The 288,358-nt window shown below is 39.6% G+C and overlaps 8 protein-coding genes across 19 annotated transcripts; 2 read left to right on the top strand and 6 right to left on the bottom strand.

Annotated features, from left to right (window-relative positions):
* Positions 1 to 4,085: 4,085 nt before the first annotated feature.
* On the top strand, positions 4,086 to 45,364 carry RANBP9 (RAN binding protein 9). Of its 2 annotated transcripts, none has more exons than XM_074899728.1 (14): positions 4,086 to 4,925; positions 13,142 to 13,253; positions 25,501 to 25,553; positions 27,595 to 27,762; positions 30,822 to 30,844; positions 32,834 to 33,018; positions 33,765 to 33,877; positions 35,173 to 35,281; positions 36,680 to 36,870; positions 38,686 to 38,833; positions 40,560 to 40,633; positions 43,049 to 43,200; positions 43,909 to 44,020; positions 44,356 to 45,364. In XM_074899728.1, the coding sequence occupies exons 1-14, from the start codon at positions 4,472 to 4,474 to the stop codon at positions 44,484 to 44,486; spliced, it is 2,025 nt and encodes a 674-aa protein (XP_074755829.1). In that variant the 5' UTR covers positions 4,086 to 4,471; the 3' UTR covers positions 44,487 to 45,364. The 2 variants fall into 2 exon arrangements, with proteins under 2 accessions (XP_074755829.1, XP_074755828.1); XM_074899727.1 differs by having other exon boundaries at positions 40,560 to 40,681; positions 44,356 to 45,363.
* Positions 45,365 to 45,509: 145 nt separating this feature from the next.
* Positions 45,510 to 49,613, bottom strand: NOL7 (nucleolar protein 7). Its single transcript, XM_074899729.1, has 8 exons — positions 49,434 to 49,613; positions 49,267 to 49,327; positions 49,135 to 49,193; positions 48,957 to 48,988; positions 47,793 to 47,874; positions 47,028 to 47,149; positions 46,870 to 46,947; positions 45,510 to 46,112 (listed from the first exon to the last, which is right to left on the bottom strand). Exons 1-8 carry the CDS (start codon positions 49,580 to 49,582, stop codon positions 46,045 to 46,047), a joined length of 651 nt encoding a protein of 216 aa, XP_074755830.1. The 5' UTR covers positions 49,583 to 49,613; the 3' UTR covers positions 45,510 to 46,044.
* Positions 49,614 to 49,824: 211 nt separating this feature from the next.
* On the bottom strand, positions 49,825 to 60,291 carry SIRT5 (sirtuin 5). 3 transcript variants are annotated; one of them, XM_074897902.1, is made up of 9 exons: positions 60,201 to 60,291; positions 59,364 to 59,505; positions 56,729 to 56,862; positions 54,981 to 55,206; positions 53,345 to 53,432; positions 52,333 to 52,386; positions 51,297 to 51,420; positions 50,343 to 50,458; positions 49,825 to 49,982 (listed from the first exon to the last, which is right to left on the bottom strand). In XM_074897902.1, the coding sequence occupies exons 2-9, from the start codon at positions 59,485 to 59,487 to the stop codon at positions 49,907 to 49,909; spliced, it is 942 nt and encodes a 313-aa protein (XP_074754003.1). In that variant the 5' UTR covers positions 59,488 to 59,505; positions 60,201 to 60,291; the 3' UTR covers positions 49,825 to 49,906. The 3 variants fall into 3 exon arrangements, with proteins under 3 accessions (XP_074754003.1, XP_074754005.1, XP_074754004.1); XM_074897904.1 differs by lacking the exon at positions 60,201 to 60,291 and adding an exon at positions 59,912 to 60,118; XM_074897903.1 differs by lacking the exon at positions 60,201 to 60,291 and adding an exon at positions 59,902 to 60,118.
* Positions 60,292 to 63,096: 2,805 nt separating this feature from the next.
* Positions 63,097 to 176,320, bottom strand: KIF13A (kinesin family member 13A). 3 transcript variants are annotated; one of them, XM_074899732.1, is made up of 40 exons: positions 175,816 to 176,320; positions 175,421 to 175,511; positions 134,908 to 134,920; positions 127,456 to 127,516; positions 117,508 to 117,600; positions 116,852 to 117,032; positions 115,778 to 115,865; positions 114,344 to 114,478; positions 113,697 to 113,809; positions 108,461 to 108,572; positions 107,847 to 108,059; positions 106,146 to 106,256; positions 104,903 to 105,037; positions 103,616 to 103,746; positions 101,768 to 101,854; positions 101,490 to 101,656; positions 95,686 to 95,896; positions 90,862 to 91,024; positions 90,058 to 90,198; positions 88,237 to 88,386; positions 87,551 to 87,715; positions 86,747 to 86,920; positions 86,057 to 86,208; positions 85,806 to 85,938; positions 85,544 to 85,690; positions 84,509 to 84,547; positions 83,110 to 83,209; positions 82,893 to 83,019; positions 81,802 to 81,857; positions 80,441 to 80,565; positions 79,257 to 79,433; positions 77,923 to 78,015; positions 76,927 to 77,079; positions 76,439 to 76,516; positions 75,849 to 75,896; positions 75,314 to 75,419; positions 74,294 to 74,445; positions 73,655 to 73,759; positions 64,948 to 66,055; positions 63,097 to 64,083 (listed from the first exon to the last, which is right to left on the bottom strand). In XM_074899732.1, the coding sequence occupies exons 1-40, from the start codon at positions 175,868 to 175,870 to the stop codon at positions 63,797 to 63,799; spliced, it is 5,976 nt and encodes a 1,991-aa protein (XP_074755833.1). In that variant the 5' UTR covers positions 175,871 to 176,320; the 3' UTR covers positions 63,097 to 63,796. The 3 variants fall into 3 exon arrangements, with proteins under 3 accessions (XP_074755833.1, XP_074755831.1, XP_074755832.1); XM_074899730.1 differs by lacking the exon at positions 73,655 to 73,759 and adding an exon at positions 100,273 to 100,395 and having other exon boundaries at positions 75,308 to 75,419; positions 175,816 to 176,318; XM_074899731.1 differs by lacking the exons at positions 73,655 to 73,759; positions 84,509 to 84,547 and adding an exon at positions 100,273 to 100,395 and having other exon boundaries at positions 75,308 to 75,419; positions 175,816 to 176,318.
* A 13,735-nt stretch (positions 176,321 to 190,055) lies between these two features.
* On the bottom strand, positions 190,056 to 194,739 carry NHLRC1 (NHL repeat containing E3 ubiquitin protein ligase 1). 2 transcript variants are annotated; one of them, XM_074899734.1, is made up of 2 exons: positions 193,760 to 194,739; positions 190,056 to 193,061 (listed from the first exon to the last, which is right to left on the bottom strand). In XM_074899734.1, the coding sequence occupies exons 1-2, from the start codon at positions 194,670 to 194,672 to the stop codon at positions 192,850 to 192,852; spliced, it is 1,125 nt and encodes a 374-aa protein (XP_074755835.1). In that variant the 5' UTR covers positions 194,673 to 194,739; the 3' UTR covers positions 190,056 to 192,849. The 2 variants fall into 2 exon arrangements, with proteins under 2 accessions (XP_074755835.1, XP_074755834.1); XM_074899733.1 differs by having other exon boundaries at positions 190,056 to 194,718.
* A 2,499-nt stretch (positions 194,740 to 197,238) lies between these two features.
* On the bottom strand, positions 197,239 to 208,308 carry TPMT (thiopurine S-methyltransferase). 4 transcript variants are annotated; one of them, XM_074899740.1, is made up of 9 exons: positions 208,193 to 208,308; positions 207,560 to 207,721; positions 206,643 to 206,735; positions 205,411 to 205,543; positions 204,884 to 204,936; positions 200,063 to 200,137; positions 199,227 to 199,312; positions 198,155 to 198,199; positions 197,239 to 197,384 (listed from the first exon to the last, which is right to left on the bottom strand). In XM_074899740.1, the coding sequence occupies exons 2-9, from the start codon at positions 207,697 to 207,699 to the stop codon at positions 197,269 to 197,271; spliced, it is 741 nt and encodes a 246-aa protein (XP_074755841.1). In that variant the 5' UTR covers positions 207,700 to 207,721; positions 208,193 to 208,308; the 3' UTR covers positions 197,239 to 197,268. The 4 variants fall into 4 exon arrangements, with proteins under 4 accessions (XP_074755841.1, XP_074755842.1, XP_074755843.1 ...); XM_074899741.1 differs by lacking the exon at positions 208,193 to 208,308 and adding an exon at positions 207,984 to 208,121; XM_074899742.1 differs by lacking the exon at positions 208,193 to 208,308 and adding an exon at positions 207,838 to 207,974.
* On the top strand, positions 208,254 to 238,033 carry KDM1B (lysine demethylase 1B). Of its 2 annotated transcripts, none has more exons than XM_074899736.1 (21): positions 208,254 to 208,349; positions 208,535 to 208,601; positions 211,156 to 211,258; positions 212,070 to 212,194; positions 215,851 to 215,962; positions 216,695 to 216,811; positions 217,795 to 217,833; positions 218,936 to 219,140; positions 220,246 to 220,430; positions 221,226 to 221,402; positions 222,912 to 222,986; positions 224,342 to 224,479; positions 225,957 to 226,128; positions 227,182 to 227,309; positions 228,738 to 228,869; positions 229,265 to 229,339; positions 230,243 to 230,359; positions 230,926 to 231,051; positions 232,452 to 232,574; positions 234,514 to 234,666; positions 235,252 to 238,033. In XM_074899736.1, the coding sequence occupies exons 3-21, from the start codon at positions 211,169 to 211,171 to the stop codon at positions 235,333 to 235,335; spliced, it is 2,373 nt and encodes a 790-aa protein (XP_074755837.1). In that variant the 5' UTR covers positions 208,254 to 208,349; positions 208,535 to 208,601; positions 211,156 to 211,168; the 3' UTR covers positions 235,336 to 238,033. The 2 variants fall into 2 exon arrangements, with proteins under 2 accessions (XP_074755837.1, XP_074755836.1); XM_074899735.1 differs by lacking the exon at positions 208,254 to 208,349 and adding an exon at positions 215,005 to 215,094 and having other exon boundaries at positions 208,517 to 208,601.
* Positions 238,034 to 243,519: 5,486 nt separating this feature from the next.
* On the bottom strand, positions 243,520 to 263,103 carry DEK (DEK proto-oncogene). Of its 2 annotated transcripts, XM_074899743.1 has the most exons (11): positions 262,837 to 263,103; positions 260,840 to 260,986; positions 258,987 to 259,088; positions 258,309 to 258,418; positions 254,926 to 255,020; positions 252,059 to 252,179; positions 250,712 to 250,894; positions 248,545 to 248,677; positions 246,148 to 246,296; positions 244,756 to 244,824; positions 243,520 to 243,841 (listed from the first exon to the last, which is right to left on the bottom strand). In XM_074899743.1, exons 2-11 carry the CDS (start codon positions 260,973 to 260,975, stop codon positions 243,830 to 243,832), a joined length of 1,110 nt encoding a protein of 369 aa, XP_074755844.1. In that variant the 5' UTR covers positions 260,976 to 260,986; positions 262,837 to 263,103; the 3' UTR covers positions 243,520 to 243,829. The 2 variants fall into 2 exon arrangements, with proteins under 2 accessions (XP_074755844.1, XP_074755845.1); XM_074899744.1 differs by lacking the exon at positions 244,756 to 244,824.
* Between the last annotated feature and the right edge of the window lie 25,255 nt (positions 263,104 to 288,358).

Raw genomic sequence — 288,358 nt, forward strand, 5'->3', positions numbered from 1 at the left:
GATGCTTGTACAGTAGCCCAGGCAGCAGAGACTATAAAATCTTCTATTTAAGATCTATCCCGATGAACAGATTTTCAGTTCTCCTTAAACTGCCATTCAATACTGGGCAAAACCCCTCACCCTATGCACCAGAAAATGATCAACAATAATTGTTCTTCAGTGTGGAAAGAGGATATGGTAAAGAGCTATGAATAGCAATTTTGGAAGAAAAGCATGAAGTTAACTATGAGTAAACTTCAAACTCATTAACAAAACGCAAAGAAATTCAAAGAAATTGGATTATAGAGATTAAATTTGGTGAGATTTTGTACAACGAATGGATCACACTTCTAGAAAACTTGGGGTCCCCATAGATCATAGTGCCCATGCACATGCCAGAAAGGTAAGAAACAATACAGAGAACAAGCCTGCTCCTACTGTGTATACATGCTGGTGTTCAGGTACCAAAACTAAATAAATATGTATCTGCATCTCTCACTATATATTGGGTTTTATGTATATATAAATACCACAACTGAAGCACTGGCAGAGATTTCACATCACTCTTGGTCAAAGACATGCACAGGTATAGTTGACTCATACAACAAAATTATTTCTATTAGCGGATTGCTCAGTTTTATAAAAGCAGAAGCGCCATGTGTGAGCAGCAATATAGTAATACTGTAAATTGCAACTTGATTACCATTTGATTCAACCAAGTTAATAGCTGATGATGGCCTATAATTCAAACATGATTCATTTTGGCGAGTCTTTCATTTGTCAGCTCATCAAGCCTATCCTACATATGAGCAATTAAATTAGCAGGAAAAAAAAAAAAAAAGTCCAAATAGCTCAGCAAAAAAATCCTCCAGGTAGTTTGAAGAGATCTATCCTTAACACTGTTGAAATATCATAGCCTACTTCTCAGTGGCTTTCTTTTCCTATTAGGATCAGTAATTCTGCATGGTAGGTACAATAATAAATAACACACTGCTGATTTCCAAGCAGCTTCTCGAAACAAGGAAAATTAATTCCAAAACAGTTACAAAGAAACTATGCATTGGAAAAACTTAAAACAGGAGAAATACGCAACAAAGAACAGCAAACAGTTGCCATCACTACAAAGGGGAGATAGTATATTTCAGAGAGAATGCTGCTGGAAATCTGTCGTGCTGGCAGTCATAGCACACACACTAAATTCATGCCTTAACTAGGAGGCTTGGTCCTACAGGGGGTCAAAGGACACGCACAAAAGTAAGACTCCCAGGAAGAATCCTCTGTTTCCTGATGACAGCCAGAATGTTTTCGGCATCACTGGCACTGATGGCCATACCCCACTTACTCCCTCTTAATGAAAACATGGAGAGCAGCCAACAGGATCTAGGAGTTAAATCAACCTCAGGAAGGTTGATGCCATGCAGAACGCTCAGCTATGAGAAGAGGATGTGTTTGTGCAATCAGGAGAGGTGGGTGTTCCCTGGAGGGTGTCAGTCAGGGGCTGCTCTCCCCCCTCCTCTGGCTCTGGGTTCCCCGAGGAGAGCCGAGGGGTGCTCCGACCATGAGCTGATGCCCATGCAGCACGTCTGCCTGGAGGACCTGAGTCCTGGAGCGATGGAGCGAACTGATCACCTGCACTCACTTCAAAAGCCATCTCCAACATCCTGACACTGTTGATATGTTCAGCAAAGAGGCTGTACAAATATGCTCAGTTGCTGGAATGCTTGGATTGCATTTTCTTTGGTTGAAACTATCTCTAAAAGTAAACATACATAAAAACCAAGCATAGGGAAGAAAATCTCTGCATATGAAATTAGGTCTAACAAGGCTTTTCTGCAAAGCAAAATAATTTCTAGCTGATCCATCTACTGAAATTCGTTGAAAGTGTCAAAAAAATCCCTACCAGAAAAACCAAAGAGATTTTGGTGGACTAGTTAACATTTTACAATGTTTCAAAAGGCTTTTGATTAAATCTATAAGCCAAAGACAACTCAAGCAGCTAAGTAATCAGTGGGCAAGAAGAAAGTACTATCATGGCTCAAAAACTGGAGATAGAAAACAAAGAGCAGAATTGAACAGCGAGTTTCTGCAATGGCGGAAGGTTAACGACAGCCTGCTTCAGGGCTCTGTAGCAAGTCTCGTATTGTTGCTGTATTTACCATTGATCTAGAAGAGGGCTGTATTGTGAGATAGTAAAATCTGCAGCTGTCATAATTATTTCAGTTAAGCAAGACAAGAGGCGACTGTGATGATGAGGAAGTCCTAATGAAATAGAATGGATCGTGTAATGGTGAATTAAGTTCAATATTGAAAATGCAAAATAATGCATGTTAGAGAGGAACATGAATACTGCTTCTAAATCTGACAAGTTCCAATTCATTTACGTCAACCAAAAAGTAGAAACTGGGCATTTATGTAAATATCTATGTGCTCTCTCTAATCCTCACAAAGCTGTAGTCAGAAAACAAATAAGCTAATAGAACACAGGAGGAATAAATAACATAGCGGTTAATACCAAGTATTAGAATGCCTCTACATAAAGGAATTTATTTTCTCCACTGGCACAGTCTGCAGTATATCCTACCCCAGAAAAAGTGATGTGGACGAGTCTGTGTGGGGGACTGTTTGGGGGAAAAGGCTTTTATAAAAAACAGTGTTTTGACAGATTTGGATTGTTTATCCTAGGAAGGTGGTAAATGGTGGGATAAAAGCAATCAGAGTAGCAAATACCATCAAAAATTAAGCATGGAAATACCTGCCCTCTGTCCTCTGTCTTATTGTACAAGAAACAGGAACTTGATGGTGGCAATCTCAAAATGGGTGACATGAAATATTTTTGCAGGAATGTTAAGTGAGCCACAACTGATGAGCTAGCTATCCAGAAAAATTCATTGAAATTCGAAAAAGAGTTAAGACACATCTACACTTACAGACGTAACAAATACATCCCTCAAAATTTATGTAGCCAAGTACTGTATTTTATTAAATTCAACCTTAAACTACTAAGCTTCATGGTTTACAACAACCTCTAGATACCAGAAAGCAAACTGAGACCTAGTGGGAGATAACCTACCAGTGCCAGGGTAATTGACCTCGGGTGTGATTCGGCATGCGTTTCAGCATCCACCCTAGGCATTTCTACTCTCATGTAGTTTGCAGCTCCTTCTGACAAGGTATTTTTAGACACTTACATTTTGTCCAGCCATAGATACTACATCCTGGAGTGGTCTCATGTGACAGGGTATTTTGGTGACTACGGGAGAGAAACGTTTGGCTTCCTGCAAGCCTTTGCGAGTGTCACACCTGCATTACCTCACCAGCCATTTCACGCAGGTGAAGCATAATTAACCTCTTCTATTTCCTGCTTCTGTACTACTTGTCCAACATGCTGGCAGCTGGAAATGGTTTGTGACGTGCCCAACGTTTCATGTTCTAGACCTGCCAGCGAAACTCTCTTCATCTTCTGTTGTTTTCAAAGTCATGCTTGCCTGTCTGTAGGCTTTTCTCTTTCATTGCTGCCGTGTTAAGGTATCAGTCAGGCAACCACTGATTAATCAATGACATTAAGTACAGGCAAAAATACCCCTCAAATCACAAAACAAATGAGGAAAAAAGGTCCCGAACAAAATCCCCCTGGTCCTCCCGTCCTCATCGTCCGGGACACTCCCAGGCTTGCCCCTCTTCGGCGGGCCGCCCTGCTCTGCTCTCAGTGGCACCTCCCCTTGCCCCCGTGCCCTAGCGGGGCCTGCCAGGAGAAGACGGCAGCCTCCCTCCCAGCCACCCCAGGCGCCAGAGCGGCCCGTCGCCATCCCCTTTCTCCACCCGTCGTCTCCGATGGCGGCGCAACCCACCGCCGCCGCCTCTCCCCCCGCCCCTCCGCGCTTCGCCGCCACCGCCCTCGCGCCTTGGCGCGCGCCGCCCGCCCTGCCGCCCGCCCAGCCTCGCGCCCGCCGAGGGGCGGGGGTTCCGCCCCTTCTCCCCGCCCTCGCGCCGTCGCGCGCGGGGGCGGGCGGGGCAGGGGCCCGCGCTCAGCTGACGGGGGGACGCACGGCGGCGGCGCCTCGCGCCGGGGCTGGACAGAGCGCGCGCGCGCGCGAGACGGGAGCGGGGGGGTGGGGGGGAGCGGGAGCCGGAGCCAGCGCCAGCCAGCCCTGCCGCGGCGCCTGGCGCGCGCTCTCCGCCCGCCTCGCTTCCGCCCGGCGCGCGGCGCCGCTGCTCTCCTCGCCTCACTCGCTCCCTCGGCCCGGCCCGGCTCCGCCGCACCCCGCGACGTCCCCCGCTCCCATCGGGCAGCTCCACGGGCCGCCGTCGTCGTCATCGCCCCCCCACCCCGCCCCCTTCCGAGACGCTCCGGTTGGGGGTGACCCGCCGGCCAGAGCCGCCGGCGGCCGCCTCGCTCCGCAGCGCCCGGGCCTGCCAGTCGCTCCGCCCCGGGCCCGTCCGGTGACAGTCGCGACCGCGGGAGGTGGCGGCGGAGGAGGAGGCCGGAGCCGGGATGTCCGGGCAACAGCAACAACAGCCGCCGCCGCCGCAGCTCCCCTTGGCGGCCGCCGCTCCCCCGCCGGCGCCGGGGATCCCCTCTGCCGCCGCCAACCCCGGCCCCGCACCGGCCGCTGCGCTTCTGCTCCACCCGCCGCCGCCGCCGCCGGCCACGGCTGCGCCGCCGCCACCCGCCGCCGCCGGCAGCGGGCCCGCGGCGGCGGGGAGCGGCGGTACCGGCGCGGCATTGGGCCTCTCGGCAGGGAGCAGCAGCGGCTCCAGCGCCCCGGCGCCGTTCCCGCACGGCGACCCGGCCCTGAACGAGCAGGAGAAGGAGCTGAAGCGGCGGCTGAAGAGGCTCTACCCGGCTGTGGACGAGCAGGAGACGCCGTTGCCCCGCTCCTGGAGCCCGAAGGACAAATTCAGTTACATCGGCCTCTCCCAGAACAACCTGCGGGTACACTACAAAGGTGAGGGCCGGCCCGGGCCGCCGCGATCCCCCGTGCCCCGGCGGGGCGCGGGGGCCCTCCGTGGGCTGGGGGCGGCGGGCCGGGGAGCAGAGGGCCCGACCCCTCCGTCGGGCAGGGGGCACAGGAGTAACAATAACAGGAAATAACACACGCTTCTTTCCCCTTTCTTCTCTGTTTTTTGATACCCTAAATTGCCCGCAGCGGGGAGAGAAGGGTCTTGGTTTTCCTTATTTCAGCTTTATTTTCTCTCTTTTCCCCTCCCCCCGTTTCTGTCGCGGTGCGGGGGGGAGCAAGGGGCCGCCCCCGCCTCCTTATGCTTCTGGAGTGGGCATTATGTAAACTCTGAGACTTCCTCCGTGGATTCAGGTATCACCAGAAGGTTTGGGTCTGAGGCAGGAGAATAAAGGCGAATCGGCATGACGTGTCCCGTTTATGGTAATGAGCGAGAAAAGAAGTGGCTTTTTCTTTTCTCTCGAGAAGAACAAGGGTTAAACGGAGTTAATAGCTTAACGCTTGCTGCTCTTAAACACGGAAATGACGGGAGGGGAAAGCACAGAGAAAAACACTTTATCTTTAAACTGTGAAAAATGGAATTAAAGTCACCGGTAGTATTCTTGCCTAACTATTGTACAGACTACAGAGTGATTTGAGGGAAGGAATGACAATAGGACTTAGGTTAATAAAGGTGACTTTATAACTTTCTGCCTAGACGTTTCATAGTTAAAGTTACCGATGTTCAAGGATAAAAATCGGACTATGCGCTTATATAAATTAGCAAGAGGCAATAGAAGAAAAACTTGTGTTGATTGTTATGAAATGTCATAAAACCTGGAAACATAAGCGTACACCCTGACCTGAAAAAACACAGACGCATCTGGTGTTCTAGGCCCAAGTCCTAAAGTAGAAGTGTTGTGGATTCAAAACCACTTCTGGGTTGGCTGTGAAGAACTGGATCTTTTGTCAGTCTGTAGTCAAATGAACGTAATGGGAGGGGGAAAAAACAACCTTGTAATTATCCTTTCTCAGAGTTTACAGTGAAGAAATTCAAGTGAAATCTCGATAAACATGTTACTGTTTAATTAGAGGAGGAAAATGGCAACACAGACACATGGCAGGATTTGGCTGCCATGAAAGGATTATATGTACTCTCACAGACTTTTTTTTTTTAATAATGAGGCTTTATTATTATATACAAAATACTCCGTTAAAAGTGCTAAGTTTTATGCACCATACAAAGATAATAAAGGAGGTTGATAACTATAGAGCAGGTTTCTGGGGGCACTGAGTGATTTAAGGACATGTTATTTCATACTCAACTCTGAATTTCCTGGCTTTTGTTCAGTGTTTTATGATCTTGTATTTTTAGAAGCATTTTGTATTTTCTGGTGTTTAGTGGTCGGTTTCTTTGGGGTTTTTTGGGTTTGGTTTGTTTTTTTTCCTAAGATGATAGCTTTATGGCCATCAAGTCCTTCTGCTGGTTTGTTTTGCTCTGACCAACTCTTTTTTGCTCATGAACTAGAATTTGGAACAACTCTGGTCCGTCCGTGTAATTGCAGAAGTATATTTTCAAGGTTTCTTTGTGCTATCCCTGTTTTTCCTCACTTCTCCTTTGCTTTAGTGTTAAAAAAAGAAATTCCTTACCTCAAAGAAATTACAAGAGGCTCAGCATGTTTCTGAAGTATAGGTAACATAGGAAATACTGTGGGTACTCTACCAAAAGTCATAAAGCACAGTTAGTAGGCTAGAATAATAAAATACCTTTGCTCTAGCTCTTAAATAATAGTAAGTGATGAAGGTTGAAGAGTTCCTAGATTAACCCAGAGGACTGTGAAAAGGAGAGGTGCCAATATAACGTGTATACGCTTTTCTTTCTCCTAACTGCAAATGGGAGTGAATGGCCTCTTAAGTGGCCCATCACTTCTTCCTGGTAATTTAATGACGGTGGCTGTTAGGGCAGCCCCATGTATATGTTACCAGCCTGGCACCTGGAGCTGCTAACTGGGCTACGCAATGAATGGTATCAGGACATTCCTACTGGCGGACTGGGGGAAAAAAAACACTAAAACATCTGCTGCCTTTTCTCCCTCCTGGATCCTTCAGCCCTAAGATTGCAATAAAGAGGAAGAAAAGGAAGAGGTTCAGTGAGGATATTAAGGGAAGATAGCAAGTAAGAAGGTGCTTGGCACTATGAAATGTTGTTTCCACAGATCAGTTGCAAATAGAGGTCTCAAAGATTCAGAGTATCTTCTTGTGGAATATTGGCACTTTCAGTGCTTCTGAAGTTATCTAAGTAGTTGTGGAAGAACGGTTATCGTTTTTGTTAAGGAAATTTGAATTGCACATTGAGCAGGGATAAAGATCTGTTGTATTCTTGACCAAAATACTCAGGGAAGGGAGAGGACAGCTCTGTCCAAAGAAGCCAGTAATCAAAAGCAATTCTTACTGTTTTCTATTACTGCAGTATAGGTACCTTGTACACTTAAACTTTCTCTGCTGACTGTACATTTCTGACTATAGAACTGTTTTTCTGAAGTAATTTCCTCCTGTCTGTGACTGATAGGAGGCAGAAGGTGGTAACATCAATGCCTTCCTTCCACCCTGGATGTGTTGGGGATATTTGCCTCTGAAAAATTGAGTGGGGGGGAACAATCAGTGCAACGCAAAAGCCTTCAAAGTCATTTTTTCATATAACTAGCTTCATAATATTAATCTGCTGATTTATTGTGAGCAGCGATGTTTTTGTTTCATTGGTTTGTGCGAGGAATGATGGTCCTCTCTCTGTAATTTTCAAGATTCCTTTCATTTTCTTGCATACCAGTGGACAACTTCTATGGAAACGAGCTACAGTAGATGTCTCTTTCTATCCTCTGCAGCTGTAATGCTTTGTGTACTGCATTTCTGGACCTGAAGCTTTTTGCAAGCATCCTAGAGCATGCTTAAAAATCAAAGCTGCCGCAAAACCAGTCATTGATCAAGTGGTGGAGGAAGAAGTACAGTCTAGCATCAGGATAACAGCTATCTACATTTTGTCGGGGGTCAACAAAACCCAAGTGCTCTTTTGTGTTATCTCTCAGAATTGTAGTGTTGCTTAAAAAATACATGGGGAGGTGGTGGAAGGGAAGATGTGTTGACTGCCATATTGTTTACCAGAACAGGCTAATTTCCACAGTGAGCTATTCTGTTATACTTTTACAAATTCTGACTCTTGATTTGTCAAAATCTGGATATGAAATACATACACACTGACATCAGTGATACTGTAATATCTTAAAGACCGTACCCAACGGTATTTTTGTTTTTTTTGGATGGACAGACGTATGCCTCTGTTGCTGCCAGTTAGCCGTGCAAGCTGATAGAAAGCAAACGCTGTCCTTGTGACTTTTGTTCATGGTATATCATATGTAAGAGAGGCATGGAAAACAGTATCAGAAAAAAATGTGTCTTTTCACTTAATTGTAATATTAACAGCTCTGAGCTATAGGTCAGTGGTAAAGAAAGCATAAGGGTTCAGACAAGTGTATGCTATATGTAAAGCAGTTACTGTGCAAAGTACGTAGCTGTTAAGACATCTTTACAAGTATTCCTACATATTTCTAAAATATTCATAATTAAAATACGGATCTTGTGGAAAAACAGGGATTTTATATATGTTATGTGTAATATGAAGTTCCACTAGACAGACAAGTTTAGTTTCCAGCAGATCATGATCTATGCTATGTAGTATAAGGAGATAAAAATACAGACTCGGTGCAGATTGTAACCGTGAAAGAAACTATATACAGAATTAGGTAAACAGATTAAATCATTAATGCTAAAATCATGGAAAGTCCTATAGTAACTTAAGTTAGTCTTGTGACAACTGTCCAAAAAAAGCTGAGGAAAGTTATGCAATTTTGGGTAAGCTGCCATTGCATGAAATTTTTTTCTAAAGAGGAGATCTTCGCCAGACATTTATTTACAGTGCAGTTGCCTTTGAACTGTCTGTAGTGCCAAGCTATCTAGTGCAAAAATCTATTTTATTTTTCAGTGGAAACTATGCATCCCAATTTCTGTAACAAACAGAAGAGGATTCTATAGTAATAGTTCTGTGTTGTCATTCAGTGATACAAAGATGGTGTCAGTTTTTCTGGTAGAAAACACTTGAAGCACATTGACTACAGTATGCCTGTTTTGCACACCTTTGTAGCTCTTGAGTTGTCTTGCTTTTTTAAACTGGGGAAAAAGTTGAAGTAAAATCAGTAATTTAAGCACGTCTTTTTTTCTTGTCTCAGTGAAACTTGCCTAATGAATTCAACAGAAGATTAGGGCTTGATTATTTTATTTTTGGCAGTGTGAGCAAGTCATTGGACCACCTGTTGGAAATAACTGCAGTTCAGCTTATGTAAACTTCATTTAAGGATTTATACTGTATAAACATGCTTACTGTTGTCTAGGCAGACACTCCCATAGACTTCTTTTGGATGACTTGATGCATATGCATTGCACACATAGATTTAGGTTCAAAGATTATATTTTTGAAAGCTGAAATGGCTTCTACAAATACGGTTTTATCTGAATTGGCTTTTTTCAAGGAGATGGAATTTAGATTAATTTCAATTTGGTTTTGCTAAAGGACTGGTGATGCTACTTTTAGTAAAAATCATCACTGTGAATGACTGCTTAAAATATAAAGCTTTACTCCTTAAGCATGGTTGTTGACTCATGGTTGTTAAACACTTTTAATGAAAGCCCAGTCAAAAACAATTCTGGTAATTGAACTTACTTGTGATCTGGTTTACAGTGTAAAGTTCAAGCTTTGTACACCTGTTTTCCTTTCACTGACCCAGTGAATATTTGCAGAATTCTCTTTTTAATGCTGAAAGTGATTAATTTTTAGTGTTAAATAATACATTAACTATAGCTTGCAACTATGAAAGTTTTAGGGAACACAGGGCAGTGTTCGTACTTCAGACATTCAGAACCTCTGATTCAGAAGTCAGAGTTGAGCGTCAAAGTTGCTTTTTATTCACAAGCAAGGAAGTGGGGATTCAGGTTACCACAGAACGTGGCAGCAGTATATAATGTCAGCCTAATGGGCTGCTCAGCATCCCATCAGTCACAGTAGCCATACGTGAGTGCCTACGGAAAAATCTAAAAACATGTTGGGCATATATGATGTATCTGTGTTTTCCCCTCTCAGTTTCCAGCTGTTTTAAACTGAAGGACATCCTGAGCTGAAGGCAGCTTCTCAGTTAATTTTTGTTATAGACGCTTGCCCAGCGTCCACTTAAACACTAGCATCTATAATACCCTTAGGTAAGAAATTCTACAGTTCAACTACGTGCTCTGTAAAAAGCCTCTTTCTTGTTTTAAAGCTGGCTGATAACTAGTATCTATTGACTCTTCATGTTATCCAACGTAGCTTGGTAGTACTGAAAATCTCAACTAGCATGTTGAGACAAGGTAGAGGTATTTTGAGTATTCAAAAGTAGTTAACTGCCTGATGCTGTTGAATTTGCTGTTAGAAATAATAACTGTATGTAACTACAAATAAAAGCAGCATCCTCAAGTAGTAAAATGGGATTCATAGGAGATTATATTAAAAGGACAGTGGTTCTAAATTTAGGGTGTCTTCTGTTTTAATGGGATGAAAGTAGTTTTGAGCACAGACTTCCCCAAGCCTGTTGCTTCACCACATGAAGTGTTTGGCAATACTGGTAAGGTATCCTGTTACTTCTGCCCCTGTGTTGACCTCTTATTTGCAGTGTGACAGCTGTGTGTGGCTGTGTTGTGAACTGGATCAGGGAACTGATCTGCTGCTTAAAAAAATCTGGTAGGTTTCTTAAAGCCCGATCAGCTAATCAATCTGGTTCATGGTATGTCCTTGCGGATAGCTGTCTGGGTTGGGGAGGGGGTGGGAGAAGGGGACTACGTTCAGGAAGAGGTGCTAAGAATACCTTAAATTGGTATTGTTTCCAAATGCATAGATTGTGATTTCACAAAACCCATCTGCTGGGTAATAGATGTACATTTTCAATAATGTTTGGCTAGTTCCTACTACTTCAGTCTTCTATGTGGAAGACTTGCCCAAATAAGGAGACTGACTCAGGCTGAAACTACACAGATTGTCAAGTGCATAGAGTAACCAAGGGAACTTCTTTGCAGTCTATTTTAAAGTAAAAACCTAAGGATATTTAAAAAGAAAGTATCTTTCTCCCCCTCTCCAGATGAGTGCATCATTTAATCAGAGCTACTTGAATTTAAGGGATCTCTCAGGAGTTTAGTGTTCTGCCCATAAAGTTTTGGGTGCCTTTTAGCTGGAGGATTTCTGCATGCTCAGGAATGATAATCTAATTTATAGTAGCTGAATAGTGAGCTGCCAGCACTTGAAAACTAAGCAAACCTATGGAAGCTCTAAGGTTATGTACTTGGTTATTACCTCGGTTGACACAGCCTGAGGAAAGAACTTAAAAATGGTGAACAATAAAGCATGCATGCTGTCTTCTATATGGAAGAGTAAATTACTGTTTTTTCCTCATGTGAGACTTAATGAAAACAACATGTAGAAGGTATGTAATAAGCGTAATGTTGTAAAACCCGTGAGGTGATCGAAGGATATTTATATAAAATGTTTAGTAATGACACATGGAAGTGAGCAATGCATTTGTACACAGAAAGGTAAGCTAGTTGGCTAGTTGCCTTAAGGTAATAACACACTGAGGTGAACTAGTTACATCAGAAAAAATTTGTAGGTTAAATCTAATCTCAATGAGTGAAGAATTCAGGCTGTGCTAGCAAAGTTTGGGCTGCAAGTACAGCTGTGGTGAAATGGAGAGTTCTTGGCTGCATACATGCCATTTGGTAGGAGGTGGTTGGTGCTGGCTCAGCAGGCAGTTCAGCATCTACTGTTTTATCAGCATTTACACTAGAGGGCTCTGTAGTTAGCAGGTTCTGTAGTGTAGATCAGCTATGTCTGGTCTTGCTGGCTGGCTGTGCTGTCATTTTCCTGCAGTTTCTCCCTTGCTGTATGACCCAACTTGCTGCACGAGACATGGTTAAGCTGTGCCTGAGTGATAATTCCAGTGTTAATGCCACTGGAAGGAGTGTATTGGGGAGGGGGCATGTGCAGATCAGTTGCTATGCAGGTGCAGTAGGCTTCTCTGTGTGGGCTGGAAATGACAGCTGGAGTGCTGCAGCCCAAGTGATCTGTGCAACACACTCAAAACAGTCATCTCTCTTCGTCATGCCTCAGATCCACATGGAAAGTGGGCATGGGATTTGCATGAATTACAACAATGACTATCTGTTCCTGGTTGCCATTTTATTGAAATACCTCTTGCCAGTATTCAATATACTTCCCACCTTGCGCTCTTTTTTTTTTTTTTTTAATGTAAAAGTTTTTTTAAACCAGGTCCTGTGACCTCATGCATGACTTCCACACAATAACTGAAGGGATTTTGGTGTGCCTGAGAGAGACTGAGCTTTCCTGAACAGGTTGCTGCTAAAACAAGTCATGTGGCCAAGTTGCCTTTGGAACAAAGGTCTGTGAAGAGGGTGACACATTCAGGAGAGTTAGTCTTAGTGGAGTGCAAGTGGCTCTTGGGTTTAGGTTGAAAATCTCTAGAGTAGACAAGAGCTGGCACTGGGAATTATTCTTGTGGCAGAGCTGGTGCATAGTGATCCTTATAAGAAAAAGAAGTAGGAGCTGCATTAGCCTAGTTGGAGGCTCTGTAACACTTAATGCTGTCCTGAAATAACATTCAGAACATGGAAATTGAGCCATACGTTCTGTATAATGACTGATGTTTATTTTGAAGGACATTAGAATTAAAGTAGTAACTTGAAGATTCAGAAGCACTAAGCATTAGATTAAACTGTATATCATGTTTCAGTCTATAAAACTGAGTAAGACCTGTGGGTCTGAGAAATCATACAGTTCTTTCAAACCTAGGTGGGCTTCTGTCAATTTTGTTACTGCAGTGAAACTTTTTTCTAGTTGCCCCTCAAATAATTGTAGAATCTTTTCGAGAACTTCTCACAGCATGCTTAGTTGCAGTGTAGGTGCCTACAATGAAAACTTAATGTTGGAAGAAAATATTGTAGCATAAAAATGAGGCTGATTAGAACACTGTGTATTGTATGCTTGTTACATAAGCCTTCTGTTTTGAGTAGTTGGTATGTACCTCTGCAATTATCTAAAACTTATTTTTGTTGTTTTGAATGCAATTGTTTTTCAGGTCATGGAAAAACTCCGAAAGATGCTGCTTCTGTTCGAGCTACACATCCTATACCTGCAGCCTGTGGCATATACTACTTCGAAGTTAAAATTGTCAGTAAGGGAAGAGACGGGTAAGCATTGAGTGCATTATTAATTAATTATTACTTGAAATATTCTCACATCATCTTTTTTTCAGTCAACATGATTTATTTTTATATTTTGTCACTTTCTGTAGCTTAATTCCTTATTCATGTGAAGTTGCACTCTGGTATTTGGTTGTTTTAAAGGAGTTGATTGTGGTATTTAGTGCCCACAAATCACTGTGTACAATAAGTACCATAACAGCATCTTCTCATTTTCTCTTGATGGAGAAGTTAGGGTTTGAATGACCATAGTATGACCCTGCTCTTACTTTTAAAGGTGTTGGGTTTTGACTATATGGCTTTACAGACTTTCACGTAACTTTTAGGAAATGCTTAGGGTGTGCAGCAGACCAACTGACTTCCTCAGTGCAGTCTTTTCATGGGTGTTGTATCAGTTTTAAAATGGAAAGTTATTTTTAAGGCTACTTGTTGGTGAACCATAATAATAAAGGGGGATGTTCTGAATAGGTGCCTGGGAATTTGTCATCCTACGGAATGCACGAGTTGATGAGTGAGTACAACTGCTGCTTCCCAGAATGCATCTGAATGGTGAATCTGTTGAAGCGCAGGTGATACTATGCTTTTAAGTCTACTGAGGCAGATAGGATCTCACCTGGGAAAGTTCTGAAGTGCTAATGAAATCTCTGTTAGACCACTTTAATTCCTTTTCATCTTTCACTGCTTTTAGTAGAGGGTGTGTTTTAATCCCGAGACATTGATTATGTTGCCTATGTAGGACTATATAAGCAATACTTCTTTCCAATACGGCGTAGCATATACTGTGGTTCTACTTCAAGGTTGTAGTCAGGATTGAATGTCCTTGTCTTAAGTGCTGTACAAGCATGTTGCAGGTGCTTATATCCTGCTGTGAAAATAAATCTTGAGGGAAAAGAACTATGTCATAGATCTTTGGATGAGATTTAGTACCTTTGTCTTTTTTCTGTCTGTCTTGCTGCTATTTCTTTCTTTAATTTTCCCAGTGTTCTGTAAGCCTTCTGTAAGTCCGAAACAGTCTTCAAACTTTTTTGTTTTGCTTATAGCATTGTATAGAGAGATTTTGAAAGAATAGGCTCTCAGTACTGCTGCTGCCTTGTAGGGGCATTTATGAGTTTGTTACCGGTTCTGTTCCCAAAAGTTATCTCTGGCAGATAACTTTGCTGAGAAAAACTTTTGGCTGTAGTTGTTTTGTCACACTATGAAGACCTAATTATTTTTAAATCAAAATGAGAGAAATTAGTGTTTCAAGTAGTGTTTTGCTGTCAATGTTAGGAACACCTTTTGTGGGTTTTTTGTTCCTTAAACATTTTTTTAAAATTGCCCTGCTGCTGTCAATAAGGAGAGATTCTTACTGTGATTTGCTAGTGGTGCACATGTCTCTTCCTGAAATGCGCTTCTGCCTGCTTAGTTTGGAAGGTAGCTTTTTTGAAGAGATTGGTTTCAAAAGGTGTCCACGTGGCGGGATGTCATTTTACATAGCTCCTCTGACACTTTACTTTAGACCTCTTTGTATTGCTTTTTAGTAATTTCTAATTCAGTAGGCCACTCAGTGCAATCCTGCAAAAGTAGAAAACATCAAGTGAAGTGTTTCAAGGTTTTGGCATTTAAATGGTTATTTGTGAGGTGTAGGTAGCTAGGACTAGTGAAGTTGCCTGCTGAGATTGCTTAAAAAAATGGGAGGGGTACTTTTTTCAGTTAATGATAATGCATACTGCCTTATCCTTGCTTCAGCCTTGTGACCTTTTTTTGGTGTCACTTTATGAAACATTAGCTGCATAATGAGCTGAGGTGTTAATTTTTTTCATTGTATAGGCTGTTATGGATGCTGGGGAGTACTGTGCACAGAGCCAAAGCCAAATCTAGCTTAGCTGATAAAGAGCAGGAGTCAACATGTGGAGCCTCACTGGATGTAATGTGTGTATCTCTAGACCCTGTTTTCAGGTCCAAAAGGTCTTTGACTAGATGCAGTGCAGATCTTTTATGTTTCAGTGTGACGCTGCATTCAAACTCATAAATTCTTCTGTAATAAGTAAACTGGGTAATTTAATGCAGAGATAGGTAAGTTGCTCTGTAGAAACTAGTCTGTGTCTGATAGAGTTTATTAGTTCTTTCTCACTGCCTGTTGTATTTCACCTAGCTTGCTCCAGCTCCATTTTTACCTTTTTTTTTTTTTTTCTTGTCTGGTAGTGGGAACTGAGTTCAGGAAGACCATATCCATAGAGGACCAGCATGTAACTAATAGGGTCAATTAGTTAAAATGCCTTACTGTTGCAAAAGCATCTATTTTTAAGGCCTGAGCCTAGCTGTAGAAGCACTACAGCTGTATTTTATAGTACTGCTTAAAATAAATCCTAGACTACCCGAGGCAACTCAGATAATCTGTCTGCAAGCTGAAGTACAGCTTTCAACTTTTATAAATGTCAGTGGATAATTGTGTTTATTTGGAGTTCCCTTTGGTAGTAGCCTTTACTACTTTTTTCTTTTAATAAACTCAGCTTAAAGTATTTAGTCTTTGTGCAATGTTATATGGGCAAGTCTAACAGCATTCTTCCTTGTGTGCTCTACTTCGCATGACTTGCCTCAAATAATCAAAAACGTTTATTAAAAACATAATCTAGAAAAATAATTTTTTGTGCTATGATAGCACTTGATGACACTGCTCCTGGAACATGATCTTGCATATCTCAAAGTTGCCAGGCAGTCACAAAGATTATTCCCTTCCTCTGAAGGAGTACAGCTCTTTTTAGTATAGGGCATGGCTTCCAGTATGGTTTGTTGTAGCTGTGCGAGAACAGCATTGGTTTGGTCACATTAATGAATTGGGTCATCAAATTCTTCATGTATTGCAGGGAAGGTAATGATCTTGAGTAGGAATTTGAAGGTGCATGATAATTTTGCAGATGTTTATGGTGATCAATTTCTAGGCATTATGAACACATTGGAGAAAGCATGGAAGCTTCCGAGGAAGTAAGAGAAGGGTATGGAGGTTGGTGTTGCAGAGCAGATGAAGAGTGAAGTTGCTTTTTGGTACCCCGATGAGGGGTGATGGAGCCATGCAGCAACTGATGGTAACAGATAAGAAAAAGGGAAGTGAGAATTAAGGTTAATGAAAGTAATAAGGTTGAAATATCATTGAAACAAAAACTGTCTTGGTATTTGTACAGCGTTTGGCATGAAGAGGCCTAAGGTCTTTTATGTGCTGCTACAGTACAGATATGTGAAATAATTATCTTAAGTATTTTAAAATTCTTGTTAAAAGTGCTAAAGTGGCTGTCATGTTGTTCTGTAAATATTTTCTGTTCTTTATTTCTTCAGTTTTCTTCCTTAATTTCATGTCTACTTTTGCAGTCTGAGGACCTCGAGTTTATTTACATTCTACTTTTATACTCTCTTTTGCTTTGTTTTGTTTGGCTTCATGTGGAATGTTGTGGACAGTGATGTGAATGATTGGAGATAATAACAGTAGATGAGTAATGGGTGTAAGTATGGGAAACAGTACCAAGGTGATGATTAGAAAGTATGGTAGGAAGAAGAGTATTAACTGCAATAAATTATATTTGCATCTGTATTGAAATCTCCAGTTAATTTAAAAATAAATAAATTTATGTCAGTTAACACAAAGTATTGCAGCAATTATTGTCAAAAATTCTCATGTAGTTGGGGAAGCTAAACACAGTTTTAACTTTAAATTAAACTTCTGTAAGCTCTTAATGCAACCCTCATTTGTAATTGATCTCTCAGAGAACCAGAAGTACGTACATAGTGTTTGTTCTGTCATTTCTTAATACAGTACTCAAGGGAGTGAGATAGGCATGATGTTGCCTTTTGCATACAACTCTATTTTTAGTTTAGCATAAATTTCTAGAATAGGAGCTTAATGCAAACTACATTGGCAGTTGAGGAATGGGAATGAACAAGGGTGTGCTAAGTCCTGTGGACCTGTTCTTCTGATTTGGAGATGTAAGCCTTACTCTGTAAATCTTTTATAATACTATAATGTCCTTTCACTTTCCAAAAATGACCATGATGGTGGCCATTCTCTTAGCTAGGTAAGTATATCCAAATGACACTTTTTCCAGTCTCTCTCAAATCTTGATTTCAGTTTTCTTATGCTGCTTGTTATTGTGCTAGTCTTTTACATATTTAGGTCCTCCGGCTTTGTGTAAAACGGTAAATGCATCTCCCTTACAGCCCCACAATTAATATTTTATTTCAGATACCAGTTAACACTTCCCTCTTGCACAGCTGAAGATATTTGCATGATATTGTCATCATTTATGTAAACTACAAGTCTGATAGCTTTGTGCTGTTGTTGTGGGCATCCTCCTTTACTGGTGAAGAGTTGTCTGTAAACTCTCTTAGTTGAAAGTCTGTGAGCTTTGCTGTAACCTTAGGTTGCACTCTGTGGCATTTCACACTGGGCATAATGGTTCCACTTTCCAAGGGGCTGTCTCAAGGGTATCCACTGGCTACCTGGCTTTCAGAAGCAAACTACCTTCCATTATGTTATGAACAGCTTTTGTGTGTATGATTTACTGAGTGATCATCCATTTCTACATGAATTTCAGTTTTAGTCTTGTTGGTTCTTGTAATGAATTTCTTAATTTCCTGTCAGGGCAATGTTTTTTGAATGTTTGCAATTCTTACACTAAACCGTAGTTAGAAGGCTTTGTGGTGATTTGGCCATGAGAAGCAGCATGCTCATCTCTGAACATGCATTGAGTTCATTACCCTTGCCCCAGTTTGTGATTGTTTGTGTCAGCTTCATGGTAAACCTGATTGGGTAGTTTATTCTCCAAAAGTTGACCTCAAGAGTGAGTGAGTTTTCATCTGGGTTTGTTCCCCAGCATGGCTGTTTGTATCACTTCATGAGTAGCTATGGCAGCAAAAGCGGGGAACTTGCAGCATTAATGAGTGCCTGGGCCCAGGAGGGTGGGAATGCAACTTTTGGTCATGGTACCAGTTTATGCCCATTTAATTTTAGTTTAAATACAGCTTTTTAGTTTTTTTTTAAATCTTTCACCAGGAGAGACTTTTTGTCTGTTTCTTTCCTAGGGAAGATGAACTTCTGGGGAAAATGCCTTTAATCCTCAGTGTCTTGAATTTCTGTCCATTCTGTATCTTGATTGATGATATGTAAATACAATTACTAGCAATGGACAAATGATAGTAATGCCATTTACTTCTGAACAATCTTTAGTGCTTTTAGAACAGCCGAGGAAGATGCAGGCTTAAAATGCAAAATCCTCTAAGTGCGTGTGCTTTTTTTTTTTTTTTTAAAGAAGAATGAAAACAAGAATTAGAAGTGGTAAGCCACCTGGAAGAAAAAATGAAAACTAAGTTTAGAAAGGCTTTAGTCTTTTAGTAGATAGTACTTAGCTTACACTTCTGTGAGCATGGTTGTTTAGTCTGTGGTGTGGTTGTGCTGATGCAGATCTTCACGGGCATGCTTTATATTGCATGTGCGAGTTCTGCTGCATGTTCTGTACTAAAATAAAATGTTACTACGGCAACTCACACAAGTAATCAGTATGCTTTTTGTTAAAGCTGTGTTAATAAGGCTTTAGACACCTGTTGGATTATGGCTGTTTTTTAACACTGGCCATACAGTCAGTCTTCTGTTGTTTTGGAAGTATCTTGTAGTATGTGTTGTGTACATGAAGTGGGTGAAGAAATAGAAAAACTGTCCCAAGACAGTAATACCATGAGAATTGTTTGAGTTTTCATGACACCCATGCCTGTGGTTTAACCTGAGCTGTTTTAGCGTGTTTGAGTGATGTTTGAAATATAAATGCTTTGTTGTCTTCTAGAGCATGTATATGTAACTCTTTAAAGAGAAACCATACTTTTTCTTATTGCAAATTGTTTCTGTTGCAGTAAGTTGACTTTTCCTTTAGCATCCAGTATACACATTTTCTTGTTCACAACAAAAGCGTAAACCAATAAACAAAATATAGAACATCACCAGTTGCTGGTTTGTGTGTATTTTTGTACATTACTAACTAGTGCAAAAACTTTGTGCAGTCTTGAGACCTATTTTTATAGTTTTGATATGTCCTCAGCAGTTTTGTCACAATAACAGGCATTTGTTACAACATGCAAACTTTATTTTTACATGTCTTGCAGCATTATTGACAGAGTACTTGTGTATAGAGTAGAATCTGATAAAAGTCTGAAGTAGCTTTCTTGCATTACTGTTTTCATTTGAATTGCAGCAGCTGCAAGAAGAGATTGGATCATGAATCAGCAAGTGTATCTTTTCTTAAACTGTAGCAGTAATTAATTTTTTACCTGAGTGTATGAGACCAGACATTTGACAGAAATGAACAGCAACTAAATGTGTAAGAGGATTATTTGAGGTTTGTGTTTAACTGCTCAGAAATATGTAGAACTGGAACAAGAGTTTTATTTTTTGTTGATGTTTTCTAGAAATGAAGATTTTTCATTTAAAAAGAAAGTCAAGAATGTATTTAATTTCTTGGTCCCTGCTTCTTGCAATATCTTTTAAGTTACTTCTTTCTTATGAGGTCCATTCGCATAAATATAGTGTATAAATGATAATCTTACTGCAGCCCAGACTTATATTATGCTATTGTCTATGCAGCTCTTCTTTTCTGACAGTATGGTCCCCAAAAAGGCTTTGATACTTAAGGAGAAATGTCACAAGATGAAGATACGCAACCTCAGAAAGTGAGAGGGATGTCAGTAAGTGAGAGTCTTTCCAGGAACATTATAGGAATCATAAGCAAAATGATACAGGAATAAGTTTCAAGCACTATGCAAGATGACTGCCTTTTTTTTTTTTTTTTTTTTTTTTATCTCTATGTAGAACTGGATTAATCTGAAACCTGGGTTTATCATGTTCAAAATAGTGTTTCCTTGGAAACATTCCATAAAATTAAACTTGTTTTCAATTTGAAATGAAAGACTTAAACTGTCTATGGCATATTTTGAAACATTTAAATAGAGAAAAATTTAACAGCTTATTTCTTATTGTGATTGTGCAGACAATAAGAATGTTGGATTAGCATATTCCTACAAAATTTTCATATGAAGTAACCATATTAAAGATGAAATTTACATATATTTTTAGTGTGCTTTATTTCTGACCTTATAGTACAGTGTCAGTGAAGGCAGTGTAGAAAACTACAGAACATTATTCAGACTTTTTATGTCCTTACAAGTCAGTTGTAAAAGCCCTTTAGAAGGTCATTTAGTCTTAAAGTTCTTAAAGGTGTTGCAGTTTTTTCTACTTGTAGCGTTTCCTAAGACATAAACTTGACAGTAAAACTAACTGTACCTGTTGTATAGCCTACTTTTTTTTTTTTTTTTTCAGAGTGTTAATTCTACTTTTCTTAGTAGTCAGTGCATTTGAAACATTAGGATGTTTTCAGTTGCCTCTTCTATGGGTATAAACATCTGTGAGTACTTGGACTCCGGTTCCTTACAGATACTATGGTAACTTAGGTTTTAACACCATATGGTTGAAGATTCTTTCTTTAAACATATAGCATGTAGGTAGTGAGATATCAGGTTGATTATTTACTTTCATCATCACCAAAAGAGCTTGGATTTCAAAGCATTATGTAGCAGTTCCTCAGGTTATACTGTCTTTAATAGAACAGGTAGGAACAGTGAAAGTCTAAAGGAGTTTCACTCTTTGCAGATAGCAGTTTGGTAATGCACTGTTGTAGGGAGGCTATTTAAGATATGCTAAATTATTTTACTTGTCTTTACAAATACAGTATAGAATATTTGTTTTGTTTTGGTTTTTTTAACTAGTGAAGTGGTTACTTAGTACTTAAATTTATCTTTAGCCACTGGTAAGATTTGGTATAGTTTTTGAGATTATAATAATCTGATATTAATCAGAATTCAGGTTAATTATATTCTGTCCCACCTTTTATACACCTTCAAGACAGTGGCTAAAAGATCTAACAGAACAGTTTCAAATAAAAATCAGAATTGTGCATCTTTTATATGAACTTCCTGTGTTTTTTTCTTTTTCCTTATGTTTTAGCAGTCTTCAGTTCTGTACCGTCTCTTGTTGCTATTTTTTCTTTCTATTTGGTTCTGGTTTTTTTATTTCTCACACTTAGTCTATTCAGGCATCCAAGTTAGAAACTTTAGGCTCCAGCAAAAATGTGAATTTAGCTCTTTGACTGGAAAGACGCTTGAGCAGAAAATAGTTATTGTGAACTGGCTGCTGCTTACACATTTTGCTGGAGAGAAGCTTAGGCTTTTTGGTCTGTAGTGGAAAAAAAAAGGTATTGTAGTGCCTGTATTTTTGACATTGACTTTTGCTTTGTGGCAAAAAAGTTGAATCTTCAGTGAATTTTAAACTCTGTAGTTTTATAGTATTACTAAGAATTTCTATATGACTTGCAGTTGTGAAATGTAAACCAGAAGATGTGCTGAGATGTTAAAATGGTAATCTTTATCTTTAATGAACTGAATAAGAATAAATACAATTTGAAATGGTCCTTAATACCAATTTGGCTGCACTTGAAATCGGTTTTCAGCCACAGTATCTTTTTTCAGTCTATCAGGGGTTAATTTCATATATTCCGTGAGTGGGTTTACATGTTGTTAGTAATTTTATGAGCTCCTGTAAGACTTGAGCACTTTAATGAGGTTATGAGTAGCAACCGGTGGGAGTGAAATGCTCAGAGAGAGGAGCTTCTTAATAAAAAGGGTCCCAGGCCACTTCTGTTTGCCTAGGTAAGTGACCCTCCCACTGCAGCAGCTAAGGATGTTTATGGGTGGGGAGCTGAGGTGGAGGCACCGTCTGCAGGTATGGAGAGAAGTGATGAAGGAGGTGGCATCAGAACCTCTCTGGTCTCTCAAACCATGCAGTGTCATGTCTGTTTTTGGAAGGTGCTACATGTCACAAGTGAGCGTGCTGCTTCCTGGTGTTGTTGACACCTCTGTTTCCCCAGGGCTGCTGAGGTGGGGTGACATAGTCTAAGTGGACCTGTTCTTCCCATCTGTGGCTGTCTCCTAGACCAAACCCATTCCTGTGACAGGACAGCAGGAAATGCATCATGAACTGACTGAACAGTCTGGGCCTGCACTGCACCTGGGTGCTAGTATGTCTGCTTGTTGTGCTGCCCTGCATTTTCATCTTTAACTGCCCTGGTTTCAGCTGGGATAGGGCTAATTACATTTTTTTTTCCTTCTTAGTAGCTAGAATAGTGCTGTGTTTTGGATTCGTTATGGAATTTGATATGAGAAGAATGCTGATAATGCACTGATGTTTTTATTTGTTGCTAAGAAATCAAGGACTTTTCAATTTCCCATGTCTTACTAGTGCACAGGGTCTCAAGAGGCTGGGGAGGAGCACAGCCGGAGCAACAGACCCAAACTGGCCAATGGAATATTCCATATCATACAACATCGTGCTCAGTGTATAGATGAGAGTTTACTGGGAAGCTGGCTCTCGCTTCTGGGATAGTGGTTTTACGATTCTCTCTTCTCTGGGATCACTAGCTGGGAATGGTCTGGGCATTGGTCAGTGGGTGGTGAGCAATCATAATGTGCATTACTCATTTGTATTTTCTATTATTACTATTATTACTTTTTTTTTTTTCAATTATTAAGTTGGTTTTATCTCAACCTATAAGTCTCCTTCCCTTCCCCCTCTGTTCTTTTGATTCTGAGATGCATGATATGTGAACCTTAAAGAAGCAAACAGGAGGACAGTTTAACTAATTCCTCCCACTGAAGCAAATCTTTTTGTAAACAATGGCTCTGGACCTAAATATGGGCTAAGCTTCTTTAAAAACCAAACAAAAAAGTCTCTTTAAGCCAGTGAATCTTACAGGTGCCAGGAGAAGAAAAAAATTGCATATAGTGGTTTGGCATAAATACAGCTCCTCTTCATGCATCTAAAGCCTATCTGTCATGACACTGTCTTCCCCCTCAGTTTATAGTGTACTGTATCTAGTTGAACATGAGATTAGCTATCCATCAACTAGAACAAATAATAAATTCCCTTAATTGATGAGCCTTTAATTTCACTCACTTACAAACCATGAATTGTGGGCATTCTGTTTTCCTTTTGAAAGACGTCTATAGGAAATGTGCTAATTATTTGAAATGTTTTAATCTGATTTTACTTTAGTTTCTATTAATACCGTCTGCTTGATGAAATGGTGTTAACATTCCAAGTAGTTGTAAGTGAATCCCAGGGAAGAATATATAGTTTAATGTCTGTTTTACCGAGATGGTGTCAGTGCCTAGTGCCTTCTAGTGTTGCCAGTGGGTAACAAATCCTCGTTCCCACCTGTATTAAATACAGTGGGTCTCTATTTACAATCGTTACTAAGGTGGAGGAGGCTCAGAAGATAGGATATCTGAGGGAGAAAAAACAGGTGGTACCAAAATGTTACCAAGATGATGATTTTCTATCTAGTATTTCACATTTTCCTGTAACTTTAATCTCATTTCTTTAAGAATACTGAAATGAAACTTTGATAGGGATGAAGGTTTTTTAATATGACATTGAAGGGCTTTTTGCAGTTGGTGGAGTTAACTTTTAAGTTATCTAAATTTACTTTTTAATATAAATCTCCTTTCTCTAACAAATTCTCCTTAACAGGAGACTTTTTAAATAGTAGATGTTCAGGCTTTGTGTGAGAATCCTTCATGCCTCAAACTCTCCAGACTATGCTAATAACAATTCTGCCTTTATTTAAGACAAAATCAAGGCTTTTCCACTTGTTGCTTTCACTTGTAATTGTTTTGTTGACTCTGCTGCTGCAGTGGTGCCTCTGTAATGTAATTAGCAATACAGCAAAGACTAATCCTTTTGTTTGTTGCCCTTTGCTTCAGCTTTTCAGTATCTCTAAATGTAATATCTGCTGTATGGTTCTGAGGTTCCATTTCATGCTGGTATGTTGGAGGGGGAGGAAGATGGTACCATACTTTAGATTATCAGAGGAGGGCTTTGTAAATATCAAATGTAGAAGCAGGTAAGGTAATTGTTGGAAGTGATTGATAGAAAAAGCAGGAAGCCCAGCACAAAATGAAGTATGTGACTTCTGAGATTTGCTGCTCAGTTTCGTTCTATGTGAGATGTATTTAAAATAGCAGATTAACCTGTACTTCCTAGTACAATAGTTGCTTAAAAATTGCATTGTAGAGATGGGAATACAGAGGTCATGTTTGTTGACTTGAATTATTTTCAAATTGACATGAGTGAATATTTTTTTTCAAACAGTTTGTTTATTATTTAATGACAAATCTATGCTAACGAATTTGAACTAGTGTCAAAATGATCTGAATGTTTTGATAAACTAGGAAATGTTAGGTGATTTTTCTTTAGTTGATGGTGGTTTATTTTGGGCAGAGGGGAATTGGTGAAAGCTTAGGTTTTCATTATGCTGTTTTTCTTTTGGGTTCCTGTCATCTTGGTCATGAAATGACTTTTGCTTGAGAAACAGAATAATACAGAATAATCTTTGCTTAAGAAACAGAATAATTTGGGGGTGGGGAGATTTTTCATTTCAACTTTCTAGTACTTAGTATTTACAATTGTACTGAACACTGACTTCATTAAAACCACCTTTTGTAAAGCTGACTTTTGGACTTTATTTGACCTAGCCTTAAGTTGTTTAGATGTAAGACTACTGGTTAGTATAGTTAAAATATTCTTCCTCTTTAGTTTGCCAGTGGATTGCCCACAGCTAAGTAACACTGCTGGTAAATTTCTCAAGATAGCATTATGCTCTGTGATCCAGGCCTTTCATGTTTTAGTGGGATCTTTTTGTAACTGCTGTGCAAGGAGGCACTTTACTTGTGAAAGACTACAGAGTTTTGTATGTATTTTATAAAATTACTCATTTCATATTGTCTGCAAAACATGATGAGGTATGTTGAAGATTATTAAATTGGTCTGTGTGTAGCTTTACCCCTAATTTCAAAATAAGGCATGACCTTTGACTTTTTTCATTCATGCTTCAAACTTCATGTTTAATATTAGTTAAAATCATCAATAAGCCAGGATGCCTAAAAGAATAAAGTTATCCTTACCTCCTGCGGAAACAGAATCTGTCTGTATCAAACCATATATGCTAGGAATTATTTTTAGCTCCCTTGCTGTTATGCAACTATTATATGACCTCTCAGCAGCTTAATTGGTATCTTATTAATCAGCACAGTGTTTCTTGGCAATATCCCACATATATGTATTTTTATAAGAGACAGATAAATTTCTTTTGTTCTTTCATTTTTACAGTTACATGGGAATTGGGCTTTCAGCACAGGGTGTGAACATGAACAGACTACCAGGTATGTTTCAATATTTACTACATTTGATAAGTTACTTACCTTGGTTAATTGTATTTTTTGAAGTATGCTTGACCTTGAAGGGAAGCTTCTGGCAAGCAACAGGCAGTGTAGCATGACATGTCTGTGTTGTATCTGTTATCTGAATTATATAAAGCTTGAAGCTAAAAAGTTTAGCTTTTACTGTACATTCGCTCCTTTACTACTTCCCTCTACTCTTAGTGTTATTTATAACATTATGCAAATACTTTTTAGCAAACAAATACACTTTAAAATTTTCATCATGTTTCCTGATAAAAATGAAGCTATAGATTTCCTTGCTCTGTAAACTGAATTTCTAGCAATAAAGATGAGCTACTATGGTAAAAGCTTTCTGTCAAATATGGAATGAGCTCTCCTACTGTCAGTTCACCTACTGTTACCTTTTCAACCTTAATAGTTAAGGGTGTATAGCATATTTTTAAGTTTTGACTGTTATATATGTGCATGGTCAGAGACAATCTTGTTAACATTATCTGCAGTATTTCTGTATGATATTTAAAGGGGTGTGTGTGTGTTGGTTTTTAATAGCTGTTTAAATGTGTTTTTTTAAAAAACAAAACAAAACACCATTAAAAAAATCACCAAAAACCCCAACTGTGTTTTTGAAATTGTTACCATTAGCCAAGTATAAAAGCATGTTGAAATGACCTCAGAGTATCTGTATTTTCTTTATTTTGCATTGTTGCTTTCTCACCCATATGCTCTCATAGAGGTCCTTATGGTCACAGCAAGCCCCAGTTATACTGGGAGCCCAGCTAAGGGTGATGAATTATTGGTGGGTGGCATTAAGTTTATTTTGAGTATGATTTAGAATGCATAGCAAATAATTATCAAAGATAGTACTAATCAATGTAACTGCAGTAATTTTGGGTATTTCATTTGCCAAGAGATGCTTAATGTGGTGCCAGCTGAAGCTACTGATCATACAGATTAAAGACCTAAATGTGGAAAATACTTTCAAATTAACCTGTTAGGCAGCAGCTTGACAGAAGACGAATAAACCCACAACCTTTTACTCTTTAAAAATAATTTGAGTTGACAGGGTAAATTCTTAGAGTTAGAATGTGTATGTGTATATATATATATATGAGAATATATGAAATTTGATGTTTTGTGTTAAAGATCATGCTATATATTATTTTGAATAGGCATTTAATAGATCAGTTAGGAGTGTTTTGTGGTGCCTGAAAGTTTACTCCTTTTCTATGTGTTTTTGTTTAATATTGAATTGCAGAGAGTGTGGACAGGTATTTTTAAAATGAGCTCAGACTAAAATTGCTTGCTATGAATTTCATTGAGTAGTGTAACAACAATATGAAGCTTCTTAACTGGTTCTGCAGCTTCTTCACCTGCAAAATTAGCACATATTTGCATACATAACAATTTGCCTGCTGGCTGTGATTTTCACCTGTATTTAATTTTTTTCTTCTTTTTTAATTTTTAGGGGCAGAAATGCTAGTGACACTGTAGTTTGGAGATTCTGCTATTACGCAGAGACTGCTTGCTGCTGAATAGTCATTGAGAATAATCAGGAGTAGAAATGTGTTTCCCCAGAGATACATGTTTGGGTTTTAGCCAGGAAGAATTTGATTATGACATATGGTAGCAATAGTTTTGCAAGATGAAAGGGAGAACAGGAGAATCTTCACTGCTTTACTGGGACATGCCAGATCTACATATAGCTTTTCAAATTTCAGTGTTGTAGCTGATTATATTTTTGGTGTTGGTTTTGTGTGTTCACTTAAAGAGAAAAATGTGTTACCTGAATTTATATGACCTGTTAATGTACTACAAATGGTATTGCCTGTTCAGCCATTTTAATAAAGTTGTCATTATTTAAAATTAAACAGATTTGTTAGTTAGATACAAAATCTTAGAAAGCAGAAAGCTGAGCATAGTAATTAACCATATTAACCTGTTTAGAATATACTGACTTTGCATAGCGTTTCCATTATTTCATAATAAGGGAAACAAATAAATTGCAAATGCTTTTGTTCTCTAGGTTGGGATAAACATTCATATGGTTACCATGGAGATGATGGACATTCATTTTGTTCCTCTGGAACCGGACAACCCTATGGCCCAACGTTTACTACGGGTGATGTCATCGGTTGTTGTGTCAACCTTATCAATAATACCTGCTTCTACACAAAGAATGGACACAGCTTGGGTATGGAGAAACGTTATCTTTAATGATAACATTATGTCTGTAAGTCTGTTGTAAATCTGAAACTCTTCATGTCAGGAGCAAAGTGTTTGAATAGTCTCATAATCTATGAATTAATTGAAGAACTGGGAAGAATAATTTCTTGTGTGCCACTTGCACTGACATGCCTTGTGAATTTGGAAAGATTTGTCACGACATCTCGTTCCCCAGGACCTGCATTTATGAACTCCACTACTAAAGCCACAAATAATACTTGATGTTTGCAAGGTAGCATGTAATAAGAGAATTGGAGAAATGGAGAATGGATATAGCTAAAATTCATTGCTGCTGTATGGGGGACACCTAGCATTCACTAAAACCTGACGTTGGATGGGTGTTATTTTGAACATACGTTGGAGAACAGTGTCTTTTAGATTCCCAGTCCGGAGTCATGCATAGTTGAGCTAAAGCCATGAACCATACAAGTTATGCTAAAATTAAGTCCATTAAATTATTGTGGTAAACTTTAGTATTATGCAACACTGTGAGACAATTTCTGAGTTTGAAGATGTCAGGAGGAGGTAGAGTTAAAATTTTTCATGCGATATGCATAATAATTCAGTTAATACAATTTAATGAGCCAATACACAGAGTATAAAGAGAGAATTGAAAAAGATCTGCTTTTTTGAGAGGGCAAGGACTTCAGAGGAGATCGAGGAATTGTGCTGAGGGGAGTAGGAAGTTTTGAAGGATAAAGCTCAGAAAGAAGAAATGAGGTTTTTGTCATGGGTATCAGAGTGATAAGGAAGAGAGGGGCTAGCTTGAAAGGAAGCAAGAGGTTATTGAGATAGGGACTCTTGAAGTGCCTGTTCTGTTTTCTCACATTGCCAAACATGTGGAAAGTTTGGAAAGTAGTAAGGGGAAGGACATGGTTTAAATTCTTCTCCTTGTCTCTCAGCACAAGACTGCCTGTTTGTTTGCTCAGGCCCTGAGCAAAGAGATCTAACAAATTTTCCTGCCCCTGCTCAGAGCAGGGCTTAGATGCCTCCAGAGGTCAATTCCAAATAATCACTTCTGTGATTCTATCATGACTTAATATTTCTTCTGAATTGAATGAGTCTATATACCTTGACACCTGTGGCAGAGGGACACTTGAACCATGTGCTGTGTAGTTGTTTCTTTTGGCCCTGTTTTAGGGTATATGTAAAATGGAAGATAACAGGCTCATGTTATGTTTACCCTAGTATTTATCTGGGTTAAAACTGAGAAGGGTAGTCTTACCGTATTGCCTTTTTGGAACTAGTAATAGTGTGTCTGCAGGTAAGTTGGATCAGATTGTTGATCAACTAAGGAGACACTGGTTTTCTGACCACCCTTATGGTCACATGCATGGAAGAGCTAAGAAGGGAGGAGCAGAACCTTCTCTTTCAGTGAAGTCTTAAAGCAGACTGGATTAGGCCAACTGTGAAACAACACACCAAGTGATTAAAATCTGTTTCAAGAGAAGAACAGAATGGCACAGGTGAGGAGAGGCTAGTAGAATGTCATCTGTCATAGAGCCCGACAAACACTTCATGGATTTCGGAAAGAAACCTGACAGCTGTTCTGCTGTTGTGGGCTTTGCTATCTTGAATTTCTAACTGAGGAAAATTGATTCTGTGTTTATGGGAAAAAGAAATTAGAAATTTTGGCTGTCTTGCTGAGTTGTAGCTGCTAGTTGTCCAGAATTCCTTTGCAATTGTGACTTGGAGGACATTTGTATTTCTTCTCTGGGCCACAGATGCAGTCTAGCATATTGGAAATCTCTGGCTCCGCCTGGGATTTGACGCTACAAAAAGGGCTAAGTGATTATTTATGCAAGTGTGAAATCCTGCATTGAAAAAAAACACACACCCACCCCCAAACCTCAATACCTACATGTTACTCCATCATTTATGATTTTTCTCTCTTGCCCACTGCCATGGTTATTTTGGAAAAGGGCGAGTTGGATGTCAAAATGTACCAAACAGAAAGTGGTAATAGCTTAGAAAAAGTCAGGGGGTGGACAGGTAAAAAATAGATAGCTTGGGATATGATGGGAGGAATCACATTCGCTCTGTATGTTGTTTGTATCAAAGATGTGAGTAAAGAATCCAGATGTTCTTCAGATTTCAAATCTTGGTGAAGAACGGAGATGGAAAGCAGGGGTAGGATTTAGGACAAAAGGTTAAAAGCTTGTGTTTTAATCTTAAATTTGAAAAGGCAGTGATACAAAATAAATTTGAAGTTTGAAGGGGTGAGTCAATTTGAATCATTATGAACTTGTAAAAAAAAAAAGTTCAAGAAATACCTGCAACAAAAAAAGGAAATAATGAAATACTCTTATCATTTGGCTGTCAGGAGATTTCCTGATACTTATTTTTTTAACTGAAAGCTTCTCCTTCTCCTCCCCCTCCTGCCAATTGCATGAAGTTCTGAAGTGTATAGAGGTCAGATTTTTCTCTAATCCTGGAGACAGTAAAATCACTGCCTTGGTTTTATGGGTAGATGGATGCTTGTAATTATGTAACAAGATGTTAAGCTATTCTGTTTGAAAACCGAAACACCCTGGTGTGGATTAGAGTGAAGCATTTACTAGGCTGGCTTGGACTACTATAGGCATGTGCTGCTCAAGTAAAGATAATGTATACTTACAAAGAAAAGTAATAGCAAACAAGAAAGGATACCATTAAATCTTGATGTTGCAGCATTGAGACATGCAAGTGCAAAATTATCTTCAGATATACTTTTTTCTCTTCATTTTAATCTCTAGCCAGAATCTTCATACTTTCTAGTCTACATATCTATCTGTATGATGTTTGCTGAATCTTACCCCTGTTTTGAAATTTTTAATGCAAATTGAGTACTTTTGAATGACAGTTAACTTTTTGCCAAATACTTCCCTTTATTACTGAAGCACATCAGTTGTGTCTGTCATGGATGTGACCGTACTTATTTCTGAGGTGGTTTGGGTGAGTTTTCTGAACATACAATGTTACACTTTAAGAAGATGAACCTAGAATCGAGGCATATGGAAAGTAATCTTAATTTTCTCTTCATTACAGGCATCGCTTTCACAGATTTACCGGTAAGATAAGTGAATTTTCAAACAGCTTTCCTTTGTATTTATAAACAGATGTTTCACATGTAACTTACATTATGCTTCTTAGAAATCCAATTATTATCTCCTTAACCATTTTGCTATCAGATATTTCTCATCATCATTTCAGTGGTGATTTGTTAATTGAAGGAAAAAGTTTTTTGGTTTTAGACCGTTCCTTACAGGGGTTTTCCTTTTCAGGTTTTTAACAGTCAGTTCTAATAGAAGTTTAGCAGAAAATCATGCATACAAGGAGTGACTACGTACTTTGACACATGCAGGCTTTACGTACAAATTTAAAGCTGTATTAAACACCAACATGGTGCATGTGTGTACAGCTATGTATCATTTGTAGAAAGGCTGGCTACTCAAGACATGGTCACTGTAACTCATGCTTGATGCCTGATTTTCAGAAACTTTCTCTATACTGTTCACTCCACGAGATCAAACATACTGAAGTATTTTTTAAGAAAGCTGCAGATATCTGAAGTCTTCTAGCTTTTCAGTCAATTAAATTGAACTCCTTAAAATCATTATAAAGTGCTCCCTGTGCTACTGGTACAGACATGATACTGCACCTTGTTTTTTTCTCATCCATTTCTGATTTAATCTGGTTAGGGTTCAGTGTGTGATGCACTTCCATCTGGCCACCTAGTCTTTTTGCTACGGCCTTAGGAGGCAAGGACAGATATTAAGGAAACATAAATTTGATAACCCAGGGCACCTTTCAGCCATCCCCAAGGTTGGGTGCTTTGTGTAGGAAACACTGCCACTGTCCCCAATCTGTGGAATGCCAGCAGGTCTCCTTGCCGGCACGTGGCACCAGCACAGGAAAACTGATGCTGTAATGTGAAGTTTGAAGCTGGAACCCCCTCCTCATTAGAATCAATTGTTTTTGTCTCATTAAAGACTTGAGACTTGTGCTTTGTTGATTAGTTTAGACTAGGTAACACTATGAGCAAGGTTTACTTAAATAAATAAGGTGGTATACGTGGAAATGGGGGCAAGATTTACCTGGGCATGGTTTTAACAACCAGAGTATTTTTCTTCCATGTTGTTGGGCTTGCTTGGCGTCAGTGTTCCTATTGACTTGCATGTTGATAACTTCGTACTGATAGCTTTAATGTATTTAGCATATAGTTCTGTAGATCAGCATACCATTGTATCATACCACCATTGACTGCAGTGTAAATATGATGTAGGTATATTTATGAATTTAAAAAATCATCAACAATACTCCACCCACCAAAAATCCCAACTAATGGCATTGCCGTTGCTGAGATGCTAGTTGCTTTTAAGAAAGTTACTTTAATCCCCACAGGCAGATTTTACCTCTTCTCATATTTGGCGTATTTCAAATTTGCATGGAGACCTAATCTCTAAGCATAAAATAAACTGAGACAACAATAAATGCTTTAAAGTCTTTTTCTAGATACAAGTCCAGGAATTCACGAGAACTTCAATGCACTGTTACAGTTCTTTTTAGGCGCTACACTTGGACTTTGAGGCTAATGAGTTCTCTATCCTGTCAGTTCTTACCACTAAAATTCAGCGATGTTTTAACTATTTCACCCCAAAAGGAAAATGGTCCACTTTGTAAGTTTAATTTTTGTTCTCTTTTTAAAAGAAACTTTAATCCTGGTCTTTAAAAATCATTTAAAAATTGGTTTTTAATATTTTGTAAAATTGAAACCAAAGTTGTAAATTCTAGCGCAATTTAAAAAGTGCATTTTCTGACTAGAAAGAGAATGATCAGTAAGGCTTTCTTACTTCAGAATAAAAAGATTATGACCACTGGGAATAAAATTAATCAGTCATATTACTGGATTGGTAGAAGTTGCTTTAACTGCTGGACAGATGATCCAGAGGTATTTGCTGCTTCACACTACTAGTAGCAGTGGGGACATTACAGAGAGGAAAAAAAAAAGTGAGAGATTTAGAATAAGAGGAAAAAACTAACTAAAAAATTTCTTGCAGCCAAACTTGTACCCTACAGTAGGGCTTCAAACACCAGGAGAGGTTGTGGATGCTAATTTTGGACAACACCCATTTGTATTTGATATTGAAGACTATATGCGGGAATGGAGAACCAAAATTCAAGCACAGATTGACAGATTTCCGATAGGAGATCGGGAAGGAGAGTGGCAAACAATGATTCAGAAGTAAGACTTTGAATATTGTTCATTCAAAGAAAAAAAAAGTTAATAATTGCATGATTTCATATTCTCTTGTGCAGAAAATTACAGATGGTATTGCAAACTAGTTCAAATAGCTTTGTTAACAGTTTTGATAAACATGTATAAAATTGTGCATGAAGATGTTTGAGGAGGAGTTATCTACATCATTAATAAATAGGAGTTTATGATGATGAATGTAAGCCCTTCCATTCTGATTTGATGGAGTTTAGAAAAAATGCCATGGTTGTTACGGGCAGTTTAAATACTTCGGGCTCTGGGAATTTCCCTTCATGTTCTCAGTCTTCAGCACGCCAGGTTAACTTGTGGGTCCTTAGTATCTCACTTGGAAAAATGGTGGTTGTGGCTTCGCTTTTTTTATTTCTTCAGTGAAAACAAAAAATGAGCACATAGAAATTTCACTTCAGTGTACATAATGAGCAAAAAAGCCTTAATTATCAGGTAATATTTTAATTGAGCCTACCTTTGGGTGATGAATCTTTTCTATTGAAATTCAACATAATAAAATGATACATTGATTTTTTTAAATTGTTTTTCTGTATAGTGTTTTGAAGAAGAAACTGGCTCTTAATTGACTTGTACAGAAATTTCTGAATTTCAAGTAGAATTCTTCAGTCACTTTTTTCAGAAAAGGGTTTTTACATTCAAGAAGTTCTTGGTTTCTTGCCTGTATTTAATGAGTGTTTCTGGGTTTTGTTTTTGTTTATTTTTAGAATGGTATCATCTTACTTAGTTCACCATGGATACTGTGCAACAGCAGAGGCATTCGCCAGATCCACAGACCAGACTGTGCTAGAAGAATTAGCTTCCATTAAAAATAGACAAAGTAAGGCTGGAAAGCATGTTACATCCTTTTTTTCTTCTCTTAAACAAGTATTACATAAAACTTGTTCTTAGGCATCGTTGTAGAATTTCCTTTCAGCACTACTCCATAGTATAGTTCTTTGCTGTCACATAAAGTTACACACGTATGAACAGCTGGTTAAGATGAACTTCCACACTAAGGCTTTGGAACTTGTTTGATGTAACAGAATGTGGTAAATTACCTGTTGTCTTTCTCTTGAATGGAAAATTGTGATCTATCTTAAACAAATGTGTGTAATGTCTCTAAACAAGCGTTTGTGAAAGCTAATGGTCAGTCACAAACAGGAATATAAAACCTTTTAACTGTGAAAAGGGGTAGAGTTTAGAGAATGCTTTATAAGTTAAATCAAATTTGAGTTTTCCTGCTTACAGATGTGAGGGGGAAGAGGACAAGGAGAATTAACAGCAGTTCAGTTCTAACTTGCTGTGGCAGTGCTCTTTGGCAGCCTGATTAAACAGCACCTTCCCCGTTCCTTTAAATCCCTGCTGTACAAACACAAGCATTTGTGTGACTGTATGACATACCACATGGGGAGACTGCTCTGCTTGAAAAATAACCCGTTCGTTGGGCTGTTTTTCATTTGGATCAATTTCTCTGTTGGTGGATAGAGCTGTGAGGCTGTTTGCGACTTGTGCCAGGTTACAGCAAAAGAAGCATCAACTAAAGCAGGGATGGTTGTGGAAAGGTTTAGTCAACTGTAACCTGACTGAAAGTATGTGTAGGTGAGAGAGACTACATTTTTTTCTTAGTCAAAATTGAACCTGTGGGAGTGGGATGCAATTTGGATGTTCTTGGGTGACAGTAGTTTGGTACATGCTTATTTATAAAGGTGTGAAAATGAGAAATACATCACAGAAGAGCATCTGAAATCTTAGTCTAGCTCTGAATGTGCAATCTGAGTACAAAGTGGTTGTATGCTGGCAATAAATAAAAATATTGAGTGCTTAGATATATGTAGGTGGAGTGCAGTTCTTAAATTTTTCAACTGAACAGTTTAAGGAAACATGATCTTTCTTTACACTGTTTCTTTTTAAGAGGAAAAAATCTTGTTGACTGATGGTTGCAGTGTCTTGTAATCGTTAATTTACATGTATTAATCCGTAAGCTGTCCATTTAACTGATGTTGGTTTTGGTGAACAGAAATTCAGAAATTGGTTTTGGCAGGATGAATGGAGAACCCATTGAAACAACATAACAGCTGTATCCGAGTTTACTAGAAAAAAATCCTAATCTCTTATTTGTTTTTTGGTGAACAGGAATTCAGAAATTGGTTTTAGCAGGAAGAATGGGAGAAGCCATTGAAACAACACAACAGTTGTATCCAAGTTTACTAGAAAGAAATCCTAATCTCTTATTTGCATTAAAGTGAGTCTTCAAATTATACAGATGTGTGTTTATAGATGGCACAGTACCTTCTCAGACAAGACAGTTACTCATTTAAAGCTTTCACGGACATTTAAGCAAAGTTAAGCAGCATTTTTTAGAAAATGTGTATAGTTCACTATCTTTATGCTATATTACTTGCTACTTGTTTAACTAGGTTTTGTCATCAAGGTCCTGTTTTGCAGCATAATTCACATCTCACTGTAGACTTGTTCTCTAGAACTAAGTTTCATAATTTTTTCAAAGTCAATTTTGATCAGTTTGGGTATCAAGTAAAACTTAAACTGATACACTATTGTATTCAAGAAGGTTAAGAGTTCTGTTGGCATAAGTTGGTCTGTTCCTAATGGGTGACTGACTTTAAAGACTAGTTTAAATGAGCAGTTTCACTCCATGTCACTTTACTAGAAACCTCTGGCTAATACTGTGGAAATTCCATAACCCCAAAGAGTTCTCTTGGCTTCCCAGGCACACAATAGTCACCTTCATTCTGGCATTTCCACCTGCCAGCTGCGCTGATCCTCCAGAGTTCTGTATCATGTTATAGTGTTTGAATGTGGAAAAAAATCTGCTACCTCCTATAAGAACAAAGCACTTTTAATTTTTATGTTCAGTTAAGTTGGAATGCATTTGAAGTCTGTCACGCTCAAGTGCAGAACAGAATTCAAGATAGTACTGCAGACTTATCACAATTCACAAAATACAAACGTTTTGATGAAAGACTTCACTCGATAACGTCAACTGTATGTTATCTTTTTCTCAATCTGTCTTTCTAAATTATGCCTGTTCTATTGAGGCTCTCCAAGCCTAAAACATAAAGCAGTAGTTCTGAGCTTCCTTAAAGTCCATAGTAAAACCTCCTTATGTAACGTAAAATTGACAAAGAGCAACAGCCTCTAAAGGGAAGGTTTGTATATGAGCTTGCTTTTCAAACTGTTTTCTAGTGCAAATGTTTAATGTTAAGAGTCACCGTTTAATGCTTACTGTTCCAGACAGTCAAACTATGTTCTCATTTACTTTGAGAGAAATGACAGACATGACAACGTAATGACATAGACTTCTCAAGAAATAACCTTGCCCCTGCCAATAAAACAAAACAGTTAAAACAAGAAAATGTAGTTTAGTTCTCTAAACTTTGAGGACTTATTGACAAAGTCTGCCCTTGAAGGATAATATTCCTGTTCTCCTCCCTCACAAATTTTGTAATTGTCTATTTTTGGCTGAATACTCCAGAGTTTATTGATGAATGGTACTGACATCCAGCATTTTGTTGAGTCAGACTTTTTGTATACTTAACACTAAAATTTAATCATTGCAATCGTTGGTAAATTAAAATGTGTAAATTGTTTTATTAGCTTAACTTTTTTGCCTTTTGTTTAGGGTGCGCCAGTTTATAGAGATGGTGAATGGTACAGACAGTGAAGTGCGTTGTTTGGGAGGCCACAGTCCAAAATCTCAAGATAGTTACCCTGTTAGCCCACGATCGTTCAGTAGTCCTAGCATGAGTCCCAGCCACGGAATGAATATTCACAGTCTGGCAACAGGCAAGGGGAGCAGCACACACTTTGCTGGTAAGTTGATGTGGAGGATACACCACATAGATTTGGATATACCACACCACGTAGATTTTTTTTTTTTTTACGATTAAGTATTGGGAGAAGTTACTAATAGAGACTGACAATTTGGTTTACTTAAGAAATGATACTGAATGCTTTGGATAAAAGTACAGTTTTAATGATTAAAATATGTGATTCTCAGTCACTGGGGAAATTGAAAGTGTATAAATAGATTCAAATCTTTTATGCATGTGCTCTTGGTTTTACTAAGGGTTTGCATAGTAGGTTGCCACTTCTAAGTTGCCAGTTTGAGAAATGCTGCTTCCAGGAGATGGAAGGTTGTGACACAAATTTCTGGGGTCCTTTCAGTGATAATTTATGGCATGGGCTGGTTTAAATCCAGTAAGTGGTGTATATGATCCATTTCCTGTGGTGTTTATCGAACAGCAGGAACAGCTGCTCTTGTATAGTAAACACCAGAAGCTAGGTGGTGGAGTTAGGTGAAAGGCTTTCTGCTGGCAGCTGAATTTCAGTCTGCACAGTTGAAACCGTTCTGAGGGATCTGGGTGGTGGTGAAGCTTCTGTGGGAGGCCCTGAATGCTCAGAACTGCCCCGTGCCAGTGGGGAGATCCCCCGCCTTCCAAAGCACCCCTGCAGAGAGTAGTTGAGCATGTTAAAATGGTGCTTGAATGTGTCATCTTTGAAGCCAAGACTCTTAAGAGTAGCAGAAGTCATCAACTTTCAATTCTGTTTCATTCTTAAATCCAAACTGCTGACCAGTGTCATCTTTATTTTTTTTCTCTCAGTGGGACTGAGTGGGAAGCTAGTGTAGCCTGGCCACCAGAATACCTGCTGCCCTTGGAAAGGCAGCAGCTTTGCTTTTGTTACCCTCTCTCTCTCGACTGTGCTGTCATGCATTTGAGTGGAGGTCCACTCAGGTTTTTGTTTGTTCTTCAGGCGATTATTGGGATGTATGGTAGAAAGTACCTCTAACTTTCTAATTTTGAAAGTAGAAGCACCACTTAATAAGTGAGTTGATTAACATATTATTAGAATTGAGGTTTGGGGTGTCCTGAATGACAGCAGCTCTTGTTTATAGGAAGCTCTTCCTGTGACCCGTTTCTATATTAGAAGATACTAGGGAGCTCCTGCTTTTGGGCTTGATAGAACTGGCAATTACATATTTGCTTCAAATAGTAGTTTCTTGACTATATTCTAGAAGAGTCAGAAGATATTTTAGCCAGACATCATAATTTCACAGATTGGTGTGATTTTTATTTAGCAAAGGACAATATTAACAATTAAAATAACTACATAGGGAAGGAGGGAGGTAGTATTTCAGTGTAGCGGTGTGTAAAATATTTTCGGCACCGAATTTTACTGCTTATTTATCATATTTTTGGCACTGAATTTTACTGCATATTTATCAAGATAATTATGTGATTAGGAATTAGTAAGATGCATGTCTGCTTCCTTTCATAAGGATTACAGTGGCCTGGAAAAGATGTTCAGATCTTTCAGAAACAATGTATCAGTTCTAAAAAATTATTCTACGTTGATGCTGTTTTTTCTGGTTTACTGCTGTATGTACAACTGACAGACCTTCTCATGAGCATGTTAGTATTTGTTAAATAATGCTTAACTTCTGCACTGTAGGAGCGCTAAAGGTTCAAATACTTGAAACACAGATGCTAAGTGTTTGAGTGGGTTTGTTTGACAAATCTAGCGTTTACTGACCAGGAACAATTAAGATATACTTATTTCAATGCTATAAATAGGTACTTACAAATAAGTTTGTAGATGATCACAATTACTTAAACTTTCTTTCAGGGTTTGAAAGTAGTTGCAGTAATGGAGTAATATCAAATAAAGTGCATCAGTCTTACTGTCACAGTAAACACACGACCAGCAGCTTGAATGTACCAGAACTCAACAATATAAATGTGTCAAGATCACAGCAGGTTAACAGCTATTCCAGGTGAATAAACTTCAGATGCTTCTAACTTACATTAAGGCTTGTGTTGTCCATGTGCTTGTATTGTAGAGAAGAGTTTTCAGTGGGATTTGATGTGATTTTTTTTTTTTTCTCTTCAAAGACAGTTAAAACATTTAGTGTAAGAGCCAGCAGCTTGTAGTCACTCTAGTGTGCTTTGGTTTTATTTTAACTTCTTGAACTCAGTAGATTGTTTTCTCCTGTTTCGTTAAAGAAATGCAATGGACAAAAATAAATTACCTTGCTTATAGCTATTTATGGTTGGTTTTGAAGTTGTAATGTGAAGATTAACTGGCTTTCTGTCACTTGGGATTTTAATTTAAGCCACTGACATTGATTTAAGCACATTGCATGTAGGTAATGAAAAGTTTTCCAGATACTCTCCATTTGTGGCAGTATCTGCAAAGTAAACACAATTTAGATGCACAGGAAATATGGACTCCCTTCCATTGCACACACAAGAATTGTTTGCCTACTCCCATCACTGTCGTTTGTGCAAACACATTCAGTTCAGAGAATGAAAATAGCTGTATTAACCAGGGTTAATATGGTTATTCATAACCAGTAAATATTAAGCTCTGCATTGCACAGATGCAGCAGAACCTAATTTGATGTGAAATTCAACAGTACTCAGCTGCGTTCCCCAAGATGTGTTCCCAAAACTACCAACTAGGATGTGATGATGTGGTGGTGATAACAAAAAGTATTTCAGTTGGATAGTGATGATTGGGGAAAAAAAGTAGGAGCAACAATTTCCTTTTTAACTTCATGATTTGTGTTTACATCAGCAGTTGCCTCTGCCAAAAAGCCTGGCAGTGTCCAGGCAACTTTGAGATTTTTCACAGGAGGAAGACAGTCCCTTGGCTGCAGCATGGCCCAGTCAGAGAGGCCTTTTGGTTTCCTTCCTCAAAGGAAGCTGAGAACTTTTGGTTGCTTAGAAGCAAGCTACTAAACTTAAAAATGGAATCTTTTTGGTCTTGAGAGAGAGAGTTAGGTTGTTTAGGTTGTCGTTCTCTGTGATGAAATAGAACAGGCTGGGATGTAACTGACGGCAAAGCTTGGTCCCTGAAGCTGTGCTGGCATTGTCTGAAAGTCCTGTGATGTGCTGCGAGCAGAGTGTGGTGAGGAGTTGTATGCTCTGAATTTGCTTCAGAGCATCTCTTCAGTGTCTTGGTTTACTCAGTATTTGCTTTGGGTTTTTATTCTTTTTCCCTGTAACTCTACTGAGAGTAAATGAGAGATCAAAGCTTTTTTGAAAGAACTACTTACCTAAATATGATAGTCTCAAAGTAGGCTGTATATTGAGTTCACTGTGATTAAAAAAAAAAAAAAAAAAAAAAAAAAGTGGTAGTAGTGTATTTTCTCCAGCTCTGTGTATGTACAGATACATAAACAAGGTAAGAACTTTTTGGTGTGTATGTAGGAAGTGTCATACTGCTTACTCTTGAATAATGGTGGACAGGTTTAATTTTTCAGCATCTGCAAATGTTATTTTACTGAATGCTAATGTTAACTGACAGAGCCTTAAGATTTCCCTGGTGCTCTGCTATCACCATTTGCTGGAAAAAACCTGTGGTCTGACTTGGCCAACAGTATTTAAAAGCAGCTTTTCAGTAGCTGAGATGAGGAAGTAACTGTGCTGAAGCTGTGAAGATGATAACCCTAAGTACTTAAATATGAGTAAAACTTTTATTTATTACTCTCTTTTCAGCAATGATGTAGACATGGAAACAGATCACTACTCCAATGGGGTTGCTGAGACTTCATCCAATGGCTTCCTAAATGGTAGTTCTAAACATGATCACGAAATGGAAGAATGTGACACAGAAATGGGTCTGCAGTGATATTTCTTACATTTTTATTAAGTGATGGCAACAAGGTTATGTTTTTACTTGCAATGCTTCCCAACTTGAAAATTAGGGATATTGGCTCAAATCTTAATTTTTTTTTTGTTTGTTGTTTTTGCTGTGATTAGATGTAAATCTTATAACTACTGATTCAGGTGGTCCAGTGTCTGTGAGAACAGGGGAAACTGGTAACTCACGGATGTTGAAACTAGCATTGGTTTTGAAGGGGAGTACCTCGGAGAAAAAACATCCTGTTGTGTAGCATGCCTGGGTTGGGGGTGGCAGATTGCCTCTCCTTTTCCCCTAGTCCTCTTCCCATTCATGGTTCTCATGGCATCTTTGTGCTCAGTAATAAGAGTAGAAATTCCAAATCGCTTATATTAAAGAATGCAAAGTCCTAGTATTAAATGCTCACGAAAAGAACTATATTTGGGAACTGCGATGTTTAATGCTTTCCACCAAAAAAATACCCTGATTTACATAGTTGTGGTCTGAAAAATAACTTTGTTTTATTTAACCTGCTTTATACTCAGTCATACCTGCTGCCATTAGGGGTAAATGAGTATTTAAATACCCTCTGATTGCCAGCACACCATAAGAAGATGCTGTGAACTCTGTCAGTTACGGTGCTGATTCTCCCCATCGAGTAAAGGCAGCCAGATCACCTCAGTACATGCAGGCTGGAGCTTAGACAGTGGTGATTGTGCTGGCCCTGTCTGAAGAAGTGGAGGAATCCAGGCCAGCTGTTTCTGCAGTTGCGGAACAAACTTTCCAAAGAATTGATTTAAGCAGACATCAACTAATAGGTAGTTTAAATGAAATGTGAAGCTTGGGACATCATTGATGGTAACCTTTCAGAATGCAGTGGCACTTGGAGATACCTAGGAACACTTCGCAGTTCTGAGGGGGTGTGCTGCGGCGGCTGCTGCTGGTCATGCAGCTTCGCTGGCAAATACTAGGTAACTGTCGAAAAGCAAATATCATTCTGTTACAGCCCTGGAGGGGGAGATGCAAATTGCCAAAGACTGTTTTCCCTGTATTATGCTATGAAACTGGCTAATATCAAGGCCTCGTTTCTGTGACAGAAAAAACCAAAATACTTCTTTACTCTCTTGCAGCCTTTTCCACAGAGGCTTGCTGTGACAGACATGAAGCAGCTGCACAGGGCGCAGAGTTGTTTGTGGTTTTCTTAATGTAGTTCTTTTCTGCCTTTGGAAAGTGATGTCCTAGATTGAGCTGCAGCTAGCAACAAACGCCACTGCTTGAAGACTTGTGGGTGCTTCACCTTCGTAAAAAAGAAATGTGGCTCCTCAGCCTACATTGTTTATTCCCCACAGTTTGAGCTTGGTGGATTCTTTGGTGGTTTTTTGCTTTTTGAAATATTTATGTATTCTCCTTAGTGTTGTGTATGTGATCTTAAGTGGGCAGATTTTTTCCAGAGGTGATATGCTTGCATCTCGGGGGGGGGTGGGGGGGGTGGGAGGTGGGGGGATAAAAATGGCCACTTCTGGATCCTAGTTTGAAATAGTGGTCAAAACACATCACTAGGTGGCAATGTTAAAACCAGAAAGAATGGTTTTGTAATCAAAGCGTACATCAGAATTCTCATTCAAAATTTGATTCTTTTGAGGAAAGAGGGCAAGGAATGGATAAATGCCTTTTTTACAGGTTGCTTTAGTTGTAAATTTAAAAAGCAGAACTTTCAGAGAAGCCACGGGTTGATTTACTGTTCATAACTACATTAATACCTTTTAAAATCACTGGTATTGCGGAATATTGTAGCAAACGGTAAAGAAATTGATTGTAGTGTTTGCTTAATTATTAAAGAAGCCTGAACTGTCCAAATTATTAAGCTAATATATTCTACAAGGTGTATGTATGAACAGTCTAAATGATCATCTTGTAGCAACATCCATTGTGGTTGTTTGGGAAGTTAAGGGGTTTTTTACCCTCTATTAGTGGTTCTGGATTTGGCGAATCTTTAGAACTGCAATGCCAAAGAATTAAAAAGGTACAATTGTGTGGACTTCTATTGCTGCTGTTACTAATTTTAAACTCCCATAAAATTTTAGGGTAAAATTTGGTTTTACAGACTAGTTAGTAAAATTAACCATTGCAAACCAAACAGCATGTGTAGACAGCCTTTGCTGTTAGCTAAGTGTCTTAATGTTTATAAAGGAGCGATTCAACCGTGCTTGCTATAGGAGTATGTTATGCCAGGGTCTCTGGCCTGACATGCTTTCTTTTGAAGAAGGCAGTTGTCTTTTGAGTGAAATCAGTGCAAATTTTCTAGATCCATAGATGGTTACTGTCAGCTCTATTAGTGGTGATGATGACGATATAATTTTTGCAGAAGTAGATTCAAGTCAGTTAAGACGTCAGCTATGTGGCGGCAGCCAAGCGGCTATTGAGAGAATGATCCATTTTGGAAGAGAACTGCAAGCAATGAGTGAGCAACTAAGAAGAGAATGTGGCAAAAACACAGCAAATAAGAAAATGCTCAAGGTATGTTTAAACTTGAAATTGTGGTGAATAACCACAAGGTAAATAACTGTGCTACTCAGCAGAAGCTTTCCAGAGCATGTGGCACTGCAATACTGTGCTGCTTTACTTTTGTGATGATTTTTTTTTTTGTCCGAGAGCAGTATTCTAGCCAGCTGTGGTGTCACACTGTCTCCTGTCTTGTCTGTGCAGCATGTTCACAGGGAAGATAACTTACCTCATAATCGTAATACAGTTAAAACCAGAGATGAATTTAGCACTTCCCTCTATCTCATTTCTGACTGTGTAGCTTGGCCTCTTGAACCAAAGTGCCATTTTAAGCTCTAATGATAAATGAACTGCAAGAAAGAGGATTGATACAGCTGCCTAAAGTGTACTCTCTTTAGTACTCTGTGTTTCATTAGTTTACCTTGATTTGTGACTGCTCTGGAAAAGCATTCCCCTGCCAAAGACAGACTGCATGCGATTTTCAGTCTGTTTTCTCTTTCCCCATCACTTTCTAAAATACTGCTAACTTTTGTCTTTCTACTGGGAAAAACACTGCTTGCTCAAAATGGAACAAGTCCTGTTAAATTTGTTTTTACACTTTTTGTATTGTTGAAGGACACTGACAGTCTCCTCTGTGATTCTGAATCAAAACGAGTGAAGAAAATACTCATTTTCAGTTGCAGAAGGTAGCTGTGAGATGTAATAAACCCCCTCTTTCCACAGGATGCATTCAGTTTACTTGCCTATTCAGATCCCTGGAGCAGCCCTGTTGGGAATCAGCTCGACCCGATACAAAGAGAACCCGTCTGCTCTGTACTCAATAGTGCAATACTCGGTAAGTGAGACCCCTGCCCTGCCTCGCGCGTGGGCCTCTGCGGCCAAGTACAGCAGCGTGCCGGTGCGCACGCTTACTAAAGAGGGGCAGCTTCAGGGGGGCAGTAATGTAGGAGATGTCATCGTTCAAAGCAAAAATGGGCCCGTTCAATAACAGTGCCGTGCAGCAAATGGGAAAATGTCCCTTGGTTGCCCCCCTGCTCTGTAATGCTGGAAGAGCAAACTTCGCAAGGAAACAGGCATTTTGAAATGAATGATTTAAGTAGGGTTAACTTTGAAGTTTTCAGTGCAATACTATGAAGTTAGTCAGGTGTTTTAACTGTGATTCTTTTTCAGAGACTCACAATCTGCCAAAGCAACCGCCGCTTGCCCTGGCCATGGGACAAGCGTCGCAGTGTCTAGGATTGATGGCTCGGTCGGGAATTGGCTCCTGCGCCTTTGCCACAGTGGAAGACTACCTACACTAGCTATGCATTCGGGGGTCTCAAAGGTGGTGTGGCATACTCAACGTGGAAAGTAGACCAGCTCTGCTGACTGGAATTTGGAATTTTAATTATGTACTAAGGACAAGTCTGTCGCTTTATGTTGCTTCCTAGTTTACAGCATGATGCAAATGATTTCTAACTTAGTGTTAGGAGAAAATTTCCATCTTTAAACCTCTTAGACCACTAAGAGTTGAAAGTATCACTGATAATGTCAGACATCCAAATTGACAAGTACCAATTCTTTAAACGATTGTCCAAAACAAACCAAAAATCCTGCTACCTTCTGGTGGGGCGGAAGAAGAGAAAACGTGGATGTATTAGCAGGTGGGTGATGTAAACGTCCAGCAGGATGACTTGCCAACCTCCACCCCCATTGTTACATAGTTCAATCAGTGTAATTTGCAAAATGCATAAACACCCGATGGTTTGGATATATAGTGTTGATGGGAAGAAATGATATTTTTTAATGTGTACTGTAAAACTTGAATTACTCAGGAGCTGAGTGAATATGTTTGTTGCTACTTACAATCCCAACCTGTTGATCTTAGTAGTTTTTTGTTTTAACATGGTCTTTTCAACTTTGTTTCCTTGTTTAACTACAGACAGCTTCTGTTGTGTAGACTCACCAGTTTAACTGTTGTATTATAACAGTATTACATGTCAACACAGTGTGGTTATGACCTATTTATATAAAAACCAAATATTTAGTCAATTTACAGTCTTAATTTAATCTTTGTACACCTTGCATTTTTAAAAGTGCTTAAATAGTACTATATTGCAATAAAATGTAGTGATATCATAATTAACCAGCCATTAAAAACTTACTTCTACATACATGGTAGCATGGACTCATATGCTACGTTCTCTTGGTTCGAGTGAGCTCTACCCTTGAGCTGCTGCTCACGCAGCCCCCTGCCGTGGGAGCTGGGGCTTGCTGGGGCTGCCCCTGCCCTGTGTCAGCACCTGCCAGTGGCACCCTCGCTCCTCACTGCCAGGCAAGTTTGATGGAAGCTTGTTCAGAGCTCTCTGAAGGTGGGGGAAAACACCTTATTCCCTGAAAGTAATCATCAGGCTGGACAGAAGGGCCCTGTAGGCTGAGCTGCCTTAATGATTCTAACACAGCCTTTCTTCAGAGATACAAGTAACTGAAAAAGCAGGAGCATTGCTGTAAGAAACCACCATCCAGAACAGTAAGTACAACATCGTTTTTCTTTATTGTCTGCAAAGGAGCTGCCTCATGGAGGCAGCTCCACAAGCCTGGTGGTAACATCAGCTGCTTTGCATCAGCATCAGGGACAGGCAGGCACTGCCCTGGCCCAGCTGCAGCTTCGCTTCCCTGGCCACTTACAAAGGGGGGAGGGAAGAGAACAGGGATGTCAGTTCAGGCCCAGCTGAGTGAAGGTCAGTGCCTACTGCTGGCTAGAGCTGAAAGCAGACCCATGCTGGGGAAGTGGGGAAAAAACACCTTTGTTGTATACGGAGACTTAACATGCAGTAAAAAAGTCCTCAATAGCATCTTCTGAAAAACCTGTCTCCATACTCAATTTTTAATCTGTGTTGAGAGCCAACGTTTCTTAAATCTTGCTGCTTTCTCCTTTTTTTCTTGCCCTTAGAGAAAAAAAAAAAAAAAAGCAGCTGTTAGTTACCACTTCCTTAGCCCATGTACTAGCTAAGCAGCAATCCACTGCTTACTGCAGCATTCCAGAACAAAACTGACTGGAAAGCTGACAAGTGTTCTACCTTACCTACAACCTGGGCTTCCACAGGCTGGGCATACCAACTTGCACCCACCTCCTTCAGAGGGAGGGTGGGGTATGGCCCTGCCCCCACTGCTCATGCACAATGGAAAGCTGACTTTGCCTGGTAAGGACCAAGAACTTTTGCCTCTCCAGCCCTCCAGACTGTGCTTATGTGGCTGAAACTGATGTGGGTATGAGTCTGTCCCCATTCATTTCTGTAATGTCAGTTTTTATGAGGAGAAACAGGTGCCATTGCCCTGTGCTCACACACAAGTTCTGGGATCTTGGCATCCCCACTTTACATTTTACAAACATGAAATAACTGCCAACAGCTCAGAGGTTTAAGCTAAAACAAAGGAAAGTATTTATTTCAACAAGTAAACATGCTCACTCTTCAACAAAGATGAGGAATTTTTTTCAAGTTCTGGCTCACACACCCTCCCCAGTGCAGCATGTAATACACCCCCTCAGGCTGTAGCAACCCTTACTATCCAGTTCTCTGAGTTGGAAGGTCACAAGTAACACCCCTCTAACATGGGAAAGCCTTTTTTTTTTTTTTTTTTTTTCAAATGTGCATTAAACCACATATGCAGATAGTAGTACCTACTTTTACTTTTCATACTCACCCCAAGATTTGTCCACAAACTGAACTGCAGCTTTTTTAACTGGGTTTTTCTTGTTTTCAAGGGAAAAAAAATCATTTGCTGAAATGGAGATGAGTGCGAGTTACTAAATTTAACCCATACAAACCTAGATGCAGACCCAGCTAAGGAAAAGGGCTTACCCTGTGCCCGGTTGGTTTCTGGTCCGTAGAGATGAGTGTTTATAAAGTCTTTGGCGAGCTGCTGGTGGAGGCTTGTTAAACTCTGATCTTTTAAGCACACTGCTGTATAGTTTCCTTTTGTCCTATTTAAATAAAGATGTAAATCCCTGCAGCATGGTTACACCCAGAACAAGACACACTAGTCAGTGCTCTGCTACTTGAGCACAACAGCAGCCAGTGCTGGTTTCTGATGCTTGATGCTCAGCAAGATTTGTATAAGTATTAAAAAAAAAAAAAATTGGACCAAGACTCTCAAGCTGTCATCACATGCCTTTATGTGCCCTGAGTAGTTCCCTGGGAGTCTTGAACTAGTCCTAGCAGGAGCTACTGCAATTGCCCTATGGGGACATCAGTGATGAAACACAGGAGAATAAAAGACCGAAATGCAGGAATTTGGTGCTAAACCCAACCTGTAGCAGCACGTCACAAGTTCTGCTGCTGTGCTCATGACTGCCCAGTTATATATACATCATATATAAACAGCATTTGTATTGTAATTGTTTTATATATGTGTGGGTATATGTATTTGACAAGAAGCATATCAAAGGTGCTTTTACCACAAAAATACACTTTCAGTCAGAGGAAGGGCAAGGGGAACACAAAAGGAAAAAGAGCGTTGGGCCATACAGGGACAGAACAGCTGCAGGGATGCCCCTTCCTCAGCAGCACTGCTGCCATGGGGACAGACACCGTGGCCCCTCTGCAGCTCCTCTGCTCCCAGCGTACCTGGCTGCCTTCCTCTGCTTGACCTTCTTCACCCGCCTTCGGCCTTGTCGTGGCTTCACAGCCCCACCTCCACAGCGTTTACCTGAAGTAAATTTAATGGAAAGCAGAAAATTTTCCCAAGCATTATGAATCAAGAGGTGGTAAGTGAAAGAGGAACAGGAATGAAATAACACTTTGGCTGAGAAAAATGTCTTTAGTGAAGTCCAACAGGCATTTTTCAGAAGCTCCGACTAAGAAAAGCTAGAATGCGTTGCCCTCACAGAAGGGCTGGGAAAGGAAGAAGCAGGCCTCAGGGCAGCCATCCAAAGTGCCCCTTGCCAGCTTCCCCCTGCCTTGCTATCAACAGCACAAAACTGGGTTCACCACCAGACAAAAAAAATCAATGCGACACCATCGAGCTGCGAGTAACACACAAAGGGAGTGCCCAGCCTCATTCTCGCCGTTAAATACATCCTATGGAGACTTGAGTATTCATAAGCATCACCCTGAGGCTCATCTCTGGTTTATGCCAACATTTTTTTTAAAAACCAATAATAAAAGGAAGAAAAAGTAACAGTTACACCATCCAGCTCTATAGTTACGTGAGGTATGGATGAAAGAATTGTTTAAAAATAAGCCAAACAAACACGTTTTGGTAAAGTATTTTGAAGTACTGAAGTACAGCTGAAGAGGGCTAGGAAACAGCACTCGCAAACACTCCAGACTCTTGATTTTCTAGTTCAGAATTTGAAAAAAGTTACCTATTTTTTTACAGATGCTATTAAATCACAGTATGATATATAAGTATCAAGTCAATTAGCAACTCCATCCAGGAATAGCCTTTATAATTAAACAAATGCTAAATAATAATCTCCCTCTGCTAATGCTTACTTTTTGTACTATAACCCCTGCCCATAATTTCCTTAAACATCTCGGGCGATTTTAACTGAAATCATTGTACAGCAAACAACTTTAGGAAAAGGCACAGGAATGGGATTAAATGTGACTTCTGACTTTTCCTCAGATATTTTTCCTTGGAGAGAGACAATCTGTCCAGTCCGTTCAAGTTTCAGACTTTCAACGGGTCTCTGTACCCGGGCGCTCCCCGACTGCAGTTTTAGCACAGGAATGACGCCCTGAGGTACCGGGGAGAGCACCGCGCTAGCAAAAGGAGCGGCAGCCTACCTCGGTTACCTGCCGCAGCCTGCTCTTCGCGTCTGGGGAGAAAGCAGAAGGCAACCGGTTACTTTTCCAATTCCCACCCCGAGCTCCCAGGCCCGGGCCCCGAGGGGCCGCACGGCGGGCGGGAGCGGGCAGTCACCGCTCCCCGAGACGCCCCGCCCGCCGCCCCTCGCCTCCTCACCGTGCGGGCGGCGCGGCGGCCAGCTCCTGCAGCACGGCCTCGGGGAGCAGCTTCCGTTTCTGCGGGAGAGAGCGGAGTCAGCGGGGCGGGGAACGCGGCGGACGGGCGGGGAGGGGCGGGGGGCCGCCGTACCTTCTGCTCCGTGAACAGCTCCTGGCGCCGCCGCCGCTTCTCCTTCAGCAGCTCCCGGTGCCTGCGGGGGGGCGGGAGGCGCCGTCAGCGCGGCCGCGAGGCCCCGGGGCGGTGGGGGAGGGCTCGCGCTGACCGGGGTGTGTGTGTGTGTGTGGGGGTGTCCGTACCTCCGGGCCGCCTCCCCCACGAGCTTCCGTTCGGTCTCGGCCGCCTCCCTCGCCGCGCCGAAGGTCACCTCCTCCGGGGCACCGTCCGCCTCGTCCTCCGAGGAAGGCGGGCTGAGGAGCGCGGCCGCCGCCTTCTGCCGCCGCGCCATGGCCGCGCCCCCGCCCGACCCCCGCCCCGGAAGCGCTCCCGCCCGCGTGGCGTCCCGACCCCGCCCCGGAAGCCCGCGCGGCCGCAGCCCCTCGCGCCCGGTCGCCCTCCCGCGGCGCGCACGCGCAGACAGACGAGGCTGGGAAGGCGGCGGCCCGAGGTGTCGGCGGCGGGGCCCGAGCCGCCCGTTTATTGCCGCGGGGAGCAGGGGAGGGACCTCCGCCTCCTCTCGCCCCCCCACACCCCCCTTCAGCCCCCCGTGCCCCCGCCGGGCCGGGCTGCGGCGGCCGGGTGCGGCGCTTCCCCGCCGACCGCTCCGAGGGGCTCAGGAGATGATCTCCGTCTGGTGGCGGGCCAGCGCCGGCGGCAGGGTGCTCCCGCAGGGGCCCGGGAAGTGAAACCTGGAAGGAAGAGCGGGTGAAGGGGCGGGCTGGGGCCGGCGCACGGCGCTTTCCGGCGGTGCCCGAGGGCGCTGGAGACGGGCCCGTGGCTGGTTCGGCCGGGGGCGAGGCCGCCTGGGGCCTAGGGCCGGACTCCAGCTTCACGCCGAGAAACACAGTTGTGGCTTCAGCTCAAGTGCATTCCAACGAGAACGAACAATCATCTTTCCCTGCTTATTGGCGTAATATTTCTTAAGCATTGGGGGAAAAAACTACATCAGGTTTGTTTAAAAATTTTCTATGCACTTTAGCAGCATAATGCAAAGAATGAGGAAGATGGAGGGGACTAAAGGTTGCTCGTTTAAAACTCGGCAGCTTTACCTGAATCTGTTTGTGGCGGGAGTAGCTTCCATGTTAAATTCTGCTACTGGAACTCCTCTGGCAGATACCTGAGGGGCAAACATAGCCGCGGGATACACCACAGAGGAGGTCCCGACCTGCAGGGACAGGGCAAAAAAAAGTCAGAGTGGAGCAGGCCAGCAGTTAGACAAAGCCAACCCAAGCCCAAGGTAAGGACCCTTCTCAGAACACTGGATGTGCAAAACCACTAAAACGTGGAAGATCCCTATAGAAATGAAACCAAATCAGTATCTCTGTTTAGTGTCACTGTACACGTAGCTATTTAACATAGTATCAGAATCTGGAATTGTCTCTCTGATGCAACCCAAAGAATCTTGTTTATAGATTATAAATGTAGATTAAAAAAAAAAAAATCCCAGAAACACAAAATGGCAAACTTTGCCTTCAGGAAATGAAAACACAACATTCCTTCTGTTAGTTGAGATTATTGTGTGAAGGGTATGTGATATTCTAAGCCGGTGTTTTTTTGGTCAGCAATCTGGCACCTACACGGCATGTAAACAACCTCCCATAAAAAGCGGTGCAGAATAACGGCTAGCCACCTTCTTACAACATTTTGTCACTTTTTTTTAAACCGAGCCTCAAAATAATCCTATTTTTCACTGCTTGAGAAATTCAGCAGCTAAACGCTATCAGCTAACCTCTAACACTTCCAACACCCGGGTACACCAAATGCCAACTGCAGGTGCCACCTGATCAGGGTGCACACACACTGAACCTGTTCGCTTCCCAGCGGCGTATGGACATTTTCAAACTTGATGGTCTTTTTCATGTTTTCCACTTGATGCTAAAAGTCCCTCAGGGGCTTTCAGTTCCCTCGGGGAAGTAGAGACGCTTCTCCCTCCCCCAGGAGCTGCACCCGTTTCGCGTGGTCTCCCTGCCGGTAAGGGCCCAGGTAACCAAACCGTCACTCACTACCAAGCAGAGGTCACAAATATCAAGCTCCCTCTCGACCTCTGTGAGAACGTCAGGATCCAGGGTCTCGCCAAACCACACAACATGGGGACGGAGGAGCCCGTTGCAGCCGTCCTCCTCACACCTGTTTAACCATCACAAAGGCACGGCATTAATGCTGCTCACACGGACGTTTCAAGCTGCAAAGCAGTTTTCATTCGCGTTCGGGCACGTCTTACCCGTCTTCGTCGCTCCTTGCCCTTCTCTTTCCCCGCCCTCCCCACGCCCCCGTCTGCCACGTGCTGGACAGAAGGCAGCTGATGCCGTGCTACGCGCGTGTTGGAAGTACACACAGCCTGCCCGGTCACATAGAATGGGTTGCTGAATGGTGGTTCGACTCGGGTACTTAATTGTCCTCCCCTTACTCAGCTCCTGAAACGCATGAAACTTCAAACATAGTGTGTGTGCTACAGGCCTCGGTCTCCATCAACTTTACCAAACTGGCCAACAGGTTTTTAAGGAGGAAGCGAACTGGAAGACAGAAGCCTCATGTTAGCCTCTTTTCCTTAGGGATTAGATGAAAAATATATGGTGGCATCTGCTAAGGCAAAGCTTCCGCCAATTACAGAAAAGCACTGTGGTGCATTTAATGCCTGCAAGGAAGGGACCGTGCAGCAGCTGTGCCCCAGCAGTGTTCCAGGCTGACTAATGGTGGGTAGTGCCTGCAAATGTTTACCGTGTGGCACTTTGTTTCTCACAGCAATCCTCCTACTACTCCACTTGGTACAAACCCCATGGATTTAGGCATGTTTCAGCTTGGTGCTCAAGGACGCAAACATGCAATCCTTTTAGCATCACAGTAAACTTCTAGTACACTCTCCTGTTGTCTGCTGTACCCCGTAACTTCAAGCTCCATTCTCTGGGGCAAAGTCTCACGCCTTTTTCTCCAGTAGAATGTTTCTGTGTCCTTCCAAAACTACATGAACAGCAATAGGAGCCTTTGAGATATGCAAAGCAGGAAGAGCTAACAGCAAAAACCAAAGTGGTCCATACGTACTGAGGAAGGTCTTCAACTGGAATCGTGGCGTCTTCTGTTTCAGGATCTGGAGCCCTGAAGTGACAAAATTTAAATATATACTCAGTTGTACAAAGTGCACTTTATATATGAATAAAAACTTAGTATCCTCTAAAGCATGCTCTCCAGTCAAGGAATCTTTGCAACTTCATCCAACTTCACCACCTACCACAACCCTAAAATACCACATCCAGGGCAGGCAGGCAGGCATTTGATCAGAATTATCCCTGAGCTAAGCAGCTGTAATAAGCTGGTCAAAGTGTCAAAGGCACAACAAATACTTATGTGGCCATCTAAAGGTCTGATAAAATGCAAAGGGAAAAAACCCTAAAAATTCATGAGCATATGCCCATCCTGTCCCCCTGCCCCCTTTTTTTTTTAAGGGTGAAAGAAAGAGGATGGGTAGAAAAAGGAGAGTGAAGGATTCTTCTGCAACTTTTTAAGTTGCAGAAATCCTGGGAACTGATGCTTCGTTCCTAATTGATTGACACCTCTGTATTTTGAGACCTGTAATCATGAGAATCTTATTGATGAGCTGAAGGTCAAAAGCTGCTAAGTGCTCAAGAGATGCAGAAGAGTACAATCCACGTATCAAACAATGACAGCCCAATTGAAGGAATAAGCATCCGATTCAATAAAAAACCTGGAAGGTGAAGAGAATGGGTGTAAACACACATTCTCACAGAGTACAATTAGCTGATGTCCAAGATGAGAGTTTCAGACCATCTGAAATTGTTCTAATTATAGTATGTTTAATATTGTGCTAACTTAGAGGTTATTCATTCACAGGACTTACGGTATCATGGGCTCTCACTGAAGTTACCAAACAGTATACTCGTTCCAAAGCAGCTGTGTAAAACATAAGCATTGATACTACACTAAAGAAAAATGGGGTGGTTGGCTGAAACTCCTGTACACTCCTAAAATGGCTCCTTTCCTATTAAACAGCAGACAAAGTAGAAAATACAGAGAGTTTACAAGGCAGATATATTACCCTTTCCCAGCCAACGCGGGGCATATTGGACTCTTGTAATTCGCAGCTATGTTCCCACAGTTGGTGCATCGAGTCTTAAATAAACTACCTGAAACAAGGAAAGAGAAAACGTCAGGAATCAAGCGACTGCTCTGAGGCATGGCTGTACAAGCAAGTGGCTGTGTTTATCCCAGACAGCCTTTATTTGACCTTGAAGACTATACCTTGTGAGTAACTTACTATGTCAATGTAACAGCCAAGCGTTGAAACCTGGCAGCATTATGAACGAGAGGCTACTTACACAGTGTGTACACACGCTTTTGCTCAGCAACTCGAGGTGACCAGTGTCATAGTTCAGCACAGACCGGGCCCAGCAAAGAAAGACAGACACGGCCATATCAGCTGAAAGGCTGCAGCAAACAGCAGCCAACAGTCCCTCTAAGCTATGATTTATCACCTTGTTTGACCTCGCGACATGAGTAACACACAGCCTCCTAACAGCATTTCTGAGGAAAATCATTATTTAAAATACCACTGAGAGATTATTTCTGCTTATTGCTCTTCCCCTTAAATCAGGAACATTTTCTTTTAAAAAAAAAATGCTGGTTCACACTGCTTTGTCTTACACAAAACTCTCCAACCTCAAGACTTTCCTAGCTTTAGTAACATGTTGCAGAGATGTGCAATGTTACCAAGAGTTTTTAAATTGTTTCTGTTTTGTAAAGAATAAAGCTAATAAAAATTAAACTGTACCCAAGGCTTCATCCTTGGATCCACAACTGCAGAAAAGTTTGTGCAGGTTTCCTGTGTCCAGGTCACAAAGCAGCATTGGGAAATCCCATTTAAACCTGCTGTGATACTTAAGTTACAAAGCATCATCGTGCTGGAGGACCAGGATGGGCCTTTGTCCTGGGAGCCTCACTCTGCGGCAGGGCCTGCCGAGCGGAGAAAGGAGGCGCAGGGGCACCTCCAAGAATGGAGAAGGATTTCCCCACCTTTGCTCTCTCCACACCCGTGTCTCTCCTTAGATCCAAAAGCCCCACTGACCCCCGCGTGCTGCACCTGCTCTGTGCTCCTTTGGCACTTTGCAGAAGAGAGGGTGAGAGCAAGGAATGCCATTGAGCCAGGGGAGAGAGAGGGAGTGCCTCTGGGTGCAGGGGAGAAAGGTAAGGCAATCTCATCTGTCTCCAGCCCCTTCTTCCTTCTGTCTTTGAAGGACAGGCCAGGACAGAGGGAAGGCACCAGGGTGGGTGAGACCAGTCTTGCCAATACAACTTTTATTGGTGGCAATACTGGCGTGGCACCACCACTACCTTGCGGTGGAAGTCCTCATGGATTCTTTTCCCCTTTTCTAAGCGAAATCACAGCCAAGCGTCAGTATCCACATGTATTCAAGTGGATTCGAGGCAAAACTGAGCAGGCGAGAGAGGAGAACCAGTTCCTATGTAGTGTCAGAATCCATTAAAAAAGAAAGATGAGAAATAGAGGCTATGAAGTACCTGAAACAACTTCCAAAAGAGAACAGGGTGACATTGTAAACTTCCTGCAAGTTATTATCATTTTAAAGACAAATTTCTTTTCTCCCAGTACTTGTCCTGCTCTCTCTTCTCCCCCCCAGGTTAGCTCGCCTGTAGCAGAGAGGTAAGCTGATTCTTACCGTGAATTTCTAAGAGGTGCTTTGTCCCTGCCTTTCTGTGTAGTTCATCGATATTTTGCGTAATGACCACAACGCTCCTTCCTTGCTTGCTCAGTCGCCTTTCGCACTCTGCAATGGCAACATGTGCGGGATTGGGATGTTTGCTCAGCATCACTTCCCGGCGGTAATGGTAAAATTCCCACACACGAGAAGGGTTTCGCGCAAAAGCCTCTGGAGTAGCCAGCTCCTGAAGAAGACATAACAATTCACTCTACCAACGAAAGGGCAAGAAAATCCCCTCCCCAGATGAAGCCTGCTAGATTACTGCCATTTACACTGCAACCAGCATCACAAAATAATCAAAAGCAGATTATTTATAACCAGATGCAGTTCAATAGCCCTTACAAGAATGACAAGTCAACATATCTTATCAAATGAAGAAATAACTGATATCAACAGCGTGGGGCACGTGGATTTTACATAGTACATGCAGACGTTATTCTGTGCTGCCCTACCGCACTATTAGGAGTTTAGTGCAGCACAAAGGAAGATGAGATATTTCAATGCACGTTATTTTTGGCATTCAAAACTCTCTCTTCCACAGAAGCCATAAAACTCAGCATTGTGTGGATATATTTCCATTACTAGCAATTTCTTTTCTGCCTTAATTTAAGTGTAATACAAGCCACATTCCAACCATTGCCAAAACCAAAGTCTAACGTCTTGTCTTGTATGTTCTGGTAAAATCTAAGCTATACCTTTCACGCTAACTTTAATTTTACCATATCTTTTTTTACAATGAGGAGTAGCTCAGTCTAATGCTTCAGTGTACAATTCTACTGATATAAAAACACTGAATGCAAGTTTTCTGAGGCAGAAGGCCCAGGCATTTATACACACACATGCTTTATTTCAGTTGATAGTCACTGAAAGAAAAACCACCTTAGATTTAAACCATGCTGAAAAACTCATCTCTCTGACCACTTTTTAACTTCACCAGATCTTTCATGAATGCTGTCATTGAAACCCATAAAGAAAGCAAACGTGATTGCAGTGTTTGGGGTAGCAGTTACTGACAGTGTACCAGTTACTTGAAACGTCTGCAGCACCACACAGGATCAGACGCGTGAGGCACCTGTACGACTTGTGCGTTTTGGTCCTCGCCGCTGCACCGCTCCACCCCCCAGTGTTTGTCTGCTTCCACCTCCTCTCCCACCCCAGTGGCTCCCAACGTCACACCAATAAGAGACAGAGCTTGTGTGAGAGTTAAAGACTGTGAGGAGCCCTGCCCCTAAAGACAAAAAAAAATTCCTAAACCATTTTTAAAGCGTATTATGAGAAACCAAAATTAAAAGAAAAGAACTAGTTGGTATGATTGGTTCTGTCCTTTGTTATTTTGACAAAAGGTTCTTCAGAGTTTAAAACAGGAAAGGCTCCATGAAGTAGAGAAACAGTGAGAGTGTCATGAGATGAGCAAACAGCAAAGCTCTTGCAGCCACAAGAAAACAAGGATGGTGGAAAGACCCACCGCTGTCTTCCCAAACAACTGATAAACTGAACGACAGAAAAGAAGTTGCAGCTGCATAAAGCAAGACATCCAGGGCACGGGGAGAGCTGCAGACACGGCTGGAGGGAGAGCTCCGTCCCCACCGTACCACCACAGCAGCACGTCCACCCTCTACGGTCCCCGGTTGCTTCTGAGCCTTCACGCTCACCCACCTGCGGGGCAGAGCAGCGCAGCTGGGCAGACACATGCCACTAGTACGTACCTGGGCTTGCCACTTTCTCCAGAAACCTCCAGCCCCTCTGAAGGTGGGAACTCCACTCTCCGCACTAACGCCGGCTCCCGTGATAATGGCGATATGCTTCGCTTTGGCAAACACTTCTCGAAAGTCAGCCATATCTGTGTGTGGGGAGGAAGAACGAACAGCCGTTCAAACACTTGTACTTTTACGTAAGAGGCCATAATACAGGCAGTACTGGCACACTTATGCATGCAGAGACAGCTTCCACCTATACCTCCCATGGCTTTGATTTCAGAATACCGATTTGTTTCTGAATTCTGTATATTGGAATTTAAAGAGCAATTCCTGGAGGTCCTCAAAAATGCGTATGAGCAAGCTCAATAGGACAACATATATTAAACTATGAGTATACTCAGTATTTGAAAGATGCCGCCTTCAACTAAAACCCCACACTAGATGCTACCCAATAACAACTGTTGCCACCACCACCCAGGAACAGTTTGCTTCCTAATTGTAATGTAAGACCCTAAGATGAAAAAAAAAAAAGTTTCATTACAAAGTATCACCTTCAAAAATTAAGGTAATTTGGGAAAACCATTTTCTTCTGAGGCATCTCACCCATTTTCTAGGTTTGCAGTTGTATTTTCTATTTTTGAATGTGTATTCCCTCCATGGTAAAGTAACTTGGAAAAAAGATAGGAAATTTCCTTTGTATTTTTCTAAGAACCAGACCAAGATTGAAAAGGTTAGTTACAGAGAGACAAAATAAAACCTCTTCCAGTTTACTTCAGGTATTAATTTTAAAGGAACATATTTTAGAATCACAGAATGGCTGTAGTGGGAAGGGACCTCTGGAGATTGTCTAGTCCACCCCCCACCCCTGCTCAAGCAGGGTCAGGCAGAGCAGACTGTTCAGGACTGTGTCCAGTTGGGTGCGTTCTGAGATCTCCAAGGATGGAGACTCTATAACCCCTCTGCACAACCCATTCCTATGTTTGGCCACCCTCACAGTAAAAAAAAGAGAAAGCGTTTTCTTCTGTTCAGATGGAATCTTGTGTGCTTTAATTTGTGTCCGCTGCCTCACATCCTGTCACTGGGCACTAGCGAGAAGGGTCTGCCTTGTCTTCACTCCCTCCCATCAGGTGTTGTCATGCGTTCATTAGATGCCCCTGAGCCTTGTCTCCTCCAGGCTGAACAGTCCCAGCTCTCCCTGACTCTCCTCATGTGTCAGATGCTCCAAATCTTTGTGGTCCTTTGCTGGTCTGTCCCCAGTATGTCCATCTTTCTTTTGTACTGAGGAGCCCAGCACTGGACGCAGACTCCGGGTGTGTCTCACCGGGGCTGAGCAGAGGGGAAGGATCACCTCCCTCCATCAGCTGGAGATGCTCTGCTGAGTGCAGCACAGGACACCCATAAGCCTTCATTGTTACAAAGGCTCATCGCTGGCTCATGGTCAGCCTGGCGTCCACCTGGACCCTCAGGGCCTCTTCTGCAAAGCTGCTTTCCAGCTGGTCACCCCCAGCCTGTCCTGGTGCCTGAGGTTGTTCCTCCCCAGGGGCAGCACTTGGCATTTCCGTTTGCTGAAATTCATGAGGTTCCTGTCAGTCCATTTCTCCAGCCTGTCAAGGTCCCTCTGGACAGCAGCAGGACCCTCTGGTGTATCAGCCACTGCTCCCAGCTTTGTGTCATCTGCAGACTTGATGAGGGTACACTGCCCCATCATCCAGATCATTAATGAAGGTATTAAACAATACCGGCCCCAGTACTGACTCCTACAGTACTGTACTAGTGAGTGGCCTACAGCCAAACTCTTAAGCTGCTAATCACAACCCTAACCTTCACAATATACTAAGGGGGTTTTGTTTTTTTTAAACCAAAGGCAGGTTAAGTTCTTATAAGGAGAGAGATCACTGAAGAAGTCCCAAGACGCACAACACTAGAGCTGTAGAACTAGGCAGAGAACACTATGATTCTGATGCCCTGTCTGCTGTTGTAAACCAAGCCTCACAAGCCCTTGAATGTGTAAAGCTCAGGCCAAAAGTCCTCCTTATCTGGTCTCCAGACTCAGGCAGCAGCCAAACACTGATGCTCAAGACGGTAGACAAAGCAAGTGCACCTCAGCTACCCAACCGGGGTTTTACTGTTGTACCTGTGAAGTTCTATGCACAGTTTTAAAGTTAAGGCACATCCTCAAATTAAAAAACAAACCCAAAAAATCCCCAGACAAAAAGAGGATATTTACCACTGAACAGGGGTCCTGAGTTCACCCAATACCCTGCTCCTGATTTGTAATCAATGCTGGAGGCCCTCCATAATTCTTGTACAAAGAAATGAGGAGTGAGTTTTATTACCCCTTAGGATTATGAAAAGGAAATGCTATTAACTAGCATATGTTTATGTGCATAAATTATAAATACTAAAAACATGTCACTAGGCAATGACACTGACTGCAACCATGCGAGGCTTTTTGGAATTATATAGAATACAGACACAGAAGAAAAATTTTAGCAGCTAGGAAAAAATAAGAAGATCAACGTCGCAGTCTTCTAAACGTTTTGAATTAAACTACAGATTTCACCTATTATACAAAACCTTCTAGAATTTCAAATCTAGCTTAAAAACCTGTGCAGGGTAGTAGAGGAAAAACCAGATGTCTTACTTGAACTAGGACGAGCCATTTCCAAGTGAAACTTCTGTGTCTTTGAAGAAGAAGAAGCTTTAAGTCCACAATATGCTTGGGAAACCAACCTTCTAGCGGTAAATTGAAAGAGACTCATCAGCATCCCTCGGAAGTAGGAAACCTGAGGAAAGATAAATGAAACGCAAGTGGCTCATTTAGGGAGCGTATTCCTGTAAGCTCCCTGTATCCAACTCTTCATTAAAAACCAAGCACAAACGTTATTCGTGTTTTTTTTTTTTTTTTTCCTGCACCTTCAATTTCCCCCCCTTGCACTGCAAAACACAGATACCTCCAATCTAAGCCCCCTAAAACTGAATAACCGCTTTTTTGTCTGGGTTTGCTTCTAGCGAAGAATTGATTAATTTTCCTCAAAGACTCGCCCCCCGGCCCTTAAATGCGTTCATTCACGCACGAAAACGCGGATTTAGTCTAATATTTAACCCACGCGACGCTTTCCAATACCGCTACCTCACGCCCAGAGGAAAAAAAAAAACAAAAACGAAACAAAACAACAAACCAGCAGCAACCTTCAGGATACGACTGCCAAATTTTTCAGGAGGAAAATAAAAACAACAAACAAACAACCCGACGGCCGCTTCCACGGGCAGGGTTCACCCCCCGGGAGCGAAGCTGCGGCTACGTGCAGCTGCCCGCCTGCAAAAGGGCGAAGGAGGAACGGCGCCGCTCGACGGAGCCCCGCCGAGGGGGAGGCGGCGGCGGCGACCGCCGCCGCCGCCTCCCCCTCGGCTGGGCTCCGTCCGCCCGCGCAGTCCCCACAGAAGCCCCGGGGTTCGCCCCCCACCGGGGGTTACTTACCTCAGCGGCGGTCGCGGCGCTGAGGCCGAGGCGTGAGGCGCCGCACGTCCCGCCCCAGGCCTTGCGGCGGGGCCGGCCTTGGCTTCGCTCCGCCCCGGCCTCGCCTTTCGCCGATAAGAGCTCCCGCCCGCTGCCGTTAATTAGATTAAATTACACCCCGAGTAGGCCCGAAAGGCTTTTGGAGGCTTTGCCGGTATCGGCCCTCTGAGGTCCACCCTCGGACAGGCGCAGTGTACACGTTCACCGGTGAAACTCCTGGATGCTGCTGGGCCAAGCCAACTCACGGTTTCCAGTTTTGATGAGGAAAGCTGGCTTGAGCTTTTCAGCAGAAACAAGGCAGCAACTGCTTTCATCCAAGCCTCTTCCTCCCCAACCTTCCCCAAGAGCTTTAAATCCTGTCCTTTTCAATGTGACCTTTTTTCCTTTGAATTCTGCAAATTACCAGCTAAAATGATGAAGGGATCCCCCAAACGCGTACACTAACATGAGACAGGCCTAAAGCCAAGTCCCACTGCGCTACAGAAGTGCTCTTTTATGCCCACCACCTCTGACCAGGCCCCTCAGGGCAGCAGTTACCTGAGCAGGGGAAGGGAACAGCCTTACCTTGCTCTCAGGGGCTGGCACCCTACGTTTCTTTCATTAGACTGCTTTGTGGCACTTCTTAATTACTTACATCGTAACACCATGCAGTATTCTGCCTCCAGCTGCAAACACGAAGGACACCTTTTGTGGGGGAACGCTGGAGCCAGGCAGCAGCGCTGATTAAACACCGTGCTTTCGCTTGCTGGACCGTACCAGGTGACATAAAGTCTTGTACGCTTGGAAGAACACCACCGAATAAATTCAGAAAACAAGATAAAGGCCAGCATGAACTCATTTAACATTGTAACTATCCTGATGGTCAAAATCAGGATGGGGGAAACCACCACAACAGCAAGTTTGTTTTGGCGGCTCAGACAAATGAGGGATTGGCTCTGCCCTACGTTAATGAGTATTATGACTGGCGTTGGTTTGGTTTTTTTTTAAATCAAGTTCTTAGTATGGATTGTACATCTTGTTAGGCAGTGTATTTTAGATGGTGGCTACCGTACTATTTTAAAAAAAAGCAATCTGCGGTTGGACTATCACCACAGCATTATTCCACTGATAATAAAGTTTAAGACAGCAAACTACTAGTCTAACATTACTACTAGAAATTGCTTCTGGGTTTACCTACCAGAGTTTGAGGAGCACATCAAACTAAAATGCTTGCATTTCCACATTACCTCACTGCACTTACTAGATCCACTCCTGACTTTAAATTAACCCAGGGCACGTTAACATGTGAGGTTTGCAAAAGTACAGGTCTTTCATTAATAACAGAAATCATGACAGCACAGGTTATGCAAAATATGTATGGCACAAAACTAGGTTGGCTTGTTTAGGTTTCTCTGGCATGTATAGCTTGTATACCCCGAGAAGCAAAGTTATGCTGGTGTTTCTTAAGCAACCACATAGTTTGAAACCACGAACAGCCTAGTTCAGCTGATACTATCCTGGTGTAAATACTGCATCTTTGCCCTAAGAAAATGGCTACATCAGCTTTCAAAATTGTTTACAGTGGCCTTCGACAAATATGCAAATGTGCGCGCACACACACACACACGTATTTTCTAAAAAGCATTATAAAAAGATTAAAGTGATATCTAAAATGAACTTGAAGCCTCCAGTGTTGGGTGTAGGTACCTGGTCCTGCTCTAGGATCATCTGTGCCTGATAAAATACCTCTGCATAAAGTGTTTTTTCTATTATGGTAATTTCTTCCAGCAGAAATATCATTAATGCAGTGAGAGCAACTCTAGGTGGGCACCAGAAGTGTAAAGTGTTCTGCAAAGATATTCATTTCACCAAAATCAAGTGACACATAAGAATCCAGTCTCAGAGGAGCCAAAAGCTATGTCAAGGGCTAGTGCACAAAACTTTGCAGCCCCAGCTTTCACCACCCCACCACCCCCCCAGCAGCCAACTGCGTTGTACTCAGCTGAGGCACTGACATATTTAGCAATGAGTCTGTCTTGTCCATCTTCCAGGAACTTGTCCCGTCTGCCCTTGACCCACATAACGCCATTCTCTGGCAGGAGGTCTCCAGCTCCACTCCCCCTCCTGTGAAGGATGGGGAAGGCAGCAGGTGAGGAACACATATCCACAGGGGCTTGCATGAACCGGCCAGTGTTAAAACAGGTTAATACCATCCAGTCTTCCACTGCAATTGTATTGTCCTTCAGCATTTTTAAAAAAGTACTTTGCATCTGAGCACCATCAGCTAGAAACAGCTTACTATTTCACCATGAAACCTAACTGTACCAAATACAAGCAAAACATTATTTTTTTTTTAAATCCCAAGTAAACAGTCTGTATTCTAACACACAATAGGTCTGTACCAATTAAATACAGTATGGCAGTATATAAATTACAGTTCTTTACAGTAAATAGTAAAATACAAGAGTCCGCTTACTGTACACAACAATCAAAGAAAGAACAGCAGCTTTTCAGTAAGGTCCCAGGTATCTCAATCATTCACTTGCTAAGGAACAAAGAAGAACAGATACAGCAGGCCATTCACTTCACTCATTTTTTACCATGTTACTTTACAAGTATCCAGAATGCTTGTACAGGCATCTACAGTATCTACAGGTGGAACAACCTTCTTAGGAATTCATGAGCACCAGACATAAATCCCTCCATCATTCCCATTATTAAAATAAACTTTACAGGTTAAAATTACTTTAGCAGGTTCTATTTCATCTTGATAATAACCAGCAAGTAACAAGTGCAAAGTTTGCAGTCGTGATGCATTTACTGCTTCTTTGTTTCCCCATTCCCCCCCCCCCGCCAAGCAAACCCCCCACCCCACATGTTGTCCTCTCATGCCCTTGCAGTAATACTGTTTCTGCAGTCAAACTGCCCGGCTGGCTTATGCTAACATATGAAATGCCAGACATAGAGCTTCAGGCATTGTTAGTCATTTCAATCCAATGCCAAGTCAGCACAGTGGCAGGCCTCTAGGAAGACAAAAAATACGAAGCAGTTGGATATTTCAGTGTGCTTAAACACAGAACATAAGGCTGCACGGTGCCCAGTGACTAAAAGAACCATGGCACCAAGTTATCAGTTAAAACATTTACAATAGAAAGATATAAACAGCAAATGTGTCAGTCTAAAACAAGTTCTTTGGTAATTAAGAACAGCAAACCGTAGCTTTTTTTTCCAAATACGGATTTGTATCCTGTTTTTTTCTCAATAAAATATTTTTTGTTGTTTAAAATATATCTCCCAAGTTGTTGCGTAACAAATAGTCCAGTACCTCAGTTATCTACAAATCAGCTTTTACTGTATTTTAGTGTGCAGCCGTATCTGCCCACTGGCAGACAAACTATAGATACACATTCATATATATATATATAATATATATATTATTTATAAAAAATTAGAGAATTAAGTCAAGGACTCTAGGGAATACACATTCCGTATGGACAGATTAAAATGTACAATAGCTTCAAAAATCCATAAAGTTTTCTACACAGTGATGCGTGTAGTAAGTGCAAAAATACTGCAGTTTAGTTAATCCAAGATTTCCTGTTTTCCTGTTTCCTAGAAAAAGCAGAAGCCGCTGCATCTCCCGAATGGCAGAGGACTTCTCCTCCTGATTTAGGAGTGGATGACGAACTTTGAAGCATGGAATTTTTCCGTTTCTCTGAAGCAGAAGATGCCTGAGACCGTGAAGTGCTACTCCATTTCCTTGAAGAAGCTGATGCTTTGCTGAGGCGCCCAGGACGAACAAAGACACCATGTCGTGGTTTGCAGTGGAAGTACTCTCTGCCTTTTACAGTTCCATCGTGCTTCCCTTCAATGAAAATAAATGCACAGAATTAGTTGTTGGTACTTCCATTAGCACATACGACTGTAGCACTGAAGTGTTTGATGACTTTGGTTATATGTCAAACAGCCAAGATTTTTAATGCTGAGTGATGAAGCCAGCTTATACCATACACTAGGGAGAACAAAGCCTGGAAAGGACAGCTTGAATTGTGACCAAAAAGATCATTTCCTAAAATATTACTTTGTTAAATAACAGTTTAAAAAGTGAGACATTTCTTCATTTTACAAAATAAACTATCATCAACTGCTTACAAAGCTTAGAATTTAGCTGCCAGAGAAACTTCTAGTATCAATGTTACTATCTATTAAACTCCTAAACCCCTCATATTTTTAAATGACCTGAAGCATTTCTGCAGTCTTGCAGAGTATTGACTTTCTGACCCCACTGGACTGAAGTTAAAGAAAAACCTGTGCTCTGTAATTAACCTTCCCCCCTGGGGTGAGGGGGGAAGTATCTGAAAGCTACAGACAGCAAACCTATTTGATAAATGATGTCCATTGTTAGTACTGCCCACAAACATGCATGTGCATTTTTTAAAAATCTACCAACTTTAGGCTTTGCTTGTTTTTTCCGATCTATAAAAATAGATGGGTACCAATCAGAACTACCACAATGCACAAAAGCATTATTCTGCATGAAGCGAGAAGAATAGGGCTTTAAGACAGTTAAAAATTAGCAAAGCATTCCTATAAATCTGGGTGTATCAGATTCCAAGTCTATATGAAATTAGAGGTATTTCCCAAGACTTAACAGCATATGATTGTAGTTTAACTTTAAAAAATAGATCACATTAACTGCACAGATAACCCTGCCCATATTTAGTCTTACCCAGCTGAACATTTAGTTCAACTCCAACCCAGATTCCAGCAGAAAAATCCACCGTTCCAACGTATCTCACTGTGCCCATCTTATTACTTCCAACACAGACTTGTTCACCCACTGCCACCCAGCTAGGCAAGACGTGGGCTTGATCTGCAGAAGCACCTTCTTCACCCTCAGAACCATCCAAGTGGTCCTTCCCGATAAAATCATCTACAGAAGTATCAGGGTAAGTCTCACAGTCTGAAGTCTCTTTTACCAGAACAGGACACAAAGGGCTTTCCCCAGCGTCTGCAAGCCGGTCGCCAGCTGCTGCTGCTGCTGCAGAACCCACTTGGCCCACGCAAGGGCTTTGCTCCTTGTCAGCGCCTCGGGGTAGCTCCGAGGAACTCACTCCATTAGAGGACACGAGGGAACACAACTGCGGAGCTGTCGAATGGTCAAAGTCCTTTCCATCTTCGACGCCCATGAACTCTGTAAAGGAGTGATCTTCCAGAATGTCTGTCATGTGCTCAACTGTTGCTTCACGCGCTGAAAATTTAATTGCATGACAGGTATTTTTGCCATCCGAGGAACTTAGAGCTGAAAATGATCCAGCTCTGGGTAACTGCTGAGAGTGTGTGTCAGCGGCATCGAGGGACAGTGGTACTTGTTCTGTTAAGGCACTGTTTTCTTTCAGTGGTAACACAGGTAACTTTTCCCTCACTACCTCCTTTTCTGACTCTCGACATTCCTTGTTTGAAGACCTTGCATCATGTGCAAGAGCAGATCCTGAGGGATCATTAGAGTCCAGCTCCTTTGTGTGACTGGCTAGCTGGTCTGTGCTATCACTACAGGGAACAAGCATGTCAGACAGGGTAGCATTAGAGGCACTGTGGGAAAAGTAGCCACTAGTAATACTGCTAGTGGTGGGGCTGCGGGATACCTCTTTCTCAAGAACACGGGAACTCATGAAGTCTGATTTAGAAGAAAACCATTCCCTGTTCTCCAGGCTAGCATTGTAAACACTGAAGTCAGCAAACTCCTCCGGTACGTAAGGGCGGAAATTTCGAAAACTTTGTGGACTTATCAGCTTCTTATTAATGGCCTCCAACTCACTGTCTTCCTCCTCGGAGTCCTGCAAAAGAAGAAAGAGTTGCATGGGATTTGGAAGCTATGACAGTAAAGTTTTCAAAATAGAAATCAATCTTCCTCAATTTTTTTTTTCTTTCTGAATGTGGAGAAACGTATACCTTTAAAATTCTTTAACTGAAGAATGGAAGAGAGCTCTGAAAAGAGCTGCTGGGAACATGTCCTGTCTCATATTAAGCTATTCCATTTTCAGAAAATAAAAGATAAATTCTAAACAGTTCAGAAAATATGAAGCAATGAAGTTTGGCATAAGGAAAGCTCACAACGTGATAAAGTTCTATGTTTACATATTTTCATCATACTCCTTTTTTAGAAGTCATGTATTATAAACTTTTATTTTCCCATGATTTAGACTAATTAAACCTATTGAAGATATTCTATAGAGCTAACTGGCCACCTAACAAGATAACATAAACATGAATTGGAAAGTCTCCACTGCAATAATGATTATTAAAAACTATCCCGCATAACGGGATTTTCTATTAATCTGATACCAGTGAGGCTGAATAATTTTGCTTATACCCAGCTATCACACCTGAACACATTCTCAATGTTTGAAAATAAAGGCAAAAGGATCAAATATTATAGAGAACCTTCAAGGAAGCATTTGTGTGCAAATGGTGTCTGGAGGGAAATAAGTCTCACTAATCAACCCGGCAGACTTTGGAGGCAGCTCCCTGAATTTCCCTTTGATAACGAGTGGTGATGCACGGTGAACACCCCACAAACGTGGCTTTCACAGAGCCCAGCTGAAGTTGAGGACTTTAGTCTGTCAAGACACATCTGAGAAAAACCCCAGCAACACAGTTGTGCTCCCGCCACATATAAAATACTGCAGGCAAAACTCTAAATGGATGCTTTTTTAATACTTCATTTTTCATATAAATATATGTCTTTCTTTATACACATATAAACATATGTATATATACATACATATATCTATGTGTACACATATATATGTTAAAAATGGTTAGTTTACAGCAAATTCATATTAGAAAGAATAATATTTTCAGGAAAATGAAAACTGCTTTAGTACTTAAAAGTTTAGAGGAACTCAAGCATCTATTATTTCTCTATTCCTTTGTCTGCATCATGGATTTCAACTACTGATCAAGGCAGATCCTGTGTGGTATCTAAAATAGTTCAATGCTTTCAGACACCTGCCACGAATCACCCATGGAAAAAGAACAGCACAATATTTAATCAGATGACCAATGCACTGAGAACCAATACATCAAGCTTAAGATAAACATAATCAGATGACCAATGCACTGAGAACCAATATACATCAAGTTTAAGATAAACATCCTCTGTAAAATGTTCTCCTATATTTCATAACAACCAAGATTGCTCAGATAACTTCTTGCAACACAGCTTCAAATACACAGACAGCAAACAGGTTTGTTCAGTTTGCACATGTCAGAATAATCAAAGAATTGTTCAGGTTGGAAAGCACCTCTTGGGGTCATTTAGTCCAAAACCCCCTGTCTTGGTTTAAACCTGGCTGGCAGCCAAACACCACACAGCCCCTTGATCACCCTCCCCCTCCCAGGAGCTACTAAGAAGAAAAATTAACTCTATCCCAGCCAAAACCAGAACTGACTGCCAGAGCAGACTGTTCAGGACTGTGTTCAGTTGGGTGCATTCTGAGATCTCCAAGGATGGAGACTCTATAACCCCTCTGCACAACCCATTCCTATGTTTGGCCACCCTCACAGTAAAAAAAAGAGAAAGCGTTTTCTTTTGTTCAGATGGAATCTTGTGTGCTTTAATTTGTGTCCGGTGCCTCACGTCCTGTCACTGGGCACTAGCGAGAAGGGTCTGCCTTGTCTTCACTCCCTCCCATCAGGTGTTGTCATGCGTTCATTAGATGCCCCTGAGCCTTGTCTCCTCCAGGCTGAACAGTCCCAGCTCTCCCTGACTCTCCTCATGTGTCAGATGATCCAAGCCATTAATCACCTTTGCAACCCTGCACCAGACTCACTTCAGGAAGTCCCCACCTTTCTTGTACTGGGCAGCCCAGAACCAGCCCCAGTACTCCAGATACAGCCTCACTAGTGCCGAGTAGAGAGCAAGGATCACCTCCTTCAACCTGCTGGAAATGTCCAATGTATTGTTGGGTCTTCTCTGCTGCAAGGACACACTGCTGACTCATGGCCAGCTTGGTGTCCATGAGGATCTCAAGTACTTCTAGGGAAAGCTGCTTTCCAGCCCATCAGCCCCCAACATATATTGGTGCCTGGCGTTATTTCTCCACAGATGCAAGACCTGGCATTTCCCCTTGTTGAACTTTGTGAGATTCCTCTTGGGACATTTCTCCAACTTGTGGGGGTCCCTCTGAATAGTAGCACAACCCTCAGGTGTATCAGCACTTCTCCCAGTCTTATATAATCTGCAAACTTGCTGAGGGTGTGCTCTGTCCAATCATCCACATCATCATTTAAGGTGTTGATCTGTACTGGCCCCAGTATTGAGCCCTGGAGTACACAGCTTGTTACCAGCCTCCAACAGGACTTTGCACCTCTGATCACAACCCTCTGTGCCCAGTCGTTCAACCAGTTTCAAATCCACTTCACTGTCCACCTATCTAACCTGTACTTTGTCAGCCCATTTATGATGATGTTATAGGAGATAGTGACAAAGGCTTTATGTACTAGAGTCAAGGTAATCAACATCCTCTGCTCTCTCCTCATCCACCAAGCTAGTCACCTTATAGTAGAAGGCAACTGAGGCTGGTCAAGCATGATCTCCCCTTTGTAAATCCATGCTGACTACTCCCAAGCACCTTCTTATTCCTCATGGGTTTGGAAATGCTTTCTAGGAGGATTTTTGCTGTCATCTTCCCAGAGACAGAGGTGAGGCTGATCAGTTTGTAGTTAGCTGAATCTTTCTTCTTTGTTCTTCTTGAAGATAGGAGTGATATTTGCTCTTCGGTCTTCAGGTACCTCTCCCAATTGCTATGACATTCAAAGATAATTGAGAGTGGCCTTACAATAACATCAGCCAGCTCCCTCAGCAATCATGGGTATGTTTACTTCAACAAACATGCAGTTTGTTTCAGTGCTCCCTAACCTGTTAGTCCTCTATCAAAGGTAAGTCTTCTTTGTTCCACACTTTCCCTTGGGTCTCAGGGGCTTGGGATTCCCGAAGGCTAGTTCTACAGATCAAGAATGAAGTAAAGAAGGCATTGAGTACATTGGCCTTCTCCAAGTCATTTTTGACCAGCTCCCCTGCCCCCTTGGGCAGTGCAATTATAAAACATCCTCATAGGTATATATTAGGAAGCACATGCTTATGTGACAAGGTCTTTCTCCTAACCTGGAGGTGGTTTCTTTTTTTCTCTAACTTTGCATTATTTTTTTTTTCCTAAAAAGAACTGTAACAGTGTTCTAAATTATTTCACTTTTCTTTTAGCCTGCATTTTTTGAAGTTATCACTACTCACTATGACCCTTGTCTCATTTTCCTTTCAACCATGTTCACGCTCATAGCAGATATAATTTAGTCACAATGTTCATGCAGAATGGCCTCTTAAGCCAACCAAGATTTCCACTGATATTAAATGTTTGTTGGTAGAGCAATCAGTATCTGAAGAAAAAAAATGCCTCTTCTTGTTTTAAGTGTATCTGACAAATCCAATCAGATTTCAAATTATTAATATTTGCTCAAATAAAGGCTTGGCATCCTTTGCTTACTAGTTTTTAAAGCTCTGCTTCAAAGTTATTTCGCATAGAGAATTTGGATGAGGACTTTATTTTGCAATTATTTATTTCTCTTCAGAGGAGCAATAGTGTTATGAAATGCCACATAAGACTACTGAAAATTATTTACATTACCTCCTTGAATCTGAAATCTACAGGTAGTACCTTTAAAAGTAAAGGACAAAACTCATATCCACTTCATTGAGACTGTGAATACCCTTCCAAGCACTAAAGCATTATGCAAAGTACCTTTTTTGCACATTGGAGTATACTTGTTGCTTGTCTCTGTGGGACCTTTTCTCAATTATTTGACTTAATCCTTTCCTTTCACCCTTATTACTTATGCAAAAGTGTTGTTCTATGCAGAAACTTGTAGTTTGTTTTTAAAATATTACAAACTCTGGTGTTTATCAAATACAGTAGGTTTAAGATATTATATGAACTCCAAATGGCTTAGCATTTCATGAAGGATTTATAGTTGATAATAACTAAACATCCACTTGAAACCAAAAGGCCTTTTTATAACAGAGTTCTTTGTTTCTCCTTCAAATCCTGCAAGATTCCTCATTTGACTGAAAAAAATCCTAGTACACACAGGGTTCCTGTTCAGAATCAGACTGGATAAGAGGCACTGTAACTCAGAAATGGCTCCACAGACACACAGCCATTGGTGATTTGATCAGGTCAAGTCAAACAAGTAACCACATTGTCAGCTGTGCATCATGTCAGTTATTTATCATTGTAAATACAAAAGCTAAGGGGCAGAGAAGCAGCCTTATTAGTAGAACATGGGTTGTGAAGAATGCTGCAAATAGGTGACGAGTCATCATCTTGTGACAGACAAAAGATGCCCCTTGTGAGGACAAAAAATGTTTCCTTTCAAAGCTCCTCTCTAGCTTCCCGATTGGGAAATTCCTGAAACAAAACTATTTCAGGGGTCTTCAAATTATTATGGATGTAAGATGTGGGCAAAAAAGAAGGAAACTACTTTGTACTGCTCGGGCTATTGGTAGAAATAAAGATAAATTTCCTTGAATCCTTGAAAAACTGGTAAAGAAACTGCAGCCGTTTCCCTGGAAATAATAGAAAGACTATAAAGAAAAACAGATTTAAGAACAGGTAACAGTAAGAATGTGCCAGCAAGAACTAAGAAGACAAGATTATACATCCAGATTTTCCAATAACAGAAGCAAAGTAAGCAGGAACACAGAGAAGCTTCTCTACACCTGCTTTGTAACAAACATACTGTGTAGTTAAAAGTTGAAGTGCCTGAGCTTTCAAATCCCTAAATTATACTTCTCAAGTAACCTCAAACATGCTAGTTCCCATTTTACTAATTTAAAAATCAGTAATACTTATTTAGTGGTTGCACCACTGGTGCTTCAGTTTTTATCGCTCGCTAGGAGGATTTGCTCTTAGGAAGAAAATTAACTCTATCCTAGCCAAGACCAGGACATCCTCCTTTGATGTATTAATTACAGGCAGTATTCAAATACACTCAGTATGAAAACATCATCTGACCGTAACATATTCCAGTGTACTCACATAAAATATAGAACATGCCCTGCTGCCATGCTGTTTTGAAATAGTTCCATATGCGTTTAATATTGCAAGTTACTGTCTGAAATGTTAGAATGAATGCTCTATTTCAGGCCAACTGAATAAAAATAATTTTTGTTAACTGCTTTTTTTTCCCCTTCCTTTGACAGATGTGTTTTGAATATTCAAGAAAAGAACAGATCCCAGAGAAACATGAGAAAAGGGCCAAACATCATTCTTACGCCTACTTAGATGCAGAACTTTAATCTAGTTAATATTACTAGCTTCCTGTATGTTTAGTCGCTTTACTTTTCTGGCATTTTTTACATGCTGTAAGATGCAAGTGAGCATGACACCTGAAGCAACATCAATCATCCAGTGATTAAGTAGAAGTATGAGACTCTGTACCCTAGAATGATCATTTACAGTATTGATTAATAATGTGAAAACTTCACTTCGAATCAGACAGAGAGGAGCAGACAGCTAAAGATTCATGTGGAGCTGTCACACTACCCTAGTGTAATCTCTGAATTTATTCTGAGAGCACTAATCATCCAAAAGTGTGAAATATATCCTCCAGCCTAGTTAAAACATAGACTTGCTCCAGCTTTGAAAAATGCAGGTCAGCCAGGGAAGCCTACATTTTACAAAGGCTTCTTTCATTAAAGAGATAAAAAACCACAGAAACCATCATTTGATAAACCCAATGCCATAAGCTGGCAGGTCTATGCAAAGCAGCCATCTTAACCTCCTCCCTACTAGTACCTGCTAGTTCTTGCCTGCCTCCCTGGTACCCACTCAAGTGTCTATAAGGTGATCAGACAGAGCAGTAGATCCAAATGAAACAGAACTCCACGGTAGTCTAGGCATCAACTGGATGGATCAGTTCCCTTAATCTGACTTAACTATGCAACTGAACCGAAAGCAAAACCAAACAAAAAGCATGTTGATGCAAAAGGGAGGAGTCAGTGCAAGGGTAGGAGCAAGCAGCTAAGAGTTGAACGAACAACTCTTTCCAGGGCCCTGTTGGCTACTGGTTTGCAGTGTTCAATTAATTAGTTCCATTCTAATGGGAAAAGCCTGGTGCAGGATGTTGCCCTTATCTAGCTCTGAAAGCTACTTATGTTTGGGAAGCAGCACAGGCAAATGCCTGGGTTAATTCAGGGCATGCGTGGGGTGGGACCCTGTTTTTACTCAAGGCATTAAAAGTTACTATGGCAAAATTTGTAACAATTTAGTTTCCAAGGATGTTTTTCAACCCACTAGAAGACTTTGTCTCCAAACATCTTCATGCTATTTGTATCAGTGACTCTATGTGAATCACCATGTCAACTACCTCATGGAAAATTAACATGATTGAGAATAAAACAGCTGCTGCACGAAACCAGCAGCCAAGCTTCCAATACACATACCAGAACACTCAGGATACTTTGGTATAACAACCTACAAAACAGTACTAGAAATCCAGACCAGATCTTTTAATGGCTTAGCTATATGGTAGAAATGAAAGTAACTTTTGACTAGGAAGAATCCATCACTAGGCACTCTGTGATAAGAGAGGCTTATAACACTTATGGGAAATAATTTGAAGGTTCTGAATTTTAAATCTAAAGCTCCGATTAAAGCAAGTATTTACAGCCATGACTCACAGCCCAAAACCCAAGTCCATCACACAGCAAGAAATGGTTATACACCTTCTGTTGAAGCAGCAGTGAGAAAAGAATTTGGCGAAGGTGAAGATTAAAATAAAAGCCCTCCACCTCAATTCACCGCCTGAATTATGAAGACAGGCTGCAGGTTAATTAAGAGCGGCAATCTTATTTTAGTCATACTACTACCACATCAGGCAACGAGAAGCTTTTTATAGTGTACCCACACCTAAATGCATGGTTACTTACACCAAATGGGATCATTCCATTTACTCTGGGGTATAGTCACAAAATCTGGGTAACATACAAGGTATATTAGAGTGACAACAACATGGTCCACTAAACCACCCTTTAATTGATCATTTGTACCCTGTAAAAAGTAAAGTTTCCCCTCTCCCACCCACCCTATAAGACAAATCACATATGAATATTAAAAAAAAAACACAAAGAAAGACTCCAAAACAAACAAAAAAACCTGGAACACAAAACCCCAACTGAGTTAGTTCCAATAACAGATTGCATTTGCAAGCCAGGCAAGCAATTATTCATTATAACCATTAGTTAGAATCAATCACAAGTGATTATACTCACATTACACCTTTTTCCTGCTGCAGTAGCGTTAAGTGCCTTAAGTCCACCACCAAGTGGCCCTAAGCCCACCACCAAGCCTCGTAACAGAAACTGGTACAAAACTTACAATCTTTTCCTTATGTATGCTATTGCTTTCTACAGGCATGCTGCTGGCATTACTTCCTGAAGGCACAACACAGCCAGCACAATGCACCCGAGATGAAGGCATGCTCTGCAATAAGACACACAACACATCACACAAACCACAACTCTGACCACAGCGCTAAATGCATGCAAGTTAGAAAGGCATTAAGACACAATGAAAGTGAAACACCTGTGCTGCCCGTACATACATCAAAATTCAAGTTAATAGGTAAACTCATGCGCTCCTCCCAACAGTTTTAGGCTGAGGAATAAAGGTCAGAATTATAACCACCCTAGAACACTGCTTCACAGAATTACATTTTATCTATGAAAAAACATGTGAACATCTTGCTGCACCAAAAAAAAAATGCAGGTTCCTGTTACTTTAAAATAGAACAGAAGTATCCTGTAAAGAAGAATACTTACCAAGAACTGAAAAAACCCTCCAGTGTTTCAGGTAAAAAACACACCAAAACTCCACCACATGTAAAGAACAGCCTGACTAATTTTACCAGAGAACTGCAAAATTCTATTGAAACAGATGCATGCTTCAAATGATTCGCCAAGCATACAAAATCACTCAGTTTTCTTTAAAAAACCCCAGGTGGTTTTCAAAGATTACCTCTTGACTAAGCAGAGGTCGGCTTTCAAGCGGCGTCTTCCTTTTATGTTCCTCTTTCACTGGCATTAAGGGCTTGAAAAACTTTGGTGGCTGAGGAGAAAATGCTTTAAAAGGGCTGGCCATTAAAGCATGGGAATTCTCTGCTACAACACCTAGGTAAAAAAAGCAAAAATATGGTCAAGAGATGAAGAACTGAAATACAGTAAGAGCATAATTCAAAATAACTGAAGGTTAAGCCATGCATTTGGCAAGCTGCTGGTTATAGAAAAATGTCAGTATTTTTAGTATTCAACCACTGGCCCAAGCATGAGATAATACGTTGCTCAACAAGAGGAGATTATGCCCTCTGAGAAGTCCTGAAACAGAAGGGAAGCAGACAATAGCAGTATTTGCACCCTCCATTCCAAGGCTCCAATATTTCTCCTTTTCATCTCCAGCATAAAAACAGTGGGAAATGTCATTGAAACTGGAACTGACAGCTCTTTGCTTCCTGTGCCTCACCTGACCTCTACACACAAGACTGCAATTCTGCCCTGGAACCAGGACCAGGATGATCAAAAAAGAAATTACAAGCAAGGAAGCAATGAATAAAGTCTCAGTCCCACTTTATTGCAGCAGTACCTCCACCTCTATTGCCTGGTCAAGAAAAGCACGTTACAATTTGACCTGAAAAAAAATAGGCACCTGTGACACACTGGCACAGCAAAGCAAATATCCAAATAATGTAAAGAACCTGCAAAAGGACCTTCCCACTTTAACAAAAGCATCTTCATTTTCAAATTTATAAAATAACAGCACAACTTTTTTGGGTTTTTGGACACTCCCAACTTCCCACCCTTTCCTGGATGTCTTCATGCATTTCTCTCCTACTTCCAGATTATGTTTAGCTGCCAAAGCAAGAAGCTGGATAATGCATTTAGCAAGAAAAGGGCACTGAGAATTTAATTTTTGGTTTAATGCAGTCATTAAAAACAACACACACACTGTCGTTATGTATATACTTTAAAGTCTTACCACTGCCATCTTTGCTCTTGCGAGGTGACTCCCTGGGTAAAGTACCATAGCATGACACATCTTGGTAACTGGAAGAACAGTCAGATATATCTAGGTGACTTTCAGACCAACCCTAAGAAATAAAAATACATAAATATGCATGCTGATACAGGCAAACATGAAAAAATAGCAGGTAAACTCAAATGTAGGTTATTAAAAAACCACAAACGAAGGAATGGCAAGTCACTGATTTAAAACAATTTTCTGTCTCACACAAACGGATTGTTTAGAAGCTTATTAACTTTTCAGTGAAGTATATTGTTTTGATATAAGCTCCCCCTTCTTAAATATCTGTTTCTACAATTCTAATATGAAGAGCAGAGAATGACAAGAAGGTTTAATTCAAGATAATGCATAATTAGTGCAGAATTTTGAAGATATATTATGTAAGCACACCATTAAAAATACTGATTTCCTATTTTTTTTCAATTCTCAAATACATCTTGCAAAGAGGATTTAAAAAATCTGAGAATGTGCTCCATTTTTTGTTACATTTACATACCTTATCATCTTCGTCACAGGCAGAAAGATCTAGTCGGCTACAGGATACCTATAGAACACCAACAGGCAGAATGATGAAATGCCTACCTTTTATTTATAAAATATAATACCTTGAAGAAATACTATGATCATTTAGTCCTAGCAACTTTTCTGTTATCTCTTTTCAGATAAGATTATTTATAAAGAGAGCTATGTTTGTGCTGTGCAAGTGGGTGATAGAACACATAAAATGCACACAAAATGGAAACTATCCCTTACACTATGAAAGAAGTTAAAGGGACTTTGAAGTAAAAGTCATCTGAATGAAGGCAGCTGTCTAAACTACTTCCAAAACAAATATCCTTACAAAAGGAGAAGAGTTTCAACCAAGCCTCCCACTTCCCTGTCAACTTTGTTATCTCCTAGGATGGACAGTTGCGGGGAGGGGTTTCGAGCAACTCAATTTTCATTCATGACAACTTTCCTCCGTGTTGGTTAGTCCTAACTCAGAATAATCATTACCATACCATGTTGTGCAAGCGTTACATCAACACGCAAACAGCACCCCCTGCCCCATTAGTACTAATTCACCAGAGGATAAAGGGTCCTTACATTGTGGACATTTGGAGTGCTAATGCTTCTGCGGATGTTCCTCGCTTTGGTGGAGAGTGCCTCTTTGACTGTGACTGCCTACATAAAGAGGAGAACACATTAAAAACAATGCCATGATCTCCTCATAAGAAATGATCCAGCAGGATAGAAATTTTCAGTGTGGCTAACAAGAGCAAACAGGGCTTGCATTGGCTAGTCTTAATTTGCACACACTACCACCAAAATTTGTATCTGAAATTCATTCTTTGGCCTTTGCCTGTTCAGGTTCTGTGTACTACACCACTGCTGGCTATAGTTACTAGACCTACCACTACTGGAATTCTGTGTTTCACAGAAGTAACTTAGTCTTACATTTACCTATCCCATATTCTCTAAAAAAACCCCCAAACTAAAAAACAACCAACACTTAATATTTTTAAAAGATCAATCATCTCTACTTGAATTTTCATAATCCAGTTCAAAAGGTACCAGAAGTGCCTTTTCCTTGCCTGTCTCAGTCGTTCAAGGCTCAAAATGTTCTCCACTTGCAGCACACCACGTGTGTATTTTTCAATGTACGTTTCACCATCGGATGTGCCCTCATTCTCACTCCTTGCAGCCATCAGCGCTAAGGTCTCACGATCCTCAATTTCTTCTGTAGCCTAAACGGCAAGTTACACTATTGAAGTTTTTAAAAATCAAAGTATTTTTAAAATGTATTAATCCACTTCTTCAGACATGTCAATCCAGAAATCAGTTTGAATCAATAATCCTTAACTGGTAATCCTTATTATAATCAGTGATCCAGGACTTTTCAATACAGGTGTAAATGATGCTGAACTAAGAAAAGGTCATGCCTGAGAGAAGTTTTGCACATTTGCTGTCATCAGTGTACTTCTAGAAATAAGGCATATATAACCTGAAATTGTATATGTTAGCAATTAACTGATGACAACTTCCTAAGCAAGGAAATGTAACTTCCTTCTCAAATCTTAAATATTCTGTGTGTTTCCCCAGAGTTTAAATTTTAAGTACTACCACGCAAAAGTGACAATAACATGGCAACAGGAGTAATTACATTTTAATTTGTCCAGTCTGTTTACCTTTACAATAAATTTTATAGTAGATTTACAACTTGTACAAGCTTTTTCTATAAAAAAAGCAATTTGTATTTCTGCAAACTCATTTTCCCAGCTATTGTTTTCACTGACCTGAACACACTTCCAAGTATGCTCTATATTCTCTCTGTAGACGCTAATATGATTTCAAAAGTAGCTCTACAAGAACTCAGTTAAACACAATAGAAGAGAAAATAAAATCCCTACAATTTTCAACTGTTTAAAGATAAACATGATCTCACCAGTGAACTTCAGGATATACACTTTGGCAAGCTGCCTCCTCTTAGCAAAGCAGGACATTTACTTCCCAATCAGTATCACCCACTGCAGTAGGTCATTCTTCTGTTCCTTTCAGTGAATTTACCAGAGAAATATGGTGTAATTTACCTTTGGTATATTGGATACTATTTCATAGGTCACTCCACAGGCATAATATATATTTTTCAAGGATATTCTCCTTTTCAGGCTCTGGGTAAAACTCTAGAAACAAAATAATTTTCAGTTATTGTTTTGACAATGGTTATTCATTACATTCTAAAAAATAAAAGGTCAAAATGGAAAAATTTGTTTTATCACAAAAGCACACTTTCCAGGACCGTAAGTTCCTTTTTAGAATTAAAGGCTGTGTTCAGTATACAACGCTACTAAGTTCAATCAGTAACATCTTCCTCTCTTTGTGCACTGACACTCTACCCTCACATAGTAACTTGTAACTACTGTGGCTGTAAGAAGTCTCTGATATACAGATACCAGTATTTCTCATTTTGTCAGCCACCTGTCCAACAGGTACAAAATTCCATTTACAATAGCAAAGCATAACTCTGCTATCTAGCCCTAACTGAAAGAGTAACTAGTTTTCACTGTTGTAATCACAAAATTAGCATGCTTCATTGTCAGGTTAGCTAGCCCTTACATTACTAACTGTAAACTTAACTTTCATCCAATAAGGCATTTTAGACAAAACTAACAAAGGACAGTACAACAAATACAAAAAGACACAGAATTCAGCTGCTTAGTAACTTGCTTAATAGTACAACAGCTGTTTTGTGCTCCTCCCCCCACTGCACTGAAAAATCTGAAGCAATTCTAAAATATGCTCTTGATCTCAATCATCTGGGAAACAGAAAGGAACCTGATTTCAGAGACTCTCATTGTCTAAACCCATGAAGCAGCAAAGCAAGGGGAACAGCAACCACTCTTGCGGCCAAAGTAAATGCCCTATCTGCGATCATCAGGTAAAAGTGGGTAGAGAATGTACACATTTGGGTAATGGTGTGAAAAAAGCCTAGGTTTTTTTACAGAGGAAGTAGCAAAGAGAAAGAAAAAAGCTATGCTGTGTTTACACTGGACATCTGAAGGTGCCGAAGATGCTTTCAGGAATAGAGTGGTCACAGTGACCCTATATTAGATACGCTACTGCAAACTTCTCTGAATCAAAGAACATTTCAAGTTGTACAGGCAAGAAGGTAAACTCCTTTTTTGTTACAAAAGTAGCACCTGTTACACTCTGAACCAAATCAAGTAGAAAAAAAGCACAGTTCAAAAGGATACACCAGAAGTGCACAGCTTCACTAAACCTGTAATAATCTGGTTTTCATTTGTCTTAAGTATTGGAGGGACCAAACTTACCTAAAACGAAGCAAGGAGCTAAGAAAACACATTCATAAAATCAAGGATATCAAACAAAATCAATAATAATAAAATAATATATAGCTTCTTACCTGCTTGTTATAAATATTGGCTGCAATCCTTTTGCGTAATACCAGTTCCATTGCAGCAGGATGGCTGAGCTGCACAGTAGTCTTCACTATCAAGTAAATTCTCTCGTTTTGAGGAGTTACCCTATTCAGATGCACTGAATCATGGACAGAAGAGTCCCAAGCAGCAGTGGCTGAAACCTATGCAGACAAATAAAGTGGAGGAAAGAAAAGAAAAATCAAAGATTCAATTACTTTAACAACAGGTATAATGTGCAATGATTTAACATGAAGTAAAACAATTCTTTAATGAAAGAAAAATAAGCTTCACTGAACAAAGTGGAGTCAAATCTCCTTTTCATAGTAAGGAATTTATCAGAAGCAGCACAGTAGAAGTGTTAAGATTTTGGGGGAAAACAACTGTGAGCACAATCCCTGCACTGTGCAAACCCTGCAGCAAAAGGAAGTCTTCACACAGCTGGAGACAGAAAGGAAAGCAGAAACAAGGCTGGAGAAAGGAATACAAATCTTACTGCAACTCTATTAAAAGTTTATTAAATTCAATGTCAAATCTTCCATCTGTGTTGGATTAGATTATAATGGCCCATACAGAATAAACATGCTCCCATCCTGAAGAACATTTTTTTCCTTCCCCCTGCCTCCTTTCCCAGCTTCAGTGTTCCATTTATTCTGGAAATGGTCTCTTAAGCAATGGCCTAAGTTGGCACAGAACGTGGAAGAAAGGAGTTAAATTCCAAAAATCAATTCAGAACCATTCATTTCCAACAATTATTAAATTTTATATTAAAAAAGTAACTGTGTACTACAAAGGAAGAAGCTTTATTTAAATACTAAACTTTGCTTAGTGTGCACAATAAATGAAGTAGTTTGAAGAATCTGCAAGAGGAACGACGAAGGGGTGAGGAAAGAAGAAAAAGGGATTTTGAGTCAGGCAGCTGAATTATTGTTTTGCCTAGAAGAGCTAATACTTGTCACCTCTGAATTAAGGCAGAAGAGCTAACAAGTCGTATCATCTTAAATTCTAAATAAATAGGCCAGAAAACGAAGGCAGCACTAGATACAGATGGTACTTCTAAGACAGAAAGATAATAATAATGATTAAATACACACAAGTAGAAAATAAAACGTAAAAAGAAAGTGTTAACATAAGCTGCAGTTGTCAAGAAGGAGGCTTGCTAACAATTTACCTCATCATCACTGTGTTTTATGATCGGCAGATAAAAGAATGGACTCCCATGCTCCTTTGGTAGTATTGAGTTAACTCCTGATGCATGGGGACCTATAAGTTGTTCATTGGCACTGAGGTCATCAGCTAATGAAACAAACGTGCAAAGAATGAAAGAGTTTTATACCAAAGGATATTAATATATAGAGGCAAAGTTGTAATACAGTTCTACCCATATTTCATAATACATTTAATCCTAATTAATCTTATTATTATGCAATATTTTGAAAACTATTTCAACATACGAAAAAAGGGAAGTAAAACCAGGCCAAGACTCAGCCTGAACACATTCTCACGTAACCTAAATGGAATTCAAAACTATTTCTAGGTATTCATAATATTGACTTACCCAGCCAGAAATTTCTGATTTATCTACCTGCCAGCCTAACTAGCTCATCTCTTAATTAAATTACTTCTGATGTATCAGGGAATCTTTAAATTGAGAAAAGCAGTTCTGGCTATATTAGGCTTTTAGCTAAATAAAAAACGCACCTTGTGCAATCATCCATCAATCTGTTTAAATATCCTACTTGACCTACTATCTGCTAACATCTGCTGATAACGAAAAAGCAAGTAACATTCCTTGTGAGCACGGATGAAGGAAAGCGTGTATATAATTTTCCAAATGCAGCTATTAATGCGTTGCCTATGTCTAGCAGACTACAGGTGGTGGATGTGACGGGGCCTGTGGGATACTCCTCTGCTTTATGTCCAAATTTATACTTACAGACTTGCTTCCTAAATAGTCCTTAAATGCAGTGCTAACTAGTCTCTTGTTGCTTACAGTGTGTATCTGTATCTTAAGAATATATATCAACAGTCTTCTCACACTTAAATTAAATACCTTCAAAGGGAGAACATTTAGATTCTCTAACAAAACACTCATTATAGCCCTAACACACTCTTCATTAAACCAGTTCAAGACTCTACAGATAGCACAGTGGAAGGAGGTCTTAAAGCATTGGGACATTCTCCATCAGTGCTTTAAGGACAAGTGGATTTGCACATCGAAACATCTACAGGATTTTCTTATCTGCTGTTTGATTTAAACTAAGCTTGCCCTCTTACGCTATTTTCTGTTGTACAGCCTATCCCTGTATTCTATGTTCCCCAATTTTTATCTTTATTTTAAAATAGTTGGGCTTAATTATTCCAACATACAGAATCAGAAGAAAAAACATTTTACAAACCACACCAGACAGTGCCATTGCCAAGAGTTTTTTGATTTCTTAAAACATTTCAGATTCATTCTTCCATTTACAAGTTTATTGATCCAAACTAATCCCCCTCACTATAAATTTCTTAACTCCTGTTAGAACATACCGTTCAAATCAAGGAAGAGGACAGGTATATGTGTTTCCATTCCTGCAGGTGGAATCCTGAAACAAAACAAACTGCGATCAACAAGGAGGGCAAATTCACACCTCAGCTAATTTGGTCAAACAGATCTCCATTAACTGTAACCAATGACTAAAGCTGTCAACATTTTGATGGCTAATCTGAATGCTTATGTTGCACAGACAATACTTTGTTTATCTACATATGCAGCGAAACATAGTGCTTTGCCAAAACTTAGTTCACACCAGACAGCACCTTTCAGCTGCTGTGAAGATGAGTTTTAAACATCCTGCCCTGTTTCTTACAAAGTTAACGGGTTGTAGTCATTTTACACATAAAGGTTAGCAACCTTTCAAACAACTGGACATGTAACTACTGGCCAGGCACAGTTTTTCTATCAATACATACACCTTTAGCTATATGACCACAGCACACTTCAGGGAGATAAGGGGAAAAAACGTCAAGGTAAGAGTATCACTACATCATTCACCCAGTGAAGAAGAGGTATTATTATCGGAGACACCAGTGTACACTTGATTAGAGTCATATTTCTTGTCCATACTTTTCTGAATGCATTCCTCACTTTTGCATGTTAGTTCCAATGATCTTAGTTAAAACACAAATTTAAATGAAATTAAGATATTTTAGAAATTCAGATGAAACAGAAGAGAATACATCCTTTGAAATAGAATGTCTTCCCTCCTCACCCCTTATCAATGAAATTATCACATGTTCTACCACTCATTTTTGAACAACTCCTTTTCTGAAAGGAGTCAAACTACAGGGCAACTTTTTTCAAAATTTTGTAAAATTGTGAACTACTATGTTAAATTCAAAAGTGATTTTCAAACCTTGAAAGCTATCTCAATGCTACTTTATGTAATATGTTAACTAAGCAAACTTTTCTTACATTCAAATCAGCGCCTGATCTTCTAGCCTACTGACAGCTGAGTGTAATTTGTAGTACTAACATGAAAATGTAGAAAGCTCTAAAATATCCTCAGATTTTTTTACCTTGTAGTGTGCAATGTTCACATAGGAAAAACTAACCACTCCAGTGGTTTTTCTGAACCTACCAGTTTGCAGGGGCACCGGGAATTCCACTGCCTGGTGCTGGAACAAACACTGCATTCCTCTCTTCTGTCAACCCTACCCACTGTTCAACCAGCCGGGCTTCTCGTTCTATATCATCCTCGGATTTTTCTACAGTGAAAAAGATTAGATTATGTATGAGATACATTTTTTCATAGTATAGGGGATAAGTACTTATGACAGGGACTTTAAACTTCAAACCTTGTTTATTGCTGATCTTTTGAATCTGCTCATCCAAGTATTCTCTGCGTTTTATCAAGGCATCAGACCATCTTTCTCGTACACAGTTTAAATCTTCTTCCTAACAAGGAAAGAGAAAAGAACGTTATTAGACTATGTGGTTAAGATTAAAGGGCGGTGAGTTTGTGATAATTTCACTGGAATTGATACTAAACAGCTTGCATGATGCAGAAAACTTTTTTCCCCAAATGACATGCACACTGATTAAGTACCTCATCACCCATGAATGGAAGTTTATTTGTTTTCAAGTTTCAGATCCCAACAGGAGGAAGAGAAAATGTGATTGCCTCAGTTGCTGAACAGAATTATATACCGTAGGCTAATTACTCATAGAAGTGGCAATCAAACCTTTTAACACCATACGGAATAGGAAAAACAGATATCATAAGTTGATCGTAAGTTCTCCTGAAGATTAGACAGGTCAGTATGCCCTCAAACCTGCCCAAAATTCCGTTGCTAGCAGCTGCGATCAGTGCAATTAAAAGATTTCTCATGCAAACAAAACCCATCATGCAATCATGCTTTGTGGTATCACAGAAAATCTGCTTTGTTCTTCTCTGTGATATGTCAGGAAGCGCAGAAACAGCCCGCAAGAAGTTAGTACCTTAACTGATATTTTTGAAATTGCTGTAAAACTTAATACATTATCTTGAGGGGTGTCAGCATTCTCACCTAACTGGTTTTACTTCTGTAAGGTTGACTGTTAGGAATAAGTCTTCCATGTAGAAGTCTGAAATGTGTTTTACTTTTTTAGGCATTTCCTCTTCTGCCCTTTATCACCTTTTAAATGAATCTTCTGTTATACTGCCTAAACTGTGACTTATAATTATCACACAAAAAAATAGGCTCAAGGGGGTTTTTCTGTAGATAAAAAAAATTGCTTCACTGAAGCTTCTGTATTCTCCCCACTCACATATTCCCCTCTCACAAGCATTTCAGAAAACTACACAAACTTAGAAGGTTACGACGTTTTCTTTAGAAAACAAAGAAAAAATCCTATGCCATATAATTTGATTGGGAAAGATGCCTGCAGCTGCAGGTGGTTGTGCTTTTCCCTATGATATTACCTGAAAACTGTTTTCATTCTAAAGTTTCTAAGCTTTTATTCACAAAGCAATTCATGTAGCCAGTTAGGAGAGCTGACTGCTGCATACTAGAGAAGAGAGCACACTGCAAGAGTATAAAGTCACAAGATAAACTGAAACAGCAGTGTTTCATAGCCCAGGTAGCCTCATAAATGCACAGCACATATTTCAGAGCCGCTTTTGCTTGCTCAAGTACGCTTGTTCATTTGAAAGTTGCTGGCTATTAGCATTAGCTGTGCCCCATGCCACAGGATTGACAGCAACAGCAGCAATACCTGGTAACTATCCATATCACCACCATCATCCTCCTCTTTCTGGTAGGAGAAAATAGATTTTGTAAAACACAAAAGCACATGCATTTCTCTCAACAGAAACTCACAGAAATACCCCAATACATGAAAACAAACATTTCTGCCACAAACTTGCAAAATGTTAAAATTACAATATTCAAATAACCAAGTCATTAACGGGTAGAAACTGACTTTTTTTCATTACAGACTACAGCAGCTCAGCCATGATTTGAGTATTAGTGAATATTTTTTATTAAAAAAACCCAAAACACAACCAAAAATCCCAGAACACAGTGCCAGTAAAAGGACTGAGCAAACATATCACCAATCTTCAAGTTCGACAGTTTCATCTGTATTTAAGGTTATAATTACTTGTGGTTCTGTACGTAACCCTTTTGGTAAAAGGCACCTTGCTTCCCTGGGTGGCCCATTCCACTTGTTTGCTGACATCACTGTTAAAATCATGCTTTATCTACAACATTAATTTGTCCAGTGTCAGCTTAAAGTCATTTATAATTCCTAAGGACTTGTTCTGCTACATGAAATAGTCCTTTGACATTCAGTGATGGCTATTTTTGATTCTGATCAAACAACTCAGCCTTTTTTGAAATGGTTAGTAGTATCTCACTGTAAGACATTTTCTCTACTAATTTTTTTCTGCTTTTCCCCTCCTCAACTTTCACCGTCCCTGTAAGGGAGGGAAACCAACACTAAATTCCTAGCACATTAATCACCTCTACACACAAAGGTAAAACCAATTTCCACATTCCTGCTGTCTTGTAAATATTCAAATACCAGACTTGGTATTTTATCAGTTATACACTGAGTTATAAGTGAAAAATGAAGCGGATTTAACACTATACACTCAAAGTATATGTATTAACCTCAAATGTGTAAAACCGCAAACTAACGTATCATGTACCAGCTTGCTAAGGTCCCTTTTGGAATGATGTTGGACTGGCTCTAGAACAGCACAACCAAACCAAAGCAAACCAATGCATGAAAAATTAACTGTCTTACCTGGTAGCTGTCCAAGCCCCTTTGCAATTTGGTTGATCTGGCAGTCACACCACCTATAGAGACTGAAAGAATTGCTTCTACCATGAGAGGCAACGTTCCCGAATGTTGTACGGGTTTCACGGTCACCTGAACTCTGCGAGAATGACCCTGAACAGGTAATTGAGAGATAGGAAGAAAGAGAGAGAGAAAAACAAGGAGAAACTAAGAATGAAATTAAGAATCAATTTAAGCATGAATAAGAAGACAGGGAAAAGATACATACCTGCCTAAGCTGGAAAATTCCCCCAGTGTTTACATCTTTTGCCTGATGGAGTTCAACTGCAGTATATTCTCCCATCTCATTCAGTTCCTGTATGGAAATCCACATTTCTATTCTTCGAGTGACTTCATTCCACCTAAAAAGACACCCCACAAAAACTAATTGTTGCCTCACCAAAGTACATTTTGTGCACCACAAGTATTAGAAAGCCTTTGGAAAGCTGATGGAAGCATTCATGTGTAATTTATTTGTACCTGTCTCTCAGTGTCCTAGTTTTAGCATGAAGAGAATCAACTTCCCAAACAGAGCTGCCATTGACAGTACACCTGTGACCCCACACCTCAATAGCAAGAGCTCCTTCGGAAATGAACTCCAAAAACTCCTCCGTGACATTCACCACATAGTCCTGTCAATGAGAAAAACAAGTCACATTCAATTAAATGAAATAATATTATCTCCTCAACTAGTTTGTAAGGACACACCAAACAAATAGCTACCTGCATGGTAAAACCCTACAGTTTGGATCATAAAGCTCAACTCTGGTCAAGAAAGTTGTGAAATGTATCATCTCCTGCTTCTGCATACTGCATTTCATGCTTTGAAGATTTCCATTAAAACAATGCCACAGCTCCAGTAATCTTTTTTAGGTTACTGAGCTTACCAAACAAGCATATAACAAGGTATCATTATATAACTATAGTTTCCCACACACACTAAAGATGAAGTCTGAATTTAAAAGACTACTAATTAAAAGTTTTCAATTTTGCTGCATTTTGAAATGATTAAGTGAAATATTACGGCATTCTAAAATAGTCAGAAGTCATTATTTATATATGATTTGTTTCTCTCCTCCTTTCCCCAGCAAAACAAGGCTCAAATTCTGAACAACTTATCTCAAACATACTGTCTTCCCAGTAACACCGTTTCATAACAAAAATAGTTACCTTACAGTGAGAAAAGGTCACTGTAAAATGAGCATCTTTGCTCTGAGGTGAAGGCACATCTGGATCTACCACTGGTGCCGCTACTGTTGACTCACACTGATCCCAAAATGTGTATTGACAAAAGACAAAGTTGGAGAGATTAGGTGGCAGTCCAGTTGCTTCTTTTATTTTTACCTGAGGAGACAAAACAGATGTCATAAATATGGCTGCTTCTTCTACAATTATAAATTGTTCAGAAACTAAGTATTTAATCCAAAAGTACCAACAGCCAAGAAGAATTTTTAAAGGACACCTCCAATTGCTTTGTAAGGGTGTCCCTACTTAGGAAATCTGTATTTTGCATACACAGAAACACAAATCCAAGGAAAGCGGTTACATGCATCTAACCAGCCCACCTATGTACATGTTTTCTTTGAGGAAGCTAATAAGCTCAAGTAACAAATTAAGCACTTCATCACAGAAGAAATGAAATCCAGACACCACCCATCCATACTACATTAGATGATCAAACAAACTGTAGGAGATCGATATACAGAAAAACTGTTTCCCCTTTTGGGTCTGCCAAGGACAGTCCTTGTAACATCAGTATTTATTATGTAAACCTGCATATACTAGAAACTAATGTGAATTAATTCAGCCACTGACAACCACAGACTGACCTACACTGAACTGGAACAAGAGAAGTCTTCCTCTTCAGAGAATTTTGAGAAGCAATTGCCTACATAGCTCAAGTACTTTAAATCAGACTGACTACCTAGTTACAAAGGCCTGAAACTGTTACCTTCATCATGTCTTCTCACTCACCCTGCAGGAGAGCTTTTTCGCTCTATGGATAATTTCGCCATTGCTGTCCATGACCTCCAGACTCCCACTCTCACTGGAGTTCTCAGATGAGTCATCTCCTTCTACCACACGTTCCGGGACAGACCCAGTGACTCGCATTACTTCAACATGCAACCGTCCTGAAACCTAAGGCAACACAAATACTAAGAACCTGTGCACAAGGGACTTAAAGACATTAAGATGGTAGATATCTAACTCTCAGAGGTGTGCAGAAACAGAACTAAACAGCTCTCATCCACCAAATGAAAAATAACAATGTTTCAAAAGAGGAGAAAGGAATAAAAAAAAAAATTATTTGCATGCAGAATTACTGACCTTTTTAGTTCACATAAACCAGAAAAGGTATACAGTGTCATGACTGTACATCAGAACCTTAATATGATGGGGTTTGCTCAGTTACCTACATTGATACCAGGAATTTTATTCTACTACTTTAGCAGCTGGTCAATTGTAAACAATTAAACAGAAAACATGCACAGCAATTTGGAAAAGACTTATTCGCTGGCAAACAAGACAGTAAGCATCATTTGCTCGTTCAAAAAATCGGTGTAGATTGTCTCCCAGCAAACGCCATGTTCCCCCGCAGGTACGAGTGCACAGGTACTATGCCCAGCCCGCTATGCATTAAGGGCACTATAGGGCTTTACCTCCCCCTGCTGGCTGATGATGGGCACAGCGTACTGCAGCTTCACGTCATAGAAAAGGCACTCCAAAAACACATTGGCGACGCCAATTAAGTTGTGATTCTCTTGCGCTTCATAAAAAGGATCACCTCTTTTGCCAATCAGCTTCCTTATCTGTTTTAAAGATCATAAAAGTTGTGTCAAAAGCTGTATGCGTGGGAACACAAAATCAAATAACCACATGGTATGAGATCATGGCAGAAAAATTAAGTTGCTACCAATCTTTTCTGTTCCTTCCTGTTACACAAGTAGAAAGAGACTAAAAGCACATCATAAATCTTAAATGAAATTTCTGAGATAAGACATTATACAATTCTTTCTTTACTGTGGGACATAGTAATATGATGACCTGCATTTTTTTTAGTGATGTCAAGATAAAGTGGATTTTACCATGAGCAAGCACAGTAGTCACTGATTTCAAGAAGTTTCACCTTACTTTTCTGCTGTTTACACTTTTTAAATGACAGGACCAATCATCCCTAGGTTGAACAGCTGCTCTGGCTGCTGGGTACCACATCAGGGGCAAAAGGGAAGGTACAGGATGACTCCTACTTAAACCTACAAGTGTTCTTAGGACTTCCATAGAGCTGAGATCACATCTACAGCATTTTCTACACAAGTATCCCCTACACAGCCACAAAGAATTCATGCAGATTCCTAGCACAATACGCACTCCTCAGCGGACTTGTTAGCTCCTTTTCTCCTCCTCTTCCTTCGTTTTCAACACATGCATTTGACCTACGTGTTTCTATGTAGCACATAGAACACATGCATTATGGACAACATAGGTCATGGCAAGGACGATCCTGGCTCAGGCAGACATAATATATTCAAAAGGATGTGCTATCAGTTCTTACTAAAGTCAGCAGCAAAATCATCGTTGTCTTCAATGGGCACAGATGAAATGCTTGACCTCCCCTGTGTTATGATTTTAGAGATTCCCATTGTCCCGTCCAAGGCATGTAACAAAGGCACAACAGCTGTTCAAACATATTTGAGAATGATTCTTGATACAAGGAATTTAGGCACTCCCTATCAGCCCCAAGACAGCAAGATATACTTCCTATACACTTCCATCTGGATAGTCAGAGGATGTCTTCTGGAACGCCATATCTCTTGTCTATCTCTTGCCAGTAAACCAGCAAGCTTTTGACAAGTCTCACGCTTATCGGCCAAGGCTAAAGTACTAAAATTCTGAGGAAACACCACTTAGTTTTGACAGAGATACTGATGTAGACTAAGTCTTCATTTGATTTCTTCACTGCTTTAAGGTTCATGGATATACAAATGAAATTACAGAATATTCCACATTTTAAGATCAAGTTCTACCCCACTAATAAGTTCTGCACCTTGAGTGTATCTAAGAAGCATCCTTGCTAGCTTTGATATTGACTGCAGTTTAGTTTTATTTCTAATGCAGCTTGCTGCTTCCATTCATAGCTGGTGCTTATCTGCATGACATCTATATTACGCCCAGTAAATGTATGCCCTTAGTAGTATCATGAGTCACTACCTCAGCACAATTATATCTGACCTTGGCACACTTATATCTGAGAATGCAAGTAGGATAGGGCATAGTTGTGTTTTATTATGCATGGGCATTTTGAGAATTTAGTATTATTCACAGTTAGTTGTTTTATTTGTTTGCCTGGTTTTTACAAAAACCCCACAATACTGTACCCATTCATATACCAAGTCATTGCACTTGATCTGTACAACATATTAAAAGGGGTTAAAAGAAAACAAACTCAATCACTGATTCTTTTCAGAAAATACATACAATACCTCAGGAATCTTCTCCTTCCACTCTTGATAGAGGTCTCTCATGTCAATCAATTTGTTCTCTAGTTTCTCAATAGTCCACACTTGAGTACCTTTTCCTTTTCTTCTCACTTGAATAGCAGGCTCACTTACTATTGCACCCCTCTAGATCAGAGGAAAAAATAATCACTGCAGGAAAAGTGCATGTAAGTACCTCCTCACTTAAACTGCATCCCTAAAAAGGAATAAAATACAGAACATACAGCTTCTCTCTGCATGCCAGCCATACTCAAACGTACTCATACAGCCATGTCCTCAAACACAGCACACCCTATACATCTCTGAGGATCTAGACCTCTTTCTCCTCAGAGAACTACCATTCACACAGGAACATTAACACTCTCAATCAAATCACTTATGACAAGCATATTATCCTAATTGCTATCATTATATTAACAGCAGCACTATAACTCAAAAACCCTTAAGACAAAAATTGTATGCATCTGTAACAACAATGGCAACTTTCGCAGACATAACAAAATGCAGATTTTACAGCAACAGAACACAAATGTCTGTTCACAAACTGCATTTGCATATGGTGATCATACACATGAAAGAACAGCAAGAGACAAACAATGCTACATTCCCAGTTTTACTTATAATTACTCGCTTTCAATATTTTAAAGTCAGGTGGCACCCATATTTTGCCTTCGCATAATCTAACAAAAGTAACATCGTATGACCTCAGGTTAGAGGAATGTTATATATGTCTACATATTTTAGATTAGCCCTAAAACTACATTTTCCAGAATTCTTTGTTGTCATTACCTTTTTGTTGGCACTGAGGTTTTCAGCAGGGATCTGAAGTGTTACTTGATAATCTGTTAGCTTACTCATTTCTTCTGCTAGGAAGTTTGCTTCTCTCACCAGTGTATTTGCCTTTACTATCTGCTCTCGAAGTTTAGCCAGACTCTGTCGAAACAATTCATCCCTGTGGTGCAGTAGGTAACATGAAAAATACACAGAAACCTATTTCTATTATTGGAAAGTTGCAAATAGAGGTGCTAACAAAGACTTTTCTGAAGCATGTTTAAGATAAAATGCTGTATAGTGCTATGTCAGCAAACATGAAACTGTCAGACAATTTTATTGAGGAAAAGCAGGGATCACATATTAAACAAATATATTACTGTTGAGGTAAGTCTAGCACAGTAATGCACAAATAAAAGGGCACAGTACTATGGGAGCTGTTACAGTGATGATTTGTTAAAAGCCCTAGGAACATTCCTAATTTTCAAGAAATGAAATAATTGCAGCTGTCTTTGTCTTTAATCTGGAGTCCTGTTCCTCAAAAAATACCAGTCCCAACATGTGAGAGTTCATCTTGATAAAACCTGCTTTTCCTCAGATCATGATGTTGGAACCTGCAATCACTGCAGGTCACAGCTTTACATCACAGCTAGGGCTTTGCAGTGCTACAGACCCCCAGACCTCCCTCCATATACTTAAGCCATCTCAAGTGTACACATTTAAAAAAAAATAAAAAAAATCTAAAGTCCTATATACCCAAAGTACCTTTTAAGTAACAGATGAATGAGCACAGGTTAAAGCTTGTGCACTCTGTACAGTTAACAGTCTCTGGACAAATTCCAAAAAGGTTTCTAAGGTCTGTCTGAACAAATCTATTCTAACGTAACACCTGGCAAACCTGCTATGACACATACTATACCTCCACCTGTGATGCTAAGATACACTCTCACCTGGGATTCTCATCTTTAATTTGGCTTTTCAAAGTATCACGGTTATTCTCTGAGCAAATGTGAATTCCCCCTTTCTGCCCTTCTTTGTAATCCCAACAGCACTTACTGCATGTAATCATCTGCACAAAACCCATGATCAAACTTCAGATATTTTGATATATATATATATAACCAGCACTCCCCTGTATGATTTTTTTTTCTTTCCTATGCAAAGTCCTACTGAAATACAGTACCTGTTGTGCACATACACTTCTCATTTCTACAAAATACATTATGGACAAGCGTAGGAGGAGGAACAAGTAAACTCATGGGCCTTGCTGCGAATACAGACAATATTTGCCTACTTTGCCTTTATTCAGATAAGCTTAGATGTTTTGTATGTCTTTATAGTACAAACAACAAACAACTGTTAATATGTCTTTAAGTCCCCAAGAGAATTCTTCTTGAGTGGCTGTCTTTCTTTGAAACATCCCAAAGAGCATCCTGGGTAACTAAAACTGCTGCTTCTCTGATACCATACCAAAGTCGTAAACGACCAGCTGCATTAGCAAACAGCCCTGAATTTTAATGCCTTCAACATGCTAAAACATGCAGCTCTGTCTCCCTCCCCTACCTGGCCTAAGTTTGCAACAGTGGTGGGTTTTGTTGGATCCTAAATAGCTGCTGCTACCAGCAGATTTTTAGTCCACTTCCTCCATATCTGTTCTATATAATGCTTTCCATTATATGGAAAACTCCTGACTTTCTGCCTCTTGCTTCTATTATCCAGGCTACCAAGACTAAATGAGCAATTCCAGATCATGGCAGTGACATGTTCCACAAACAGCTATAATTCTGGGTTCACTCAGAAAATGAAGGTAGAGTCAAGAATTACTCACTAAGCAGTACTTAATACTGAGAGTGCATTACACCTGCAACCACTGTGAGGCAGCTGGCTTGCTTGAGAAACAAGGCAGCTTTGATCTGTAAGTGGTTCAAGAGCCATAGGACTCAGCTACAGCCAGCCCCTTCCCTGATCCAAGAAACCAGCATCTTCAAAGCTTTTTGGGGAGGCTCCCACACCAATCTTTTCTTAGCTAGATTCTTGAAAAAGGAATGGTTTAAGACTGTAAGGAGGACTTATGAGTAACCCAACCAATTATTATGGGTAGTTCTCATTATAGTTGTGTTTTCCTGTATACAGCTGTGCCAGTACCTTTCCAGAAACTTACAGGAAAAAAAATATGTTTTCAGATAGGATTTTTAAATTCTTACTACACAAAACACATGACAAGCTCCACTACGATATTAACCAAAGCAAACACCCACTGAACATGATATCCTGAAACAATTGCTCACCAGGTGTCATTGCAAGTCTCTGGGATTCCTAATGCCAGATACAGAATATGCTGAATTAAACCTCTGGTGCAGTACACCACCACCACTACCCCCCTCACCTTAACAAATAAAATTTGTTCAAAGTTACAATGGGTTAACTTTATGCCAACACTTTTTAATGCCAGGTCAGGTATCACCTGTCCTTCCACAGTCAGCCTAAAGCCAAATAAATGTGCAATGTGTTATAGCTGATCTGACAGATAGAACCACATGTCTACATCTGATACCTATCAAATTCATTTTGCTGGCTGCTCTGGTTGAACTCAGCTTCATTTGCAATGGCAACAGAGCGACAGCTAAAACTGCATGAATCAAATCCCATGCAATCCGGACACAGCTCTTTTGCAAATTCTTCATATCCAGTCTTCCCATTTTCTCCTGCATTTCTTGCCCTCTGGCCAGTTAGCTAGTAAACACCCTCTCAGCATCATGTTGCAATGGTTTTACAGCAGAAATAACTCAACCCCCCCCCCCCCCTTTTTTTTTTTTCTTATTTAAGAAGATTCAGGGTTTTCTGCCTTTTTTTCAGAAGTCCAAACCTATTCTAGAACTCTAAATAAAAGTATACATAAGAGGATCTTCTGGAGGACAGGAAACTGAGAATTCTTCCAGAAAACTGCTTATTCCATGGCAGTGCCACCAAAACATTTATCAGCCTCCTTACTGATTGCTACAAAGAGCATTCATTTTCCTCTTTTTTACAATGCGAAGTACAGTCTTCAAGTAGTTCAACAGTTATAGAAAGCATTCACCCATGACATCCAGAGGCAAAAATGCTTGTTCAAGGCACAACTCCACCTAAGAAATGTCTAACAACTACTAAGAAGACTAGCTGAAATCTAAGTCACTCTAGATTCTCTTTTTTTAAATGTCATTACATAGTTATGGCTGGTTAATTTTAAGTTGAACAAATACAATTTTTTCTTCTCAGCTCTCAAGGACAGGCAATTTTTTTGCTACTTCCTTTTCCCTTTTATTGCATCTTTTCAGAGGTGTTGCTTCCCTTGACAATAAGCCCAGTTCTTATCTCTGCTACTGAAGTGGATTATCAATGATTTCTTGACAGCCTTGCTGTGCTCAAAGCAGTTCTGAATAGCAATGATTCCAACTAGTGTGTTTCTCATTTTACACTCCTTCTGAGGCACTAAACTACCCTGCAAATCCCAACCATGACTCTGCAATGCTTTACATTCAGTTCCCAATGATTCCATTTTTAGCTCTTACAGGGGCAAACAATTATTTTAATTGAAGCTGAAACACAGCTTTACTTCTCCCTATACTTGCCACGGAAAACATTCCGGTCATTGCTGGTCAACAGTTTGTCATTTGTTTACTTTTTTCCCAGGCCAAACCCGGCAGAAATTACAAAACAAAACCTTGCACAAAAACTAAAGCAAGATCTGTCCTGTTCTATTTCTAACACTGAATTTGAAAGCTGCAACACAATCTTGGCTATCTTTCTTTAGATACCTCTAATGGAATTTTTTTATAACAGTGGAGAATAAAGCAAAAATAATCAAAATAGGAAGAACGCTCAAACTACATATAGAAAAAATGCTGAGTGAATAATGAAGCTTCTGTTTTAAAAGAAAACAGATTTAAAAGAAACTTACGAGAAACCTGTTAGTACATCTAGTTATTCTTTCTGCTGAATTAACCCAATGAGAGAAAACTCATTTGCACGCAGAAAACTTAAATCATCGCAGTTGTTGCCCCTAGAACTTCTCTCCACAGAGCTGGCATCTTCTCCCCAATGATACCAAGCACAAGCTTCTCTCATTGTCAAGATGCAAACAAACAAACACATGCTACTTAAACTCTGCTCACATCTTCCTAGTCTGCTTTTTTTAACTCTCCCTGCAAATATCACGATCTTTCATCAATGCTGCATGCAGGTGCCATGCTATTCCTTTGCAAAGAGGCCTGTTCACCTAATGGTAAGCCTTTCACTTCCTGAACAGCTCAAACATACTCTATGAATATTCTGCAGTTCTTCAAATACACAACAAATCTCTTCTAAAGTTGGGCTTACTTTTAGAAGCACATACATACAATACATAAGGACTCTTATTTTCTGTATTTTTTAATGGTTTATAGATTGCAAAATACCGGGCTGTTGTGTACTCTCACACAATCCTCAGCGGATTCCTTACTCTTAGTTGACATATTTATCTCTGTGCTATCCCCTCCTTTCTTTCCAGAACTAACTTAAACAACAATTGCTAAACCATATATTTCAGAAGCAATTTTCTAGTTTAAAAAAAAGCTCTTCAATGTTGATCAATAAAAGCTAAATTCTTATTTCATTTGTGTGTTAAACAGGCAGCTCTTGTAGACATGTTACACATCAGAACCTAGTCCTAAATGAAATGCTAACACCTTAGTGGAAGCAGATCTTGTACTGTGTGTGAACTCCATAAAAAAATATTATCAGTTTCTGACAGATGGTTCAAGCCCCATCTTTCACCCTTGGTAGTTCTTATTAATTCATTTGTTTTAACTCCAGTATTCTCACCTCTCTTCTGTCCAGAGATTTACTTTCTGCTGTGCAGTCTGAGCAGTGTAGGAGAGTCTGTCACTGCCATGCTGATGCTGCCTTTCTGGAGAGAGCTGCTGCCGCAGCAGCTCTAACTCACGTTCATACATCAGCCGCTGCTCCTCCAGAGCACTCCGCTTCTCTTCCAAGTACTGTTTCTCCAAGATCTGGACCACATTTTGTACTGGGTCTAAAAAGAAAAACCAAACCCCCCCCCCCAAAAAACCAGAAGAGTAAGAAAATGACATTTCAGCATTACAGAACACTATTTGGTAACAGCAATCAAGATATCCCAGAGACTTTTCAAACACAAGATGGCCCCAAAACAAAAGCCAAAATAATAGATATTGCATTGAATAAAGCCAAATAATAATAATAAAAAAAAAGCAGCATGCAAAGAGGCTAGAACAATGGTTAGGACCCTCATCCACTGCATATTTCCATACTGTAAAGTTACATATATTCCAGAATCCCAGTGGGAAAAAAATAATAGATGGGAAAGGGAACAAATCAATAAGAAAACAAAGTAAAATACAATGGAAGATGATGTTAACCAGAGAAGGAAATTTACTTAAGGAAGTAAAAAGCAATTTACTTTCTCCATTTTGGCAGAGAATGAAGCCATGTTGGAGAGCTACAGATGAAAATCCCAGCAAAGAAAATTGTCTGACTAGCCACACATCACATTGAACCAGCTTCACAGTGCTAAAGCAGACAATGTAGGTCCTGAAGGGGACTTCTGCATTTAGCTTTACAAACCACATTTCATCCCAGTATCAACCCAGAACAAATATCCATTTGGATACTCTATCCTGAAACAACTGTTTGTGTCAATCAGCTATGGTAAAATCTAAACTGCATTCAAATTAAAGAAACATTACTCTCTTTAGTCTCAGTTTAATGTCCAGTGCCAGACTGTGCCTCTGAAAGAGCAATTCAATGGAATAAACTCCTATATACTACCAGTCTGTATCTGCTTTATATATATATATATGTCTATATATATCTGAAAGCTTAAATACAGCAAAAAAGTTGTTTGCAAGAGGAACAATCTAGATGAAGATCTGAGTCACAGCGTATCACCTAACAGATTGCTGATTCTGTAAATCAGAAGGGGAAGGGAGAAGAGCTCCATAGTTGGAGCAGTGGATTATTAGGGGAAGCGACATGCCAGGATTTTCAAATGCAAAAACTTCAGCTTTAAAATAATGGTTTGTGATACCTCATCTATTCTGCGAATACTAAAAAAAAAAAAAAAAAAAAAAAAAAAAAAAAAAAGCTGCTGTGACTTTTAAGGATGCCAGTTGGTCACAAAGGAGGGACAAAAAGAAATCTAGATTCAATTTCACTGTCACACCAGAAGCGTGTTTCTCAGAAAAAAAAAAAAAAAAAAAGACAACCCAAAACCCCAAACCTGAAAACACATCAGTGTGATTTAGTTATAAACCGTTTTGCCTTCACTCCTCAAACCCAGCCCTCCTAAGATTTTTGCAAGTTTTCCTGATACTACAATGCTACACGAAACAAAACCTGGGTTACTATAGCATGCAATAGAGGATTCACATGAAAGCTTCTGCAGAGTTTTCATCCCTGTATGTTGGTCACCCTAACACGTACACACACTGCCAAAAATCACATTCCCTGAATCTTCACAAACCAATGTAGCAATATGTTGTTTAGTAATCTGTAACAACTTACTTAGTACTAAAACTATGAAGACCAATTTTGTTAAACTAACTCACTTTCTGTGACTTGAACATACATGGCCATCGAGGCAAGTCACTTCATGAAACAAATCTTTCCTATCATAAATGTCAGAGAAGCAAACAGGATCTCCAGGGTTCTGTCATTACAGCAGGTTTGTATTTGCCTCTCAGCATCCTTTTTTGAAATATTAAGATTGATATAAAGCACATCCTTATTTTTATGGATGAAAACAAACACTTCTGCAAGTTCCTACAGTGGCCCCAGCCTTATTCATGGAAGAAATCACTGGCTTCACGCAAAGGCATCATAAAATACCACTACAATGCTAATTATAAAGCACAAAGTTAAAAATCAGTCAGTATAAAGAGCAACCAAATAGCAAAACAGTGATGCATAAAAGTGTCCTAAAATAACCAGAAATATTACTTTTTAGCACATCACACTCTCAGTTAGTTATTTTTAGCATTTAAACAAACAATACAACAAAAACAATTGACTGAACCAAGTTCTAATATTCTAGACTACAACCAAGTTATTAATGTTCATCTGCATTTTCGTTATTCTCCTAACTCCTCCAGTTAACACCAAAATTACTTTCACATGCATAGGCTTTATTGCATAATCCCTAAAACAGTTTTAATTTTTTGTAAGAATGGTTGAGAAAACAGGTGTTACGCAGAAGATAGAGAAGGGGCATGGAAGAAATTAAAAGCCCTCTTCTGTGTTTGCAAACACAGGAAATGAATCTAAGGCTGACTCATTAAGACAAGACTTTCCCAAACTGCTCAAAGTTCAGGGAGCAGATTTCCTTAATAAAAGTGATCTTTTCAGCCACCTAGATTTACAGGATCACAATCAACACAGGACCAAATTATACCATAGAAAAATATTTGAAACAAGATGCAAGAACCTACTCTAAAACTTCCCAGTTTCAACAAAATCCACTACTGTTTGGGGGGGGGGGGGGGGAAACAGGTTATGCTTTTATTGAAAAGTAAAAGCTAAATTTACCCTTTTAGAGAAGTCTTCAATTTAACTTTTGAAAGCATTTACACAGAAAACCCTAAGCCTTTCACAGTGAAAAAGCAAAATATGGTGTGAATTATAAAACATCTAGTTAGAAGATTAAAAAAAACACAGTCAAGTTTTTCACAATTCAGAAGAACTACAACAGTGTTTAAGTTAGAAATAAACATGATGTTCCACAATTTTGTACTTCTCATGCAAAGGCAAATAAACTAGGGAATATTCCACCCAGCACCTGCCAAATGCACAGCAAATTCCATACAGTAACAAAAGTCCCAAATCCCAGTCCTCTACATATTTATGTGACGAGTTCAACAGCCCTAAAAAGACCATTCATGTGCAGTTAATCCTCTGCAAAATGTTAGAATATTAACACTGAACCAGAATAATGTACTTTCTCCACAGGATGGACAGCATTTATCACCTTGCTCCAATGTTACTTAATTCACATCTGGAATCTGTTAATCCAGTAACAACAATGGTGAATAAATTCCTTAAGATTTCATCTAAGTGCATTTTTCGAAGCAAGCTAGAAGAAGGTTATGACACAGGCCACTTTGTTAAGTTTCATCAAAATCCCCACCCTGAGCTGTAACAGTTTTGTTTGCTTAAATGGGAAGCTGCATAACCTAATCACATTGTTTATTTAACCACTGCACACTATACAAGAATAAAATAAACTTCTTTGCTGCATTTTGTGTTTGATCAGCATCACAAATCAGCAGTATAAAGCTGATCTGACAGAATCCCACAAAAGAAAGTTAACATGCTGAAGGGAGGAAAGAATCTAGATGTTTTCTTTACAGCTGTTTTCAAAGTTACACATTTTCCTCAGAGCTTCTTTGGAGCCAGATGCAGTATGTGACACTGTTGTATTGGTTAAGCGCCATAAAAACAAATGTGTTTGTGCCCTGGAGAAGCTATATCAAGGGAGGGGGAGGGGGGGACAGAACAGGACAGGGACGACCTCAAAACCCAAAACAAAGGAAAACCAAACCCTCTTGCTTTGGGCTATATCAATACATGCCTATAAAATAATTACCTAATCAAATTTTTTAAATAACCCTTTATTGCCCCTCTAGAGTTTCTCCAGAGAATATGGATAACAGAATTAACTGACTTCAGTTACTTAGTTGTTTCTTCTTCCTTACCCATATTTATTTTTCATTTAAGGAAGAATAAATAAATGGTATTGTAACAAAGCTGCTTTAGTTCTTACCCAACAAACTGAAAGCCTGTCAGATAAAAATGTATTTTAGCTATACCACTGAGAAGAACAGAACTTGGAAGCGCTACCTAGCTTTGAATCAAAAACCAGCCCATGATCCACACAGTCGCTTGTTTATTATCACTTACTACTTCAACTTAATTAAGCAACACTTATGTGGGAGGGAGCAGAAGAGACAAACAGCAGAATAAGTGGGTTACGACACCTCTGAAACTGTGTGACATGTACAACTGCTAACATTTGCTGTGCATTATGGAGGAAAGAGCTCTAATGAAACAGCAATGTCTGTACTGTTCTTGAGCAAAGACAGAAAACAGCCAACCAAGACAAAAAAGCTGTCCTGAACCACAATCAAAAAAGCCTATTAAACTAAAATGTAAAGACACTTGAAATATTGTGAAAAATCATTTTAATCAGCTAGATAACACAACATGAAAACCAAAAAATACAACAACACCACCCCCCACCCCCTTCAAAGAACACTGACTCATTGTAGACTGCTACAGTTTAGTCAGATCCCTGGTTAGTGACAAGCAGATCAAGCATCAATTAATGCTTTCAAATTTCTCCAGCAGTCTCATGCATGAGCCAATCGAGTTCAAAACCTTTGTCCCAGTTTTGGCACAGATATGGGATGGTTTGAGGCCTTAAAACAGGCAACAGAATCTTCACGAGGGATGACAACACTGAAGACCACCAAGATGGCAGATTCATCTGAAATTCGTCTCCTGGTTTGAGTGAACCATAATGAGAATACTTCTGTTATTAAATAGTAATTTCACATCAACTTAAATGACCTGACCCTGTAACTCACTCACACAAGCAATCCCATTAAAATAAAACTGTAAAAGAACCTGCAAACTACTGCTGGAGCATCAAGCATATGAAACCAGCATGATGTACTCAATGGCAAAACACATAAAGAATAAGACACCGCCAAAAAAAAAGTAAATACTGTCTTTCAACTAATAAACCACGGCAAACAGTGGAAATACTGCAGAGATACGAAGAAAAAAGAACGGAAAGCAGTCAAACACCATCTGCCGTGTCTTCTTGGTCAGTGACCAAGAACCAAGGTATTTGCCTCTCATATTTTGTGTATTTAAAAAACCTGTACAGGTTTTTTTCCTGGTAGTTTGCCAAGTTTTTCAGCATTTTTTTATAGCATATTATATCACATGAACTATGACTTGCCTTCTGGAAACCATGAAAACACCATATTGTTCACCATGCCACTACTTTATATATGCTGTATTTTTATTATAGTGTCAAAAAAGGCATCAAATAGGTTTTAACAAAGATTAAATAAAATATTGAGAGTGATAAAGCATTAAAAACTATGCTAGCTGACATTTGACTACAAGTTTGTTACCATTTCAGTGTTTTTCTACTCAGGTTAAAATGGTGTCAGCAATATTTGACACAAAAGGAAGGATGAAATTAACTGAGCCATATCTGAAGCACCCTTTTGTCTGCAGTAACTTGCAAAAGCAAGAGGTTAGTATGACTTAGAAGAGGATTTGACAGGCGTATGATTACAACTCTGCTGCAGTATAAAGGAGTGCAGATGTACAGATAAAATTGTGTGTCAGGGGACAAACCAACTACTAATTTGTGTGTGTGTCTGTGTTTATACCTAGATGCATATATTTTTTATATATACATAAATGCCTAACATTGTTTCCATAAAATATCTTGTTCTGAAAATGCTCCAAAGGCCCCTGGAACAAGTGTACCACTTGGTTTTTTACCCAGAAATTAAGGTCTGTGTTGCATTTGTTAAACAATACAAAAGAACATTTTTATCTGGCAGTTGCCTTACCATTACTATTCAGTGTCTTCATAATAACTTCCATTTGTGCAAACTCATAGTTGTAGTCTGGTTCTGAAGAAGCTTCACTAGCGGCATCCACATCATGCTCTCCTAACGAAGTTTCCTTCTCAAGGTCTTTCAGCCAATCTCGTCTTTTCCTCTTTGGTAAATTGATTCTGCGTAAAAATTGAAATTCAGTTTCTAAAAAGTTTATGCAGAACAGTGGAAGAAAAAAAAAAAAAAAGACAGGCTGAATGTAAGAGGCTGGAATGCAAATCAACTATTACCTAAAAAAGTGGTTGTTTCCCCATAATATTCTATCTCCATGCCATAGCTGAGTGACAGAACATACCAGTACACCATTTACACAGGATCTGAAAAAAAAAACCCCAAACAAACAACTTCAGTGAAACCCTAAAAATAAAAGGTTGAAAAGTAACTACAAGATCTACTGTTTCTCCCATCTACAGACGGTGATTTGTATCATACAGTGCATAAATCTGCTAGGTTCTCATTAAAGAATCAACAGGAAAGTTACTGGCCTGATTTCCACTGTCAGAGTTAAACACAAAGTACCTTTCTCCTCCAACTTTGGCTGGTACAACTCTTCAGTGAACATATAGACAAGGTTGCTTTAGTAGCACAATTTTCTTTAAATGTCTATTTCTCGAATTCGATCACTGCCTGTTTCTTATGAACAGTCTGTAAACCTGGATGCACACAAATCCTACTTACAAAGCTCTCCAAGATATGTTACTCAACACACAGTTGTAAAACATACTGTTAACATATTTGGCATTCAAGCATAAGAAAAGACCCTTAGAGATCCAAGTTTCATTCTTTCAACAACTGAAGGCTCTATTATTAACAAGGGTCTATTTTTGTGAACATCTGGTATACTGCTATATTTGCGTTTAGGTTTCTTTGTATTTAAGTTTCAATCACAAAATGGGAAAAATTGAGCTGTTGAACTTTTGCATATGTGAGTCAGAAAGCAGAACAATTTATTTGAAAGGGAAAAAAACTTAGGTAAAATAAAAAAAGCCTTTACAGATGCACTGTTCTGAATTCAGCTGTCTCAAGTCAACACAAACATGTAAGCATTTGATTTAGAACCAGATTCTCTCCGCCACCCCCACCCCCCCCTTAAAAAAAAAAAAAATTGTGGTAACTAAATTTCTGTTGACGCTTGTATCTTAAGAACAGCTACAGTGCAGATCGGGCACAAGTAAAACAAAATATTTTTTTCCCACTGACGTGCCTTTATTCTTGCCAGTCCAAATGACTTATTTCTAGTACAGTAATTCTATCACCATAAGTCTGAATCACATCTATTTGAAATTTTGCATTGTAGGCTGGAGAAAAAAAATGCAAGTGTTGAGGTATTTTACTGAAAGCAGATCGGATTCTTTAAAAGGTGTCTCAAACTTCTGTTTCTCACTCTAGTACTAATCTATACATTATTTAGATATTCAGATTTCAGTCAACCAGCATGACTATTAAATAGGACAAAGGTACGGCACCATTGGAGATGAAGCAACAAAGACTTTTACAATTCCACCCAAGAAGCCACAGTGCCCCCAAAATTAAAAATAATTAAAATATGGAAGTAGAAACAAAAGGAGAAACATGACTTCACACTGTGTATTTGCTAGACACAACAGTAATTAAAGATTTTAAGAAGTATTTAAAAATCCGACAATTTTTAAAATACTGAGCTTTACAACAGGAACTACTCATGATGCAAAATTTATCCTCCCCCATCAAGAAACATCCTACTAACCTATCACATGGGTCGCGATAGCCAGCAGTGTCTCAGGGATCCTCTTACCACCCAAGATACAGAAAAACAATGGTCCCTCATTCCTCCTGAATACCTTCTTGCAATGGTTTATTCTGAGTCAAACCACTGACAGCCTGTTATGCTGCAGAGTGGGTGGGTGGGCGTGTACACATGTGGGGAAATCTCAGTTTTATCGCTGAATTTCACTTCTAAGTATCTCTCATCTATATAGAAGCTACTCAGTGATCAGAATGTTAAGACTTCTGACTAGGTAAAATAAAAATGCATGCAAGTTATCTTCTGGTAAAGAAAATCAAACACTTCACTGGAAAGTGCTGCTGATCCTTCTTACCTTGCATTTTCTTTTGGTCTGAGTGTAACTTCTCCATCTAAAGCAATATCAATCTCACAGTGTTCTGGTTGAATTCCTATACCAAAGAGCTGTATATCCTGAGAAGTATCTGCACCAACTCTTGTGTGATCCTAGAAAATAAGCTGTTACTAAGAGACAAGCAAACTATCACTGTTTATATAACTAAGAAAATATTAGCTAAAGCACTGAGACTGCACAATCTACATGCTCTCCTTTGCTAAGCACTTCTGTAGAGCAGAAATGGGGCCACAGCAGATTCGAAGTAAAGGTCACACACAAACCGTTCTTCTGCTCTACACTTCATCTTCATATGGTTTTACATAAAGCAAAATAAAGCAGCTGACAAAATTCCAATTTTAAAATATTCTCAGACTATGTTTGCATACAAGCAATAAATGCAAATAGTGAAGAAAACCTGCTATGTCATATAAGCATACATAGCAGAGAACAACATGGATAGTAAAATAAGGTGCATGGAGTCAACTGCTTTTCAGAAAACAGCTATATAGCAACTCAACTAAACATACTAATCTTTACATAACTTCAAGTCATATTGTAAATTCTGCTGAAATATTTTACTTCGCTGTTGTCAGAGCAGTTGTGCTTTATTTCCTACTGTTCAAAAATAAAAGTTCTATCTCAGCCACTAAAGCAGAAAAGTGACTATAAAAATACACAGGATAGTCTTTCATATCTTATTGACAAGGAGCTCACATTTCCTTACAAACTTATTAAGTCTGTATTTGACACTATTTCACTCTGATACAAGACTATGCTAACATTTCTGTAAATTTTTAACGGTGCTTTTTTTCCCCCTTTTTTCTTAAGCTTTTCTGTCATCAGAAACTATGTTTATGCTTACTTATTACTACTGAACATCACCTCTTTGTGATTAATTCCTATCATGTTTAAAGCAAGCCTCAGTTCACTAACAAAAATAAACATCTAACATGAGGCTCTCACTTCAAGCTCAGCCCAAAAGGCAATTCTATTCACATCCTGTCTGGAAAAGCTAGAATTTATCTCAATACTGGCACACACTGAGCAGTTCTCCCACTGTTGGCAATCAGGAGATTGATCAGGAAAACAATGAAGCAGAACTACAAAAGGAGAACAAAAACCTAAACAGCAGAAGGGGGCCTATCCTATTTTGCTGCAACTAGTCTTAAAAAATCTAAATACGCTCCGAATAACAAATTGAATAGAAATAGAAAACCATAAAAAGTGTCTTTTCATTCTCTGTAAACATCCTGTTCACATTCTTACCTTTAAATAGTAAACCAAAAGCTCATTGAGCGCAGGGTCTGCATTCAGGTTCACCAGGTAACACTTGTCATCCCCAACTTTGATGCCTGAAGACTCAAGGGAAATTCCCATGCTCTCTAGCTGTCTTTGCCTCTCCTGCAAGCACAAAAATAGGCTCATCTTGCCTGCTGCAATACGTAGAGACAAATACAGAAAGTAAACAAAAGCAGAGCAACTAAAAGATGCACATGCCAAATATGCATACTGTATATCGCTACCAGAAACAGAATTTAAGACTTCAGTCACATACAGTATGTTTAACAGAATTTATTTTTACACACCAGCACCAGAAAGTTAGAACTAATCCTCAAACACCTGCTTCCCCAAAGTGGCACTTACTTACCTAAGCAGCCCTACTGATTTTGTTAGAGCTACTTGTAACACAATGTGGCTCTGAACTTCTATGTTGTTAAAAACTAGTCTCTGTTGCAATTACTTCAAGGATAATGATAATCATAGATAATTTAGAAAACAGCATGCCACAGTTTGGCTTTATTCTTATGCAGTTATTCTTATGCAGTATTATTATTAAAATTCAGCCAAAGCATCTACTTGATCACTCCGGTCTTTTGCTTTGCTACAGTTTGGAGGTTGAGGGTTTTATTTGGCTCATTTGGTTTGGATTGTTTTTTCCCACTGACTTTTTAACAGCGGTTGCACCAAAGGCTGCTCTGGAACATTAGAAAGGGAAACCAACAATACTCATTCTCCAAGCTACAGATGGTAGAAATGGTGGAAAAACTACACTGGAATCCAGAAGTCTTACTTTAAGTACAATAATAATAAATGAAATTTAGCAAATACATGTATATATTTTCCTTCTCTGGTTAAGTCACTAAAAAGCAAAAGCAACAAATACTATGCAAAATTCTGATCTTTTTGTAATTCTTCATTTTCTTAGTCATTTCAAGGGAAACACATCCAAGATCTCACTGCAGTCTTATAAATAAACGAGCTGCCCAAACATATTTTGATGTTTAATTTTAAAATCAAATATTAGCTTTTATCAATATCATGACACAGCTACATTTAATCTAATGACACTTTTAAAAAAACACCATCACCACCCCCATAAACTAGGGGAAAGGACAAAAATCCAGAGGCATTTTAGATAGCTGGTGGGAAAGAAAGCAGAGTCCACTAAAGGTCATGAAATTCAACTATATGAGTATCTGGCCTTTCGTTCTCAAAATTTTTGAAATACCTGTGCAATTTCTTCTGTTTTCCTTAGCTTTTCTTCCCAGGTGACTGTTAGCTCTTTTATTAGCTTTTCAGATTCTTCCAATTTTTCCTTCAGTTCTGGTGCCTTCATGGCCTAAAAGATAGAGGTTAGCAAAAACTTTCAGCCACTCTTCCCACTGCAACATTTGCTTGCACAGGGAAAGTGAACACAACAACGTAACATGAAATGCAACAAGTACAGATTGACTATATCTCCAGGTTTTTTGTGGCAGAAGATGAAGAAACAGGTCACTTGCAAAGGAAGAGGACAGAATCAACCTATAATGATCTGAATCCAGTATCTGAAACAGCTGAGATTGACATAGCTCCAGAGGCTAATGGAACCAACAAAATCTCTGAGCCTGGCCACTCAAGTTTCAGTACCTGTATAAAAATATCTGAATATTTTAAAACTTTAAGTCTTAGCTGTCTGAAGTTCAACTGCAAAGTCTTTTTTCCAAAAATAGTTTCAAACAGAAATTCCTCTCAATATTTAGCCTTCCATTCTATCTTGGTTGCGCAAGAGTTTCTAGAGTTGCATTAAAGCTTTCAGACTAACCCTGTTGATCACCTTCAAAGGAAGGCATGCTCTGGAGTTAACACGGGCTTCTCATTTCATGCAAGGAAACAAAAGCAAAAAGCTCACATATGTCCAGTGCCAAGTAACAATTCAGCAGGCTGGCCTATAACTCTATATAACTGTTTTTAACAGAAGGTGTAAGAGAAAAAAGCTTTTTCAAAAAAACTAGTAAGACTCTCGACACCTTCTTATCGATTGTGTTCAGCCACAGTCTGCCAACATAATTAACCACATGCTACAATAATATTTTCCCATTTAAAGTGCAGGATTAGAACAGATTTTTATTTACAAAAAAGTGAATGGCTCTTTTTTCTTAAAGCAGATTTTCCCATTTCAGCCTATAAGAAACTGGTTATACGAGGAACAGTATTCCTTACATGAATGTCAAGCTTAAACACCACACAAATTTACACTCGGACACACTTCTGTTCTTTTTCCATCAGTATTTTCTGTATTGCCTGAAAAAATCAAAAATATTTTCTTACACTGCAGTGCTTAATTTCTCCAGATATCACCAAGTAAACTATCCTACCCTGATACTTTACTCTCCAATTAGAAGTATAAATCCAAGATAAGCAGCAATCACACAGAGTTAACTGTTAAGGCAGTAAAGAAAAACGCTGATGGCTTCAGTGTTGCAGTTTTGAGAATTTTTTATAGATTTTTGCAAATATCAAGGAAACAAATGTCCCACATATTATGTGGTCCAATAGCAGATTTACAGCTTTTCACACTTTTCCATTTGACATCATAAAATTATATAGTCCATCAATGCAAAGAAAGTTTCTGCTAGTAAGTCTACACAATGAGGTTGTACTCTAGCTCTTATCTGTGCTGCATCAATTATTGCTTGACATGAAGTTCTTCAAGAACAGTCTATTCTGACAAGGGTCACCATCAGTACAATGCTGTCCCCATTTAAGAGTTATTAAAAATAAGCAAAAATTAAGTTGGATTTATTTCAGGAAAAAAAGTTAATTATTAAAAAGTGCAAGACTCTTCCTTTCCTCATTTTATAAGACTTAAAAAGAAAGCTAGTCTTCTAGCCAGAGTTTGAGATTTCCTTGAGAAATTCAGTTTACGTTGTACTGTGAGTAATATTACCTCAGCTTGCGAGAGCTGTTCTTTCAGTTTTTCAACTTCTTCACGTAATTCTCTGATGACCCTAGCATTTGGATCTTCATTCACCACAGCATGATTAACTATCCTTTTGGCTCTGTCTGCATATCTCAGAGTAGAGAGTGTTTCTTCATAGTTGTCTGCTGCTGGACTAATTGTGGCTATCATGGCAGTTTGGCTGTTTCCTCCCAGGTTGTCCTGTAGAGTGCATCCACAGAAAGTTTGAGGGTTAAAAGTTGTTCTGAGACTATAAAACGTCTTTAGAAATGTACTTTAAATACAAAACTTGCTATTTAGACACTGAAAGGTACTCTGGATGTAAGCTAGCTTCTGTGATCCATAAACATTTTCAGTGACTTCCATCAGCTTTGATTCCACTATGAGTGAAAATAGCCCAACAGGACTTTACATAGAATTAACACGATACACTTAGTTGTCCACATTACATGGAACAACTTAGAGCTATAAGAGGTCCTTATCTAATTTCTTTTTTTTTTTTTAAAAAAAAGAAGTACACATACACAGAGGTATATTACAATGATCCTACAAACCATTAAGCTGACAAATTGTGAAGAGGGTAAACAGAAAATACTAATTACCTTGAGAAGCCAGGTGAGTACAGAGTCTCTGTAAGGCACAAACTTGTTTTTCCCCTTCCCTGCTGCTTGGTCAGCAAGTGATGATATAACCAAGCCCAGCGTTGAAAGTGATCTAGAAATGCAACACAGTAGAACAGCTTTAACATATATTCCAAATGTAGATTTAACAGAACACAGGAAAGGGGATTTTCTGAAGTTTCATTTATTCTCTGCAAAACTTAAGATCCAATTTTTAAAATATCACAATAATTTAAGTTGGAAATGACCACAGGAGATCAGTTAGACCATTGCCCTGTTCCAAAGAGGGCAATGTATTTATTATCAAGTTACATATTTGGAAGGAAAAATGGGTATCTATGGTGTTTCATCTCATCTGGTACTAAGACCAAGTACCAGAAAGACTAATATTCCAGTATTTGAAGTAGCTTGAAAAGTGCAAAGCAGGCTTCAGTACATGGATAATAACTGCCTTTGATTAGACAAATACATTTTCTCAGACACTAAAAATCTTTCTATCTTGGACACTGCCTCATGACACTGTTAACAGCGTTGGCAGCACGGCAAGGATTCCTCGTCTCTAGGAACAATGCTTTAAGAGCACTGGCTCAACAACAGACTAAAACCAAACAATTCTCTAGCCATAAGGAGGCATCCTCAAGACAAAGCCAGCTATGGCCCAAGAAACTAGTCTGTCTGGTGAATCAGTAACTAATCAGTCACCATACAAGGGAAGACTGGTCATCAGAAGAGGCTGATTAGGAAGTCCCTTGACAAATGGGTTGACTTACAATTGACGTGAAGCCTCAGTAGCTTCTTGTGGGGGGAACAGACCAAATAAGCTCCCAGTTACAAAACTGTTGCACAAGCATGAAAAAGGCCCCAAATTGCTTAGCAGACAGCCACATCCCAAACACCACTCCAGAATTGCGAAGAAAATGCAGATAACTCATCCATTTTGGTACATGTATCACTTGTACCAACAGGGGTAACTGTATTAGCAATCTGTGCAAAGCATATGTGCATTGTATTATCCAATTGTTACACCATCCTGTGTAAATTTTAAGTGACATCAGGGCTCTTGGGGTGAGTATGCTTAAGAAAATGAGCTGGTTCAGGAGCCTGAGAACATTAAACAGATGCCTAAAGGGTTTTGAAACAGACAGCGCTGAAGCCCAAGAGCACACTGGTTCATCATGCTCATGCCCAATTATCCAGCTACTTTTTATAACTACCAAGGAAAACTTCAGCAGCATCACAATTAGATAGTCAAATAAATTTCTAATTGTACTGTTCCACTCCATCCTTTTGAGTTTTCTTTTCAAAGCAGTACTATTTTAGTTGATAGGCAGTTTTTGCACTGTATTTCTATCAGGGCCTTAGTGCTACTTGAAATTAGCAGTGGTTCAGAAATAATATTTAGAAAATGACAAAAATGTTGCAGAAGAATATTTCAAGGGAGATATCTGAAGGTAAGCTAACAAAAAACATAACACATATCACAAAAGATGTCCCACACTGCATATATCAAAGTGGTATGAAGATAGCACAGACATGAAAGCAAAACTAAAAGAAAAATAAATTTAAGGAGAGGCTAGGCAATTTGATCTCCCAAGAGATCACAATCTTTTGTAATTTTTCTGTAGGATAACTTTCCAATTCACCTTTGAAAATTTCACAGCAAAAAGGACTGTTAGTTTTAAGTTTGTGACCTAAACAAAAGTCTAACAACCTCTGAAAGCTTGTGGGGAGAAGATGCAGAGGTTCTTGCCTCTAGGCTCCGGTCTCCATAGACGGAGATGACTGAGCTAAACATGCAAGAGCAAATAGTAGGATGCTGTATGTCGCTTCGTAGCAACCTCCTACGGCACAACTGAAAAGCACCACCAGCACACTTCCAGTGGAGTCCACCTTCAACAAGTATATAGTTAAAAACTCATCCTGGTTTACTTTCCTCCAATTCCTCTTTCCCTATTTAAATGAGGGGAAATGCAAAAACCAAAGCCAAAAACTGAGGAAGAGGGAAGAAAAGGACACTCAGAAGGGAGATAGGAAAAACCAGGATTCAAAAAGGCCTATCACTGAAAATATTTTACAACAGGGCTGCAACACCAATTTGAGTTATAGGCACTGTATTTTAATGAACAGGAAATTATAAGCTATAGTTTATTAACAGTAGATTAAAAGATGTGATAATATTTCTGCTTCTTATAAATACTGATTTTATTTTAAGACTGTTAGCACCTGCCATAAAAGCCAAACTGGAGTCATTTATGTATTCTGCTTGAGATTTCATAATACAAAGCTGTTTAAAGACTTGAAGGAAAGCAGTAAAAGAAATGGTTGGCCAGCAAAATAATTACAGGACTCATCAGCAGCTTTCCTTCATGCTAAATGATGCATCAGAGATCTGTCATTACTTTGATCCTATCTCACACTACTTACATAATGAATCAACCAGAAGGCCTAAGCCCGTAGCACACAGCAGACCGGGGCAGTTCAGAAGAAGCGGTGTGAACTTAATGTGGTGCAAGAGCATGAGAAAGTGCCATTTCTGCACACTTTCTGTTCTCCTTGTCCCTATTTCTCAGGCATGACTAGGTTGCCCTTGCTAGCAGGCGGTGGGAAGCTTGCACGCTCCCACCACAGGCATGAGTCCTTGGCATCTGAAGGGATGTGGTGCTTCCTCACCTCAGGGAGCAACTCTGTCCCTAAATGACACCCATTCAAGCTACCTCTGTGCAATTTACAACCAAATTCTTCAATGAGCAGAATCCACCTCTCTATTAGTTAACTCTGAATACAAAAAACCTCCCTAAAATCAGCTTGGAGCCAGACCTGTCCCAACCCATTCCTTCCCCCCCTACATTTTAAAGGCTTCTTTATGCATTCTCAAGTTAAAATGACAACAACTATGGTTCTACTAATCAGAGTTAAAACTGCAGACTGCTCACAGAAAGTATTTTTCTTAGCCACTAATTGAGAGCTTGTTTATTCTGCTTCCTCCTACTATTATATTCTAGAAATTCTTTGACTACACCACAAAGTTGTTAAGCACCTGTGTTTCTACACTAGGTATGGGAACTAGCACATTCTGGGGAAGAACAAGCATATCCAGCTTTCCTATGAGGTATGGCAAGTCCCCCCAAAACCTAGATAATAAAGAGCAGATACCCAGCACCTTCCCCAAGACAACTCTGTAGCAGCTCTGAGAAAAAACAGAAGTGATCTTTATTATATCTTTATGAAGTTGTTAACAAAATGACACTCTCCATTTTTCAGGAAGTGGGAGAGCAATCCATTGCTTCTCCTCCACGACATGCTGTCCCAAGACAGGAAAGCGTGTTTACAACAGGATGAGTTGTGGGACTAAGGTGGCAGCTACCAGAGCTATAGCCATGTTTCATCAGAAACAAATGGCACAGACACCTGCAGAGACTGGCTGAATGTCACACTATGCAGTTTTGGTATGCACAGCTGAGTGTACATTTTCCCTGCCTCGTAAACACATAAACAGGTACATTATTTTCACATTCTTTTTCAAGGCAATAAAACATAGCACAAGCAGCAAGTTTATTTGCCAGCAGCTCCATTTTTTATCTCATTAAACATAACACATGCTACCAATAAATGTTACTGCTTTTTTATAAAAGAATTTAAAATTATTTTAAAAGGAGCTGACATAGCAAAGTATATGGTTCAAATATACTGTATCATTCCAGAAGAGATTATTGCCTTTCCCTAATAAATAAGGTGCATAACACCCAAAAGACAACCATACACAATGTTCTCTGAAGAACTAGTCCGGTAAGACATGTATACCAATTTTGAGGCTTCCAGCAAAAGTCATACTTCATTAAAGCTCTACGTAGCAGCAAAAATCTACAGAAGATACCGAGCACAGGACTAAGAATTCTCTTTTGCCTACTAGTTCCAAAAGAGATTTCAAATAGAGAATGCTTAATAAATGGACCAATACAGATTTATATAAGATTTTAGTTGATAGGAAAATGCAGAGCTGTTCACTTTTTCTTTTAAAAATACCTTTTACAGAAAAGTTTGGTACTTGCATCTGAAGTCCTATATTGTCAAAGAGGTTCAGCATGGACAAAACAACCATCCCCTACATGCAGTAAAACTTTTACTACCATAAAAGTTTAAAACTGAGTAAACATCCTAACAGAACAAAAAGGATGCCTTTCTGTATCTATAGCTACACTTGCAATTTGTTGATAGCTGATGGAGAGCTGGCACTTGAATTCTTCCCCAAGAATTAGAAAGGAACATTTAATTTCACCTTTGTTTATGCAAAATACAAATACATTTTCTAATAAAACCAATCTGAATTTAACTAGTAACCTGTGGGGCAAAGGTACAACACCTGCCATTAGGCAAACAGAACTGCATCATTTTGTTTCACAAGGACTACGCCAGCATGGCTACCAATACAATGCATTAAACACAAAGTAGATTAGAAATTAAGCTAGAAAGAGCAAACATGTTCAAACTATAAAAAGAGATAATACAAAATCATTTTAAGTATGAATGCTGTTTAAACACACTTTGTGCTGCTATTGTTAACTTAAAATACCAAAGCATTTTGTATTAAATTGAAAAAGCAGTAGCTTTTAATGTAACAGTTAAAACTCTTTCTTTCCCAGGAAAATTAGTATATTTAAGACAGCAGTAATAGTGTGCTAAATTCTTGCTTTTGGGCAATAACACAGTAATTGCAGTAAAAAAGTGCCTTGAAACTTGTCATTGCTTGAGTACAAATGCCCAAAGCAATGCTAAACTAACACAGCTTCATTCTAATCGCCTGTTTTTAAACTGTGAGTTATACTCTTACATATTTTAATACGTGTTGGAACAAAGCCATTCAACTCTGCAACTTTGCATTCTTCCTTGACCAGATGAGGAGACAAACACATAAGCCTGAGGACAGGGTGTATAAATGAATCACAAAAGGTGTATGTTTAATAAAGAGCACTGCTGTCACTTTTTCCAGATAAAATTCATACAGCCCTCATCTGAGTCAAGTATGAATCAGGGTCCCTATGCCAATGTAAGGAAACACATGGTGTTTAACACAGAGCAGCTGAAAGAACCATACTGAACTGCTTCTGATGAGGTCTACCATTTGAACTGACTTGTCACAAGCACACCAAGAGGTAGTCAAGGAAAAAACAGTGATTCTGACAAGATTAAGCTTTTCAACCCGCATATGTCAATGTCTTACTTGTTTATGTTGCTGCCTTCCTTCAGACGTTCTCCTGCAGCTCCCGTTTTGGACACTCTCTCACTCCCAGCCAGATCCACCAGGCTGACCTTGCTGACTTTCTCTCCAGAATTCTGCACAGATGAGACATGGGAGAACAAGAGCTTAAGAAACACCAGCACACCGTGCTAACACATCTGACACTGGCACCATGAAACACTGTTCTTCTTAATAACGTGGGTTAAAGTATCAAATTCAAGGTACGAGAGAAAAAGGAATTGCCAGAGTTTTTACAGCTCTTTAAGAGTCATTCATGTATTTTATACTCAAGGGCTGAAGCACTAAGGAACCAGAATCAGCTGTGTAGTAGAATCAATAACCTTACTCGTATAGAACACCATTAAAACATATCAACTTCAGCAACAGTTAAGACAGGTTTCATGGTAGCAATATAATCTTAAAACGTGATCCAAATGTTTTCTTTGTCTGGTATGCTTCCTTACTTTTCCAGGGTTCTCTCAATCTTATGGTCTTACCAATATCACTTTGATTACTGGACCCCATGGCATTAAAGGTAGAAGAACAGCTAAACAGATAATATATGTGGAAGAGGAAGGAAGAAGAAGAATCCACCATAATTTCATAAATTAATCAACAGAAATACATACACCAGAATGCAGGTCATAAAGTGTCTGAGTCACTATAATATTGAATACAGCATGAGAGCGGCTGCTTTCTTCGTTCATGTTCGTTGCAGCAACTGTTCGTGATTTGTTCCCCTCCGACATGAGTGACTCAATATCCTAGAGCAAAAAGAGTAAGAAGTGATGCTAGGATAAAAGCAAGCATTGTGCTTGCTGAACAAAATCCCCATCTAGATGGAAGGGTGTGTATGTGTGGGAGAGAGGAAGAAGGGAAGGTAGAAGTACTGAAAAAATTCTTTACACATTGTGAGATGTATTGGTACAGCGGGTAATTCAGCAGAACACTGTCAAATCACATCTCTGTTTTAAGTGGTGTGCTTAGAAGCCCAGCAACTAGTCAGTGCACTTCCTCCTTATTTGCTGCTGAAATATGTTGGCAACATCCACATTACAAATCATACTGTTTAATGCCAGCAATCAAGGCCAACAGAGATCTACTTACATAAGTGAACACAATGCAATTCTTTACTGAACTGCACTAGGTACCGTCTTCATGTAATTGGCTCAAAGGGTTACCTCACTTGGAGCCTGTACCTTCCCACATATGTAAAAACAAAGACAACTATGTCGAGTCCAATATATGTGCTTGCTGAGTCTTCCGAGACAGTTTAACGAAAGCCATCAGCCAAAAACTAGGCATGAACAAAATTTGCTAGAATTTGAACAAAGGTAGTTTTCAAAGTACACAATTCACTGCAAAAGCCGCAAAAGCAGTTTTTCTAACTCTATAATATGTACAGATGCTCTGGAAATACAAAAATCCTCATAAAAAAGCAAAACGGTTCCCACACAATACAACACAAAGTGAGTATTTTTTAAAAAACATTTCCAAATCAGCTTCCTCATAAAACAAAAGGCCTATGCAATTCATACAACTGCACTGCTTTAATTATTTCCATTGTAGCTATAGTAGTTCATTAGCTTCTACAATACTGATTTATTCCAATGTGTTTTGGTAACTCAAGTGGGCTCCGATGCTGTCATGATTTAAATTACAAATTATATAAGCCACGTTGTAGCTCATCATGCAATACACCTGCATAAAATAAGAGGTCATATTCAACAACAAAATCAAAGGAGTTCATGCTGAAAGACTAATATTCTTATTTTGGAAGCCTCATATTTCCTGTGTTAAGGAAACATTGTGTTCTTCGTGTATACTATATACATTGAAAACTGCAAAATGGATACCACCATTATATTTTTAACCAACATAAAGGCAAATCCAATGGTTTTACATGACATAAATACTCCTGAAGCAATGGAGAAGATCTTTGCGATTGCTAGAGATCATAAACATTCACAAATCAAGATGTCTGGATTAGTTTATCTTGTAGAAGATTCCTACTGCTTACGTACATAGGTGTTATTTATAAACTTGTCATGGTTTAGATTTACCTCAAAGTTTGTAACAGCCAGCTGAGACAGGCCGTCTACATATGGCCCCAACACTTTGTGCTCTCGAACCTTAAGGGACTGCCGACTCCTATGGAATAAAGCAGACTTTATGCACAACCCACTAGTGTGAACTTTATTGAAAAACAAAAATTATAGTATGAAATAAGAAACTTCTATATAGCAGAAGTTAATTTATGTCTTCCAATTGTAACAGGAGGAAAAAAGTCTTCCAGATTTTTTTTTTAACTAAAATTAACAATAAACATTCAAATTAATCTAACTGGTTTTAATCTATATACATGAATTATTTTAATGCATCCTCCCACCCCAGTATTTGCAGCTGGAACAAAACCTAAAATGCCTTATTTGCAGGAAGAACGCTGACAAAAAAGGAAGCAAAAAATCCTCCCCCTTCCCCCCAGAAATTTGTTAAAGCTTCAATTCTTCTCGCATTTTCCACACCTTATTGTCATGTGTCAAGTAAGTCTCAAATCTACCTTCTTAACTAGCTTGCATACTTGTTCATATAAGTCCAATTATGTTCAAGAATCAAAATAAATACCACATATCAATGCTGGGTGGAAAAAACCCTATCAAACTACCTTGTCTAGACATCTCCAAGCCAGAGAGCCTAACAAGTAATTTTGTGTAGACAAAACAGAAGAGCGCCATGATATATTCTGAGGTACTCTTCCACATTCAAAAAGTTCAAGAACCAAGTTGTAAATATGCTTCAAACTCCTAGCTGACATAAATTCTTACCTGAATACAGCCTGGATCATATGGCAAAAATACCCCAGAACTTACTTTCTGGTAAACTACTTCATACAGTATTTGTTTGCATTGTTATGACAGTATCCTAATATTTAAATTGATCCACACCAGTTACTACTTTATACACAAGCTTTACGTGGATATTCTCTTCTTTCTGCTGTTTGGTACCTAATCTTTCTAAAGAAGTCATATAAACATACATTCTGAAAAAACCTTCTCAGGGACTTCCAAAAGTGGTATCTACTTTTACAGTTTCAAACAAAAATAAGGGAGGCTGTGGGGGAGAGCCAAACTACTCACCCTTTCGGGTCAAGCAAATCTCTGACTTTCTCATTGTAGATTTCCATATAGGACACTTCCACTTTAAAAGTATGAGATTCATTTTCTTCCACAGAGATTCTCTGAAATAAAGCACAACAGAGCCGTGGGATCAGACCCAGCTGCTCTGCATTGCCCATCATTGAAAAGGATTTTCCTGAACCTAAAGGAAGAAGGGAGAAGAAAATGCTTTAGAATGTAGTTTCTGAGCTAGTCACTTGTTCACGAAGCACATGTTTTAACTCTCTTTTTACTCCCCCAGAAGCATACATCAGAACATGACATGCTATCCCAGACAAATAGCTTGCTCTTTGGACTACAAGGTACAGGTAAACAAAAAGATAAATTATCTTATAGGTTTCCTTCAGCAGGGCCATTACTTGGGAACCCTTTGAACACACTCAAACACAAAAGACTGAATGAGCCTCCACAGTATGAACTACTACTTCCACGCTTTGAAAGTGGCCCCAACAGGTAGTAACTAAGAACATATTTACAGATCTGCTTTAAGAACTTTACATCGTCAGTGGCTGTGCTAAATGTTTGACATTTAACATTATATTTCAAATTACAATTTTAAAATATTATCTAGCTTAATATTTATGTTTTGTTCTTCCCCTTTAGCACAGGAGACTCACCTGTCTGTCCATAGGCAAAAATACAAGCATTATATCCCTGAAAGGCCTTTTCAAGAATTCCTTCTCCAAGGCACTTGAACACCACTTCTTGACCTAGAAAATAATTTAAGTTTACTGTACATTGAATAGCAGAGTAAAATTTACTGAGAACAAGAAAAAGAAGTTCTCAAATTATTTTTTTACTATTGAGTGCACTGGTGAACAAACAAATGATTTCACATACAACTGAGAGACAAGTTCAAAACCACTGCCTGAAACTAGTGTAAACAGCTACCTCTGTGTTTAAATATATTGCTGGTTTTCCTGTGAAGGAAGCAGTTCTTCAAATGGTGTCATATAAGTTGAATGGTTAGAAAATAATGTAGATGTCTAAATTTTGTATTATTTTAGTGTAAATTTTGCAATTAATATACATTCTTTAATCACAAACTATACACAAAACAGATCTGTAACAGAATTGCAATGACACCCATCAGTGAACTAGGATATTAGAGGCACAACAAATATCATGCTAGAATTAGTTAGTAGTAATTCTCTTGGGAACTGGCCTCAAGTTTCACCATAAGCTATTATGATTCACCCTGTGGCAAGGTGATGCTGGAACCAAGATAAAAGCATTCCAATGACATTCAAGGAGGAAATACATATAAGGAGGCTGCAAGACTTCAACAGAGCTGTTTGAGGACATATTCTGCCAAGTCCATAGTTTGAAACATCAGCTGAGGACTTTCATAGTCTGAAAATTGTCTCCCTGTACTAGGCAGATTTTTAGAAGTGCTTCAATGTTTTAGATGTAGAAGAAGAAAGCAGGCATAGGGGTTTGGTTGGTTTTGGTTTGGGTTTTTTTATAGGAAAGCCCAAAATTCGTACACCACAAAGAGGATCAGTGGGTGCTCTGCTGAGTTCTGATCAGATAATTATACCAGCTGTGTATAGACTCAAGACAAGCAGAGCCAAGATAAGGACAGTATTTATACACCTTATGGTGTTAAGTTTAAAATTTACATTCACTGCCTGCTGACTTTCTGAACAGCTGTGATCAGCTGCATCATTTTGGTAAGTTAGTCTCAGAAGTTATCAGTTACAATAAATGATTTTGTACAGTGGATGGAATAGTGACTTCCATAGTTCTCAAAATGGAACATAATGGCATAAAAAAATCTAGCTATACTTTTATACATTGCATGAGAATATTTATACTCTATCGTCCTTTAATAACTGGTAGCCCACAAAATTCCTGCAGAAGAACCTGTGGAATGATTGCAGAATGATTTACAAGTATGTAAACAGGACTAAGAAGTAATACATTACTTGTTTTTCCTTTACAGAAGAGAAATCAGGTTAAAGTTTAAAAAAAAAAAAATAGTGCAGTGATGCCCTATCAAATGGTCTTCGTGTATCCTTCCAGCTGGAATTTCTAAAATTCCAAAGTGTCACTGTTCCTTGGATTGACACAGTTCAGACATGTTGAATACAGGAATTAAAACCAGAGGAGAATCTGCTGTACTCTGGAATAACTCCATCTCCTTCCCCATGTACATTCATTCACTTCTCGTTCAACTCAGAATCATTTCATCATTCTGTAATATCTTTTCAACAACCTGGAAAATAGCTATAGAGAATGTTGAACTACTGAAGAATGCATGAAGAAAATGCATTAGTGGAAAATTTTAATAAGAACTTACAATACATAAATATTTGCTTTCTAACCAAATCCTGAGGGCCCATTTTGAAGTTACTAAATATCAAAGAGGCAGGGAGCCACTTACTATGAGGAAGAACACAAAATCAAGCAAAGATTGAATCTGAGTATGATTAAGAGGGGGAAAAGCATATATATTCTGCCATGATTGTGAATGAAGAATAAAACCATTTGTCAGAAGAGGAAAAAAACTTTTATTACCCAGTACTAACCAGCAATAACCCAGTAACCTTCTCCATGTCTCCCAAGAAAAAAACCAAAGCAGATACCAAAATGTTATAAAACTGTGCACAGTCATGATAACCATAGGATGGCCTACAGGATTCCTTACTGCTAAATACCAGGGAAGGAACCCAGTTTGAATCTCACAGGCAAAGCTGTTTAGGGGTTTTTTTCAGAAGAAATTTAATTTTCAGACATGCAACACAAACTGAAAGTCAATCAGACACTAATGCTTAGTTCTAAACTGGTATTTTTATTACAGTTTTTAAGAGCTCAGCAATACCAACATAGACAAATGGGTCATTAACAACTGATGTTTATAGTAACCAGTCAAATTATCATGGGATAAAACAAGATTTGTTTTTAAGTGCACTCAGAGAAAAGAACACAAGACCTTAAACTTTAATTATGCATAACTCTAGTTACATCCCATGTGGCAGTGCCCGTAACACTGCAAGGTGTGAAACTCTACTAACACACTGTTAGGGATGCTCTGTTAATTGAAACCTGAGAAACACTGATGGATGCCCACCCAGTTCTGATGACATACTGGAAAGCAACATCAAGACAATATGGAAACCTTTTCCACTGTCACTGAACAGCTGTAACTCTCTTCGTATCTTCCACGACATTATCTGTGCATTTTGACACGTGCAACCACAAGCTTGATGCCAACAGTAGGGGGGGGGGGGGGGGGGGGGAAATCTAAGAAAAGTGAAATGAATAACTTAATCTCTCAGAAAGTCACTCTGAGCAGGAAGCTGACCCTACAATCTTTCCATCAGCTCTTAGGACTGAATATTTTCACAAGAGCATTCTGACATGTTCCTGACATTCTTCCATAAACATATAAACAAAGATAATAAACATTTATTTTTTAGCAATAAAATAGCACTAAAGATATTGAAGATTTCCACATCTGAAATGGTATCTGTGACATACCTGAAAGCTAAAAGGAATCCTCCTCTCAGATTTACATTTTTAACCTACATATATTTCCTGGAACTTTGAAATGCCACACTTGTGCTATTACCATGCATCAAGAGCATTTAGTATGGCACTTTGAAACAAAAATGTTTTTTCACATGTTCTCTACCTACTAAGATGACTATGTATTTCAACGGCAAAGATAAAAAACAAAATAAAGGTAGCAAAGTGTGGCAGTGCACATGTTAACAGTGGCTATTAAATTAATAATAAGTCTAAAATAAAACCTGCACATTATCTACTCACAGAGCTGCATGTGAAAATCTAAGTTGGAATCTCTGAGCCGACCTAAATTAACAGAACATTTAAATTTGGAAAATATGTAAGATAAAAAAAGTCCCTGAAAATCTAAAGATAAATACATACCCCGACATGCAAGAATACAACACGCATTTTCAGAATGAGGTATTTGTATCTCTATGTTCCTTCCCCTTCTCTTCCTCCAAACCAGCCCCTTACAGTTTCTGAAGCTCCAATTGGGAGAACTGATTTGACAGTGTTCCTATGGAAAGCTACACACTGCAGAGAAACCCTGGGATCTGTTCTCACAATCTGCAAAACGAAGCTGTTTACAAATAAAGTTTAAACATTCTCAAGTTTGCTAGACTGGTGACAGCTGACAAAAGAGAGAGAAGAAAAGGGAGGGGAGGAAAAAGGGCCACACCCTTTACAACAAGACTCCCTTTTAAAAAGGTAGTTAACAGTTACTGTCTTTCCTAAGATCTGCTCATTTAGTGACAAACACATTCAAGATGTACTATAACAAAAATTAATTTCCGTGTCTAGTTTTTAGGTGTCTAGTATTTTTAGTTCACAACTTGAATAGGGTCTTAAATAGGGATAACTGTCTTGTATCAGCACAGATTCATTCAGCCAGGACATGACTCCCAATGTTATGACACATTGGGGCCATTCCTAAAACCCCCTACCTTATACAGTAAAAACAACAAAATACAGCAATACAAAAATAACAATATACAGCAAAAATACTTGGTTCTAGCTATGTGCAACACTGAAAAATCAAGTCTCTTTACCGCTTAATCTCTAACACAGAACTTTTTAATAAGGAAATCTTGACAGCAGTAAATTGCAGTTGGTTCCATGATCTAATAGTTAAAATAAAACTTGTTCTGTGGAGATCAGAATTATTAATGTTCTCCTATAGTTTTAAAAGAATATCTCAAACATGGAAAGAGAGATGCCTATGGCTCACCTTAGCAAGAACCTAAAAGCACAAGAGCTAGCATCATCTAACTACTGCAGCCTAACACTACAGTAGTGACAAAGTATTGCAGTCTTTAATGTTCAAAGCCTTAATTCACTAAAACATCTCCAGTGCTTCAAATCAGGTGTTGGAACATGCTGAAACATTTTAAGTGCCTGACCCATAAAGTGCTAAAACCATACTGAACAACTAAGTTTCCCCCAAAATGTACACGTCAGGTGTCAGCTGTGTGACACCAAATTAAGTCCTACATTCTATTAGAATCTCCTCAGAAAAAAAAAAAAAGACATCAAGGGAACAGTAAGAAAGGAATAAGTGTCTCCCACGTAACAGCTTAAATGTTAGTCAGAACTTCACACAGACACTCATGTCTGATCAAAATCCACAACTTACAATCTCTCATGAGGGTAGAAGCATACAGTTCTTTAAGCAAACTGCCTTTACAATCTCTCATGAGGGTAGAAGCATACAGTTCTTTAAGCAAACTGCCTGGCTTGTTTCCTTTTAAAAGTCAGTGAAAAATGAGTAGTCAAGCATAGATCCTATAGAATTAAAGCTTAGCCCAAAGTCAGGTGTTTAAGCTTTCAGGACAGTGCAGCCTGCAGAAACACAGAGCTGAGATTTTAGGCCAAACATGATGCAGCTTAGGGTGTTTCAAGAAAAAAATCACAGACAAGTCGATACAGCATGTGGTCCTTAGAATGGACCTGCCTAAGTGCTAAGATAGTTATTTATATCATCTCTTCAATCCTTCCCAAACTGAAGGGTTTCTTTCCTTCCTTTTAAAAATCCACTTCATAGCAGACCTCAATAGGCTCTTACTGTTGTCTAGGCTTGTAAAAAGAATTCTTTGTTCTCGTCTCTGAGAATTTCTCAATGTCCTCTTCTTCACCAAAATTCCAAGCCGTTTTTTGTCTCTGTGAGCTGTTCAAGGCAAGTAGGTATGTCCTTCTACATGAACTGACTCTTGACCCATTCAAATCGAGAAACAAATGGTAATAAGCTATTCTGCTTACTCTCCCTCCTCAAAAAAAAAAAAAAAAAAAAAAAAAAAATCTATTTCATTGACCTATCTTTGGGTTTCATTTTGTTGTTTGGGGTTTTTTTCTTTCTGACTAGAGGTTCATATTCTCACTAAATACCCAACTATGTATTTCACAATTAAATCATCAGAAAAAAGGTGTAGGAGCTAGACTGTGATGATCAGCAGAAACCCAGAGGTTTGTCATCACTTCCTTGCTTGGAACAACACAGCCACAAATTGTTTGGAAACACACAGTATCAGTATTCAGAATAATCCTCCCTCTACCTGCTAATTGGTTGGATTTATGAAAAAAAAAACAAAATCAAGCCCCCCAAAAAACACCAACGAAAAAATCCACTCACTTTAACATAGATTAGAAACACTGCATTTTCAGTCTTAAGAGCAATTTAGAGGGGGGTTTTGCATCTTGCATTCTCTAAGATGGGATATCCACCCCTTGCAGCATCTGAAATCAAAGCACCACTTTCTCAAAGGTCTTGTAAGGACCTTACTCCTCTTCTGTGCTCCAGACTCCCTGCTGTCTTTATGAGAGATACAGTCCTGAAAGGACAGCTGCAAAGGTGCCCTCAATGTTTTTCGTACATTGAAGGTTACCTTAACTATTTCTGTTAGTGATAGTGCTGGATCATTCTAGAATTTTACAGCCCAATTTGTACTTCAGTGAGAAAAAAAAAGCTAAAAAAGCAATTCTGCTACTAACAGCAACAATCCCAGTGTTTTCAAATGCTGGAAAGAGAACGTAACTTTCAAACTGGAATAAGATCCCTTATACTTCCTGAATATGAGTTAAGAAAATTAGTATGTAGAAAATAAGCCTTATGTTCAGCCAAAAAAGTTGAAGATATCTCACTGAGTAAATTTAGCGTAAGAGTAAGAGATAGCTAATCCCATTTCAGGGTCAGGCCCACTCTCCCACAGCCTGAGAATTGTTACTAGTTACCCACATGATTAAATTTATCCAAACAAGAATCTCACTCCTGTGCAAACAATAAGTACCAGTAGTGTTGTAGATCAATTAGCAAAGTGAAAAACAAAACCAGCCCATGCGTGATAGCTTTAAGAATCCTGTGACAAATATGCATTTCAAGGAGAGCACAAACTTTGGCTTTGTTGACAAACACAAAAAGTAACAGGGAAGACGTATATACATAAGTCAACGCAGAGTTCAGATGGATGTTGTCTGTGGTGCACACCATTCTGTGGGTTTTCCAATGTCCCACACGTCAATTGACAAAATCTTTAATATAATATGATATACACAATAGATCTTTTCAATGTAATGCAAGATAAGCATGTTCTGGTATTGCAGAGAGCAACAACTGATAGAGTAACCTAGTACTTGAGAAGTTCTTGTTAAACCTTTCATTGTCACATCTTCCACTTTATTTCTGTGATGCAGAAAAAGGGGGTTTTCAAGTAATTAAATCTGTCTCACATAACTTTTTTCTTTTAAGAATTTTACTTAAGCTTGAAGCTCATATATATATATATTACATTTATAAGCACTCTAAACTTAGCTTTTGAGCTTTATGTGTTTCCTTTTAATTGTGCAACTAATCATTGCTCTTGCCAATGACATGAAACTTGCACATCCACATGGAGTTACTTTGGGCAGGGAGTATTTAATGCATCTGTCTAGCTTCGGGATCAGCACCCATTCTGTAGTCCAGCATCCCACCAAGAACTTACAGTTTAGCTCAAAAACAGGCTGTCAGAATCATCTAGGACAATGGGGGTTCCACAAGGCAAAGGAATTAACAAAAACCCCAAACAAAACCAGTTATCGTCTTTTTTGTTTAGTACAGTAATTTAGGCCAAGCTGTGAAAAAGATTTAGGGCACCTTAATACTACAAATAGATAAAAACTGAAATCTTGCCATCTCGGCATTGCGTTTGTTGGCTCTAAACCAAGAAATGCTACTGTAGTATAGGACAGGATCAGTCCATGAACAGGTAAGTGAACAAGCCAACAACCCAGTAATTTTCCCCTGAACAGTTTTGTTGGTTTTTGGTTGGTTTGTTGTTTTTTTTTTTAATACTCTGCCAAATTCATTATGTCCTAGAACATGAAGACTGTAAGTCACAAGTTAACTTCAAGACCATACAAAAATTAAAAAAGAAAAAATAAAATAAATCAGTGAAAGCATTGGTTTTTTATATGCAAGTCACATTCTCACCATATTTCTGGGGAAAAAAAGAAGAAAAAAAAACCCTCACACCAAAACCCAAGGAAAACAGTTTTGGGCTTTTCTTTTCCCCCAGCAGGAACATTATCTGGAATGGGGAAAAAAAACCACCTTATAGTTTTCCAGCCAGTAAGAAAACTCAAGAGATGCAGGTGACATCTTCCTAGAGTCCAGCCCAACAAGAAGTTCACCTGCATACACGTAATAAAGCTTCAGTTCTCAGATAAGACAAATTCAATGACAACTTCTGAAATAAGCTGTAAAAATCTAGTTGCGACCCAAATTAAATAGACTTAGAACCCAATCAAATTCACCAGCAGATGGGTTAAACCAAGACAAAACCAAGTTAACTGGTTAAGGGAGTTTCTCTGGTCTATCTCTTAGAATCATAGAGTCATTCAGGTTGGAAAAGACTCTTGGGACCATCGAGTCCAACCATCAGCCCTACTCTACAAAGTTTCCCCCTACACCATATCCCCCAACATCTCATCCAAACGACTCTTAAACACATCCAGGGATGGGGACTCTACCACCTCTCTGGGCAGCCTATTCCACCGTCTGACCACTCTTTCTGTGAAAATTTTTTTCCTAATGTCCAGTCTAAACCTCCCCTGTTGCAGTTTAAAGCCGTTCCCCCTTGTTCTGTCACTAGTCACCTGTGAGAAGAGACCAGCACCAACCTCTCTACAATGTCCTTTCAGGTAGCTGTAGAGAGTGATGACGTTTCCCTTCAGCCTTCTCCTCCTCAAACTGAACAGTCCCAGCTCCTTCAATCACTCCTCACAGGATTTGTTCCCCAGGCCCTTCACCAGCTTCGTTGCCCTCCTCTGCACTCACTCCAGCACCTTGATATCTCTCTCATATTGAGGTGCCCAAAACTGGACACAATACTCCAGGTGTGGCCTCACCAGTGCAGAGTACAGGGGGACTATCACCTCCCTACTTTTGCTGGTCACACTATTCCTAATACAAGCCAAGATGCCGTTGGCTTTCTTGGCCACCTGGGCACACTGCTGGCTCATGTTCAGCTGCTTGTCAATGAGAACCCCCAGATCCTTCTCTTCCAGACAGCTCTCCAGCCACACCTCCCCAAGCCTGTAGCCATGCATGGGGTGGTTGTGGCCCAAGTGCAGGACCTGGCACTGGGCCTCGTTGAAGCCCATCCCGTTAACGTTGGCCCACCGATCCAATCTATCCAAGTCTCTCTGTAGAGCCTCTCTGTCCTCATGCAGATCGACACTCCCACTTAAATCGGTGTCATCTGCAAATTTACTGATGAGGCACTCTATGTCCTTATCAAGATCATCAATGAAGATGTTGAACAGAAATGGTCCCAACACCGAGCCCTGAGGAACCCCACTTGTGATCGGCCGCCAGCTGGATTCAGCTCCATCGACCACCACTCTCTGGGACCGTCCAGCCAGCCAGTGCTTGACCCAGCAGACCATGTCTTCTCTACACATAAGTTAGTACCATGGTGCACACAATTGATGCAGCTCCCACCTGCACGCTGGAGGCACACGGGGCCAAGTCTGGGTGTGCACCATCACCTCCTTCATTTAAAAGAAAAGGAGGCATTCAGGCACAAAAAGAGGTGATGCATGCTCCAATGGCTCTACCAGCCTGAACTATGAATACTGTCCAGTGTACCTGGTCAGTGCAAACAGTTACTAAAGATGAACCCACACAGAACTTTTTTCCTCAAGAAACCAATCTTTGCTCAGGCAAGTAAAAAATACAGCAGAATCTATGATCAAGTGCAACCCCTAAGATTTGGGATTTGATACTAGGGGCTATAGCAGTAGCACATAACACAAGTATATGATAGTTCATTTATTAGACCACTGATCTCAAACTTTGAGCTAACTAACCTTATCAACCTTAAAGACTTCTTATGGGCCACAAAACTTCATAATATGAATATCTAAAACTGAATGTTTTTTTTTTTCTCCTTTCCATGGATCACAGCCTTGAAATTCCAGTATTCAGAAGTCTCTCTATCAAAACAAGTCCTTTTGTAAAGTACAAATATGTTAATACACAAATCCAAGTGGGTTTCCAATCTTGCCTGGATTATCAAGTTTTTGGGAGGCAAGAGTCAGAAAGCTGATTGCTCAGAAACATTAAGGATCTGAACAATCAGACTAGGAATGACTTGAAAGACCTGAAATAACCACACTATCTGAGAACATGCTTTATTCTTCTACTGTGCACAGGAACACAAAGCATTGAAAATGCACATAATCATCACCAGCATTAGTCATCGATGCAGAACAGAAAGCTTATTTTACGTGACAGAAACAATCCTCACAAAAGGTTCTTCCAAGGGTTGGAAGAAGAACACTATAGCTTCAATGTAAAAGCATCCCTCCTGAACAGTGTACCAGGCACCTTAAAGCTTGCGTTCTTTCCAGACTGAGGCACTAGCACTCACATGACTCAATCCCAGTAAAAATGAGGTCTGCTTCTGTGAAGTCACTCAAGCATCACAGTACAAAATGCAAAAAAAACTCCAAAAAAGCACAAGCTTTCATGTGTTCCCAAATTATATACACTGTCAAATGCATAGAATATAGTTTACCTGCATATTTTGTGGTGTTTGATTCATCCATGGACCAGAAGCAGTGATCAAAGGCAAACACCTGTAGAAGCACATAAAAAGACAAATTAGGAACTCTGGCTACAAGACATTTTTCTTAAAGCAGTACAAATCCATGACTTCAATTGCAGTTAGGCTCTGCTGTTTCTATGGATCCTAAATCAGAACTGTAAAAAGGCTTCATCAGCAGGAACACTTTTAGGAAGTCTTGAGAGTTGCAGAACTGCAATACTTTTCTATCTGTATTACACACAATACAAAATACTGCTTACTGTATCCTTTAACACAGACTTCAAAACACAGACAAAACCTAGTAATTAGCTCCACTCTTCTCCAGGCACTAATGCTGACAAAAGTTTCTGCCAACAGTAATGAAATAGCACCAAAGGGACTCAATATACAGAACTTGGCAAGATGATTTTTTAGCAGTCATCAGTCACACAAGACACACAAAAGTTTTACCACGGGTTGGACTTCTAATGCTCAAAGAGCATTACAAGCCTTAAGGAGAGCAAGTAAGTAGTATCAGATTACCTGCCTAAACTAAGAGTACAGAACTGGATCTCTGTAGAGGAAGCTCAAAAACTACAAATAGAAAATGTAGCTCTACTCGACAAACAAGCTATCAGACCCTGCTCTAATGAAAAGACTTAATAAACGCCTCAGTCAAGAGTTCCAGCTGGGTAGAAATTGAATGAGATTCAATATTGTTCTCAGTGGTCTTGTAGACCTGTAACAGTGTCCTGCAAAAGCACCTAACACAATGGGCTTTGAGTCAAGTTACTTTTTCTGCACATCTGAGAACATCGTGGTATAGACATTTAACACTGTTGACAACTTTATATTGCCACAAACACACCTTAACCTGCAGTTTGTCTTCCACATTTTACCATGGTAAACTGACCGTGGATGAGTTAATTACATAGATTCTATTTATTTTTTTCTTTTGGGGTCCCAAGAGGTGGGGGAGGCGGAAAGCCAAAACAGCCTTCTTTATTAAAACTTTGCCTGGGCCATGATTTTCTTTGCCTAGTCTTCCAACACCTGATCTCCTTAGTGAGACAAACCATGCAGGTCAATGTAGAGCAAGATCCACAGGCTCTATTAGAAGAAATGCTGAACTCCCTCTGAGACAAACCCTGAAGTGAGGAAGATGACAGAACATTTTGTTTTGGCTTTTCGGGATGTGGAACATCTTAGATTCCCTGTTATTGCAGAATTAACATGCAAGCTAATCTACGAATACATTGTAACCTAACTCTTCCTAAAATGTCTGGTGCTGCAAATATTGCAGAAGGATAAAACCAGGTAGCCCAGTAACCTCACTTCCTTCTCTTTCCCCCAGCTTAATGCAAACACATCAAAAGGCCTGAGAGAAGACTGGAATACCCTTAAAACAGGCAGGCAAACATTTAAAAATTACTTTGATAGGTGATGACAAAAGAGCAACCCTGAACATTCCCAACAACAAATAAACCCCATAATAATAATAATAATAGTAATAATAATAATAATAATAATATAGCAGGGAGGTCTGAGTCACTGCAGCACAAATAGAAAGACACAACTTAATGAATCAGGACATTCTCTCATGTAACTGAGTCAAAGACGTGTTTTTTCCACTGAATTGCAAACAAAATACAGCAGTTACTTCATCTTATCTTCAGACCTCCACATTTAAGGGGCATTTAAAATTATTTTTGTGCATTTGTTCATTGTCTTCAAATCTAAGCATAAAGAACTCTCTGTCATCATTAAGAATGCTCTAACCCTTCTCCTAACTTTTACAGCCCAAGAACTACTGTTTCTCTTCTCATATTTCACTTCTACAGAAATTTTCCTCATGGGACTTGATAACAATACCTAATCTCTTGATGATCAAGCAGCGAACAGTTCAATTACAAAAAAAAAAAAACCAACCACCAAACAATTGTAAGGATCCAAATCTACCAGACGCCCATTCTTCCCCCTTGAAATTGTTATCTGCAGTGGATCACATAGCCCAGGTAAAAAGGTTACCCAGCTACACAAGCTCACGTGTAATGACTTAAATGTCAAATACGGCAGTACCACAGGCCAGTTTAATCTACTGTTCTATACATTTTCCCCTTGGTTAACATGGAAAATCGTGACAGGATTATTCAGTGACTCCTAATTTAAACACTGATCTTGCAAAGAGACTTTAAAAACTGGAATATGTACTTGCAGTCAAGTGTTTCTTGTAGAAAAGCAGTTTTTATTTGGATTTTTTTATAAGGTAAAAAATTGGTCAAATTGATTTTTAAAAGTTAAAAAAATATTATGCAATAGGAAGAGAAAAATTCTGTCTCAAGATAAAACAAATGTAAATACAGCAATTTAGTATGTTTTCATACTAAACATAAAAAGCCAGGACATCAACTTAAGTCTATTTATAAAATCTGTTCTGGAAAATTGCCAGATCAACTAACAAGATTACTCAAAAAAGTGTCAGACAAAAAAGTGGAAATTGCTGGGGCCTGTGCTATCTGCAAAACACGGAGAGCAGCTGCATAAAACTCCCTTCTTCATTAAAACAGGCAGGCAAACATTTAAAAATTACTTTGATAGGTGATGACAAAAAAGCAACCCTGAACATTCCCAACAACAATTTAAGGAAGCACTTAACCAAAGCAATTTTCAGGACAACTCAGACCTTTGGGAAAACAGATTCCAAATGCAAAAATTATCAGTGTAAGAAATGAAGCGTACAAGAGCAAGAAACTTGGTCCCAATCAGTGAGGTCTTCTGCACGTACACAACGAAGGCATTTTATGGGAAATGCCTGTAGGATAGCATCCCATCTGAAGAGTGACCCTTTTGAACATCTTTTCTGTATGAAGATGATTTGCTAGTTTTATACTTTCCTGACCTCCAGTGCAGGAACAGCAGGACATGTAGTCCAAGAGCAGCATGTAAGCATACTTGGGGTCAAGATACAGAACCTGTGCTATGAGGAAGAAGAAAAAAACCCTTAAAGTCTCATCCAAGGTGCTCCCTTCCTTCTCCCATCTTCACTGATTATTATTACTTGAAAACAAAAATGGTGGGTATCAGTTTTTTCTTTTGATAGGAGTATGCAGAATAACTTTAATTTTTTCTCCCCAAGATCCATTTCCCTGAAGAAGGTATTAAAGTCCCTGTCAATATGACTATCAAAGCTATCAGAAAGTTCTGTTAATGCTGAAGTCTCAAACTCAATTGTCAGTACTCAAACTGGGCATTACTGGACACTGACAATAAGTTTTTCGCTGTCTGAAGAAAAGAAAAATCTTTATAACAAAACTCTATCAACCAACTATATCAAAACTACTATTGAAACATTTGAACAGAGGTATCTGTGACACACAAACAGAACTTCTAAAACTTCAAGTACCCTTTGTGAATTAGTTTTTAACTACATTTTTGGAAAACCTATTCCATTTATGTGTTTCAACATTAAACAGAAAATAATTGCTTTTCTTTTGAAACTCAAAAGTTTAAAATTGCTACCTATATCTCCACTAAGATTTCCTGAACTTTCAGTTATTCTTTTAGGCATTTGGATGAGTATTTCTGCTTTTCTAGTGCTCTGATGTCAACTCCATAGCCACTGTACCAGGAAGCTTAACGTATTTTCAGAAGGTAAGCAAAATGGGAGAACCATGAAAGACAGGTATACACCTACTTCAAGTGTCTGCACATGCTGGCATCCAACCACAAGCAGACGTAATTTCATACAGGTGTTGGCCAGTTCTCACAACCAGACCAAAATTATTCTGGGCTTTTAAATTACAGAGAGAACTAACAAACAAGCCTCAAAATTTTCTTATTTTTGCAAGATTCTATACCTCATATTTCATCGTAGGATCGAAAAGAGAAAGCTAGATAAAAGGAAGCTGCCAAGAACCTGCCACACTAGGATAGTAGCTTCTAAACCAAACACTTTGAGTGGAGCTAAGGGACCAAGAGGGTGGCTTTTTCCCAGCTCTATTATTCCAGTGTTTTTCACTGGAAAATTAATTTTCCAGTATTTTCAGCCTGAGTGGTATGACAGTTGTAAAAAAGCTTGGACATCACATTTTGGACATCTAGAAACAGCCAAGTAACAGACAGAACTACAAGCAATAGAACATGACTCACCAGGACAGATCTTGCACAATCGGAAGTTCATAGTAAAAATAAGTGTATGAGCTTGAGTACGTATACTTTGTACATTCATTGTAAGAATTCTAACTCTCATAAAAATGGAAAGTTATCAGAAGGAACTAGCCAGGAAGCATGAGATCCTGCTTCTACTGCATCCAGAGTCATCATGAATGTGCACGTTACCCTAGGTAATAGCTACATAGGCCATTTCTAGGTTAGAGAGAATGATACTGGGAGTGTTAATAACGATTAGAAATTAAACAAAAGACTTGTTCTGGTAACCACAAAGTTTAAGTAAAGAAAACATATGGGGCTTTGACTCAGTTTTCTTCAGCAAACAGCTCCAGCAGTTTAAGACAGATGTTGATTATTGTTTTGCTAAGGAGGCAACTATAAGTTATGGCTTCCACAGCAAGTCCATGCATCCACCACATCAGTAAAAAATCTGGGGTTTTGTCTGGATTTTACCTGTACTCGTGGTTTAAAATGAGATTGCAGATTTTAAAATAGAAGAGCCGTTGTGCTTGACTGCTACACAGGAGTAACTTCTCACAGGATCAGAAAAGACAGCCAAGGGGCATTCATATTTTAAATATCCAAAATAGTATTCTGCAGAACTCATTTTTATTAAAGCCCCTGATCAATGGCTTGAAGAATTAATAATTTTAAGGGTTTATGCACATGAGTATACTTATGTGAACTACTTACAGGTAATAAGTACCATATCCAATATTAACTGCTTGCCAGATTATGCCAAATGACATAATTAGTTTAAAAAGGAGTCTAATTTCACATACATTATTAGCTGTTTTGAAGCCTGATCCTCCGTATACACTAGGCAGAGTCTGGGGCTTCCAGCATTTAGCAATGCATTATCCAAAGTGACCATAATCACTAACATACTGGCTATGTAGCTACAGAATGTAGTAAATGCATAGCTAAATTTAATAGCCATTTCCATCTGACCAATAAATGGGAAATGAATCATTTTGTTTTTACAGAAAAAAAGCTATGCTGAACAGGTGCAGATATCACTCATATGAATCTCAATGAAGCAGTCAGTCTGACATACCTAGGGTAACTTACAGGGCTGCCTGATTGCTAAGAAGAAAAGCAAGGGAGAACTGAGGAAAGGAAATTTTCATTCACAAGGCAGCTGTTCCTACATCCCTATTACAACTGCTGATGCAGATAAGTGATGAAGGAGATACATTAGAAAATAGCAAACAAAGCCTACACCAGTAAGTTTAATGTAAATGGCAGCCATTTAAGAACTGACAACACAAAGTTGGTCACTGTATGACAAACACAAGATCTACTACAGGCTTAAATAAGTAGAGACAGAAAATCTGAATGTGGGCTAGGGCACAGCTCACAAATCTCAGCTCAGAACAGCTGTTTTACCTTTGTCACAAAATTACACCAGAAGCCCAAGATTAGTAATATGCTTAACATGGTAGATGTTTGTAGAAATAGTAAAACACCCTAATATCCTTATGTAACTTTTTCTACCACAGCTTCTGAGCTACCAAGTTGAACTGGGATCACAGTTCATCCACAGCTGACAACAAACTAGCTTGTTAAACATCAAGAAATTTCCACTATTTATGAAATTTAACTTGGAAAAAAACTCCTCATTTGAAGATCAACTACATACAGTACCCTAAAAACTGTATAAATCATGAAAGATCCAAATTTCATATCACATCTTTACAAACTCACCATCAGTGGAAACAGGCTTTGTAAAAGCCTTCTGACTCAAACTGATAAACATTTCACAAACATCGTAAGTTTTGGCACTATAAAGTTTAAGGATGTTAATGACATCTAATTATACCTAACAATAACGTGGCATATATGCATAAGCGTGCAGCTGTTATGTTTTTGTCAAAGAAATGCGAGGCAATAACTAAGTTCTTGCATAATGTTAAGAATAACTTAATCTGCCTGTAATGGAAATGAATGATGTACTACAAAAAATGAAAGCTCTTCTAAAAATGCTTTTGTGAAATTTCACCAACAGAAAGGAGGCAGCTTTTGGCTTTTTAACATTTTTTTAACAATGATCAAACTCTTTTGTATTAGATATATTAACTGGGATTGAAATAACAACTTTATTAAATGCTTTCAAAAAATTGGGTCCATCTTAAGAAATCCAAACATTCGGGAGGAAAAATAAATCAGTACAGCATACCATTTTAAACTCGTATCTGTGTTATTCATTTTCACCTGCTGTGACTTTAAATTACATATTTTTGTTTGTTTTTTCAAATATGATTATCTCGATTCATGTTAAAACAGTTTGTTCAATTCTTTCCTGCCTATTTGGAATAATACTGAGAAGTTGTTTTCTTCTGACACTTAAATTAATCAAAACAATAGATGTTTAAATTTTATATATATGCACACATATATAATATAGATGTCTGAACCATAAACTACATCGATATCCACATAAAACAGATACAGATCAATATCCATCCGAACTTCTATTCCCAGAAGGCCTACAGAATGCTCTACTACACCTGCAGAAGTCACATCAGACTTGCATAGTGTTTCTTGAAGATCTGCATATCAAAGAGAATGTAAAATAGAACCTCATTCAGAGCTAACTACAGCTTTCTGATGTAAAAAAGTACCAGCCAACAGAAAGAATAAAATTATCACTAAATTGCTGAAAAAAAATATCAACAGCATTTTTCATGTGCTGACAAGATGATGTAGTTCACACAGTCCTTTTACCCTATTGTTGCTTCCAGCCCTGTACCAATACTGTATATGTTATCCCAGTAAGTACGTAACACTCATTCTCGCTCCTTTCCCGTGCATTACAAACACCACAGAGAATCTTTTCTAGGCAAAGTCCAGTGCAATTTGGCCAATTATACATGAATTATTAATTCCTGAATACCATTAAATTACAAACAAGACTGGGGTTTTTTTCTCACCTCTTAAAAACAGTAACTTTTATGTAGAATTATGTGCAATTAAATGTTTTACACACAATACTTACTTATTCTTTCAAATGTTTTTATGAATGCATTAAAATCATGGCTTGTCCTGGTCACAGCTTTAAGAAGTCACGTGGCTTGCCTGCATGTCAGTTGGACTGAAATGTATTCCTCTGGAATTATAAAGTCTTTAACTTATGAGGAACAGATTTTTCTAAAAACGTGTTTTCCTTTATCAAAGCTGTACTGATCACATAGTACTGCAACATGCCCAACACTTCTGCATTGCTCAACATTTCCGAGCGGGTACAAATGCAAAAAGAGAAAAAAGACTTACCTTAGGTGGCTTTCTAGATGATTGCCAAAAAAATCCCCATCAGCAACAATGATGAGCAGTACGAATACACCATTCATATACAGGGAAGGAAGCAAAGAAAAAGAAAAGAAACAAAGTCAGTGTACATCATTACTATAATCTGAATTTATTTGTAATCCACAATGTATTTAAGAATAATAGGATCACAAGATATTTATATGATACTCCACAGATTTTAAACCAGTAATTACTTAATTACTAATACAGCCCCATATTAAAAAGGAAAATGTCTGATTCTTTATAGGTATAAAAATCTAACATCACTGAGTTCCAGAAGGAAGAGAAGCATCCGTTTTGTCATGATAGTCAAAACACAGCCCATCTTTTGTGGCAAACAGACTGAGCCTGCAAACTGGCAGACCAAGGTGCCACGATGAAGCCCTACTGACTTCAGCAGTGCTACACATGCAAGACCAAGCTAAGAGTCAAACAAATGTTTCTTGGAGACATTACAGAAGTGTGAAGAAAAACAAACCTGTGTCTCCCTTAGGTACTGAAAGCCTACACAGAACATAGGAAGCCAACACAAAACTCCAACCAGTGCTGTCAGAAATAGAACAGAGATGACAAACCCCCAAACTAAAGACACCAGCTGAGAGTACTTCGACTTGTCCTTAAATGCTCTTATGCTTATGCTGGCAGCCATATGGCCACATAGTAAATTAAATCAGTTTGGGGTTTTTTGGTGGGATTGGTTCCAAGGGAGATCTCTGACCTGTCTCACTGTGCAGCCCTGTGCTCACTAATGCAAATGCAAGAGAGGAGGTGAAAATACGGTGCAGAACTAGACTGACTTAGAACATTCATGAAAACGACAGCCTTAGGCATAAATTATGTACTGAAATAAGCCTGAAGTGATATACAGTAGAAATTTCCACTTGCTCTTCATATCAGGAAAAGCAGCATAAAAAAATGTGGATGAAGAGGAAAAAGACAACCAGAATAGGCTAGATACAAAACAGCACAAGCAGATCATGTAGTAAGGTTTATAAAGCAAGGATATTGATGAAAGGTCTCTACCCAGCAACAGACACACTACACAAAATTCAAAGATACCAAGAGGCTGCAGTCTCAGTGCAGAAACACACAGGACCAAGCCATGCTTTCACGCTACACATGCTAACTCCACCAAGTTGCAGGGTGGGGGGCAGAGGATAACACTGAGCAGTTCTCTTAGCAGCCCACAGTACAACGACTCAGCAAAAAAAGCTGAAGAGACACAAATCCACAAACACATCTTACACAATCTTTTCTGCCTACTCTCAGCTCGTACCTTAGATGACATGCCTGCCTAAACCAGAAATTACATAGCTGGTACACAGTACTGGTATAATGCAAACACACATTGCCTCTGAGCCAAACCAGTCATTGCAGCTTTACCCTTTCATTAACAGTGGCTACACAGGTTCAGTTCGTAGCTAGCTCATGTCCAGGTGGCTCAGAACTTGTGCAGAATACCTTCTTATCTAACTGAAAAATACATTGTAGCTGAATATTTTTCACTTTAATCAATTTTGAGATGTGATCAAAGTCCAATATTATCAGCTTGTCTAGCCAGAGTCCCAACACCAGCTCTAAACTTCCAATTCCTACTTGGAAGAGAAATTCCTATTGAAGAAAGTCAAGCAAGGTTTTTTGGAAAGCTTTTAAATACACTCCTATCTTGAGAAATAATTCCAGAATACATTAGCTTTACTAGGGAATTCCTGATAGAGTGTTATTCAGGTTCAGCAGCAATCCTAAACAGTTTAATTGAAGTGAAAACCAACAGAAAGTGTATCAACTTGTTGTTTCTTTCTGAGATCATTCTTATAACCCTCAACTAGAAAAGGTACAGAACATCACTGAAGTAAACAAATGGTTTAACACATTTTTTAAGATACTTACTTAAGCAATGTAAGCTACTACCTTTTAGGAAGTTTCCTCTTATTTTCCTCCAATGCCCATTTTAAGAAAAACATAATAGTGACTTTTTAAAACACTGGTGGACAGCAGAGTTTCCCAGTTGGAAGCAAGATGTTCATCACATCCCCTGGATTTCAAAGCACAAGGAGCTGCAGCTTCATACCATATGTCACATCCTACTGCTCCAAACTCTTTGGCTATTAAGACCAAACTAGCAACTCCACAAGTCACCTGCTAGCATCATCAACACCAATATGATCAAAGGCCTCTGGAATAAGTCAGCTATATTGGCTCACAGGTTATATTTTTTTTAAGCTAGCTGGAATTTCCAAATAATCAACTCACTGTAACCATTATCCTGGCAGTGATTCAGATGGAGACACTCTGAAATACCTTCTTCAATCAAAGGACTAGGGCTAATAAAGAAGTGCTTACAGTTTACCAGAAATCACATCTATAGCAGCTTAAAGATGTGCTATAAAACAGGCATTACCATCTATCCATTTTCACGTACGTTTTTTTTGGGTTGGTTGGGTTTTTTTGTTTTTTGGGGTTTTTTTTTTGTTTTGTTTTGGTTTTTTTTTTAATGTGCTTGATGGTTTCTTTCTTTTCCCAGAAACGGGCAGATTTCAGCTTCATAAATAATTGAATTTCTCCCAATTTTTACCAAACACTAACAATGCAAATGTGGTGACTCAGCATCACAGCTGGGACTGGAGGGAGGGATGGACAACAGATCACAGAGATACAACAATTAGAATTCTTATTTCCCAGAATTTTAAATTCCATGTCTAATCATTCATGGTGTCAATGACAGTGTGCAGGTATACCTACTGAATGACAACAAAACCTCCTCTAAAGCAGACAGCTAGTATGCTTCAGGATATTATCAGTTACCTAACCCTCTAAGGCGTCTGCACAACAGCACATTTTGGTATAACCTGAACCTGACAAAGGGCATCTTCCACCTGCACACTCAAACAGAAGACTGACTCTTCTCGCATGCCTAGAACTCAAAACCAAAGTAAATACTACTAATGTGAGAAAAATACTCTCACAGGTCAGAGGAAAAGTATGACTTTCTATAACCACAAAGCCCACTGAGCCTCTGAACTTCCTCCTGCCTTAAGCCATATGTCTGCTGAGGGTAACTACTCAGACTTTATCTTTCACAACAGTACTAAGCCTCTCCTGTCCTGCTTGGATAACACACATCAAGATCCCAGAGTGCATAGCTACCTCAATTTTTTATCCAAATGAAGAAATCAAATTCTAGAGAGCTTCATCTTCCTGACTGCATCCACATTAGTGACCTTTGCTATTAGTTTAACAGCAGCAAAGGTTGTTTCTTTAATTACGTACATTTCACAGGAGTCTCCCTTTTTCATGTAACAAGCTGATATAAGATGGTATTACATATTCTGACCAGAAAACTAGTCCCATGCAATATGAAGCAACAGAAGACTCTCTTGCACTATGAGCATCCAGAAGTACACAATACCACCATGATACCAACATCTTAAAGACTTAATAATTTTCAGAACTACACCTGGGGTTTTTTGTCCCTTAGAAAGTGTTGTCAGCATTCCCAACCAAATGTCATTTCTACCAGAAGAAAAAACTTGAAAGAATTAGGGTTTCTCCCCATTCCATATAATGGGGGTTCATCACCCCACCCACTCCCAGTCAAGAACATCACTTTCAGAAGAGACAAGGTTATGTTTAAAAACAAGAATGTAGGTGTAAAACCAGGTACTCCCCAACAAAGGAGACAGAAGAACAAGACATCTTTGAAAAACAGGTCTTAGATTCTTTGGAACAACATCCATACAGCCCACTTCATCTCCAATTCAGCTGTGCTAAGAAGCCAAGTAGGTCACCAATTTACTATAATTGTTTCAAATTTTGGAAAGCATTTGGTGGATTCTTTTCCCTTCTCATAATTAGTTAATGAAAACAAAGCAATCATAACCAGCTATGTTAAGTAACCACACATGGTATCTATAGCAGATGATGAATGAACTACAGGGTTTTGCAGCTTGCTTTTCTAAGCTGACTACACCAGAAATCATCATCTAAGACACTGAATTGTGAAATATCTTTTTGCTCTCATCACACGTGCAACCACAGCAAATTCATGGTACTCACTGTTTTCCCAAAAACATACTTAAGTCTTTACATGTTCTGTCTACATAGTCATTGATGTACTCCTCAGGATCACTGGTCAAAAGAAATATTACAAGCAACTACTACTATGTAGAAAAGGGAGAAAAGTCTTCAGGTTTTTATATGATGAATTGAAAAAACAGTCTTCCTTCCTCTGTAAGCATAAAGATGCGCAAACTGAAAAGATCATCCTGATAGATAAAAATAGTGTTTTTTACATTCCACTGCTCCAGCAATCTCTGGAATCTAAAAACCAGCTGTTCAAAACAAGTACTATAGTATTTTTCAGTGGTTTTTAATTTTGCTTTGTTTTTTAAATCAGCCTGCCTTACAACTCAGGCTAAGAATATGATCAGAAGTGTGTTTGCCTCACTCAAAGGCAGAGTGCAAGTGAACAAACCAGTAGTGGGAACATCGTAATGACTGCACCTTGCTTTACTGGATCCAAGTAACTGTATTGTTTGTTTATCCATGTATATAAGGCTTTCAGAGTGGCTACAGCAGAGATAGCAGACATTCGGCACTCTTTAACTGTGAACAACATAAATTATGTAGAAGCAAAGAGATGATGTTTCTCCTATCTTTCACAGTAAGATCACGCAGCTCTAGGACCCTTCGTTGTCTCATGGTTTATCACTAAGCTGTTACTTGCAGGCTTGATACCAAGCATCTTAAAAAGCATGCCTATATATTATTGATGGATACTGTACTAAATAGAAACACCTATCTAGAAAAAGATCGCAATCTGTCACAGTAACAGTTTCAGATGATCATGTACTGCAAGCTACTGGCAGTACACCATTTTTTCTACAAAGAACACAGACAAAGGACATTTATTTGCCTATTTTCCCCTTCTGTCTTCTAAATGCAGAAGATCAAAGGAAATGGCAGGGGCAGTGCCCTTAAAGGGAACATCATCCCACCTTTGTGCTTGGCTGGGGCACCTCCTGTAGAGCTGACTAATGAAGTTGGCATCACAATTCGATATTAGGATTCCTGGAAGAGTTACTTTACGTAATGTATGAACACACATACATAATCAAATATAATTTGTTATTTTATATTCCTTCATAAGGTGGGCAGCACGTGTTCTGTATCAGTTTAATCCTCCTACCCAGAAAAAGTCAAAAAAGACAAAATAATCCTCTGAAGAGCAGCAAAAGAAAAACATTTTAACAAGTAAAGCTGTTTGAGGAAGTGCCTGCATAATAAGGTAGTAGCTGATCATAATCAGAAACACTGCCAGAAACAGATGCATACTCTAAAAATACACTGCTCTCACACTTCATAGGTATCAAGAAGCTGTGTTATTCAATGCAAACCTGCTACATGCAAAGAATGAAAAAAGTCAGACACTGAAATCAGAATGACAAATACTGCAGTTCAAGTTAAACAAAACAGACATTACAGCAGTAGAATGACTTCCGTGACACAAAAGAAACCTAGAAAATGCCTGGATATTTCGCCATAATGGGGTTACACTCCAAGAACTTATTAAGCTCATTAAAATACATGAAAAGCATTATATTCTGAAATGTACAGGATGGAAAATAAAGTGACAACTGCTCTGGAACACCATTAGTCCCTACGTTACCTTCACGCCAAAATTCTGACTATTTTTACCGCCCAAGGCATTATCATTCCAATACTAGCAATCTGGTGATGTGAGTTCAAGTGGTTTTAATCTTTAAACAGAAGCCTTGGTGTTCATGTAAAAACTTCTGACAGCCTGAAAAAGGGCTGATACCTGTCCTACATGCAACAGCATGCCACTCTGCAGCTTAGGATCAGTCATCAGCCATAAGCAGGAAGAGTCACCTATCATTTTGCTAGCAAGTTCACAAAAAAATTATCCCATTTCAGTTAATTTGCCCCATTTTACTGAAAAGACAAAAACTCACTAAAACTGTCATTCTGGTCTGTGATAAAAAAGTTCTAACTCAATCGTGACCACTGAGACCCTGTCCAGAACCCACCACATTAAAAACTATGGGAAAATAGATTATTTAATGATACTCATTCAAAACTTATCCAAGACTCTAGTTATTGTAACGAAGACCTACTAGACCTATTAGAAGTACAGCATAACCACAATCACAAGTATATTAAGCTTGTTCTTATTAACATCCAGCTAGCCTCGTAACAAGAAAGCCAAGAAATCCAAGTCCACCTAATGATTCCTACTAACAGTAGTTACACTACCAAGTAGTAGTCCTGATCCTTTTAAAACTGATTCTTTTTCCCTCCTTTTCAATAAAACTGAATGCAGAAGAATCTAAATGAGGAGATTTTTACTAACTAATCAGGTTTTAACTAACTAATCATGATGAGGAAAAGAAGGAGGGGAAAAAGAATCATGTCTCAGAACCCAAGATCTACTGGCTTTTAAGACTAGTCTCAAATGACAGATGCAACGAAACTGCTATCGGGGCAAACATACTATAATTTTGAAAAGTACATGGCAACACATTCTAGACGTGTTAATAAAATTACTGTGGCATTTATAAGGCACCCATTGTTTTTATTCTGTTGCATTTATTCCTAGTGCTCTTGAGGAGAAAAATACCCCAAGTCATTTCAACTCTGTGCACAAACGCTACTGAGACTCTCACACCCAACCAACCAGTCACTTGGGTTAGCAATCCCAGCTATTAACTACCTCATACATCTCCAACGTCAATGGAAAGCGTTCCCTTTCAATGCCACTGCTCCTTAGAAATTCCTTCAGAAATGCTACTTGTAGGAACCATCAAAACACTATGTTGCCATGAAGATACATCTCCTGTGCAGGTAGTCCTCAAAGCTATTTGAAAAATATACTGCTATTTTATCACTACATGTGGTATTTATTGCAAAACAGATCACCTCCAGAAACATGTGAAGGAAATTTGATAAGCAACACTGCATTTCATAAATTAAGTTTGACTTCATTAGGTTTGCCTGTTCAGAACTCAAGCATCACAATTTGCTACAAAGATATAAACAGCGATTAGCAGCTTCATTGATGAGGATCAAGACAGATCTCTAGTCAGTGGAAAGATTTGGTCCTGGAAAGAACTAAACCACAGGTGTTAACTGAGTAACTGGATCTGAACCTTGGTTTTAACACTTTACTTTCCTTAGTAAATGGAAAACAAAAATCACTCTTTTTCCTGGGAGGTAAGCATATTCTTTCTTATACAATCAGGACAAGGATGTAATTAAGAAGTTTCTGACGATATGTGTGCAACAGTTCCTGACCATGTGTATCAGGCTGGACAACAGATAAGAACCCTGAAGTCTCACTGTCACATTCCTTTACTACAATGGGGAAAATTATCATTCAAATTTCATCTTCTTTATGTTACTAATAAGATTTCAAGAGAGGTGCTAACTGGGCTTGACTCTTGATCCTTTCACACAGCTCTGCAAATGTATGTTAGCATTTTTTAAATGTAACTGTAGTACGAAAGAGTTGTCTGAGACTCATCAAAATTCATAAATTATTATTTTCATTTCATCCAGCATGTGTTTTTAGTGACATTAATATTAAATGAACTTATCAGAAAGAAAATACTGTTTATTAAAACTTTCCCCAGGTTTGATGACAACACATACTATTAGCATAGCAATTTCCATCACTACACTAAAAAGATTTTGCAGAAGAAAGTCTATCTCAGCTGGCTACAACACCAGCTGTTTTGGTGACTTCGAAATTACATTATTTGCTTTAACAGATGGCATTAACAACTGCTACCATTTGCCAGAAAGTGGACACAATGCACAGAAAGATGATGATTCATGGGATAAAAAAGGTTTACTGCGTGGAACAATATATCAAGAATGTAAACTCAAATCAACTCTACATAAATAGACAAAGTTAATAACATCTCCTGAGTTGTTGCAGGACTAACACCTGGAAGTACTGAGGAGACTTTATTCTTGTGTAGCACTCAAACAAGTGAGATCTCTAAATAACTCTCTTCACTGATCTCTACAAAGCTTAGGCAGTAACCTTAGTTAGCTCTAATAACCTAGTGTGCCATGAAATGAACCACAAAAGTTGTCTGAAGGCTAGAAAGTGTCTTCACAGTATGTGCTCCAAGTTTATCAGTCAGCTGCCAAGGCAGCTAACAATCTTCACAAAGAGAAGACATCAAGCACTAAGTTACTGAACCTAGCAGGGAAAGGCAAAATCTGAACTCATTTCTAGGATCTGAGAATAGGTAATTTCCAGCAGAGTGGCAACCGCAATGGCACTCACAGATTTTCCATCTGAGGGCTTCAGTCAGAGGTTAAATCCCTTTCTGGAGGGCACCAGAGGTAAATGAGTTACTGAACTCCTTGTCAGAGAACACATCCTATACGACAGGGGAGCCGGGACCAACAAAATTTAACAGGCTCCCCCTTCCCAAAGTGAGACATGAATTTGTGACAATTTGAACCACCATTATGTTATTTTAAGCCACAAACATTTCCTTTTTTTTACAGCAAAGCTTGCAGGCAAGACCCCTCTAGCAGGCATTATGTTATATACATAATAATGCGCACTTGGTAGTAACGACAACTACCTCCTTACCATGTGCCATAAGGTAAGAGATAAATGAGAGAAGCGACAAACACTCGAGACACTTTGATGCAACCACTACAACCAGCACTGTGGAAAAATAAACACGATCCCTAAATTTTCCTGGACTGAAAAATTAAGTACACACTGCTTACATACAATGAAATAGGAAATATTTAGACCTGTAGCAACAATAAGTAGCAACTTTGCAGGGCTAAAAAATCAAGGATCATCTTATGTTTGGAATATATGACCTCATCAGATCACAGATTTAAAGACCCAATGATATTCAAATCCAGTATTGAGCAAATTCTTTTTCTAGATCTAATTGAATCCTAAATTGTTGAATTCATGTTCTTAAGGAAGCCTGGCTTTATATGTTAGAAAATAATAGTATCAGAAAAAAAGTTTAAAAAGAAGTTAAAAATTAGGAACTGGAACATTTTTCCTATGAGGAGAGGCTAAGAGAGCTGGGGCTGTTCAGCCTGGAGGCTTGGGCCAGGGGGTCACATCAATATATATAAATACCTTGAGTGAGAGCACAAAGAGGACAGACCCAGGCTCTCCTTAGTTGTGCCCAGTGACAGGACCATAGGCAGTGGGCACAAACTGAAATACAGGAGAGGTTCCCTCCGAACATCAGGAAACACTTTTTCACTGTGAGGGTGACAGAGCTGGCACAGGTTGCCAAGGAGGTTGTAGAGGGTCCTTCTTCTGAGACATTCAAAAGCCACATGGACATGGCCCAGGGCAACTGACTGTAGGTGGCCCTGCTTGAGCAGGGCATTGGACCAAATGAACACCAGAGGCCCCTTGCAACCTCAACCTTTCTGTGAAAAATGATAAAATCAATTTTTAAAATATATTGTGGCACAGAGTTGTAGCATGAACATTAGTGTAAAAGATGATCTACAAGGCTTGTGATTCAGGAATTTGTAATCAACTATCATCCCAGACTTGTGTCAATTAAAACCACCTCTAAAAATCCTTACATGATGTGATCCCCACACAAACCCATATATATCAGTTTCACAGAAAGAAATTTTGTATATGAAATATAAAATTTGTGGCAGCCCAGCAGGCTTCAGTGGGGTTTCACACCTGGTTTCTATGCCTGAAATTTCTTCATATCTCCAAAAAGATAGTCTGCTGTGAAGAGTTATTCATTGTGCCCATCAAGTGATGTTATCTGGCAAGGATTGGCATCTAGATTTCACCTATTAATTTTCAGAGAATGAGCTTGGACAGTACTATTTTAACATCACAACAGCAATTTTTAGTTTGCTCTGGCAGATGAAGGGGGTTTAATTTAATCTATTTTCTTCAGTTCTAAGCAGATGGTCACAGTCATTACTAAGTAATGGTTCTGTCCAGCTCCAGTGCAAATGAAATGCTTAAAGACAAACTCTGAAGAAAACTCAGTAAGAACCAGAAGAGATAAGGTATAAAAATCAAGTAATTCTTAAAAAAAGAGGTTTGCATAAGCAAGTCAGAAAGATAATAAATAGTTAAAAGTGATGTACTGCTGACTGTACAGACTCTGTCTATGAAGTTAAGGGAAGACAGATAGAGCTTTAAAGTGCCTCGATGGAGAATGAGTCCACAGCTAAATGCAAGCAGCTGTAGTGTATCATTCAAACTTAAGAGGGGTATATTTTATAATTATTTGTTTTGTTACAATAGACTTCATTTTTACAATACACACAAAACAGTTGGCCTCTGTCCCATAAAACCTGCAATTTGTTTGAAAACAAACAGCAAAGCTACAGTGTAGGTTGAAAGTAAAATTCCAGATAAAGTATTACAAACATCTCTCGATATAAGAAATGTTGATTTCAAAGAGTAAATATGAACACATGAATCACAAGCACAGCAAGAATGCAGTTTTAGTAAGCATTACAAGATAGTATAAGAGAAACGTAAGTCATCTCAGACTTCATAAACATTGATGGCTTTTAAGAAAGTCTAGAAAGAGGTCACAATATTATGGCGAACAGATAATCAATGTGATCAAAGAATTACCCAAGAACTGAAATTGATTTTCAGTATTTCCTGAAAAGACAAACAAAAAATTAGTTATGTCTACTCTTCCAGCTAAAAAGTGAGATCTCATCTGCCAATATACACTAACTGTCTGAATAAAGCAATAAAACATAGAGTAAGGATCTCCAGGTCATATAGTCCTCAGCTCTCAGAGGCAAGAATGCCATTCTGAGATGGAATCCAAACAATTCAAAGTCAGTTATGTTGTTCTGCCTCATGGAAGACTATTCATTCTCCTGCTGTCCAGAAAGTTTTCCCAATTTCTTATACTGAAGAAATTTAAATCTCATTTCTTTGTTCTTGTACTAACATTGTCCTGTCATTTAACACTTCAATCGAACTCAGCTTTCTACATATGCTCTTGTGTTACACTTCCCTCCCAGCTTGAAGTACTTTTACACAGGTTCTGCAGTCCTCTAGCCATCTTAACTTCAAATCAGTTTGAATTTGTATTTCTTAATCATAGCGAATCTGAAATGTAGAGAATATTCCAAAAGAGGTTCTACCAAGTGTCTTTTAGAATGGTATAGTTCCTATGTTGTATTCATATTGCATTGCTTATGAAGTAACATTCGCATTTAAACAGTTTGGAAAATATGTACATCTGTGGAAACAAAAATATTTTTGTATAGAAAGCATAATTAGTCACTGCTATATTCCTACAGTACTCTTGAAGAACCATTGCCTATGTCTTCTGTGGGTGCAAATTACGACAAATTTCAGTTTGCATTAGAGATCAGAAAGAAAGGAGACAAGAACCACAGAAATTGCTTAAATTTTGAAAGCTGAAGAACTACCATAGCTAGCAAATTCTGAGAACATCTCAGAAACAGAGAAATGAAAACTTGAAAGCAGAGATTGAATCTTTAATTAGGTTGCCTGTGAAATAGTTTTATCTCTGCAGGGAATGGGGGAGGAGGAAAAACAGGTAGGGTTTCAAGTGCATACAGAGGCAGAATGAATAAGCTTCAGACTAACAGACACTGGCAACAGTTGCCCTACGAATACCTCACTGTAATTGTTCAAGAGGCAAAGCCAGTTTAAGAAGTTTCTGATCTTCTGCAACTTCTTGTTTCCAGCTTCATGCCCCAAGTCCATCACATTAAGCTGTGTCTCTGCCAGATATATGCAGGGCAAGGGGTGTTTGGAGTGTCAGGCGGGAGCATTAGTTTGCTTTGCCATTCTTTATTTTTAAAATTATCTTCACTGATTTAGTTTACAGAACCAGAAACCAGCTGTACCAATGCAGGGAATGAGCACAATAAATGTCAATGTGCAACTGGGAACATGAACCCTGGGAGAGAGAGGTGAAGCTGTACTGACTGCTAGGCCACTGGCATATCACAAAAGGGGCAGACCCTGCCTCTGACAGCCATCAGAGTCTTTAACCAAGCCACCTGGCAAACACAGCAGAAAACGCTGCAGCAGCCTAGTGCAGCTGCAGAACACAGGTGCTCTCACCAGCCACAGGCAATGAGAAACTTCAGACAGAATTAATTGGTATGTTTGAGCTTAATGGCCTTCAATGGGTTTTCATCCATATTAATTTACCTAACCGTTTTTTAATCACTTGAACTTTTAAAAGTAACACCATCCTCTGACAAAGTCCACAGTTTAATTACGGGTGTATTTGTATTTGTTCTGAAACCACCTCCTGATAATTTCAGGTAAAGTCCCACAGTTCCTGTAAGATAACAGGCAGTATATCATTCCTCCCACTGTTTATGGTTGTACAGATCTCTAACCATATCCCTTTCCCCTCTCCAGCTGTCTTCTTCTAGACCAAAGACTTCTCACTTCTTTCTTGGTTCTGCATGTAAGTGTGGTCTCTAAGCTCACCACCCTTACTGCCATCCTCTACTACTTCCTAGCTCCAGCACACTTTTTGGAGAGAGAAGGGTCAGAATAAAACACAACAGTTAAGATCACTTTGCAGCTGTACACACACAAAGCTTCCTCTCTTGTTCCTTGCTCTTTCCCAACATGCTACCCCAGTAGGTCGTAACAGTCCCTTGACATTTTTCATCCATTTGCTGAGCGCTAAGCTGATGTTTCCCTTGAACAATCGTAACTCCAAGATGATTCTCCTGAGAACAGGGAGTCCAGAAACCACAGCTGGGTACATAAGGTCAGAAGAGCTTTGGGTTTCACAACAAGTTTCATGTACCCTTTTATCAGCCAGCCACAATCCACCTGAAGGTCTTCCCACAACTTTCTGTGGCTGTCATGCTTTAGCAGCAGCATCATAGTACTGCCATTATATTCTTTATACCAGTATTCACTCCTCCTCCAGTTCATTTGTAAAAGAAGAAACACCAGATCAAGCAGACACCTCTTCAGGATCCCCCCACATGAGATGTGCAGGGGTGAGGGAGAAGATTTTAATTGGACACATAGCTCATCCCTACTGAGTCTGTGATTTTTATTAACCAAGAGAAATCGAAAATCACAGTCCATGGGTTGTGACTGGTTTCTTTTCCTCCAAAACACTTGAAGCACAAATACCTGTGTCTTATCTTAAAATAACTCACTGGAACCCATAAAACTATGGAATCATGTTGTACAAGGAGCAGCTGAGGGAACTGGAGTTTTTTAGTCTGGAGAAGAGGAGGCTGCGGGGAGACCTCATCGCCCTCTACAGCTACCTGAAAGGAGGCTGCAGAGAGCTGGGGATGAGTCTCTTTAACCAAATAATAAGCAACAGGACAAGAAGGAATGGCCTCAAGTTGCACCGGGGAAGGTTTAGACTAGATATTAGGAAGCATTTCTTTACAGAATGAGTTGTTCGGCGTTGGAATGGGCTGCCCAGGGAGGTGGTGGAGTCCCCATCCCTGGAGGTGTTTAAGAGTCGGGTCTACATAGCATTGAGGGATGTGGTGTAGTTGGGAACTGTCAGTTCTAGGTTAATGGCTGGACTGGATGATCTTCAAAGTCCTTTCCAACCTAGATGATTCTGTGAATCTTGAATCTTCCAGAAGTCTTTTTACAAAGAGGCTAAGGAAACTTGCAGAAAGAGTATGTTCCTTCCAAAGGGAACAAAATCACACACAAGACCTTAGCTAAACTATACACCCAATACTATTCACATAGGAATTGCTGAAAAGCATTGTAGAAAATAATTGTCTGACTCTTAAAAATGCTTTTGCTAGACACTTATTTTTTAAACTAAATGAACAATGTTGATAAGTTAACTGCAGACCCCTTGATCAGCTTTCTCCAGTTACCTGAAATGATTATGCCATTATTAATACACCATTTACCATTGTTTCAGAAGGAAAAGTTGCAGATTAAAAAATGCAGTAATTTGAAAAAAGATAATGCAAGAGGCCAAAACCAAAATGACAGTACTGAATTGTGAAATAAAGGAAAAATATCCTTTCACCTTAGGACCTGTCTGCACAATCAAATCTAAAGTTTGGGACATGAAGCAATATTCAGTACTTTTTTTTTTTAAATTAAATATGTTGCAAACATAGTTGTGGCATCTTGCAATTCAAAATTGCACCCAAGAAATAAAACTCCAGGAAAAAAACAAAGCTATAGAGAGCAGTTTTGCTTTATAATCTAAAGGACTAAAAAGATTTGCTTTATTTACAGTTGTCTTCTCAGTAGGTTGCAATGGAAAATTTTACAGGAATCTTTTACAGGAATCTTTTTTTTGTCCCTCACTTTCTAAATACTGAGGATCATGATAAATCTAACACAAAAGCTTCCTTCAAATACAGACACAGCCTTCCATCTCCATTACTACAGGAGATTCCACAAAAACATTCAACTCCTTCCTCCCATTGTTTATTACTGAGATTAGCTTGGCAATAAAGACAAATTCTTTAAAACAGAAACTAAGTGTTCAAGATGCAAAAGCTGGCTGTTAAGAGTCCTCAAAATTTAAACAACTTAAGAACCAGGTTCATTTGCTTGTAAAGCCCAGTACACAAGAGTACCCTTTGCTGTACATCGCTGTGTCTTCACCCATTGCTGAGTTGTAAATTAAGCTGGTGAAATGGTACTGGAGAATAAAACCAATGCTTAGCGAACATAGAAGATACAGAATTCAGCCCCGAATACTTTACAAGACAAACACAGGGAAGCCTTACTTCACTTAACCAACTAAAGATCAATATCCTGGAAAGTAAGCAATTCAAACCATTTTAGAAAGGAGGGGGAAAAAAAAAAAAAACCAGCATAGGTAGAAAAGAGACAGAAAAATTCCACTAAGCAGCTAACATGATAAGATTTGGGTTTCACCTTTTTGCCTTGACATATTTTATTACAACTACACATAAGTAGTACTCTTTTCCTGCCAGCTTGATTATTTTCTGCTCCTCCTTTTCTACTCTCCTCAAATGAAGTTGGTGGTTGGTTTGCTGTTTTGGGTTTGTTTGTTGGTTTTTTTTTTTTAAAATCACTGTGCTAAAGAACTGGAGTGAACCTAAGCTAATAAAACTAAAGAACACTTTGAAACAAAATGCTGACACATTGCCAACACTAATTTTGGCCTGTATTTTCAACAGGGTCTCACTAACCCAGCAAGAAACCATGTCTTGGACATTTTGGACTGAAATCCACTGTACTAGAGTGATCTCACATACAAACTGCAACGCTTAAGTTTCAGTTTTCTGTGTATTCGTTGACCATTTTTCCATTTCAGATGCTCTTTTAACTTCCATGTGTTTTTATATTTGTTGTAGCAACATGATAATGAAATATACAAGTCATTACAATCACATAGCTCTTTCAAAAATATGAAGACAGCATTTATTCCACTTGCAGAGGAGGTACATCCTCAATATCCAAGCCAAGCTTTATGTTAGCACTAGGTATATGGCTTGGAAATACAACTGTATAATGGAAATACTGAGAAGCTCTTTGCCATAGCATCACTGGCAATATAAATACCCAAGATTACAAACAATATAATCATGTGAGCATTCCAGGCCAGCCTATAAATAGCAGTTCAGAAAGAACTGGCCTCTCAACTACAGTGCCTCAGTACAATGTGTATCTACTAAAAATATCAACTTAAATATGTTCAGTAACAACATGCAATGAAAATAGGTCTGTCAGAATTTTGTGAATTAAACAGCTATTCATAAACCCTGTCTCATTTATTAAACTGATGATAATTCACAGGACTACTGTGATGGACTTCTAATTGAACAAACATACACTTTGCATGTGAGTGTTACTGGTATTTGATTTATCCAGGAATATGCGTATTTGCAATTTTTTCCTTGATAATGCAGTCCTACTTCAGAGCTTCTTCAGAAACAGCATGACTAAGTGGCTGTCTTCATATTGTCATCAAAAATTGAATCAGAAATTAACTTTGGATTCCAGCAAAAGAACACATCATATCTCCGAGAATCTTTGCGTAATAAGATGCTCATCTACATACATTCATTACATACATACATTATAAAAACATACATTCAGAGGCTTTGTACAAGAAAATACACTGGTTTGATACCAATAATTATTTTTCCAGAAAGAACAACTGAACAACAGATTCATATTAATGGTTACACCACATGTATACAATAGAGGGAGTGGACACATTCCTCAGGTAGCAGATCAGGACTACGCAAGGTTTCAGAAACAATCAGAACTTCCTGAGAGATAATGGAAAAGATAATTCATGTATTACTCAGGATAGGCTCACTCATTTTGCTTTGCCAAAAAAGGAAGGCATTAGACATGTCAGGGAAGAAAATGACAATTTACTTGAAAGTATTAATGACTTTAAAGTTTATAAATGGCTGCAAATGTCAATTTTGGAATTCATATGTATTTAGCCAAAGAAAAAACTACTCTTGTGTCTCTACAGCATACCTCACCCCACTTACTTTCTATACTTCAGCCACTTCTGTCACACCATCTCACAAGTCAGCTACTTCATTCACTGTAACAAATTAGTGACAATAAAAAAGGAAGTTGAATGGAGAAAAAAAAAGATGGATTTAAACACGCATCCCAAACTAATGATATTAATTTGTAGCGGCACCTATCAAGCTGCTACTGGAAGCAACATGAGTGAAATCAGTTCTCCTTGTATGCATATGCCTCAACTTTGTAATTAGATTTAAAGTCTTAATGGAAATGTGTATGCCAAGCCTTTTTAAACTTCTGCAGATATCTTAACTGATTTCGCCTCCGCACAGTAGCAGGAGTATCAAAGAGTGCTCTGAATGATGATGCAGAATGTGTATCCCTCAGTGAGCAGCCCCCTTTATTTAAGACCCAGAACAAGTACAGGCTGCAACAGCTCAGGAATTGGTTCTGGAGAGATTTCCAGCAAAGCACCACACATGACCAGCAGCACACCATGCTACTACAGAAACCAGTGAGTAACCCAGACCTGCAGCCCAGGACCAGTAGGATGGTCAGGATTAATTTAATTAGCTGGACATCCAACCAGCACTGCACATGCACTATTGTGCCAGGGAGTCTGCAGAGCTACTGACCTCCAATCAAGAATCACTGATCTGACTGACTCCCAAACATTACATGTTTCTGAATGCAAGATGTACAGGTAGAAGAGCTTGATGTTCAGAAAACTAGAGACTTCAGGCAGCTGCTGGACGGTTAAGGGGAAAAAAGGCAGGTGGCAGGTCTAGGAAACCATAACTCTATATTCTACTTTTTTCATCATTAATAAAATTTATTTACCATACAGCATTAAAGATTTAAACTTACCATATAAGCTATTGTGAACTGAGAAAAAAAAAAAAAAGAAAACATGGAAGACGCAGAAATCAAGTTTAGATCAGTAACAATACTGAGCCAGTGCCAAATAATTCTGCAGTATCCAGCAGCATTTTTAGAATCTTCTGTTTAGTTGCAGTTACATATCTGCTTCAGAAACTATTATTATATAGATACTAGAAATAAATATAAAATAATCCCAGATATAATTGGAAACTAAAGCATTCCCAGTGTAAACAACTAATTAAGACTCTGAGGGACGAAGATAGAAGTATAAATACTGTTTCTTTTTGGACAGATGCATGCACAGCTTTTAATAAAGCCCAGAAGAGCTATCCCTGTAAGTATATCAGTTGATTACACATTCTATTTAAAGAAAATATATAATAGCAATTTCAAATTATAGATCTTTATTCCTGACTAGCAGAATGGATCTGTGTCCTGTTACCAAAAAGTGATCTGAAATACAGAGAATGTATGTGAGAGAGTTTCAGTTTCCAAGTTGCATGTTGAAACAGGAATGTGCTCTTTTGTTCTATTTTTTTTTCCCCTCATTTAATCATAATGAAGTCAGTTGTGACATTACAACGGTTTCCAGAGCAACAGCCCAGTCAGATGTGATGAAGAGAAGATAAGGGTGCGCGCAGGAGAACTCTGTAACCCACCGGTGACGTCGATGGGAAATTCAGCATAAATCTTTTTAGGCCAAAGAAGCAACTGGATCTGTCCTCTTCTACATGCAAGGACAGGAAATTTCATATAATGGGATCAGACTTTAGATCAGCATTGGAGAAATGCAAGGTGAGAAACTGTTTTCTCCTGAAATATCTGAAAGGGATGTATAAATCATCTGGCCTGTTCTGCAGGAAAAATACATAATATATAAAAACAAAGCAGGTAAAGCTACTGTAAGACAGCACTTGCAGTTGCAATAACATGAATTATAATCCAATGGCTGGCTAGACTCATCGTCTTTCAATATTTGGCTACCAGATTTCCGAAGAACTTAAAGACATAATGCATTATGAATCCAGAGCAGAAAGGGTAAGGTCTAACTGATAACCCTAGATCAAGTCAGGTGCACATACAAACAAGACCCTGTCAGAAATATGAAAAATAGAGGACTGTGCCTTCAAAGGCAGGAACTTAACCATGAGAAATGCAGCCTGAATTCAGCCAGAGATATACTTAGTCCCATTACCTATAGACAAATCACCTTTAGGGGTTTCACAGGGTGTCTGCAATCTTTCAAAACAGAGAACTTGAAATGCCATGGGTTAACCGACTCATGTGTCTGTGTCCTGCAGCATGTTACATATATATACTACATATTAATGATTAACCCACAGCACAAACCACACAAACTGCACAGTCAGCATTGTTTAAGTATGTGAAGCACAGGAGAGGAGTTTTTCCTTCTTATACTGTACTAATACCTTGCAGATTATTAGTATTTTTCCAAATATTTTCCTCAGAAAAAGTGATAGATATATATTGTAATAATCTCCATCAAAGCACGTGCCCTTCTCCTGAAGGAATATATCCCCAAATGAGCATTTGAAGGAACATTATCAGCAAAAGCAATTGTTTCCTTATTGGCATAGTCTAATTATTGGCATGAAAGCTAACCCAGAATCCTGCTTCAAAAGCAAACCAGTCCTTGAACAATCCTCCAGACCTTTTGTTCCCATAAGAGCTTTATACTTCAGGTCAAACACAACACTGAATTACAGTAAAAGGGAAGCTCTGTGGAAATGGAGCAAAGCTGTGGAAAAAAAGTCCTGATTACGACCTGCATAAACAAGTGATGGAACACAAATTTATTTACTACGATAATCAAAAGCCAGAAAAAAAGAGACTGTTCATTTCTCTGTTTAAAAGGTAAAGAAACAAACAACAGCTAACTTCAGAAAAGTTCTGAATAGTACAATGAGAGTGGACACAACAGCATTATTTCTGTTTCTGATGGTACTTGGGATGCTATTCTGCAGTCTTCCAATGTAGACAGACTCCTATCTACAAAACCATAGGACTGGAAAAAGGGATGAACTATCAGGTCCCAAACCAGTATGAACTTTAAAGCCACATTTTATCAATTTCATGTTTTGGGATAAATAACTACAATAGGCAAATGACAGCAATCTTGGTGAACTTAGTATCTTGGTCACTAATTTTCTAAAGAATGAATAAAATACATCCAATACCAGTCCTAGAGAATAGTTTAGAGTATCTGAAGTAAACCTACAGTTACTACAGTATAAGTAGCTAGCTCCTAGTTAAGCCTTCAGAGGGGCATAAAAACAAACAACTGCAAGAGCAATTTTTGGAAACATGTTTTAATTTGGGGAGACAGTAGCAGGGAAAAAGAATACAGGAAGATATGGGTGAACTAACTGAACAGCTTATTAGATTTTTTTACAAACCTAAAATCTCCCTAAACTTATTTTTAAAAAAAATTAATTATATGACCCATTTGAAGAGCTGTCTCAAACAGTTTTTCTTAGAGGTGTCCTCATCACCCAATAGCAACTCTCTTCCAGAAACACATATCATACGTGGAAAAAAAAGGGGGAGAAGAAAAAGAAAATGTACACTCTACACTGGCTATCCATTAGCAATCTGTGCGTCCCCATTTTACTTCCACAGTCAAATCCAAGTTGTCGCCCAGGAAGGCACAGTGAAACACATGCCAGATTTCCCTGAAATATTACTGTTCTCACACACCTCACCTTGGTACCAAAACCTGGCACAGCCTGGAACATAAAACCAAAGTTAGACCTTAATCCCTTCACACTAACTGTCCTCCAGAGGGGAGGCACAACACAGCAACATTAGGCAGAGCCTTTAGTGCCCTTGTCACACAACAGCAGCAGACACACCTGCACCCAGCCTTCTTCGCTCTTCTTTCATTGCCAACAGCAACACTAGATTAACAGTGGAAGAATTGCTGAGAATTCTGAAACACCTCAACCTTAGAAATATTCTTCCAAGCTGTCATCTGTATCATTAACACTTTATATGAATAACTGCAATTCAAAGTTGTACCAAATATATATATGCTCACTCCATTTTACCTGTAGGGCTGCTTGAGATGCTAGAGCTTCTGAATGCTGCTCTACAGCAATGGAAGGCTTGGTGACTCTTTGGCAGGGAACAGTGAAAAAGTCCATCTTTGTTCTCCAAGTCTCGCTCAATTGTTTTCTTTACCCACATCCTGTAAAGAGCTCCAACGATTTCTTCTCCTCCATGCCATAACCAAAAATAAGTAAATCTGGAGGGTTCTTTTTAATGAGTTACTACTGTTCCTACGCTAGCCAGTTTTGCATATCTTTATCATTCACTTCATTACTCACTTTTTAAAGACAACAGAAAACAATATTTTCTGCACAGCTGTCTGTCACCAATCACAGAAAATTATTTGAATCGATAGTATTATCTGTGGATCTAAACCAATGTTGAACATAATACTAAGGTGACAAATAGGACAAAGATACAAAATATAGAATACAAACCCCCAAAACTTAGTAAGAGCATAAAGCATGACCTACTTTCTCCTGTCTGGGGTGGGGGGAGGAGGAAGAAACAGAATAAACTTCAAAAAAACCAACACACAAGCAGATGCAATGCATTTCTTCAAATAACACATTTCAAATGTTTTTGCATTCAGGGAACGCGAAAACAGACAAGTTACTTTCATGAACTTTTTTTTTTAAAAAACAATTCCTGAAGAGCTTTTAAAAGCAAAATTACTGCAAATTACTTCCATAATCTCAGAAAATTGTGATAAGAGATTTACAACAGTTTTCCCTTCCCAATACACTGCCTTCTGACCCAATTCCAACTAAATCACCTCATCTAAGCTTCAGTTGTATCAGAGGATTTTTTTTCTTCCAGTGCTAAACAATATAATGCTATCACATTCTATTTGCAACCTCCTGCAGTCCCTATGTGAGATGAAGCCCCTATTCACCACCTCTGTCACAAACTAAGGAAAAAGATTTCCCAACAATTCAGTCTCCATTTTTTCCTCCAAATCCAAGACATGGATGATTCTAATTTACTGTAACTGCACATACACACCATCTGATCCATTACACCTTGTCTCTTTACAAACACTTCTCTGTTTTCTTGAAGTAAGTTTATTATTTATTAAAAAGCTGCTTTTCTTAACATTAAGGTTATCCATAATAATGAAGTCCACAGAAATTTAACACTGTTTGCTTCAGGACTTGGTCTTACAGATACTCAATGCATCTTAATAAATACTAGCAAATACATTATTTGGGATCTCTATTTAACACTCCTTCATGTTCACAACAGGGCAGCCATTTATCTTTGCCCAGTAATGGAAACTATTACTGCCATCTGTGCTGACTCCAGCTGGTATAAGACTAATATAAAATTCCGTTAGCTTCTTTGTGCTGCTTATTCAGCTGGCAATAATAAAAGTCAAGCTCATTAACAGCAGCCTTGCATAGCAAAGTTTCTGCTTATCTTAGAGAAGCAACTAAGCATCTCCATGAACCTTTTCACCATTTAAAAAAAAGACAACTCCTGGCACCTGTTTTTAACAGCAATCTCAAAAAGCATTACATTTACTTTTTTTTCCAAACATGTCTATCAACGGGGCTAAAATTACTTGAAAACATGAAAAGCTGCTACATCAAGGCAATATGCTGTTTCCTCTTATACAAACTGATATAAATTTCTAAAAATCAGAGACATCCCCAATGCGTCAAGAGGCAGTAGAAGAATAAGCACCTCAAGCAAGTGTTCAGGAAACAGTTTTTCTATCTATCAAACAATACTTAATGGAATACTGATTAAGATTTTACATGTCCTTCTATATTTTAAACTGACAAGAGACTAGTTTGTCTCTTGGAGAACACTCAAGCAATCTGTCATCTTAAAAACACACGGGAATTTTGTGTTCCCCTACTTGCCAACTGCAGAATTCTGAGACTATGATCTGGGAGATACTATTATAAAAATGAAATTTAATCACAGTTTTAGTGGGCTTTCCATCCTCCTGTCTCCCTGAAGTCACACCAGTGTTACTGTAGGCATCAGTACGCAATAAACCCAAGGAAACACAGATTGAACAGTTTGACTATATGCAACTTTCTGGTATTTTCTTTATTAAATGTACACATGCAGTAGAAATTATCTTGTGAACTCTCACCAGTTCTTGACTATCACATTCCCCCAAAACTAAACAACTCTCCTTCCTCATCTATACATTCTGTAAGAAACCCTCTTGACACAGCTCAAAATCCATACTGCTCTTCTACTTTTGTCCCTCCGCAGCTTCTGTCCAAAGCAGTACTTGTTGCAGAGTGGTCAACCTTCTGCTTGCACAAGGCTTCAATTTTCCATATTGCCAAGTCATTTCTGATTCTTTTCTTTCAGTAAACTGTTGAGCCCAAATACACAGGGCAGACATATACTAAAGAAAAAGCTATTGTTAAAAGAAGGCAGTCCTAGCTGATAGACACGGACAATGAAAAATGTTAATTAACCATATTATATTTGATGGTTACTAAAATGTGTTATCGCATACTTCCTCTGAAACCTATGAAATCCCATACCATGACTCAGATGAAAGTAATTTTTTTATTTTCATCCTATACTCCTCCTGATTTGCCCATACCCACCCCACCAGCACCCTGAGACACAGTATTAAAGAAAGTATAGTTCTTAGAGCAGACTTTGAAGACAAAAGACATTTTCCAAGACACCAGAAACCCAGAGGTTGGCAACCACCACCCCAGCTTTGTCCAAGGCAGCAGGAGGTCAAAGCCTTATATATTTCAGAAAGGAGGCTGATATGTGCCACCCACCATACAATCCAGAAAAAAAAGCACGAGACAAAGGCAAAAGAAAATATCTTATTTCCTCAAGTTAACAGCTACATTATTTCTTTCCTTGAGCAGTTTCTGCCAATAATTAAATAAATGTGCACTTCTGTTCCCCCCCCCGTTCACTGGACTTGCACTTTTAGCTGTTAGTCTTTGGTACATTAGGAAACCTTCTGTTCCTAATACGTCTATGAAGTTATTCATTTACCATTAGCAAAACTAAAATACCTATTTTTGAAAATATTATTTAATTAGAACATTTCATAAGTATCACAGTTAAAAAAAAAGAAATGCTACAAAGCACCTCTGCAAACAAACTACTTAACACTTAACTCTTGGAGCACAGCATTAAACAGCTGAAAGGTAGTAACTTCTGATACCACCTCAGCCGATATGCAAAGCACTACCCGATCACACTCTGGAGTTCAAGGTCAGTTGTTAATCCAGTCTACAGTAGTTGTCTACAGTTTCGGTCCCTTTTCTGCAGCAAAAGCCCAAAACCTTCAGTCCTCAGCAAGTTACACAGAATTCCATTTTAGGAAGCTAGAAGAAGGTGTATGGGAGAGATTTAGCCACTACACCAAAGTAATCTGACCTCTCATCAACTCAGAGGAAATTAATCAGCACTGTACCTCACATGGACTGACTATGTGGAAGAAGGTACAATTTCAAAGGAATAGGTAAAGCTTTTCCTAATAAATGAATGTTGTCTTTCAATTCCCTTCATTTATTTCTATTTACTAACCCATATTATATGCATCACAATAAGTTTGCCAACATTTTGCTCCCCTTCACAACCAGTCTGTAAGGTTAACACTGCACAGGAGAAACTGGAATTATGTATTAGGAAAGTGAAAACTTTCCTAAAGCGGTAAAGACACTAATCATGTGTTTGCCAGCAGTAAAGATCTTTCAGCCTTTGAATATATGCCATGAACTGAAAGCAAGGGTCAGATCATGTGCTTTTTATTAAATGAAAATTAAACTAATGTTGATTCTTCAGTATTTTCATTTTCTCAGAGGTTTTACTTTTCCTATTATGAAATCAGAATGGTTTTACTATTTAATACACTAACAATTATAAGACAGTACAGATAAATACAGGGAATTTTTGTGGGCAGGTTTAAGAATCTATGTTGATAAATATACTAAAGAGCCACCTCATCTTATTTTATAACTTCCAATTATCTCAAACATTTACTTCTAACCTACTACATCAAGCTGTCTGATAAATCTGCACTGAAATTAAGGACTGACCTCTCACATGGAGATCCTTTGCAACACCTTCTAAAAATGAATCTTCCCTGCCTCCTCTAAAATATTGCTACTAACACCACAAACAAATGTCAATTAAAACATATGTGACAGATAGCTCTTTCTACATGCCTTACCAACACAGGTGCACTGCAGTCTGAAAACCAATCATGTACCTTATTTTGAAATTCTGGAAACTAAAGGCAGGCAACACCTCTCAAGGACTAATCAAGTTTTCCAGCTTTCATTCACAGATTTCTCAATGCTTAATTTAAATGACGACACTCCCAAAAGTGATATAAAAAAACCTGAGCATTCCAAAAAAGAGAGAAGCTTTGCTCTAAAGTCACTATGTCAGCTGCAACAGATTTTTATAAAACATCAACAAAAAATGTGATCAGTCAATAGAAGATCAAAGCTGGGATTTTAGCAATGGAGAACTCCAGTACAAGAGACTAATGTCAAATCACTGTACCGTGATCTGGGGAGAACTCATGATCATCATATTAAAACAAGAAGCTCAAAAAGAAGACAATAGAAATGGGTTAGGAGGAAGACCCCCTTTTAGACAAATTTAAAGATTTAACACTATGCAAACATAGTGCTCAGTGCGTTAACTGCCTTCAAAGAATACTTCTTTCACTGATGTTATCTCTGCATAATTTATTGTATGTTGCCTGCTAATGGCTGTAAACAGCTATTAATTCTCTGTATCTCAATACTTTGAATAAACTCATACATAATGAAGTTACCAAGAATCAGCAGAACCACAGCAGCTGAAAACAGCAATTGCACGGTAATAAAGTTTCCCTGGCCCATGGACACTTAAGACAGCTCACATTACTCACATGCAATTGTTGCTTTTGTCTTGGAGGCCCAGGCTTCCTTTTAGTCATGTGTACATTAAAAAGCTACAGCCTTATAATTAAAATTAACTGTTATCTATTCCCGAAAATGGTGTTATTTTATACTTATTACTATTAACATGTTGCAGTAAGAAGAGAGTCAGGAAAAAAACTTTATTGGATAGCTGATGCGTGCCTACTGGACAGGTCTCCTGAAGCAATTTGCAAACTGTATTTATTCTTGAGAGAATACAGTATTTTACCTTCACAGGTTCCTGGAAAAGAATTAAATAGATGGAACATGTTCTCCCTTGTACACTTGCAACACATTCAGAGGAGCAGCATGATGAAGGATCATTATTTCATTGTCATTTTGACAAATTATTTTAAGCCCTTTAAAATTATGTTTCATCTTTCAACGTTATGTGAAAGATATTCCATGTGTGTAAGATATTTCTTGCAGCCAACAGTATTATCCCCTCAAAATGTTTTTTGAGCTGTGATCTCAGACTGCAGAGCCAGGTTTATACACACAATTCACTTCATGAATGTTTGTTTACAGAGAGTGGAACACTACTGTATTATTACACTGAAAGGTAAAAGTTGTTTCAAATATCTCTCCACTGCCATTACCTGTGAGAATTTTATCCATGTTGCAGGTTTATTGTGCAGACAAAAAGCAAACACTGAGTCCAGCCAGGCTTTTATTAGCTCAGGCACAAAACAAAAGAGTAGCAAAGAGACAAGCCAATGTCTAAAAATACAGAAGGTACATGGACACTTTCACATGGTGGAGAGCAACTAACTTGGTACCAAAGGAGTGCACAGCCCCAGCCTGGATACAGTGAGCAAAGGAACACTTCAAGTTAAGGGAGGGAGAGTTTGAGAACGTGAGAGTCTGTATCACCCTGCAGAAATTCACTAGGGTCTAGCCGAGAGGTTTAGTTCCCATTCAGCAGCAGCCTGCTAAGCACAGATGCATCGTGAAAAAAGAAAAATTATTCTCTTACAAGATTTGTTGTAATGCAGCAGAAGAAAAAAATTCAACCAAACTCTAAATTAGAAAACATGGTCATCTTACAATGAAATCAAGCTGCCAGCCTTGGCAAGTTTCAGAAGAGGAGAGAGATATTTACCAATTAGCACACAGAAACATAAATACAAAGCAGTTGATAATAGGAGGAAAAAACCTAACCACTCTCAGAGAGTACTACAAGTTAAGTTACTAGAGGTGCCAGACACAGAAAAGCAAAGCAGCTGAGACACAAGCAACACACACATGCTACTACACCAACTGCAAACAATTAATTGTAATGAAAGCTTCCAATTTAGAATAAGCAGCAGAGAGCTGCCAGGAGTTGCTAACTGCACTCAATCTCTTTATTCTGAAACACCATCATTTTTTTGAGATAACACTTTAAATAATATCTTTAAAGAGCATGGGAGAATGCAGGTAGAAGGTCAGGAGGATGAAAGGCAGAGGAAGAAGAAAGTTGAATTGGAGAAGAACAGAGAAAGGTATACACTTTACCTATGGATGCTTGCACAGAAATGAAGAGGTTTAGTATGAAGATTAGTTGTGTATGTTTAAAGAGCCTGCATGCTGGTAAATCAGCCTTAGCTACTGGACCCAGCCATCTGTGTGCTAAGCCAGAAGCTGCAGTACAGCCTGTGGCCTATGCTGGGATCTATTCTGAGGCAGTTAAGAAGGGAGAGCTAAGTTTCTGCCCTGGGATATGAAGAGTGCACAAGTGATCCTGTACTGCAGTTACACAATGGAACATCTCTTTCATAGAGACAACAGTGAAAAATCTGTTCTCTCCCAATGAATGCTTTTCCTGGTCCTGCAAATACCCATGCTTTACATTTAACATTCAGCTCAATCAGTAAGCTCAATAGGTGTATTTAAATCAAACTGGCAGTTTACCCCACTTTTCAGCAAAGTATTTCAATTACTTTGTTTCTACTATTTAATAAAGTACTTTAAAGTCTACTTATAATGTTCATACACGGCTTTATAGTTTCATCTGTGTTGCGATCTGCAGTCAGCTCTACTACTCACGATAAGCATAGGCTGAAACACTCTTAACAACAGAAAATCCCATATAACACAGCATATGCTTGGAAGCATGTTGCAGACATTCCCAGACACCGAATCAACACTGTGGACTCAATTAGTTCTCTCTGTAAAGCCAGTCCCTGCACTCTTGAGTTTTAGGAGACCCCCATCAGCTTTGCCTCATTACCTGAACATGTACTCAGCCTGCACTGCATCTGAACTATCAAAACAGTAGTGGAAGCCCTCACCCACCTACTTTTTGTCCTTTCCTACCCTTGGCATTGCTCTTCCCTCCCTCACTTCCACTTCTTCCCATTTCCAAGTTCACAAGGACAACCACAAACACCAGGTACAGCACGGACAGCACAGGCTAACAAAGCCTTGCTAAACATCCAGTATTTGCACTGTGCAAGCAGACTGGGGGTCCAGCATTGAGTCTTCTGATCTGACTCTGCACAGGAGGAGGTGAAGCCCTGCAGAGCTTATCAGCTGAACGTCCACAACACTGAGATGCAATTCTTCGGTTTCAGGAGCTGCAACTCAGCTAATTATCTCTGCCATAAATAACCCACAGCCTAAATGATCTACCTAGAGATCTGCCTGCATTGCGAATAGAGTTACACAAAACAAGCCAGAAGAAATAAAGTCAAATTACATGTGGTCTCTCCAAAAGTTGATAAAAATCCTTAGAAGAGAATAAGAAGTCCTATATTAAGAAAGACTCAGAACAAGAAGATCGGTCTGAAACACCATGAGAAGTCATATGAAAGAGTACACAGATTCCAAGCTCTGATGAACATTAATTAGTCATCAGAGAAGGCAAATACTACTGAGGTCAGCAGGTTTTGGTTAGCAATATTAGGATAAGAATGTGAAGGAGCAAAGTAGGTGAGCAGCAATACTGCAAACAAAAATTAGGCTTGACAAATACAGATTTAAGTTCAAAATTATTCAAAAAGTTTACGACATTAATTTTTCAGTGTAGTTTTCCCACATTGACCATCATCACTAATATTTAAATAAGTCAGCATCAGCACTCTAATAAGGAGTCAGCTCTTTCCTTTCTTGCTTAAATAGCCATTCTGCTCCAAAAATGGCTAAAAGTCACATTGTTTGATTAGTAACTCCAAACCAATTTCTTTCCATCTACTATATCTGCAAACTGAGACATGAATGTGAAAGAGTATAAGTAGAAAGATCTGCTACAAGAGAAGCTGCAGGTAAGGCAAGCATCCCATTTCAAGTACTCTTAGATAAATAGTACTGGAGCAAAGATGTGTTGTGCCTCATATGCAGAAACAGCTACAGGGAGAGAACAAAGTGGGGGGACGGACATGACAAAACCAAAAAAAGGGAAGTAACATGATTTTTAAGAGAATCATGAATTACCCAGCCTAGATCTTTAAGAAAAAATCCAACAAAATACACAGCACCCTTTGCTCCTTCCATTTAGAGCAAAAGTTCTGTAGGGAACCTGTAACTTGCCTTCTATTTCAGATGCAAAATAGAATTATAATTATAAAAGTATTTCAAGTACAAAGCTTTTCCACCGTTATTTGGAAAAAACGTGCAAGTTTCCTAGTCTAATAAAACACCTTGAGCTGGCTGAACTCTGACATTGCTCATTACAGCTACCAGTCAACAGACCGTCAGACTCCTATCACTCCTAATAAAGGGAACTAATTTAGTTTTTCTTTTCCTACATAACAACTGCATGTCATCATTAATATTTCTATTTTCTCTCATTTATATACACTGCTAATGAAAAATTCCTCCCTCAAAATTCAGTTCTGCAATTCCCTTTTATAATACCTCATTTCAAAGTCCACAAAGACTTAGCATTTACTTTTCTTTTTAATCACAACAAAAGGAAAGCAGGCAAGAGGTGACTTAAATGAGTGACTCACTTGCCTTCATCTTTTCTGAACCATGATGAAGATGCAGATACCCTGAGAAAAACATACACATTTAAACTGCAAGATCCCCCATAAGTCATCCTACAACACCCTTCTTGACAAAGGATGACGGATGACAGATTAAGATCAAGTTGGCTTGGAGAGATTTTTATAAAACTCATTTTACACCTTAGTCATGTGAGTGCAAGATCATTTTCAAAGTCTATTTGCTCTATCTTCCACATAAGCCATGAATTTCTTCCTTGTTCAGGTAAAAAAAAAATCTCAAATAGCAACCAGTAATATGGGTCAGGCCATGAACCAGAAGAACCATAATTCAAAAAATACATGAAGCGTTGCAAGACACCAAGGGCATTCAGCCAGCCCAACACCATGGATCTGCATTGGTGGGTTTAAACTAGCACAAAGTTGCAAGATGCCATTCTGAAATTTCAAATAAAGGAACGCCACCACATTCCTTGAAGCATATGCAAAGCTTCTATCTGTGAGTGTAGATGGTAGTAAGGACAGATAACAACACTAAGGGCACAAAGCTTGCACACTATTAGTGTTTCTGAAAAAAAGTTTCCAATTGCCACATTCACATCTACAAAACTGAAACTTCAAAACTACTTGAGAAGATGCAGTCTGCCCCAAAGAATAATTAAAAGAGAGGAGAAATTAGACTGATGTCTATCTAGGTTCTGTACTCATCCGCTATGCCCTGCTGAGCACTTGAAAACAGAACTGGCAAGAGCTAAGTTCTAACTTTTACCATGTGGAAGTCAGACATCCCCCCTCCTTCAGTACACAGCACTCCTGACACTAAGGGGGAATCCAACCATGGAACTGGGATACTGAGAAGGACAGAACATCTGACTTTATTAAAAAACTCAAGATACTGTTCAATTGAAAGAGACCTTAGGAAAACACTGAAATGCTGCATTGTCAAACACACTTTCATCATCCTTTTGATGGACACACAAGTGTTTCCAATTAGATTATTTCAAGCAAATTTACACAGATTCTTAATCATGACATTAAACATAATAAACAGTAAAAATTCAGTGTTAAAATTAGTTACAACTATGGAATGAAAATTAGGAACATGATGTGAACTTAGCTACAATGTTATAAACACCTCAAACAATAAACATACTAAGGACTTGGAAGCTCTTGACAAGGAAACTACATGGCAAGCTGTCCAGCATTCAATGGTCTGTTTGCTAGAACTGATTTTCCTTTTTGTTTTCAACTTGGATCTCAACCAGAACACACATGAAGACTGTAGTAGCTCCCTAGAGAATGCCAGTTTCTCACACACATTTTCAGAAGGATGGAAAAAAGCTTACTGGATGATGTTGGGTTTGGTTGATTGGTTTTCTCCAACACGGACTTTTGAGGAGTTTAATCATGTTGCTGAGCATCCATTTCTGTCCCTCCCTTTTGCCTTTCATTACCCTTTCAGTCCTGGTCCCCAAGTGTCCTTCCTCTATATTCTACCACATCAGCAGCAAATTCATTAACAAGCCATCTTTTGTGTTTCCTGATGTGTCAGTTTCTCTGTAGACACCTAAGCAGCATTTCTCAAGGGCACTCCAATCAAGAATGCAGGTGCAAGGGTTAGATTTATACCAGAAGAATGGAAACTATTCAACACTTTCCTCTTTTTAAATGTAATGGGCACTATGGAAAATACCAGATTGTTTTCTACACAGTTGTTTAAGAATAGCTTATCTGCTGTGGACACAGTAAGAAGCTCCAAAACAGCAAAACCTGAGTGGTGGGATGATGTTCCATGATGCACTTCTAATGAAGCCTTCATAGCCACCTTTTTTTTTTCCCAATACAGTACAACAGCAAAGTACACGAAGACTGCAAATGGCTTCTGCTCTTACTTCCCTTACATAACTGCAAAGTTCTCTTTAAAAAAAAATACTCAAACTCAACTAATTCTTGCTGAACATTGGGAGTACACATATGTATTAACGTCTTCAGCTGCATACAATGAATATAGGAGCATTTCATTTTACCAAATGGCCAATTTCCATTTCAATTATCTATTTAGTTAGATAAAATTAGCTGAAAACATATTTGAAGTCTAAAGGAAATTTAGAAACAACTCAAAATAGGGAATGACAACATGCTATGACAGCAAGGAAAAAATATCAAAAAATATCAAAATGCTTAGGACTTGCATCATTCAGGGAGGTGGCACTGCTGAACCAAAACAAGACTAGAGCACTGCAGAGTTATATCACATTGCATACATAAAAAACCTTACATTGACAGATGCTGACAAAGAAACTTTCCAAAACAGACCACGATGCTGCTCATTCAGGGCCATAAAGCAGCTCTGCCAGTAGAAAACTTCCGCCAGCTCTGTGCCTCCGCTGGAATGCCCTGTTGACTTATCTTTAGCAAAAGCTCATCTACTGTAAAATAAGCCTTGGCTTTTGAATCACAAAGTAAAACTGAATTTGAAGTAAATATTCAACAAAAATAGGAACTCTGAAGTATTAAGAATTACACTGCAGGCAGTGCCAGTCACTGCACAAATCCATTCTTGCTGGAAATAAACTTTCCTTTACACCTCACCCAACCCTTTTTCCTTCAAGTCTGAAGGAACTGGATTTGTAAGAGGCCTTCTCAGCTAGACTGCATGTGATTTTAATCAAAGTCAGACAAAAAGTGGAAACCACATGGGGAAAAGTATCAAGTACTGCCATTTCATGTCTAAGACCTGTTGTTCATGGTCATCATGTAAGAAATATTAAGCAAAATAGACAGCTTCACATACTTATATTTAATGCAAGAAAAAATATTTCAGTAGCTCAACAGACAGATTTGGAATTTTGAAGCCTTACACTAGAAGAAAATTTAATCTCACCTGGAGGCTTTTGTACACTACATACTTGGGATTGGCATTTATGTTTGGAAAGAGACTGTGGAATAAACTAAGAAAATATAAGCTCAACATATAGGATATCATGTACATTTTTTCACTTTATTTGCAAGTAAAATATTCTCTAACACAAAAAATCTTCAGGAAAATATATTTAAGTGCTGATGTTTTCAGTGTTTTTAAAACAAATAATCAAATTACTTTATAGGAAGTTTACAGGTCACAACACATACTGCTAGGTTTCTTATACATATTGAACAGTATCTTCATAAACACATGCAGAGATAAGCATGCCATTCCAGCCACATCAGCTGCTTTGATTCATACTTACAAAATGCTTACAATTCTTGGAATATACATACACTGCAAAAAGAAGATGCAATGACACCACAAATCTTAAAGCAAGTCAGTATTAGCCTACTACCTATGCTGTTACTAAACATGAAGAGGCAGGAGCACACACTTGGTGGGAGCTAGCATCTAGAAAACAGACCATAAGCATGTACCCGGTTGCTAGTGCACAGTAAGCCTCTTTGCCCCTATCTTCAGCACGTTCATTAACCATAACCATGCTAGTTACCATGCACTAATACATTGCTGTGTGCTTGTTTCAGACACACCTTTATATCACTGTGCTGATTGATAAACCTCAAAATAAGTACTGTACCATTAATAAGCACCAAAAGATATTCATGGCTTAATCCGTCAGAAGAGTAATTGTGGTATAAATCTTTGTCCTAAGCTATAACATTTAAATAGCAAATAAGTTCCTATAGGACAATATATCATTAGGGACTTCACTGGGGGCTCTCATCATACAGATTTCCCTATGGTGATCTATGTGAACTGAGACAGAACATTCAGATTACCTCCTAATGAAAAAGTTACATCTTACAAGCCACTAACTTTACATTATCCAAGGAAGATGCAGGTGTATTTGGTAAGCACGTACATGCTTAAGGATGTCTATTCAGGATATAACAAAATGCCACGATTGTGGCTGATGACTAAGGAACATATTAGTTCAGGATATGGTTATGAATTTTGTTAGATGCTTTGATGAGTGAGGGTCTTTTCAATTACTATTTCTAGATTAAATGGCAACAAGCAAAAATAAAGGCCAGAACTGCAGAGGTTAATTAACACTAACAAAGCACAACAGCACCAGAAAGCCATTGGTTCCCTATTCTCCCCCAAACAAGAAATTACATAACGGGACACCCTCCCATGGCATGGAAAATACCTTGTCTCACTCCTGCTCTTCACCAACAAGGGTATCTAGAGCTCATGTCATTGATTTTCAACTCCTGTCAGCAATGCATTTTTCTGATTGACTTTCATACAGCAAATTTACAATCTGTTTGTTGTTAACTTACCAAGCTCCTCCCTCAGCCCCCAGTGAACATCCATCGCATGTCACAGAAGGATCGTCAGGACACACACAATCAACTCAAGCTCCAGCAGACCTCAGACTCTGATGACGAATTTTATAACAACATAAAAACTCGGATACTGACTGGACAAGCTTATATGCCTTCTACTGTCTCTTGTAAAAAGACACACAGCAATATTTCTTCCAGGAAACAGCATGACTGTTTCAGTTAATTTGGTGCTTTGGGTCACAAGTTAACTTGATAGTTGAGTCCTGTGGTACACATCATTGCACAGCAAAGGCCTTTTCTTTGTAGGCTGCACGTACTGAAGACATAAAATTCACTGTCTCCAGCCAATACTTTCACACTTCCTTAAAGAGCCTTCTCCATACTGCCCTCAGTAACAGCCGTCATCACAAAATACAAGGAACAGAGCAATCTAAGTTATTCAGTTAAGCAACAGCATCTGCACAGTACTGCTGCAGCAGCTGGCATTTCACTATAGTAGGCAGTAACTGTTTCCATTAATAGATTCAAACCATGACCAGGGCGGGCCAAATAAGCAAAGACACTGTACTACTTTCCCACCATTAAGGACAGTCTGTCCACGCAAGAGACACCCAGAGGCACCTACCACTTCTGTTACCCAATCTATGCCCAACTGTAGAGGAATAAAGGAGTTCAAATCTGATAATGTCTCAAACACAACAGCAACAAGTGTGTTGGTCAGTTTGAGGATTTAGCTCTAACCCTATTACTAGAAGTACCACCATGTTGAGTCCCTGAAGAACAGATGCCTGTCTCTGCATGCTGCACTGCAGGCCTGAGACAGGATTCACTTTGTCCCCAAAATTTTGTACCAAGATTCATACACCAGCTATGTGTGGTACAGAGACATGCATGGAAGGGCAGCTGGTGTGTGCTATTCCTCTCTGAGCTCAGATTCTGCAGAACAGGGACTTCTTAAGCACTTCCTGAAGTATTCTGAATCTAGCCCACACCTGGGTCACTACAGTGTGTTTACAACTATCATTTAACTTTAAATTTCAAACCAGTAAATTACAATTAAACTTATTAGAAGTCTGAAACCTTACCATACACACATTTAATAAAAATACCAGATGCACAACAGAGCAAAGATAATCTTGCTTTTAAAACAGGAAAGCTGTGTCTACTGTTTATATCAAGGGGGCAAAGGAGGTGAAAGTAGAACTCTTCCTTTAATTCTGATCTCACTCAAAAAAATCCATTTTAAAAGAAGAGCTGCACATTTTTGAAATTTATATTTCAATAAACAACATATTCAAGATGTATTGACTAGTAATCCAGATCTCTTACAACAGCTCTAGCTGCAGTAATAAGCAAGTGCATGCATACCTGCTCCTTCTAAACACAAAAGCCAAGTGACTGAAGGCCTACTAAACTATTCAACAAATCTTTTCATGTTCCACAATGCAGCATTTGTAACATCATAAAAGAGAAAAATTGGACAGGTTCAAATCTGAACCTTGTTTTACTGTATTCTCAGAAATACTTGAACACAGTTGTAGTCCAAAAGCAGAGAATGGCTACAAGGCAATGATTGCCTAAACATGGTCATAGCAAGCAGTTTTCCTTCTCTTCAAACACTTTATTTTTGTTCTGAAATACTGCCAGCTAAGTACTATTAGCTGCTCACCCATAATCCCAACAGCCTCCAGTGGTAGTTTCCTCTAGCAATGCCATTTAAAGACCAAAGCACAAGGTCCTAACAGCTGTCCGGATCTTATAAACATGGTAAAATAATGGACATTGCATTTACTAACAGTTCGGGCCACCTTAAGAAAAACCAAGAGCCATGCTACACAGTATTCTGGATTACAAGTTTGTGTCTCATTTTGCTTCAAATTACCTGGAATTTAAGGACAGCGATTTCAAGGAACTGTATCTAGTGTCCCATCTGACGGTTGAAGGAATTAAAGCAATGAAAAACTAGCTCCTGAAATGTCATTTTCCAATCAGATTTCATAACTCAGATACACCTGCAAAAATTCACATCCTGAACACTGGTGTCTAACAGGAAAGTTAACAGAAGAGGTCAAAGTCAGATTACTTTTACAATTTCCTGCAGACAAAAGTTGCTGCCTGCTATTATTTTATGATCTACCTCAGACAGGTGATAATTTGAAATATAATGCATCAAAGACATGATTGATCATTCCTTCAGATACAGAAATAATTAGCAGCTGTCCTATTCCAGCTTCCACAAGTTTCAGTTTGAAAAAGTGACCATTACCAGAAACGCCTATCTTCTCCCTACAACATCAGCACCCTTCTCTCATCTCTGATGCTATTCAAAACCATGTATCAAAAAAGATAAAGTGCCACAACCACCACATGATGTGCTAAAGACCATCCAAAAATCACATCTTCTCCAAGGCAGGGGGGGCAACAGATGTTTTCTGGAAACAAGAATTTTAGGACAAGCTGCGTAGGGATGAAATCTGTGCTTTGAACATTCATCTTTGAAAGTATCACAACCTACAAAAACTAGATAGACACACACCTGTTCCTAGCTATTATTTTATTAAAGAGCTTAAACTTACTCAAAAAAGCCCCCATATATTACGGAATCTTTAGTAATTTAGAGCTATAAGAAGAGTTTTATCTAAGCAGAACTGGGCCTTGATGCTATTTGTCTGTTACCAAAATGAGGATGGAAAAAGAACAAGCAAGTGTAAAATGTTTCTTTAAAAAAAAAAAAAAAAAAAGAGTTAAGCTGGGCAAGAAAGGTACTTTCAGAAAAAAAGTGGCAATTTTAAGTTCAGCTCTACACTCTGATGATTTCTTTCTTATTTTCTGCCCTGAGATTTTTAATAAGGCAAAGTTTGCACAAGGCTACTGTGCTCTAACGGAATAAATTGCCCAACAGACAAATTTTTGTTTCAGTCAAAACTACAGTTGAAATAGTATTTCAGTTCTACTGTCTCCATAGCTCCTTGTTTATTTCTGTCAAGACAAATATTTTGCTTACTAAAGGAAAAATCATGTCATGACAAACTGTTGTCAGGGAACTAAAATAAAACTTTTCTTTTCAGATCCTATGCGTTAAAAAGTGTAGCTGAAAAGAAAGGCTGGAGGAAGGCATATTTTAACAAATAAAAATTAGAGGAGGAACCTGGTAAAACCTAATTTGTCCTACTAAAAAAATAACACCCCTAACAAAGTCAAATCTTTCAGAGACGTAGAGATGTGAAATTTCAACTGTAAAAAATTACTCAAATACTTTGACAGACTGTCTGTTAACTCCATACTCTCATTATCTCAGTTACATTTTAACACTGTACCTTATTGCCAACAACCAAATACAAACATTTATAGCAAGACAGCAGGATGTATACAATTGACATTGAAACATAAAGTTCATTTCTAAAAGACTGTAAGTTAGAACAATTTTTTTCAGACAGAGTGTACTTTGAGGAAGAAAGTCAGATTCCCAGCTGAAGACAGAAGAAAATTAGAGGATTCCCAGAAAGACAAGATGTTCTTCAGGGGAAAGGGAAATCTGTATTGGTTTAGGGGAGGAAATGGATGGGAGACAGGTAACTAAAACAACACACAAGCACACTCAGGCAGATATAAAGGAAACTACTGCTACTACTAACAGTAAAACAAGGGTTAAAAGTATGAAGTCCAACAGCCAACTTACAAAAACTTTGCCGGCACTGGAGATTATACCTGATACCAGCTAATGAAAACCATTCCTTTCTAAACTCTGTCTCCTATTATTTCAGTCGATAAAGATTTTCATGTGCCTTTCAGACTCAGATTGTTTGGTTTTACTATGTTCTGGCTCTCCTCCTTCATAAGTTTAGAATACTAAAAGTCATGTGTGTGAGGGGAACAGCAGGCCTGCTGCTTATAAAAAGACAGAACACTTGTGTTTAATAACCATTACTATTTTGTAGCCGTGTTTGTTAAGGTGTGGATGATGTGTGGTCTAGCAGTTAGAAAATGCATTCAGAACCCTGTTTTAATTTATGGTTATTTATAATGTATTGCTTTACGTTGAATACAGCACTGAAAGTTGGACATATGACAGCACTGTCTTGGATTTTAGGCTTTTTTCACCACTTGTAAAACTAGCATTACTTGCCCATCTAAAATCCTTCAGAACTATACTTAAAAAAACCTAGAGACTGATGAACAGCATGCATCTGAACTTAGATTTAATTCAAGAACTCCTTACGGAATTGGTAAAGCTAGTAAAATTTTATTTTTCTAACCTTGGATATTCTCCCAAGAGCAAATTTTATAATGTTATCATTGTTAAAGAGTTATCTAATTTTATTTTAGGAAAACAGTAGCTTTAAAATTATAACTGAGAGAACACAGCAAATAAAGACCATGGTCCTGAATTCTACTCCCTGCACCCTATAGTCTCTTGGCTGCAGCTGAATTAAGAAAACCAGCCCTGGAAACCAAATTTGCTTCAGATGGCTACTTATTCTTATTCTACAGTGCAGCACAAACTTGTACTTCCATTCAGCTAGAAAAGGGAAATTTCCATATAAAAAGATAAAATGTAAAAAGGGAAAGGTAAGACGAAACAAAATATTAAAATGATCCATATAGTAAAGAAAGACCAACTAATCACCCTAACAAGTGAAATCATTTCTGCAACGACATGGTTGCTCTGACAAAAAAAATCCAGTTGAGCTATATAAAAACAAGCTACACAAAGAAAACCAAAAATCCATTTGACATCTCTAACCCTGCCAAGGCATGAATCCAAGTACAAGCACCAACTACTCAGCAATTGCGAGCCAGTTTATACAGGCATTTTATGGTGGGTACACAGAGAACAACAGAATTCGGCTTTCATCATGAGAAATTACGCTGTTTATCTTGAGTAAAAAATAGAAATCAACAGTTTAGCACTGAAAAAAATGTAAGGATCTTCACAGGGCACTAGGAAGTCCATCAGGCATCTCAACAGGTTACGTACAACATCTGCCATTAAGAAAGTACCCAAACTAATATGTTTGCTCTAGTAGTAGTTATTTCTGATCAGTATTTCTGACTGTTACTTCCAATAACACATCAGGCAGTTGTTTCAAACACACAAGTTACACATGTAACAGCCAGCCAAATTCCAGCCTCACATTGGGCTACAAGCAGCACAGCTATCACTTGCCAACACAGCTGTGGATGGTGAGGTCGCACACAAGCATCACAGATCACTCATAAGCTCTTGGCACAGAACCAGAAGCCAATTCCAATCAAGTAAGAGAATTTATACATATTACAGGTATAAAAGCCAGATAAACACAAGCCACACAAGCTCTCAAAAGACAGAGTCACTGCACAGACTCACTGAATACCTGCAGGCCAATGTGCAGAACAAGCAAAATTCACATTAGGGGCTTTTTATTAAACCATCTGGCCCTCAGACTCTTTAGTCTATTGAAATAATGTTTTTTAAATCTTAATTCTGTTCTTGCTTTATAAACTCTATTTGTATTTTATGTTTTATACTTGTCAAATCCACTCACTTTAAAGAGTTAATGTTATCCTTATCATAGCAGTGTTCTGAAGGAGGCCATATATATGCTTCAATAAGTAGGAGGAAGAAAGCCCATACTTTCTAAAATAGTCTCAAGAAACACAGTATTTCCATTTTACAGATAGGATGCTAAGACCCACGGAGGCAGCATGACTTGTAGAAGACCACACAAAAATCTGTGAAAGGGGCAGAAAATAAGTACAGATCTTTCAAGACCCAAGCCAAAACATTAGCCACAGCAATAGTTCTGAAAACAATGCAAGTTGGATTTAAATTAAACTGGAGTGATTACAGCTATATTCCAGTATGTGGATTAATGCGAAAAGCACCTTCACATCTTGGACATGCAAAACCAGAAAAATTCTCTCAACCTTTCCTTCTGGAAAACTACAAAAATGTGACATGCTGCCTTTGAAAAAACCCCATATTCTCACACTACACTTACTATGAACTCGATCAAAAATATTCTTAATAAAACCCTGAGTAGTAGTAACGTGCTCAGATTAAAATCCCTATAACCATGCAAATGATTTCACACTCCTCAGCATTAAATAGGTTTAACAGATCAACTTCGGTTGAGAGAGAACAGGTAACTGAACAGATACGCATACAATATAAATATTCCCCTTGTACCTCCCTGTCTTTCCCCACACTCCCTCAAAGGAAAGAAATCTTTTCCTGTTCTGATCTATTTTTACAGTCTAGTGCATTGGTATTTTGGATTATTTCCAAGGGTATTCTTTACTGGGGCATCACAACTAAATGCCAGATTTCAAAATTATTTTAGCATATTCTCATAGGCTACTTCACAGAACAACACTGAAATAATAAAGGATCTGGCAATTACAGCCTTTTCAAATGCATATACGTTAAAACCTAGTAAACAAACTTAAAGAAAATACCATCACTAAAGTTCAGATTCTGCTTCTTATTCCCCCACAGGTTACATCAAGTCATTAGCAGCCTGCACTCGACAGAAATCTCTGAAAACAGCAGGCACAGTCAGTTTAAGTCCTTACCTAATCGACAGCTTATTTTTTGAGCAGTTAATCAAGAATCAGCTTTTAAACCCGAGAGGCTAATAGGGATCTCCTCTCTCCACATCCCACCGTGGGTACCCCCGACTCCACTCAGGTAGCCGGGAGAGGAAGGTCTGTTCCGTCCTCCCCAGGGATGCAAGCCCAACGCCGCGATCCCCGGCAGGCGCTCGCCCTCGCCCGCTCCCCCCTGCCCGCTCCCCTCCACCGCTGCCCCCGAAAGGCACCGAGCAAGAGCCCCCCTAACAAAGCCGGGCGAAGCGTCTGCCGGGGGGCGCGGGGCGCAGGAGAACCGAGGCCGGGTTTTTATTCGGGGCACGGCGCCTTGGCGTTTTTACCTTTCTCCCTGCTTGGTGTTGGAGGGCGGAGGGTGAAGCACAGTCTGGTTCCCTTCCATCTCCACGATGCACTTGGTATTCAGGTCCAGCTCTGCAAGGCGACACGGCGGGGGGCTGTACCCGGGAAGAGAGCACCCCCCTTCTCCTTGCGCGCCAGGGCCGCTCGCCCCCCCGCCGGCTCCGCGCGGCGGGGCCAGGCTCGCAGGCGTGCCCCTGCGAGGGGGCGAGGGGCAGGCGGCGGCCGGAGGGGGTGTGAGGGGGTTTATCACCCCGCCGGCCCGGGGCAGAAGCCGGGCTTCTTAGGCGCGCCCCGGTGCCGCCCCCTCCCCACCCCCCCGCCGCCTCCGCGCCCCCAGACCCCGCCGCCCCCTTCCCCAGCGCCGCCCGCCGGTTACCTCTCCTGTTCATCGGCCGGACCCTGACGGCAACTTTCACCTTGGTGTCCGACATCTTCCTCCCCTTCCCGGGAGCGGCGGGCGGCCCCGCTCAGCGGCAGCGGCGGCTCGCGGCCTCGCAGCGCCGCGCACAGCGACACGGCGGAGCGCCAACGTCCATGCCGGGCCGGGGTGAGGGCGGGGGGCCGGGGCAGGCGAGAGGCGGCGAGGGAGGGAGGGAGGGAGGGAGGGAGGGCGGGCGAGGAGGAGGGTCCGGCGCCGGGGAGGGCGGTGGTGGCGCAGCCCCAGCCGCCTCCCTGCTCAGCCGCGGTCCACACCGGCTCTGGCGCTGGCTGCCGAGGGCCTCGTTTGCATAACCGCTGCTGCTGCTGCTGCCACCGCCGCCGCGCCTGCCGCCGCCTCCCCGCCAATCCCAACCGCCATCTTCCGCCTCCTCCCGCCGCGCCGCCGGGATTGCGGCGCCCAGGCAAGCGGCGAGGAGGCGGGGAAGGGCCGCGCCGCCGGAAAGGAACGGAAACGCCCGAACGCCTTCGGAGGGGGGAAGCGGGGGAGGCGGGTGCTTCCTCCGAGTGAGCATGCGCGACGGGCTGGCCTTGCAGCGGCGAAAAGGGCGGGGAGGTGGCGCTGGGGCGCCCTGCCGCGCATGCGTAAGAGGGCGGGCGAAGCCGGGCGTCGCGCCTTGCCCTCGCGCTGCCTGCCCGGCCCTAGTGCCGGGGGCTGCCCGGGCCCTCGGCGGGGGGCTGTGCCCGCAGGCCCTTCCCCACAGCCACCGCCACGGGTTGTGCAGATGTGAAAGCCACCGGTTTGTCCGACTGGACAGCAGGTTTCCTTGTACCAAGGAAAGGCCACAAAGAAAAGCCCCCAAATTGCCCCAAAGGATATACCATGGTACTAGGGGGATTTTTTTGGACAAAAGATGAGCAGTGCTCAACTAGAAAATGATGGCCTGCCTGGCGCAGTCTTGGCGCTAGCACAGGTGACCAAGGTGAAATGTGTGTGTTGTGCGTTAGGGAGGCCTGGAAGCGGTGCTGCGCCTCGAGGTGACGGAGCGATGGGCCCTGCCTGGCCCAGCCTGCGCTTCACCTCCTTGGGAAGGGGCTGCCTGCAAAGCGCTGAGGCTGCTCGTGTTGTCCTGTTTTTCCAGGCAGCAACAGGCCACCGTTGACAAGTGCCTGCCCAAATGCCACAGGACAGAGATGCGTCCATCTACTAGCAGCGAGTTCAACGTTGGGGAAAAGCATTACAAACAGCAGTGCATCACCCCTGCAACCACAAGCTCCAAGGATGGCTGAGCTTCCAATGGACAAGCCAAGAAGGACTTTTACTTAAAACTGCAGTAGGTTTATGATCTCAGCATCGCATTCTTTTTGAAGCGGCCCGTTAAAACTTTGTTTTCTCCTCACAAGTGTTTCCTTAGCTTCAGGAAAATATCTTCCAAAGAATCAGTCCTTATCATCAATGCAGCTAACTGGCAGGAATCCCAGCACAAAATAGTGATGTCTGTAACATTTTCTTTACTGAAAAGACAGGCTTAAACCCAAATGGGATTATTCTGTCTGCTCTGGGACTAAACCACTGTAGGAAGAACAAGCTGGACAACAAATGATGAATATATAGCTGCACTGAGAAAGAGCAGACCTTTCAAACAGAGGTGAAAACAACGGATGGTGCTGAGAAGATCGACCCCTTCGGCTGCCAGCACACCAGCCGGAAGAGCCCTGCAAAGCGACCAAGAGGAACATCTCTGGAAGAGGCGCGGCTGCCCCAAATGGCCATGGCCACAGCCTGCAGGAATGCTGAAAGGAAATGAGAGACGTGTTTAGTGTGGAGAAAGAGAAACGTTACCAAATAGAGCCGGGCATCTGGAGAACGTCAGCAGCAGAAGCTAGCGCACGTGGATTTTTTGCCTGTGGAAGTAGGCATAAGGAATGAAGTTTGTTATGAAATGCATTGTAAGCATGTGGCTCAATGAGTAAAGGAAAGGAATGATGTTGAAATGAGGCATCCTACTTATGACTGTAGACTGTAAGAATCCAGATCAAAGTAAGCGCTGGCTCAAGATAAGGCGTGAAGTCTGAAATGGCTGTGCAGAAAGGGAGTTGTTCAGCGAAACTTGGACACTACTGGAAAAGAGAAGACAGCCAACAGACAGAAGGGAAAATATTCCCTTCTGTCTCAATTTTCCACCTCTTAGTGGAAAAACTACATCACTGCAAGATTAAATAAAAACAATGATATTAGCTGAGGAGAAACTAAAGGGAGTCTTTATGAGATTGACTGTGATTTTGACTGTGGGAAGAGTCTTGGGAAGAAATTTTCACTAATGTCTGGAATAGGCTTTTGAATTATATTCCACCATTTGCAGGTACAGAAAGCCAGCCATGCAAAAGTGTCTGAAAAGGGAGATGTGACCTAGGTTGTTCTAATACCAACTATAGCTGCTCTCTTCTTGTGAAATCTTGGGGGGTTTTATCGTTAGGTAATGGGGAAAAGGATTTTTGCTCTTTCATTCACATCAACGTGCCCTGAAAAACAACTGCCAAGAATGAGATGCTGGTTCCACCAAGTTTTTCTGTCCTCTTGAGGAAGGGCTTTTGGCAACATCTGTACCATGACCTGACAACATCTATTAGGCAGTGTGCGTGTAGCAGAATATATTTCTGGTCTCCCCTAAACTTTTGGCATTACAGCAGGATAGGAAGAGAGGTAAGTTATAAGGGCCCCGTGCGATTGTTAGGGAGCCCAAAGAGCAATCTGAAGCACTGTGGGAAGTGAGTGCAATTCAGGCCAACATTCCTCTTCTGGCATTGTATCTCCCCACTGAACACAGTTACCATATGGAACCCTTTACATCTCTGTCTTTGCTACAGGTAGCAACTTTGGATGAATGTTTCTCATCTATCAGCATCTGTTAACTTGATCAGTTTACGTGCCCCATTGGAACCGGCAAGGGATATGATGGGTTGTTCACCCATCAGAATTAGCTGCCAGCTATCCCAGACATGCTGATGGATGGATGGGAGATACCAGATGAGAAATGACAGCATACTGCTTAAGAAAAGATGAGAGCTGGAGAAAATGGAGACTGATGGTGGGTGAGGGGAACAGGGATGGAAACAGAGGGACAAAATAATCTGAAGCCATCTTTCCCGGATTTCTTTTTCCTGTCCCAGCTTTCCTCCACCCCCTATTTTGTTCTGGTTCTGCACCACTGCAGTCAACTGGAATTTTGCAGTTTATTAGGGCCAGGATCGAATTTTTGTCTGTCTTTTGCTTTCCATCTGTTTCATTTTTGTTTCTTCCCTTTCAGCATTTCCATACATTTGTCCATCGATCCGCAGTTCAGCAAAGAGTGTAAAGAGAGTATTGCTCCTTACTCTGGTGGGAAGTTCCAACTTATTGTCCCAAGGCATAACACAGATAATGTGACTTGACATGAAGGCATGCCCCTGTCTTCCCATATATTCTGAGCAGGAGGATCGATTGCTCTACTTCAGGACATGGAAATGAGGGAGCAACACTGTGCACCGGGAGCTGATGCCTGAAGCCCCGCTGGTAGGGCAGAATGTTCCACTGACTTCCTTTCTTTGGTGAAGGGCAGGGAGAAATGTCATGGAGCCTGCCAGGAATATCCATCTTGTCAGCAGCGTCCCCAGCGCATATCTTGCTGTGCCTGACTGGGGCATGCTGTCACCGGCACGTCTAATTTCATCTCGTGTCACAGGAGCTGGAGAACAGGCAGAGCTGGCAGCAGTGAGAGCATGGGAAGCAAAGCAGTGTTTTTCTTCTGGTGTTGAAAGTGTCAAAAGAAAGAAAAAGTGTCCCATTTTACAGCACCTGAAGTCCAAAAGATGCTTATAATGAAGGTTTTTACTACTAAATTTAACCCAAGGCACTTATTTTATAAGATTGACCAAAATTAAGGTTTTCTTTGGGTTTTCAAATTTTTACGGATCATTTTTTAAAATTAGAATTAACAGAGAAAACAAAATTTTATTTTCAACCCAAACACATTACAACATCATCCAGTCTGAAAGAAGGAGGTAAAATGAACAAATTCTGTATAATGAAACCAATAGATATTTTTAAGGTTAATAATCTAATATATTACATTTACATTAGGAAAAAGCATAAGAAGAAATCATAGCTCTAACAAAATAATTGATAAATCTTCCACTGATGTTTGTGAAAAAGAAGAATGGATGATAATTTGCAGGGTTTTAAAATAGTATTTAGCATATAGGAAGGAGGCCTGGACATTACAGAATAGAGAAATATTTCATACTGGAGGGGTGGGATAAAATATTATTTTATATTTGTGACAGGACACAAATGAGTGTCCTATTACTTACATAAATTTGTATTTTTCATTGAATAAAATGCATTTAGAGAGCACCTAGGGGAGGAAGTGCCTGCCCATAACTGTACACTGGGAACCAAATTTCTGTCTGACATGCATCACTAGGTGTGGTGTGTAATGCCACTGGACAGGTATGTTGAACCTACAACAGAGCACATGAGAGCAAGATTTTACCCAGTGACCTAGCTGAGGGCACTTTTCAGGCTGCTTTTCCCTTTCCTTTTTGCTCCAAATTCAAGCTGGACCTTAGTCAGGCTGGATGTTTGTCACCTCTCTCTTATCAGAAATCTGTTTTGACTGTCTCTAAAGCCATGCTGAGGGCATGAAAATTGTCCTCTGTGTCTAGCATATTTATGGCAACACTCTGGGCCCAGGAAGGGGCTGTGGTGACAAATGCTCCTCTGACACTCAGAAATAAAAGAAGTGGTTTTAATTGCCAATAGGAATAAAAGCAGAATATATGCACCTAAACATTGTCCTGCCTCAGAGATGCTTCTCAAAGACGCACGAGGTGTCTGACAACTATGTACTTAGATTTCTGGGTAGTGTATTACTTTTAACAGGCACTGCAGTTTAAACCTCCCTGAACAGAGCTGGCTTACAGGCTCTTTCAGCGGTGAATAAACTAAATCTGTTCTCACAGGCAAATTTATGTATGTTTTGAGTTACCTAGATGGGGTCCTACCCTCTGCCAGGACCCTACCTACACCCACCCAGGGTGTCTGAGAGTAGATTGAACTCTGGGATCAGAGGTGAAGGATTACAGCAAATGTCCCCGAGGAACACGCAGACTCCATCAAGCTGAAACGTTCCTTGCTGGGGAGAAAAAATATCGAATGCAATGTTACTGATCAGATACAATGTTTACTCCCTGCCTCTGATAACAATTTTGCAATAGTCTTTTAGAAACGTCAGTCCAATACTCAGGACAGCGGATGAGACTAACCCATCTGTGAGAGTAGCTGCTTGATTTTAGCTACATTTTTAACTCCGTGACCATTCTCTGCAGATAATCCCTTCGCTCTAGTCACTGAAGAACAGGGGCCAGTGAGCACTGTTGCCCATCTCCTATCACTTAGCAGGAAGAAATAGTTTCTATTTACTGTGGGAACTTTTAATGGTCATTACTACCTACCAGTGAAAAATCATATTAATAGAAATAAATAACCTTAGAAGCAGACTAATGCAGCTATAGCCAAGAAACTGATGGGAAGCAAAAAAGGGGGAAAAAAAGTAGCAAGACTGATTCTTTATATTGCTCAGACACATTTCCCTACGCTCTGGAAGTCTCACTGAAGTTTTTACCGAATCCAAAGTGAACCTTTCTGTCATCTCAGACAGGATTTGGTTTCTGGCAGGGTATTTAACATCCCTGCAATCCTAACCTCAGATACAGGCAATAGTTCTGTCCTCCTCCAACAGCTAGTCATGTGCTATGTAGCTCACATTCCTTAGGAAAAGAAATGATACATGGATGGGTTTATTTACATTTTTTGTTGCTATTGATGTTAGGTGTATGCCATCTCCTTTTCACCTCAGGAAACACTCCACCCCGAATCAAATACCTTCCTAAATTTGTTTATAGTGGGGAGAGAAGGGCTGTGGGTCTTCACCCTGGATTCACAACTGATACCATAACAAAAACATATGTAGTTGGGGCTGTTACCACTTCAGTTATTTCCTACCGTGAAAGAGGAGGTACAGATGACAATGTAAAAAGCATTGCTGAGACTCCACCTGGAAAACTCAGTATAGCATTTAGGAAAGAGGAGTTCAAACTGGAACAGACCCACAAAAGGGTTACTAGGAGGACTGGGGAGTGGTGAATATTAGCAAACAAGAGCAGACTAGAAAAGCTCAGTTTGTTTAGTCTAGAAAAATGAAGACAGAGAGGGGATATGACTGTTTATGCTTCCTTTCAGGCCAGTTAAAAGCATGATGCTACTCAAATTCAAGGAAAACACTAGCACAAGAACAAATGGGTGTAAACTGTCTTTCATGCAGCCCTTTTGTTCTGAGCTGCCTTAGGAGGAGAGCTGCCAGCAGGTCGCAGGAGGTGACCCTTCCCCTCTGCTCAGCACTGGTGAGGCCCCACCTGGAGTGCTGTGTCCAGTGCTGGGCTCCCCAGTGGAAGAAAGACGTGGGCTTACTGGAGTGAGACCAGTGCAGGGCCACGAAGATAATAATGGCCCTAGAGCATCTCTCTTATGAGGAAAGGCTGAGAGAGCTGGGAGGCTGTTCAGCCTGGAGGAAATTAGACTCAGGGGGATCTTGTCAATGTGTAGAAGTCCCTGAAGGGAGGGTGCAAAGAAGACAGAGCCAGGCTCTTTTTCAGTGATGCCCAGTGACAGGACCAGAGGCAGTGGGCACAGGCTGACACAGACGAGGCTCCCTCTGAACATCAGGAAACAGTTTTTCACTGTGAGGGTGGCTGAGCACTGGCACAGGTTGCCCAGAGAGGTGGTTGAAGCTCCCTCCTTGGAGACATTCAAAAACCACATGGACATGATCCTGGGCAACTGACTGTAGGTGGCCCTGCCTGAGCAGGGGCTTGGACCAGATGACCTCCAGAAGTCCCTGTCAACCTCAGCCCTTCTGTGAGTCAGTGATTCTGTCTTGGAACACACTCAAGCTGGAAATGAATTCACTTCTACCCCCAGAGGAATGAATGGCCTCTTACACAGAAGACCAGAGGACTAAACTTAGCTAATTTTAAGAGTGAGCTTGATTGTACTAGATGCCAGGATAGCAGGGAATCTGTCCTGCTGACCCTGCCAGACACATGCTACTATACAGTCTTTAAACATCATGGTGATGATAATAATTTATGGTAGTGGAAAGGGAAGGAAAAGTAAACAGCTTTGTACTGTTACAAAACTAAGATCACAGGGTCCGAAAGGAACTCACATCACCTACCTGTGGCTAATAAATCTTAAGTAACATAAGTTATGAAAGGGGATTAATGTTAAATAAGTAGAGATAATTTTTACTTTTTTTCCCCCCTTTTCTACTATGTATTAGTAGAAATCAAATGCTTCTCCTAAGAATCACAGGATCACAGAATCATTCAGGTTGGAAAAGACCCTTGGAACCATCGAGTCCAACCATTAGCCCTACTCTACAAAGTTCCCCCCTACACCATATCCCCCAGCATCTCATCTAAATGACCCTTAAACACATCCAGGGATGGTGACTCTACCACCTCCCTGGGTAGCCTATTCCACTGTCTGACCACTCATTCTGTGAAAAATTTTTTCTTAATGTCCAGCAACAACAAACTGCCACAGCTGGTTTGTAACATTATTTACAATTTAAATCAGCAGGCAGGCTCCAGCAAACTGACAACCCTCCCATTATTCCCCCTACCCAGAAAGCTCTCACCCATCTTCATCTTTATGATAAGGAATGTCTGGTATGTGAGCATCACTCCAGCACATCCCTGCAGTTCTCTTGTGACTAGGAGTCCCAAATCGAGACTAAGGGCACTAATGAGCAGGGAGACGGCTCACAAACACTGTCCGGCACATCACTCATTGTTTTGTGTTTACTAAGTGCAGGTGTGTGCCTTACCACAGGCAGAAAAAGTGAGTCTGCAGTCTCCAAGTCTCTTCAGTTCACAATCAGATACTACGTGCAGTCAGTCTAACATCCAGCAATGCTCAGGCTCTGCTTTCAGAGGCATGCTCTTTGCTCAGTAAGGATGAATGGGAAAGCTGTAAATATGAACACCCTGATAGGGCAGCAGCCTCTTGGAATAGAAGTGCAGCATTCCTGTTAACCCATTTGCACTCAGTCACAGTCCTCTTCGTTTACTTTCTGCTTTCAGAGAGAAGCTGAACTTTGCTGGCTATCTTGCGTGAGACTTGGAACCTAGGCTCTGCCTCTGGGAGAAGGAGGAGGAGGAGGGTGGGGAGGGAGGAGGAGGAGGGTGGGGAGGGAGGAGTCCATCAACCAAGCTTGCTTACTAAGTAAGCTGAGCTAGCAACCATACTGGCCAAGCCAAAATTTCTCCTTACGCAATTACTTTTTTAGTGATGCCTGCAAATATGCGCTCTAGCCAAACGTGTGTTATCTTTCTGAAGTGCGGCAAAGGAAAGAAGCTCTTGCTTGAAACGGATTAGAAAGGAGAATGGTATGCACCAGGAAGTCAGCATGTAAAGAAGCTGAGCAAGGCAAAGCCATGAGAGAGGAGGTGGAATTGCATTTGTTAAAACATATGGAAATCAGATTTTGGATCAGCACAGGTCTTGGATCATTCTGCTATTTATTGAAGTCAACAGGAAGATTCACATTAAGTTCAACAGGTTTCATCAGTTCCTGTAGAAGGTGGAAACAAGTGCTGAAGGTGCTAATTAAGTTGCATAACAAGACTTCTGATGTTTTATTTAGAAAACAAAACACCCAATCAGTTCTCCCCAGCTTGAAGAAAACATACCAATATAATCATCTCATAATCGACAATAAAAAAATTATCAGCAACAGATCATACTCTCATTTTTAGATTGAAGACTGTCAAATAGGGCAACCACAGGGTGTCCTTTGTTGTTCATGTCTCTTCAAATTTCATCCCGATTCACAGCAAAAAGGCTTGCTCTTTACAGGTTAAAATTAGAGGAACTGACAGCCTGTGCAGGCTTCCAAGCTTCTTGTAGTTTGTCTACACCAGCATTTGACAGGGAAGCTCAGACCAGTTATAGGAGTCATCCACAAAATCCAGTACAGGAGAACCTCTGGATCACTGGGACCAGACTGCTGCTATTGCAGGGAACCACAAAAGAAAGGCAGTGACTTGCAAGTTAGTGACTTCTGGTTTAGTTTTTCCTACAGTCACTACTACAAATGGAGCTACACAGGGGGAGCCAGGGTAGAAGGGTTTCTAGAACTCTTAGTCCACACACAGTTTAAATTGTACAGTCCTTCTCTCTCCCTTTTCTCTCCTGTAATAAAGCTTGCATGCCTGTCTCCCAAATGCATTCCCTGAATGACTTAAGTCCTTTCCCACAATTCATATTGTGATCTGAGGTTTCCTCCCTTTAATCCAATAGTAAAGATGAAAGGCTGTTTTAGAATAGAAACACTGCAAAACCAAAACATGGACAGAACCTCTGGGGGAATTAATACTTCTTCTGAAATGAAAGTGGAGTGAACACACACACACATACACCAGACATTGTGACTAAACAATGGGAATATAGTTCTGGAAGATACTTCAAAGGACTAACCAACCAACTGGGAAGAATGGCTGAGGGCTGTGTAAAAGGCACAAATTGGAACGACATGGTTGAATTTCAGTCATTGAAAAATTTAGGCTTATCGTCAAGAAAAAAGACTTGAGAGTCAAGTTCAACACAAGCAAGAGGGTGAAAGTCCATCACTCAATACAGACATCTGAAAACAATTCAGTTGCATGACTTTCTATTTCTCCATGAAAGAGATAGAAGAAAGTCAAGATTTACTTCTACCTTCAAGATACACTTTTTTTCTAAGTGGCTGGTTTTGTTTTTTATCTCAGTAACACTGACAGAGTGGAAATATAAGAATAATATCAGCTCTGTTTTAATGATAACACCATCCAAATACTGAGCAGCTTTAAGAACATCACAAAATGAATGATAAATATACCTGTAGCTCTAATACTGGGCCTGGGGTAACTTGAATTTCACTTTGCCATACTAGGGAAAAACGAGTGCACTTTTCACCTGGTCTTTAAAAGCCAGCATTCATCCATCCAAAATGAAACAAAAAGTGACTAACTACCTGCAACCTTAGAAATCCTTTCACATAGTCTTAGGATCTAGGTGTCATCTCTACCACAGTGAAAACACCATAACCTTCCTAACCTGTTGGCCAAGACCAATAACCTCCTCTTCAGGCTCTGCAAGAGCAGTTCGGGTATAAAGTCTCCACTGATGCCAGCCCAGAGTGAGTCTTGCCCCAGATTGCTGGTTACTGAGCAACCGCACGTCCCAAAAGGGAGGTGTGGTACTGATCCACTTAGTCTGATGGACTCTGAGGAATCAGGCAAGGGTTCAGTATGTTATGAAGGAATAAATAAGAAAATCTAAATGATTACATTAAATTTGTTTCACAAAAGACTTCTGATGTTGAAAGTCATAAATAATTATAATATATTCTAAACATGCACAGGACTGTCAGCGCATAAAAAACCCAAAGCAGCATTCCCAGAAATTGTCATAATAAAAAGTCTGCTGCAAAGACTTCTCTGGGGCAAGCCTCTGCTCTAGTCTGAATCTCCCTGACTTCAAACTCAGTCCTGTGGCATTTATTTATGTGGACAATTCCATTTGCAGTACTCATGACTGCACAGATAAACTGTTCATGACAGAGCAAGCCTCAACTCAAACAAGTCACTTTAAGGAATAAGAAGAATAGAAAAAGACAAATACACATATTCAAAATACTTCTGGCTCCATAACATCATGCTGTAAGTTGAGTGGAAGTTGGTGCAGAACTCACTGAAGAGCCCTATTTCCTACCTAATTGAGGACAATGACAAATAAGGGAGCCAGACACATCCTTTTCATATGAAGATGACTATACATTTTTAATACTTAATCTGCCTGGCTCTTTCTGATAGATTTCTTATAAAGCGTATCTTTAATGACATTATACTTCTTCTCACGTTAGCTCCTTAGTCTGTGATAGTAAAAGACACAACGGTTCTTTGTTTCTTACTTTCAATACAGGTCAGCAGTTACTAGATACTGGCAAATACTGGCTAAATTCCATAGTCCATATTATTCAGGAAATCATGCTAGGTGAACATTAATGCTTTCATATGGGTTTTATCTTTTATTGATTTATATTTGGAACAAAAAACAGTAAAGGAGTTATCTCCTGTGATTATGTAGGTGTCATAGTTCCTTCAAGATCATCTCCTTTGTATTAGAAGTTTTAAAAGCAAGCTTTGATAAAGGACATCTTTTTTCTTTTTGTTTAACATCTTAACAGTTTTTACAAATAAATTCTTTTCTTTTCCCAGATATAATTTTATCTCTCTACTCCACATCCTGCCGAAAATTCCCTATCTTTATTCATTACAAGGAATGTAACTATATTTAGAGTATTTAAAATGGTTTACAGAATCTACTGACCAGCAATATTTTCCTGATTTAAAAACCAGTACATTCCATGAAAGCAGAATTTGTTCTTACCTCTACTCACTGCCTATATAGTTCTTACCAGTGACTAAAGACAAAAATTGCCTCCATTAAGAGGGATCTTTAGATGTTTATTCAATTATGGGGAGCATGCTTCCCTAAAATGCTTAGTTTGCTCCAAAACTTAATTTCCTACAGATTTTTGCTACATATACAGAGCTGAAAGGAACAGATAGCTCTCCTAAGGATTACCATCTGAAAAGTGCCTAACTGTGGCTGGGAAATCTGTTCAAATGTACGTTCTTGACCTGCCAGAGGTCAATGCTAATCACGAGGCAACAGCCCTTACTGTCTTGTCCATTTTCCCAGCTGAAATGCCTCACCTCTTAAGAATGCATTCCCTTTAGTGAAATGATGGGTGTGCTCTGTGCTCTGACTTGGTGGAGTTCACCCTCTACTTAAGCCACAGACACCTTTCATTAATTTTTAGTTCTTTTCAGAGTCGATCTCCTCTCCTCCTTTCTATCCTCAACATGAAATAAGTAACTTGATCACTGCAATGGGGCTTCACAGCAGTATACCTCCTTACAGAGCATTTCAGAACTCTGAAACCACACACCTTTGTGGAGCACACTGGAAGCAATTATCTAGGCATACATTGTGGTTTAGAAAAGTATTCATTTCCATGATTTGTAGGAAACACCAAAGGAATTATAACAAGATCATCAGTAAAATGTCAAAATGTCTTCCAAAATCAGGAAGGCAACTCCCAAAGCAGAGGATAATTAAACACAGACTCTCCCTGCTTTATTAAGGCATCAGCCTTGTAATGGGAAGTCTGAGATCTAGTCTCAGGTCTGCCAAAGGCTTCCCCTGATTCTCAGCTCTCCTATCTGCAGCTGTAGGGCGAAGACATTTATATCATGTTTGCTTCAAACAGAGGCTGGAGCGCCAAGTTCAAGAGTATCTGTAAATCTCTTGGAAAGCAGTGCTGAAAAAAAGGCCAAAGTGCAACACATTATCTGCTCACTGAGAACCTCTCCAGTATTAGCTAATAGCTTTGAAGCTGTCGAGGAGAATCAGACAGGTTATACTAAGGAAGCACTCTAGAGAAAGCCTGTATGTTTATGTAACTGTATCAAATATAAACGTTATTATTAGCATATTTAGTTGAGATAATAGAGTTGAAAATGTAATGTGGAATGGAGGCATGGTCAATGCCTGCTTTGATGGAGAAACACAGAACTGGTAAGTGTTCCTTCCCCCTAGTCAGATGTATGACCCACAGCACTACATGGCAAAGGGAAAAATGCTGGGTGGGTCTTCAGTATAATGTATTTCAGGGTTAAAGATTTCTATGTTTTGTACATTTGGAATTTTTATATGCAGGTAATGATAATAATGCCCCATTGCATTTGGTAGCATAAAGGGTTTGCTGAAGAGAAATCAAGCAGACAGTACATGTTCTCAGCTCATCTCCAGTGGAGCTGAGCCAACCTTCTGCCCGGCCTTGCGTGGCAAAACAGACCAGTACCTTATTTCAGGTCTGCCTGGCCTGTTCCTCTTTACAGTCAGTGACTGCATATGTGACATGACAAATTTTGAATTATTTCAGCAGTTTCAATTTCTGTACATACCTATTTCAGATGGTAATCTCTACTTTGTTCCCAGAGCCTCGTCTGTGCCTTTGTGCTGGCTCTGCAGCCTTCACATCAAATGAAAACAAGTAGGCAAGGTCAGGAGAAAGCCCCTCTGTTGCTGGGGGTTATACATTCCACTTGGAAGATCCTCTGCTCAGATGGAAGCACTTTTGGACACAGCTGGCCAAACAGAGAGAGCCTGCTGCATCAGATGAGCTGGCAACTCAAACAGCAATTGCTGGGGCTGAGGCTGGACGGGGCTAATGAAGAAATTGTATGACAGACCTGACAAGAAGGTTAAAAAAGACAATCTCTTATGAGTCATTTCCCACCAGACCCTTCTAGAGTAGGACAGTGGACTCTATATAGAGGTTTCTGGTGTACTTACAGGGGAACTGAAGATAATGAGGGGAGAAAATCCTATTATCAGAAAATTTAAACTGTCTACACAGGGGCTAGGCCTCAAATGCTTGCTGCTTTCTGAACAATCTGTCACATCTGAGACGTCCAGATGAAGTATGAAGTTTAGAAGTCATTTGCAAAATCCGTATATTTTTGCTGTAGTTATACTATACTCCTGTGGAGACAAGCTGTGACTCACAGGTGACATGTAAATTATAAGGATTGGCCTCTGAGAAGAGTCAGAAAAAAACCCCAAATGTTGAAGAGAAAGAAAGCAAAAAGAGAGAAGAGAAAGAAAGGCAAATTCCTCCTGTGCAGGGTGTGACAGCACCATAACCCATGATCCCAGGGAGAAAGCTGCTTTTTTACCTCTGTCAACCCTTCCAGAAAGGAAAGGCCTCCTGTATTCAAGGTCTTCATTTTGATGGACCCTGCTCTATAAAACTCAGCTGTTTGGGGGCTGGACACTACAGGAACTTCCCTCTTCACCTGAAATCTGTCCACACTTTTTAAAAAAATGCTATCGTAGTGTTACGTCCACGCTTTGTGAAAATATAAACATCAAACTGATGTGCACATCAATGTGGCTGGACGGAATGGACAGATGGTCAAAGGGACAATGCAAAAATTAAGTAAATTTTACCCTTTTTTTGTTTCTTTTTTTATTCATATATCTGAAAAATTGATTATATTCTTTATCTAAAATTATTTGGTTCACAAGCAAAACAAAAAATATGTATGTTACAGAACACAATTTCAACACACATCTCTGAAACTGCCCTGCCTCCTTTATTCTCGAACACTGCAAACGTACCCTGGTATATTTATATGCAAAGACAGCAACCTGACATCAGTGCTTAAAAATAAACCAAAGAGGAATTGCAGTGTGTGCATGCTCAGACATACCAATCTACAGTAGGGACTAAGAGACGACATTAGGGAAATACTGTCCATTATAGTTGATTGGTTTTAAGCCAAATTGTTAAAGCATGAGGTGCAGGTGGTTATGCAAAGCTTAGCTTAGGGTTTTGTGGTTGTTTTTTTTAAATAAACCCAGCTGTAATTATCACTGAAGTGACTAGACACAGTTGCCATGTTTCACGCTAGATGAAATGGCCAGTGCTTTTTTCCAAGGGTAAGCACACACCTAGCTATCCCCACTTCAAGCATATCCAGTCAGACACCAAAAGCATCACCTACATAGCTATAGGTGCCTCTTACCCTTTGCTGTCCCTCCCTCTGAACCCAAGTTTTTGTTCTGTTGAAATCTGTGACTAAATTGCAATAGATTTGTGGATGGATAGAAGCAGTACAGATCCCTTGGGCCTTTGAAAAGCAGAGGGCATTAAGGTATCATTCTGAAGGCAACAGGTATCTACAGTAGCTATAGGGGAAATGTGCATATATGTACAAAGGAAGAAGCAAGAGTAAGTAAAAATGTCAAAGGCTTTTTAGTTTGTAATCAGCATGTTGGTGAATCTCTGTCTCCCCTTATCTCTCAAATTCTCATGTGTGACAAAAGAAAGATTTCAGGTTTACTGCTGCATTTTCCCTTACGTGCTGAAGAACACAGAATTTTTTATACATGGTTCTAGACAGTTATTTATGGCTTCTCAATTTAGGCACCTGCATCAAATAAATTAAGACAATGTTTCTTTGATGCAGCGTTGTGCAATGCTAAGCACCAAGTTTTACAGCAAAAGGAAAACACCACTGCATCATTCACAGAAAGTCTACGTTTGCTTTCAGTGGGTAGGTAAAGCAGAGAGTGCAGGAGGTGGCACACAGCAAAGTAGGTAGAATAAAGGCACAGGGTTATTTTGCTTACAAACCCAAACATCAAGCAATTTCTAGTTATATACCAAAGGAGATAGGAGAAGAATGGGCAACGATGGGAGTTTTTGTAGATTTTAAAACAGCATGAGTCAAATATTTAAAAATCAGCATTTCAGCTACTGGAAAGTTGCCTACATGGCAGTAGGTGCTAGGAAATTTGCCCTTCCATGAGCTCAGTAGCAAAAACAAGCTCCTGGTGCACATGAAGGTTTGAGGAGATGAAAGCTCACAGCCCAGGGTTCAGAGGAAGTGCTATTGCAATAAACTATTAATTATGTATGAATACAGCACTCATGGTATTGCATGCATTTTGAAACATAGCAGTTCCCCAAAGGCACTGTTATCTAATTGTTTTTATATCCCTCAAAGACAGACATCTCCTTGGCACCTAGAAAGGAATACATATATAATATATTTGTAATGTACTCAGAGCTGCTTCTCTGAGTAAATTTCCTTTCTGACCCCCCAAGAGGGCTCCTGCTCAGGGCTGTACACCTCCTACTGCAGAACAGCCAAGGAGTATTTCTGGTCCCACCAAAGGCACTTACTGGGTTACCTAGCAGTAGAGAAGGCTGGAAGAGACCAGATGTGCAGGTCCATATATTTTCAATAGCAACAAATGACCTACAAGAACTTTAGCAGGACATCTCCAAATAAAAAAATAAACCACCTACAGGGCAACTGCAACAAAGAAATTGGATTGTAATGGAGAAACGCATGATAAAAAGATGTGAGGAGTTTTCACTGAATTATTCAATATAGGAGTAAGCAAATCACACTTTATTGGCAGGTCACTGTTCAATTAGCCTTTACAAATAGCTGCATTTAATGTATGTGTTTCATTTATATAAATGTTAACATAAAACAGATTAACACATTGTCTGAATTAGAAGGCTAAACCGCTCCAGTTTAAAATATTTTGTAAATCACTGGTGCAGCAATGCATGCAGTCATTAAATGCCCTGAAGTCAGACAAAAAACAGATTAAAAAATTACTCATAGAAAGATTGCCTTTTAATTAAATTTCAAGTTACATTAGTTAATGATTTCAGTGACTAAATAAATTACCCCAAAAGTTTTATGCCATTTTAACCTACTTGTCTCTACCTCAGATAGCATTTACACTTATATCTAACTTCCTTTTAATGCTGAAGTAAGTAATCCTTTTAGCAGCAGGTAAATGCCTAAAAGTGCAACAGTGACGTCTAGTGTGGGTGTTAACCCCTCAAAATAATTCAGATATACTTTAATTTCCACTGTGCAATAAGGCAGCAGAACTGTGTCCACAGTGAAACCATTTTCAAGAAATTATAAACTGATCAATCAACAGAACCTCATTTGGAAGCTAGGAAAAAATTGAGGCTTACATCTCTTTTTCTCTATTACTTCCCACCAACTCTTCAATTTTTAGTTTTATCTTGGAGCTTGGGGCACAAAAGTATCATATCAATGACAAGACTAAAGGAGGCAGTATTGGAAACCTCCCAAGTGCAGGTGTGTTAGCACCCCAGCCAACTCAATTTTATATATGCAGAAGTATTTATGGTCTAAACATGAATACTTCAAGGGGCTTTTAGTGAAAGCTGCCCATGCTGGCAACCACATACCAAATTATCTGTAGGTAAAGACACAGACCTGTGCATTATACAGGAAGACCAAGTGCTCCAGCACAACCCTAATAAAGGTGGGAATAAACTCGTACAGAGAAGAGTGCTCTCAGAAGTATGGAAAAAATAGGCTTTGAGCACCAATTCACTTTACACAACTCACTCATCAGTGGTAGCTCTTCCATCGCAATGATCTTAGCTGGATTCAGGCAACCTTGAACTGGAGCTTCCATTTCTCCTATCATTTCATCAAGCCAGTCTCCTTTCTCATGCAGAAATCCTGGAAACAGAAACTCTGTCACTCTCATGAGTGTATCTACGCTTAAGGAAGAATAATGAAAACTACGTGCTGAGAAACGTGAACAAATGATGCATCATTTTCTCTCCCAGGTGCCAGTCTTTGATTACTTCATGACAAATATCATTCTTACTACTTGTCAAAAAGCACACAAAACATTTGGTTGTGAACATATGGAATACTTTTTAAATGCCAAATTGTTTGCTTAATTCATTGTTGACTACGGCCTGCAATGGCCAGGTCTTCTCCCATGGATAGGCAAGAGATTTGATGTAAGTTTTGCAGGAAGCACAGCATGTTGGTCAAAGGGGGCAATTTCACTTAAAGCCCAGAAAATGCCTCCTCCCTACACGCCTACTAACACCAGAGCTTCATGTGCTTTACGGCCAAAAGCAGCTTGAACCTACAGCAGTAAGCATCTAAACCCATTCAGGTAGAGCTATATATTTTTACTGAATGATCACCGCTGTCTAAAACAGCGAGGGAATTGTTCACCATGTAAGTCAGTCCCACAGGATAAGAAAGCCCGTAGCTAATTAGAGGGTTAAAGGTGGGAAACTCATCAGGTTTCCCTAAGCATATTACAGCCTGGCTACACACATCCGTTACTATAACACGATCCTCTCTGTCAAAGGCCACAGCTGTAGTATATATTTTGGAGGGAAAAAGGAGGTTCAGACCGAAGCTATCCATCTGGCCAACGAGATCCATCTCTGCACTGAATATCGTCACTCGGGTGCTGCCTCTGTTCAGTCCTTGAGCCTTCAGGTGCTCTATTACCACAATAGCACCCGAGGTCTGGGAGACTGCAACCCCTCTTGGGCTGATGAGCCGAGACCGGAGCATCTGACACTTCTTCAACTCCCCCTTCCTGAAGTCGGCCGTCAAGCGGTAGAGAGCCCCTGCCTCCGAGTCGGACAGGATAACTTCACTCTCGGGGGTGGCGTCCACGCCCCAGGGCAAACAGAAACCTTCCCGGATGGCCAGGACCCCCCTTCCCTCAAAATCGAAGGCCTTCACGGAGCGGTCTCCGCCATCGGTGACCACCACGTGCCCGTCCGACGTGACCGTCACATCAAGCGGGTACTTGATATCGTTGCCCGCGTCCCCCCGCTCCCCGAACCGCTGCAGGCAGGATCCGCTCGGCCCAAAGACGTGGATCCTCTTCTTGCCGTCGTGAGCCACTGCCAGGCGCCCCGACCTCCGGCAGGCCGCCACCCCGGTGGGGTTGACCAGCGACCCCCAGCCCCCCAGCGACAGCCGGAGCCCGAGGCCCGCGGGGGCCGGCCCGGCCGCCCCGCCGCCGCCGCTCCTCCCCAAGGCCGAGGGGACGCTGCCGCCGGCGGGGCCCAGGACCTCCAGCAGCTGCAGCAGCGGGAGGCAGTCGCTGGTCTCGGCGGAGCCGCAGACCCGCCGGCAGAAGGGACACTCCAACCGCCGGCCCTCGGGGCCGCCCAGGGCCCCCACGCAGCCCCGGCAGAGGACGTGCCCGCAGGGCAGGTTCCGCGGCCGCCGCTGCCCGCCGGGCCCGTACCGCTCGAAGCACACCCGGCACTCCAGCAGGCTCAGCTCCGCCTCGTCCTCCGCCGCCATCCCCGCCGCGGGGAGGGGAGGGGAGGGCCAGGGCCGGGGCCGGGGCCGGGGCCGGGGCGAGCGCCCTCTGTGGGGGGAGCTGCGGCGCGGCCCGGGGGCGGAGCGGGAGGGTAATGGCGGCCGGCAGCACCCGCCCGCCGGCAGCACCGCCCCGCCCCCGGGCCGCCCTCTCCGGTAAAATCCTCCCCCGGTCGGTGCAGACGTGCCGTTACCAAGTTATCGCACCGCCGCTGGTGCTATCGATGCCCGTATCGGGCTGAGGATGCGGTCGCAGTTTCATCGGATTTCTCTTGCTGTCCTGGGAAGCTTTTGAAAAGGCAATTAAAATATTTACACTCATCGCTAGCAGCCGCTTTTCTCAAACAGGTAAGCGCGCACATCTTGGAAGGTGCACGGACAGCACACGCTCGTTCTGCAAGGCGCATTTACAGCGTATCCTCAGACTAACCGGACGGTACACGCAAGGCAGAGCCATCGAGCGCCTGGCCTGTCACGGCTGTTGCGTTATCTGCAAGCCTGAGATAAACTTCCACAGCTCCCATGCTGAACCTGAAAAAAACTTCTGGATTGAGAGGAAGGAGATGCTTTGACCTGGTAGCCGCAGTACTGGCCAGAAGTGAAAATATATGAAAATAGCAGCTCCCAGCGTTCCCTGGCCCACTGGCTACATCCTTTCTTCTCTCTGTCAGTCCAGGCTTAAAGTGCCAGTAGCTACAAGCAATACCGAGAGTTGCAACGGGCTGTAGCTCGGGGACTGCTGTGCTCAAAATCATCATCACAGCTCTAGGACTACAACACTCTAAGAGGCTCCATGGCTTTTACTCACCTTCTGATCTTGGTGAATTTTAATAGACCACATCGCAGTTGTACCTTTCCAGCGTTTTTTAAAATCAGCTGCAAAGGTGAAGTGCTAAGCCTTGGACAACAGGCCCCAAGCCAGAGTTGACCTATAGATGAATCCTATATATTTTGTAACTGATAACCATTGTGCTAGTAGGTATTGTACTAAGTTATAACAACCCACCTATGCTGATGTAAAAAGTGCTAAAGCATCGAAATACTGCAGCCTGAACAACAGGCCCCAAGATGAAGGTGCTAACTTAGCATGTTAGCCATTAATATGTAAACTCACTAGTGAAAGATGAAGCTTAGACAAAATATAATCAGTAGTGAGGAGAAAATGTATCCAACTTCCCTTTCTCAGCCTTGTTGAAGGCTGAGAACCCAAGTATCTGGCCTTGTTAGAAACTCCCTTGGTTTTCCCCCCTGAGCCCTGGCCAGGCTTTAGGTGGAATCCAACAAGAGAATGAAACCAGAAATTTTCTGCTCAAAACAAAGATGCCAGCTATTCTGGCTGGTCGATCTCTGGTATATAAGGCTGGGCCCGTTTGCAGCGACTTTGGGTGCCTCACCTATGGGTGGATGCACCACGCAGGATTTCCCACTTGCCGGGACAGGCTCTGCAAACCCTCGCTGTAACCGGGGCTGCCCAGACACTGCGGGGCTGGGTGATGGGAACGTGTGCAAGTGGTGACGGATCTTAATCACTATTCTCTGTCTCATGTAGTAATGTATTTTCCTGTTTGTTGCTTTAGGTACATTATTCTGCCTTTTCTTACTGCATGTCTTCTGTATTACATTATTTGGTTATCACCAGTAAAATACACCTACTCTTTTCACTCTGGTGTCTGAGTTTAATTGGTATCCTTAATCAGCAGAACAAAAGGGGAGAAGGCCAGGGCCAGAAAGGGTTTTGAGAGCCCTGAACTTTGTGATTTAAAATTGCAGTAGTATCCATACAGAAGTGATAGAAGACCCACAATGGAAGGTTTCTGTTTGGCTGAACAGGCAACAGCTCTGGCGGCTTTCTTTGAAGCCTCTCACCCTACAAGCCCTGTGCTGGTTTTTCTGCTCATAGCTGCACTCTTGAGGGAGCAAGCAGCACACACAAGAGAAACCTCAGGGATATTTTCTCCCTGTGCTCTCTCCTTTATTGTCAACCAGCTTGCTTCCCTCCTCCCTTTCCTGCTCGATGACAGGTCCCCCTTGGCAGCTGCCACCAAGCATTGTTGCCCACTCACTGCCAGCTCATCTGACTTGTAATCACGACTAACAGGGATAGGGAGAAGCAACTTGCGCCAGCTTCCCGCCTCTCTCACCCAGCTGCCTGGCCTGGCACAAGGCCACCGTCACGGGAAACAGTATTTGAACAGCAGCTGCCATTGCTCCCAGGGCGGCCAGCTGACGAGGCCATCCTGCGGAGCACCGGGCAGACAACATCAACTGGCAACGGCCAAAAAGGAACGGAAGCATTTCTTTTTCCCAGCTCTGATGATTTGAATTGATATGGAAGAAAAAAATACACATTTTTAGAATGCGTATTTGTGCATGAAGTTTAAGAAAAGCTATGCACATCTCAAGACAGTGAAGGCAGCTATGTAGGAGAGCTGACTTGATAAGCAAAATGGAGAAAAATGTTCCACAGGCATTTTTCTGTACACTGAAGCCTGCTTTAAGAGTGCACCAAAACATGTCTAATTTTAAAAAGTGAGATAAAAATAAAAAATGGTAAGCAAGTTATTTTAATTAATTTTAATCAAGCTACAAACTTGAGTACATACAGCACCTCCAGAAAATAATCTAGTCCCCACTGTCTGTGTCTGTCTGAGAAGTCATCAACTTTTTGAAGACACTTAATTTCACAGTGGTTGCCTGAAAAGGAGGAAAGAGTAACAAATTACTGAACAATTAGTCACTGAAAAATGCGAACCATCAGGAAAAAAAAATCTTATCCACAGATTTCCTCACAGTCCCTAACACAGTGGTGCAAATACACTGGGGAAAACTTAGGAGTCTTTTGCACTGGGATACAACTGTCCATGACAGTGACTCACTGCACACACTGCAGGGGTCTCAGAAAGTTGTAAATTTAAAAGAAGTGCAATATCAAAGCATATCAGGAGGAACTTTAAAAATAAAATTCCCGCCATAATTCTGTGTTTCATTATTCTGATGGATTTGAGGTGTACGTTTAGCATTTTCTTTGCATGGCAAGTTACTTTTCTTCTTTGGCTACAAAAGTATAGCAGATACTGCAGAATTGGTATGCCTTGTATTAAAACCAGAGTAGCTGGTGATGAGGTGCAAAAACAAAAGGGTCAAATGGGCCTGACAGCAGCTCCGAGATCACTGAGCGCAGTATGAATCCTGGGAGAATGAAAAGATGCCAAGGGGAGGAAAGAGACAGTAGTATCTGCCTCTTGGGTTTTCTACATATCTTTTGAAGAGCTGAGCATTTTCCTTGATAGCAAAATTCCTGTGGCTAAATGGTATTTGTTTTCCCCAGTATTTTTCCATGACTCCACCCCTTGGATAAGAAGCATATGGCTCTCTATCACTTGTCACAGGGCAAGGTAGAAGCATATAAACATGTTTATTTGTTTTGGGAAAAATTCCTAAGGGTTAGATGAAGTATCACTTACCGAACAAGCTTTCAATTTCAGATTCAGGAACATAAAATGGTGGGCCTGAAAGAAAACAGGTGAAGCTAATCAGAGAGAAGACACAGGAAGGAGACAAACATCTACACTGCAGCAGGAGAGCCAGCCCCATCACTCACAGGACCTGACCCATAATCGGGCCCCACTGTGTAGCACCATCTGCAGTTACCAGAAAACACCATGTCCAAGAACTCGTGGCACCTGGGTGGGCCACCAGACAGCTTCAGGTGATGCTGCTGCATCATCTCCAGGCTGCAGTCAGGGTAGCCATGTTGTCAGAAGTCATGAACATGCCATGGACACAACCACTCTCAGTGTGCTGTGTAAATCCGGCCTACAATCTCTATACGACAATGGCATAATTAAAGCTAAAAGCTAAATAATGTGAGAGGGAGAGCAATGAATTAGACTATTGTTGCTTATGATAACAAGACCTATTTTTTCAGGGATAATTATACTGAAGAGCCCAAAAGCAGCAAGAAATCTTTTTTTTTTGAGAGTTAATAATTAAAAAAAAAAAACAACCAAACTTTTAAAATACCTCAGACTTTGGTATGTAATAAAAGTTATAAAAGGAAAAAATATTTTATTATTTTACAGAATTTCACCTCTTCCAAGCATATTCAGACCCTGGCAGTGGCTGGGAAAGAGGCACAGGATTGGCAAAATGCTGGGTTGCAAGTACTTGGTAAACAGAGCGAAGCCAATGTTCTTGGGATTGCTTCAAGCTCCCTAGGCCAGACGGGATGTTACTCTAAGCATCTGCTCTTCCAGCTTCATTATCACAGCCATGTTTCCAGTTTCATTTCATTGTTAATATACCGTGTCTGTCCTCCACTTATCCTTAGCATGTCTGAATGTTAGAGAGAAAGCAAATTTTGTCTCAAGCTTGGTCAACATCTAAAATTTTTAACACACAGTTGTATTGGTGTGATCAGCTGACAAAGCTATGCTGATAAAATACCTGGGGAAGATACTAACATATCTACCACGTCTATATACAATTTGTATTATAGCATGCAAAATCAAAACATGAACAGTGCCAAGTTCTCACCCTTGTGTTTGTTTGGATCATATGAAACCGTAACGAGGAGATAAGAAGAATTTTCCTCCATTAGGGTGATCATCAAACTGACATAGCTAAAAGGAGAAAGTTATACTCTGTTATTTTGGAACTGTACAAACGTTCAAGCATAGCATTCAAAATATTCAACAGAAGAGGTAATGTGTACTTCTGTGCAGACACAACTTGAACTGAACTGCACAGAAAGTAATCAAAGTTCAGTTTTAATTTCATAAGCATGAAAATCATGCTACACATGAAACACCTCAAATCAAGGTTACTGTTTACTGATAAACAAGCATTTATCTTTTTTGCATACTCATCTCAAAACTAACAGACAAGACATAGTATTCATCTGCCACGGTCTAGAATACAGTACACAAAACAGTACTGATCTTTTAAAATTATTGTGAATTCAAGATTATGTATCTAATTAAGAAATCCTGGGGGTAGGGTCAAACTACATTTGGGTTGGCTATAGCAAGAACGAAAAGTTTGAATAAGGGAAGTGAGGGGGAAAAAGAACAAAGAGAGGAGAAGCAGATGGGGTGAAAAGAAAATAATAAAATTCAGATGAGACTTGCAGCTCTGCTTCTGCTGGGCTGGAACAAACCACATTTTTCCCACCAAGTGCCAAGACAGCTTCCTGAAGGAAGCTCAAAAATCTAGAGTACAGCACTCTGTGACTGCAGCTGATGCTTGTGGTAGAGAAGAACTTGTGTAGGTTCATCCTTTAAATGAAAGAGGACTCATCCACAAGTGGCAGGAGAAAAAACGTGTCACTGCATACATTAGAGAAAAGACAATAACAAATCAAATTTACTAACCGTTCTCTGTCGCATGGATTCACAGCTACTAGAGCTCCTCTGTCCCAAACCCCATCAAACTTGCCAACTATTGAGCTATAGGGAGATGAGGAAAAGGCTTAAAAATAGTAAAAAGGCACCTTCATATTCATTCAGATACTTCTGTGAAGTCACAAGGATTCTCCAGCTAGCTGTGCAGATTCCCCACTACCTTTTTGTTACAGTCCAGTGTGATCCAAAACAGTATGATCTGGAATCCATGAAATTACCCTGGTACACAGCCCCTTTGTGATACCAAAGAGGTTCTGGAATTGCTCAGCATCTCCCCATCATTAGAGGGTGCTGAGACAAAGTAGGGAGGAAGGAAAGTACCTTAAACACATTTGGGCTCTAAGTCTTGGGTTTGGCAATCATATCCTGCCATGACCCTTGAGGCAGCACTTAACGTGCATTCAGCACGTCAATAATTCTTGGCCACCTTCAAAAACCCACACATCATTTCAAATGCAGGTTAAGGAAGGTGCCTCATTCCTTTACTGTCATTGAACTCATCACACTCAATCATCTTAAACACCTCAATTTCCAGCTACATGCCCAGGACCATTAGCTTCAGCTTGAAATTTGTTTAATGTTAGAAAAGCTAAGTTACACTACTGCTCGCCCCAGTTTAACATTGCACAGACACAGCTTTTGCTGGCAGATGGCTTCAGAGACCACCCAGAACCTGCAATGGCTAAGACTATTGTGAAGTGCCTTTACTGATGGGTGGTAAGAGCAGTCAGGGTGACACTGGAGATGATATCAAGGCTGAGAGGGCAGGGGGTGGGTGGGAAGGAAGAGCCTTGTTTCTGATATGCAAAGGCCTTGTATTAAAACCAAGACGCCTGGAGATGTGTTGCAAAGAAAGGCAAAATGGTCAAACAGGACTAAGGCTGCAGCTACAAGATCAGGAATTTAAAGAGTAAGGTACTGATAATGTGGATTGCATCACTTTAAAGAAAGTTGGAAGTAAGTTTACTTAGTGAGTATGGAATTGTGCAATACCTTTCTGCCTACTGGGCGGGTGTCAGAGTCCAATTGCATCACCTCTTTCTTCACTTCTGTACTGGTTTTGTCTGGGGTAGTTAATTTTCTTCATAGCAGCTGGTATGGGGCTTTGCTTTGAATTTGTGCTGAAAACAGGGTTGATAATACAGGGATGTTTTTCTTATTGCTGAGCCATATTTTGTTATTGCTGAGCACTGCTTTACACGGAAAATTTTCTGCTCCTCATCCCACTCCACCATCAAGGAGGCTGAGGGTGCACAAGAAGTTGGGAAGGGACACAGCTGGGACAGCTGACCCCAACTGACCAAAGGGATATTCCAGACCATGTGTCTGGGGGGAGGCTGGCAGGGGTGCTGCTTGGGGACTGGCCTGGGTATTGGTCGGTTGGTGGTGGGCAATTGTTTACATTTGCATCATTTGTGTTTCTTGGGTTTTATTTTCCTCTTTTTGACTGCTGTGCCTTTTTTTTTTTTAATTAAACTGTTTTTATCTTAACCCCAAGTTTCTTTCTCATTTTTACCCTTCTGATTGTCCCTGCCATCCCACGGGGTAAGGAGGGGGGAGTGGGCAAGCAGCTGTGTGGTGCTTAGCTGCTATCTGAGGTTAAACCACAACTTCTTCTCCCTCCCTGCTGCTCATTTCACTGCTAAGTATCTGGCATTTAACCTAGAAGCTGATCCTGTACTTCCCACTCTACTGTGATGAGACATGATAACACTTTTAAGACCAGACTTCTTTTAAAGTTTGCCAAGACTAAGCACCTAATTTAAATAACCAGCCTCTTAAATGAAAGGAGATTTTTAAAGAGACATCTTATCATGCAATGGGCATGAAGGGGACAAAGCAAAGTCCAATGGGGCAGGTGACACACTTGATCTTCTGAGGCTTGGAGACTGTTCTCCTCTCTGCATAGCTGAGTCTGCTGCATGACCTTAGGCAAGCCCCTGAAGTGTTTCGTACTTGGTTTTTTCTTCCCAACTTTAATCTGGTCTAACTGGAATGGTGGGGGTGGCTCCATATAGGCATTTCATATATTTTACTCCCCACTGATTTCACCAGAGCCTACAGACCTCACAGGCTTCAGGCAGCCTCATGCTGTGGCCATACTCTAGTCCTGGTCTCCTTGTTGCCCAGATCTCAGGACCTGCTGAGCGTCTGGGTGCTCCCTGCCTGTCTGCACATCCAATTTCCTCCTGAGGAAAACCAAGCCGTGAGGAAAAGGTCAAAAAAGGTATACAGCTGTCTTTCATCCTGATGGGGAGTCAGGATCAAGCCAAGGTGTTAGAGATGCTCCTCTTGGGTGTACCTTTCATTGTATCACTACCCAATCTTTTAGCCCTATATTATCTCCTGCTATGTGTTTATACGGTACATAGTACAAGAGATCACAGTTTAGATACTACTACAGCTAATAAAAATTAACCTGTAAAGCAGAAATTCACATATCTGCAGAAATCCCACTGGATTTAATCAGTAAACTTATGAATTTCTATCTCTGCATATGTTTAATAGTTTCAATTAATGCAATTTAATTTTTTTTTCAAGTCCACAGCCATAATTGTATTAGGAGGTACAATGGTTGTGTAATATAACTTGTTTTACATATGTCCCACAGTTCTCACAAAGAGCAGTAATTCCTGTTACTCTTTAACTAGCAAGAGTCTTTGAAATGTCTCATTCTGACAAAGGTCAGGAGCACATCTGAGTTCTCCTCTAATGACTGCTGGGTTAATGGAGATCAAAGGGATTTGTTAGCAGGCCAGCCTCAGCAAGAGAGAAGTAAGTTTAATTTCCATAATTACTGGGCAATTAATCAAATTGTCTGTACACAGAAACTAGAAGAGTGTGTGCATTTTTCTAGTCACAGATATCTGCTGACTGCTGTAGGGAATGCAGTTCATACTTTCACCATTACTGCACCCAGTACAGAACCATGCATCCAGAACATGCATCTGCAGATTTATTTTGTGGATGACAAACTATGTACTGGAACCAGTAATATGCACTGAAAATGTCATTAATTACCTATCTTTGGTTTATTTCATAGTATTATTCCACCATGTCCTGATGGAAGTTACAGATTTCACCATGTTACTTACTATGAAGTTTAGAACAGAGTTTTTCAAAAATTGCTGACAATAAGATTAAGCAATCTCTCGGCAACTTGTCAACTCACAGCAAGAAGGATTTATAGGGATCTACACAGCAAGCAGCTACACTGCAGGGGCAAGGCAGGGAAAAAATCAGGCAGTATCTATAAAGTCACGTTCATATACAGCCCATCTGTTCCAAGGCACTCACTTTGCAGGACTAGTTATATATACACCACTCTAACCAACTGGAGTCAGCTGCACCAGCAGAAGTCTTAGCGACAGTCTGTTGTCTAAAAGACTTTGGATTCTAGTAATGGATATTCTTTTTTTTTTTTTTTTTTCTAGTTTGTGCAGATTAAAAAAGGATCATACAGTAAACACCATGTTCTGGTGTCCTAAACTACCAGTTATGCCTGTATATGTAGCAGCTCCGAAAAGCCCATCCAAGTAAAGATTAAGACTTGACCTCCTTCTTCTTATTGAACAGCCATGGAACAAATCCTTGTTCTTGACAGTTGTTTGTAAGAAAAGCAGACAAACACACAAACTTCACCAAAACCTTATAATCTAGGTAAAATCATGTCTGAGTAAGAACTGCAAGAACTGCACTGTAGTGCAGGTCTGTGGGCACCTTCAGCTTCCTACAAGATACATTACAAACCCAGAAACAACACAGCTTTCTTGCATGCTCTCCAATCTCCAGCTACCCTAGGACCAGCCTAGGTCTGAGGTCATTTTAGGACAGATTTAAACATGCCTGCTCCCAACACCACTAGGAAGCTTCTGAGGACAAATAAATATGCCAGATGCCTTACTGCCAAGGCAGAGTCTTCTATGCTAGAGGCAGGAGAGAGTCCAAAGTCCTCCTGTAGTATCTGAGCAACTGGGTAATATTCAAAATTCCTCCACCAGCTGACACTTCAGCAGAAGGTCAGGTGCAAAGCCACCACAAAATCTGGGAAGTGACACTTGAGGCCACAAAGCACAATGGGTTGAAATATTTTTCAGGGCACAGTAGTGCAGACAGTATTGAAGTATTTTGCATTTTCTGTTGTGCCTTTTAACTAAGGCCACTTTAGCACTAAAAATCCCTAAGAAGATATTAGCAAGTCAAGCCATGTTTGTCAAGACACCTGCAGAGTTAGTGTTTGACAATATATTATGTAGTCACATACACTGCAGTGATGTAGCGTACTTCAAGTCTGTTGAGAAAAGCACATTAAGTAAAGCATGGGACACATATAATCAATGTGTACAGCTTACCTATGCATAAGTTAATCAATAGTTCAGAGAAAAAATAGATACAGTACTTACAGGAAAAGCTAAGACGACACCTCTAGGTATATTCTCTTCACTTTTACTAAGCTACTCTGAGTAAGGGATTGTGCTAGGGTTTTGCTTCACAGAAACCATCAATAATGTCAAAGATAATTTGGTTTTACTGTAAAAGCAAACATGTTTTTCTATAACTTTCACAGGATGGCTTGGAACAAGAAGCCCATTTAAAGATACTTAGCTGGCATCTTTATCTAACAACAGAGTGAGTTTTTGTTGGGAGACTGGCTATTCACATTTCTCATACAAGTTAGTGCTTTCTTGCGAGGACCTGTTCCAAATCTTTATGGCTGATTCAAATAAAATAACATGACAGTATTAACACATTTGATAACAGAGAATTGAACAACATACTGTGTATTCCTACCTGGACAAATCATAAATACTGCAGCAGTACAGAGAAATGTTCCCAGAGGTACTCTACAATACAAAGCAAACAAAACTATACATATCAGCAAACTATCCTTTGATATGCATTTACAAGTGTATACTTATACTTTATCCCTTAAAATAGATACATATTATTTTAAAATATACACTTAGGTGCAATAGGGAAAAACTGTGAGAAACATTTTCAGATTTCATTTACTGAGGTATCTCTCCTCATCCTCTTTGGAGAGGTTCTGATCTATCAAGGCACATATCTGTCCAGTTCTAAAATACATTTACATCCAGGTGCTTCAATGTCATATGAAAGAAGGCAAAATTAATAAGCTCAAAAGAAGAACTACACAGTCCAAAATTACAACTCAGATCTTCCTTTCAGACCTCTTCAGGAGAGGTGAATGATTACCAGCAAGACAGAGGCATAAAAGCAGAATGACTTGTTTGCTCAGTTCTGTCTGCATTGCATGATTAACTACACCAGATTATTCAACAACACAGGAAACATACCTGCAACTTTTTTGCTCCTGAAATCTCTGGGACTGGTTCCTCGTGGTAAGGCAGATTGTGTTCCGCAAAAAACTCCTTCAGTGCTTGCTCGCTGACTTCCACACCAACGACGCTATGTCCCATGTCCACCAGCCTGCACACAGCAGAGGGAGGTCCCAAGTTTATGGGAGGCTCATGGCTTGGGCCACTACCAAATGAGTAGCTCTCATGTACCATTTATTCAGTAGGGAAAGTCTGGTTTTAGGATGCACTGGTATGTCTAATCCTGACTTTCTGGAGCGTTCATGTTTTATTGAACACCTTGCTTTCATGATCCGAGTTTAAATTAGCACCACTCAGCATAGAGTTGACAAGGATTTAACGGGCTTTATTTAGATTGAATGGATTATACATTTATTTCTATGAACTCGATGAGAACAAAGGTGACTGTTACACAGAGGAACTGCCCATTTCAGTTTACCGAAATCCGTTCTGCTCGGAACTGCAGCAGCTGAGGCACACCGTCCACCCAGCTGCCTCTGCGGCTTGGCAGGAGCCGGCAGCAGGGTGCGGTAACTGCTTCACTGCTGTGGCTCAGCGCAACAGCAACGTGCGTCAGAGCCCGCAGCCAGCCTAGGAAGTAGCTACCATGATAAAACCTGGTAACTGGGACTAACTTGACTCCTTGAGGATGCCGTTCAGTGAGGGCTTTTTGGCTTGTGTTCCTTCCCTCCAAGAAAAAACACTGGTGTATACAGCCCCTAATTATAAATACAACCCACATTTTAAAAGTAAAAAGTAAAATAGTAAATGTAAAAAAGAGGAAGTTATCTTTAGCCCAAATCACTGAAGTTCCCAGTGTCACATGCTACATGGTCCCTTAAAAATGGGCTCTGGCACAACTGGCCTCATCACAGGCAATTTAAGCACTGGCACCAAAAGCAGCAGTGGTAAGGGCGCAGCTTCAGTCACTCTGTCCATCACAAAGTCATCATTCCCCAAACTGACCTCAGGACAATCAGGAGGACTTTCAGGTTAGTCCTTATCCATCCCATTTATGCTACTATACAAAATGGCAGCAAATGAACCCAAATTTCCTCCTCCCTTCAGCCTCCAGTGAGGCTGTTTTCCTACGAGCAGAGTTGCAGCACATCTGCACTGGCTGATAGAAGGTTGGGAATTCCCCCTCTCCCTCTCCCTCCCTCCACTCCCCACATCACATAAGATTTTTGCTCTTACAATTTGTGCTTTACCATTTCATCTCTACCGCTTTACCACAAAGTGGGAAAAATATCCTCAGTCCACTCCTGCCATTTAAAAGAACATTCAGATACTTCTGGAGGAGCCTGCAGAGAACAGATATTTTTTACTTAATGCTGCAAGTATTTGTGCTGGCACATTAAAAGCCAAACGCTACGCACTATGCCAGGTAGCACACAAACGCCATGATGGAACATAGGTTCTAAGTTCAACCTGCTTCACACTGTAATAAAATGTATGTATACATTTTACATACAATAAATGTATGTAAAATGTATAAATAATATGTAATAAAACCATAAAAACATTCCCCTTCCATTTACTTAGAAATAAATTTATTTTCTATTAGAAACACATTTCTTTTTGTTCTGTCTTTTCAAGTAAACAAACCAACCAACCTACCTCTTAAGAGGGCCACAACAGACAGCTTAAACACTATTATTATTAAACATTCGTATCAAAACACTTCTACAGGTCTCAAATATAAGTTTCATTGGTTGAAAGACTATATAATCAGGTTTGCTCTTTGAGGTCCCTGCCTTCCAGAACACAGTAATTGCTTCAAAACCCTCTGCATATTGTTTTAGGCCCTAGTTTCATGACATATGAACAGCAGTGCAGAGCTTGCGCATCAAAAAATGTAAGATATTTTAGCCAAGCTATCCAAGCTTTACAGTTTAAAACCTAATTCAGAAGTTCTAAATTCATTTCAATCCTTTCTTTTCCCTGACCTTTTTCGACAAATGTAGGTCACAGAAGTATGTATATTTTTGTGGCAAGCTCTGCCTGTGCAAAATCATTTTCTTTTTGTAAATGGTCTATTTTCTATTAAGAGTTTTTTGATTAAGTCAAGTCATTAATCTCACTGCAATTATTTAAACAGCTGAGGTAGAAGTGCGAAGTCACGTACGGATGCCCTTGCTCCTTGTGAAACGCAATGTTACCCATTTCCCATTTTTGCAGCCATTCCTCCTCAGTCACCACTCTGTCTTTCTGTGACCCGATGTCTGAGCCTTCCAGGGCGCCGGGGGCGGCTGCTGAGCCGTCCATCGTCCCCAGGGAGCGCTGGTAGCTGTGAAAAAAAGAGGAAAACTGAAAAATTACCCCCACGCAACGAACAGTTCGGAGCAGGCTCTTACTTCCTCGAATCAAATACAGATTTAGAACAGCTCAAGAAATGATTATGACTTGGCGACTCTTTAAACGTCTGGAACGCGGCCGAGCACACTCTTGCTCCCGGTGGCTTCGGCTACGCTTTTTTTCCCGGAGCGAAGCTGCTCAGACGCGGCCCGTGAAGCATTACGGCAGGGCCGCCGACCTCCCGTTCCGCGCACCCGTGGAAGCCACCCAGGGGCTGCCGGGCGCCGCCTCCCGGGGGGCCCGGGGGGTACCCGCGGGCCGGTAAGTAGGTCGATGCCGACACTTCCCCTTCTCACGCGAAACCCGTGGGCAGACCACGGGGGCGAGAGGCGGCTCGGGGCGCCCGGGAAGACACAACAACACCCCCCGGCCGCCCCCCCCCCGGGCGGCTGGCGGCAGGTACCTGCGCGGCGCGTCCCGCGGGGGCTGCAGGCACGGGGCGGCGCCTCCCCGCCCTCCCCCTCGCTACGCACCGCGGAGAGCGGAAGCGGCGGCAGGAGGAGGCGGGCTGAGGGTGCTCGGCACCGGGGAGGAGGATGGCGGTGCGGATGGCGGCGGCGGTGAGTGACCCCCTTCCTTCCCGCGGCTGCTGCGCCCGCCGGGGGGCCGCCTGCCCCCCTCCGTCCCCGGGCGGCGGGGCAGGTGCGAGCGTTGCCCCCCTGCTCACCTCCCCGCTTCTCCCTGCCTTCTCCTCCTTCCTCCTCCTCCCTCCCTTCCTTCTCCTCCCTTTTCTCCCCTGCTGCAGCTCTAGCAGGAGGCGGCGCGGACACGCGTGAATGTGGTCTCCGGCACCCGAGCGACCCGGCCCCGAGGTGAGTCCCAGGCGTCTCCGCCGCGCCTCCCTCCGGGGCTCCCCCGGGGTGACAGCCCCTCTGGGGACGCCCCTGCCCCGGGAGCCCCCCGGGGACCCCGCTGCCGGTGCCGCCGGCTGTCAGCGCCCGGGCAGGTGGGGGCGGCCGCCGGCCATGGGCTCGGCGTCTGTTTTAAAGGGGAGCGCACTGCCTGGCTCCCGCCGCCCCTTGTTTGTCGGGCTCTTTCCTCTCTCTCTCTCTCTGGTGTGTGTGGTTTCTCCCCCTTCCGTGTCGTCATGTCGTCCCGTGTCCCGTCCGGTCCCCTCGTCGTCCCGTCCCGTCCCCCGTGTGTTCCCCCCCCCCCGCCAAACTTGCTGTCAACGGTGCAGGTAAAACCCTGGTGCAGGCCGCGCATTACAGACGGATGAAGTGTTATAGAATGTGACAGCGTATTACGTATCTCCCCTTTTAAAGGGCTTATTTTCTCAGCCAGTAAGATAACGCTTATAGGATGCAGAGTCATGTAAAGCTTAGTAAAGTAAGTGCTGGTTTTTTGTTCTTTAAAAATCCTGGGGGGGGTGGTGTGTGTTTTGGGAAGAGAAGTAGGGACAAAGTGGCCTACACCTGGAAGCAGTGGCGTTGCTTACAGTTACGTGTATGAGCTGATCTCTTTTTCTCTTTCTCCCCACCTCCCTCTTCCCCTTCCCGTAGTGCTTACAGCAAAAATATGTTTGTGATTCTGTATGACTGGCCTTTGCCTTTCAAAATGGGAGGCCTCTCTGAACCTTAAATATTTTTACTAACTGTCTTCTTAATGATAACCGCCACCTTTTCTTTTTCTAACCCCTTATACACAGTGAAACAGCTGCATGTGCTTTTAACTTTTTGGATAAAGGGCCTCACAGCAGCAGTAGACTGTCAGCACCTGGTAGTCGCCAAAATGAGTCGCCTGGTGCCTTGCTCACTGCTAATGTAGTTCATCGCATCTGACTGTAAAAGCAACAGCACGCAGGAATTATTGTCTAGCATCAGAAGCTAACGTGATGCAGAGAGATACTTTTGTGCTGCTGATCTAGAAGGAAAGCACCTGCAGAAGAATGCCACCATTTCCTGGGGTGTTGCGAAGTAGTTTAGGGAAATCTCATGTAAATGAAGCTGGTTGGTTTTTCTTTCTCTACTCTGCAACCTCATCCACTCCCATACAGTGTGTCCTGGTTTCGGTGGTAAATTATGGCGGAGTCATGCTTTTTTTTTTTTTTGTAATAAACATTGGCTTAATTCTTTTTTTCCTCCCTCTAAGTAGTTATAATGGGGGGGTTGCAAGAAAATTATTTTTTGTATTCAGTTGTCTGAACTAATTTTTCACTTATGTGGATATCAACGTGATTTCCCTTCCCAAATCAATTTCTCCTATCTTCAGAGGAGAGTAAACCACCAGTTTACTTGATTTACATCAGGTTCATTTGGAACTGTGTAAAAATGCCCATTTTCTTCTCCTGTTACCTTTACTTTTAGCAGAGTTCCTGAATGTAGCTACTGCTACCATGCCCATCGCTGTCAGCTTGAACAAGATGCAGCCTGAAACGGAGAGAATTGAGAAGTCTCAAATATATTTAAAAAAAAAAAAATACAATTACAAACTGGTTCCTATTAGAACAAGATAACATTCACGATACAGTGCTGTAGTATAAGGGTTTTATTTCTACTTTCTTTCTGTATGTGGTGGAGCACAATTAGATATAATTCTTCTTCTAGACTCTCTTTAGTTGTGTTTTACTCCCTATGAGAAGAATGCCTTTAATAATATTTTAAATATGCTTTCATATTTCTGTTTCATACTTTCTCACGCTCCATGCTTTCCAGCTTACATGATAAACTGGTCTTTTCTGTGTTCCCACTAATGTAGTCAGCTATAGAGCTCTCTTGTGGCATAAACCTTTTATTTTCTCCTACAGTATGCTTAACAACAAAGTTTGTAATATTCCTGTCACCTATAACTGCCATGAAACTGCAGTTTAGACTTTAAATTCTGATGTACTTTCATAGGAGGGTTTTTAAGTCTTGGAACTGGTTGTTCACCTGGTATTAAACATCTCTTTAGTACACTATTTGGAAAAGTGTTTTACAGTGCAAATCTCTTGCTACCAATAAATCAGTAGTTAGCAGGACAAGCGTTACTCAGAGTGGTATTTCAGTGCTTGCATTATGAGCTGATGTCTATTCACTTTGCCAACCTAAATTCCAGTCCAGGACTTCACATAATGCAAATCGGATTATTGAAATCCAGGGTATGCTGATCTGGAACAGCCTGTCATGATGTACTCAAGGATCTAATCTTAACTCCGAATTTAGTTTAAAATAGTAGTAGTGTTCTTTTCCTGTAATGTCTCCTTCTCATTTTCCTTCAGAATTAGTAGTCAAGCTGAACAGACTCTTACCTAGGTAACTCTGACAGAAGTACTGTTATGAGTAGCTGTACTGCCCAGGTGATTAGACAGCTCTGTAAAGTCAAGCAGTTAACCCTTTGTTGTGTTTGGGGTTTTTTTTATAACTACTGCTGATCGTTTTTTTGCAGATCTAATAATACAATGTCAACTGGAAGGGTACGAACGAAAAAAAAGGCATGTTCTTCTGACCAGTCTCCAGACAACCTTCCTCTGAGGAGTTCTGGAAGACAGGTATTTATAATAATTTAAAAACACATGGGTTTGTACTCTGGTATTTTTAATTTTCTGTTATTTATGAGCAAGCAGCCTTTACTGTGGATAAGTTAAGACTTAGAGTACTTACCTGGAGAGAAGGAGAACTAATAAGCAAAGTGACTCATTTGTGAACAATATTCAGAAAAGATAAATGCTCAATATAACCTCTAAAAACTTGATGTGTTAAAAATACAATCACAGATTTCTGTACAGCCAGCCAAAGCTGTCTGCCCATCCAGACGGAGGCTTAGAACAACACAATACATGATACCTTTGAGGCCCGAAAGAGACATTTGGTATACAGCTTTGTATCTGGAGTCCAAAGAAGCCTCAAGCCTACCCTAATATTTTATTTGAGGGGCAGATAAGATTGCTACTGATTAATAAGTTTGTGAAGAAGAGATTTTCTGAAGGAGAAACAGAATGAACTCATGAGGCTTGACTCATTAGCATGTGATGGAGCTTAAAATATGATTTAAACTGAAAGGTTTGCTTATAATTCCTTCAATGGCATCAGTTAGACTAAAGCAAGACATTTTTAGCTTTAAATGATATTTCCAGCCTTACTGGCTTATGTTTGGGTTTTTTGTTTTTTTTTTTTTAGAAAAAAATGACCTACTTTGACAGCTGTTTCATGCTGCAGCTCTTTCACAATGGATACAAAAATTTTCATTAGTACCATTTTAACCATTTGTTGCTACCCACAAGCTGCAAAACTGCCTGAATGCCATTTTATAGAAGATGCATTTGTGTAATTTCTGGTCAGATTTCAGCTCTTCTTTATTAGGTGAAGAAGAAAGCGGCTGAAGCAGCAGATGATGATGATGAAGCGTCGGAGAAGAAATATAGAAAGTGTGAAAAGGCTGGATGCACTGCAACATGTCCTGTTTGCTTTGCTAGTGCAGCTGAAAGGTTTGTTTCTTTTTATTTGCATTTTTCACAGACTTTTCTAAACTTGCAGCTGAAGTTTAGGCTCCTAACTATGTTCTGAAAAATCTCTGTGTTTCTAAATATAGAGGGAGAATTCAAAGGTACTAACATGAATCTTAAGATGCCAGAAAAGTCACAGATTATTCCTACTGTGGTTAACGTTCAACTGTACAAGTTGCTAATTCAGATATAGAATATCTTTAGATGTGCTTATTTATGTTATTAATGGTGTCTTCTGGAACATATCTTGCTTCTGTGAAACTGAGAGCATATTAGTGTAATCTGAGGAAGCTAAATTTGCTTTCAAGGTGGAAACTTAAACCATTGTTTACTGCAGAAATTCTTTATCGCTTTTTCATTGGCATGTTTTGCAGTCTGAGATGAAATTCTGACTCTGAAATTTTAGGCACTGGGAGATGGTCTTATCTGAACTCTTTGTGCCTGAGTTAATGGCTTTCTGTGTACTTGCAGAAGTCCTTCTGCATGCTGACCCTGGGGGTACTGAATGCATGATACTGACAAGGTGTATCTATAATAAGTGACATGTTAGACCTCATTATACAGTAGGCAGACTTTAATTATACAGCATTCCACCCTTGCTGGTTAATAGAGGCAAACTTTCCTTGTTTTATTTATTTTTCAGTGATCTAAAATAATTCAGTGCTTCATTTAGTTATCTATGTAGATTGTTCTTTGGTGGCAGGAGGTCAGTGTATTCTGGATGTTGTCTTAGTGTTGTGTTTAGGGTAAGAGATAAATTTGGTAAGAGATAAATCCCCTTGCGTTCTAGCCAATCCTCAGAGATCAGAGGGGCTAGGGGCAGCTGGACTTATCCTTTAATAGGTATGCCAGTTGAGACCATGACTATAAGTCTGACCCAGCCCAAGCAGGCACTCAGGAGAAACAGTCAGATTCACAAATAGTGCAGTTTATTTTCTTGCAACATTTACAGATTCTTTAAGATTGCCTACGATAAATGCACAAACTGCAGGTTGGCCCTATAGCACTACACAAGAAAAAAAAAAACCACAAAGTAAACCCTATTGTAATCACACTCACTAAATTCTTGGGTATGCACTCGGCGTAGCTGAGGAAATCTTACCAAAAGGTGTCCCTTCTAGGGGGGAGGGGGGCGGCGAGAACACAAACCCATCGATCTGTCCCTCTGGTTTGGTGTTGGATTATCGTCCCTCCAAATTAGGTACAAACTTGGGGTACTGTTTATCGTAGTAGGTATGGTGAGTGGGTGGGACTGTAGTCAAATCATTATTCTATCATTAATACATAATTAATTTCATGGTGCCAAGCAGTACAGCTGGTTTTTGTGGGAAAAAGAGGGAGGATGGGAAGCAAGGTCAGCTTGGCACACTGGGTGCAGCTGGATTGTGGAGGAGAGAAGGGAGGATGAGGCACGGAGTTGGCAGGTTGCTACAGAAAATCGTATTTCAAGGGAACCAAGCAGAATAGGAGATAAATCTGTCCTTGGAGTGAAAGAATGGGACCGTGCGGCCTGCACCCTGCTTCGCATTCTTCCTTGGCACCACATCAGACACAAATCACTGGACCTCCGTCCGGTCCTGTGTTTATTCTGGGCACTCTGTGTCAAGGAAAACGTATGCTTTGCAAGTTTCTCATTGTTTTGCTCTTTTGCCTTCCTCATGCTTCTGACACCCAATTTTCCAATACCTAATTTCCAGTACCTAACACTTAGGAAATTCAAGTGTTTTGGCAGTTGCGTAAGAGACTTGTGAGGGGAAATGAGCATCTGAGACATCATCATTGGTGACACTGTTTTTTATTTAGGAAACAATAGATACTGCTTAGTCATCTTTTTGAATTCTGATTTTAATATTTTGATTACACACACACACGCTCTCCCCAGTACATACTTTTACAACATTATTTATTTCAGATGAGATCATTTCATGGCTAGCTATTTCACTTAGTAGCTTAGGTCACTGCTTTTTACCTCGTGCTTTTTACCGTGTGCATTTATCTTGAACCATTTCATTGAGTATAGTGAGAGTTTTCTAGTTGAAGAGTGATTGCTTTGTCTGATTGATATAATCTTTGCTAATGGATATTTCTTCCTGAAAGTAATAAAGAATAAATGCCCAGAATGTGTAAGTGCTTCCTCAGCGAATCGCAGCCAACTTGGTCACGTGAAAAAATAGGTAACATCTGTTTTGTGTTCATATTTGCCTTTATAGTTTTGTCAGTTGTTCTGGGGATGGGATGTTATAATGATTTATGAATCATTTGATCACACCTACAAGAAAAATACTAATTTAAATGATCCCTCCAACCGCTGCACTAATGTCAGAAAAAAATGGAACAAAGTAAGGGAACTGTAAGCTCCCGTGGAGAGGGACTTTGTCTTCTTACACATTTGCAAAACACTTAGTGTGTCACAGCGCATATTGTAAGAACAAATTTATTTCATGTTCAGGAAACGTCTGCTTAAGGGGTACTAAAGAGAGACTCAGTTGACCATTGTTAGCAGGCGGTTGCTGGAAGCCAGACCAACTATAAAACAGCACATTGTGTATGTTTTGCCTCCTTCGCATCTGGTGTTGCTTAGTTTGGAAACTGGAAGTGTTTGAGACAATTGAAATGATCTTATTGTTATTTGTATGACTGTAGTGCCTTGTGCAAGTCAGCCTTCGTGAATGTAACTGAAAACCCTGGCTTGTCCTGAATGTTTTGTTCACGTTCTAGAATGTGCTATTGTCAATAGAAAGATTTTTTTCTGAATGTATTGTAAACCCATTTCTATGTCTCCTGCATTACAGATGTGCTAAAAATGGGTATACGTCTAGATGGTATCATCTTTCCTGTGGGGAGCACTTCTGCAATGAATGTTTTGACCACTATTACCGAAGGTAGATTTGCTTATTGAAATTTGGCAGATGTTGTAACTGTTGAAACATCATATACGTAAACATAATACAAAGACTCGTCCCCTGTACTTGCTTAGTTGAAAGTGAGGCTTAGATATTGGTGCTAAAACTGCAGGTGCTGTATGGACTAATTAACAACTTAAACATAGCAGCATGAACGAAACTGGTTACTTTAGGCAGGCTGGTTTGTGTATACAGCTATTCTGAAGCTTTTGTCTTTTTTAAAACATCAGAGAATTTTAAATGATGAGAACAGCTTTGAATAAATCTATTTTCCTTTATAAAGCAAATTCACTTTACAATGTGAGTTCTGGAGACCTTGCCTCTCTAACATCAAATCAGTGAGCAGATTTAACTCTTGCAGTTCAGTAACCTTGAAGACTCTGGTCAGGCTCACAGAGTGCTTTCAGCTCCAAGCTCCTTCCCATGTGAGTGGGAATTGAGTCCAGCTTTACTTGGGTGCTTATGTGCTCAGCAGTACCTGTGACTCAGTCCAGGCTTTAGATACCAGGAAGTGTGCTCATGATCAAGAGGACATAGTGGTCAAGATGCAATTTATTGCTATTGTAAGAATCCTGACTTTCTCCTTTTTTACTAGGAAAAATATAGGACTCTCTACAGCCTTATTTCTCTGTTCTTATATAAAATGTTTAATTTTAGAATAACTGCTGTTGCTAGAAATGAACTAGATACTCAATTTTCTGAGTGCTAGCTGTTTTCTTTCCTCTTTCTTCTTAGCCATAAAGATGGTTATGAGAAATACACTGCCTGGAAAAGGATTTGGACAAGTAATGGTAAAAGTGAGCCCAGTCCAAAAGCCTTCATGGCTGATCAACAGCTTCCTTACTGGGTAAGATGGAGGGCGATTGATTTATTTAATAGGGTGTATTTCAATGTGGTATTCTGATGTGAGTTTCCAGTATTGTATGTTCGAGCAGCAGGTCAGCTGAGTTTTTGTGGGGGTTTTCTTGTATTGGAGGGGTGTAGAAAAGAGGAAGATAATAATTCTGATCAGCTCCTCCGTTGTTGGAAACCTTCTCCACACCCCACAAAGAACAACCTTCTGTGGCTTTTCAGTGAAGTATCAGCTAAGATGTGTGACGTTCAGGTAGAATAAGATTTGGTGGGGAAAAGAGAGCATGCCAGCTATAGGAAAGTATGAATGTGAAACACTTCCAAAACAGATTTTGTATTTCTCTGCTAAATAGAGCAGAAGAATTGAGGCTGGAATGGAAGGAAATTTGTTGTTAGTGGTGGATTTTCTTGTTGTTGTTTTTGAACTGGAGAACAATGTGTTTTTGCAGTAATGCTTGCAAAACCCACTTAAGACCATAGTAACTGAGCGTTGAATTAATTTTGAAGTTAGGTTCTGTGGGGAGATTCAGTCTTAAAGGAGATGGGCACAAGGTGTCTGTGTGCCGGATGTCTTTCTTATGATCCGAGGATTACATAATGAATGTAAAAATTATATTTGACAACTTCCTCACATCTCCCTGCTTTCTAATTGGTTAGTTACGCTTCATTAATCTTATCTGTAATCAGACAGCAACAAGTAAAAACATGTTTGTTTTTTGACTTGTAGGTGCAGTGCACAAAGCCAGACTGTGGTAAATGGCGTCAGCTGACAAAGGAAATCCAGCTGACACCACAAATAGCAAAAACCTACAGATGTGGTATGAAGCTGAACAATTCCACCAAGGTAATGCAGAAGAGTTTTGCTCATATTGAAACTAACAACAAGTTGATATTTCTTGTCTGCAGACATTAAATTCTTCTTGTTTGCTGCTTAATGTGTGTAAAGTCCAAATGATTGTCTGATGGGCTGGAGAGCTGCATGGTGACAGGCTTACATGCTCTTTGAACTTTCTGTTTCCCGAGTGGAAATATTAAGAAAGAAGTACCAGGAATATCTTTGTCTTCACAGTCAATTATGAAATACTTCACTCTGAAACTATGGGATCATAGCATGTAGAAAATGGACACACACCAAAATGTTTATTTTGGTTTTGTTTGGCCATACTTTGTTATTGATGGAAGCATCTGAAAAGCTCAATGACCTTTTATTAATTTCTAGCAAGTTCGTCATGGGGCTTTACATGAAAACTTTCAGCTTTGACATGAAGATAACTCCTGAAATCTGAAAGAGTCCTCATAGTGCCATACATCTATATAGTTAAAAACATAACATGGAAATACTGACCATATGAAAATCAGAAGGGTCAGCATTAATCTTGAAACTTTGTGATAAAGATACTCTTAAAATAAATGAGAAACTTTTTTTGTAGTCTAGACTGGAAGATCTTTCTGAAAAATAGGGGATATTTCCAGAACTTTTCTATAAAATTCTGTTGGTTTTTTTTTTCCATGTGTTTGTTTCGGTGTTCCACTCCATTTTATGGAATACAATGTATATTTTAATGTCTTACCGGTATAAACTAACTTAAATGAGAAACATTTTCTGGGGTGTTTTTGCTTCATGGTGTGTTGTGTTTTGTAACTGCATTTCTCTACTATTTATTTTTACTAACATAATCATCTCTGCTACAGAAGGCTAATGCTAACACAATTTTGGTTTGTTTTTTAAGTTTAAAGTACTATGCCATAGACAAATTACTTTGTTTTCTATTTGATTTTTGTTGTACAGCTTAAGAATAGCTCTGATACTGTTCACTTTTCTTTCAGACTGAGGGCTCAGACCAGTGTTCCATGCCTGAGGACTTGGTGAGTAGCGGCTGTTCGTCCACATTTGTCCTAGAATATAAAAGCAATCTTAAAGCACGGTATATTTCTTTCCTTTTCTTGGTCCTTTGGCCAGTTATGGTGGTATTTATGCATTTTGCTCAGGAAACTGTCAGACACTATTTGCAACAGAGCCTAGGACCTTCTACTTTCTCATCTTTTTCCTCTTCTCCCTTACTGTACCAATTAACTTTAATGTGGTTTGTGGTGTCTTTGAGTTGTGGCCTGTGATTCAAGGTTTACTCCTAATTCTCATTTTTGATTAGGCAAAACAGTATTCAGTTGCCAGTTTTCAAATTAAATTCCCCATCCTAAAATTTCCCTGTCTTTCAGGCGGTTTCTGTCTTTAGTCAAGCTAGTCACCTCTTTTTGAAGACTGTGAGGGAACATCAAAACATGTTTTCTCTCTCCTTCATAATACAAAACTAGACTTGATGTATGTTGGTGTTTCAATGGGTTGATGATCAAGTAACCCTACATTTTAGATTTAGTACGATCTGATGTTCAATAAGCCAGCGTTGACAAGTGTACCTGAGGTACTTCTATCCCAGGAAATACATTCAAGCTTACTGTTGACTCTTGTAGAAGCTTTGTGGTTTTGTTTCCTTAATGCATGTTTGATTTGTAAATTAAGGCTGAATCATAAGTGTTTGTTAGGGTTTTAGAAGGTCTTTGATGGGGATAGCAGAATCTAAATTAAATTCACCAGTTAGTATAGACTTTTCTAAGTCCAGATTTCTGGATGCATAAATGACTGTAAATGTTTTATAAAGGGCCTGGTAAGGCATAGATGTGTTGTCATGGCATGTCTCATCTGTTTGCTTTCCACGTGGGTGTGGAGTTTGTGAAGTTTCAGTCCTATTTTTGAAGAAGAGATTAATGCTACAGGTTTTCTGTGTCAGGCTGAGGAAGGGGAAAGAGGGAGAGAAAATGTCTTTATGACTTGCAATTCTGAGATTGGTACTTCTAGTGCTTTTTGGTCTCAGTTTTGGAGGGAGGGGGGGAATTGGTTCATTTTCCAACGTTTTCAAAGTACTGACGTGTTCTCTTCTCCCCTCTTTCCTTCACTTCTCCGCTTGGCCAGAGAGTGGCTGAAGTTTCAGACCATTGGTGGTACTCCATGCTCATACTCCCTCCTTTGCTGAAAGACAGTGTGGCAGCTCCCTTTCTAGCTGCATATTATCCAGACTGCGTGGGCATGAGTCCATCCTGTACCAGCACTAATCGGTTACCTGGTGAATCCAACCTTGTGAAGTTAGAGCACTTAAAGAGCGTGCCTAATTTGACTGGTAAGGGCCATCTGCAGGGCTCTGTGGCTTAAATAGGTGTGATAAATTCTGTCTTATAACAGTTTATAAGGCACATAATGCTCCTGATTCAGAAATACTGGTTCTGTTCTCAGCACTAATGCACACTCTGTGTGATTGCCTCTGTACTACTTTGATGCAATTTACTTGCTTGTAAGATAAAGGTAATACCTTTTGTATGGCATTTCTTTAGGGAGTAAGCACAGACTGCATAGGCTTTTTGTTTACCATCTGTCATTTGTTTATAGAAATGGAAAATTAATATGTGGATACTTAAAGATTGTTTGTGTTTTTAAGGAAACAAAGATTTATCAAAACAAAACATGATTCTGCTAGTTCTGATATTGTGGATCTTTGGGGCTTTGGAGAAAAGGATTTGATTTCTTAAGGCACTCAGATTCTGTTTAGGTCAATTTTTTTGCTAATGACAGCTCTGAGACTGGCAGCCTGGGAGTGCAGATCTGCAGAATAGGTCAAGTATGGAGAAAGGTAATTCAGGATTCCCATACTCATCTCAGAGTGCTTTGAGGAAGGTTCAGCTTCTGTGTTGTCTTAGCAGGCTTTGTTCTCCTTATGTGATGAAAATAAATCTGTTCATCTATTCAACGGATATTTATCTGCTTAATAAACGGAAAACTTCATTACACAGAGCTACCAATAGTGTACATGGAAGATGGTTACTTTTAGTTCCCACCTGCTCTGGGCCGTATTGGGAATTGAAGCTGAAAGGGATTCAGAGTACTGCATGAGCCTGTACAGTGATGCTAGACCTCAGACTTGAGTTTAGATCCTGTTCCTTGTCAGACACATCATGGCATCTGAGGGCACATAGTGTTTTTCTGACAAAACTTAAGCTCTGATAGGTCCAAGATATACCCAGCAGCTGGCAGGACAATAATTAATACTGTACAGCCTAGAGGGTAGGAGATGGGAGAGCAATATAAAGGAAGTAATTCTGAAGGTGGCTAGAGGCTGGAAAGCCTTGGTACTTGTTTATCCGTGTGAGGTCAATGGATCATCTTAGAGGGAAAAGGATGTGATGAAGATACAATGGAATATGATTAGTCTGTGGTGTTTCTTTATTCAGTTGCAGGCATGAACAAGTATTTCCAGCCTTTTTACCAGCCCAATGAATGTGGGAAAGCACTTTGCGTGAGGCCAGATGTCATGGAACTGGATGAGCTCTATGAGTTCCCAGAATATTCACGAGACCCTACCATGTACTTGGCTTTGAGAAACCTGATTTTGGCTCTGTGGTACACAAACTGCAAGGTAAGAGATGCTAAAAATTAATTTGTTTGTTTACAAAAATAGCTACTTTTTGGGGATGTCAACTCTCTTCTTAAGACATCTCCTTATACCAGAAAAAATTTTTCTTTGGTTGTTTGGTTTGGGATTTTTTTTGAATTTTAATGCCTAGGAGCTTCTTTTGCAGTAAAATACAAAAGTTTTGAAAGCAATAACACTCTACTGAGTCAGCTATTAACTTTTAAAGGGAATGCTTGAACATTTCTAAACAGTGTATGGGGGTGCTTTATGATATGACTGTTGGACAGAGAAGTAGATTGTCTTTTTACTTACACCAGCTCTATGACACTGTCTTCAGTGGAATTGCTGGAATTTCACATGCTGAAGCTTTGAGATACTGATGTCTGTATTTATATGAAAGTTTTGGATATTAATCTGTTTTTTATTTGGAATACCATTTTGGAATGGATTTTGCTGCAACGTCATTGTGAGCATTGCCACCATTTAGATTCATTTCGCAATCAGGGATGCATTTCAATATCATTCCTGTACTAATGAAGCACATCATGGAGTTTGTGAGAGTATCTGGTAGACTCATTTGCTTTTATTCCATGTTAATCTACCTAAATAAATTGTTACCTTACTGTGTAAAGCTGGCTATGAAGAAACTTCCACAAAACTTGCTTTTGAAACGTTGTCGGAAGCCTGATTCATGATTAATTTTTGCCACCTGGTTTACAGTTTAAATATGATGTAAACACATGAAAAAACTGAATACTAGAAAATCAATACTTTCTATTCTTTGTTTCTCCTTTGCAGGAGGCTCTTACCCCTCAAAAATGTATCCATCACATCATTGTTCGGGGGCTTGTGCGTATTCGCTGTGTACAGGAAATGGAGAGGATACTTTATTTTATGACAAGGAAAGGGCTAATTAATACAGGGATTTTATCAGTCAGCCCTGACCAGTATCTTCTTCCTAAAGAATACCACAATGTAAGTTGCTGTAATAATCCCTGTGTTGTTAGTGCTATAAAACTACATAGTTTTTTGGTTCTGGATTTTTTGGTCATTACCTATCATTCCAACCATTTATGTAAAAATTACATCTAAAAGCAAACACATAGTATGTTTTCATATGGTTCTGTCATGGTTTAAACCCAGCTGGCAGCCAAACACCATGCAGCTGCTTGCTCACCCTCCCCCACCCTGGGAAATGGGGGAGAGAATGGGAGTTAAGGAGACTCGCAGACTGAGATTTAATTTCATAATTTAACAATAATTGAACTAAAATAAAAGAATAATGATAATAGTAGTAATAGAAAATACAAACTAATAATGCACAATGCGAATGCTCACCACCTGCCAAACAATGCCCAGCCTATTCCCAGCTAGTGATCCCAGGGAAGAGAGAATCACCAAATCACAATTCCGGAAGAGAGCGCCAGCTTCCCAGTCAGCCCTCATCTCTGCACTGAGCACGATGTTGCATGATATGGAATATTCTGTTGGCCAATTTGGGTCTGTTGCTCTGGCTGTGCTTCCTCCCAGCTTCCTGTGTCCCTGTGCACTAGCAGGAGACGGGAAGTTGAAAAGTCCTCAACTTCTTAGCAGCAACTAAAACAATCCGTTCATTCCGTATTCTTCTTGTACCAAATCCCATAGTGAATCCAAAACACAGCACTCTTCTAGCTACTAAGAAAGGAAAATTAGCTCTATCCCAGCTGAAACCAGGACAGTTCTAATCTGCCTTTAATGGTTATGGAAACTACAGACACGGGACTCTTCCCAGCAAGGTTTTTGTTCCCTCTAAAATCTGTGGAATTCAGTCCTATGGATTTGTGCTTCCTTTGAGTTTTTCAGATGGATGGGAATTGTATGAAAAATATACCATACACTTAGGTTCTTCTCATAGCTTAACCTTGTAATAGACCTCTGCTTCCATAGGTGAGGAAACTCCTATTCCGTATTGGTTTGCAAGATTAAAGGGTACATATTTATGACTAGCAATTTGCTTGACAGCACACAGAAACTTACCAAATTAATGTATTCTGTAGTAGAATATTTCCTAGCTATTGTAAGTTGATTTATGTTTGGAAAGGTTATTTGTGTATGTTTTTAATTTATAAACTAGTTTTTACTGGTCAACCCAATCTGTGATTGAAATTATTACAAAGTAAGTGTGTTTCTTGTCTGATAACTTCAGTTAGATTTTGTTACTTGACTGATCACTTCAGCTGTTTACATTAAAATAAATTGAAACATCTGCTTTTAAAGTCCATGAAAATTGTAACTATTTGCAAAGCTACAATTGATCTTTTCTCGATATTAAATACACTATCATCTGTAAAAGTTACCACTGATTACTTTAGGGGGTGAGAGGCTAGACTTCTGAAACCTACAGGTATTTTTAACTTTAGCAAGAAGAAAAATAAGTGTGCCATGATAACTTCTATTTTAGTTCTAACTATTTTTATTTATTTAAATATTTTTATTATTTTTTAGAAATCTGTTATTGTTGTTGGGGCTGGTGCAGCAGGATTAGCAGCCGCCCGACAACTGCACAACTTTGGAATTAAGGTAAGAAACTTTAGAGTACATTACTTAAAAAATCAGACTTCCTCTGTTTTGAAAGTGTTCTTCATCAAAACGAAAAAAATTACATTCTTTTCACAAACATTTATGTATAGGGCATCCTAATTAATTTGTAAAATCTGGGGTTCTACTGAGTAAATCTGTTGTTTGAAAACAGCATTTATTTGTTTCTAAAATTCAACAAAGCATGCAGTGATTATTTTACATAGAATTGGGTTGGGAGGATGGGGGAGACATAGATACTCGTGTCCAAATAATGGGACTGCAGATGATGATGGCTGTTAAAATGAGGTGAAATTTTCTTTTCGTTTCTGCACTTTACTGTACTTGTTTGTTATGAAAAACAAGCAAATCACATGTGTTTCCCTTTTTGCTTGTATTTATCATTGAGAGTGTGTTCTCACAATATTTACATGTTAACGATTCTACACATCAGAATATTCTTATGAAAATCTGTGGGACTCTTTACACATGAAGTGTTTGCAGGGCTGAAGTTTAAGGAAATGAATGAGCATCTGACTTTCCAGATTTACATATATATATGTTCATGTATGTATATACTTATATGAATCCCTGAATCCTGTAGGCCCATTATCTCATGCTTTGTTTGCTAAATAGCAAATTGCAGTGCAGCTTTTCTGTACATCAAGTCCTGTGGAAAGCTGTTCTGCAGTAAAATACACAAATATAAACTGGCAGGATATATATATATTATTATTTTTTAATATATGTATATACATACACACCATTGCTTTCTACTGTTCTGGAGAGATGGAGTTTCTCTAAAATTTAAAAATAAAAAGATACTGTAAATAAGGGTAAACAAACTCAGTCAGACATCCATCTAGTCCAGTATCCTGTGTCTGTGACAAGTAGTGGATATTGAAGGAGGTATGTATGAGTCATGGAAATACACGAGAGTGTGGTTTTCTTAGAATATCCCAGGAATAAATTTCTCCAGAATGTGTATGGACTGCCTCAGATGGACACTGCACCTGGATCATTGTGTTTAATAACCTGTAGCATGCCTTAAACTCCCATTTTGAGGTTTCCTGAATAGGTCTTCAGGTCTTTTTTAAAAAGAAGGCTTGTTTTTGTTAGGTTTGTTTCTTAAAGTAACAGTTATTTTATATATGTATATCCCGAAGAATAATCTTTAAAAGATAATTTGAATGCATAAATGAACTGTGTTCAGAAATTAAAACGAAGTGTTAAGATTGTTAAAATTGCTGTATTGCTTGGGGTTTTTCTGTGTTTTGTTTTCTCCTTTGCTCTGGAGTTGAATAGATGTGTTTAATATAATCAAATCTTACCATTTACTAAGCTGTGTTGTGTCATAGGTCATCGTCTTAGAAGCTAAAGATAGAATTGGTGGCCGAGTGTGGGACGATAAGACATTCAAAGGAGTCACTGTTGGAAGAGGTGCACAAATCGTCAATGGATGTGTCAACAACCCAGTGGCACTAATGTGTGAGCAAGTGGGTTCCCTGCAGTGGTCATGCCTTATCAGTAGTGAAAAACTGTCATTAAAGCCAGGTTTGGGTGGCTGGGTAAGGGTGGGAGTCCTTTTTCATGACATGATTAAAATACTGTTCTGTGTTGTAAGTAAACTCTGTGTTACTATTATATATTTGGTAACAGCTGGGGATAGAGGAGGGCTGTAAAATGGTTTTGGGCACATTCTGTAAAGAAAAACAAGGCAGCTCCAGCTTCAGAACCAGAAGAAACCACTTTTTCCCCCTTTTCTGGAGATAGTAATGTAAAAGATCCCCAGCAGACTTTCTTAGAGCTGAGAAAAGCTTTACTGTGGGAGGCTATTGCTGTGTTGTGGTAATACATACTTCTATGATGGACTTGCCTTTGCTCAGCCTCTATATTTCTATTCAATTCTGCACAAGTTAAGACGAATATGTCTAACAACTACTGATGCAAACACACTGCAATTCGATTTTTTTTTTTTTTTAATTTTTTTTTTTTTTTTAATCTGTTGGTTTGGTTTGGTGTTTTTTTGGGGCAGGAAGCTGAATTTCTCCCAAATGGAACCTGAGTATGGATTTTGTTCAGAGAGGCATGCAAATCCAGCCCATGCTGTTTTAACTGTTTAGTGCTCTACAGTGTCCTGAGGAAGTTGGGGGTTTTTTATATCATGTTTTAGTTATGAGATGAGGAGTCATTTGCGATCATTTCCTGTCACCTTTCATTCAAAGTACAACTGTATCCTAAAGGAATCTGCAGTGGTGACCAACAGCCTAGAGAGATGTGAGGATATGTGAAAAACACTGAAGTGTGCCTTAAGTTAACAAGGCCCTAGGAAGAAGTTAGCACTATATTTGTGCTATTTTCTCTAGACTGACTCTGTAGAACATTAAAAACATCTTTATTCTGATTTAGTTCTGTTGTGTGTTCTATTCAAGTTAGACAAGCAGAGCAAGATACTAGGTTTAATTCCAAATAAGTTTTTTTCTTTGCTTGTTTGTTAATAAAATTGGTGGTACCTGGCAAGCAACATCCTGCCAATTCCTGAACGCAGGGAACTTTGGACATCAGGCACCAGAAAGCTGTAGTACGAACTGATTTTAATGGTGATTTAGAGAATAAGAAGAGGTAGAAATGAAGGATACTTGTTCATCATGTTTGATTACCAGACCCAACATCTTTGTACTAGCCTCTGGCCTGATAAGAAAGTTGGAGATGAGGTTTATGGGAATCCCTCATAAAGAAAGGGATAGAAGAGTGGGGAAAAAACAGTTTGTGGACAATTGACAGATAGAAGGATTGTTGGTATTCCAGTTTTAGAAGAATAAGAGTTTGAGTTAATCTGATGAATTACTTGAAGTTGTGGATTTTTAAGTGACATCGTTTAAATCTGAAATTAAGGGATTCACTTTAACTTCCAGCAGGCTAGCCACTGTTTTTTTCCCTACTTAAAAAGCAATAAAATGTCTTTTTCTTAAGCTTGGCATTAAAATGCACAAACTAGGGGAGAAATGTGACTTGATCCAGGAAGGTGGAAGGATAACGGATCCCACTCTAGATAAACGTATGGACTTTCACTTCAATGCCATCCTAGATGTCGTCTCTGAGTGGCGAAAAGATAAAACACAGCATCAAGATGTTCCTCTTGGTGGTAAGTGGGAGATGTATTGCAAAGTAAAGATGTTGGCTGTGTTCATAAATTTTTATATTAAATTGGCTTTTACATTGGACATTTTTAGAAGCGCATGGCTGTACATCTGACCTTAAATCCAACAGTGATAACCTGGCCCTGTGGAGGACAAACAGAGATTGACTGTCCTATACACGCAGACCAAAATATCACCTGTAACTTTTAAGGAAGCCTAACTTGATGGCTTTTATAATACTGTATGACTTCTGATGTAGTATCTTGTTTTCATGAGGTAGCTTTTTCAGTATAACTAGTGGCACTAGCAGTTCAGAAGACTTCCTTTTTGCTAAAGCAGGCCATAGCTAGTCATAACTCTCATATTTCTTGACTAATCTGTCTGAAAAAGAGCCTCATCAAAGCCTTTTGCTGGCAAGAATAGTCCCATCTCCATTGGTAACGCCTCCCACCACACTTACTGCATGCAAGCACATTCAACAACAGAAAATAAACTAGCTCAGAAATGTCTGCCTCACAGATTTTCTCAGTGAGGGTTCTGTAAGACAGAATTAGCAATTCTTGTGTTTTTCAGTGAATTCTGGATCAAATTTCTTAGCTCTTCTGGTTTTGTAAAAATTAATCAGGATTTATTTACAAAGATTCTTCATTATCTTAAAGTGTATTTTCCTTGAAATATCTTCAGCTGTATATTGATGACAGCTAAATAATTAATTTCTCTCCTATCTCAACTGGCTAGCCCAGCTGTGCTGTTGCACAGTGGTTTTGGGTTTTTTTCTCCTTTTTCTTTGAAATAATTTTATTCTCTTTTTTACTGAAGCTATGTATCTTTCCTCTTTGAAGAAGATGATGTTACTAGGGAAGCCTATGATTAAACAACAAAGTTGTATTTTATCACTGAAAAGATCTTGTGGGTTTTTTTCTGTGAGAAGAAAAACATCTTAGTGCACATTAGCAGTAAGCTTGAAAATCTTGTGATCTAGAGAATAGCGTATCAAAATGCAGTAGGACTTCTGACAAATCATGATGTATTCTTATTTTAAACATGTTCTTTCACAGAAAAAATACAAGAGATCTATAAAGCCTTTATTCAGGAATCTGGTATCCAGTTCAGTGAGCTAGAAGAAAAAGTACTACAGTTCCATCTCAGTAATTTGGAGTATGCTTGTGGCAGCAATCTCTCTCAGGTGAGTTTTGACAGCTGTGTTCTGATGTAGTTGAACTTCACAGAAAATAGGGTTGGAAGTAACATTGAGAAGTAATCTGATCTATCCCGTGGCCCCAAACGAAGAATCGGCTATCCCTGAACTGTTCCTGCATCCCTAACCTGTTCCTTAAGGCACTGAGACAGACTCCAGCACTGCCTTAGGTGATCTGATGAGAGTTCAGGCCATGCTTCCAGTGAGATACTCTTTAATGTAGAATTTGAGAGTAGATGGTGCAGTGGAGTAGGGCATTTTGCTGAGATGCTGGGTGATAGAATTCACAGGAGAGTTACCTTTCCTCAGATGTTGTGTTTGACTTCTGCTTCTCAGTTCTGTGTTTAAAAACTGAGGTATTTCTCTACCTTGCTAGGTGTCTTGAGAATAAATGCATTTAACTTCTGAAGTGTTCCAACACCCTGACAGTGGGCCCCAGTTCACCAGTCCTAGGTATTCTGTTGACTATGTGATACTTGGCTTTCCTGACGACTTCAGCTTTAACCAAGCAGGTTCAGGAAATATTGAAGTATGATGATGTTTGAAGTGCATTATTTACTCAGTCCTGTTTCTTGGGTTAAAGATGTTTAGGGTCAACTGTACTACAGTAGGGGGACAGCTGATGGATGCAGATGCACAAATCTGATCTGAACTGAGAAGCACATAAGAACATAACAGAAATCTGCAAGACAGTGCTATACCAGGGCAGTCAATGGAAAAGATCTCAGTATATCAAGACTTTATACTTCACAAGCACCCAGGGGAAATAAGAAAGAGGTTAAAATCTATCTTGCCTTCAATTTTAAAATCAAAATATGAAGTAAATGCAACTGCAGTGATAGGAATAGGTGTCTGAATATCAGTCTGAGAATTACTTCAGATTTTTGACTGCTAAGTGGTAATTGCTTCGTAAAAATACCACTTTGTACTAACTGTGAGTTTGCAGGGGTGAAAAGGGTCAGTGAAAGATATCATGGAAGAACTTTCAAAATGACAGAAAAATTCCACTCAGTTTTTTTTGCATATTATTTTCCCCTTCATGTTGGGAAATAAAATATTTCCATTTTCATTTGAAGTCTGTAAGATCTGGGGTTTTTTGCAGAGACATAAAACTGAAATAAGTACACTGCAATCCACCTGAATTTTTGTACTTTCCTTGTTTTCTCTACCAAGCAGAAATTATCTGCTAGTGACCAACCCATATTATGACATTTCTTAATCCAGCAATTCATACGTTGTATAGTGGCCTTAGGTAAATAAGCCATTTGCTTTTGTCAGTTTTGCCATACATTCTGGTGATGCACTTTTTCTTTCCAGCTGTGAAGGGAGTAGGGTGGCTTCTTCTAAACTGCGGGACTTTTGCTAGTACCCATGTCATCTCAGCAGTAGAGACAGCTAGTTATGTTCTGTCCACAGGTATCTGCACGCTCATGGGACCACAATGAATTTTTTGCCCAGTTTGCTGGAGATCACACTCTTCTAACTGTGGGATATTCTACTGTGATTGATAAACTGGCAGAAGGGCTGGACATCCGACTGAATTTCCCCGTGAGTCTGTAAAATGTCGATGCAGTGCCTACCCTGGATTGCTTTGAAGCACACAGTCATATCTTCTTATTCTTTTAGACCAGGCAAATCTGTGCCTGTGATTATTTCAACTTGTCTTTAAGAAAAGAGAGGACAATTTTGGCATTTCTTGAAATCTTCCTTGAGGACTATCAGTACTCAAATGTTGTGATATGATGAGCTTATGTGTTAGAATCATGATGATTTTTCTTTTTCAGCTTCCATGGAAGCTATTTTTTTTTTCTTTTAATATTTTTCTCGAAACTTGTGTTCTTCAATTTCTTGTTTACAGACTGGTGCTATATTAGCTATTATTGTCTGAATCTGCATTGCATATGTAGATTTTGTAGTATAATCTTCAATCTGTCTTCCAATAGGTACAGAGTATTGACTATTCTGGTGAAGAAGTACAGGTCACTACTGCAGATGGAACAGTGTGGACAACACAGAAGGTACCTAGTATGCTTCAAGATTAAGGATTTCAGGGAACGCAACAACCACAGGACAAGTCCTTCTTGTCTTTTTTTTTTCCTTCAGAAGACTAGTCCAGTTTCTCCCCACTCAAAGATGAAACTCATATATTCTAGTGACCCATATTTCAATGTCCTAGAGCCTATTTTTTATGGAGCATGCTTGAGTTTTGAGTACTAGTTGATTTGAAGAACTAAGCACTATACAGGTAGTACTAAAAATGTGAAGCAAATAGATTTTTATCTGGTTTTTGAAGTGACAATTATGCTTTCTGGTTCTATTCCCTGGTCAGCTTTACCCCATTTAGCATGTGAATCTGCCCTGTTAGAATTTTTCCCTTTAGTATGCAGGACTTGACTACTCATTTCTCTGTCTCCCTTATTCCCTGTATCACCACCTGCTTCATGCTGCATAATTTAGCTTTTAGTAATTTTCAAAATGATACATAAACTTGGCCACAATTGGGTCGACATCAAAAATGTTACTGAGCATATTTTAAAGAAAAGGGATCTGTGAAAGAAGAAGAAACAAGACAATGACTGTCTTCTTTCCTTTCAAAAAGACAGCTTTTGTTAATCTGAGAGCCATTGATTATAAATTACAGGAGGTATTAAGATTAGTAGCATGGTTAGCCACTCTCATACAAGCAATTCAACAGACTGTAACTTAAAACCAGTCAACTGCAGGATCTGTTCTTGCCTGAATGTAAGGCATGTGTTTCCCATTAATGGGGGTAAAACCAGGCACTAATTTAGAGATGTCTGATGAGTATTATGCTGCATCCTACAAGAATAATTCAAGATAGTTAAGAGGATGCTTTAAGTGAGGCTTTAAGTGCAGTATTCAGCTTTTGCTACTGTTGTGATTATAATTATTTCTTTCAGGTATTAGCAACTGTACCACTGGCCCTTCTTCAGAAAAACGCCATTCAGTTTAATCCTCCACTGTCAGAAAAAAAAATTAAAGCCATTAATAGTTTGGGAGCAGGAGTCATTGAGAAGGTAAGTAATTTCAGATTATATTTAATTTTCTTTTCATAGAAACATTGTCGTCTTTGTCCCTGTTGCTTTTGCTATGCATTTCTCAGGATTTATTATCTCCTACCCTTTCCCAGTGCAAAAAGACCAGCCTATCCTGAAAAGATCCCTAGTAAGACACATGAGTAGAACAAAGCAGCAACAGAAGTAATGCCAGAAACAGGATTGTAACAATGTTGAAATTTAAAGGCAAAATTGAGAATCCCCACACGAGATGGGTATCACGGAGTTCTATGTTATGTTTGTAAAAATTATACTGAATTTCTTGAGCATTTTCCATAGTGAATTCCATTGTGAATTTGATAGTCTTTGCATTTGCAGTTTGTGAAACTAGCATTTTTTTTTTCCTTCCCTGTCCCCCTTGTAGAACAGACCCATATATTCTCTGTTGAGACCCTCTCAAAGAACTGAGTATCTTTCATTGAGTGGAAAAGGGAACAAGAATTAGAAGAACATCATATACCATATCTAGTTATGAGTTCTGTGGTATGACATGTTTTAATTCCATATCTCTCTCTCTCTTTCTGTAGATAGCCTTGCAATTTCCTTATAGATTTTGGGACAGTAAAATTCAAGGAGCTGATTTTTTTGGTCATGTTCCACCCAACTCCAGCCAACGTGGGCTCTTTAGTGTTTTCTATGACATGGATACAGAGGTATCATATGTTAGCTGTATTCTCTGTTGGTATTTCAGAAATTCAGTTTGGAATTTAGGTGCAATAATTACTGAATGGTGAAAGTATTTATCTTCCCCTCACCCTTACAACTGTTAAAAGAAGTGGAAGCGGTGTTATTTATGAAGAAATAGTGGATTGATACTTCATTATAATAAATGGGAATATCTTCCTACATTTGGATACAAAATATTCAATGCTTTTATTCTAAAACTATCCTGAAACTAAGTCTGTAACACCTGACTTATAGATGTACTAATATGAGAAAATCTACCAGTCACTTCCAGTTTAGGACTTCTGTTCCCTTCTTTAAATCAGCTAAAAATGCTGTTAAAAGGATCATGCTGACTTATTAACACTTAATGGCTTGCACTAGCCTGACTAACTGTGTGGAATGGCAGAAGAAAAGATAAGCACTAGGTTTTGTATGAAACTGAGGTCTGTAAGATCAGTCCCAAACTCATGAATTTCAAAACAAATTCAAACTAGTGCACTGACATAGTGTTTCTCTTCCTTGCCAGTTCCAAGCAGACTCATTACACATTTATATCTTACCTTTTCATGCTTTTACAACAACTGATGCTTTCTACTTGGCAGCAATTAAAAGGCCATTATGTAACCTTATGGCTTACTACAAAAGGAAACCATCCTGTGAATACTGTGCTCTGTTACTACACTACCGGTACCTGTATAAGACTTTCCTTAAACAAGTGCTCTTCAGTACTTTTAAACTCATTCTACATGAGGTTCAGTGTGCTGGTGCTGTCCAGAGACACATTCTTAATTTGCTTGATAGCTGTTCTCTGCTAGTTACCAAGTTTAGTAACAGAAGAATTGCCTTATATAAACAAGAGAGGGAGAGTTCTTTCAAGGAGCTGAGAATTTGTGTGCTATTCTATAGTCACTGCTTCATCTTTAAATTAAATTCTGCATGGTAGCAGGTTTCTTGAAGTGGAAGGAAACATCAGTAGAACTGAATTTATTTGGCCAAAATCTGCTGGTAAGAACTTAGTATTGGCCTAATCCAAACATATTTAAGCAGCATTTAAATAGATTCTCTTTGTTACAACCTTTTGGAGTACAGCTGAGTGAAATTTTGGCATGAAACTAGAGTTTAAGAGGTCTGTCACAAAAAGTAACATACAAAATGTAAAATCTTTTAGTGTAGCCTTTAAATAGGTAGATAGGAAGTTTTCACTTAATTCATCAACTTGTAAAAGGGGCTGACAGCCCCTTGTAGAATGTGCAGCCTTTATTCTAAGGAATCAAACTCACCTTCCTCTAGAACGGAAGTTGCACTGCAGCTCAAAATCTCTTTGTCAATACCAATAAATGACCTAATAATTCTGAAATTTTCTCATATGGTAATGTCTTGTTTTTAGGGGAAACAAAGCATTTTAATGTCAGTGGTCACTGGAGATGCTGTGACAACCATTAAGAATTTAGATGATAAACAAGTACTGCAACAGTGTATGACTGTACTTCGAGAGCTGTTTAAGGAGCAGGTAAGAGAAGCCTCTTTTATTAAGAGATGAATTAACTTGCCAACATACATAAAGCTTCCACTTGCTTCATGATGTATAGGAAAACCTTTGACATTCTAAACTATTTTTCTTTTCTTGTTAGTTTGAAGGAATAGGCTTCTTTGGAGATATACTTCAATTCACATTCTTCAGACAAGAGATCAAACATTGTGTTTTTAGTGAAAGAAAATGGTAGTTCACTTCTGTTTTTCAATTCATTATCACCCTTTAAAGTGCTTTTAGAAAGGAAAATAAATAAAAATTAGTACTTTAGACAGGTAACACAAATACACTTCTTAGCTGCCACTTTTTCCACACTTTCTTTTTTGATCATCACTGCTTTCAATATATGCTAACAGCTTTAAGCTAGATAAATTTGATTATGATTCCTGCCCCTCGCCATGTAAAAAGCAACTGAAATTACAACACCCCCAAACCAAACCAATCCATCACTCTTCTAAGAAGAAACAGCCTGAGCTCTCTTAGGATGGAGGTACAGGCAAAATGATCTACCAAAGGGCCCTACATCCTGACTGTAAAAAAAAATTAGATAAAAACTTCTACCTTTTTTCCTTCCCCCAGCTCATCATTATGATAAAAAATAATAGGAAAATCAGAGATACTTGGTGCGAGCAGAGGACTGTCACTTAGCAATGTTATTTACATTACACTCTATAGATAATAATGTGTTAGTTAAATTACTTAAGAGCAGTTAGATCCCAAGGAATGTTTGTGTTAATGTTCGTGGGTGATCTCTCAGGTTTCACTGGTAGTTCAGATGCTAGGATTAATGATCTTGGAAAAGCTTTGGCATCTGAAAGCTTGACTTTTTCTAGAAAACATACTTTTGATAATGGCTTTACAGTTACCAGAATTGTGTGCAGTGTAAGTCCACATACCTGCTATTTTGACCTCATGAGAATGTAGCAGAGGTAGCAAATGGGTCTTTGGTTTTGGTGCCACTCTTGTCTAGAAGAGTGATTTTTCATGTCTGTCTCTGTGGTTTATAGCAGTTAAGAATTTAAGTCCACAATGCAGCAGGATTTTCAAACACAAGGTAGCTTGCAGGGGTGTACCCAAACTTCTGGGATGTCCATGAAACCTGCCATACTTGGCTAGCCATTGTCTTGATTGCTTGAGCTTTAGTCTCTCATGTTCTACCAGAGCAGAACAGTCTCTTTGTTGATACCAGATATTGTGTAAGAGGCAACCAGGGGTGCTTCTGTTTACTTGTCACAAGATCAAGAGTAAGACACAGCTGTAGCTGACTAAACCTTCAAACAGGCTCTTTTTGGTAGAACTGTGTGGAATTTGCATGCTGCTGTGTGACAAAGAATACACAGTATTACTGTCATGGCTTAGCTACAGACACTTTGACTTTGTTTTTCTCCCTGAACCTAATTTTCAAGCCAGCTCATTTTCTGATCTTTAGATAAGTAACGATATTTCTCCATTTGGAATAAAACTATCAGCAAAATGGAAGATTACATGTTGAGATTCAACAAGCTAGAAGTAGCAAAGCATCATGCCTTACCAAGATAAACAATGCTTACGTTACACGTACAGATGTGCTGAATTATGTTGATACTGGTTTTTATCTGTTTGCAAGAGTATCTATGTATTCTGAAGAGATTTTTTTTTTTTTTCTTATGTGTAGTTCTAGGTATATTAGAATATTCAGATTTGTTGCATTCAAAACAGTGCAGCTGTGATGATTCAGGCATCAGGCAAGTCTAGCAAACAAAATTATCTTTGTAGTTAGTAATATAATACAGAAAATTGGAATTTGATTCTGGAAAGTTATCTAATCTGTGTTGTAATAGTATTACATACTCTAAAGATTACAAGACACTCTTCATGAGAAAAAGCTATGCAATTATGAGCTTTTCTTTGCAGTGCATAACTTATTTTGATTATGCAGGAGGTTCCTGACCCAGTGAAGTTTTTTGTTACTCGATGGAGCAAAGACCCTTGGCTCCAGATGGCATATAGTTTTGTGAAAACAGGGGGCAGCGGTGAAGCTTACGACATTATAGCTGAAGATATACAAGGAAAAATTTTTTTTGCCGGTGAGGTAAGTATCTTTGTTACTGTTGATTAAGGTTATTGGGGAACTATTTCTTAAAAAAATCACCCTTTGCTAACCAACACCATTAATCTAGAGGTAGCATATATTCTGCTACACAAATATGCTAACGTTTCTCCATTTTGACACAGAACCCTCTTTATTCATATTACTATTGGGCATAGAAAGTCTGCCACATTTCAAGTCAGGAGTGAACTGCAGAACATGACAAGACTACACAATCCGCTTACTTTTTAGTCAAACTGTCTTTCTGTTACTCCATTTGTGGGTAACGAAACAAATGCATGCTGCTGATGGTATAGGTGCATTCTATACTGGCAGAGAACTTACCTGCCCCACTAAAGTGCAGATGGAAAAACAGACTATTAGCTTTGCTAGTTGACTTGCTTGCAAATTTTGAAGTTGCTAAAAAATCTTAAGTATTTCCTCCTAAATTCTTTCTCAGAAGTTCTCCATGGCTTTTAAAAATGTTGGTATATTCTTAAGAAAAACAACTGATCTTATAAACCAAAATTCTATCTGTTCTCATAGTTTTGGAAACAATTCACTTTTTGTTTGTTTTTTTAAATACAGGCCACAAACAGGCACTTTCCTCAGACCGTTACAGGAGCTTACTTGAGTGGGGTTCGAGAAGCAAGCAAAATAGCAGCATTTTAAGTACTAAAATTTTGTGTTTATAGATATATTTTTAATTGTTTTCTGTGGATAAAACTATCTTCAAGTTTCCTATTGCTGCCTTTTTCCTAAGTGGTACTTAAGTATAGTATATGGTACCTGAAGATAAAATCTTCATCTTCATTTTCCTCTTTCTCCCCCACCTCCCTTTTAAACCCTGATGATACATATTGTTTGGGTTTTTTTTCCAGCTAAGGTATTACTAGCAAGAGTGATATTGGAGTCCTGGCCACAGCTTAACTGACGAAGTTTTGTTGGGAGTCCTCTTCTGTATGGCTCAAGTCATGCTATTGTAAACCTTCATTTCAGAAGGTCTAATTAAAACAAGACTTAAGTTAACATACAGCATTAAAAATGCTGGCAGTTAGTAATGACAATGGGAATTTTCCACTAACTGTGCTTCTTGGGTTGATAATGCTCATAGGAGTTCAAACTTGCTCCCAAAAGCCTGAATAGTCTAGACAAATTCTAGAATTATTGTAGGAAGGAGCTCAACATTCTTTCCACTTGCAATCAATAACCTTTTCTATAATATTTTTCATATTCTTAGCTCCCACTAAGTGGGCTTTGGAATATCAAGTTTGTTCCTTTAAATGAGATGGCTGGAACAGTTTACAGTGCAATCATAGAAGGGTTATTGTATCTAATAGAAACTTGAAAAAATAACTTTAAAAATCTCTGCTACTTATCCAGAGAAATCCTTGTTACAATAATAGGCTAAATTTAGATTTGCTTAGTGCTTCTGATCATGTAGGAACAAGACAGCTTAACAATACTATATTTCTATTATTATTTTGAAAACAAACTTCCAAATTCATTTGGGCTCAGTAAAAAGAAACTATCTCCTGATATGAGTGCACAGTGGGGGTTGAAGGACTGTAAGTTCCTAATAGCTCATTCAGCTTTTGTATTTAAAAAATAAGTGGAGATGAATGAGGAAAAATATTAACACTTTTATGAAGGGCTGAAACAAGGTGGCTTGCACTTTGACTTGAAGTTTTATTTTTCTTTTGTTATTAAAGTATTATTAAAAACAACTTGAGGGAGTAATTCAGTAAGGGCTAAGCATCTATCTAATAGCTTTTTCCATGGGACAGGGAAGAAAACAAAATATTTTTCAGTAGAAATAAGACAGACACAACCAGGGTATCTCATCTCATCATAATACCATTCCACTAAAATGGTATTAATGAAAAGAGATTAAAACCAACTTTTAGATCTGTTCCCCCACACCTTCTATATAACTTTACAGACCTCATGATTTCTGGAAGGAAAGTAAGCACTTATTCTTTCCCACCCTCATTCTCATGCATAGACGACTTTTTTTTTTTCCCCATCTTTTATTTAAAATGACACAGCAAACTTTTTTGGAGTTAGTTATTTCCATAAAGCTGTATCCTTGGGAAAAAAACAACAATCAACCTAAAAAAAATCCTACTGAATAAAAGCAATTCTTCTTTTTAAATCCCTAATGTTTTGTTTTTAGAGGGTTTTTTTTGTATTGTTAAATATCTTTTATTTAATCTCTAATTTACAAGGTGAAGATGTTTATATAACTAGATGTTTTTCAGATATATATTCTCTTCTGCTTCTTAAAGCTGAATTATATGGATTAATATGAAAAGTGTAACTGTTCATAATTTTCCTCTACATAAATGCTAGTATGTACAGTTTTAAAGTATTTCCAAGTATTAAACTGTAATTTAAAGACCATAAGAAGCAAGATAAAGTCCTCTGATGATAAAAGATAATCAGACATCAGATTTTGCTTTTGGTAATCATTTGCACTTTGTTAATTTCATTTATTCCAGGCCATTTTATAGCATAACTAGGAAAGATTGAGAGCTGTGTATGTGTGCATTGTTTCTTTCCCAGTTTATCATATAGGAGAAAATTATTCAGAGAAGAGCTTCTGAAGGTGGGAACAGAGCTTATTACTACAAGCCCAAAACTTATAATCAATGGCTGCATCAGCTTGGTCAAAATTTCAGTCAGCTTAATAACAACATATAAACACATTACATTACATTTTTAGGCAGGAACTGTCTGGAAAGTTGAGCTCAGCATCCATTTCTGCAGTCCAGAGTTCGTGTGAACATGATTGATTTTGAGGCATACACTTTCATCTTGTTAATTTTACTTCAGGTTTTAAATCTATCTCTGCAGGTAGATAAATGCTGTATTCTAGAGAATACAGCAGGATGTGAATAAACAGTCACATTTGGCTTTATGTGCTGCACACTTACAGCATTAAAAAAAGGGTAACAAATGATAAATTTACCAATGGCCTAGTCTATTAATTATTTGTTTTATTTTTGTGCTGAGGCACTTAAACTGTGTTGTGCTGCACTTAAGTTTGAGGAGTAAATAAAGTAAGATCCATTTTAATTTACATTCTTTTTAAATGTATAAGAACATCAGGCTGGTTCTGAGACTTCATTCTTTAATGTTCCCCAAAACTTTTTTTAATACTATGTTAAAATTTATTTCAAGCATGTATGTGTTTTTTCTTTTGTGTTTAATTTATTCCCTGCAAATAAAGAACTGGGAAATATTTTCTTTGAGTAGATTTGTTTAAATGTTATCAAAAATATTTGAATGCAGAGCATGATCTGTTACACTTCAACTCTTCTGTGTGACTGTTATGGCAGCAGAATAAAACTGGAAAGTAGCCACAGGATGCTCATTGGTTGTTGTTTGTTTTTTTCTTTAAGTAGTGGCTAAGCCTACTTTGTTACATTTAATATTGATTTAAGATTTTAGTATATTCCTACAGCTACACAATTCCTCAAAAGTGCTGCTCTACGCCTTCTCTGAGCTCTAAGTACTAACTTTGTTGTTATTTGGACAATACTACAATAGTTAGTGTCTTTCACCTTAAAGGTTTACAAAGCAATTCATAAGTGTGTATCATTATTTTCCTTAGCCAGAGGAAGTTTAAGCTAAAATGATAACTGTTTAGAAGCACTGCCCATAATTTTAAAATAGCTGTAAAAATCACCAGAGGGCCACTTTATGCTGATAAGTATGAATACGTCATAGGATCATGGTTCTGAAAGGTTCCTACTAGCACTTTAAGCACCTGCAAGCCTGACTACATTCCCAAAACACTTAAGTGTTATCAGAATCAGTTTGTATTTTATCTACATTGTTTCTCTAGATTTTACTTAGAAAACATATTCCTGCTCCCTTTGAAAATTTATTTCAACCAATAACACATGTAGGTCTGAACCAGTGTGGAATTACTGTGTGGAAGACTCACTGCTTTCCCCTAACCCCATCATACTTGATTAGTAGGAGTTCAATGGTTGTATCACAGAACCATAGAATGGTTTGGGTTGGAAGGGACCTTACAGATCATCTAGTTCCAACCCCCCTGACATGGGCAGGGACACCTTCCACTAGACCAGGTTGCTCCAAGCCCCGTCTAACCTGGCCTTGAACACTGCCAGGGAGGGTGCAGCCACAGCCTCTCTGGGTAACCTGAGCCAGTGTCTCACCACCCTCACAGTAAGGAATTTCTTCCTTATATCTAATCTAAATCTACCCTCTTTCAGTTTAAAACCATTTCGCCTCATCCTGTCCCTACACTGCCTGATAAAGTCCCTCCCCATCTCTCCTGTTGCCCCCTTTTAAGTACTGGAAGGCCGCTATAAGGTCTCCCCAGAGACTTCTCTTCTCTGGGCTGAACACCCCAACTCTCTCAGCCTGTCCTCATAAGGGAGGGGCTCCAGCCCCCTGATCATCCTTGTGGCCCTCCTCTGCACTTGCTGCACTATGTCCATGCCTGTATCCCAAGAACATGCTTTGTTCTCCTAATGCCAACTCGCTGCAGGAAATTATTTTCATTACACCTGACATTGGTCTTTTAAAATGTTAACTTCTTCAAAGAATAACAATATTTTAAACACAGCAATATTATTTTGTTTCCATTTTAAAGTACATTGGTAAATTTCATCACACTTGCCCAAAGAGTGACAGTCCTACAAGATAATAGTTGGTGTGAGGTAATTATTTTTTTCCTTTTATTCCAGCTGTCTAAAACTTAGATCAGAAATAAAAGTGAAGTAGCCAGTCCACAACAGTGGAGGCCAGTGAACAAGTTTAGGTTAAAAGGCATGGCAAGTTACATAATACTGCCATCCTATTATCCCCAGGACCTCTGGAGATACCTGGTTTAAGCCACTACTCAGAACAGGGCCAATGTGGAGCTGGTGGCTCAGGGACCTGCCAGGTTGAGCTCTGAACATCTCCAGCAATGGGGATTCCACAACTGCTCCAGACTCCCTTTCTGTGAGACCACTCCACGGTGAACCTTTCTTCCCCTAACATGTAACGCATTTCCCCGGTGGCAGCTTGTGTCTGTCACTCCCTTCCTCTCGCTGTGTGCCTCCAAGCAGAGCCTGGCCCTGCCTTCCCCATACTGTCCCATTTGGTAGTTGCAGACTGCAGTATGAACCCCCTTTGTCCGTCTCTTCCTCAGGCTGAGCAAGCCCAGCTCGATCTGCCTCCCCTCCTACATGGTGGGCTCCAGCCCTCGCCCTCTTGGTGACCCTCCCCGGACCACTCCGGTATGTCCACGCCCGCCTTGCACCACGGAGCCCAAAGCCGGACACAGCACTCCCAAGGCAGGCTCACAAGTGCTTCTGAACAGGGGATAACCACCACCTCCCTCAGGCTGCTGGCTACACACTTGCTGAAACAGCCCAGAGTGCTGTCAGTGTTCTTTATCACAAGGGCACGCCGCTGAACTGGCTTCAGCTCGTTGTCTGCAAGAACCATCTGCCCTACACAGGTCCTGCTCTGCAAAGCTGCTTAGAAAGAAGCCACTCTGTCCCTATCCATGTTGTTACACAGGGTTATTCCATCCCACAAGCAGGATGTTGCATTTGCTTTTGTTGACCTTTATGAGGTTTCTGTCAGACCATTTCTCCTGCAAGTCAAGGTCCACCTAAATAAATTTTTAGACCTACAACATCTGGCTACTTGCTTAACTGAGTATTTCCAAGTTCAAAGGCTGGAGAGACATTTCTTTCAGAAGAAAATAAACACATTTGTTAAACATCTTGAATGCTCTTAACTTTAATCAACTGAAACATTTATTTTAGTAAATTTCTTATTGCAAGTTTCCAGTCAGTATTAAAGTGCCTTACAGATTTTTCCACTGTTCTCCCTAAATAAAGGGAACTAGAATAACAACAGCAAGCACCAGAGGTAGTTTCAGGAATGCTTTCATCTAGCTCAGTCAAGGCTATTTGATTATAGTCAACTTTCTAGTTTAGAAACAGAAATAATTAGATCGACCCAAGTGGCCATGAGCTACCCTCTCTCTGAAACAGCAACAGAGCTAATAAACCTTATTGGCATCACCATGCTGACTGCCAGGGCCATTGTTCGGCCAGATTAAGCACTGGCCTCCAAAAGGGTTATTTTTAAGGTCAGTTTAGTGCTGGCTAATCTACCCCCAGACATTCATAGATCTTGGGTTGTCATGGGTCTTGGAACAGGATAATGCAAAGAACACAGATGCTATAAGTAGCCTGCTCAGGTCCAAGAAGTCTATCTGAGCTTCTGGAAAAAAGCTGGATGGCACTTAACATTGTGTCTTCCTAATTTCATCTTGGTTAGACATGCCTGAGCAGCATACTATGGGTTACCACATAACTCTAACTCAGCTTTTTTCCTAAAGACATGTAACCTCTCTTCTCTCAGAATTTCTACTCTTCCCTTTCCCCACCTAGCCCTCTTCCATCTCCCTTATTCTACAGGGCCCATACACTGTTACCTCAAGTGCTAAGGTCACTCATAAGAACAGTTGTTTATATAAGCAAGCCATTCGGGTTAATTTATGTGGTTTTGCAAGGTCATTGACCAAATACTGAATACTAAAGACTTAACTAAACAGAGGAACTGTAGGAATTACACAGTAAGCAATCAAATCAAGATGTTAGGTCTATTTTTCTAGAATACAATGGTCAGGACAGTCTTAAGTATTTGGAAGGTATATACCTGAACACTTTATTCAGTTACCTTTTATCCAATTAGCCAGTTTCTGTTTTTTATGAGCATGTCTGTACAGGATTTAGAGCCTTGATCAGCTGTGTTTTTAATCCAACAGCATCAGGAAAAGCAGGACATTTCATTTACTTTTTTGTATTGTCTTGCAGCCTTTCCCCCAGTTGTAGAGAGAACCGGAATCTTGTATCAGCTGCAGCCAGACTGCTATGGATTATCAGAGAAACAGCTCAGACATTTCTCCTCTGTTGAGGACTACACTGAGTTGTAGTTAAGAGATTTAAACAAAGTATTTTAAGGATGCTGAGTTCATTTCCATCCATCTGTGCAATTCCAAAGTGACAAGTAATGCTTTTGTAAGTTTTCATTAGAATTTACACTATATAAAATGTTTCTACTTGGGAATTACTCAACACTTCCTGACCCACATAATTAAAACTGACTGGTATATTTACATAAAAATCACAAGGCAGTTCAAGTATTTGTAGAAAATCCATCCAAAAACCCCAAAAAACTTGACAAAACTTTCTCGTTTTAAGCAGGACTTAAAAACCTGAAAAGTTTCTAATTGCTAATTAAAAGTGTTCTTTATGCTAAAATAGTTCAGAAAAAAAACAACAAAACAAAACCAACCTCACAGAAGATATAAAATCTTATCCTGGTACAAGGACATACATTTCAGCATTAGTATCTTTAAAGTAGAGAAGCCTGCTGAATCAGGCTTGAATAGTTTCTATCTGATGAGATAAAGACAACAACCTTGTTTCTGTATAGATTTTTTTTTTTTACTATACATTTAAGCAAATGATAGATCATCAAAATTGATTTACATTTTTTGTGAAAGACATTTATTGAATATAAAAGCCCCCCATTACATTCAGCCATATTATAAATGATTACACGCAAAAAAAATTCAAGAAGTGTGTGAAGATTAATAGTCTAACTGGCTGAACATTTTCAGAATTTAGATCATTTATGAACCCTTATTTCTCAACTGTACAATAACAAAATTCAAAAAAATATGCTTTGTCTTTCCAGCAATATTACAGTCAGAAGAATACTGTGCTTATGGCATTAATGGCAGCCCACATTGGCAACTATTAGTTTAATGATTTTAAGTGTAGGACTTCTTATATTAGCAACAAGGTGTATGAAGAACAGAAACCTAAACAACAATTTATGTGAAGACTTCACTTTGATCGGAAAAGCTGTGGGCCAAAGTTCAAGACTGAAGGCTTAAAAGTACCATTGTCCATGTTGAGGCACCAAGGCTCAGGTTCAAAACAGCTTTCCTCTACAGAAGGGAGCTTAACCACACACATCAGTGCTGCCTGATTCAGAAGCTCCACTGTGGATTTCCAAAGTTATTGAGCCTCCCAGCTGCATGTCTTGGATACCCACTCCTGAGATGCTAAGCCATCAAGTCAAGACACTAACGTAAAAGATTTTTTGCAAAGTGAACTTTAGAAGTTTTCCTATAGCCTTTGGAGGGATTTTATTTACTATGTCAAGCCATTGAAACAAATGCATCTGTAGTCTTTTGTACAAAGTTAAATGCTGAAAAGCTTAAGTATAAAACTACAGTTTAGTTTCTGTACAAGGTAACATAGGACAGACATCGTAAAACCTCAACTTATTTGTAAGTTTCATGAAACTTCTGCATACCACTTTTCATCACAGCCGCACTGCTCAACACTGACATTTCATGTCATAAATCCTAAAATAACAAGATTAAAAAACTGATTTGCACAAAAGAAATCTGAAATAACTTTATATACACAACAGAAAGCCTTTCAAAGTACAAAAATAACATCTATATGCCAATTAGTTACCATGCTTTTGACAGTTCTCTCAGTGCCTACACATGCAAGACAGTAATCTAGATTTAGAATAATTCTGCATCTGTAGAATGTATCAGAATATAAAAGACATTACCACGTGACTAACTCTTGTTATTTTCAGGATGGATATGTATTCAAAATATCTTTATAACCAACACTGCAATATTCCAGTCTCTGCATGTACATGTGCAGATAAGCAGCTTTCATCTTACTTGATTTTAAAGTCTCCTTCAAGCTAGTAATCCACCCTAACGAGCTATGATGGTTCTAATAAATCTAGTTGTACAAAGCAATTCAAAATGTACAAAAACTATAAAAAAGGGAACATTTATTGCCATGCATGAAACTTAAGTATGTTCAACTAAACTGCATCAAATGCAGTTTTGTTTGTTAGTTTTGGGTTTTTTTGTTGTTGATTTTTTTTTTTTCGTTTTGTTTTGTTTTTTTTAAAAAAGATACACAAAGCAATTTACATTAACACTCTTAACATTAGATCAGCAGAATCAGCTCTGACTAAATGCCACAAGGGTAAGACACATTCCTTTTGCTGGTGCCTATCAGATCTTCAAATCCATAGGAACATAAAATCAGGAATCTTCATTTCCCACAGTCAATTCAGATCATGAAATCAACTGAAAAGAGAAGTGTATTAGTTTTCTTCTTTCTTTCAGTCCAATTACATACAGCCTCTCCTTTTGCATCAGACTATCAAGAAAATACACTCTACTTTTGCTATCACAAAAAAACAAGAACATCCCTACAGCAGACAGATTGCTCTCTTGTGCCTTTGCTGATAGTGACACATGTATGCAAAGCACATAAGCAGAACAATTTCTAGGTAGCCATATATCAACATCTGCAAATGAAGCTACAACGGAAAGAAACGTTACTTTAACTCCACTAAGTGAACCTCACTTCTCTAGTATCATTTTCAGCTTGGGGGCAAAAGTAGTTGAACTTGAAATTTTTTGACAAATTACCAACCACGGACTGAACAATAAACCCTTGTCATGAGTACATTAGACCAGGCCTAATCTTCAGTGTGGCAGACTCAAAGGCAACACTATAACTGTGATACCAGGAGCACATAGAGAGAAAAGTGAGCTATCATTATCCTCTTTTGCCTTCTCTCATGGCCAGAGCTTGCAGGTCTGCAGAGCTTATACAACCTTCATGTGTTGTTACCTATGAATGTATGTGGTCAGTGCATCAATTATAGTGCACCTTGCAGCCAAGGCTTTTATTTAAAGCAAATGCATAGCTTTCAGAGAGTAAGAGTCATTAAAAAATTATGATTGCTTTAACTTTAGTTCTGCTTACCAAAGTAATTCACAAGAGTAGTAGTAGCATGCTAAGACAGTAGAGTCTGAACAATTATTTTTGAAAGGTATACAAAAGAAAAGAAAATAAATCAGAGCACTAAACTTCCAATACTATACAGGAGGCTATTAATACTAGTGTAACAAGATGCCATGCCACTTTCTAATAGGCTGAAGAAACAACAAAAACCCAACCCAGAATGTTTTCTAAATGATAAAGTCTTTACCTCTTTGACTGTTTTTTTAATGAAGTCTTTCCTGTCAGATAAATCATAACTAGGATATTTTTCATACACCTAAAAAAAATTAAAAAAAAAAAAACAAACAAACACAAAACAAACCTCAAATTACTTTCATTCAATGTACTGTATGAATAAAAGAAGCTTAAATGAAATTAGGGCAAAAATTTGTGTGGAACTTCTAGTATTACAACTGCCAAATGCCCTCTGTTTATTATGGAAAGTGACAAGCTTATTTTCCTGTCCTTATTTTGACAACACAAATATTCAAATACTTTTTTTTGTTTGTTTGGTCACTGACTAAACATTGGTACTATAATTTTTCACATCAACAAATTGGAACTCCTAACTTGCCATGTCAGGCAAACAATTCTCCAATCTTTGTCTTACATGCTCTCTAAGTAGTCAGATACTCCTGCATCTGTGTAGGAAGCTAACCAAATACCAAAGTGCAAGACTTACTTATCTTTCGGTAGTAAGTAAAATTACGGTCCTTTCAAGTGATTAGTAGAAAATGAAACATATTTGAATGCTATTCTACAACTATTGTTTGGTTAAGTGGGTGGGAGAGGACCAACCAAATAAAAAAAATTAGATGCCAACACTAACAACCAATGCAGAATATTTTATTTCAGTATACCAAATTTCAGACCTTGACTATAAACCTGACAAAAAGCTTTGTACAAAATATAAACATATAATTTCCTCCTAGGAATGACTTTTAGTTTACTTTTCTCAAGACAACTTCTTGAAGTACCAGGAAAACAAACATGTGAAATAACTGACTACAGAAAATGTTATGGTAACAGCATTGTCTAATTCAGACATTTTTCCCCACCTTTCCCTTTTCTGGCCACTTGGTCCCTTCCTGGCACCTGTCCTGACAATTAATGGCTTCCTTGCTGAACTGATTCAACTCACTAACTCAGCTGAGAACTGTTAGTTTTTTGCTGATACATGAGAGTTGAATGGACTCATAAAGAGAACATACCAAGAATGAGAGCAAGGTGAGCAGGAGAAATGTACAGAGAGCAGGACACAGCCCCTCCCCTTTGGACAGCAGCAAGCTGCTGCACTGTCTCAAAACCTCAAATGTTTTCACTGTAATACATGGCAGTTGTTTTGGAGGTAATACTGCTACTTTCCATGTAGCTAATTCTTCTCTGGAGATTTCCTTTCTAGTGTTAGATATCAGTGTTGCATATTTTAAGACTAAAGCTGCTATTGTTATAGCTGTTAGCCAGTAAATAAATCAATGCAAAACTACTTCATTTCTGAACCAGTGTGCAGAGTGCAAGCCTCCATTCTGAAATGATGACAAGTCAGTTCACAGACAACTCGCTGCCTAAAGAGAGATTGCAGAAAATCACATTTGCTTACCTCCTTGCAAATTTGTTTCATTGTGACCTCCTCCAAGTTTGCATTGGCCAACAAGTTCTTAACAGTTTCCTTAAGTTCTTCATCTGTGGGTGGTTTCTTCAGCTTTTTAATTAAGGGTTCATCATCTGAGCTATCCTCGGACTCACTTTCTAAATATGAAGAATAAAGTGAATTGTAATGAAAGATTTTCAATTTCTCTGCTTTCTTCCTCCAAAACAGAAGCCATCAGAACTTTCCCCAAACATCTGATGCTAGACATCTTGCCAGACCTTTCATTTAAAAACAAAGCTAATGCTATCAGTGCTCCATTTATTTATGAATCCGCATCAGTGTTGATGAGTTATCAGTTTACAAATCAATATGTACTCTAGAAAGTATGGGACAGATTAATCTATCAAACTACAAAAAGTTTTATTACAACAATTCTAAGCTGAGGTATTATGGCCCTAAAAAAAGTACTTATTTGTTTTAAAAAGGACTTTGGATTTTTTTTTTCTTCCCCCAGCAGCAGTACACACTAGAATCCTGAAATTTTGCAATGCTGCATTACTAAACATGTTAACAGAAATACCATGACAACAAATGAAGAGAATCATAAAGGAAGTTGAGGCACAGGACACTCCTACAATCTTTTCCAGCAGCAAAAAAATTAGACTGAACGACTCCAACATCTACTCAGTTCCTCTACTGACAAGACGACACAATTCAGAGCAGATACCAAACAATCTAGATAATGAGCTTACAGAAAGACCTACTTGACATTGATTTTTGTACTGTGAACATAAACTCAAAACAGAAATGCAGGAGTAATGAAGAAATTATGAAAATATTACATAAACTATATGCAAAACAGAAAAAATAAATGTTGCATATATTGATGACAAAATAAAACACAGTCAGCTACATTAATACTGCCAACAGCCAATCTGAAAATACATCAAGTTCAGCACAGGCCAGTTTGCTGAGTAATAAGGCTACAACAGAAGTTCAGCATAGTTCTATGCCTAAGGGTTTAACCATTCCTTTCCTTAATACACTGACAAGCAGAGCAGTTAATCTGAACTGATGTTTGTGCTGTAGTATACATATTCCAATGCAGGCATTAAATGAACTGTTTGCAGTATGGATATATGCTTCATTAATAACTCATACTACGGTTGCAACAGAGATATAGCTCTTACCTCAGAGAGACAGAGAATTTCTGGTGAGAAGGGACCTCTGGAGATACCTGGTTTAAGCCACTACTCAGAACAGGGCCAATGTGGAGCTGGTGGCTCAGGGACCTGCCAGGTTGAGCTCTGAACATCTCCAGCAATGGGGATTCCACAACTGCTCCAGGCTCCCTTTCTGTGAGACCACTCTCACGGTGAACCTTTCTTCCCCTAACATGTAACCCATTTCCCCGGTGGCAGCTTGTGTCTGTCACTCCCTTCCTCTCGCTGTGTGCCTCCAAGCAGAGCCTGGCCCTGCCTTCCCCATACTGTCCCATTTGGTAGTTGCAGACTGCAGTATGAACCCCCTTTGTCCATCTCTTCCTCAGGCTGAACAAGCCCAGCTTGCGCTGCCTCCCCTCCTACATGGTGGGCTCCAGCCCTCGCCCTCTTGGTGACCCTCCCTGGACCACTCCGGTATGTCCACGCCCGCCTTGCACCACGGAGCCCAAAGCCGGACACAGCACTCCCAAGGCAGGCTCACAAGTGCTTCTGAACAGGGGATAACCACCACCTCCCTCAGGCTGCTGGCTACACACTTGCTGAAACAGCCCAGAGTGCTGTCAGTGTTCTTTATCACAAGGGCACGCCGCTGAACTGGCTTCAGCTCGTTGTCTGCAAGAACCATCTGCCCTACACAGGTCCTGCTCTGCAAAGCTGCTTAGAAAGAAACCACTCTGTCCCCACCTGCACTGCTGCAATTCTTACACAGATATTAAGAAACTCAATGTATGTGTATCTTTTATGCACATTGTCAGATATGAGAAACCCAACAGTAACAGGACACATGTAGAACCCATATTTACGTTAACAAAAACCACATGAAACTGCTGAACAAGACATACACAGTAGGATATATACTACCAGATCAACTGTAATATTCACATGAAGTCAGTATAAAAAGGCACCAATTGCTAACATTCTTCCAGCAGAATGGAAAACTAGGCTGACACTTTCAGTTTGTATGCAAATAAAAAGTATATATGTACACAACAGAAATTACATAAAGTATACCCAAACCAGGAGGTTTTTTTAATTACTGTTGCAAGGAAAGAAACATCAAGTAGCAAACCCAACAATTCACCAAATCTGTTTTCTTTCACAATTCGGTACTAAAGCTTTCTTTCTAATAAGCATGCCAGTTAAGCGACAAGACAATATATGATGAAAGATTTAAAGCAGTTACCTTTTCTAGAACTGTTCTGATTTTTTTTAGTAGTGCTGCTATCCGCCTTCTTGACATTTGCACCCTTCACAGATTTCTTGGTTTTGGAAGTGATCTTTCTAGATTTTTCTCTTTTAGATGCTTTTCTAGGGGGCTACAAAGAAGAAAAACAGAGGATTAAAATTATGGTTTCTACCCAAACAATCAATACGTCTTTTCCACAATGGAAATTATCCTTTCTGTCAGTAAGAACTAAATCAGCAAGTTTAATTACTATATTTTACTAGCAGTTTCTATCTCTATACCACAGGGGGAGTATGTCCACAAAGAGTATTCCTTCTAAATTTCACTTTGTCCTTCTACATGGACTCTTAAGCTAAAACAGCTAGAATTTTTTGATAGTACTAGTAGTTTGGTTGTGCTACAACTTTCTATTCCTAATTACTTATAATTATCTTGTAAAATAGCTTTAAAGATGTTCCTTTAAAAAAAGGACATGGTATGTTGTACTAAATTAGATGCTATAGGTCTCTAAGACTATATGCAGATAATTTTCTGCACTACTACATTAGCTAATCCATAATTTGGACCATTATTGTGACCAATTATAATAATCCCCCAAAATTATTGCATTAACATCAACAGAAGAAGTTTGGAACATAAATATATATATATAGTATGCACACATCAGCACACTGCATTTTTGGCAAAAATCAAACGTGTGCTTAACACAAAATCCTTAGAAAGTACTTCTGTCAAGGCTGAAAACTTTCTTGACAGAAAAAAACCCATGGAACATTAACCAGAAATAAATCATACTTCAGAGAAAGAACATCATGAAACAAAACAAGTTAACAGTAGTTACGAAATCTGTAATTCGAATTTATATTTAAAATGGCAGTGTAGTCAAATGAGCAAACTATCACATTAAAACAACTGAGATTACTATAACTTTTAACTGCTTCTCCCATTAGTACCTGGTGCAACTCATGAAATTTATTTAATAAACCAGATTATATTTATTTATATTGAGCTGCTCAGTTATAGCTGCACTTGTTCTGTGGTGTTAAATGAAGGATAAAAGCTTTCACTGTTGAAATTCAGAAAATACACTCAAGGATCACTCCTTTTCTAAATAAATATTTGTAGTTTAACTTTTCAGCTTTTGAGTTTCTGCTATAGCAGAACATAACCAAAGTAAATAATGGTCTTAAATTACAGCCAAAGGTTCCATCGCTTACATAAAGAATTCCCTTGGACACCAACAGTCAACTAATTACTGTTTGTTGCAAGGCTTTGATTAAGGCTAAAAAGGCAGTCCCATCTAAATCAAAATACAGCATAAGATGGAGCCTGCAGCTCCTTTGCATTTCTTTTTTCCAGGCTTCAGGCATATGGACAAATCAGCTGTACACTTGTACTGGCCTCCATGGTTTGTGTCTATTCTGTTACTAAGTACAGGGCTGAAAGGGAATGTACAGGGAAAGGTATTTTGTATTTAAATAAAAAGTTCAACTCATTTCTCTCCTACTATGCAAGGCTAAAAGTAGCTTCAAATAAAACAGAGAACAGAAAATACAGTGAGATGAGAACACTTCAGTGACTGCGGGGATCTCTGTAAGGCTGTTTACTATGTTGCTCACTTTATCTTTGTGATCCATAACACAAAACCCTAAAAGAGAGGTTAGAACATAAAACCCAGGAGAAATATGGAATCAAGATCCAAAACCAATGCAGCCAGGTAGGTCAGGGACCAATCCTGAATTCCAAGTTAAGTCCTAGATATCCAATCAAACCCTACACAGAGGAAAAAAAAAAAGACAAATATTGGGAATTTTTATGAAATTACAGTAACATCAACACAAGATGATACGAGAAATGCAGTTATGTTTGAAATCCTGACTGTCCCAAAATGACATACAGCAAATGGTTTTAAGGTGCATATATACATCCAAGAATCAGAACCTTTGCCTTCTATCTTGTTGATTCTCTAATGCACTAAGAAATTATGAAAATCTCTTACAAATCGAAGATGTGTCCCTTTTTCTTTCAAACCATTCATTCAAACATCACTTACCCTCCAACTCTGTGTTCCAAGAACTACCAATTGATAACAACCACATAATGACAAACTGCAGACAAATGCTTTTAGCCTTATGCTGAAAAACAAGTAAAAAAACCTCATTACCTCATCTTCACTTTCTTTTTCTTCTGAAGAGTCATCCTTTTCCTTCTTTTCATCTTCTTCACTACTGGATTCATCTGACAAGATCTCTGGGCACTTGGTGCGTTTTGCTTTTCTTGTTGTTCCCGTGCTACTGCGCTCTTTTTTGCCACCTTTGCTTGGTGTTTTTTTGGACTTTGGCAATGGCTGAGAGGCATGTGTGTAATCCAAGTAGAAATACAAAAGTGAATTTTAAAAATATATATACTTTCAAATCAAATGAAAGAACTGTAAACAAATATAGAGGTCTCTAAGTCTTGATAACAAAACCCAGGGTTATTTTATCTACTACACTTAAGCCATAACATTTTGCAGTAAGCAGAAATTTATTACAGAGATGGAGCTGAGCAAAATGAAATTTCAGTTCTAAGCTGAGCACCCCTTCTACTCCACTAACTAAAAAAATCTTCAAAGCTTGAGGATTAGGGAAGGGAAGCAAGAAAGAACAAACTTACTGATGCCCTCCCAACCCATGAAAGCAAGCTTTTTCTTCTGGTAACACATTAGCTGACAACTCTTCAGAAGACTTAAACACAGGAATCCTGTCATGTCTTACGCAAAACTGCCTTTTATTGTCACTCAGTACCAGTGTCCCTAAGACAACATGCAGACTCCTTGTTCATATGACTTACCAGTGATGTGAATTTTTTTCTTTTGCTTAGAATAAATTTAATTTCCTGAGCAACATTTAAGTATTGCTTTTAGATTAAAAACTAAAAGTCCAAGAAGATTAATAACTTAGTTTAGCAGTCTTGGCAGCTTAATCTAGTGTGCTAGCATATACTAGTTAAAGCAAGTTTTCCTAGCGTTGCAACAAATTTCATTTTGTGATGACCAAATGTGATAGCATACCTTGCCAACTTGTAGCATACCCAGATAACATCTGACAGTTTATTCTTCTATCCTTTCATATTTTATTTCCTTGCTCTGACACCTTCTATTTTTCATTTTTCTTTCCTGCTCACCTATTATGTCTATTCCTCTCCATTCACCCACAAAAGCAGAAGCTACTTACGGCATTTGAGGACAGATATCCCTAATTTCATGTGTTGACCACACAAACTTTTGTGTACTAACAGTGTACAACGGGTGTACTTACATGTAAGCATATAGTTTCTATACAAGTCCTCACCCTGTTATGGATGCCTGCAGGAGTTGAGCTACTCTCTTTCAAGAAGCCACTGCTACTTCAGTAAGTTAGAACAGTAACTCTATTGTCACTGGTAACAAGCAAACAATAAGCAATAGAGACAGCTACATTTTTTCATCAGAACAGATCTATAAAAGCAAGCATAACAACCTGCATCTCACCTTGCCTGAAGATTTTGGATGCATTAAGAAGTTTAAGATTCTGGTTACCAGCTCACTATTAACACCTGATCTTTCCAAGTCAAGAACTTCACAGATACTTTTCAACATTGCATTTCTAAATCTGGAGAGAAAAAAAAAAACGACAACAAAACAGCAGAAAAAGATTCAGTATGACATTCTAAACAGTCACCATTTGACTGCTAGAAGTTGCTATCTCATTTGTGTCTGCAATCTGACAATAGACATGAATATACACACTTAACTATGCTTCCAGTCTTAGCTATAGTTAAGCAAAGAACCACCACCATATTACATAAAGCAAACAAAATTCCCAAATCCACATGTATGTAAATTAGGATATATTTAAAAAGTTATAAAATCTTAGTTTTAAAAAAAAAAAAATCTTCCCCAGAATCTCTCCTAATCTACCACACAGGAAAGAACCCATCTTGGAAAACAAATCCAGTGGGTAAAAGACTGGAACTCTAAGGGGAGTAGGGGTTCTGCTTTTATTCTCTCTGGTTCCTTACCCCTTTACAGAAGTACCTCTGATAAAGACAGAAGGTTAACAAAAACTCTGACATCCACGCCCTTTACTCCAAAAGGATCTTGGACCAATTGTCCCACCGATATTGAAAAAAATGGGAAAAAAAAAGTCAAACCCTGTGAGGGTATGACATCAGAATACAAGCTTAATGAGATTAAAAAAAAAAAAAGAAAAAGAAAAAAGTCTACTTATTCTACCTGTTACCTCCCTTCAAATGTTTGTTATCCTCTTCACTGATTTTGTACAATGCTGCTTGAAAAGTGGATTTCACTGACCTTTTTTCACAAATTTAAAAGCTATATCTAATAATCAAAGTCAAAGGAAACTTATTTTTCACTGTATATTTAAGAAGTCAGTGCAATTATATCATCATGACCTACAACTTCTCTAAAGTAGCATTTAATTTTAGACTGTCCCCTTAAACTCACAGACTTTTAAGGGGACAGAACAACTTTGTTCTCCCATGGGCATGCGAACAGGAAATATTAACAGGTTTGGTGCATCACCCTGCCTCAAACTACAGTTCGCCCACCATTCTTCCAATGATAAAGTAAAATCTTGCAATCATTTTTCTAGACAAGATTACAAAAAATATTGTGCAATCTTAACATGCGGAAAGCCTTCCTGCTTAGCTTTTAGGGATACACTGAATAGTTGTAAGGTATGCATAAGCAAAAGTCAGCCTCTTGCATTTTAAAAGACAACGCTACTATAGAATTAAAACCACTTAACTTGTTAACAGATTTAAAAACTGCACAGCATCAAGGTTTCTGTTTCAGACTTTCAGGACCTTGTATATAAAATTTAGGATTTTATGGTTCTATTTTATGATTCTATTGCTAAATAAATAAAACTAAAATTCCTTATGACTTGTGTTACAGATGTCATTTATCCTCATATTTTAACTTAGGTTAGAACTAATATATACAAAGAATAAGTATCACCTCCCAAATCCTTTCATATTTTTAATGCTTTAAAGGTACATCTGCAGGTTCAGAGCAAACAATGTACTAAATATTAAAAAGCAGTTAAAGTGTGGAATAAACAAGTGCACACAAGTTTTGAGTCAGTAACTTCCATAGCAACTAGTTTTGATTTATAAAATACAAGAACTCTAAGCCACACAGCAACCTCAACCCTCATTCTTTTTAGTTTATAACCTCAACAGCAAGATTCTGCAAAACAAATTTTGTCTTTTGTTCATGTTGTTCAATGCTCTTAAAACATGATGAAATGCAAGTGTACAGTGTGGGCAGAAGTCAACCATATAGTCAGAATGAATAATCTAATCAGCAGTGTTTCACACATAGCTATGAACAGCAAGCAGAATTTACCACAGTAACACAAGCACACAGGGCTCAGTAAGAGTGACAATGCAACCAGTTTTCAGAATATTTGTTGAGGACTGAGGGGTAACAAAACCTAACAGCAGTTCTTTCATATGAAAAATATGAAAAAATGTAAAAAATACTTCATTTTGTGACTTTTCGCAGATAAGGGGAAACACTATCCAATTAAACCAGTGGGAAACAGTCAAAACTTGCATCCCAAGACAGTTTGTCTTGTAGATTCACACGTATTTGACAAACCCTACTCCCGGAAAACTGCGTATTTGAGGAAGGAAGATAAGCAAATTTCAAATTCTGGAAGCTTTCCTGCTATCAACAAACTGACACTGAAAAAAATTATTTAGAATCAGTTGTGTTGGAGTTAAAAGTTCTTTAATTTGTTACAACTAGCTGCACAAATATGCAAGGGTATTTTTAAACCCTTTCAATCCAGTCAAAACCAAGCTCCAGCAGCTTCTCCTGTTAACAGAGAAGCAGTTTAGGTGGGGAGGCAGTAAAAAAAAAAAAAAAAAAAATTAGTTAAACTAGTTGCTACAGCAATTGTAGGAATAAGACTGTATGTTTTATATATAATAAGCAGAAACAGCTTTGATTCTGAAGGAGGAAGGTTTTGAGGCCTAGAAGGATGCAAGTTTGCACCAGGAATAGAGCACAATGTATTCACACTATGCTTGCCCTGGGGAAATAATGTTTTCCTCTCACATGGCAAAGAATCTGCTAGTTAGCATGCAATAGTTAAAGCCAAGACTCTAGGAACTGTGCATAAAATGTTCACAATTTAACTTTTTTTTAATACATTGAAAGTTGTCTTAAGAGACCAGTTTGGGTGATTAAAATAAGCTCAGATCATAGAGCTCTAGGAAATAACCACTCTGCTTAAAGTTTGAATTTAATCTGAAGTAAAGTTTTGAAAATAAAAATAAGTGTATAGCATAAATCAAGGTATGTTAAGTAGCAATAGTGATCGTTACTTTTTTAACATTTCTTCCTTCTTTTTGTATTGGTCACTTCCTTTTTCAAATGGGAACCCGCTGAACTGACCCACATTCTTCTTTAGGGAAGCAACCTAGAGCAGAACACACAGATTACTTTCCATTGCAAGTAGTTTAAAAGATTTAATCCAATTACATTTGTTAACTTTTCATACAAGAAAAGCCTATTCTAGCCTTCAGCTTTCTGTGGACAAAAAGTTTTACCATTTAAGTTATAACCTACATAGATACCCTGGTTTCAGCTGGGATAGGGACAATTTTTCCTTCTTAGTAGCTAGAAGAGTGCTGTGTTTTGGATTCACTATGAGATTTGGTACAAGAAGAATACTGATAATGAACGGATGTTTTTAGTTGCTGCAAAAAAAAATTAATCGGGGACTTGTAAACTTCCCATGTCCTGCTAGTGCACAGGGACACAGGAAACTGGAAGGGACCAGAGCCAGAGCAACAGACCCAAATTGGCCAACAGAATATTCCATATCATGCAACACTGTGCTCAGTGCAGAGATGAAGGTTGACTGGGAAGATGGCTCTTGCTTCTGGGACTGCAGTTTTGGGATTCTCTCTTCCCTGCAATCACTAGCCAGGAACAGGCTGGGCACTGGTCAGCAGATGGTGAGCATCTGCATTGTGCATGACTAGTTTTTATTTTCTATTATTACTGTTATCATCATCATTAAGTTAATTTTATTTTGCTTCAATTATTAAATTGTTTTTATCTCAACCTATGAATCTCCTTACTTTTTCCCCTACAATTTCTCCCCCATTTCCCAGCGTGGAGGAGGGCGAGTGAGCAGCTGCATGGTGTTTGGCTGCCAGCTGGGTTTAAACCACCACAACAGATTATGCCTGTACTTATCTCATGACAGCCAAACTACGATTAAGTTCCTGTGATCTTGGTACTTTTATTTCCTTTTAATAACTTGCTAGGTAAAATCGCCTGCCATTTCAAACTTATTTAGAATGTACTGCATGACTATCTACAGGTTTGGACAGCTATGATCAGATGAAGCTTGTTGCATGCTTCATGTAATGGAATTTGTTATAGAATACTGAATTTTATTTTTACTAGATAATCCACTAAAGCAGATTTGCTTTGCTTCCTTTTCTAAAGTCTGACACAGGACCATGACTGTACTTTCGAACCTTTTGTTTAGCATGACCAATTTCTGCATTTGACAACTTCTACTATAATACCTGGAGTCTGAATAGGGTTGAACTTTCATTGCAACAGCCCTTATAACGAGAAAATAGTTCCCATCAAGATCCCAACTACATTAAGTTCTTAGTTTTCACTCCATCTCCTTTCATCAAAAGGGAAGTTAAAAACCAGCTCCAAATCTTTCATTCTTCAGAGATCTTTTTAGCACTATCAAGAATAATTTGAACTCATTTTCAATAGTTCTACAAATTTTGTTCCTGGTGTTTCTCCACTAGTTTACAATTTTAACAAAGCTAAGATCCTTCTCTCTGTCCAGCACCTACAGAAAATTTGCAGATGGTATTGGTATGTTTTATTAAAAGTGTTAGTTACCATCCAAAGGCACAAACAGAACAACATCTGATCTTCACTATATTAAACAGCATTCCGAGTTCCTTACAATTCTGATTAAAAGCAGTTTTGGATTAAACCGTACTGATATATTTGCAAGCAAATAAACATAGCCCCCTATATTTGGACTCAAACCACTGGGACACTGCAGCAATCCAGCTGGGCTCTCCAAGCAGTCCAGAAGACTAGATGTGGGAGGGCAGAGCAAAGGCAGGGTGGAATTGCAACCAATTAAGTGGTGTGGAAGGGAAGGGTGAGAGCTGTATTTCAACAGTAGTTGTGTCTAATTAGTATGATTTAGGAGTGTTAAGTATCAATGTACAATTATATCATTTGCACATAATTATAAAATTACAAACAGTTGTGTGTCTATTAGTTGATTAGATTATTATTTATTACTAAATCAATTATTAATAACAGTATCATTAAGTTGTTAAGTTTCTTAGTAGTGTGTTGCATAATCAATGAAGAATACAGTCTCTAAAATCAGTTATGTCTTAGATCTGCAATCTAAAATGGGAGAGATGGGACTCTGAGGTAACGGTATCCCAGTACCTCCACTCAAAGACAATAGAAAAGTGTTACTGGTTTCATGAAGGGTAAATGAATGCAGTTTGAGGACTTCCACAGTAAAGCCAGTTAATTCAGAAAGTTACACGGTTCTGCCTTTGTACCTTTCCTATCAAACAATTAAATTCTACTGCAGCACAATCTAAAAGTTTGCAAAACTCTGTAGGCACCGAGTCAGAAATTCTCTGGTCTGGTTTATTGCCATACTGAATAAATAGCATAATTCACATCAGTAGGTTTTAATGAATATATACTGTTCTTTCTCTGAATACTTGAGGCAACAGATCTTTCTTTACCATTTAAACAAGCCTCGCATATGCAGCAGTGGTCTGAGATATTACGGTTAGCATGCATCTGTACTAGCACTGTTCAGGTCCTGGTTTCTGTGCTAGCTGTTCAAGTTTCTAAAACACACAAAGAGATTAAAAACAAATTCCTGTAACTATGGCAAGCATATTGAAATAGTAAAATTTAATCTGCCTTAATTTCTCTACATCCATTTTACCTCTATTAGCAGGGAAGATGGATCATATATTTACTCTGAAATTTTAGGCACAATCCCTGCTAAAGGGCTCCAAGAAAGATTTGCTACTATATTTTAAGTTTCCTCCTTGAATACAAAAGTGAGCATATCAGTTTTTAACTAATATTTTAATTGTCTTTGATAAATGTGACAAAAATCACTATTAAGATTTTACATATAAATGTAGTTTTATTTTCTACTGTTTTTTGCAAACTAAATGAGAAAACGACTAGGTAGGTAGCAATATATTAAAACCCACAAACAGGTTTCAAACAAAACAAATAGAAGTATTAAGAAAAAGCTATGTTGAACAAAGTAACTAACTACATGCTGTTGAACAAAGTAACTACATGGAGTATTTTTACTGTAATCCACACATCAGCATCTTTTAGCATGTGAACCATAAATTATTTCCAGCTCATTCTCATAAGGTAAACCGCCCTTCCCCCCATTAAAAAAACTGTAAAAACCCTGTATTCAAGCAGACACAATTCAGTAGACCTTCCCATAGGATTTTTATAGGGAGAGTAGTTTAGAAGAGCTAGAAAAATTATGGGCTTGCTTAACTGGTTCTGCAATACTCATTTTCTAAGTAGTTTATAATAAGTGACACTTAAGAAGTAGATCCACATGTGCAAATGTAAAAAACTATACTACAAACATTTTCACTATGCATGAGAACTAATAAATATACAAGATTGACTTTTAAGTTCTTACAGTGCCTGGCCTGTTGTAGAGGAGTTTGTGCAGGTTCCTAAGTTCGTCTGTCTTCTTTTTACTCAGAAAATATTGTATCCTTTCAATTTCACAGAGTTTTTGTCCTTTTCCTGAAATAGTTAAAATCAATTATGCTATTCATCACATTCATATTTACACATTACCTATGTGTTCATAACTTCAAATAACTTCTTTGCTTTTTTTTAAAAAAAAAACAGTAGATATTTCAGAATAGCATCACCCTCACCCATTATAATAGGTCAAACATTAAGCAGGCCTCTTCCTGTCAGTTAGGCATCCTGACAGTCATTTTATCTTCCTTGGTTGATACTACCTAGACCAGGGTACAATAACTTGGCATTTCTTTTTATTCTAGCTGCTCCTGCCTTTGCTAGTGGTGGCTAGGTACTGAAGAAGTTATTTCTGGTAAGTTTAGGCATCATATAACTTGCATGGCTTAAACTGATGCTACAGAATAAAAGAGGGTTTGCATATAATTCTAATAGCCTTACTATTTTAAAATAGATCATGACTCTAGGTTCATCTACACCTCTACATCTAGTTCATCTACATCTCTAGGACTCTAGGTTTCATCTACAACAAATTAATAATTTGATCTTTTAAGAGGTTATGTTGTCATGCCCAAGACTCAGTTCTTACGCGAGAGGACAAGCTTACCTGGTGTAATTGTAAAAGGTTCCTTTTGCAACGAGGACACTTGCATGGTCAGTCGGTCTACCTTCTTTTTCTCCCTTTTTCCTTCAACAATGAGACTCTTTTCTGCAAAAAACAGTTTCCTTATACGCAATACTCTTCATTACATGAGCAGATTTGACTGTAGAAACAGGCAATGCAATACTGAATCTTTGAAATGGCAACCCAAAAATGGGTAATGATATAACCAGGTACTATGACACTTTCAAACCTTTGGCTGATAGGTCAATGGGATTCTATGGAGCTATATATATAACTAGGCAAGTCTCTAGTTCTTAACCCCAATCCTGTATCCAACTTAACCTTGAAGACAAGACAAGGCATTTCCTAAAGGGAACTTCACCCCATGATGGAGATTGCAGTACTACGTATTTTCAGACACCCATCCTTCTCTCCCTTCACTGCCTTTCTGAGGTACAGAACTGACATTGTTTGCATAGTCTCCTTCTGGGATGCCACAGCCCCTACACATACCTGTAGCTCTCTTGAGGAGAATACTACCACCAGGTGGGCAAAAGGAGAGTCCAGCATGCCTGCAGGCACTTTCTCTTTCCACTACTGGACTGGATGGCTCATACATCTCAACAGGAGAGCCAGAAGCACAATGCAGCAGGACTGTACTACACCTCTTAGGGCTACACAGTGTGGACACTCAGCAGGGCACAATATGACTGTCACAAATACTACAAGAATACTATTCCCAGTAATTCTGGTACTGCTTAGTAATGTATGATTTTTGATTGTTTTGCATATACATTGGACACCACTACTTTAATGATACCATGCCAAGAGAAAAACCCAAAGCTTCACCTAAACATTTCATAGAAAAATACTTGACCTCAAAACAAACTATCTTTAATGCTAAACAGATGCGCTATCCTGGGTTTAGCATCCGAAAGCAGCTTCAAAATCTGTATGAATATAATCAAAACCAGATATGTATCTGCTGAAAACAGAGCAAAACATACTTGTGTGTACACAAGTAACAGCCGTTTCTAAAAATCTAATTCTTATTACTCTCTTGTTTCCCAAAGGGCATAATCTCTTCACTTTCTACTACCTTTCCTAAAGACAAACTTCAGCTCTTAAGAATCCAAGACCATCAGAGACTTGGTTATCACGGTGTCATAGGGCAGCTCTATTTCCACAGATGCTTTCTTTTGCAAAACAGGTGCCATTCACGATAGAAATTAACATTTTCACATAGTAGTTCCTTTATCACAGCTTGTATTCTTTGACTACCCTCTTCAATTACATGCCATAACACAAGATCTGCCTTGCTTGCTCGTCCTATGATGTCGCTGCAACTTTTATTGACCAAATTAGTCAAATGGAATATAACCGCTCTGATATAATTCAATTTTGGTACCCAGTAAATTAATTCAGTCATTAAGCAAAGACATCTGTATTGCTTCCAAAGCTACTGCACAGATTTTTCAAGTTTCTGTCTTCCGCAAACATGGATCACTTCAGATCATTACAGAAAAAAATTTTTGGATATGCATTTTTACACAAATAATTTTATAAAGGATGCTACCTCTTATAGTAATCTAGAAATTTATAACAACAACAACAACGCCCTAGCGTAGGAACCCAGGATGCTGGCAATTCCTTCGATCTTTCCCAAGGAACATCAGCATCACTGTTTCTAGCGTTGCTTGTTATAGTCTACTGGAAAGTGATTTATGACCCATGAGGTAGAGGTACCATGGAATATTCTAAACAATAATTGTACAATTAGTTGAGATCACAGAAGACTGTATCCAATAAGCTTGGCATTTTTTAAAGGACAACTTATTCAGTGGAAAAACAAGTACCCTTTTCTTCCTCCTCCTCCTCCTCCTCCTCTTCATCTTCATCACTCTCCTCAGCTTTGTTTTCAGTTTCAGGTTGTTTCTCATCTGCTTTTTCCGATGACATCGTATCTTCTTTTGATGAAACAACAGAAGACATGGTGTACGGTCCTGTAAAAAGCAGTCAGGGAGACCATCATCAATATACCATTATACATAAAAAATACATTAAATCTTGCTTTTGAAAAACACCTTCTTGTACAGTAGAAGTAATGTAATGGTGTTCATATTGTGATTGTTCAAATTCTTTAAGACACTAAAGTATTCTGCATACACACAATTTTTCAGGAGGAGTTGCCATCCATTCTGCAACTAGCCTGGTTAAGAACAGTTTAAAACGTTGTAAATTCTTTCTGCACATCAGTCTTCAAGCTTGCTTTGTGAAGCATTCGGAAACACCCACTCAAAGCAGCTGATGCTGTTATTTATTAAGAACTGTAATGTTTTAAGATATCACAACCGCAGCTCACCATATTATAAACTGAATAGTTATTTCTGATCACAGTAAACTACAGGTACAAGTTTCCTAGTAAGTCAAAGCTACATGTTTTGATAGGGAATGGGAACAGAAAAATAAAAAATAAAAGTTACAACCAACTCGGAAAAAATTAACACTGCTTTCAGAATTCAAATAGCTTTGACATTTTAGGGCTTGAGAATGCCTTTTGGGTTTAATCTGCAGATCTTCAACAAAAAAGAATAAACGCTTCATACTCAGCATATTTAAATGAAGCCTTTTTTTAGCATTTGAAGTGGTTTAAGTGTTAACTCTAAATTAAAATATCGCACTTTGGTGAGTATCATTTCCCTACTAACAGAAAATGGCTATCTAACAAAAGAAGATAACCATATCTGTTCATTTTTTTAAAGTTTCTAGCTTTCAAAATCTTTCCCTGTTTACAGATCTGGAACAAGATACAGCATCGGTTGTACAAGCCCTTGTGGAAAAAATAACACGATTTTCTTTTTCCGATATTAAAGCCAATATTTTCTGCAAGAGGTCAGACTCAGTAAACAACAATGAAATCACCTGCTTATATGCAATATTAGCAGGTGCCAGAGAACAACAGCACTCCAAATGACAGGAAACGTGAATTATATTACCAACAGCAAGGGGAAAAAGAAAGTTTACTACTCTTTGCTGAATCAGTGAGAAAAAAAACCTCTTTCCGTTTGACACGGAAAAGTAATCCAACTTTTTCACAATATTTCTCTCCGAATTTTGCTTCTCCGCACGTGAAAAAGCAAGTGGTATTGCAAGTTGTCTTTCCTTCCCCTTTCAGCAGGAGCAGAAGGAAATAGGAAAGTTAAAGACTTTTCAGCAACCAGGTCCGTGCGGAGGACGCCTTGCTTAGGGGGAAAAAAAAAAAAATAAAAATAAGAGTACTCGGATCCGCCTTTAGGAAGATTAAAGTCGGGGGTACTTTCGGCCAGGAGAGGGTATCTCGCAAGCCGCCCCGAGGACACTCGTGCACAACAGCCCCTCCCACCCTGCTCCAGGACTTTTCGGACACGGACTCGCCACCAGTCCCCTTCCGACTTGCGAGCCGGAGGCCCGGGAAAGCGACGGGGAGCGCCTAGAGGAGCCGGCGGTCAAGAAGGGCGGCCGGGAGCAGCGGCGAGTGCCATCCCCCTCCCGAACCAGCAGGCAGCGAGACCGTTCCGCCCCACTCCCGCCGCCGGGCCGCGGGGCGGGACACAGCGCCCAGGAAACATCTCTGGCGGAGAACACAGCCCGGCGCCCCGCGGAGGCCTGGGCGGGCAGCAGCCCCTGCCGCGCCGGGGGCGGTCGGCCCCAACCGCTGCCGGCACACGGCGTCCCCCCGGTGGGGCAGCGGCCCCGTTTCCTTTCCCCTCCGCCAGCCCCGTCCCCACTTCACTGAGCCGCCCCGCCCGCGCCAAGGTGAGAGAGGCGGGAGCGCGCTCTCGGCCGCCGTTATGGCCATGGCGGCAGGACCCACCTCCGCTCCAGCCGCGGCTTCTGGCTCCTTCCTCGGGCGCGGCTGCGGCAGCAGCGGCGGCAGCTGGAGGCGGCAGTTACCGGAGGAGGGAGAGGGCGGGGGGAAGGGGGCGGGGCCGGGCGCCCTGGCGCACAGCGACACACACACACACACACACACACACACACACACACACACACACTGCGCGCCCCCCCCCCTCCCCCCGAGGCGCGCGCTCCGCGTCCCGCGGCCGGTCACTCTCAGCCGGAATCAACAAGGTTTTCAAAATGGCGGGTTCTCGGACGAGGAGAAGGAAGCGGGAAGGCGGCGGCCAATCAGCGCCCGCAGCCCGGCCGGCGCGAGGAGGCGGTAGCCGCGGGGAGGGGAGGCTGCGCGCGCGCAAGGAGGGCTGCTGTGGCGGGGGGCGTGGCTGTGGCGCGGAACGTGCGCCAGCCCGCCCGCCTGCCGTGACGTCAGGCCGCGCGCGCCTCTGCGAGGGCCGCCGCTGAGGAGCGGAGCGGGGTGATCGGCCGCCCCCACCCCCCGTCACCGGCGCTTTGTCGGCCCGTGGCTCTTGGCGGGTGCCGGCTCAACGCGGCCCGTGCGCTTCGCGGCCCTGCCCGCTTCGTGGCCGGTCGGCCACGCTTGGCCCGTCCCGCTTGGCTGTAACGGCCGCGTCTCCCTCCGGCTCTGGGTGCCGGGGAAGCGTAGGGCGGCGGCCACGGTGCTGACAGGCTGAGGGAAGAGAGCGGCCGTTGGAAGTAGGAGCCGGGGCTGAAGAGGGGGTCTCGTTACCCCTGTAAAATGTGGGGGTCATAGGCGGGCCCCCAAAAGAGCGGCGGCCTGGTCCTGCTCCCCGTGCTGTGACCTGACAAGAGTGTGAGACAAAATCTTCAAACCAGAGAGGACGCCTGGCTGGGCTTGACGTGCCTTGAGCAGGAGTACTCAGAAAATACGTTACAGAAGAAAGTAGCCCGAACTAGCCAGTGCCCAGGAACTGTCTCGAAGCCACGTGGCTACTGACAGATTTTGGCTGGTGTGACTACCTGTATGCAGATAGCTCTTCGGGAGGGACCAAGTAAAGGGGTAAGAGGAAAAGGAAATGCAGAAGAGGTCACATAGATGTGAGTTGTTAATCTGAGGCATATGTAAAGCATAGCCATGTAAAATGGGTAATAAAACTAAGAAATATATGCAGTATAAATACTGCAATCTAGTTGAATCTGGAAATACTTAGGAAACACTGCAATTCACATACTGTGTACAAAAGAAAAGTCCAGAGAGCGTATATTAAACCCCCCCCCCCCAATTTAGGCCACAGAGATGCAGATTCCTTTTTTTTTAAGTTTTTAAAGCTGGTGCAATCACAGATGGTGGTGGTTTTAAAAAGGAAGACTGTAAATTATCTACCAACAATACATAATTAGACAAACCTGAAGTTAACGTGCAATAAGGAGACAAAAATATCATTAAGCCATGGGCTACACAAACGGTGCAAGACAGATGTTTGCAGATGACAGACTACTTCCTATAAGATGAATGTGTTTGGATTAGTTCAGAATCTTGACAGAAGACAGCCAAAGGCTGTGCTTCAGGTTGGAATGATAAATTAGATTGCTGTTTTGTAAAGGGGGATGTGTTTACCCAATGGAGATGATTTACCTAATTAAACTACCTATGTTAATGTCCTACACATGCCATATTAGAGTGGCATCTTGAGGAGAAATAGAAGATAATTATTTCATTGATCCTTTTAGTGAAGACATCACTTTAGTAGCAGGCAGACACTTAAAGACAGACTGAATTTAATGTTTTAGGAACTGATATACTCTTAGTGGACATAAATAGCATTTTGTCACATGCTTTTGACAGAACTTCAACACTATATTAGCTAACATCTCCTGATTCTGTTTTTGAAACCTTCTCTGCCCTTCACAGTGTCTTTTTGATTATGAATTTATGGAGTAGTTTCAGTATGCTGTTAACAGTTTCATAATTTGTTGTTGGATCTCCCAGACAAGGTTGAGACAATATGGATTAAAGAAACTTAAAAAAAAAAATCTGCAAAGCTAGATATTTGGGAGGAGTGGGCAAATTTTGGAAGAAGAAAGTTTCTGATGTGTGTTAAAGGGAAATTGCTAAATTCAAGAAAAGAGACCGAAACTGTTTTATTTTCTCATTTTTGCTATGAGTAAGAATGCTCATTCTCAATACACTGCTTTGGGATGCTTCACTGTGTCCACACTTGTATATTGCTGCCTTTTCTCCAGGCAACCTGAAACTTAGTGATACAGTTTCAGATGAGAGCCGAAAGACCTATGTGAGATAATTATATGGGTATAAAATGTTAGTATTATCTAAGGTGTTTGGACAGTGTAGTGAAAGGTACTAAACCCAACTTAAAAACCTTGGTTCTGGGAGAAGCCTAAATTGGAAAGGGATAAGTGAATCTGTGAGGTTCTTAGAGTTAATGCAAGAGCTGCTTACTATAGCCCGCTCTTCTTACTCCATCATGGAGAGGCTGCTCTTACACTGCCATAGTCCCAGTGTTAAGGACACTGTCTTAGTTCTGATGGCAAGCTCCATCTGCAAACACCAGTTCCATAAAACATAGTTATCCTGGAGGTACCTTGGGCTCACTTTTAGATATCAAAGGGTGTGTTTCTTAGATGTCATAACTCAATGGAATTAAATGGTAAAAAATGCTGTAAAAAGAAGCTGGCGCATTTGAAGACAACACATTACAAGCTTGTATTGTATGCTAGAGTGCATCAGGCAGAGCCGTTTTTAAAACATGGTTACCAGCCTCTCTGTTAATTAACATAAACAGGTCGTTTCAGTGAGTTCACAGCAGCTTGTATTAGCAAGCAACATTGATTTCAGTATAGAGCATACGGCAGGTTTTGAGAAGCTTTTGGGAATAGAAGCTTCACAGAGCATACAGAGTCCCCCACAGTTGCATTTATTTTGTTTCCAAAGTGACAGGTTACTGCAGTGTCCTGCCATCAACGCAGAAACTAACAGATTTGCTGTGGGCAAAATTACAGAAAAGGTCATCTGCAGATTGCAGAGAAAGTGCCCTGAGAACTCAGTAACACTCATTAGGAATGTTATCCATAGAGTAAAATATTACAGCAACAAATTATGGGATGCTACTCTTTAATGTAGGTGCTGTTGCTTTGTGTTTGTGTATGAGTCACAGAAACATACGTTCACACTTGCGTTCCTCTGTAACAGTCGCGTGACTATGTATTTCCTAGAAATGTCGAAGTGGCTTGTCTATGAAATGCTGAGGAAAGTCCTGTGTAAATGCCAAGTACATCTTTATTAACATTAGAAGCATTATATGGCTTTTGAATCAAAGGGTTATATAATTACTACTGAAAGCAGGAATCTAAATACGAGCTGATCATTGAGCTAATTAACACAATGTACAAAGACAAGAGAAACTTGAAAATTATTTGAGCAGTATGTAGTTAAGTTATGGTGTGATTAATAACCTATGCTATCTCCAAGTGCTCACTGCATATTTGTGCAAGACACATTTGTTGACTGATCAGAATATCTGATTTGCAGAGTGCTTCCTAAGGGGGTCCTGCTCCCTCCTGACATCCTGTGTTCCCCTTTTTGTTCCCTATCTAAATGTTTCAGGATTATCAGACTATTGCATCATCCACACTTGTCATCTGTTTCTTACCCTTAAGAAGCTTAAAGAATTGTCCTTGCTAAATACAAATTCTCACAAACATGAAATGAGTGATTGGTATGAATTGATCTAAGCAGTTTCACTATATTTTAGGAACATCTATATGGGCCAGTGTTCCAGGGTAAGTACATGCAAAGATTCAAGAAAACTGTAAAGTAATAAGAAACTTCAGAGACAGACAATTAAAAGAAACAGGACATAAAGTCACATTTTCCACCTCTGTGTGAATGACAGTGCTTTACTCTGTCAGACTGAGCTCCGTGTTGGGATTTCTGTTAACCTTCTAGTTACCATGAAGTTAACTCTTACTCCGCAGGGTTTGAAAATTACTGTTTCACATGAGTTTAATAACATCTCCAACCATTTGTTCAGTCGAAGCATACACGAAATGGATATGTGTATGAAATGTGTAGATCTAGTACTAGATCCAGTATTTAGATCTACAGGTAGTCTGGGAACTCGGAGCAGGTGCCAGCCCTGTAAACTCTCCTGCAGCCCTCTGCTGACCCTGAGGATCGGAGTGGTCCCACACGCTGCTGCTTGCTGATCAGGCACTGTTAGCAGGACGGTTTCCCTGGCGAAGCACCGCAAGGGCAGCATCTGACCCGTGGTGAGTGCTCGATCGCTCACTGGCCTCCTGCTACTTTTGAGACGGTTTTGCAATGAATACGTGCCAGTTAACGATGTAACGTTATGTAACTCACACTTTAGAGAAAGAAATCCTGACAATTGATTTACACTTTAAGGTTTGAGTCTGTAAATTTTTCCGTGACAGGTCTCTAGGTTTTGGTGCGGTTGGTAATTTACAATTACACATTTTAAAGCTTACTGTAAATGAAAAGCATTTCCAGGGGTATTACTACTTTGCACTAGGACAAGTTTGCACTTAGTGCATCATTACAACGGGCTACAAACTGAAACTGGTAGTTTTCTACATGCATGGCATGTAGTTATCAGCAACCCGTGTTAAAAAAACAAACCAACAAAACAACCAAAAACGAGAAAAAGGAAATTTTTGTAGCTTTCTAATAATTTAAGGTGATCTTGGTAATAATTTATCGGCATGACAAATGATCTACTTCGACGCTTTCCAGAAGACAAGGGGCTTTTCTTTCCAGAGTGAGATTCCTCCCGCATCGACCGCCTGGTAGCAGCGGGCCTCAGCCGGGACCGAGCCCTTCCACCGCGGCGCTGGAGATGAATTTGCCCTTTGTGAGAGGCGGCAGCAGCGCCGCCTGGAGCCAGTCACGGGCCAGGGCGCGCCGCCGGCATTGGCCGCCGCGGCGGGAGCGCCCCCACCCGCCGCTCTCCCGGCGCCGCCGGTTCCTCCGCCCGCGACCGGGCCGGGGCCGCCAGCCGCCTCGGCCGGGAGGCAGGTGTGTGAGAGGGAGGAAGAGGAGGAGGAGGAGGAGTGCCGGGGGTTCACAGCAGCTCCCCGGGCCGCGAGTTGCCGCCCCCCGCCGTCGCACCCGCGTCGCGTCCAGGGGACAACCGCCGCCGGGCTGCACGCGTCGCGGCGAGGGGCAAAGGTAGGGAGTGGCGGCGGGGGGGGGGCTCCCCGCCCTGGCCGCCCCCCGGCAGCGGGAGGTGTGGTGCTGCCAGCCCTGTCGCCTCGCGTTTCTCCCAAGGCTGCCCCTCGGCACCGACGGGCACCCGCAGAAGCTGCTGGGCGAGCAGACCCCTCCGCTTCTTGCCTGAAGGCAGCAGGCAGGCAGGTTTCTCCCCCCACCCCCCCGCCTTTCAGGTGAACGGGCGGTGATCGCTGCCTCGGGGCACGTGTGTGACTTGCGTTGTCTTCTGCAAAAGAGGTGAACTTTTCTCTGCTTTGGGGTTTTCGTGCGGCTCTCTCGACTCTGGGAGCTTTGTGAATGCAGGTTTGCTCGATGGTTTGCTCCAGGGCTAAGATAGCGTGGCAGTGGTATTTAGTGGGGGCTTTATTTTACGTACTTAGAAGTAATATTCTGGAGCCTGATTAAAGTTAATTTTTTTAGGTAACATTCATTTAAGCATGTGCTCTATGTAATTTTAACAGGTGTTTTAAGGTATTTTTCACATACCTTTTCTTTAGGTATGCTTTGTGACATGTGAGGTGCAAATGCAATCCGACAAGAGCTTCTAAGCCTTGGAAGAGACTACTGCTGTGGACAGTCCTCGCTTTTCAAATTTGAGCCCTTAGTATTTATTTGGAAATACATAAAGTAGAGATAGAAACAAATACTAGTCTCCAAGTATTCACAGTTCATAGTTGAAACAATTACATTATTAGATAGAAAAAGAAATCCCAGCTAAATTTGTTTAAAGGTATATACATCAGCTGGTTATATTCAAGCTGTTTTAAAATTCCAGGGCCTGCCATGTGAATTCTGTATGAATTATGTCTTATTTTTAAATGAATGGAATTTCACACTGAAAATATTCATGGCATATTAAATCAGTATCCATGGCCTGGCTTAGACTAACAAAATCCAGGAAGTTCAGCATGGAAGCAAAGCATTTATCCTCATTTCAACTCTGTATCCTGGGTTTCTAGGCATTTCTTCTCGCAAATTATGTAGTTATTCATTGTTTGACCCTTCCAGGGCTTTAGGTTTAGTGAAGTGAGTGAATGCCAGGTGGCCAAGTGCTGTTCCAAATTACTTCAGACTTTACACCATGGTAACTCTATTTGCTTCAGAGCTGTTACTCTAGATTTACCTGACTGTAACTGGATACTGAATTTGATCAGCAGCTTCTGCCATATTTTGTGACTGTTGTCAGCTCAAGCCAGGCTTTTAATACAGGATTTAAATGTAAATTGGATAATGCACAATTTAGCTGCTTCCCCTCTTTAATAGGACTTGAAGAATTGGAATTATAGATGTAACACATGTTTTTAATAGAAGCAAGAAACCACAATGCTGTTTTGTGTGGGTAAAAGCTATAAGCATTCCGTTCTGATGACCTTTTTAGTGGAAATTCTGGTATGACAGAACTAAAAGCTTTAGGGAAACTATTTTGTGTGTACACACATAAATAGCCTTGCAAAGTCAAGATGAGAAGGACTTCTAAAGTTAAAAAAAGTCTTAAAGAATTCCAGTAATGACATTCTGAAATAGAGACAACTTAAATATAGGAAGCTCATATTTTCATCTCTGGTGGCTGGACCTCAGGAGGCGTCACAGATTTCTGCACCTAGCTTCCTCTTAGTGTGAAGTGGGCTCCACCACAGTCTAGGACCCCACAGAAAGTTACAGGACGCCTATAGAGAGCTGCAGGGATTTAGCACGGGACAGAAGATTTACTGGTTTGTAAGTCAGGTTCTTGAATTGATCCTGTTCTGTGTTAATGCATCTTTAGGGTGTGTTTAGGTAAAGTAGAAAGACATATTTTAAATTATTAAAGTCTGTAAAGGGAAAATACACCATCTCTTATTATACGGACATGTTATCTAAGTATGAGTGAAAACTTAATTAAATATTGTCACAGTACTTTTAAGTGGTAACAGATTTGATAATGCTTATTTGACGTATCACTTTTGATAGTAGTGTCCTTATTTTGGAGAAAACATGTAGTTTAAGGCTGACTTTTGAATGCAAAACTCAACTGTTTGCCCTATGAAGGGAAAAGTTAAGGTAAATATTCTGAAGTCACCTGAGCTGCTGCCTAATCTAAACATTATACAAAGGTAAGACTTTTTGACTATAATTGTGATTCCATTACTACATTTCTTCACCATGTTGCTTTTTCAATTATCATTTTTCCAAGTAAATTTTAGTTGATGCCTCTCATTTGAAGTTTTGAGCATGATAGGTTTGCACTGACATGCATGTGTTACGTAATTCCAAGAGGCAACATATGCAATAACGATTAAGAAAAAAAGAGTAAAAGGGAGAGTACATTTAGGCTGAGGGGGCTGAATCACTCACCACTTCTTCCAGTGGATGTAGCTGGCTGAAGAAGCCCGTCATTTTGAAATGTGCCTTTGTATAGTGCATTCAAATGATGTGGAAGGGTTTGAAAGCTGTGAAACAATTTCTGACTAGCAGCTATGGACATGGTGATAAAAATTTCTTCCTTACAAGAGGTTAAAGACAGTACCTTGGTAATTACCAGATAAAGCACTATGGCTTGTAGGAATTATAATAGGTAAGATAAAAGTCCACCTGATGTTTTAACATGGGGAAGATTTTGCTCACAACAAGCAGGAGTGAAATTCAAGGGCATTCATTACTTTAATATGGTATAAAGGAACAAAGATGCTGCTGTGCAAAAAGGGAAGGCAGCTGGATATTTACCGGGAAGGCTGCAGTCAGTTCTGTAGAATTTGAGTTCTCCCTAATTTTAATCCTAAAACTTCAGACATTCTTTGTGGAGGAAGACATTGATTTAAACCCACTGATATTGAACAGCTGCTCAACATTTTTTTAGTGTTCTGTACAGAACAGAAGCTGGTAGTTGTAAACTTTATATGGGGTGTGACACCTTTAAAAAGAAAGACTTCCATATTTCAGGCTTTTTCTCATGACCATAACAGAAATAGATTCTGAAATCTTCCTAGTACAAAACCATATATTTAGATGTGTTGATGGGTTTTAGAAAACATTTGCTTGATATTTAAGAGTGTTTTACAAAGTATTGCTTACATTTTCATCTTTGAAAAAAGTGGAAACGCTTTCTGAGTATGGAACTAGAAGACAATTCTCTAGTCCTGTGTGTATGAATCTATTAGTCACCTCCTGTGTCATCAAGGACAAAGTAGTGAAGGTTTCCGTACCTGGGTATTGTAGGTATAATATGGAGAAAATATTCACAGGGATATTCTGAAGCTTGCTCAAAAAAATGAAACATTGTGTGATGCCTAGTGAATGGAAGCTATATAAGTTCTCAAAATGTTTGTTGGAATGGTGTATGTAGCTTTTAAAGTAATTCCTATAAAGTTCGGCTAAGCCTTCCTGGTCAGAATATCCGAACACTAGAGTATCCACTTAAATGGAAATCAGTACTTTAGTTACCCTATTTATTTTGCAGGCAGTATCAAGACATTATTTTACTTGATGTAATTTTGAAAATTAGATTGCTCTGTAAAATACTTTGGTTATGGCGATCCCAGTAGAAGTCAAAATTATTGTAAGGATGTCACAGAAGGCAGAATTTGAGTACTCAGTTGCCTGAGATGAGTGATACCACTTCTGAAGTGTGGGCATTACAGATAGACTTTCCAGAAATAACATCACACTGCTACTCACATACATCTGTGGGTAGTCGGTTGAGCTTTTTCAGAAAATTTACAGACTAGCTAGTTAATATTTATTCCTTGGTTACATATATAACAGTGTAAATACTTGGTGACAGAGCAGCTCATAAACTAGTTGGAAAGTTTTTTTTCCTTTGTCTCACTTTTTCCTTTATCCCATCTTCTTCTGTCCCATATACATATGTTGTAAAGAAATAAGTTTCTGTTAATGAATACTGGACTTTACCAACTAGTCTCTCTAAGTGAAACAACCTCCAAGCTGCCAAATTTGGGCTAGCTGATCAGGTAAAGTAAGTTGTTGGGGATTTTTTGGGTGTTTTGTTTTTTGTTTTGTTTTTTAATTTTATGACTTAGTAAAACGAGAAATAACATGATATGAATGTAATTTAATGGGAGAACTGGAAATAGCCTACAGGTCTGCTGATTCGCATCCATACTTCCTGGACAGTGGAAAAAAAATGGAAATTTACATCTCTCCTAAAAGTCAGTAGAAAAGAGCAAACTGATCAAACTGTGCAGTCCCATGACCTTTAATTACACTAACGTAGATAGTTTATATATAAATGGTTATGATACCCATTCTGTTTCCCTCTGGTTTTGCAGTGTATGGAGCAGCAGCCTCACACAGCTTTGCAGCTTAACACCAGAAATGCCAGATTCTGGTTGGTGGCAGACAGCTGTAGGACAGAAAACCAAACATGTTGTACAAACGTACATCCAGTATAAGCTGTCTCACTGACGACTTTTCACTTCCAAATAGTCTCTTCTCTTTTCAAACATGTATGCATTTTATTATGCATGTTCTGCTGGCGTGAAAAATGTGACATAATTATCTGCTTTAGTTTCTGAGAGTGACTTTAGAACTTACACTGTGTGTGCTTTTCAGGATTTCAGCAAAATCAACCAAACAACTGTTACTGTAGATGTCCTATTGTCAGGGCAAAAAAGGTGTTAGTGAAAGTATCCACAGGTCTGATGTCTCCTGTATTCTCACTCAAATGCTTTTAGGTACATTGTAAGCAGATTTGAAAGGAAACCTTGAAATGCAAAATTAGCTTTAAAATTGGTATTTTTTCAACGTGTTGGCTAAGATGGTGATTTTTTTAGGCTTATGTCGAACAACTGTCTTGCTTAAACCTCATTAATGATCCAGTAGACACAGAGAGGTGTATTACTCCCAATAATTCTAAAAGATTTAAGAATTGGTAAAATAGATGTTGGGTTTGTTCATATTCTACAAAAGTTTCTGGATTGTTTCAGATATTACACTTCCCAGCTTTTATAAAAATAATTTCACAGGATACTTCAAACTCTTTTTCTGGTTACAGAACCTTTGTTGTTGCAGGTGTTTGTTGTACTTCTTCAGCTTACAAGAAGTTGATACAGCATATGAAATTTCAAAATAAATATCCTAGCTTCTTCAAGTAATTACTTTATAAATAAACTGAGACTTTGACAATTAACATTTTTACCAAAATTAAACTTGGCAAAATCCTGTGATTCTATGAAATGGTTTTGGAACAAAACATGCATAGTTGTATGGACAGAAGTGTCTTTGTGGAATAGAACACTTTTTCATGCTTTTTAAGCATTTGTTCCTGATACTGAAGATTAATATATGAAAATCAGACAGAAGTAGAGAGCACACAACACAATGCTTATGCATTGAATTCAACTGAGGTTTTTTGAAATAAATTGTTATATTATGTTCTTGTTATAATAGGCTGTAGTCTGTAGTAGCCTGCTAAACTGAAAGTTACATAAGAATTTGCACCATTGTCTTGTGCCTGAATGTTGTCTTTGCACATTCGTAACTTAATTAAATAGCGTCCTTTCCTGCTGAAACTTTTATGTTTGGTTTTAGTCCAGAGGTTGACTTTCCTGGAAAGCTTATGGGAACATCCTTTGCCTGGTTTTGATTTTAAAAAAAAAAAAAAAAAAACCAACAAAAAACCCAAAAAACCAACTTTTCCCATTTAAAATGTAGCTGGCAAAAGAAGCCGCTGTTATACAAACACAACTATATAATTTGACAGTTGTAGCCTGGCCATTTCTCATTGAGTATTTAATTACTTTAGAAATAAAAGATGCAACAAGCATTTTAAAAATCTGATGTCCGTTTCTAGTTTATTCTTAGTTGCTTTATGCCATTTGTTTTTTGAAAGGCTTATACCCTGCTTGCTACCATGTGGTGAGGTTTGTGCTGCTGTGCTTTTAAACTGCTCTAAATTAGCATGAATTAACACACACTTGCCTCTACCTTTGGTGGGATGAGGCATCCCTGGATGCTTAGTTAGGCCTCAAGAGAAATACCTATACCCACTATGTAAAGCAGCTTTTATTATTGATGAGAATTAGACTTTTTGGTGGTGGATTGCAGCATTGATTACAAGATCCTTGATCACACATGAGCTCTGTAACCTGAACACTCTGGTAAGTTGGAAGAAATAGTTGCTTCTCACCTCTCAGAAATGGGTCCTGACATCCTAATGCTATAAATACCTATGCAAGTGGTTACCTGATTTGCCTACCCAAATAAAAATGGGATGTTTACATACCTAAAGGTTTCTACAGTTGTGTGCAGGAGTGGACTATAATAATGTAACATAGCTGATATCTCTGTAAGAAGTTTTAAAGCTTTATACAAAATTGTAATACTATTATTCTATCTCCTTGTTCTGTAAAACTATAGAACTATGTAACTTCCTATTTTGATCTCGAAAAGTAAATATGTCCTAAACATTAAAAATCTGCTTAATTTTTATTAAAGTTGGGTATAAGATCCGTCAGGTCCTGAAGCCTGCTAAAGTCCTTCAACTGTTTTAAAGGAGTCCTGAGTGAAGCTACTCTGAGAAAAAGTCTTTTTGCCCACATTAAATTGCGAGCTGATGTATCCCACTATTGAAGCCGGCTGGGGGAGTATGCAGGTTGAGTGATTCAAATACAGAGAGTTTCTGTGTGTCGCTTCTGACATGTAAACATCAGTTTGTAAATTCAAGCCTCTTGTCTAATCTGCTCCAGGCTTTGCTGGGAGGGAATACGGTTACTGAAAAGTAAATCAGGATCTAGCATTAACTATAGAGCTTAAGATTCACTAAAAACAAATACCATGGTTCTCATCAGAGTAGGAATTTAGCTATTTCTCCATTAAAGTGTGTAGGTATGTAATTTTCTGTTTTTCTGTTGTGCTTAAGAGGTGATTTACCAAGGAAGAATTTGGCCTTCAGTATGTATCAGGATGATCAATAATACAGGTGTATAATACATGTTTGTTTCTCAGAAATCTGAATGCTGTTGGTTTACATCTGTTTTGTATGTTTAATTGCCTGTGCAATTATCCTTTAGAAACTGCATTCACCTTGAGTTTTCACTGTTTTGCTTGTCTTTTCAGGACAGTTTCTACTTTTAAAACTGCTTTTTTTTTTTAAAAAAAAGTGACCTTACTTGGCACAGAAGGTCACATATCTTGGCTTTCCATCTGGTTAAGTAATTCAGTTGAAAAATGAGCTAAGCAACAGAGCCATTTTTGTCATTTTTGTGAGTGCCTTACAAAAATACTTGCCTGAAATGCTTTCACTTCACACTTCTGCACAGCTACCTTCCTGCCTCAGAAAAAATGAATAGCAGTCACTAGGCTTGCATACATAGGAACATTCAGAAAAAATATTCCAAATTAACTGCATGGACATTCTGGAGTATGAATTTGAGCTAACTTCAAAAGTGTATTAATTAAATCACATTCAAATCTGTTATGGATAGTTTTATTTGGAAGTGGCTTTTGTTTGTTTGGCTGACTTCTAAAGTAAATTAAACAAAAGAATTTTACAGTCACTTTTAAATTCTATGGTTTAACTAATACATTTTACAAGCTTATTCAAATTAATCTTCCTGAAGGTGCTGGCTAATAAATCCTGCTAAGTTTTGGTAGGGTGAAGGATGAAGTTAGGACGTCTAGCTTTCTGTTCTGCTCTTCTCCTTAGGCTGCTGGACAAAGAGTAGCAGAACAACCTATATACTTGCTGTGCAGCTGGGGTAGTAGTGCATGGTGGTATGTAGTGCAAACTTAACGTTCAGAGAAGGCAAATACAGTCAGTGGACTCTGAACTGGGGAGTCATAAGGCATGGACAGATTGCTTACTATGTTGCAGCAATGGCCATCTTTGGAAGAAGGTAAGGCAGGCAGCAAAAAGGGCTAACATCTTCAGTGCTCCCCAACATCTTCAGTTGCAGGATTTGGCAGGAATTCCATCAGTGGCATGAGTGTCTCTATGAGCTTTCTGTCTACAGACTGAAGTGGGAGTGTGCTCTGTCCTGGAAAAAGTGAAGGTGTTACGTTAAACTGTTCAGATTTTTTTTTTTAAGTTTCTTTTTTTCCTGACACTGAAGGCGTGTCTTCCAAGAGAAGTTGCCGTGGAATAAGGCAGGATGTATGCAACACCCATTGCTCCACACTGGCTTCTATTTGGGGTATATTGAATATTCTTGTTGAATATGAAGTAGTTGTTATCCTGGAGTGTTCAACTCATTGCATGTGGAAGGAGTTAGTGACCGTTTGAATATGTGCTGTAAATTCATACCCTCAATTAATACAAAGTAGCTTCTTTGTGTAGACAAGCTGTAAGAGTCCTTTCTCATTCATGCAAGGCCATGTATCCTTGAATATCTTTCTATGCTCTTCCAGCAATACAAAAGTCTGCTTCTCATGTGGACACCTCTGATGCCAAAGATACTCATGCAGCGAGGCCATCCTGTAGAAACTGTGTGCAAGAGGAAATTCTAAATGCAGTTAGTGGTGGGATAAGGCACTCTTCCTTGTCTGGAATTATGGTTAAAGTCCATGCAGATTGATTTGGATGAACATACGGAATCTTTCTCGTTTATGTTGTTCTGGCTAGGAACACTGACTACTTTTCATACTTAGTGTGTAGTAATGCATGTTAAACTCCTTTATAATCTTTAAATAGTTACACATCACTTTCTTCTCCTGTAGTTTAGTCCAAATAATCTGGAGCTTTTCTGGTAAACCTGCAGAAAGCCCAGAAATATGCCCCCTTAAACATTCCTGGTGTTTCCCAAACTAAATACTCCCTTTTGACTAACGAAAAAGATCACATTCTTTGGCATGGTCTCTGCTCCTGACCTCAGGAAAATAGTCTTGAAAATGAATTCAGACAGTTTAGACTAGTTAGAAACAGCTTTTTTAGAAGTGCTACTGGATGTTGATTTCTACTTCCTTCTGGGGGTACCTGGTTTTGTGCCTGGAGTTCTTCTGTCAAGGCCTGTATGAGTATTGTTCATAGACCGTAATAGTTTATATTCTGTCTTTTGCTCATGTAAATGAAATATTTCATCCTTACAGTATATTAGGACTTTTTTTTTTTTTTAATAAAGTTTTTTCCCTAATTGCATTCTGTTTCTGCCTTTGTGGAGCTGAGAACTGGCGCATTTCACCTTTCTGTGTTGCATTTTATTCTGGCAAATATTGTATAATGTATAAGCTTGTATATATTGTTTATGCCAATTGACATTTTCACGTATATTTGAAAAAGTCCAAGAACACTCAAGTGGTTTATGGTATTTTAAAAGGCAAGTGTATAGTTTATTTTAAAAAGGAATTAACTTACATTTATTTATAGCTGATGAGGAGAGGGGTGAAGGGGTAAATGTTGCATGTACAGTTATTGTACATTCTTGTGGCAATAGATTTTCATATGCTTCTGGTATACAATAAGATGAGGATGGGAAGAAAAAACTCAGATAAAGTAAAATGATTTGGTTTATTTAGTAAATAGTAATGGGCTAGGAAGACAGCTCCTATTTCTTTACTGCAGAAGTGGTGCTGCATTAGTGGGACCATTCTGCTATATCATTCATTAAACTGTCAGGAAAAAAAAGAATAATACTGTGAAGTGGAAGGATGCAGATGTTCATCCATCGCAATGGGGACTGGTTCAGGTTTATGGAGAGTGAATGTGCCAGTCTGTGCCTGTTCGCTTCACGAGATGGAGCTCCTCTCCTTCCTTACCTCTGTGCTGGGCCCTTGGAGCAATCGTGCTTGCCCTTGATTTTGTATTGAAGTCTGTAAATCTATGCTACTGCTGGAGGGGGTGTCCCTGTCCTCCCCCTGCCCACCCACCACGTGTCACTGCCTCCTTTTATGCTACTGCTAGCATTCATTAACGGCCTGATTAACTGGATAATGGTCCAGTTGGACAGGGGTTGGGTTTTTTGCTTTGTAGGATTAAGGCTCTGATCAGCTTCCAGACCTTACAGGTCATCTGCCTACACCAGTGCTGTTCTGGCACACATGAGAAGTCAGGACCATCTTTTGGGGCAGGGCAGCATAAAAGTAGGTCAGTTTAGGTTAGCACTATGCTGTGGACATGTGGCTGGGCGTGATGCTGTCTGGTACAACTGCAGTTCCCATGGAAAGAAGTGGATTTTCTATTACATTTCTGTAGCTATTCATACAGTTCCACTGTTCCTGGGGCAAGAGAAATCCAGTAAACTGATCTGATGGAAAACTGTTCTTTTTTTTGAAGGCTGGCAGAAAACTGGCCAAGTTTTCTGTCAGATGAGCTTGCTGGACTGTCTTTGTGGCCACACAGTTATTAGATCTGGTGGAGAGGAAGCTAAGGGTGAGGGGAAGGAGGCAAACAGGAGCTCTTCTTTCAGGGCAAGCCCTCAGTTGCACCAGATTGGAAGATGCAGGAGACATATTACATCACATCTAAACATCGATAATAATAAATTACAGTATAAGTTTCAGTTCAGTGGTGCTTTTCTTTCTTTCCTCACAGTTCCAATTACTTGCTTTTGAATCAACAAGTTTTATTTTGACATGAAGGGAAAATGTAATCAGAATCAGAAATATATTGTCATTAACAAAATGCTGTGTTTGAATCTTACAATCCTTTTGAATACTTTTGGTTTTTTAGCTCTGTTTTGAAATTTTTCTCTTTTTATGTGTGTCTATAAAGTCAATATTAATCATGGGATTTTGCAGTATCCACAAACATTAGCTGACTTTGTGGGCTTAAAGCTAAATATAAAGTATTACGAATAATAGTTCTACATTTTATTTATTGAATAAAATGTTAGATTTTGACACAGTAAAAGTGGACATATCAGAATTGTAATTTTTTAATTTTGCTGTTAAAAATGTCTCCTAAAAAATGGAACTCGTACTTAGTTGTTCTGACATTTGGATACATTTATTTTATGTTGTAGATTACTCAGATTCCTACCAACCTGCCGAGTGTGTTAATTTGCAAAAGCTGTAAAAGGCAGGCATTAAAAAAAGTCGCAGACGGTGCAGTGTGCCCTTCAGCACTGATTACATGCTCATTACCTCCTAGTCCCCTTGTTCAGTTTGTATCCTGGTTCCTTGTCCTCAGAAGACACATGCATGTACTACTTTGCCCTGAGTTGCTGCCTAGGAATTAAGGGAGCCCTGATGGTCGTCTTGTGTTCCATCAGCTCATGAGGTTCCACTAGCGTATGAGGGTGCACAGGAATGAGTTACAGTGCAGGTACAGCGTGTAGAGTGACTGAGAGGATGCGTGTACTGATACTCTTGGGATGGCCCCTGAGGGACCCATCATCCAGAATATTGGTGTCTGTGGATTTGCTGAGCTCCTGCCTCTCTGCATCTATCTCCTGGGTGAATGCCACTGAGCAGTGATTTATCATTTGCCAATTCATTATCCATCCTGCTCCTTGGTCCTTCGGCAGAAGAGCTTAGAATATGAAGCTGTTAGTTCAAGTGCAACTCAGACAACCTGATAACTAGGGAAAGGGGAAAGTGTTCTGAGAAAAGATTGGATTGTTTCACTAATACTATTTCACTATGTTCACTAGTTCTATTTTGGCTTTAGGACTACTACCTGTACTTGAGAGCACCCACAGCAAGTTTGCAGATGGCACCAAGCTGAGTGGTGTGGTTTGTACTAGAAGGAACTAGAAAGAAGGGATGCAATCCAAAGGGACCTTGACAGACTTGAGAGGTGGGCCTGGGCAAAACTCATGAAAATCAACAAGGCCAAGTGCAAGGTCCTGCACCTGGGTTGGGGCAATTCCAGACATGGATGCAGGCTGGGCAATGAGTGGATTGAGAGCAGCCCTGTGGAGAAGGTCTTGGGGCTATTGATGGATGAAAACTGAGTATGAGCTGGCAATGCACACTCACAGCCCAGAAAACCACCCATACCCTGGGCTGCATCAAGAGAAGTATGGCCAGCAGGTTGAGGGAGGGGACCCTGCCTGGAGTCCTGTGTTCAGGGAGTCCCCAACATAAGAAGGACACAGACTTGCTTGAGTGGGTCCAGAAGAGACCACGGAGATGATCAGGGGGCTGGAGCACCTCCCTTATGAGGACAGGCTGAGAGAGATGGTCAGCCTGGAGAAGAGAAGGCTCTGGGCGGACCTTATAGCAGCCTTCCAGTACTTAAAGGGGGCAACAGGAAGGGTGGAGAGGGACCCTTTATCAGGGGGTGTAGGGATAGGATGAGGGGTAACAGTTTTGAACTGAAAGAGGGTAGATTTAGATTAGATATAAGGAAGAAATTCTTTACTGTGAGAGTGGTGAGACACTGGAAGAGGTTGCCCAGAGAAGTTGTGGCTGCCCCCTCCTTGGCAGTGTTCAAGGCCAGGTTGGACGGGGCTTTGAGCAACCTGGTCTAGTGGAGGGTGTCCCTGCCCATGTCAGGGGGGTTGGAACTAGATGATCTGTAAGGTCCCTTCCAAACCAAACCATTCTACTATTTACTATACTATACTTTCCTATACTACATTATGATTTACTTTACTGTGATTTACTATCTACTATACTAGTATTGGTGTAGAAAGAGCCAATATCCTTTTCTTTTGTCCTTCTTTTTATTAGGGTATTTCTATAGTACTGAAGGTGAAACAAGCACTAGTTTTTCTCAGTGTATGGTTGCTATCAAAAGCTGAGGGGTCTCAGCCAGGGTACAGTGAAAAGGGAACTGCTTGAAGGGAAGAAAACTCCATGCCATGTTAGTCAGAGACATTAAAGTACACAGTGAAGCACTGTGAAGCCGGAAAACTTTCCAGAGCAGTTGCTTTTTTTCCCTACTTTTTAGTTAAATTTTGAGCAAATAGTTAAATGTTTATCATGAGTGCTATAAAGAACACATTTCAAAGTTCCCAAATCTTATTACTCTGCCATTTATGTTTATTTTAAAAGAGAAAACTTGGTTTTAATGTATGGAGCTTTGAGTTCTAGTACATTGTTTCTTCTTTTATTATGTCAGTGTTGGTAAATGTGTGCTTTGAAGGCAGAATGTAAATGAGTGTATTTTTGTAGGAAGGACAAGTATAGATACAAGACTGTGATTAATAACTTAATAAAACCAGGCTTCATAATGTTCTTTAAAGATTAGAGATTTTTGTGCCAAATATTGTGTATCATGTCATATATAGCCATGAGGAACAATACTCTAAATGCAAGGAATTAAAACTGCATTTGTCTGAAGTCTGTGGATGGCTGCAGGCAGCCCCTGGGACATGTGCTGGGAACAGCACTGCTGGACCGGGAGAGCAGCCACTGCTTAGAGGTGGGCACTCCATCTGCCTCTGGAGGTCCAAGGGTTTGGTGCCAGTTTCCTGGTGGTTTACTATTATCTGCTCTGAAGTGCTGAATTTCAGTGTCACTTAACACCACTCTAATTCCGTATCATCCCACCAGTTTTCCTGTGTGAGGTCTGTGAAGGACTAGTGGCTGCTATCTTTAAAGTCTCCACAACTAGAAGTGAACACTGTGTGCCAGGGCTACGGACTGATTTTTGCCAGAGAGGATGATGGCGGAAGCATCTACTTCCATTGTGCAGCAGTTCCCTGCTTTGGTCTGGGTCGCACAGAATTTGAAATAGCTTCAATTTCAACTGTGAGTTCAGTTCACATCTGCTCTTATAAAAAGGCTGGACTTTACATGAAACAGTAATAAAATTTTTAGTGTCTGACTTTTATTTCACCCGAAATGGGTTGCAAGAATCTTGGGCAAGTATTTAAATCTCCTCCTCTTTTTGGCATGTAAGGTTTAGGGACATTTGAAGAGATCAGTGTAAAATCTTACGAGATCCATAAACATTTTTGATTGCAGAAGGAAACATTTCTGAAATCTCTCTTGATAAGTGGAAAAGAAAAACAGGTTGTTAATCAAAGATTTGTGTATGAAATATAAAGTATGAAGTTACATCTTGCAAATGATTTCTGTTCAATGTACTTTTAAAAGATAAAGGCAGAAGTACCTTTGTAACTGCAGAATTACAGTTCTCTTTAAAGCATTTGCAGCTGAATATTCATGTTGGAGTTTTCAGTTTCAGGTGAAGAAAATATGCTTGCTTACTTGAGTTGCTTTCTGCAGTCACTCTCAACAGGGATCTGTAGTGCGTGTGTTTTTCCTTACCTTGACTGTTTTTTGAGGAGGAGAGGAAATAATATTGACTAAACTTGGTATATAATACTGTGTCTTTCTCAGGGGATAGACTGATTGATAGTTTTAGGCTATGTCAGGGTGAAAATGAAACCTTGTGTTTGTGACAATTGACTTGATAGCAGCTGCCAAACATGATTTCGAGTCATGGGAAGTATTTGAAAATGTTCCTGTCAAATAACAACATGCCGAGTTCATTCCTGACCTTGGGAATTATTGCTTGTTTTAACAAAATACTCTTCAGGCATATATAGTCTCTGGAAAGTAGGACCAGTAGGTCTCTTTATTATCATTAATATTGAAAGGGCTCAAACCAATGAATTTCAGATTAAGACTAAACTGTGATGCATGAAAGTTTTGCTTGTGTTTGTTTCCCAAGGACTCCTCAACTGTTTTCCCTAGGCCTCTTTGTCTGTCTAGACAGAAGTAAAATGCTCCCTATATAACTCACTGATGGGTGACCCAAAGCCTTCAGTGGGCACTTGGGCAAAGTAAGATAAGGGGAACTGGAACAAAGGACACAGAGATACCATCTAGGGAGGATGATGTCACTGATTTAGGAAGAAGAAACCTGGACTTTACTTCACAGCATGTAAACTGAGAATAGCAGACACCGTGAAGAAGACCACATACTTCCCTCAACCACCGAAGACCCTCACCCTGTTTCTACTACGCACACTCAGACTATGTAAAAATTCCAGGAACTCATTATCATAAGACACCCCTTTCTAGGAAATCTAACGAATGTGTATGATTGTGCGTGTGTAAACTGATGTTCCTTGCTAGTTCGTGGGAGCCTTTGTGGTGGAGAATCCCCAGGGCGACCCCAGCGCTGCTAATAAAGAATACCTGCTTAACAGTTATATTGGATTCTGACTGTTAATGTCTTCGTTTCAATACTGACGGGAAACATAAATTTCATTTACATTTAGATAACCAACGTGCTAATGCTAGGAAGTTATAAACAGTTCTAAAACTTTTGTACAAATGCTCTGTAACTGATGTCAATGAATTGACATTTTTATTCCATATTTAAAATAATACATGCTTTTTGTCATTACAGTAACTACAACACAAAAATATCCTTTCAAATCCTTAAAGTAAGAATCCTGTAAATAAATGTGGGAGTTAAGACTGTCACATACGCTATATTATTCCTAATGGAAGAGCGAGCAAGTAGTTACTAAATGTCTTTTCGTATGTCTATAGAGCACAAAGGCTGAGTTTCCTAATCCCATATTTTAGCATTGTTTCTGTTTGTACATAATATATCATTAGACTACAGTAAATCTAAAGGGTCTCTGGAATGACAGTCTTGCATATCTTGAGGATGGGTGTCAGTCTTGTCAGAGGGGATGTCTTTGCTATCAAACTTTATTCTCAGAACTTGTGCACAGGCTTTCTACAAATCAGAAGTTATAGAAATCTAATATTATTTACACAAGTATTTAATATATTTGCTTTTATTTCACTGCAGGGTTATGTTTCTTGTTCTTTTTCAGTTGCAGCCATGCAGTGGATATAAAAAGCTACTACAAATTATGAAAGAAGGAGGAATAAAATGTCAAAATACTTTGGTACTTACTGCATTATGTTCCCAATAAAAAGCTTTAGATGAAGAGTTGCCTCTCTTGCTAAGAACAAGTATCCTACAGGAAAAAATGGTTGAGAATCTTCTTTAAGTTCACCTTAAAGAGCTGAATCAAAGCTAATTGAACTGATGTAGAAGTATCTGTGTAACCACTCAGTCCACAGAAGTTATGCTTTTATAGTTTAAAGAACACAGAAGTTTTGTCTTTGCACATACATTCCATACTCTTGGCATGGATGTTAGAGGTTCAATGTTCTAGACAGTTTTGAATGAATAGTGGGATCTAGGAGAATTGTAAGAGCTGAAGTAAACTCATAATCTGAGAAAGCTTGATGTCTCCAATAGCGGCAGTGTTATATCCAACCCATCCAACGTGACCTGGAATGTTTCCAGGGATGGGGCAGGTAGAGATCACCAGGGTGGACACAGAGATGGAGCTCGGAGAGCCTTGTATCGTATTTTAAGACATTTCTAGCTGTCCATAGAATTGAGGGCCTGGAAGTAGCAGTTAATGAGAAATAGCAGCAGGGACTTGTGTATTATCAGTGACTGGTGTAAAACAAGGAGAGGAGCGGTGGTCAGATGACAGGACACTCATGGTGGAGCCTGTGGGACAGTGTGCCATCAAATTAGATGATTATGCCCTTTCTCCTTACTCATGAGTTCTAGCTTCTGCTTTGTGCCAGCACTGGCTCTTGTGTGGCCACATGATAGACAGACTATGGGCCTGATCTGACAGGTGGTTAGTTTTCAGCAGGAAAATTTCCTGATCTCATTGGCCTCACGGACAGTGTCTGTGGCAGCAGGAAAGAGCAGGAGGATCCGGACATTTAGTAACTAAGACAGAATACACACCAGAGAGACTTATAATGGGGAAAATAGTTCATGTGGGAGGTTTGATATATTTTAGGCTGTCTGAATGACCAGTAACACCGTACTTCAGGAATTATGTCTTTGGCTTGGAGATCTAATAGATGATGCCATTTATTATTACCCAATTTAAGCCACTGCTCTGATGAAGTGTATATCTTGAGATTGTTCATTCTTTGTGTCCCAAATATATGTCACCTTACAGGTACACATGGCATGTGTCTATCAGTAGACTCCTTCTGGACAAAATGTAAGAATATTTTGTGCTGTTTTATGGATTGCACACATCTCTGTCTTGCAGCTCTTTTTAATGGACGAATGGGTTAAAATCTTGTCTCAGGTGGTGGATGGGGACCTTAAAGCTGTAGTCTCTCTATGCGCTTTTTCTACAGCTTGGGGTAGCGCTGTGGTGCGACTCATAGTTTATCTCCACAGGCAATCTTGTTGACCCGGATGAGGGAGTGGGGCATGTGAATGAGTAAGAAATCTGAAGCTAACATTGCCTTTTTTCCGCAACATGGGCGGAAGGGTTTTGCAGTTCATCGCTTAAACTGGAATGGGGTAGTCCTTCAAGAACTGAACTGAACAGAACCTGTATAGAAAAATATCTCTTTGGAGATAATTGCAACGTGACCCATTAGTCACTGACTTTCAGTAGTGGTGACTGAATGAGAGAGGTGGTTCATTTTGAAGACTGAAGTATCTTTTTCTACATATAAGTAAATATATATCAATGAATATTATTAATGGTTGGCTGAAATGTTGTTTAAACCCATGGGTCCTTTCAAATTATACAGAAAATAATACAGAAATATTATCCTGATAAACAATTTTAACTATGGAATTTAGATTACTTTCTTCATGCAGATGTATCATCCAGTGCCTAAAATTTGCTTTCTTTCTGCTAGCTAGAGGTGTTTGGTAGAGCTAATTAGGTAGTATTTGCAAGGAAGTTTCTTAGTCGTTTGAAATAATTTATTATGCCTGCAGTACGTGAACACTAGAGGGCTCTTTAGACTAATGCAAAATAATACCATGTCATGTTTATGATTGAGGACAAGTCTGAGGCATTTTTTTATCTGGAATTAGATAATCAAAACCACAGTTTTCATTAGAATAGTGTAAGCCTTTTCAAGAAAAAAATAAATCAATGTCTTTGAAAGAGGAGAAACATAGCCTGTTATGTAGCAAGAATTTGAGGTTTTGAGAAGTGGGGTCTGTATATGTAGTCATCTAATTGATTTAAATTTTTATACATATTTCCGATTAGCAGTGAAGATTTTTTTAAATTTTCTCATTTCAAGTGGTTTATTTTAAGATAACTACATGTTTTATATTTATTTCTGTTTGTCTGTCCACCTTTAAATTTCTTCCCTTAAGTGGTAGTTAATTTATAGTAGCCCTTTTTATTATGAAGCCCAAATCTGCATTGCCTTGTACTATACCTGATCATTGTATGCAGAAGTGAATGTAAAATGTAGCTATGCTTGTTTGGTAGTGTTTTTCAATTGCTTTATGCTGGCTTTCCAAAAAGTTATACATTTTGTGGATGCCAAGAATGGTTTTTAGCTGATGTGAATTTCCAGTGCAGCCTGGAAAGGCTTTGTCATCTTATACTGACTGAAGTTCGGACCCAGTGTGTTTTTTCCAGTGTTAACTGATACCATTTGGGGGGGGTGAAAGCTGCAAAACCTGCTCTATGTTGATGGGAAAAACCATAAAATATGACCATGCTAAAAACTGTAGTGGAACAGTAATCTCATTGTCTTGGTTTACACAGCCTTTGTAATCAGATATATTTTTTTCATACATCGTCTTGATTTTTCCTTGTAAAGTAGTTCTTGTGCATAATTTGTTCTAGTGTTTTTCAATGACACTGTGTTGTTGTAGAAGATAATTGATATTAGAGAAAGTGAGAGACATTACAAATTGAATTAGTTATTATAGTACCCAATTTACATCACTCTAGGCAGCATAATTTTATATTGTCAGAGGGAAGCCTGAAAGTATGCACCGAAATTAATACAACTGTGCTTTGAAATTTAAAGCTTTTACATACACACAAATGCACACACTCATTTCAAGAAGAGTTTGCGGAGAACAATGTGTAGGTTGCTTGTTTAGAAAATTGAAGGGTATTTTTTCCCTATGACAAGTCGATCATTGAAGAGGCAAATAAGACTTGAAAGACAGGTTGAGAGATAGTTGGTTCATGGGACCAGTGTCCTAGAAACCAGTGAAGATTTTTCTGTGTTAAATAATATTGGCAGCAGCAGAGTAATTTTACTTGAGAGACTTACTTTGGCTGTCAAACACTCCCCATTTTTCTTGGATTTTCCTGGCCCTGCTGTACTGTTTCCAGTCATAGGTATATGCAGCTTATTTTTAGCTGCTGGTGTGGTTGTTCTGTACAAAACATTCAGCCTCCAACTGGAATTTTTGGAAGTAAAGAAATGTAGTGGTCTAGTGGGCACAAGAGTAGAACATCTATTTGAACTGTTTCAAGATCGGAAAGAGATATTTCCATTTGGCTTTTCTTTCAGATTCCTGAGACTTGGTGACTCAAAATATCCATTATCCAAAAGAAGGCTATGAATTTACACAGAAGAATTAAGCCAGTCAGGGAAGATTCTGGCTGATGGTAAGTGGAGTGTTAACTGACCAGAACAGCCTGCAGAGCGAGCAGGGAAAGAACATTGTTGGTCTGTTTTATAGTTCTCTCTCCTCCAAGTCCCATCAAGCTCACATTATTGTTCTTATATGCCAGAAACTCTGAAGGGAAGTGGGAGAAAAGGAATGTATGGAGAAATGTATCTAAGGGTAATGAGAGGGGAATTAGGGCACTTTTTCTGCCAGGGAGAAAGATGGGGAAAGAGGATACACTGTTGAAAAGCAACAGGCAGAGGGATCCGTTGTACCCAGGTCAGACTGGGAGGAGGAGGGTGGAGGTTAGGGGGAAAGGAGGAGAAGAAAACCTACAATGGGCCCAAATCATCCCTGATGGCTCCTAAACCTCCCCCACTCAGAACTCTGCAACTCCTTGCTGGTAGCTACCCCCTAGGTATATTTGGGAATCCCTCCCAACCTCTTTCAGGTCCTCACCCTTACTTCTCTGCAGTCCATAACTTCACCATCTACCACCCAACCCCTATCCATCCTACCATCTACCAACCCCTCTCCTAGCATCTCCACCCCACCTATACCCCTGCTCTGCTGCTCTTTCCAAATTATATATTGCTGGCCCAGGGATGAGGACAAAATTGCTTAACTGGGCAGTAACTTTTAGTTTTGCCTGTCTTGCTGAGGAGCCTTGAAGTGATTCCATGGAGGACAGCATGGCTCTCTTTCCCTGAACACTGCTAATTTATACTTGACAATTACCAGAATCAAAGTAGTTTCAGTTTTCTTTGAGGATGAATTCACGGTCTGCATTGAGTGTGTATGTGTAGTTCAGTTTGCTGTACACAAAACAATTAAGAACTGTGCATGTTAAACTTCATTGAAATGTCTTCTGGACACTATATGGCCAAAGACACTTTCAGCCTAAGACACGTCTGGCTGCTATATTTCTACTTGTTGTCACTGATGAAGCACGATGCATGTGGTGACTTAGATTAGAAAATGACAGACTTGGCTCTGTCTCAGCTGCTGCTTCTAGCTATCATAGAACCAAAATAGCATAGGCTG

This window comes from Athene noctua, chromosome 2 (genome assembly GCF_965140245.1).
Source record: "Athene noctua chromosome 2, bAthNoc1.hap1.1, whole genome shotgun sequence".
NCBI classification, from domain to species: Eukaryota; Metazoa; Chordata; class Aves; order Strigiformes; family Strigidae; genus Athene; species Athene noctua.

What these genes read in the sequence shown, in the direction of transcription:
- RANBP9 (XM_074899727.1), top strand. Translation starts at nt 4,472, where the DNA reads ATGTCCGGGCAACAGCAACAACAGCCGCCGCCGCCGCAGCTCCCCTTG. An exon ending in TGGCAAACAATGATTCAGAA is followed by an intron (nt 33,019 to 33,764) that starts GTAAGACTTTGA and finishes GTTTATTTTTAG; the next exon opens with AATGGTATCATCTTACTTAG. An exon ending in AATCTCTTATTTGCATTAAA is followed by an intron (nt 35,282 to 36,679) that starts GTGAGTCTTCAA and finishes CCTTTTGTTTAG; the next exon opens with GGTGCGCCAGTTTATAGAGA.
- NOL7 (XM_074899729.1), bottom strand. Translation starts at nt 49,582, where the DNA reads ATGGCGCGGCGGCAGAAGGCGGCGGCCGCGCTCCTCAGCCCGCCTTCC. An exon ending in GTGGGGGAGGCGGCCCGGAG is followed by an intron (nt 49,328 to 49,433) that starts GTACGGACACCC and finishes GCCCCCCCGCAG; the next exon opens with GCACCGGGAGCTGCTGAAGG. An exon ending in GTTTGTGGACAAATCTTGGG is followed by an intron (nt 46,113 to 46,869) that starts GTGAGTATGAAA and finishes TTTTTCTCTAAG; the next exon opens with GGCAAGAAAAAAAGGAGAAA.
- SIRT5 (XM_074897902.1), bottom strand. Translation starts at nt 59,487, where the DNA reads ATGCTGATGAGTCTCTTTCAATTTACCGCTAGAAGGTTGGTTTCCCAA. An exon ending in AATGGCTCGTCCTAGTTCAA is followed by an intron (nt 56,863 to 59,363) that starts GTAAGACATCTG and finishes CCCCACACACAG; the next exon opens with ATATGGCTGACTTTCGAGAA. An exon ending in TTTGTGACCTCTGCTTGGTA is followed by an intron (nt 50,459 to 51,296) that starts GTGAGTGACGGT and finishes CTGTCCCTGCAG; the next exon opens with GTCGGGACCTCCTCTGTGGT.
- KIF13A (XM_074899730.1), bottom strand. Translation starts at nt 175,870, where the DNA reads ATGTCGGACACCAAGGTGAAAGTTGCCGTCAGGGTCCGGCCGATGAAC. An exon ending in TTTTGCCTATGGACAGACAG is followed by an intron (nt 117,033 to 117,507) that starts GTGAGTCTCCTG and finishes TTCTTCCTTTAG; the next exon opens with GTTCAGGAAAATCCTTTTCA. An exon ending in CCTCTTCCTTGATTTGAACG is followed by an intron (nt 80,566 to 81,801) that starts GTATGTTCTAAC and finishes TTGTTTCATTAG; the next exon opens with CTGATGACCTCAGTGCCAAT.
- NHLRC1 (XM_074899733.1), bottom strand. Translation starts at nt 194,672, where the DNA reads ATGGCGGCGGAGGACGAGGCGGAGCTGAGCCTGCTGGAGTGCCGGGTG.
- TPMT (XM_074899740.1), bottom strand. Translation starts at nt 207,699, where the DNA reads ATGGACGGCTCAGCAGCCGCCCCCGGCGCCCTGGAAGGCTCAGACATC. An exon ending in CACAAGGAGCAAGGGCATCC is followed by an intron (nt 206,736 to 207,559) that starts GTACGTGACTTC and finishes TGTTCTCTGCAG; the next exon opens with GCTCCTCCAGAAGTATCTGA. An exon ending in TGATCCAAACAAACACAAGG is followed by an intron (nt 198,200 to 199,226) that starts GTGAGAACTTGG and finishes GTTTTCTTTCAG; the next exon opens with GCCCACCATTTTATGTTCCT.
- KDM1B (XM_074899735.1), top strand. Translation starts at nt 211,169, where the DNA reads ATGTCAACTGGAAGGGTACGAACGAAAAAAAAGGCATGTTCTTCTGAC. An exon ending in TGTGGTACACAAACTGCAAG is followed by an intron (nt 220,431 to 221,225) that starts GTAAGAGATGCT and finishes TCTCCTTTGCAG; the next exon opens with GAGGCTCTTACCCCTCAAAA. An exon ending in ACATCCGACTGAATTTCCCC is followed by an intron (nt 228,870 to 229,264) that starts GTGAGTCTGTAA and finishes GTCTTCCAATAG; the next exon opens with GTACAGAGTATTGACTATTC.
- DEK (XM_074899743.1), bottom strand. Translation starts at nt 260,975, where the DNA reads ATGTCTTCTGTTGTTTCATCAAAAGAAGATACGATGTCATCGGAAAAA. An exon ending in TCTACAACAGGCCAGGCACT is followed by an intron (nt 255,021 to 258,308) that starts GTAAGAACTTAA and finishes GTTCTGCTCTAG; the next exon opens with GTTGCTTCCCTAAAGAAGAA. An exon ending in TGAAACAAATTTGCAAGGAG is followed by an intron (nt 244,825 to 246,147) that starts GTAAGCAAATGT and finishes AATTTTTTTTAG; the next exon opens with GTGTATGAAAAATATCCTAG.